This window comes from Haemaphysalis longicornis, unplaced genomic scaffold (assembly GCF_048455015.1).
Source record: "Haemaphysalis longicornis isolate Haplotype H1 unplaced genomic scaffold, Haemaphysalis longicornis Haplotype H1 scaffold_6, whole genome shotgun sequence".
Classification (NCBI taxonomy): domain Eukaryota; kingdom Metazoa; phylum Arthropoda; class Arachnida; order Ixodida; family Ixodidae; genus Haemaphysalis; species Haemaphysalis longicornis.
This window is the reverse complement of record NW_027526407.1, coordinates 119,797,817-120,086,174: the sequence shown is the minus strand read 5'-3', so window position 1 is coordinate 120,086,174 and position 288,358 is coordinate 119,797,817. Positions and strand designations below refer to the sequence as shown.

The 288,358-nt window shown below is 46.1% G+C and overlaps 2 protein-coding genes across 2 annotated transcripts; both read right to left on the bottom strand.

The window, feature by feature from the left end:
- Nucleotides 1-46,088: 46,088 nt before the first annotated feature.
- LOC144142202 (uncharacterized) lies at nucleotides 46,089-47,096 on the bottom strand. Its single transcript, XM_077673567.1, has 2 exons — nucleotides 46,829-47,096; nucleotides 46,089-46,624 (listed from the first exon to the last, which is right to left on the bottom strand). Exons 1-2 carry the CDS (start codon nucleotides 47,094-47,096, stop codon nucleotides 46,089-46,091), a joined length of 804 nt encoding a protein of 267 aa, XP_077529693.1.
- Nucleotides 47,097-115,298: 68,202 nt separating this feature from the next.
- Nucleotides 115,299-269,100, bottom strand: LOC144141916 (uncharacterized). The gene is made up of 7 exons (XM_077673379.1): nucleotides 268,978-269,100; nucleotides 225,762-225,919; nucleotides 225,609-225,682; nucleotides 203,230-203,325; nucleotides 168,233-168,310; nucleotides 158,652-158,729; nucleotides 115,299-115,632 (listed from the first exon to the last, which is right to left on the bottom strand). Exons 1-7 carry the CDS (start codon nucleotides 269,092-269,094, stop codon nucleotides 115,460-115,462), a joined length of 774 nt encoding a protein of 257 aa, XP_077529505.1. The 5' UTR covers nucleotides 269,095-269,100; the 3' UTR covers nucleotides 115,299-115,459.
- Between the last annotated feature and the right edge of the window lie 19,258 nt (nucleotides 269,101-288,358).

Here is a 288,358-nt window from a genome sequence, read left to right as displayed (position 1 = left end):
GTTTTTGGGCATATATAGACATGATAGTGTTCAAAACCATATGGACAATTCTGTTTTTGCATGGCTTGTATGATGCCAATGCGCGCACAATGCTCAAGGAATCTGTATATATGATGGACTTCGAGATTTTGTGTTGAAGAATGTGTTGTGCAATTAGTAAGATGCCATATGCTTCAGCTGAGTAAATTGTGGTGTATGTGCTCATGGTTCTGCATGCATCAAAGTTTGGTCCATGAGCACCGCAAGACACCATGGTTGCAGTTTTTGATGCGTCACTATAAAACTCTGCACATTGATACTTGTACTCCAGGGAGAAGAAGTGCTGCAAAATTGCAGTTTGTGGTACCCTGGTTTTATCAATATTCATGAAAGACAAGTCACAACACACGGGTTGAAACTGCCAGGGTGGTAAAACATCAGTAAAGGCAGATAATAATAATAATAATAATAATAATCTTTATTACAGGAAAAGTACACATTATACATTCCAGCCCACATAAGCAGTGATGCTTGTGAGCGGGCTGGGCAGCCCAACTTCGTGCACGGGGCACATGCATATGCCCTTTACAAAATATACAAAGGTAAATAAGAGGAGGGAATTTCCTCTGGCCGGACAACAATTACTGTTCGATAACACAGACAAAACAAAAGAAATTTCAACTAACACAATGTAACGGAAGAACATATACAATGCAAACTTAAATACACAACATATTATGAAACCTATACAATACGAGCATGAGCATGCCAAGTGTGCGGGTGTATAGCTAAGAAATCAAGAAGTTTCGGTTAGCCATAAGCGCAGGAACAATTTGATTTTTTTAAAACTATGAAGGGCAGCATCTACTTCGAGTTTATTAAAAAGAGAAGGTACATAGTAGGGTCGTGTTCTTTTCCCGTAATTGGTATAAACGCGAGGAATTACATATGTTTCAATACGGCGCAAAGGTCTTTGTTTTTTGTTGTCTACTTTAAAGGTATTTGAAAAATAATGTTTGCAAAGTGCATCAAAGGCAAACTGTTTTTCAACAGACAGCATTTCTAGTTGATGAATTGTTAAATCTCTTTCCTCTCCTTGAAAAAATGTTCCATATGAAATGCTGCGAGATATTCGTTTTATTATACGGTTTAATATGTTTAGCCGGTATTGTGAGGCATGACCATAGATAGTTAGCCCGTAACGTACTATTGACTCTCCCAATAATTTGTACACCATTTTTCTGATTAAAATATCTGATGTAAATTGTAGGGAATAAAGGTAACTGCACACTACCCGCAAGCGCTTCGCCACTTCTTGAATGTGCGTGTCCCAAGCTAATGTCTCGTCGAATGTTAAACCTGAATGTGTAAATGTCTGAAAAGGAGATGTTGAAATCTGAAGCTTCCTGTCTCACTCTAAGTGAGAATGGCAAAGGAATGGACGGGCGATTTACAAACACTAGTGATGTGGATGCATCATTAAAAACAGATTTAAAAGGATGGTTATTCATCGATAAAATTTTGAAAGTGTAGAGTAAGTTCATGTACGTTCGTTTGTCCTCAAGGCACCATTTGTTACATTCAACGTATAGACTCTTTGCCGGGCTAGTGCGGAACGCACCCGACGCAAGGCGAAGGCCCAAGTGGAGTACTGGGTCAAGCATTTTTAGTGCGGTTTTTGATGCCGACCCATACACGACGCTGCCGTAGTCTAACCGGAACCCGACTAAGGCGGTAAAGACCCAGAGACGTAGTTCCTTGTCTGCACCGTAGGATTGGTGGGAGAGCACCTTGAGAATGTTTAGTGTTTTTAGGCATTTATGTTTAAGTGCTTTGACGTGAGGTATGAACGTGAGCTTGTTATCAAATATGACACCTAAAAACTTGTGCTCCCTTTTAACAGGAATAGATGAACGGCCAAGAGCAATCTCAGGGTCCGCACTAAGCCCGCGCTTGCGGGAGAACAGAACACAAGTACTTTTGCCCGGGTTCAGTTTAAAACCGTTAAGCTCCGCCCATCCAGCAAGCTTCTTAACACCGAGCTGTACTTGAGGTTCGCAAATTGACACGTTACAGGATTTAAAAGATATTTGAACATCGTCTACATAGATGGAACAGGAAATGGTTGGTGGCAATGCCTTTCGGAGGGAGTTCATCTTAACTATAAACAATGTGCAGCTTAAAACTCCACCTTGCGGCACACCATTTTCCTGCACATTTATCCCGGACAGGGATGACCCAACCTTAACACGAAATGTCCTCGTGGACATGTAGCTAGAAATGGTATTTAACATGTTACCTGACACACCAAAGGACTTCAGGTCGCTAAGGATGCCGTATCTCCAGGCTGTGTCGTAAGCCTTCTCAAGATCAAAGTATACCGTAAGGCAGAACTGCTTATGAGCAAATGCATCTTTTATGAAGGATTCCAATTCAACAAGTTCATCGTTGGTGGATCGCCCCGCCCTAAAGCCTGTCTGGCAGCTCTCGAGAAGACCGTTGTACTCAAGGAAGTACACGAGCCTGCGATTTATCATCTTCTCGAGCAGCTTGCACAGGCATCTTGTCAGGGCGATGGGACGATAACTGGCGGGAGAGGAAGGGTTCTTCCCTTCCTTTAGGAACGCCACTACTATTGCCTCCCTCCAAGAGTGTGGAATCTGCCCCGAAAGCCATATTTTATTGTATAGGTGTAGGAGTGTTTCAAGAGTGTCTGGGTGTAGGTGTTGTATCATGGTGTATGTAATCTTATCTGCCCCTGGAGCTGAAGGTTTACATGTGCTCAGGGCAACCCTGAACTCATAGAGTGTAAATTCAGAATTGTAACCAGATTTTGACCTGTTAGTGTCATGTAGGAACTTTTTTTCACACGCTGTTTTATGTTTCAGGAAAGTGTTGGTGTAGTGTGCAGAGCTGGAAACGTGTTGCAAGTGTTGTGCAAGTGTGTCAGCCTGGTCTTCTAGTGTGTCCCCTGTTGTACTGACCAGGGGCAGGCTGTGTGTCTGTTGTCCTTTAAGGTTACGTATTCGTGTCCAGACTTTGTGAGTGTCGGTGTATGAGTTGATGGAAGTGAGGAAGGTGCGCCAACTCTCCCTTTTCGCCTCACGACGCACACGCTTCCCATGAGCCTTTGACCGTTTAAAGGAAATGAGATTATCTGGCGTGGGGTACCGGCGAAGGACACCCCACGCCTTGTTCTGGGCCTCTCGCGCCCGCATACAGTCCTTGTTCTACCAGGGCCTCCTTGGGTTGCGGGACGCACTGGAGGCCTGGGGCATGGACTTTTCGGCGGCGTCGAGTATGTGTGCCGTGAAGAGTTGGGCTGCTTCCTCCACGTGTAGGTGTTTTATGGTTGTGTGGTGTAGTTTAGATGTTTCTGTGAATGTACTCCAGTTTGCTTTTGATTCATTAAACCTGTTCTGGGAAGATGGACTGCATGGGACTTTTACCTATTTACGTTAGGGAAGCGGGGAAGTGGTCCCTACAATATGGGTCCGTGCCCACGCCCCACTCAAGACATGGAAAGAGAATTGCAGAGCCAATAGCCAAGTCAAGATGCGAGTGTGTATTGTGTCCTAAGTTATGGTATGTAGGCTGTTTTTTGTGTAAAAGGCATGCTCCTGAAGATGTAAGGAATTTCTCTATCAGGCAACCTCGGGCATCCGTTTGGAGGAGCCCCAAAGAGAGTTGTGCGCATTGAGGTCGCCTGTTAGGATGTATGGTTCGGGCTGTTGGTCGACCAGCGCCTCGAAGTCAGAGCTCGAAAGTGCATGATCAGGAGGAATGTAAATGAAGCATACCGTTATCAACCTATTAAATATTATCGTACGCATTGCTACAGCCTCGAGGACAGTGTTCAGAGTGACAGGGTGGCAGGCTAAGGATTTCTGGGCGACAATTGCCACACCTATTGAAGAGTGTGTGCAGCCAACCCTGTCCTTTCTAAGTACCATGTACCTATTTAGGAAATTTGTTTGTTTAGGATTGAGGTGGGTTTCCTGGAGACACATAATACTTGGCTGATTGGCATGCAGCATCTCATACACATCGTCAAGATTTTTAAGGAGGCCTCTGCAGTTCCATTGGATGATGTTTTCAGTTCCCATTATTTAAATGTAAGAATACCTGGAGTGTGTGTGTGTTTTTTTGTTTCATGTGTCATCTTTCGGGGCTGTTATTCTAGGATTTCTAGGCCTTTCTGGCGGCTTGGACATCGGAGGCCGCTCCTTGCGCTGCGTTGCAGGCAGGAACGGCGCGACATCCATCTCCTCGTCGGATGTCCGAGGGGTGCCCGACGGACCGGGACCCCCGGACTTGGCCCCCCCTCGGGAGCCCTTCGTTTGAGCCGCCACCGCCGAGGGCGTCCGGGGCACCAGAGGTGGCACGGGCGGTGCGGTGGCGGTGGGAGCCGGTGCGGGGCCCGTGGTGTCCATCACCTCGGCACCCTCCAACGCACTGGAGGACGGGGAGACAGAGGCGGGAGCGGCACCGGTCCCTACAGAAGACGTCACCACAACCGCTGGGAGAGCATTCCTATCTAACGTGAACAGCCCGGAATTATCTTCTTGGACCAACAATGTTCTAGATGTAAATCGACGGTTCGAGAACCACGCGCGCCAAAAGATGAAAAGCCTGCAGAGCAGACGCCGGGGTATTCGACTCGCTGTAGCTCGCAAGCGTACGTCACTTTGTTGAATGCTGCTTCGCCACCTCTGTATTTCTTGAGTTGTTACGGGAGCACAAGCTCGCTCCAATAAACGTGTTTTCCTTCAAGCCAACTGCGTTGTCGGTGGCTTCGTGAGGAAGCATATTGCGGCATAGGGGACGTAATTTGAGGCAGGAGTGGGTTTCAATAGGTATGGGGAGTTTTGGATCTTTAATAATAGGCGGATTGAGCTGTAGGCGTTGAAGGAGGTGTCTTCCGTTGTTAGTTTTGGCTAGGCGGCTTAGTTGGCTCATCCGGCGCGCCTCTATCAGCTCTTGGCCGTGTTGTACTTCTCTGTTACTTCTAGTCTGGCAGTGGAGGGGCTGGGTGGGGGTTGCAGAGCAGCTTTGAATATTTTGCGGATAAGGCAATTGATTTTGGGCAGTTCTGAAATAAAGGGGTGGAGGTACGGGAGGTGATTCGGCTAACAACGAATGCTTGAACGAGGCGAAGCCTATCTGCTTTCTTGAGTCCATGTTTTTTGGAAGCCATGCGACGGAGGAGTTCGATGGTTTGGAAAACACGTGAAGAAAGGCGCTTGATGTACTCTGTGTTTGAACGTTTACGTTTTGTGACTAGGCCGATAATTTTGATTTGTGGGACAACTGGCACAGGCTTTGAATCTTTGTAGATTTTGATGTTCGGAGTTGTGCGGTTTGCGCGCTTCAGATTGGGGAGTAGTAGTTCTGATTGATATGGGAGCATTGGAGGCCGGCTATAGTGGCTCCCTCAACCACGGCTGACGCTGTTGCTTGGAGAGTCTCTTTTACTTGTGTGTAAATAGAGTTTGAAGTGTACTCGGGCACAACATCACTTAATTTAGGCTGGAAAAGCACCTTTCATATTTTTATAGGCATGTTCATACAAGGATACCGGATTCGAGTATGAGGTGAGACACGATTATTAAACGACGCGAAACACAGCAGAAACCGAACAGACGCTTTCACGGCGCAGTGCATGAGCTGACAGGAAATTGTCGCTCGACATGCACAGCGCATGCGTGATGCTTGGCGCAGCTCACGGGAGGCTGCTCTGATAACACCGGTCAACGCCGCCTGTATAAACATTGCCTAACGCGTGAGCGAAAAATGGCCAAACAGCCACTCTCCTGTAGCTCTCTCCTACCCTTCCCCACGGCCTCCGCGATCGGCTTCTGGCGGCGCGCAGCGCCGCCGGCAGCCGATCACGGAGGCCATGCCTTCCCCATAGAGTTTCTTACAGTATACACTAGAAAGGAATCTGGCCCTAGCGTCTATGCGGCTCACATCAAGGTCGTCTGTGTCGTCATGGACCGCCATTATACATCGCGCTCGCCTTAGTTTCATCATTGGCTTGGATTGAAACGTTTTAGTGACCGCAAATTTAAACATAGTGCCACAAAAACGCGAAGAATAGTGTTCAATTATGTAAGTGGAAAATAAAAACAGGCTGTTTTAAAACTAAGGAAAAAAGAAGTAAAGCATATTTTTGCCGGAACGGTTGTGCCTCCTATTCCGCAGGCCAAGGTTGTAGTTACGAACAATGTTATTATTTAGGGGTAACTCGTTAGAGAATGTGATTTTATTAATTTTAACAATATTTCAAAAAATAGGTTGTTTGAAGAGTTTCGAAATTCTTTTGAGCATGCCTATGAAAACGTTGCCTTCGTGGTGAACCGGTGCACCACGACCGCCAGCTAGTTTAACAAGAAAAATGAAAACGTGGCTTTAAACCGTCTTGGACGATGACAAGATACACTCTAAACTTTTTTTCCACCCATATACTCCCTAGAGGTTCTTTTTCGCCTGTCCTCTAGTGATCCTCCTTGTAGGAGTTTTTTTACTACATGGAACAGGGAGGTTTTGTTTACCTCCTCAAAACAGGGTGTTTTTAGGTGATAGAAAGGAGGTAGTTAGGGAGTGTTAAGAAATGTTAGGGAGAATTTAAGGAGATCAAAATGGAGTATTCTTTACTTCCTCAAGGCGTTTTTAAGTGATGTTTATGGACTTTTTAGGCGGTTGAATAGGAGCCTATTATGGCTCCCTTGGGAAGTACTTATGTTATTTTAGGGGCGTTTTGAGGAGGTTCAAGGGAAGCATTTACTTCTTTTGCATGGAGTTTTACGTTTTGTAGGTTTCGCGAGGGAGTTTTTAGGAGGTTCAAGGGAAGCATATATTTCTTTTTAATGGAGTTTTGCAAAGTTGGGGCGGTTTTGTTGGCCTTCCGAAAGGAGTTTTTTCAAGGCCACAAGGGAGAGTTTCTAGTTCCCTGCGGGAGTACTGATTTCACACGGTTTTTCTCGGTTTCAGGTTTATTTCAAACGAACTTTCGCATACAAGTTTACATGGTACATGGTGTACACAAGGAGGCTCCGAAATAAAAACTTTGGGCGACCTCCTATAAGAGCAAAAATGGTAAATTGCTAAAAACACGCCAGTTAGGAATGGAAGACAGCAATAGAATGCTAGTTGAACAAACCGTAGAATTAATATTACTACAAGAACTGGAAATACGCGAAAAACAAAGATAAGCGCAAACACAACCACATGGTAAGTGAAATCATTATATAATAATAGCGGGTCGGGAACGCGTCAGTACTTATCAGAACGCATCAGAACGCATCAGCACTCAGTACAGAAAGTGAAAAAAATGGTTGCAGTGGTTTACAACAACAAAAAAATTTCAGTTGGTGGTGAAATGAGCGATCTGTGTGCTAGTTGAACAAACTGTAGAAACAATATTACTACAAGCACTGGAAATACGCGAAAAACATATAGGCACAAACACAACGGCATGGTAAGTGACATCATTATATAATACTAGAGGATTGAGAACGCGTGAGTACTTATCAGTGCGCATCAGTACTCAGTACACAAAGTGAAAAAAATGGTTGCAGTGGTTTACAACAACAAAAAATTTTTTTCAATTGGTGGTGAAATGAGCGAGAGCTGTGTAACGATTTGATATTGAAAGGTAACGAGCATTTTGTAGATGGTAAAGGCACAAGAGATAAATGATGTAGGAGACAGACAGCAATGAGATGGTTATGGATAAATGAGTAATATAAAGAACGAGAAATATGCTGCGGAAAATACCAGTGCGTTTTGATAAAGACACAAATGCGCCAAGAAAAGTGACCCAGTCTGAGGGGTTAATTGTAAGGGTATAGAACAGAATGCGTGGTTTTGCGACAGCTTCTTCAGAGTGAGAAGAAAAAGCCATGTAATTCGTGTTTTTCCGATAATTTTAAGTTGATTAATTTGGCACCAGTTGCCAACATTATTTAGATAATTGTTTCAAGTTATATTAGTTGGTTATATTATTGCTCACTAAAAGATAGCTGTATTATCAGCATGCTGAAGGGCCCATCAAATATCCCCTGTTGAGTAAAAAAAAAAGAAAACGTCAGAAACATAATACGAAATTCTATCCAATGATTACAGGATTGAAAACAAATAAAATATTGGTGAGGGATATTGATGCGATAAAAGTTAATTAGTTCTAAATCCTTCACACGTGGTTTGGTGCTGGCAAGGTCCAAAAAGGCATGTTCCACAAACGTTAGAGCTCTGTGTGCCTTCTTGGGATATTGAATGTTGAAAACCCAGAACGATGCAAACAGACTACACAGTCCTCCCAGTAAAGATGATGCAGTCAAGAAACTCTGGTCATCAATGCGGAGGCTAATTTCCCCGTTCGCGGAATGCAGGCAGGGAGTCAAAGGAACATCTACCTGAAAAAGCAAAAAATAAAAAAAAATGACCCACATGTAAAATTCAAAACAGACACTATGGTTAAATAAACTTAATAATTCGGTACAGTAATAAAATTGTTATGCCAGGTTCCCTGCGAAGATTCAGTACTTAAATTAGGAATGCAAAGGCTTCATAAAACCAAGTGCCAGTACATTAACCATCGTGGCTTTTGCAGCAATAAAAAAGATGTTACTTCCGCACAATATACTCGAGCACAACTTTAAATGACAGTGAAGTTAAAATGCAAGTCTCTCTAGGTTGATAGATTAGCTCACGGAGAACACTATGATACCCCTCTTACACCTGGCATTTTTTTTAAAATAAGGTTGAAACTAGCAAAAACACGTTTTCACCGGAAGGGCTTAAGTGGCCTGACGCGCACAACTTCTTTCTTGGCTGCCGCTGGATGGTGCTACTCGTCCATACTTGGGGTGGCCGTACCGCTTTCCAAGGGAGCATGCGAGCTACGCATGAGAAAATCGTTCGACGCCAAAACTTGCGGGGCCTCAAAAGGCCAATGTTTTTCTTCAGTGAAGCGTAAATACTGATCACAGGTCCAATGGAGAAACATTTTGCTTAGTGGTCTCGAACGGCAAATGACAGGGGAGTTTGGGGAGGCATGAGCGATTTGACCGGAACTGACCAAACTGCTTGGTACGTCGTAATGTTGTATTCAGTTGCTTGTATACTGCTATTAATCGCCGCTGCTTCACTTGCTTCCGGTTTATCCTGATGCAAACAGCGACTGCAGTCGTGTTTGCGTCACGTTTGATGAGCAGTTGAACAGCGATTTCTCAGCACTTAAGGCATCTTGGCACTAAATCAATGCTGAAATGGCTATGCGGAGGTCCGGCTTCCGTTTGAAATCAACTTGCTGGTTGTCTTCAATGACCCTTTAACAACAAGTTACCCTTATGCCTCATCACTGCAACCGATTGTTCCTCCGTGTGGTGCAAAGTGTGCTACTGTGAGTATTTTCAACGTGAAACGAACCGTTTCTGTGATTTGTAGGACTGATTCTGCTATTAATTACTGCAGTGACAACAAGCTATGAAAGAAAATCCCGCCATCTCCACGAAGTGAATGATGATGAGAGGGGGCGAATCTAAAATGCTTATCAGCAGACAATGTGACGCATTAAGTGCAAGCTGCTTTCATAGTGTGTGCATTGACATTAGGATATGGCCCCCTGGCAGAATGATGCGCTGCGCGCGATTTTGCCGTACCTAAAAGGACAGGCAACTCATTTTTACGGAGTATAGGATCTGTAAAAGGGTTGCGAGTTGGGCGAGTTCGTAATTATGCATTGCGAAAAATAAACTGCGCGCAAATTAACGAGGACAAGAACACATGAAGACGGCACAAGCGCACACTCGCAACTAGTTTATTATTGCACAATTCAAAGCTTTATATGCCCAAGCGCCCAATTGCCGCGTCCCCAATGCGTCACAGTTCTCGGCGCACTGAGCCGAAAATACTAAAAAACCGTAACAACAAAACCACAAAACGAACTTTGAGGCGCAGGAAAGGCGAAAAATCAGCAAAGATAACCGCATCATACATGGATTAAGACCCCCCTCCCACCCCCAACACGCATTCCCAGAAGAAGCACCGAAATAGCGCTCAATGTGCGTCTAAATATGCGACTTCTCGATTAAGCAGGGCGATAGAGGGATGACTGATACATTCGGAACCAGCTTTTCTGATGTGGCTGGCTTCTACAATTTCTCGCGTTCGCTGGTTCTTATGTCGCAAAAGGATGGCTGTGCGCTCAAACACAGGGACACAATCAGGTCTGCATGCGCGGCAATGAGACGATAAGTGGCTCAGGTCACGTTGAAAAATGAAAAAAAAAACGGTACTTTTATACGTCGTACGCTCGAGTTTGTGACAACGTACCCGTGTGCGGCTCTGTCCTGAAGTTCGGAGAAATGCAGGCGGGTTGTGTTATATTTCTCGTCTTGCATTACGCTTTCTTTTATATATTAGCGCCCTCTTTCCCGATCTCTCTACCTTCCTTCCCGCTTCCGTCTGACTGCGCTGATTTTCGCCAGCATGAAGTAACCATCACGTTGCTTTAAAACGACGCCGCGCACGACAAACGATTTTATTTCGAATGCCCTGTTACAAACCGGCCTACAAAAGAATGCGAACGCATACCCCAAAACCCACAAACAAGTAAAATAATACGAGTGTGCGCTTTTTTCTTTGCCCGTGCGTGTACGAGCTGTGAGCGGCACGGGTACCCGGGTACTTCGCTGTTAACCCTATCCAAACGTTTGACAAACGCATCGACTGATGAAAGACCACTTACCAGCGAGCTGTCCACACCTGTCGCCGTATCCAAATGCTGTTTGCGGCCGTTCCTCGTGTGACAGGGGCACATGAAAATCTTTCCACCAAATGGCACTACTAGTCCTTCACAAATAACAAAAAACGACGGCCCCAGGCGAGGCTTGAAGCCCCGGCCGCGCCGAGTCACCGGCCGCGCTGCGTTGATAGTTGTTTACATCCGGGCAGCCAGTCGTGCCGCCAGGGCAAGTTGAGTCGCTGCAGTCGGGTGCGTTGGCGCGCTGGCACGAGAATTTAAATCGTCTATGTATGCGCAAGCAAGCGAAGCAGATGAACATTGCAATTGTTTGCAACGGCGAGAACTGCATCTTCGTTAGCAGCAGAGTTTGACAACACCTATCGCAAAATAAACAGATTGAGACAACACGGCCGCGCTCTCTGCCTGTGATCGCGCTGGTTGAAGCATCTATACGGGTATACGTACGGTATTGGTTTTGTAGCTGCGTGCAACCGTCGCGTCCTGCTTACTCGTTCTAATTAGCATTAGGCCACGGTTGAAGTGCTGGTGCACGGAGACAACAGAAGACTAACATGGAAACCGCCCGCTTGAGATGATTACCTCAGATAGGGCGTTTATTGTGGACGTGGTAGTATACAAGGAACGGAACGCCATCTCACAAATGGTGTTAAGTCGTTCTAAATCCTCCCTTTTGCTACCCGGATGGCCAACGGTACTACCATGGAGGTTCGTCCACTTCTTTAGATCATGCCTAGGGAGTACATTTTTTGCTATAGGTACTTTTTAGGGCACATTACTTGATTAAAACTCCATTTCCGGCTAGTTTGTGTTTACAGTGTAGGACGCATACACGCGCCCCTATCTGCCGTATCTTGTCTTAGTCGAAGTACGTTTTGTTTCTTCTTTTCGTCGGCTACAAATTTCGCGGCGGCATACTACCCGCTCAGTCATACGTCCTTCGACTGCGGCATGAGCAATGTCAGGTGCGATCACGCATTGCCTGTTGTTTCACTGAACACGTTACCACAGAAACAGGAAAATTTCGGCTTCCTTGTAGCTCATAAACGTGTGAATGCGTAGTGAAGAGTGCAAATCCCAAAAACCGCTTAAGAATCCAGTTGTCACGCCAAGCCCAAGACAAAAAGGATGTTTTCCCATGAACCGCCACGATGACATGGCTTACGAGGCATACTTACTAAGAAACTCTATGTCCTTCCCCGCTCCGTAGCCTTCCAGCGTGCTTTCTTGTCCGCCAGCCAGCGCCGCTTCTCGGAAACTATGCAAAATAGTGGAAAGTTTGTTTAGGGTTCCCGAGGCGGCGCTCCTACGCCTTCTTGTTTTACACCATGCCTGTCTGTCTTGGTCTGTCCCTGATAAAACTTCCTTTGTCACGAAGCAAAATCTCCTGCGCTGCCGCAGGCTGATGGCGGTTTTACGCGCTTATATACTCGGATCACAGGGCCTGAAGTTTTCTGAGTGGGCATCCCACCTCTATCCCCTCTGCATTTAGGTATTGTTTTGACCACGCTGTTCGCACTCCACATCGGTACGCACTTCTAAAATTGAGGACTGTACTTTAGAAGCACCCGGACAGCGTGGAGGGATCCTAGCTGCTTATCCTTTTGTTTCCTATAATTTTCTGAACCTTACAAGCACGTGATATCATTGGAAAGTAATCGTAGAAGTGAGCGCCTGAACAATAAACGTGCACGCAATTTTTTCTTCTCTAAATACTCCAGAAAAAAATATCAGTAAAATATTGGCTGCCCCAGCAGAAAATATCGTTTTTTTGTTAGCTATGTGTCTAGCCAACAATCAGTATGTTTGTACACTATTTCAGTCCCCTTCCGCCTTTATCTTCAAAAATGCAGCAAGTGTGAAGCGAGCGACACGTTGACCGAGATACCCAGTCTGACACAGAACTAGCGCCCCGTCGCGGCTAAGATGTAAGTGAAACGGCCCTTGAAGCCCAACAGGCAAGCTGACAGACACACGTCGTAGAAGTGGCTGCAGCATTCGCGATTCGCGAGCAGTGACGTAAGGCGAGATGTCCGCCGGCACGCGCCACATGGCGGATCAGTGCCTGAACTAAGCGTCCCTACCCTTCCCATTGAAAAACGCGCGACGCGTCAGGCAATTTAAATACAGGCGGCGTTGCACCGGTGACCAAATGGTCCCGTTTTACTCTAAGCGAGCTCACTACTCTACAGAGCAGCCATAATTGGCTGCGCCGTTATCCGGTCACTGCTAACACCCATCCCACTTTTCGCCTTTCTTTCTAAGTCATTTTTTTGTGAAGTGAATGGAGCTTTCTTTTATGAAATTCAAATTTCTGTCCTTCGCAGTGCTTGCGCGCCTCATGCCTGAACAGGGCGAGCGGGAGTTCATTTAAAGCAAAGCTTTGCTATTTTCTACCACGGTTTCTAAGTGGATGCGTACGTTCACCTTTTTACTGGAGACATACCTCCCGGCGACACACACATCGCTGCGTATGACGTGATTCGCCGGCCCCACAGTAAGCGCTGCGCAAAGGACCCGCTTTAAGTTTGTTTTGCGACTTAGTGGTGGCTGCTGCTATGAGAGCGACCGCTCAGCTGGTCGGCAGCAGACCAAAACCTTCGCCTTCCACGCATGCGATCCTGGGTCGTCTTGGGATATATGATTCATATTGCGCCACCTTCGCCGTGAAACACGAACGCTGCGTTCGCCGAGAATGAAAGCGAGGCCGTGCCTTCTTCTGCGAGCGTTGCACGGAAACGAACTACCTTTGGCCGTTGTCGCAAATGAAGCTAGATCAAAAAATAACCAACCGGAATCAAATGAAGCTAGATCAAAAAATAACCAACCGGAATCAAGACTCAATCAGACTAAGCCAAGCTTTTGCTTTGTATATCTAAGGTTAGCTGAGCTAAGCCGCAATAATTTTTTTGCTTGCTTAAACGCGTGGTTTTTGGTGGCGCCTTTTTTTGCTTACTATCGTCAAAATAAACCCAAAGGTCGTTGTTAGTAAATGGACGTTGAAGCTGCCATTTATATACACCAGTTTTGCGTCAAATGTACGTGCAGTTTTCTTCGCGCTTAACAAAGAAGCAATGCATTATAAGTGCCAGCGATTCAGATCTGAACGGTTATGGCTACATAAACCGCTTATTTTCCGAAGCCTCCGTCACAGGCTCTACTTGGCTCCGTTATTTGTCTGCGCTGCCTGATTCCGCCATTAGCTTGCCCTTGTGACAGCGAACCAGCTACGACAACATTCCTAGCCCCTAAAATATTCTGGGCTTAAAATGTCGGTTTGCGTAAATTAACTGGGAAAATAACTTGACATGTGTTAACAGTACCTCCATTCTTCAGTACTGAATCCAAGGAGTCTGAAGAGTGCAACTAAATTTGAAATCATCATGCTTTACGTCCATAAAGAGGGTGGCCAGAAACTGTAGTTAGTACAAGCGTGCTATTGCATGCCGCGTTGCGCTTGATGGAACTCAGGAATTGGTGTTTACATTGGGTTTTAAGGGTGGTATGAAGTTTGGATGGTATTTGTGAAACGTCAGCGCAGGAACAGCGACAAAAACGTAAATCTACGTTGCCATTCGTAGTGCAGGAATTTCTTACCACGAAAATCCTATATACACCCTTTTAAACTTCAACACAACCAAATGACTGAAGAGTCTGCGCGAATCGAAACAGCGTCTTTGTATTATAATAAATACCGTGTATCCAAATACTTAAAATATTCTTCAGGATTTTGATCAAAAGGTGTTCCGTGTCGGAAAAGTGGACATCCCTGTCGTTATCCCAATATTTGTTAACACTGCATATAACAAACAACAACCGGGAATTTTTTACGCGTATATATCTGGTGCAAATTTCTTAGCACAGTGTATATGATACTGCCCTGCATTTTTTTTCGGAATGGAGGAATTTGTATTGTTCTTAACTTAGGATGCTCCTTTTGGGAGATGCCCTTAAAAATTCACCAATCCAAAGGAGTTCATGAGTAAATTTTTACAGGCATGCTAATGAAAATGGGTGTTGCACGTGTAAATCTGCGATAGTTTTTCGCTAGCCCATATATTTTGTATTTACTCTGTAGAAGAGCAATTATTCACACTTGGTGTAAATGAATGGACGCATACTTCGCAATTCACACTTCAGTATATTCTTTTGTAGCAACTAGAGGTGCCATTGAGGTCCCCCAAGTTTTCGCGTAACTGTGCAGTGCTGCATGATGTCGGGCTAATTGGAGTAGCATGCATTTGCAAGAAACGTGCGCTTAGTATGCTGTTTTTCTCCTGTCTCCGTCTCGGTAAAGATTCCAAGCCGAAATTCCTCTCACGAAATTCTGTCGTTAAACCGCGGTTAATATGTTAAAATATCCACATTTCGGACAATGTGCATTGTGAGGAGTACTAGTTATTTCTTACCATCACAGCACAAAGTTCGACTCAAGCATAAACAAGTCAGAGTACTTCGTGTCTGAAGTAGAGTTTCCCGTAGATATTATTCAAATTCGACAACTTTAATGCATGTAGTCATATATTTTGGTGACTTTTTTGCGTACTTCAATGACAATACATTCCTACGACATACGTGTACTTTTAAAATAGTTCGGGCAAAAGCGGTATGTCTCTACACTTTATTAAACATATAAGGCGTACAAAATTGTTTTCTTGAATACGAAATCACTCAAACGCCTTAGGAAACACAAACAGCAGAGCTGGTAGAACTTTCTTAGAAAAGGAGCAGCAACTTGTGAAGCGTAGGGCCCCTGAGGCATGGGCAATTAGAGCAGCCTTGAAATAAAAAGAAACCTTTAGAGTCTAGCGGAGGGTCACGATGGCCAGCGAGAATAACATTCGTGGGCGCTAACTATTGGACTGGTTGGGTGGTGACGGGACGGCGTCAAACTTTTACCCAAAGTTCTAAGGATCCCTTAAAAATATTGAAGTTCACTTTTCCAAAACACGAACCGATATAATAATGTCAATGGAGGTAATTTATTTGCATTTGGGAAATTGAGCTTTTAGGACAACAACTGAATTTGCTAGGCGCACAGTTCAGTAAAAGCAAAAAAAAATATTTCGTCCCGTGCTTTTCTAAGCATCAGTCGCCTGGAGGCCGAATTCGGCAAGATTGATATACAAGTTGGACCTAATTAAGAGATAAGAAAATCGTAGTATTTCATCACAATAAGAACGAAGAAACATTGCTAGCGCCGACGTTGGATTTCTGGGTCCTACAGCGTTATGATATACGAGAAAAATGAGCAACCCAGGTTCCTTTTGAATTGTTGCGGGCTAAGAACTACAGACGCGTCAGTACAGCACCCTAAATCACGAATGGTCCGCACAAATGGTGGAGTGTCTGTGCTACTTCACAGTTCTCGTCTATAAGCTTTGATAATTCAGTTTCAGATAATATTTATAAGTTCAAATACTTCTGTAAATAACATTCATTATATTGAAGCGTGCTCTTGAAACGACAAGAATAAAATAGGTCGTTATTTTGGATAACCGAAATACGTTACGTAAAAATCTAAGAACATCATGCCCATTTTTTGTGCACGAGTATTTGCATTCCACTCCAGCAGCGGCCAAACTTATTACAGTGCCATACTAGTCTGTGTCGAATCGCGCCCGTCTCCCCGCAGGGTAGTCCTGGCATCGAAGCACCCAACAACACAAAGCTCAAGCACCCCATCTGCCGAGATACTCTTCTACCGTGTATTTCAGCAGCGCACATTTTTGCTTCAGCCTATGAGTGGACACGCTGTAGGTCAATAAAAACACGAATGGGGTTTCTTTGGCTGCAAAAGAGCGCGTCTTTAGTAAGATGGCCCTAATGAGCATACGAGTTTTCTTTTGCTATAGGTGTGCGCATGAACGCTTTGGGGCAACGTACGGGATAGCAGAGGACCGCGGCTAGCTTCGCTAGAGAACGCGACGTGCCGTACACTAGCTCTGCGGAATGCGAAGACTCACGCACGGGTTCGGGTACTCACATGCGGTAGACAGGCTCCGGAATTCAAAGTGAGGCTTTATGGCCTGGCAGATACAGCGCGTATACCAGACAACACGACTATCGCTTGCGGGGAGACAGTGGCTTCTGTCGCTCCCTAAAGCCCCTGGACTCAGACCTCGATATCCGTCGTCATGACCGCAGGAGCAGGGGAGGCATCCCGTGCGACCGATCAGAGCAGAATCTCTCAGCAGTGTACATGGAGCCAACTGGGTTCACCGTCATCGGGGCATTCGGAGTAGGCACTGCCGAGCCAACCGATTCCAAACAAATCGCCCAGTCGACTCTCGGAGGAGCGCTCGTTCGTCCCGCAGGTCAGCTCGGAGGGGAGAAGAGGTCTTCCCTAGGTCGAGGAGAAAATGACGCAAAGGAAGGTGACAAACTGGTTCTCCTTCCCGCGCGCCCTTGCGCACACGCTCGCGGCTAGCCGGTTCGGCGCGACGCGCGGGGTCATGAAGAGGACACGACCTACGTGACGTTCCGGCTGCCCGAAATGACGGCTACCAGCTCACAAAAACATGTGCAGGCGACGTGTGGGGAAACAAGGGTCCCCACAACGCTCACCAGTGCGTTTTTTACTTCTCATCGTCGTTGGCCTTCCCAGAAAATCTAGTAGTAGAGTCAAAACAAAAAATGCTCAGGAATTGTTTGAATAAATCATGGCGCGAGCTTTAAAGTTCGATAAGATGTTGATATATACTTGATAAGTCTGTCAGTCGTCTACAAGTTACCTACAACGTACAAGGTACTATTATGAGCAATATGAAAGGGAACGCAGGAATGAGTGGCAAAGAGCCTCGAAACAAACTACGAGCGATACGAGGATGCAGCAGTGAAAATCAATAGGGGAAGGAGGGTGCTCTTCCACTAACTGTTGGCACTCCCGCCACGCTGTGATTTCTACAAAGCAGAAGCTTACGTAATTGCGCCGATAATATGGTATCGTCCGACAGCCGATAAGACGCACGGTGGCAATGGGAACAGTTGTTAGAACGGCGTCCCCCTTGCCACGTTGTTTCTGACGGTTGCCGCTGCGTATCACGCATAACTGGGTCTAAGGCAGTCTTCTATGCGTGCCTGTGTTTCCTTTCATGTTGCCTATAATAGAACCCAGATAACGCTAACAGATTTTCTGCCATCTTAGATTTCAATCAACCTAATGAACAAGCAGGATTTCGTAAAGGATATACAACAATGGACCCTTTTTATACGATCAATCAGGTGATAGAGATGTGCGCAGAGTATACTGTACCCCTATTATAGACTTCATAGCTCACGAGAAAGCATTTGGCTGGGTTGAAACATCAGCAGTCATTGAGGCATTACGAAACCAGTTTTTAGATGAACATAGTGTTACAATACTAGAGGATATTAACAATCGTTCCACAGGTGATAAATTCCTCCATAGGGAGAGCAGGAAAATACCTGTAAGGAAGGGCGTCAAACAAGGACGCATAATCAGTCAAATGTTATTCACAGCTTGTTTGCATGAAGTATTCTGAACATTACATGGGGAACAGGTGTTAGTAAGGGTTAATCAAAAATGCCTCAGAACCTCAGATTTGATGATGACATTGCCTTGCTAAGAAACTCGGGTGGCGCATTTCAAAGCATGCTTACCGCACTGGACAAACAGATTAGAAACGTGGGCCTGAAAATTAATATGCAGAAATACAAAGTAATGATCAGTAACCTAGAGACAGCTCAGAGGTTTCAGGCAGGTTTCAAGGCAGTGGAAGTGGTAAGGGAATATATCTACTAAGATGAAGTTGTGGAGCTGAGGGGTTCTTTTGCACGTCACCAGTGTGATAACGTGAACGTTTGCCGAAACAACTCCGCGGAACTTTGGGTGTACAAGTTTGTCCGCCATCTCAACGACATAAACTCTGAAGTCGCAACTGATTGTAGGACGCACTGGGCCCGACGCAGGTCACCTTCTAAGGTCACTCACATGGCCCGAATGAAGCCTTGCTACGAGAGATAGCGGCCGTTCTGTTCCCCACCAAGCGAATTCAGAATGGGCTTATGGAGAGAACATTGAGGTCTCGCCTAAATACTGTAAAAATGGAACTCGACAGCTAAGCATTTCGTTATTTATTTCAGCTTTTGTACTCCCTTCATTGGTGGAGCATCCAACTGAGAACACCGATACGATTTTCCTTCTGGAGAGGGGAGCGAGGCCCCAGTGCAGTCAAGTGACGTGATCGCGGCCGCCGACCTTGAACGCGCACCTGAAGATGCCTTGAAGCTTCTACATCCCTTCCACATGAATCTGATGATACCACAATAAAAAACGGAAGAAATTACTGGTTCTGCTGCGTCGAGACAGCGAGTGTTTTTCTTCGAACTCACAATTACGTCAGACACTTTACGTGAACCACCAAATTACAACCGAAGATGCGGCCCGGCCTACCCGACAGTCACTCTACCGCGTGTCTTTACACGAGCCCAAAGCTAGCCGCACACACCTCCACGGCGTGCTCAGCGACTACACTACACCGCCATCAAAAACAAAAGCCCATGGGCTGCGCCAGTCGTACTCTTGAAGAAGTATGATGGCGAGTTGGTTATTGCATTGACTATACCGGCGACTGAACAAAGTTACCAAAAAGGATTCCTACCCCCTGCCACAACTGGACAACGCCCTCGACCACCTCTGTCATTGAAAGTATTTCTCGTCGTTGGAAAAGACAGGCTTTATGTAAATAAACTGGATGAGAGAGACACAGAGAAGACTGCACTCATAACCCCGGACGGCCTATACGAGTTGAATGGTATGCAATTTTGGCTGTGCACTACACTAGCAACGGTTTACAGTCATACAGACTGCGCTTCTGGCCTGAAGTGGCACACATGCCTCGTAAACCTCCACAACGTTGTGGTATTCGCCCGTACTTTCGACGAACAGCTTTCAAGTTTGGAGTCTACTCGAGGCCATTCGTACGACGGGGTTACTGCTAAACAATGAAAAGCTCCGTTCGCCTACGAGGAGCTCAAGTTTTGCGGCCTCGTCGTCAACGCCCGGGGAGTCCTGCCTCATCCGGCAAAATCTTCAACCATCGCGAAATACCCAAGTCCGAAAGACAAGAAGGGCGCGCTAAGATTTCGCAGATGAAGAGCTGGTACCTTCTTCGAAATCTTTGCACACACTGCAGAACCCCTCATGCGGCTGACGAAAAATAGCCCCCTTTTAAGCTTGCGTATGATATTTGAAACAAAAATAACAAAAGGCTTAACTGAATCATATAGCAATCCTTGTAAAATTTGTGAGTCACGCATTGAAGAACCATTTAAATTACTGTGAGCCGTACCCTTTGAGGCAGAGTAGCCATTTTGTGCTCCTGTTGTGTTAGCATTTGTTTTTAACTTTTCTGCTCTCGCTCGCAAGGGTAACTTATCGGTTTCCTTGTTCGACAAGAGGTTCTCAGCAAACACATAGCTGAGACCCACAGCCTTAACAGAAAGGAGGCATTTGTAAAAACACATACCATACTACTGCGCTCTAACATTTTCAGAATATCACTCGCGCTTTGTCTCCAAAACAGCAACTCTCCCTGTAAAGAAAGAACTGTAGCTGTTCGCTATTAGCGGTCGAGTCAATATCATGCTTTTGCGTTTCCACTACTTTACCAGCTCCACTTAGCGGGCTCCCATTGCAATGAAGTTTCTTAAAAGCTATACCCTAAGTATTCTTGCGAACACGAATTCCTGGAGATTTTTGAGCCCTTAACGCAAGGTGTTGTCAATAAATACATCAAATATTCCTATTTAACAGCAAGTTGAGCTGAAGAGAAGTGAGGGAGTTCCCACTGATAGCTCTTTTCAACACGTGTTGACGTTGCTCATACATAAAAAACTTTGAATTTAAATTGGAGACATATTACCTAACCATAAAAGCTATAAATTCTGCAAACGTATAGTCGTTCACTGAGTAACACAAAACTGGTTGAGAACAGCATTCATGTTTCCAAAGCCTTCGAGAAATGCTGCGCCCCAATATTACCATTTTTAACCTTTTCATTTTAGGCAGCACTTTAACAAAGGTAATGCATCAGAGCCAGTGGTGCGAGAAGTTTTCGCGCCGTAGTGCGCAAACCCCGCACGGGGCACGTTGAGTAACCTTGGTGATGGTACTGGCGATACCGCGGACCCCGAGCCCCCCAACATAAGCTGTGACCAACCCTGGTGATGTGTTTTTAAGGTGAAGGGTAGAAACCTCTAACGGTGGCCATCGGAGCCTTGGTCAAGCTCCGTCCGATGGGCTCCGTGCCTGTCTACCAGGCAGGGGGCTCCGGGACCTTTTTGACTACCAAGGTACGGTCAAAGAAGAAAGTACCCCAGTCTCCCGGCTTTTATACTATGCCGTATGGTATTATCTAAACCCCTCCCCCCAACCGTGATCGGCCCCCTAAAGGGGCCGCACCGAAGTATTGTTTCCTCCACTGCCATCTTTGACATTTTCTGAACCAAATCATTACTCTCGATTACCCACCCTCTAGCATCTCAGTCAGTATTCTTGATCGCCAAGTATCTTGAAGCAATAATAAGAAAATCGTATAAGTGCAAAAAACAAAGGTCTCGTGAACTCCTAATCGAAATAAATGACAAGCAGCAGTCTGCAAAGCTTCTACCTGAGACTAGACTGGCTGATCTCGACATAAGGGTCACACCCCATCGGAGTCTCAACAGCTCGCAGGGTGTGATATCCGAAACAGATTTCCTTAACGAAACGGATGCGGATCTCCTTGCCGGCTTGAAGGATCAGGGCGTCACTGCCGTGAGACGCATCACTACCCGCAGAGACGACAGGGAGATTCCCACCAAGCACATTATCTTGACTTTTGACCACGCAGTTCTTCCACAACACATACATGCAGGTTTTATCCGTTGCTCCATCCGTCCGTACATCCCGAATCCGCGGCGCTGTTTTAAGTGCCAGCGGTTCGGGCATGGTACAAACTCTTGCCGCGGCCGAACGACGTGGGCAAAATGCGCGGCGCACGATCATCCGACTGACAACTGTCCATCCAACACCCTGTGTTGTGTTAACTGCGGCGGGCCGCATGCAGCGCACTCCCGCAAGTGTGAAAAATTCCAACTGGAAAAAAAGATAATCAACATAAAGGTAACTGAGAACATCACCTTCCCAGAGGCGCAAAAGAGGTTCGCCTCTTTCCCCCTGGCGAGGTACGCCGACGCGGCTCGCCGGGGGGCGGAGCGGCGTCTGGTGTCCACAGGGACCCAGTTCAGCGAGTCCTCATACTCGACGCCGCCGAAAAGTCCATGCCCCAGGCCTCAAGTGCGTCCCGCAACCCAAGGAGGCCCTGGTGGAACGAGGACTGTAGGCGGCCGCGAGAGGCCCAGAACAAGGCGTGGGGTGTCCTTCGCCGGTACCCCACGTCAGATCACGTAATTTCTTTAACGGGCAAAGGCTTTTGGGAAGCGAGTGCGTCGTGAGGCAAAAATTTCCCCGCATTTCCCCGAGGGGAAGAATGTGAAAGTGCGAATGCAGGAGTTGAGTTTGCGCTGTTCGGTAATGTTCTCGAAAGAGAGATCACACACACACACACACCTACAAAGAAAGAAACATGCATTTATTCACAGACACCTATTTGTGTTGTCGTTGTACTTGATTGGTAGAGCGGATCTCAGCTTTGAAACTTCGTGTCAGTACTCCTTTAAGCGGGTGCATTAGCCCTTCTCACGGCCGATTCCTGGCCAATCCTCCACGTGGGTATGTGCCATGCACAGACACCTATTTGTGTTGTCGTTGTACTTGATTGCTAGAGCGGATCTCACCTTTGAAATTTCGTGTCAGTACTCCTTTAACCGGGTGCATTAGCCCTTCTCACGCCCGATTCCTGGCCAATCCACCACGTGGGTATGTGCCATGTCAGCGGCCAGGCAGCGTGCGCTCATCTTCCGCCGTTGCCAAGGAAGACGAGGAGATTCCTGGCCAATCCCCCACGTGGGTATGTGCCATGTCGCTCATCTCCCCCCGTTGCCAAGGAAGACGAGGAGCGCGCGCACCCGCAGCTGTTGCTATGTGGACCGACGGCGGTCAACGGAATTCAGGGTCGGTTATAAACTGCATTCGCACTTAAAAGGCAGAGTTGGGGCACCTTCCTCACTTCCATCAACTCATACACTGACACACTCAAAGTCTGGACACGAATACAAAAAGTAAAAGGACAACAGACGCACAGCCTACCCCTGGTTAGTACAAAAGGGGACACACTGGAAGAGCAGGCAAACACGCTTGCACAGCACTTCAAACACGTGTCCAGTTCAGCACACTACACAAACACTTTCATGAAACACAAAACATCTGCGGAAAAGAAGTCACTGCGTGATAGCAACAAGTCGCACACTTCTTACAATTCTCCTTTTTTTAATTTATGAGCTGAAGGCTGCTTTGACCACATATAAACCTTCAGCTCCAGGGGCCGATAAGATTACTTACACAATGATACAATTCTTACACTCAGACACACTTGAAACACGCCTACACCTATACAACAAAATATGGCTTTCGGGGCACATTCCACGCTCTTGGAAGGAGGCCAATGTAGTGGCTTTCCTAGAGGAAGGGAAAGACCCTTCCTTTCCCGCCAGTTATCGTCCCATTGCCCTGACAAGCTGCCTGTGTAGGCTCTTTGAGAAGATGATAAACAGGAGACTCGTGTACTTATTAGAGTACCATGGTCTTTTTGAGAGCTGCCAGGCAGGCTTCAGGGCTGGGCGATCTACTAACGATCAACTCGTTGCGTTAGAGTCATATATTAAAGATGCTTTCCTCCCCAAGCAGTACTGTATAACAGAATTCTTTGATCTTGAAAAGACGTACGACACTCCTTGGCGGTACGGCATCCTCAGCGATTTGAAGTCTTTTAGTATGTCGGGTAACGTGGAACACGCTTGCCAGTTACCTCTCTGAAAGAACGTTTCGCGTGCGAGTTGGAACTGCACTCTCTAGAGTTCATGTGCAGGAAAACGGTGTGCCTCAAGGTGGAGTTTTGAGTTGCACTTTATTTATTGTAAAAATGAACTCTCTTTGAAAGGCGCTGCCATCAACCATTTCCTGCTCAATGTATGTAGACGACGTGCAATTATCCTTTAAGTCTTGTAACCTGTCTATCTGCGAGCGCCAAGTCCAGCTTGGTGTTAACAAGCTAGCTGGCTGGGCAGATAGCAACGGTTTTAAATTTAATCCAGTTAAGTGTACTTGTGTTTTGTTTTCGAAAAGGCGTGGCATTCGGCCGGATCCAGACATCAAACTCAATGGTGTCTCAATTCCAGTTAGAAATGAACACACGTTTTTAGGTGTAGTCCTTGACGAAAAGCTCTCGTTCATTCCACATATAAAACAACTTAAACCTAAATGCTTAAAGGCTATGAATATACTGAAGGTTCTCTCCCACTCTTCATATGGTGCGAACAAACAACTTTTACGTGTTTTTACTAGCCTGATAGGTTCACGATTGGACTATTGAAGTGTTGTTTATGGGTCAGCAAGTAAGACATCCCTCAAAATGCTGGACCCAGTGCTTCATCTGGGGCTCGGGCAGGCATGTGGCGCTTTCCGGACTATCCCGGTCGAAAGCCTCTATGTGGAGTGTAATAAGTGGAACCTACAACGTCAGCAAGCATACACAGATCTCCTTTTTGCTTTGAAAATTTCATCTATGCCACACCATCCTTTTAAATCAGCTTTTTATGATACGTCTATGACTGCACTACTCCTAAACCGACCATCGTTCTCTGCGCCCTTCTCTTCCAAAATTAGACAGGAAGCGTCAGAGCTTTCTGTCTCCTTTTAAGACACCATACAAAGTTCTCAAACATATTTTATAGCACCATGGCATCTCCGCCCTGTCTTATGCGACACATCTTTCACACATGTAGATAAAAACCGAGCTCCCACATGTGCAGTTCTGCAGCACTTCTTGTATTTGCAGCAGAAGTATCAATGTTTTGAATTTTATACGGACGCCTCTAAAACTGCCACCTCTGTGTCCTGCGCGGCGCATGGGCCCGGCCTTAATGTCACTAGAACTCTTAATAGTAATACCAGTATCTTTACGGCAGAGGCTTATGGTGTACTTCTTGTTGTTAATCATATCCTTCAAAGTCACATCCCACAATGCATTATATATACAGACTCCCTCAGTGTCGTGTGGGCATTGTCGTCAACAATTCTTCAAAAAATCACGTTGTAAATCTAATAGTCAAGGGTATTATGTCTATGTATGTCCACAAATTTGAACTAGTCCTTTGCTGGGTCCCTGGCCACTGTAGTATAGCCGGGAACGAAGCAGCGGATAGAATGGCTGCTGCTACACTCTTGAATACAGTAGACATAACCACATTACCCTACACCGACGTGAAACCACACATCAGACAACCACTTCGCAAAACATGGCAAACAGACTGGAGCGAACAAACAGACAACAAGTTACACGTAATAAAACCACACTTGGGACCATACACCACCGACACACGCAATAGATGCACTGAAGTCTCCTTGGCTAGATTACGGATAGGGCACACTCATGCAACACACTCGCACCTTCTCACTGGATCTCCAAGACCTCTGTGCAGCAGGTGCGGAGAGGCCCTATCCGTGATGCACATCCTCATACAAGGTAAGGCACTCGACACTACACGACGCAAACACTTCCCTCAACTACACACACGACATATTCCACCACACCCATCATACTTCTTAGGAGATGATGTCAGGTTTTCTGTTCAGCGCACCTTTAAGCTCCTATCAGAAGTTCACTTTTTACAACTCATCTCATACCACCCATAGCTTTACCCCTGGTCCCATACCCCAGCCACCTTAGTTATCTTTTAACCACTCTTGTCTTTCACCCTGGCCATTTACGCCAGCCGTGCTCATAGTTTTTAACTGATTTTATTTCGTGTTCTCTCCTCATCAAATCATTTTGTGTTTGGCGCTCTTTGCCCATGTCGGCCTTGCGCCAATAAAATCAAACCATCATCATCATCATCGTAGTGCGCAAAACCGGCAGGTTTGGATGCGCTGGGAATCCGTAGCAATTTGTTACCGGTAATTTTATACTGAGAACACCGTATGTTTAACTGCATTTTAAGAACAAAATGTTATCCCGTTGATTGAGACTATTCAAAAAGCAGCTGGAGGATTTAGGCGTTGTCGAAAAGAAACGAAGCACAACTTCCGTTGAGACTGCACAACCTTCGTTACTCAACTAAGCTATCCACGTTTCATGACTGATCTAAGCTTAGGGACTAAGCGGAAAACAGCTGAAATCGCGACGTAAACCACTGCTCGGGGAGTATGATCGGCCGCAACAAGACTGGCATGAGGACTTGAGCTCAATCTCCTTTGCTCTGCGCACACAAATGAATCGATGCACTGGCTTCATACCACCGTTCCTGATCTTCGGCAAGGAGCTTACCAGGCCGATGGACACTATTTTGTCCCAGCACCCGTACGTAGTCCCGACGAAAGAAGCAGATGCGGCTTTAGCGTCTGGCCTGCAGGACCTTTTGGTGGAAGCCATCAAGCACACCATCCGCAAACGCGGTAAGGCCAGAACCGACGATAAGGCGGACTAAGGCCCATGTCATAAATACGTGGCGTACCAGGTGAGCGGCATGGCATTGCCAAGTTACCACGCGCTTAGCGGTGCCAACGCGGAGTTCGCGGCCAGTGTCGCACCCAGGTGGGTGGGAACCTTCGTAGTCTCCAGGAGGACGTCGCAGCTAAACTTCAAGCTGCGACACTCGAGCTCGGGTGGGGTCACTGGCCCTGATAATGTGGGCGATTGGAGGAACATTTTCAAGGGGAATAAATTACCGACGCTCCCACTTCGGACTTCGGAAATCGCGAGCTCGAGGGAAGTGCGGAATCAAGGTTCCAACGCACCGCTACAACACCCACAATAGGTGCGATCGCTGACTTGGTGAGCCACTGACCCCGGAGGGTTGCAAGTTTCACACACAGGGTCCAGAGGGTTCAACGTTTCACACACAGGGTCCGAGCGACTGTCGAACCATGACGCCACAATGTCGCGCCTGTTGTGAGCAAGTCAGGCAAACCGACACTCTTGGAGAACTAGAGATTAACTGTGTACGCCAAAACAGCTCCCCGTCGACCGTACGGCGATTGAGCTGTGCGCCGGGTCTGCACCTGCGGTCAGCTGATGGCGCCCCACCCCCACATTGGAGGAGGTGCGCACCAGATGCGCGCTGAGCGAAAGGCATAGTCTACTCATCCATGGCTAACTAGGTTCTTCCGAATCAGCAATACGAATGTGGCCTACAGTCCGAGTTCGGTCGTCAGAGGTCGTCACTTTTGGCCTCTGTATGCGGAGCTGTTCACTCTGAGAGCAGGGGAGGCCACCGGTGGCGCGGCAAGCAAACGCTCCGTCGGCGCGCAAGAACTGCGGTGAGACGTCGCTGCCTGGGCCAGGGCCCTAACCGCCTGAAAAGTGACCGCCTGCTGTCTGGGCCCTGTCCTTACCTCAAATGACCCAACCTACTTCACAATTGAGGCATGCGGTTTATGAACCGGCCAACAGTGCAGGCGGCCTGCCATGGGTGCAGACTGACGAACAGTGTCAACCGGCAGATTGGAGCGAATTATGTAGCGGCATTACTCAGCAATGTGGACTTCGGCGCAGCATCGAGTGTTCTGGTTTATATTCTCTAAACATGTTCGAGGAGTGTGTTAGGCAGGACTGGCCGGAGTATCTTGAGACCGAGAGGCTTCTGTCTAAGAAAGAGGAATTGTGGAAAATATAGAGGTCCACAATCTTCCATATCTCTCTCGGCTCACCGTGGAGCCGAGAGAGGGTGGTCCCTCTCTCCCTATCCCTGTGTCTGTGCGTTTACCCGCCGTGCTATGATGACTGCGGGGGCGTGCCCGACTACCTCACGTCACTACCCCTGACCAGCTCCGGGTGGGCTGGTCTGGAGTGAGCGACAGGGGAAGGCAGTGTTGGATACCAGTCAGCATCGGGAGCGGACTTAGGTACGTGTTGTTTCTCTTGGTCTTCCTTTGTCCGCACTCTCGTCTGTTTATACCATCCCGACCATGTGGTCTTGGCGGCAGCGTAGCGACGCTCCTGACATTCCTGATATTTCGCGCGCAATAAGCGTCGATTTGTCCGATTGATGTGGTTTTTGTGTTTCTTGCTTTTCACTGTGGCTATACCAGTTGGTGTTCCATGGCGGAGTTCATCGGAGCTAGCCTTGTGGCGAAATCTCGAGTTTGAACTAGGTCACGCTAAGAACCCTGGTACCCGCACGTTATATCGATCCTTAAAGTGTAGCAGCTGATTGCAAATGCATATTTCCCTGCTAAGCAAGGAGGTTGATTCCATCAATAGTGTCATCTATTTAAAAAGTGAAGATAGTGGGGCTCGTACCCACGTCCTAAAGAATGTAAGCCTAAGAAACTCAGTCTTTTTCGTAAGAGAAAGATACGCAAAACGCGAAGTGTAGCTGTTCAAACCCGATTCAAAATACAAGACCGCTTGTCAAAGTTCTTCAAGCGTTTTTGGTTGGCGATAGCGAATAGCCATACCCTCATAAAGTGACAGAGAGATTTTGATTGTGGCAACAGGAATGTTGTTCCTGACACGCTTGATGTGTTTGGGGAACGCCGCTGTGTAGGCCTACTTTTCTACTGCTCAATTGTGGAGTGACAATCTTAATTTAACATTGTACGTCGAAGACATTGGTGATCGAGCAATAAAATGTCCGCGTTCCTATGGTCTTTTGCTTTTTGTATTCATTGTGACGCGAGTAAATATAAATAAATGCATTTTATAGGCAGATCTATACAAGGAGTAACAGGGTAAGCCATAGAGCATAGGTACTGCAAAACCAGGACCGATCGCAAATCTGGCTCCACAAGCTTTTCTTTTTTGGTCGCAGGTACCATGGCACATGCCCAACTGGCGAGATGTCAATAAGATGACCGCACACTATGATTAAACGACCGAATCACTGTGTCCTTACGCTCCCTTCGAAAGCATTGACAGCTACGAAGTTTATGGGAGAGACAGCCTCAAACGTCGGAAAAAGTAGGGAGGAAGTATACCAAAATAACGTTTTATCAGTGTCAAAGTCGTTCACACTGTAGTTAAACGGGCGTAACACGGCTTGATACGGGCAACATGCGCAACCCCAGCCTGTGTCGTCGCTTTTGGGTAGCGCAGTATTACTTACTTCAGCAAAAAGTTCATAGCTCACATTACTGATTCGGCAGAAAACATTGTATGAACCAAAATAGCGTCGCAATAATTTCTCGGAGTGACTCCGCCTACCAACCGGTATTCACACGAAAATGTGTTTACCCGGCCAGTACGTGCCTCCTACGTGTCAGACATTATGCCACGTCGCATCGACGGCTTGCTGGTATTGAGTGCGCTATCGTGCTAGTTTGCGTATGGCTCCGGCACCATGAACGATTTTTTTGCGTCACTTATAACATTGATGCTCTCCTCAAAGAGTTGAATTGAATCGAGAATAGTGTTGCAATCTCTACCGTGAACTAAACGGAAAGGCGAAGAATGCCTAGTGTCCTACTTCGCGGTGTTATATGCGAATGTCACATACGCAGGTCTGTCATCCAATTTATGGTGGTTAAAGTCGCCGTAAATCGAAAGCATATCAGCTATCAGCATGTTTTTTCGTCCACTCACACCGTTTGCCTGGGATGGTAAGCTCTTGTTTACGGTGCTGGTGCAACTGAGTTTCAGGACTTCATTATTCACTTGTGGCGTGTACGCCGTTCCGAGGTCCGTGATGAGTACCTTCGGGTAACCAGGGTGAAGTACAATGTTTTCACTAAAAAATTTCGCAACCTCAACTGCCGTGCCCGTGGAAGAACCTCGTCTCCTATTAGCGAGTGAGATAGTTTGTACCAACAAAGATGCATCTGTTGCGAGACGAGGACATATAAAAAGGACCGAAATGGTCCATGCCTACTTGTTGAAACGGCCCCTTAAGTGGATCTATTGGCTGCAGAAGACCAGCTGGCTTTCCAAAGCCCGTCTTCCGCCTCTGACAGTCTCGGCAGGTTATGACGTACCGAGTCACACTCGGTACGTCATAAGATTTGGCTAGTAATACTTGTGGCGCGATGGCGTAGAGGTAGAACACCCGTCTCGCGTGCAGAAGGACCGTGGTTCGAATCCCGGTGCCGGACAATTCCCACCGGATTAAAAAAAAAATCCGCGTATTGATGGAATTGCACAAAGGGGCTTGGGGTGCGGCCTGACCCCGGCGACCATTGCCGGTAATGCACTCCCTCACCAGAGCAGGATTGGCCACCCTGGTGTAGTAACGGCCACAACCTCCCATGAATACGCCAACTAACCCTCGGCCCTCAGTCCCCAGCGGCTGCGAAGCAACTGACCACGGCGGCGGTCAGGCCTGTGACGCAGCAGAGGGTGCTAAGAATCCCTGGATCCGGACAGGCCGCCAATGGAATCTGAACCTGGCAACGCTTAACGCGCGAACCCTATCTAGCGAAGCAAGTCTCGAGGTGTTGTTCGAGGAATTAGAGGGCATTAAATGGGATGTAATAGGGCTTAGCGAGGTTAGAAGGGCAGGCGAAACCTTTACGGTGCTGAAAAATGGACACGTCCTATGTTACCGTGGTCTAGAGGACAGAAGAGAACTGGGAGTGGGATTTCTAGTCAACAAACGCATAGCTGGAAACATAGACGAATACTATAGCATCAACGAAAGGGCAGCAGGTCTTGTAATTAAGCTCAATAAGAGGTATAAGCTCAAGGTGGTGCAGGGCTAGGCGCCCACCTCCAGCTACGATGACCAAGTAGTGGAACGCTTCTATGAAGATGTGGAATCGGCAATGGCTAAAGTAAAAACACAGTATACCGTTGTTATGGGGGACTTCAATGCTAAAGTAGGCAAGAATCAGGCTGGAGACAAGGCAGTTGGGAACTATGGTCTAGGCTGTAGAAATAGCAGGGGGGACCTATTAGTTGAGTATGCAGAACGGATAACCTCCGCATAATGAATACCTTCTTCTGTAAACGGGAGAGTCGGAAGTTGACCTGGAGGAGCCCGAATGGGAAGCACAGAAATGAAATAGACTTCATATTATGCGATAACCCTGGCGTCGTGCAGGATGTGGAAGTGCTCGGAAGGGTAAGCTGTAGTGACCACCGTATGGTAAGATCTCGAATTAGGCTAGATTTGAGGAGGGACCGCAACAAGCTAGTACGAAAGAATCCGATAAACGAGCTAACAGTAAGACGTAAAAGTAGAAGAATTCTGGATCGCGCTGCAGAACCGATATTCCCCCCTTAACGAGGAAGCCGAGCCTACGACGCAGGAAGCCAGCGACAACCTTACACACATCATCACGGAGTGTGCAGTAGAAGTCGGGGGCACTATGGCTAGACAGGATACTGGTAAACTTTCAGAGGAGACGAAAGATCTAATCAGGAAACGGCAAACCATTAGAATCTCTACCGCAGCTGACAGAATAGAACTAGCCGAGCTCTCGAAGTTAATCAATAAGCGTAAGACAGCTGACATACGGAACTATAATATGGAGAGGATCGAATACGCTGTAAAGAACGGAAGTAGCCTGAAAGCACTGAAGAGACGTCTTGGCGTGGGGAAAAATCAGATGTATGCACCTAAGGATAAGCAAGGCAATGTCATCGCAAATAGGGATAAAATAGTCACAGTGGGCGAGGAGTTCTATAGGGATCTGTACAGTAGCCGGGGCATACAGGATAATGCCGAACGAGACAGTAGTTCAGACGAGATAGACATCCCACCAGTAACGACCGAAGAAGTAAGAAAGGCCTTGAAAGAAGTGAAAGGGGGCAAAGCACCTGGTGAGGATCAGATAATAGCAGACCTCTTGAAGGATGGCGGAGAAATTGTACCTGAAAAACTGGCAAACCTGTATACGCAATGCCTAATGACCGCAATGGTACCGGAATCTTGGAAGAACGCGAACATTATCCTAATCCATAAGAAAGGCGACATGAAGGACTTGAAAAATTACAGGCCGATCAGTTTGCTGTCAGTCGTCTACAAGGTATTTACCTTTGTAATCGCTAACCGAATCTCTGCAACCTTAGATTTCAGTCAACCTAAAGAACAAGCAGGGTTCCGTAAAGGTTATTCAACAATGGATCATATTCACACGATAAATCAGGTGATAGAAAAGTGCGCTGAGTATACTGAACCCCTATATATTGCCTTCATAGATTATGAGAAAGCATTTGACTCGGTCGAAACACTAGCAGTCATTCAGGCATTACGGAACCAGGGCGTAGATGAGCATTATGTAAGAATACTAGAGGATATCTACAATGGGTCTACAGCTACCATCATCCCCCATAGGGAGAGCAGTAAAATACCTATAAGGAAGGGTGTCAGACAAGGAGACACAATCTCTCCAATGTTATTCACAGCCTGCTTACAAGAAGTATTCAGAACGTTGGATTGGGAACAGGTGGGAGTACGGGTTAATGGAGAATACCTCAGTAACCTCAGATTTGCTGATGACGTTGCCTTGCTAAGTAACTCGGGGGACGAATTGCAAAGCATGCTTTCCGCACTGGACGAACAGAGTAGAACCGTGGGCCTGAAAATTAATATGCAGAAAACTAAAGTAACCTCGGGACAGCACAGCAGTTTGAGATAGGTGGCGAGGCAGTGGAAGTGGTAAGCGAATATATCTACTTAGGCCAAGTTGTGACCCCAGATCCCAACCATGAGGCAGAGATAATTAGAAGGATCAGAATGGGGTGGGGTGCATATGGCAGACATTCTCAGATAATGAATAGCAGCCTACCATTGTCGCTAAAGAAGAAAGTGTATGACAGCTGCATCTTACCGGTACTCACCTACGGGGCAAAAACTTGGAGGCTCACTCAGAGGGTTCAACTTAAATTGAGAACGACTCAGCGGGCAATGGAGCGGAAAATGATAGGTGTAACATTAAGGGACAAGAAGAGAGCGGAGTGGTTCAGGGAGCAAACTGGTGTTAAAGACATATTAGTAGAAATTAGGAAGAAGAAATGGACGTCGGCAGGGCATGTAATGCGAAGGCAAGATAACCGTTGGTCATTAAGGGTAACAGAGTGGATCCCTAGAGAAGGCAAGCGCTGCAGGGGGCAGCAGAAAGTTAGATGGGCAAATGAGAACAAGAAGTTTGCGGGGATAAATTGGTCACAGTTGGCACAGGACCGAGATAATTGGAGAATAAGTGGAGAGGCCTTTGCCCTGCAGTGGGCGTAGATAGGCTGGTGATGATGATGATGATGATGACTTGTGGCGTATGCGGGCCATACTGCGAGAGGAGCCGACCTGCCTATAGGGCGGCTTATCGTGAGAAGAGTGCAGGCATTATTCCCTGGGGGCCTTGGGCGCAACAAGTAGGTAAGTTGTTTCTGGGTGACTAAAGTTCTGATGCAATATTTTGATGCAATTGAGGGGTTCGAGCCTATATGTAATCGATGAAGGGACGTATCTTAATGTCTTCTCGCTGTTTGTGAGTTAGAGCCGATGGTGTTAGGCACCCAGAAATCCCCCGTCATCATCCGTGTCGTTGAAGGTGTGAGTAGTCAGGGCGCGTGAACGGCAGTCAGCATTGCTATGTTTGTGACCCTGCTTGTAGAATATAACGACATAAAACTCATGTCCTCTGAGGCTCCTCCCGGGGAGGTGCCCAGAAGGACTATATATATTTTCGAGCCACCAAAGCTAGTGTTTGGTGCGTCGCCTTTTTAAAACGTAGCCCATACATATTTGGCCGAAACTGTGCTTGCCCAAACTACCGCTAAGCATTCTTTCTCCATCGTGGAGTAGTTATCTTCAGCGCAGATAACTGTACGGCTTGCATGAGCTATTACCCGTTTGACAGCATCTCGCGTCTTTAAAAGGAAAGCTCCCAGACCACTATTGCTTTCGTCTAAATAAAATTCCGTGTCAGCGTCCTCATTGAAGGGGCCATGAACAGGTGAGTTTGGTAGCTAAATTTTGAGCTCCTTAAATGCAGTATGCCCTTCGGGGGCCCAAAAAACTGGACGTAATTTGTCGTCAAATGGCTTATGGGCTGTGTTACTTTTGAAAAGGGCAGCACAAAGCATCTACACTACGCGTACCGGCCCAAAAAGCGGTGAACAGCTCCTTTGCCAGTTAAGATTGCAAAAGCAGCTACAGCTGCAGCCTTCTCAAAGTCCGGAGCACTCACAACGTGCTCCGCACTCCGCACTCACAACCTTCAGCACTCTCAACGTGGGCGAATATTTTCAGTTCCTGGATGGCGAAGTGGCATTTATCTCGTTTGAGAGAAAGTAGTGCCGAGCAAAGATTTTCATGAACAGCGCGAAGGTGCTCCAAGTGGTCTTCAGATGTTTCCGAAAATACTACAACCGCATCTATATAGACAACGCATGACTGACGTTTTAGTTAAAGAAAAGTGTCCATCATTCTTCGGAAGGTAGCGGCAGCTGAGCACAAAGCGAATGGGAGCACTTTGAATTCATGAAGCCCATCCCGAGTAATTTAGGTCGTTTTTTCTTCATCCCGTTGATCAACTTCAATTGACCATTATCCATTGCAAAAGTCAATCGAGGAGCAAGAGGTAACAAGGCTGTGTTGATGATTCCTTTCACCGAGGAGGGCACGTGATCGGCAGCTTCACCATGTCGCAAGACCGCTTAAGTGCAAGCTTCATGGTTCACGCCGATGCTGATGGGTTGAGCACCATCCCAAAAGGCGGGTGCAATACGGTTGGAGGTGCCTGTGCGCCGTTCAGGTTTGTAACCGGCGCCTCTCAATGGGGCAGCTCCAGACGGCTACTAGTCCACAAGCTGCTGTTCCCCTGTTTCCATTTCATCGAGGCAAAGCTTTTCCCTTCGTGCCGTACAGGTCAGAAATAGCCAGCAGCGAGCCCAATCGCGCTGATACGCATCCGCTAAGCTGGACGCAGACCGCTAGGTAGAGGATGAGACGGGATGAGTATAAACAGGCAAATCCTTGCCGCTACGTATTGCGACGAGGGTGTTCGGGAAGACTTGTCCCATGACATTGGCGCCCACAATTCCACGACAAACTGATGAAGGCACTGGGAATCGCGAAGCACGAAACGGCTGGGGATACCGGTTGGTCCTCAGGTGCCGGCTGAGGCGGGCTGCGGACATGAAGCGGCTGAACTTTTTCTAGAGGCGGTCACGGAAAAGCTAGGCGTTGGAGGAGTGGGCAGCCCACCCTCAATGGTTGCGTCCCTGTTGTAGCCGGGGCTAGGACAAGATGACGACGTCGCTACTTGCACAAAAAAGGTTACCCGGCAGGAGGACACAAACATTGAATTATTTTGAGCGATCTATTTATACTATTTAAAAATGTCCATGGCAGAATCCGCTAGGTCTGCAAGCCCGTATTTTGCTCGTCGTCCTCCAGCTGGGCTGTGACACCATGTCCAACTGCCTCCATGTCCATCATGTCCACCATTCCACCTGTCTCGTGATTTTACCCCCCGAACGAAGACGACCATTCTGGTCCACGGAACAAGGACCCGGCATGGTCGGCAGGTTTCGGCTGGGCATGATAAGCTGGTCTCGCATGGACAGTATCTTCGCCACGGGCTGGGGACACGAGCCCATGAGCAGCCCATTAGGACCAGCCGTTCTATGCCGAGACCAGGCCAAATGAGACGCCGCATCTTCCGCACTCTCGTCCAACGTGGTTCGAGTTCCTTCGAGTTCCAAAGCGGTAGGATTGCCTTCGAGATATCGCTGCTCTGGGGCCACTTTGCATCAGAGACATCTTCTCCATGTATGTGGAAGACACAACTTTAATTTTAGAGTTGCATCGAATTCCTCATTCGCATGGTAATTCTCACGGTATGTTTGCCTTGGTCGTCTACAAACCTGGGGGTGATGTTACGAAGCTCGCTTGGGCAATGCCTCCTCACCCTTTGATGGAAGAATGATTAAGAAGAAGACGAAATCCCTCGCGCGCGGTTTGCACGTGTTCTGTCATGGCTGCTATGTACAGAATAAAAAATATATTGCTTGACTTCATCGGATTATTCGTCTCATCCTTGTCCTGCTACCACGTAACATTTTGGGGGCATGTGTGCGGGGAATGTGGAATTCTGGATGCTGTGCGCTGAGGCTGCCCAGACACGGCGCACGGTCCCTCGAAGATTTCGCCCAAGACAAGACGATTGAATGCGGAGGACAGAATGGGGGTGCAATCGCACCCTTCGCCAAAATGCCACGAGTGAATGAAAATAAATGCATAATTAAGGCAGATCCGCACCAGCAGGACTACAGCAGGTAAGAGATCACAGTTACTCAAAAGCCAGGACCAAACGCCAATCTCGCTCCTCGAGCTGCTCTTCTGCTTTGACCGTAGGTACCAGACGCGTACCCAATTGCCGAAAGTCGCTGTAAATATCACATCCACATTCTAGTCATATTCAGATAATGTTCACTTTCCCGCGGTGTACTGTGGAGCAACAATCAAACTAGTAATGTTTGAATATGTATGGCTGAAATGCTTGAATAAGGAAAGAAAAAACAAAGTCCCTTCGTAGGTATATCTCTTCGGCGTAAATTACAACGAGTTTGTTGACACGTAGAATAAAGTTCCGCAAAATAACGGCACATAACGGTGGTAGCAGGAGGAAAAAAGTGCATTGGTGTAGCCTTTGATGCTGAGTATACATATCTGGCTAAGTCCAAAATAGCAAAGTTTGGGTGCCAACTATATTATTTTCATAAACATTGACCCAGCTTCCAAGCCACGATAACATCAATATTCCAACAACGGATTTCTAAAAGAATAATTACGGTTTTAATGATGGGATATTGGCACCACTGAACGCATTTGTGTGATTGTATGGCGTCTATGCATTGTATAGACTCTGCATTGCATAGTGTGCCGTAACTGTGGAGCGTGGTTACTACAAAGTGCACCTTCGAAGCCGATACAAAGACAGACTAAATGCCATACTTAGAGCCAAAAGACAGGTAATCACGGAAACTAAACTTATAAAACCCATCACGATGTGCCGATTGCACAGAAATTTCTTGTTTTGCAAAAGGGAGTCTGCAACAATAAATTACGTAACAGCTGCCATTCAGCGCACAGATATACAGGATGGCAGAGCTTAAAATATTTATGTTTCTGCAAATCGTACAGGATAATTGCTAGAGGTTTAGCTGCATTTTCTTAGTTAGGTGCTCCAGAGATCCCTTGAAAGGTAAACATTCGGTGCTTCTCGAAAGTGTAACTCTTGCAGGGTTTGTGGAACCACCATGACAAATATTAAGATGACAAATATGGACTGGCAGGAGCGAATTCAGAACGCCCTATAATTTTTCGCTCCTAGAATCTCTATCTCTTTCAATTGCCTTGAAATCACCACATGAGACCTTGTATGTCTCACTCGTAGACGTTTCACACAAAAAAGAAATCACCGCAATTTTGCAAGAATTCAAAAAAGTAGTCATCTGATGCTTCCCGAACGTCCGGCTTTTCTAGGTATGTCGACACAGCAAGGAATGCTAAAGGTGACAAAATGTGACTGATAGGAGCCAATCCGAAGGACAGTATACTTTTTGCAGCTCTGGGAATCTAAATCTTTGACTTTCCACCAAAACGCCTTGTTCTGCCGTGCATGTTTCACGGGTAGATGTTTTTCACAAAAATACAATGACGGAAATAAAAATTATTCCAAGAAATGGTCACTTTTCTTTAACGCCGTAAAGCATTTACCACATACGAGAGCAAGGTGGCAAGCAATAAACAATGCTGAGGTATCTTTTTGTGCACGTGTCTCTAGTGTACTCCGCAAATGAGTTTTTTTCACTTCCTAGTACATTTAAACGATGTTGCAAGACATCGTTGTGACCCAACCACATGTCTGAACATTCATGGGCCAGGTGAATGAACATATGATCGCCATACAAGGAGCAAAACACAAGGTTTAGAGCGCGATTGCAAACAAAAGACTTTGAACGCGCGGCAATAAGGCGTTTAGCGGGTGTAGGGGCTGACGATACGAGCAATACATGTCTGCTACACCCATTTGTGCCGTTAAATTTCTGCGCTATGTATGTTTCTTTACTTGCCGAAAGCTTACCTAAGTCAGATGCTTAAAATTACGCCAATATAAACGCAGGTTCAAAACGTCTGAAGCATTTTGTTCCAGTTGATACCTACAAATAAATGTTTTTAAATACAGACGGAAGTCTGCAGATTTGTTTGTAATGGCTTACAGCAAACCTTTAGGGCTTCTTTGTTCGACCAATTTGCACGTCTGATATTCACTATGTGTTTAAGGGGGGTTACAGTCGAAGGATTTTAAATAATAACCCATTTGTTCCCAAGGCAATGAAACTTTCCAAAATAATTTCGTATCTTTCAAAACCAAAACCAGCCACTTCGGTGCATTACGTCTTGTAGGAACAGTTTTCCTACTTCTCACAAGCGTTGTAAGACCTCAATGAACCGGAATATAAATAGTTAAACGAATCCAGACTTATAACTGTTACTCAGACTTCTCTTTTGCCTGTTTGATATCCCCGCGCACTAAGCGTTGTGAGTTTTTGCAGCACTTCCGTTGATAGCGCATGCCCTCTAGGTATTTTCTGCTCTGCGTTCAGCAGAAAAGAATCGATCGAGATCAGGTATTAGGGTTTACACATATAGAGGGCCGCCGCTGCAGCTAGAAGGCAGGAAGACGTCAGGGGTATGCCTAAGTCCTCATGGTCGCGCAGCGTCTGCTCCAGAGCTGGGGGAAGGGAAGGGTCGTCAGGCTGAGGGCAAATCGTGAATCATGGTCTTCGGCGAGTCGTTGCGTCGTTGGGGGGGTTTCATTTTTCCGCCGTTGTGTAACTTCACCTCCAGAAGTTGATGCGTTTAGTTCCCCGGCGTGGGCTGGGGGACCTTCCACGTGCGAACTGAGCATTGCTACAGTGGTTCGCCAACTGGTATCGGTAGGGTGATGGTGAACGGTTGAACCGGGCTGGTCCACGGCTGGTGTTAGAGAGGTATCCTTCGATATCAGATGGGTGCCGCCCGGGTCGGAGGCACGGTGCGTCGACGGAAAACCCTGGCAAACTGAGGCTCTTGTAGGGGCAGAGACAGTAGATCTGGTCGGACCCTCCGCAGTGGTAACATAGGGGACGATTGTCGGGCGGTCGCCGGACGTCGTTCTTCTTTCGGGCGGGGGGTTTCCCCGCAGGTGGCCGGGCCGGCCAGAGGGGACGACGGCACGGAGCCTCGTGGCGACAGGGCGCAGATGGCGAGGGCGACTGACAGCAGCCTCGTTGGCCATCGCTTGCGGCTCGCGGGGTGTTTCTGGCGTCGCTGAAGTTCACAGCGCTTCCTGCATTTCTTCTCTAACGACGTCGCTAAGAGAAGCGACTTGTGGTTGCGGCGGCGTTGGGAGAAGTTTCCGAAGCTCCTCCATCACTATTGCGCGGATAGTCTCGCGTAGGCTATCTGCCGGAATCCGCATGCTGCCGACGTAGTTTGCATTGGCCATGCCGACAAAGTTTCGGTTGTACAATTTAGCACGCATTTCGAGGGCCTTTTCAATTGTGCTTGCTTCGATCACAAATTAGGCGACGGTTTGGGCGGATTCCGGACAAGTCCAGAAAAAAGTTCTTCCTGCACACCGCGCATTAAAAACCGTACCTTTTCTTCTTCCGCAATGCAAGGGTCAGCACGCCTGAAAAGTCTCTTCATCTCATCGACGAACACAACAATGCCTTCGTTAGGGCGTGGTGTCCACGTCTGCCGCAACACTTGGGCGCGCTATTTTCGCACAACCATGGTGAGCGTAGAGCAAAATTGCATTCTGAATTCGTTCAATGATTCTAGGGCGCTCTGATTGTAATCGAAACAGATCCGTGCTGAATATTCAAGGTACAAATACACTTGCCTCAATGTCTCCGCGTCGTCCCATCGGTTAAACTGCCTGACCCGGTCGACTTGCTCCAACAAGTCCATGGAATCATGGGGGCTCCCTGGATTGCTGAAGAACGAGGGCAGAATTGGTAGCGCTAGTCATGGTGCCTGCCTTGATCATGGTGGTGGTCACGACGTCTTCTTTTTTCACTTTATCCTGAATACGTCCAGACTACGGCTGAAGACCTTCCTGTCGGCGGCTGACACGAGTGCGGCTTGCTTGTCGGCTTCCCTAGGGCTTACGGTGCATGTCCGCCGCAACTCACCAGATGTCACGAAGTCAAAGACGACAGAGTTGTCTTCAAGGAAAACAAATTAACAAATTTATTCGAGTGAACTTGTGCTCCTCTAGTAACTCAAAGAACACACAGGCGGCGAATTAGCAGTCAACAAAGTTACGTGTACAGGCTAGCTCCGGCCATTCGAATGCCATGGCGTCTGCTCTGCCGGCTTTTATCTTTCGGCACGAGTGTTTCTTGAACGGTCTATTTACATCCAGAACATTGTAGATCAAACAAGAATATTCTGGGCTAGTGACGTCAGCGCGACACAGTCTGCTTATCTGAATGAGATAGGCCGTGCGGATTAAAAATAAAGAATAGAAGACGCGCTTCGCTTGAGACAGAGATAACCGAGCCGAGCGTGGCCGGGCAATAAGCAAAGAATATAAACACTAACCCATACATGGTTCGCGGCATTACCCTCTTTAAGACTGCATCCACCCAATGGTAAAATAAAAGCAGTCCGAACAAACGACACAAAAATTCCGTCATCTTGCATGGTAAGATTTCAAAACAACTACGTAGACAACTACGGGCCGCGTGCGTCGTCTTGATGTTACGAATCACCATCGGCGATCACCTCGTAGGTAAGTTGACCGACACGCCGTAGAATCTGGTAGGCTCCCGAATACCGTCGCAGATTCCGCGTCGTCGGATGGGAGTCCAAACCAAAACATGATCCCCTGAGTGGTACTCGGCGTCTCGGCGTCGGAGGTTGTAGCGCCCGGCATCCACCAGCTGCTGGCCGTTAAATAAACTCGAGCGAGCTGGCGGGCTTCCTCCGAATGCTGAAGATATACTTGGACGTCCCGGTTCAGGTCGTCGTCTTCTACATACGGAGGCATGACGTCAAGCATCGTAGTCGGCCGCATTTCATAGACAAGCTGAAAAGCCGTCATCTGAATAGCTTTCTGGATAGCCGTGTTGTACGCAAATGTGAAATATCGAAGCGCTTCGTCCCAAGTGTTATGTTCAGCTTCGACGTACATTGACAGCATATCCGCGATCGTTTGCTTCAGACATTTCGTTAGTCCGTTTGTTTGTGGGTCGTACGCCGTAGTTTTTCGCTGATCCCTGTTGCTGTAGCCTAATATTCCTTGCATCAGCTCCGCAGTAAAGGCCGTTCCGCGGTTCACGATTAGAACTTCCAGGACTCTATGTCGCAACACAACTTGGCTTATGAAGAACTTTGCAACTCCTTGTGCAGTCTCTCTCGGAACAGCGGCGGTCTCTGAGAAACGCGTAATATAGTCTGTAGCTACGACAATCCACTTTTTGTCGGACCGGGATGTAGGAAACGGGCCCAGAAGATCCGTTCCAATCTGTTGGAAGGGCCTCGATGAGACGGCGATCGGCTGCAGAAGTCCGGCGGGTCTTGTTGGGGGCGTTTTTCGTCGCTAGCAGTCACGGCAGCTCCGGACGTAGTGGTGTCGTCGGATGTAAGGCGGGGCCAGTAGTACTTCGCCTTGATTTTTCCAAATGTACGGGCTGCGCCGAGATGTCCGGAAGATAGGTCGTCGTGGCATGTTTCCAAAATTTCGTCACAAAGGTCTGCGGGGATGACAAAAAGATAATTCGTTCTCGTTCCCGGGCTGAACTTCTTCACCGGAACGGAGTTTTTCAGGCTGAATGCTGGTAGGTTGCGTTTGAAAGTCCTAGGCACGGCGACGTTCTATCCTTCGAGGTAGTCGATTATGACGCGTAAGTCGGGGTCGGCACGCTGCTGGGCGGCAAGGTCGCTCTCTGTCACGACTCCGAAGAACGCGCTGTCTTCATCACAGTCTTGTGGTGGTGGGTCGACGGTAGCGCGGGACAGGCAGTGGGCGTCGGAGTGTTTTCTGTCCGATTTATAGATGATTGTAACATCAAACTCTTGCAGGTGCAAGCTGCACCGCCCAATACAGCCAGAGGGTTCCTTCAAATTTGCTAGCCAACACTGCGCATGGTGGTCTGTAACAACCTTGAATGTTCTACCATGCACCTATTGGCGAAATTTTGAAATCGTCTATATAATAGCGACCCAGTCTTTTAAAGACGTTAAGTAGCTTTTCTCTCCCTTCGACTGACCACGGCTGGCAAAGGTGATTACTTTTCGCATCCGCTTTTTTTTAACAAGGATGGCACGCAAGCCTATGTCACTGGCGTCCGTGTGCATTTTCGTTTTGTCGTCTTCGCCGAAATGAGTGAGCACGGGTGGGCTTTGCAGGCGTCTTTGCAGCTCGCTGAGTGCTTCTTCTTGCTCGTTTTTTCAGCTAAAATTGGTGGTAACTTTCGCAAGCGTGTGAGCGAGGCTCTGCTATGCGTGCGAAGTTTGCAACGGAGCGCCGGTAGTATTCGCACAGTCCGAGAAATTTTCGCACTGCCTTTTTGCCTTTCGGCCTTGGGAAGTTCGCATTGGCTGAAGCTTTTGCCGGGTCAGGTACGGCTCCCACAGCGTTGACGACGTGGCTTGAAAACGTTAGCTCCTGGTACGTGAAACGGCACTTTTCAGGCTTCAGTGTTAATTCCCCTGTACGAGTGGCCTCGTGTACAAACTCCAACCTTGCAAGGTGTTCGTTGTAAGTCCGGGCGAATACCACAATGTGAAAATAAGTAAGATTCTTACAGAAAATCACCTATTTACAGCAAACATGAGCGCTCCCTAAATTAAAAGAAAATACAAGCTGCCAGGGAGCTATCGGCAATGTGACGGACTTGAAACACTTTCGGTGGTTCGTATGCTGTGGCGTTTTCTCTACACGGATTTATCGGCCGAGCTCTCGTTACTCATACATCGGTTCGCGGCAAGGACATTGTAAAACTCAGCGAAACACTATTGGAACGCCAACGCAACAGCACTGTTGCCTATCAAAAAACATCACATCGCTTTATTACCTTGAAGACCCCCAGAAGAGTATTACATAAGGGGTGGAAAACAGATACAAGTAATGCAATGCATATGCAGGATTGGCATAAGTACGAACAGAGGTAACCACTACAGAAAGGAAAAGAATACATATGCAGGATTGGTATATCTATTAACGAGTGTAACGCCTTGCAGAAAGAATAATAGGAAAAAAAGACGGAGCGACAACCAGTGGTCCAAAAAGTAACACTATCGAGTTTTCAAATTGAACAGGAGCTAGTGATAGTTTGTGTAAATATTGAGTGGCATATTATGGTTGCAAGAAGAGCGGAAAGGCCATTCCAGTCAGAGGCTTCGCTAAAAAAAAGAAGGAAGCGGAAAATATCGTAGTATGGACTTTTGGCCGGGTGAAATGAAAAGAATGAGTGCTGCTGTGAGATATGCCAGCAATGACAAGATATTAGGCGGGTGACCGAGTGGACTGTAATAGAATGTCTAAGAAAATGAGGCAGGCAACTGGGTGACGAATGTTAAGGCTTAAAAGACCAGATCCTTGTTGAAGAAATAAAACACTCACTTCGCAAGAATATGAGGAGTGAATGAATCTAGCTGCTCGATTCTGTACTGATTCTAGTGGGTCGGTTAAGTATGCTTGATGAGGGCTCTCGATAGGCGACCCGTATTCAAGTTGGGTGCAAATTAAAGATTTATAGGCTAGCCGTTTTACGTGAAAGCGTGCAAGACGTAGGTGTCCTTTCAACAAACCAAGCCATGTGTGAGCTGACGATATGATGTTGGTAATATGTGCGCACTAAGTTAAATCGTTGCTCAAAGTGACTCCCAAGTAGTAATAAGTGATGACATTTTCGCATGTAACGTTACCGATTCGATAATAATAGGTGATGGGGCGGTGGCGACGACGAAAAGACTGGGACTTGCATTTATAAGAGTTTAGTGTCATAAGTCAAGGATTGCACCAGTAAAGCACATGGTTAATTGAATCTTGCGATGCAACTTGGGCTGAAGTGTGAGTAACTGTACGGTATATTACACAATTGTCTGCAAACATACGAATACTGCTGGATACATAAAACGTAGATCGTTTGATGTATATTAGGAATAATAATGTTCCGAGAACAGATCCTTGCGGAATGCCTGATGTTACTGCCAGAGGGTAAGAGGGATATTCATTAACAGTAACAAGTCAGGAACGATTATTCATAAATTCTCGAATCCACATTATTATTTCAGGGTTTAAGTTTGGTTTCGAATGTTTTAATGTCAGTCGGTTGAGGATACTTGTAAAATGACTTTCCAAAGTCAAGAAATGGGGTCAGTGAGTATATTTTTGTCCAGGTTAGTGTGCAGGTTATGAACGTAAAGAGAAAGTTGGGTTTCACACGAAAATTTGTTTTTTAAATCAGCGCTGTGCGGGATGAAAAATGTGATTAGACTTTAAAAAGTGCATGATTTCGGTGTGAATTACGTGTACCATTAGCTTGCAAGGCACGCTTGTCAAGTAAATAGGGCAATAATTGAGAGGATAGGATCTATCACCTGATTGAAAGACTGGAATGACCTTTCCTATTTTCTATTTGATTGGTAGGTTACCTGTGGATAATGGCTGACAGAACAATGACCTATATATGGCAGATATGTGTTTGGTATTTTTCAGACATTTGAGTTAATATCGTCTGATCCCGATGAAGAAGAGAGTTTTAGTTTGTCGATTAACGATATTATTTCGGCAGTGATGAAATTACTGGGCATTAGCGAGTCGATGATACACGCGAAAATCTGAAGGGGACTGTTAGTTTTGTTTTTGAACACGGAAGCGAATGCCGAGTTCAATAATTCTGCACATCCTGAATCGCTAACTTCCCCACCGGATGTTATATTCAAAATATTACTTGTATTGGGGGGGTTAATCACCTTCCAAAACTTCCTAGAGTTGTTCACTAAAATGTTTGGAAAATCAGCATAAAAAAGGTTTTTTTTGCAGTTCGAATGGCCTTATATAAAAGATTTCGGCTTTTTTATACTTAGCTTATGAGCTGGCGGTTGCTGCAGGTTTAGCTGCGCAAAAAAGTTTTTTTTATTATTTTCAAGCCGCATTAAAAGTTTGGAAAACCACATTTTTTTTGTGACTAGAACGAAAGGAAGCACTGGGAATAAGCTTGTTTGTTAGCTGCCTGATTTCTTCTTCGAAATTAACCAGTTATTGTTCACTGATCGTTCACTTAAGGTTGCTTTGAAATGGTGCAGCAATGCTTTGAGTACAGTGTCTATTGCATTTCAATCCCCGTTGTGATATAGACATATTGTTTTACTGCACGAGTTGCGGAGTTCTATGACAAATTCAAAAACAGCAAAAAAAAATGTGGTCGCTAATCTCATGAATGTGTGCGTTATGTGATAAGCTTTTTGGTTTAGTTGTCAGTAGCAGGTCCAGAATATTAGAAGTTTCACCAGAAACGCGTGTAGGTTCTGTTATTAGCTTTGTGACGTTAAACTTTGGGGAAACGTTAATAGAATATTTTGTTCTGGAGTGGTTAGGTAATAATTGGTAGCCGTAATTCTAAATGATGTCAGAAAAACTGCAGTCTCCACAAAGCTGTATATGCGCGGTAGAATAGTTAGCAGTTAGCTCGTTGAGTATATCGTTTCGATCTTGTGCAAAATCTGGGTTATTGTCCTGTGGCCGATAGCACCCACCTAGCAGAACTGTCTCCGGTACAGCACGGCCTATCAACCACGGACTTTCGAGCCCGCAGTGGATATTTATTATTGAATAAGATAACTGCAAATCGACAGCAAGTAGTACGCCCCCGCCCCGTGTTTGTTTCCTGTTTTTCCGGAAAACTACAAAATCTGGCAATTCTGCTAGAACCTCACTATCTGTGACATCATGCGTCAACCACGTTTTTGCCAGAACCAGTATGTTGCTGTCCTATGTCGACACAAGAACTCATTCTGCACCGCATTTTGGAAGGAAGCTACGTATATTAGTGAAGAATAAAGGAAAGGAAGGCTAGTTTGGGGCGTTGTAACAATACACGTTTTGTTTTTATTGAACGGCGGGGGATTGCTATGCAATTTTGTTTAGAGTTTGGGATGTTTTCTAGGAAACGTAACTTTTTCTTATCAAGAAACAAAGTTTTCTACAGTAAAGAGCGACCCTGCGATACATATGTGGTGCAGGCTGGGAACCTCTTTACCTCTCACAGTCACCTCATCGTAGAGAGAAGGGTTCCGATTTGGTACAGACCAATGCGACAAAGTGTTTTCGGGTTTTGCGGACGGATTCGGGAAAGTCTTCCCCAATACTGTAGTTTGTATCTTTCAGCTTGAGTTTATTGGAGAAAATCTCCTCTTTGGTTTTAAGGAAAGTTAACTTCACTATTATAGGGCGCTGATGATCATGACGCTGCTGGCCAACGCTGTGAGCGCGTTCGATTAGTTCAGAATCAAGAATCAAATTTATATGGTCATGACAGCGGTGAATAATTATTTCCGGGGAATCTGCAAATTTTTCGGACGGGTTTGGGTCAGGGAGGCCGTAAAAGTTAAGGTTGTTTTTTCTGGAAAGATTTCCAGCCTCGTCAACCGGCGGCTCCACGTCAAAGATTTGACGGGATATTTCTGCGGTGTTACCCTTAATTGTTTCGATACCCTTCCTAACAGTCAAGAGACATTGGTAATGGACTTCAACTTCCGTAATTCGTTTAGTGAGATCAGCCATGGCTTCGTTTGTTGTAAGTAGTAGTAGTAGTAGTAGTAACTTTATTTGAGCTCTAGGCGTGTTCATACGCCAGACGGAGCGGTTCCCAGGTCGCGGGAACCGTATTGGGCCAGCAGCTCCTGGCCCCTGGCCGTCAGCGCGAGCTGGGTCGGCAGGGCGGGGCTGGACCGCAAGGTCTCCCATCGCTCGTGGAGTGGGGTAGGGGGGGTGGAGGGAGGGTGGGGGGGTATCTTTAGGTCCTAGCAGTTCCGCGAGGAGTGTAGGTAACTTTTGTAGTTCGGAAAGAACAAGGTTAGCGGGAAGAGGGTCTTTAGGCGGGGAGTCGTCAGGAAAAGAGTTAGGGCCGAGGTTGGAATCCACGTCTACCAACAGAAGCAAGAGAGCACGACCAACATTCACACTTCGAAGGGCAAGGGCAAAACAGCAATGTGAGCTTGGTAGCTGTACCGAAAAATAATCGCTATTTTTTAGTGAAGAGGTCAATTGGTACACTAACATCCATTGCGAAGACGAACGCTTTAGTAGACCGTGCGATGGCACAGCCACAAAGCCCCAAAAGCTTGACGGGTGGTTGCTGACATTTTATAGATGTCGCTGAACTGTTGATGACGGCAGTGATGCGATGATGATGTCGGTAATCCCGTGATCTGCCGGCGGCTCCGCCGTACAGCCCGAAGCGTTTGTAGCACGCATGAAAAGGATGGCGTCATTCCTGGTGCTGAGTCGCTCGGGCTATTCTGGAATATCCGATGAGGCAGACAGCAGAGCACGAACCAGCAATTGAACGATGATAGGGGCGAGCACCTGCATTGCAAAAGAGAACGGGTTTGTGGGCTGTACAATGGCACAGCCACAGAGCCCCCAAGAAACAAAAACACAAATGCAAGTGCGGTGGCAACACCGAAGTACACATACACTTTTGTTATGCCACAAGACATGTGGAGGTGCAAGGTGATAGTAACAAAAATAAATCGACCTTCTTTACTTTCAAACGTAGAATGTTTTTTTGTTTATTCTCGAATTTCCAAACGCACTTAAACGAACACGTGAAACGTTCGTAATTTTTATTCACATGACCAAACTGGCAAGGTTATTGTCCTTCATTTGGGTTCTGAACATGCTGCTACGATAAACAACATTCGCGGACAAGCTAGGTAACCGCGTTTTACATCGAATCTCTATGAACCATGTAGTAGTCACTGATTGGTAGTCAGTATTTTCTGAAACTCGAGCCCAGCCTGCCCCTATTTGTTGCGCAGTGCTCCCTAAATGGGATACGTAAGGCGCCTGGGCGGCAGCGAAATAAAACAAGCGTTCCCAAGGAGAATAGCAGCACTTTAAAAAAACTATCCAAAGTCAGCGTACCAGTTTCCACATATACGCAATAAATCTATTTGAAAGCACGAGACATAATAAAAAATTATTATCAAAAAGAAAGTTTGGGTCCCATACGTTTCATACTCCGTAATTACTGGAAACAACTACTGATTAAAATGAAATAATAAGTGTGGAAGTATTGGTGGACTACAGCAGCTCAGCGTTGTACGCGTTTATTTTGTAACTGCTGTGCATAGTACAATGTCGTGGCTGCGCTAAATTCCGCCACGAAGCAGTAAATCTTAGTGGACTAGTTCGCATTGTCACGTGCATGGGCACGTCTCAGGGAAAAGAATTTAGGTGAGGAGTTTCGGTGCTTCTCTGCGAAAGATTATCGTAGAAAATCTTTCATACATTTGCCAGCGTGTGCTACCCTTCTGGTGGAAAAAGAGAATTTTCAAAAAGTAAGTACATAGAAGCGAAGTATAGTCCCTAGTTGATATACGAGCGCAACCTCGCCATTACTGTCGATGGGTTAGTAACAAACACTGTGGGTCAAGTGATTTCATTAAGTTGTGCGTAAAGGTCACCGTGAAGGAGGTAGAACGACGTAGTTATTGAGTTCAGACGTCACGTTGGTGGAGGACGGACGCGTCTGTGCTTCCCTACGCTTCACCGAGAGTTCAGATTCGCTCCGTGCCGTCGCCCTAGGTATTCATGTGGCTCGCTATTGGTGTGTGCCATCCAGAGCAAGCTTCGTTCCTCCGCGCTCACCTGTCAGCCTCAGTCAAGGCCAGAGAACTCCGGAGTGGAGGAAATTGCCACAGACTTGAATTTTTTTTACACAAAACTCGCCTCTACCAGTCACCGCTCCCAAAGAAGTCCATCCTCTTTTGGAGACAGGATCAGGCCAACCAGAAGTGTTACAAGTGTGTTGTGGGTGCATAGATTGACTGCAGTAAAACCACTGTCCTCTTCTTTATCCCCACATTCCAAGCCATTACCTTTGTTTACCAAATCCTATTATCGCCAAATACACCCCCTTTCGCAAACTGGGTTGAATGAAGTAACCTTCCCGGCGTATTGAAGGATCCCCCCGTTTGCGTTCTTTCTCGCCCTTTATCTGCAACCAGTTGTAGTTATCTTAATGGCATTTGAGGCGGGCGATAGCACTCCTTTATGTCGCCGATATTCATGCAACCACTGTTTTAAAGGCTGTTTATAATTTTGGAGCGATTTTTCGAAGAACTGCAAGTTTATCGGTTTGCTACTTTACTGAATGTCTGCACATTATGACAATTGCTTGGCGAAACCTACATTTCATTCGCAAACGCCGAAATGTAGAAAACGTCATCATGAACACGTACAGCACAGTGTTGTGAAAAGGCGGGCAGACAAATCTAGTGGAGAAGAAAGGTCGAAGCCTTCTGCATGCATACAGGTACTGAATAATACCGGTCGCATTAACATTTGACCCCCTATTCACACTCGAAAATTGTTCACCGCTTAAGATGGGGCATAGGGTATTTCTCCTGTATCAGTGTGGGGCGCACATGTCACATATAAGAACGGCCCATTCAGGTAACTTACAGCATGCTGGAGGAGTGAAGTGTCACGAGCCTGAAAAGAGTGTTGAAATATTGCTAGGGAATTTTTATTGTACATTGAAGCCCATGCAGGGGCATTCTTGCGCTAATATCGCCACTGTTTCCCTAGCAAGATGGTTGTGAGCACAGTTGGTAATGTCTAGCTGTACGAGAAACATCAACATTACCCTCCTTGTACTCCGCTGCTGTGTTCAATATCTGCATCTTCAGCTGGCCTATCATACAAGTATACTGGCGTATTGTCACTGTATTCCTTATATGGGGTTTGGGATCAAATAACACGCCCTCTGTATTCTTGTGGCCTTTTTAGTAGAAATTTGCTTCAATAAAAGGATTAGCACCGCCAGTTGGTACGTATGTTACAAGAGGCTTAGAACAAATATTAGGTGGACAGTGGCTGATGAGACGCGCTGTTTTGTTTGCCACCGTTCTCGTTTTATCTGGGCTAAGCTTACCTTTTTGTAAAAATTTCTTCACAGGAGCCGATACCAAAGTTGTAATCGACTGCTCTTTCCGACGTTTTGGTGTTCTGATATTTATTCTACAAAATTTTCTTTTGTCCCTCTCCGCCCTTATTTGGGGTAATGACTACATTGAATAAAATTCTGTACATTTCTTTGACGGCCAGCCATTGGCATTCTATGTGTGACCTGCAATGTCGTACGCAAATATCTGCAATCCTATTTCATCTTTGAACGGTAGATTCGTCAAAATTTTGAAAGAACCAAGTACAGCATCCTTCTACTGCCCATTGCATTCGGTCCTTTTAAAGCTATACAATGTCCTGCCAATTCACCAGTCTTCGCCAATTTCGCAGTGTAGTGTCTGGTTTTGGGGGTGAGGGGTCACTGTCACGTATTTACCACTAAACAATGGTGCGCACAACAGATCCCTGTACTTCCATGGTAATTGCTTGGCGTGTTCGAATCGGGCGGCAGATTCGGTGTATGCTACTGCTTCATCGACATGTGTCATCTCATGATGACGCAACGAGTATTTAGTCTCTTGGGGCGAAACCTGTCTCTCAGAACCTGAAGGTGGCCCGTTTTCAGTTTATTGGCTACAACCCGCTCTGGTAGAGTATACCCCTTTTAAATGCATTGCTATTGACGGTATAGGAGTAGCACCTGTGGATTCGCCGCCCACATGGGCGGCAATTCTCGTCATGACGTTTCTTTGTCGGCTCAAACATTTTTTTGTACTTAGTGGAGCACAGACGGAGCTCCCTCTGCACAGCCAACCCCCGCAGACTCTAAGGCAGCATCTGTTTTACGCCGCTTGCTATTATCATCAGTCTATCTTATCAGTTAATTAAAACATGTGAGTTACGTATCAAGCCTCTTTTTGGAGTTTGAGTGAATTAAACAGTTTTTGTATTGATCACAACTCACTGATACCCATTGTTTCAACCTCAGGGATATACCTTACGACGTTCTTGAACAATAAAAAGCCATATAAGACACTGGAAGGTACGTCTTTTTCGGACTTCATCACCACCAATTGGGAGCGTAATTTCAAAATCTCAAGCTCTCGCCAGCTCTAGTTTAGTTTGCTTGATTGCAAGCAGGATCTTTTTTTTTGTTAATCCTGCCATCACGTCTACGTATCCCGTCACTGCATCTGCTTCTCACGGGCTCGAGCTCTAAGTGAGTGCAGTGCACTTGTGTTGAGTGTTGTATACTCGCCCAAAATCAGCGTCTTCTACCTGCTGAGGATGCAATGTAATGCGTAAAGCAAAGTTCCTTTTTCTACCTGTTTGTTGCCGAAAACTGTGTAGCAGTGAAGAATGAGGAGAAATTTGTAATTTAAACTTCCAAAAACACTTGCCTCCAAGATGTTCTAACGTCGGCAACACAAAGCAGTACATGGTTTAGTTAGAACCAAACTTTTTTCTATTCTGCACGCGATTACTCTAATCATCTACGTCCCCAACGTACCCCACACTGCCGTGCACAATCTCAAGCTGGTTGTTTGTTTTTTGCAGGCGAACGCCAATAAACATCTTCCGCGCTAACTTTTCAAAGATACATTCGGCATCAGCGATCCTCTCGTCTCAAATCTCCGCTTGCCGCTTTTTTCAAAAATGCGCCTGGTACTTTTTTCCTAAATTCATCTTTTCGTCTTCTGTTGATTTCTTCGCGCCACCGTTTCCGTTCTGTTTTCCTGTGAGGAGTCCGCTCGAAGCGTGCCGAGCTTTACTTCTTAATCACCTTTCTTCTCGTTCACGACTGCGGTAAGTCCAGCGCAACCCTTCCCGTTCTGGCGCTGCCTGCAGCACCGTTCTTTCTCGGCGTCCTGAAGTGGCAGCTTGTCGCAGGTTCCCTCCGTCGAACTCCGATGGAGGCTTTGCCAGTCACAATTTTTGTCGGTTTTCGAAACAACACGCGAGGAAATCTTGGACTCATTTTACAATGCGCGCATTTGCAGTGGGTGTCTGTGAGAGATAGAAATGTGTTCATTCTAAAACACCTACCGTTTACGTACAGTTCGAGGCGGAAGATGCGCAATTCACCCTAATTACTTACTGTAACCTGGCGGCTCTAGACCCCAAAACACCACCACACCGTTAGGGTCCACATCTTCCTCTCGAAACTCTCCGCTGTAATCTGAAAATCCTATAGCTCCTTATTTCTCCTTTTGTCACAAAACAACATTTTTTCTTAAACGCGCATGAACACAATGGGTATGCCTTGCAAGGCGGTACGGACTTACTATATGTTAGAATAAAAACAAAAGGAAACATTCCTCTCACCGCTCGTGTAAATCTTCAAGACTATGGTGGATACGGCTGTTATGCCCCAGATACACAGCGTATTTCTTCCAGATTGCATGCAGGCTGAGTGGTCAGGTGCGCTGACTACTGCCCAGTACGGCGCTGTTCATCTTGCGCGCGATCTGAATCCATGTGGCCCATTTTAGGGAGCGCTGCAAAAATTATAGGTCATTTTCACCTTTCAAAGAATGCGAAGTTGGGACCAAACGCCACCCACCGCTTTTCAAAAGATTAACTCCTCCTTTATACACAGTCGTTTAAGGAGAAAGAAAACGTTTTGCAAAGAAACACTTCTCTGAGCACGGGAAGCGGTGGCGCGGCAATTTGGCCCGAGTGTCGTCCGCACAGTAGAGAGTGAAAGAGTACAATAACTGAACCGTGTTTGCAGAAAATCACTAGCCCGCTTGAAATAAACCGGTGATAAACTATGCCTGAATATCAAACAGTAATGTTGATAATAGTGTAGGCCTTTGAATACATAGGGCATATATATGCTATCTCCGTGTTAAGGGGTTGGCCACGTTAGGTTTCTTGGTGTATTGGAGACAGAGACTAAAGAATGAGTCCACACATGCGAATATATTGTAAGACGAAAAGGACGACGGACATAACGTAAGATAAACCACAAAGAGGAACAAACGATAGCGCTCTGCTGCATTGTCGCCGCAACACTAATGGTAAATCCACGCTGTAAAACGAGATCTTCTTCATGAGACTTGCGATGCGGCCGGGGACTATTGTCGCGAGGCGGCGTCGACTCGAAGTTCTCAGGGCACTCTCTCGTCATGGCACTCACCGGCGGGAGTGATTCGGGCCCGTCCCTGGCTGCTGCGCCGCAGATGAAGACCACAGGGCGGCGGGCGAACTCGAATGGAGAATCCCGCTGACACCGGATGCCAAGCGGGATTGCGCGCCTGTCGTGCTGTCTCGAAACCGGTCTTCTCGCCCGGCACTGGCGTCTTCGCTAATAGAACTGCTGACACACCCGTTCCAGAAGACCTTCTGCCAGGCGCACACGCTTTCTCTCGCTGGCGTACTCCGGCACGTACACCGTTGGGGATTGCCCAAGGGTATTCCGTCTAGGAGGTTGCACACTTCGCTTTTGGGGCACATCACTACAGCCTGCGAAGCCACGCAAGTTATTATATCCCAGTAGTAAGGGGCACATGGACAATTGTGTATCAATGTGCGTGTTTGAATCTAGCGCGGGGTATTTTCTCGATTGACCGACACCCAGTCTCGTTTTAACTAGCTTTTCATGATCCGATAGGTTCTTCAAAGACGGATCAGCGGAGCTGCGAGGCTGAGAAAGGAACATCTACGAGGTATTTTACCAGCGGTGCGGGTGGCACTTGGCAATGCTTACTACTTTGCTCGGTCTTTTTAAATGCTTTAAACTACACTTGCCCGTGAAAGTAATGATAGGAACGCTATCCAGCCCATTTTTGAAGACGAATACAGCGCATAATGGCGATTGTGTAATTATTGCTAATGCGGGGACACATAAAAATTTTGCCCCCATGGACGTGTTGCACGGAACCGAATCCGAAACTTGTATACAACTTCAAAAAATATACAAAAGAGCTACATTTTGCATGTAAAGTAATAATAAAGAGTGATAGCATTACTACTACAGATGAAAATTACATTTGCAAGAACTCAAATGCGTATGCATGCACTTTTAAACATATAGTTATAATGCACGAATAGTAGACTTGTAATGTACTTATAAATTATAAACATCGTCGTACCGAATCACAACGCGAATTCTCGTCATTTGCTTTTCTGCTGTACTTCCTGCGGCCAGTGAAAACATCAAACGGTTTTTTTGTCAGTATTTAAAAATAATGACGCACAATACAAAAAACTTCGGCAGTCGGTACTAAAAAATTCTTGCAGCGTTCGTCTTAACAACTGGAGAAGCTATGCTACTCCCGCAGAGCACAGCCGGCCATTCAAGTCGAACCACTTCAACTCGAGCCGTTCCATCCTTTCGGCTCCCGCCATCCTTTCGCTCCTTTGCGCCTACTCGCAGCCGTGACACTTTTTCTTTTCAGACCAGGCCTCATTGAAAACCTCAGCTGTTACGTTCTTCTTACGAATGATATTACTAATAAATGCTTCATTTTCGCCCAGCCTCAAGTAAAGTTTAACTCCTCGCAAAGGTGGATAAGGCTCTTCCCTCTAGAAACTTCGTCACCTACACCACCATCTTGCTGCTTTCTCGCGTAGGAATTCCTTTTCCCTATTTATACTGTTGAGCCACTAGTAAGCCACGCGCAAAGTCCAAAACACTGTCCTTGGCCTCATCTATTCAAAAGTTTCCACAGTGTTTCGCGCAGCTTTTCTATAAACTACGATAACCTGGCTTCAGAAGTGTAGTTAACTGAGGGAATACTTCGATACTCACAGTCCAGGATAACTGACGCCGGTCGGTCTGGCAGCTGCCATCAGCTGTTGTGAAAGTGCCTTGCCCTGCCTGCCACCAGGGCTACTGGGACCTGAGCGACGAAGCTGTAGAGTCAGCCGTGAGTTGAAACAGTATTTATATACAACATGTACAAGGCCGTTAGATGGTTAGAAAGAAGGCGAGAGCACTTCTCAACTCCGTTGAACCGTAAAATTCCATCCGCCGAACGTGGGTTTCGGAATATTTATATCACCAGAAATCGCTTTCCCCGCTTGCAGCTTTATTACCACCAGTCAGAGATCTCTATTGCTGCTGTTTGAATTCAACAAATGCACGCGAAGGGTCGCGTCAGTCGATCCGCTGGGGCATTCATAGGATATGTAGAAAATGGCATTTGGTCACTTAACACAAGTAAATCCCACAATACTTTCCACTTAACACTATCGGCTGTCTATATTTCTTATTATTGTAGTGAAATATAAATTGCTGTGATTAAGCGTGTGTAGTCCCATATGCGACATAGTAAACTCAGCTTCAACAACTGTAAAATCTGACCTTAAAATAACAACACATATTCTTCAGGTACCTCTAGTAAAAATAAAAACATCCTACGATGTGCCAGTGCTTGCTTTCACAACTCTTCACGACCAACAAATTGCCTACTTAGTGAGAAGCATAGTACCGTTTCAGCTCTTCCCATCCCTCAACATTAAAATATTTACTGGCTCGACAAATAGGACCGCCAACACTCTAAAATTACAGGATTTAAGTTTCAAAAATTGTTTAAAGACTGAATAATTTCTTTTGTGCAACCACACGGGGTGTAAAACATACAAATGGAAATTTGGAAGATATTTCCGAAACACATAAAAAATCCTACTTGTGTAATCAGCATGCCTGTGGTGATGTGTTCTGTGGTTATGTTCTAGCGTTGTGGTTTTGTTGTAGTTATGTTAGTTATGTTTCAGCGTTGTACCCTCTGGTTATGTTGTAGCGTGGTACCCTCTCTGAACTTCAAGCCACCCCCGCCCGCAGTAATTTGCATCATTAAGTTTAAACGTCGCGGAGGATGTCGCAAGCACCGACGACGAATTCGATTTTCTGCGCTTGGAGACCAGCGACATTTTCAAGTTAGCCGCCTGCTCCAACTCTGCCAAAGCCCTACGCCAAGGGGTTGGATCCTTCGTGGTTTTCGCGTTTATCTGGATCTAATGCCCATAGTCATCCTGGGCATCACCTACCTATCCCACATCAAGCATTTGCATCGATGCGTCGGCCGAATCTATTCCCTATGATTCAACATTGATGGCTCAGGCGTTCTGTTATGACTGAACGTCACCGCGAAAAAGACATGCTTGAAAAATAGTTGTTTCGCCAAAGTTCAACCACTCGCCCAAGTCACACTCCTCTTGAACTATAGTTCTACTACTATAGTAGCACACTCAAGATGTGAAACACTGCCCTTGAAACGCCTGCACTTAGAAAACATCAACTCATCTGCAGTCGTTGATGTGGATACGCGTCTCAGCCTGAATTGGGACCGCAGATTGCTGCTCAAACTCGGCCGCTACTCCATCCCAGCGGAGTGCACTGGGGGCTATCGTGCGCTACGGAAGCTTCATGGCGACTACTTGGCCTTTCACCGGGCGCTCTTATTTGATTGACAAGTACAACTTTACTACGTTCGGTTATCTTTGACTCAAACTGCTCAAAATATTTTACTGCGCACGCATCATGTACAGATACTGATGTAGCTTTCATTAAATCTGTGTTATCCTGTACATAGCTTTTCTTGGTAGTTGCTGATGTTCGTTTTCATGTTGACGCGCTCCGCGCTAATAGTGGGAGCTCTGTTGTGGTGACGTCCTCGTCAACTAAGAAACCCACCATTATCATCAAGATGGCCCCTGTTAAGGCAAGAGAAGACGGGCAGCAGGGTTCGGTGTCATGGCTGACCGAAAACGGGGTTCTGACCTTCAATGACAGGATTATGTACACGATGATGATAGGGATGCTGACAGCACATACCCCACGGAGAGGATTCAACATCCTCCCGCCGCCGCAGTTCACACGTCTGCCGCTGGAGAGTTGAGGCACCAACCACACGATGCCACTGAACCTGCCGCTAGTTCGCACTTTTCTCAGGTGCCCCGCGGCTCGATCAAACACCTTGCAAGCAACGAATGGGACTGGTGTCGGTAAACCAGCACGCGTGGCTCTGCTGATACTCTGCGTTGTAGAGGAGAGGTAGCTAAATTCTTCCTCAGGTCGAAACGGCTCACAACGGCTTCTTTTTCTCCCTCCCGCGAGATCACCAATAGACAAGTAATGAATCCTTAGTCCTAGCTTGTGGTTTTCAGTCCGTATAGTAGATCCTTTCATGCCGTTGTCAAGTCGGGGCACCTCTTCCGCTTCCAGCGGTGCTGAAGCCGGCGTCTCAATCTCGGAAGCGCCGACCGTCGCCAACGTGATGTGCCGCAGAACCAAACCGCGTGTCCAGTGTCTGTCGTGAACGAATTCCAGATACGGCCTCGGACCACTTTCAATGGGTTGGCGGTTTTGGAATAATTCTTGTGGCCTGAGTTGGATGACGCTCGCCCATCGGTCTCACGCATGCCAATAGCTGCCCCTGTTTTCTTGTCGGTTGTCTCCGATTCGGACGACGTTATTTCCACGATCAACGTCAACGGAAAAAGCGATGCTGCCTTTTCTCGATCAGGCGTCGCTATTGCCTCATGTTGATCAGCAGCGATGAGCTGTGGTTGCTCAGGCTTTTCAACTCTAATTTGATGCAAAGACTCATGCTGACGCACATGTGCGACCTCCCACACTTCGTCGATTGCATCTAGCGAGGTTTCGGGAAGTTGCGGGAAGGATTCGCCCTTCATGAAGTCTGGAACACAGATGTACTAAAAGTCCAGAGAAGGCTGCTCAATGCGTGTTTCTCAAGAAGCTTGTGCTACGTTTGGTTCGATAGGAGGCGTTTCTGTTTCCCCAAGCTCCATGCTTGATGGCAAGTTGTCGCCATCCCCGTTGTGGCGACTGGGCACGTTTTCGACGAACGAGTATAAAAACTCTCTCGGGGTGTTGAGGAAGACGGTCATTTCGGAAAACGATGTAGATTTGATGTCTAAAGGCTGCTTGTTGTTTAGGCACTGTAACCAATGTTGGAGGTAAGCATTTGCTCTGAAGAAGCAGAGAATGTATCTATCCACCTCCTCTACCTCCTGCTCAATTTCCTCTTCAACTAGGTTAAATATATCAGAATCCGATTCAATTAGATCACTTCTGAATTGTTGCAGGTTCTCCAAGTTAGCCTTCAGCTTCGTCACGTCGCAAGATTCTGAAATCAAGAGCCGGTCGCTACTGGTCAAAATTCCCTTAAAGTCAGTATGGATATGGTTCCGCAACGAACGCAGAGCATCCAGCTCACCAGCTTGCTCTTCGGTAGCGGTGCTCTTGGTGCCAAGCATGGTGAACCAAACGGGACGGGGCGTGTCTGCGTCGGTAGGAGAGTTGCGGTCGGTTTTTGTCGGTGCACCGGGAATGGCCGCGCCCGGTGTCGGTCGACTCTGGTTGGTCACAGGTCCCTCGAGGCCGGCGGTAGGAACGCCAGTGTTGGCGTCGGTGCCTTCGAGGGAGTCGGTGGTCAAATGCGGTCGCTGTCAGCCATGGTTACAGTTAGCTGAGGGTGAGTCGACGGTAAACAGTTCTGTGTCTCACATGCCTGCAGCCACTGGCATCCCTGCTGCTCTCCACTTCGGTCCCTGGTCTTCTTCCCGGGTTTGTCGGCACCAAAATGTTAAGGCAAGAGAAGACGGGCAGCAGGTTTCGGTGTCCTGGCTGACCGAAAACGGGGTTCTGACCTTTAATGACAGGATTATGTACACGATGATGATGATAGGGATGCTGACAGCACATACCCCACGGAGGGGATTCAACAGCCCCTACATAGCAGTGTGTGGACTCCGCACGGAGGACGGGCGACGCGCCAGAAAACACCTTTCGGCCGTATGCCATGAGCGTTTCCCGGATTGCGGGTTCTTGCGGTAAGAAAATATTATCTGCAAATAAATGTACAGCCCTCCCGCACAACGATATCGGCCCCTAACGCGGAATTTCTCTATTTTGATTTTCGGCCTTTTGCCTTGTGTGGGATGATATAGCGCAATATGTATTGTACAGGTCACTAGTGTCTGACTGTCGGTTGAACTTAAAAATGCATTGACAAAGATACCTTATGGCAGAAAGTTCGCTAAGGTACTTCTCATGTAGCTTTTATTTTCCTGCAGTAAATGTTTTCTTTCGTAAAAGTTTCGGCAACGTCATTAGTCTCCTCTAAAGACATAATCTAATGGTACCACATGAAAAGAGGCAACAGTGATCAGCTTGTTGAAGTCTTGCTACAGGAGACAGCCCCTTTTGAAGTGTTGAGTTGTATTGATTTTAAAATTAGGACTTGCGCCGCAATCAAAAACACATCCCCGCGATAGGGCAGCAGTGTTCTTCGTGATGTTTAGTTAAATTTGTTTTCTTCTGGCCTAGTAGGCGGTGTTCACATGTGGCAAAAATCGTATGATTATGGTGAACATGCGGACTAGACTTCTACCGTCACTGTACATAAAGGGAAATGCCATTTCCGCTTAGGGGTTCTTCAGTGACAGCTAATTTTCATTTTATGTTTGTGCTTTTCGTGCCGAAGGGCAATTCTTTTGAAGGGTTCACATTGGATTCTTTCTATAGCCCTTGAAAGGCAGCGGTGCAAGAGTCTACGATGTCTTCGAGTGCCGTTACCGGCATTTGAAAAGGATGGACAGGAGAAAACAACCTCCATAGATTCTCCAGCAGGAGCACAAGGGGCAGAGAGTAGCATAGACTCTGCCGTAAAGCTTGCATTCGGCCGACGCTTGGGGGGAGCCTGATGAGGGGGAACGCAAGCAAAGCCCATCTGCGCTCCTGCACTGCCTGTGACAGACTGTCCCCTTGCGTGCCACTCCAGCAAAAGTGCCTTTCCACAACAATAAGATGTACTGCACCGCGTCTTGGTTCGAAAGGCCGTTTATCTTAATTTGCAGTATTTGCCTTGATCATGCAATTTGAGACACTTGCTTTTTTAGTGTAGTGCAGTCCTCCGAAATTTAGTGTAGTGCAGTCCTCCAACTTGCTGCACTGAACAGTACTTCGCGGACTTATCACAACCAACGCACTACGAGAACAACTTTACCACGACAGCTATGAAGAATGTGCTGAAACATTATGGGGCTAAATAAGAGCATTGGGTTGGGGATACAGGCACGCACTTAAGTGACAACAATGCCAAGTCTCAAAGTCTCGGGAAGCGTAGTAGATTTGGATGTGAGCAGCACGAGGTTGGTTGGCATGTGATATCGCAACGGACCGTGATGATACGCATAACCGCAGTCACATTTTCTTTTAGGCTGTCTATGCATTGCATTTAGCCTTCAATTAACCGGTAGTTTAACGTGGAGGCTTGTTAATCATTGCATTAAGAGTGGTGCATCAACCGGGTGTTTCCGCATTCAGCCGGAATATCTCCAGACTAGAACCTCGTTGCTTGAAATTTACTTAGGAAAGCTTCCTTCTTTGCAGGTACCGCAAATGGGGATGTCTTTGGGAAAGAGCACTTCTTATCATAAACACAATAAAAGTTTTATCAAGTATTGTTTTTTTAAAGTAGAGTATGCCCTATGTGCAGGACTTTTCACTGCGGTGCGGATGAGTTTCCGACCCCGATGAACAAGACATCTCGAGTTGTAGGGCAAAATGAGATCATTGTCAGTTATGCCGGAAGTTCTCCTTAAAGTGCATCACGGAAACGTAAACCTGCGTCGGCCCTTTGCCTCTATAACAATTAGAAAAAACGCCACGGGTGATCATGCCTAAAGGGTTAGCCCCACCACTTCAAAAAGCACCGTAACTACCCAAAATGAGACACCGGAATGATGGACAAATAAAGAAGTAAAGTCGAAGGCTCGAGAGGTGAAAACCGAGGGTGACTGGCAGATATCTCTCAGATGTGTCAGAACCGGAGTGCTGTCTACAAAACGGAAGAACAAAGTTGTGTGTAGCCTTCACTGAGGGGCCTTCACGTTTGCATGCAAACCTCGGTCTCAGCTCTGCCAACAGGATCGTCTCTTTCCTGGGCACGGCTACGCCACGCACAGTCGGGACTTGGGTCATCCAACCCGCATGTGAGCGAGTCCGCTGTGTTGAAAGCACTAAATGCCTACAGGTGTAAGCAATGGGGCGAACCTGGCGCTCCTAGTTGCGGATATTGCGAAACATTATTATTACGCGCGCTGAAACCTGCCAGAGAGATCTTCCTCTGTTGGAAATTTGTTTCAGACCACTTGGAAAAGTCTGTCATATGGCTGGACGGAATACTTTTTAAGTGCGAATGTACTTCTTAAGCGAGCCTGAAGCGTCCGCCGCCGTCCGCATAGCAACAGCTGCGGGTCTCCTCGTCTTCCTTGGCAACGGGGGGAGATGGGCGCGCGCTGCCTGGCCGCTGACATGGCACATACCCACGTGGGGGATTGGCCAGGAATCTCCTCGTCTTCCTTGGCAACGGGGGGAGATGGGCGCGCGCTGCCTGGCCGCTGACATGGCACATACCCACGTGGGGGATTGCCCAAGAATCGGGCGTGAGAAGGGCTAATGCACCCGCTTAAAGGAGTACTGACACGAAATTTCACAGCTGAGATCCGCTCTAGCAATCAAGTACAACGACAACACAAATAGGTGTCTGTGAATAAATGCATCTTTCTTTCTTTGTAGTTGTGTGTGTGTGTGTGATCTCTCTTTCGCGAACATTACCGAACCGCGCAAATTCAACTCGTGCATTCGCACTTTCACATTCTTCCTTTCGGGGAAATGTGGGGAATTTTTTTATGCACTCGTTTTTCCCTCCAGTGGTGTAGGTCCTGAAGGTGTATTTGAAATAACTCCATAACCTGGAAAGTTAGCTTGCCAACATAATGGTTCCCAGATGAAAGATGTAAGAACAATACTTGGGTTTTTATTGCCTTTTACGTGTTGATATAAAGTTACAAGAGGAAAATAAATTCGCTTCAAAAATTTGGGTTCTACGCAAAAGGGTGTGGCGCACGCAAGCAATGGGGATGTTGTATTTCAAAATACCGCCTCTTTTTATTGCTGGCCGATGTTTAAGTTTTTTCCACTTGGAAGTGTTGTTTGTTACGGAGGCCTAAAAAATGCAGCGGAAGAATAGCCAAGTGGTGTAGGTTTTGTGATATCCATACATATTTGATAGGATTTACGAATATCTGTTTTGTAACTTATATAATAACTCTAACCATGGTCGAAAAGCAGGCATTTGCAAAGAAAAAGGGAAGTGCATTACACGCATCTGGTACACAAAAGTCATGTAAGAATGCGCTTTGTGTTGGAAACGCAAAGCAATTACACGAGAGCGGCGGTGTCTGCACCCCACTTGGTGTGCAACAACTGCAAAAACGTCTGAGTATTCAGCAAAAAATTAGAAGGAGTGTTTATTTCTGTTGTTCAAAACAAAGCCTTTTGGTGCAATAATAATTGAGAGAGTATTTCACAATAGTCTTGAAGGTCTACACGGATATGGGTGTATCAAAGATATACCACGTTCCCAAAAATAAAAGCAGAAGCGACCATAAATGTAGTAACGGGATGACGACGAAGTGGGCCAAGGCTGTAACGCTTTATAAATACTTCCGACAAGAACAAAGATAACTGGATCTCTTACCCTAAATCCAGAATCCACCATAGCCAATAGAATGTATATACAGTATTCAATCCAATCATTGTTTCGGTCGTTTGTCCAGCCGCCACGTTAAAATATGCATGTAATGTACAAGCAGGGCGCCAAAGCGATGAACACAGCACGAACAATCTGACAATATTTGACGTGAGTGTGTTACTACAATAGTTATCGGTGGCTCAATGATTAAAACTTACTCGTGGATCATGGCGAACAGCACGATCCACGATAATATTTTGTATTTATTGAGGCAATATTGATAGCGGAGAGGAATCAAAGGTCAGCAAAAGGCCGCGTCGGCCGGGTGTTCGTCTCTCTCCACCTAAAGCAAACACCACGGGTTTTCGTACAAGACGCCACCCCCAAATGAGCCGTCGAAGCATACACTACGAAGAGCTTAAACATTGAGCCCCATTAGGCCACTCATTCCCACTTCAACAACCAGTCGCAACTGTGTTTCCGTACAAAGAGTCATGTGACACAATGCCGTCCCTCATGCCGGAGGTCGAATATGCTTCCTCAAGTACAATTCCGCCTCCAGCAACAACCAATCAAAGCAATGCAAACAACTAGAAAACAGTGCTCTGATTATAAACAATTGGTGCACGGGATTTTAGTATTATTTTGCAATGCACGCATACCATTCAATTCCGCATCGGCAAAGATTCATTTTTTCTCAGGAAGTGGTTCAAAAATCACGGAAATCACGTAACGAAGTCATCATAAAAGAACTCTCATTCTTTAGTCAACATATTCATTCTAGTGTGACGACAGTCGCATACACGAGAACTGGTCTTGAGATTCTCTTCTGAAATTTGTTCATTTGTGCGTCAAAGGTCGTTCGTCCGGGCAATCGACCATTCATGTGACCTATTAAAATCTATTCCTCTAATAAAGGCAACTGAATACCCTGCCGTTGAAAGTAAAAATATGCGAAATAAATACCTGTACCGAAATAAAATAACGGGGCAACTCAGGCATTGCAGGAGAAAGCACAGTTGATATTCCAACAATCCCAATATCGTTGTTAGTCAGATGAACATTTCTGCGAGAAAATATTGCTTTTAATCTTAGTGCGGCCAAAACATCATGGAATTTATGTGCCATAGGCATCTTTAACCAGCCCTTACAACCTCGTAAACATATTCTTTCCAGTGTGAAAACAGTCAATGACACTTGACCAGTTGGTATTCATCCGCCATTATACTCAAGCACAGCCAGGGGGATACTTGTGTGGAATCTAGTTTGACACTTAGAAGTACTCAGTCAGGGTAATCGACCCAATACGTCTAGTCATATCCACACTTCTTGATTAAAGTTCCTCAAGCATTTTTGCAGGTTTCGTGCATTATCTCTCATAAAATACTAAGTCACCTGCAAACCTGAAATGACTGAAGCATTCTTGGCTTGTTTTTATTCCCGGGTTTGTCCTGCCAAGCTCTCTGAATCCCCCATCAAGACATGCTCTGAACAATTTTGGCGAAATAGGGCCTGCCTGTGTTATTTCTTTTAGATGGGGGAGTTTTCATTTTGTTTGAAAAGTGTTGTCATCTTCGGACATCCCTTATTGTTGTCGTCTAGATGTCCTATGTAGGTATTTCTATTCCCTGGTTCTTTATTGCTTCTAGAAAGGCTGCGATTTGTACTGAGTCAAACGCTTCCTCATTGTGTATAAATTTTATGCAGGTGGGTGGTAATATATTTGGCGGATGTTTCGATACTTGATTGACAAGATAGACGTGATCCATGGTTAAGTACACCGTCCTAAGCCCAGCGGGCTCGCTGGGCGGCTGGGTATTTTTTTGTAGGGGTTCAGGTGCTTAACACTATAAGCCGTAATTTTTTTTCAACGAAATCAATTTTTTTCATTGCATTTTAATAGGTTTAAAGCTGCATCAGCTCAGACAGAAAAAAACAAAGCGTGTATTGCAAGTAATTGGCTGAATTATTATTATGGCAAGTATTTAAGACTTCTGGCAATAAAAAACGTTACATCTACCAGAAAAATCTTTTTTTTTTGCAGATTTCCCTAAACGTTATGACCCCCAGAACCCAGAGCCAAAACATGAACTCACGCAGTGCACGTATTTAGAGGTTTACAAGCTTGAAAATAAAAACAGGACCTCCATTGGGGTGCAGGTAGGTGAAGACGCAACAACTGTGATGTCTCTCGCAATCAGTATCACTCAAGAACCATCCCCCCAATATAGCAGTTTTTGTTTCAATTTATAAGCACATCTCCCACCTCCATAAAATGATCCATGATAATGCCACCGTGACCTGCAGCCTTTCCTCTTTCATGTCATTGAGAACCTTCTCGACGTTATGTTTTGTAACTAGTGGGACATCGCAAGTTCACCTTGTACTCTTAGCAGTTTCCTCCGATCTAACGTCACCAGCATAGAGTTCGCTGTTGAACCGTTCTGGTACCTTTCTTATCTCGTCCTCTGTCTGCGTAATGTTAGGCTGCTTGTGTTTGAATGCGTACATTTGGTCTTTGCCAATGGCGAGGTTCCTCTGAGTTGCTTTTCGAACTTCCCTCTAATTCCAGCTTTTCCTCGATCACTGACCTGCTACATGCACGAATGCCGTTTGTTTTGCTTCTGTTAATGAATTTGGACTGCCTTGATACCTCAATTTGATCCACCACACTTGACACCTTCTTGTTTTTACGTTTTTTAATTTGTTTCTTTGTTTCCTTAGAAAGTTGTCCGGTTTCTTTCCTAGACGCTGCTTCTTCCACAGCGGATGCAGATTCTGTGATAGCCGTTGTGAGATTGTCATTTAGGCTGTCTACACTATACGCGTTCTCCTTCTTTAGAAGCGCAAATTTTTATTGGAGAGTTATTTTTAACTCCTGAGATCTGGCTCTGACTTATAACACGCTTGGTTTCTTTCTTTCCCTTTTGAAATTTCCCATTATCTTGCATCTTCGCAATATCTCATGGCTGCTTCGATTGTTACATGGTTATCTTTATGTGCTGGACAGTACCTGGGTTGTCACTTTACATGACATCAATTTTGTATTTCTGTATACCATGACGACTTCTTCATGTCTGTTTATTTTCCTTTCATTTTTCAAACATGTGTTTATCAACCGCAGACTAATTACCTTCCGAAATCGCACCATTGCATCTCTTCGACTGTTGCGATTCTATGTTCGAAAACTTCCCACTGAACTTTCTCCAATATGCTTTTTAGCAAGTATCGCTTTAAAGTCATCCATCGCCCTGGTGAACTCTGTTGTTTCTTTTTTTATTGCTGATTCCACGTCCTCGTAGAAATTCCTAGGTATTCATCAACATATCTAGGTCTTTCAGCAAGGGCCTATCGTAACTTTAACCGGTAACGGTTCTTTTGCTTGATCACAGCAGCGGCAACTTTAGTTTACGCTAAAGAATTCTACCACGTTGCTTGCAAATTTTACAAATTAAACATCCCAATACGTGTTCGCTTTTGTAGTGGAGTCCTCTGTAGCGCAAAGTATAGAATCTAGTAGCCTCCATGAAGTGCTCTCGGCTCTTCTAACTCAGTGTAACCTATGGTATTGCCACGAAGCTAAACACGATGCATTTCTATTGAAGGGAAAATACAAATGTATTTGAGCAAACTTGTGTTCCAGCGGCAACACAAAAAATACACAGGCGGCAGAGCAACCGTCAAAATATTGACGTGCGCGGGAGAGCGTAAGTGAAATTTCATACAGCGGCATCTCCTCTCGGGCCGTTTATTTTTCGGCACGGGTGCTTTTCAAACTGTTGAATTACATCGATAACACTGTAGATAACAGAGTACCATTCTTGGCTAGTGGCTTCAGGGCAAAACGTTCCCCCCTTAAAATCTTAAAATCACAGAAAACCTGCGGCGTAAGAAAGAAAAATAATTGAGCAGGCGATTTACTCCGAACACAGAAAACACAGCAGAGCACAAACATCAACTATTGGAATGCATGGTTTGCGACATTAACCCACTATAGGAGTGCATCGACCCTATCCGAACCAACAAAAAATAAATTGTGTCACCTTGCGTGGTAAGGTTTTCGCCGAACCCCGTGGATGACTTCGGCCCGAGTGCATAGTCGTGATGTTTGGGAATCAACATCGCAGATCACCTCTTTGGTAATTTTGCCAACAGGTAGTAGAAACCGGGAGAATCCGAAATACCGTCGTAGAAGTTTCTCACTGCGTTCACGACGTCGGATGGGCGTCCAAACCCACACACGATCCCCTGGGCCATGCTCGGTTTTTTGGCGTCTCGGCATCGGAGGTTGTAGCGTGCGGCATCCACCAACTGCTGGTTCGTTGTACGAACTCAATTGCGCTGGCTGGCATCCTCCGGATGATGCAGGTGCCGTTGGACGATGGCGTTGAGCTCATCGTCTTCTACGTAATGACAAATGGCGTCAAGCATAGTATTCGGCCGTCTTCCGACACAAGCTCCAACGGTGTCATCTGCCTTGTTTTTTGAATAACCGTGTTGTACGCAAACGTGATATAAAAGACTTCGTCCCAAGTCTATGGTCAACGTGGACATACATTGACAGCATACTCGCTATTGTCTTGTTCAGACGTTACGTTAGTCGGTTCGTTTGGGAGTGGTACGCCCTCATTCCTTGGTGATCCGTGTTGCTGTAACTGAAACTTTCTTGCATAGGGTTCCAGTGAAGGCCGTTCCGTGGTGCGTGATTAGGACATCAGGGCCTCCATGTAGTAGTACAACCTATTTTACGAAGAACTACGGGACTGTGAATAGCGGCGACCTCTGCGTAGCGTGTCATGTAGTCTGTCGCTACGATTCTGCACTTGTTCTGTAATCCTGACGTAAGGAACTGCCCCGAAGGAACTGCATTCCAATCTATTGGAAGGGCATCGCTGGGAGGGCAATCGGCTGCGCAAGAATCGAATTCTATACCTTGGCGTTCCGAATGTTTTTACTGTGGTAATCTTATGTGCCCTGAAGTTCCTGTTATCCAAGATTTCTGAATATCGGATAACCGTCGCGTTATTATATTTGTTTTGAATTTCTGTGTATTCCTTGTTGTTGATATCCGCCATATTACTCTTTCAAGTTGGTACCCCTTACTCAAATGCTCTCATTAAGCTTGTAAGTTATCATAAATAAATAAATGAAATATGGGCGGGTCTCCCGACAGCGTGTTTCGTCGCTGGCAGTCAAGGCAGCTCCAGGTATAAGGTGTGAGGGGGGGGGGGGGTTGGCAGTAGTTTTTCATTTTGAATTTTCTAATCGTGCAGAGATGTGCCGAAATTTCTGAAACACGGGGCACCGTTTTATGCTTCCAAACTTTGGTCACGAAGGTCGGCGGGGATGACGATAATTCGTTCTCCTTCCGGGGCTGAAATCCTTCTACACGACGACAGAGTTTTTCAGGAAGAATCCTTCTAAGTGGCGTTTGAAGGCCGTAGACACGGCGATGTTCGTCGTTTGAAGTGGTCGGTAATGATGCGTAAGTCTGGGTCGCCACGATGCTGGGTGGCTAGGTCGCTCTCTATAACGACATCGAAGAGCGCGCTGTCTTCATGAGAGTCCTGTGTTGGTGGGTCGACCGACGGCGGCGCGGGAAAGCAGTCAGCGTCGGAGTGTTTCCTGGCTGACTTTAAACGATTGTAACGTCGACCTCTTTCAGACGCAGCCTTCACAGAAAAAGGCGGCCAGAGGGGTCCTTCAAACTGGCCAGCCACCATAGCGCATAGTGGTGGGTCACAAACTTCAATGGCCTACCATTCACGTACGGGGAAGTTTTGAAATCACCCGTTTTAGATCTTGGTACTTTTTCTCCTAGGCGGAATAGTTTTTCTCCTTCTTCGGCAGTCTACGGCTGGCAAAGGCGATTACTTTTTCACAACCGGGTGTTGCGTGTGGGTGGTATTACGTGGTCTCAAGTGCTGGTGGCGACATCCACCGACCCTAAGTTGCTAAGAGGCGACAAGAGGCGGTGCTGCTGTACCAGAAAAACTTCAGTGTCCGGTGCCTATAGTGTACTCACTTGAGAGAGGAACGGGGTGACTAAGAGAGATAGTAAAGATAGCACATCAACGGAGGCACACAACAGGAGGCAGCACCAGTCCGTCGAAACAAAAGGTGTTCCTCCTTATGCGAGTTCAGCCGCAAGATGCGTTCTCGTAAAGCGGGCAGTCGAGACCCGGGACATTTTTTTTGCTGTAGCCAAGAATAACGACGAAGTGGTTACTGATCTAGTCGTCGACGCCCTGCAACTATGTCAGGTATTCAATGTCGAGCAGCAGTCAACAGACCTTGTAGCGATTCCGGTGTCGCGTGAGGCCCAGTTGTCATGTGACTGTGAGACCGGGTAGCCCGGATATAGTGTAGCCTTCTCAGCCGGAAAAGAGAACGAAACCAACCTTCATTGTTGGCTTACTCAGGGTGTTGCGAAAAAGACAATGAACTAGCAGTAAAGCTTAACTTCCGGGCATGCGTGGGGAAAGAGGTCGGGTGGGCGCATGCAAAATGGCAGCACCAAGCGCCCCCTTTGCGCTGAGTTTGAACAGAATCTAAGCGCCTAAGAACCAAAGCACGCGCTATGCGCGAGCGGTAAAAATTAGGGCAGTTTGCTCAACGCGCTCAAGATGCGTTTCGGAGAATGACCTATGTATTTTCATGTGGTCACAGCAGCCTCCAGGGAAAGGGCAAATTTAAGGTACTGTTCCAAAAAATAAAATATCAGGGCAATGCTAGGAGGTCTAATCGCATCTCTAAGCCCGAGCAGTGGCCTGTAGACGTGTGTCTTTTATGGCGGCTTTTTTTTTCGGAAGCGTGATTTGCCTTTATGATTGCGGTTCTTCTTGTGTGAGAAATTTTTATTTTCGCGAAATTTTCATGCTGAAGCGGTGTAGTGTTCTTTCGGTTATACCGTTGCTTGCATGACCAAGCTAGAGGATCAGCTATTCGTACTTTGACCGGAAAGGAGAAGCTTCAGCACAGTATCGCTGAGCTGTCCCGAGGTTATTGATCATTACTTTGGTTTTCTGCATAATAATTTCAGGCCCACGGTTCTACTCTGTATATCGAGTGGGGAAAGCATGCTTTGCCTTCGTCCACCGTGTTACATAGCAAGGCAACGTCATCCGCAAATCTGAGGTTACTCAGGTATTCCAGAATTAACCCTTACTCCCACCGGTTCCCAATCTAATTTTCTTAATACTTCTAAACATGCTGTGAATAACATTGCCGAGATTGCGTTCCTTGTCTTACGCCAATTCTTATAGCTAGTTTACTACTCTCCTTACGGAACATCATGCTTACTGGGGGTCGTAAATATCCTCTAGTATTCCCACATAAAGTCCATCTATACCCTTGTTCCGTAATGCCTGAATGCGTGCTGAGGTTTCGACGGAGTCAAATGCTTTCTCGTACCCTATGAAGGCTAAATATAGGGGTTCAGTATGCTTAGCGCACTTCTCTATCACCTTATTGATCGTGTGAATATGGTCCATCTTTCAATAGCCTCAACAGAACCCTGCTTGTTCTTTAGGGCGACTAAAATCTCAGGTTGCGGAAATTCTGCTAGCGATAACCTTGTTAAGTTCCTCGTAGACGCCTGACAGTAAGCTGATCGCCCTGCAATTTTTCAGAACCTTCATGTAACCTTTCTTATGAATTGCGGTCATTAGGCATTGTGTATACAGGTCTGCCAGTTTTTCAAGTACAATTTCTTCGCCATCCTTCAAGAGGTCTGCTGTCATCTGATCCTCACCAGGTGCTTTGCCCCCTTTCATTTTTTCAAAGCCTTCCTTACTTTTAGTGTCGTTACTGGTGGGATATCTATCTCCTCTGCACTACTTTCTTGTGCTGTTCGAAAGTGTTGGGTTGGAGGTGTTGTTCGAGGACTTAAAGTGCAATAAATGGGATGTCATAGGGCTGAGGGAAGTTAAAAGGATAGGTGAAGCTTTACGGCTCTAAATATGGACACGTCGTATGTTACCGTGGTCTAATGGACAGAACAGAACTGGAAGTGGGATTTCTTGTAAATAAATGCCTAGCTGGAACACAAAGGAATACTGTAGCATTAACAAAAAATGGGCATGTCTCCCTAAACAGACCACGTCCCCCTGTGGTCAGCTGTAAGTGACAGCTGGAGCAAGACCAGCCCCGACACAAACCTTCATAGTGCCCCTCCTCGAGGAAGGTGAGCCCAATTGAAGGCTTGATCAAAACGGTGGAATAGGTGCTCGTGTGTAGGCCGAAGGTCTTCTTTGTCCAATGCCAAATTTGAAATTGCCTCAACCGGAAATAAGGTGATTGGATGTGTCGTAGGTGGTAAAGGCTTCGCCGCATCTGCCCAATGCTGTCCAGATGAAGATGTCGTCTTGACTCCAAGACTGCTGCAGGCGGGTCGTTGCCTAGGATACTACGCCGACTACGACTCTGGGCAGCTACAGCATTGCCTTCAGGCCGCTGATGTAGTAAATGGTCGCATAATTATTCCTCCCACTTTCCCCTTCCCTACCAGTTCCCCTAACAACCCTACGCGTATCCATAGCAGCGCCCAAGAGAAACAAAATGGACTAAATGAACGAACGTGTTTTCAATCAATCAGCCTTCGTCTGGATAGTTACGGATATCGCTACTTGAAGTACTTTAGGGAGGTCTCTGACGGCTTCTATTGGGTTAGTAAATATTATGACCGGTTGTCAGTGTCCTTACCTAAGCATCTCTGTTTTCGTGAAGGCGCCGGAAATCACTTTGAGCTCGGAAAGCGCTCAAAAGGCCTGTTAGGGGCGCAGTATTGACAGGTTTGCCAAAACTGCATGGCTGGGTTTACGACGTCTGTAGTATTGACGCGTCATGAAACGCTTGGTTCAACGTTAAGCGTACCTTGGCCATCATTTGGAGTGAGTTGCGGCGCAACACGGCTTGACCGCCCAGAGGCTTGCAAACTGTAAGTGATTATCGCTTCGAAGGTTGCCGCTTTAGAGAGGGGCATGATGCCGTGTTATTTGTTCTGCCTTCTTAGTTTGGCAACGCAACATTCATTTGCAACGTGCCCCGGTGACAAAGACGAATCGGCCACGTGCTCCGCATTTAGGCTCTGCACACCAGAAGGTATTCTAAACGTGACTTTTCCTCCCAAAACTTTCACTTTCATCCTTTCTATTGGCTTCGCATTAGTAAAATAAATTTGGCCAAACATTCTGCGCGAGCGGCTTTAGTTGAGCCAAGTCAGAGAAGCCAAGTCAGAGAACCAGTAAAGCTATGTCAGAGGCAAGTCAGAGAAACAGCTTATAAACAAAAGGTTTGCTTCCAACCCGTCCACTCTTGCAAATATTGGGTTTCTTTATTATGTCTAACCAATCGTGCGATCCTCAAAAGGAACACATTGCACTAACGCTGGCATAAAGCTAGGATATATACATTGAAATTTCCATATCATGGCGTTTTTTACACTTTCTACTGTATTTATCATTATTGATCCGTAAAATAAAATATTCTTCATCGCCACGGGACCCAAGTAATTAAATAATTATTGAGAATGCTGAAATCGTTCAGATTAACTTTGAAGGCTTCATACTTTTAGGCTTCAAACCTACAGCAAGTGTATCTGCAATAATGTGCAGTGCTGACCTGCTAATATTATAAATTCGCAAGATTTCTTGCCTCATCTTTTTCTAGAAGGTATATATACGCTCATGATGCGCTACGCGAGGAATAAATTTTCTTTATGGGACCTTTTTCCCCGACATTGACCACACTCATAAAATGTGTTTCAATACATGTTATACTGAAACACCAAAATGCTCCTTCCAACATTTACACCATGCTTATGATGAGATAAGATGCAGTATTCTGCATATATTCTCTCAATTACCAACAACCATATTTTAGCCGACGCTACGAATAAAACTTTTTATATGTTAATATATATGTGTATATTAAACTGACTGCGTTATTTTTTTGCTATTGTAGACATTCTAACCAGACCCTTCTTGAACGCCTTGTGCTCCTGAGGGTGAAAAACGAAAAACCTATTACGGATGAAATAGCGTAAATCACTGAATAACCCCGTTACGCTATAATTAGAGTATACAAAAGCCCATTTTACGTATTGGGAAACCGTAGCAGTTGAAAGGCAGTGCGAGCTTCTTTTATGCTGTACACATTACGTAATAGCTTTAGAGGTGGGACCACAAATAAGGCTGCAGGTTTGCTTCCAAGAAACATTCGACTTACCAAGCCACATTGCCTTCTGCTCACCTTCATTGCGCACACTCACTTTTTACGTTTTTTAAAACCATTCATGCTCGTTGCATGTGGGTTTTCTAAACGTTTTCCGTTTGCAGTTTCTTTTCTCTGCATGTGCTCACGTGTGTGAAAAGCTATGTCGCTGAAACTACCTGCTGTACAGCTCTTTATGCAGGGCCCTCTGCCACGACCTCTGCCCATTTTCTTGTAGTCATACGTCCATTTATGCTACCTTGTCCACGGTATTTTGCCGCGGTTAGCACAGTACGTTCGGAAGGGTCCAATACGCACATCTTTGCATCGGCGTTGAAGAAATGTTCGGATCGTTTAGAGAAATGTAATTGCTAAGAGAGGGTTTTACTGTCCTTTACCTATTTTGACAATTTTCGCTAACCTTTTGCAGAATAATACAAGCTACTTCCACGCAGGAACAAATTATTGCCAGGGTGCGTTTCAAACTTGTTCTCCTAATTTGCAAACGTCATTTGAAACAGAAGGATCGCTTTTTGTCCTGCCGATATATTAAGTGGCACACTTACCACAAATCAAGTCTCCAAGTCCGCATAAATACGTTCGGAAGTCTGTGTTAGGCTTTACAATTTGGATTTTAGGCTATGCGTAAACAGTGCATGCTTACGACACACACACTAAGAAAGAAAGCCGTTCGAGAGGCTACGAAGTTCTTCGCAGTTCATACTTCGGTGAAACAAAGTAAGACCAATTTCACTCTGAGAAGGTGCATGGCTGCCAAAAGTTGTAAACGACATACTGATGACAAAGAATTATACTGATCGCAATAAACAAAACTCTCACGCGTTACCTGTATTCATAAAAAGCCACATTTATACACCCAAACGGTTTATATTCACTCTTGGGACAATGAAAATTGTGCCTTCAGTACTCTACTCTACTATAAACGAATATATTTTAGATAATACTACAAACTTTATGGGCAAATTATAATTTGATCTCAAAAAAGCTGCCTAATATAGCTAACCAACAGTATTTGCATAGCGAAGTTCTGGGGCCACAAAGCTTGAGGTCAAAATTTTGTTCTGAACATCCTGTCGCTACGATGGTTACTGCTAGCCAATAGAACACACAAAAACACTTTTGTATTCGAACGAACGACTGTACAGAAAAGCTCGCGCTTTAAGCACAAGTAAAGCAACTGGAGTGTTTGTTTGCACACATAAAACCTAAGGCATTATAGCTTTGCCAAAAAAGACGCCCTCTCGCAGCACTTGACCATTTCATGTAGGGGTTAATCCAAAAATGAAGTAGAAAACCTCCGCCGTTGGAACAAACCTTGAATGGTGGCCAGTGCCCTTGGGCGAACCAGTTGAATTAAACTGAGCCAGCAGACTGTCCCACTCGTTGAGTCTTCACGGTGAGGGCAGCCTTCTACCAGGGGCAGAGGGGAACCGTGGATCTGTTGGACACTTAGCCCCAGTGAATTGTACAATATTTTTGTTCGCATTCAGAATCCATTAAAAACCCTCTTAGGTGTCCTCTGTACATTTTTAATTCTTCTACGGCGTGTACTCCAGGTTCAGGGTACAAAAGGCGTGTGAGTTTACCCGCCTCTAGGTGTTCTTTTTTCTATATAAAACTCTTTTCCGTAAGCAAAAACTCCAAATGAATATTGGAACAAGATTTATTTTTCTTGTTATAAAAATATTTCAAACGTTGAGGAAGGCTAAAGTCACTTTAAATGGAATATTTGTTTGCGACAAGTAGTTCATAATTACCAGCGGGTTTGTTCTGTGAAAGCTCAATAATTTCATTCAGCCGTCTATGACAATGCAGTAAGTACGTTGTCCTCTTTACGTTGAAAAATATAGTGACAGGCGTCAAGTTACTTCTTCAAGGCACAAGTTTATAAACCTTGTATCTTTCTTTCCTGAAGTCGGCTGCTGAGCATTTGTCAGGAATGGTACGAAAGATACGTCACATAGCCCATTATATGCACAAAATTTTCAACATTCTAGTTTATTATTTTTGCACGCTCGTGTACACTATCGGCCCTCCCGTGAAAGTCGAGGGCACGTCACCTGTACATGTATTAGTGTAACAGGTATAGAAAACTAAGCCAAACATCTAACTCCGTTACAGTTACAGTCACTGTAAAAAGGAAACGTCGTTGCTTTGTTGTTACTGGACGCAATAGGTAATAGAAAACTACAAAAACGCGTCACTTTCCCAAACGTGAAACCAGAGAATAAACGAAGCATGCAGTGCGTAAGTGTACTCAGAGGGCATAGGCATGAAACACAACAAAAAATCAATACTGGAAGGCTGCTGATCCTAACATTCGGTGACAACATATAAGCTCGTTCTTGAACGATCTGAACCTCGAACATTAAAGGGGTGACAATATGCCGAAACGGCGAGAAGCGACCCTGAAGGCGTAGCTGAATGAATAGAACAGTGTGGGCGACAGCGACGAGCGAAAAAAAATTAAGGCATTGCCGCCAATGCTGTCCAGTTGTCGTCGCTCATCGCTGCCGCACTCTTGTGGGCTGCTCTGCAAAGAAAAAAAAATGGGCCATCTCCACTAATGCAAAATATGAGGAGGGGCAAAGCATGCAGTGTATAAGTATAGTATAAGTGAGAACGGAGCGAAATACAAGAACGCAAGCAAGCGGGAACGAAAAACCAGTGTCCCAGTGTTTTCTATCAATTGCCCTTTTTGCCCAAGGAGACGGAACATTGTAGCGCGAGGCGCTGGAAAACGAAGTCCCGCTCTTTTAGTACCATGACCACGTGAGAACAAGATGTCGAACGACTACGACGACATAAGAAGCCTACAGACCGAGCCCCTGAGGCACTTAGCCCCAAAAAGTCCTCAAAGATGGCGGCCCGTCGCCTGCCGGTGGCCTGTGTATAATTTTTTTCGCTTGTCTGTTTCGCACACATTACCTGTTAGGTGTACCCCGTAAGTTAAGTTTTCCGCGTCACTCGCCGCCGTAGATGCATGTACTCCCCCCTTAAATTGCGTGGCGTACGTCCCGAAAAACCCCGTTTCTTTCCATCGTTCCCAGAACCGAAACGCAAAAAGACTATTTCTGGACAGCATTTTGATCCAATGCTGCAGTCACGGCAGTGATTAAATTATTGTTGTCTACTCCTATACACACGCCGACGACTCAACCTATTGTAAACAACTTTTTGCAGCCGGGAAAGTGGCAGCAGCCAATGCACGGCAGCCATTTTAATCCTATCTGCCGAGCTAAAAGTGCAGGAAAGTGCTGCCTCTATTCACGCGACCCTGCTTCTTACCTGCGAATACATTTGGCTAACAAAAAGATTTGGCTAGGATACCAACACTTCAGGAAACAAAGGGATTGAAATAGTGAAAGAACTGATGCTGTTGTCTTGCGGGTACAAAAGTCGAACTTCAAATCCACCCAACGGTTTAGATCAGTCATTAAAACGTTAAAGGTAATCGCTTACAAGGACCGAAATAATCGAGAAACTATGCTTATTTAAATACATAAGACAAGATGACGTGGTGAACAGCTCGTGTACTTTTACTTCTCGGCGGGATTACTTCATCAGGTATAAAAATCTGGGGTCGTTACAGCAGTGAAAGATCCGAAGTTTAAGGCGCGAATGGCACGAATGCGCCCCAGCTGCCCATACTAGTTGAACGCGCATCCCTACACAGGGCATGCAGTGCCTGTTTCTGTGTTCGCGCCACAGCGGCTCCCATGTTCGTCCGAAAGAAAAACTAGTTCCATGTGCACATGCACGCATGCTCGCGTAGATTTCACGTACGCAAACGTGAAAAGTATACGTAACCCACGCCCATGTAGTTTGAACGCCTTTCAGTTACACGGACGCGACGCACTGGGCATGCAGTGCCATTGCATGCACGCGCTCTACACCCACAGCCGCAGAGCTATCATTTTTCCTAGTGCCACCTACAAGCAGACACAAATACTGCTTGCGATGCCGGGAGCCTGTTGCTTTGACTACGATGAACGCTACTTCGTCAGGCTTAACAGCTGAAACTTCGATTTTCTATCTGAAAAACAAAAACTCTTGGACGATTTAAACTTTATGCGAGGGTAATAATGGGCAAATTGAAGGCGAAATCAACAGCTTAGAGCAAGATATCGCACCGAGGTATTAGCGCCGGAACTGTTTCCTCTGCAAAGCGGGAGGGCAGGGTGCCGCCATGCTGGTCAACTCTACTTACGGAAGAAACGTGAACGGCGGAAGGTAAAATTTGGAACGTCACATTTGTCGTTGAGACATTCGTTTCGTGTATTACAGGAGTCGATGTTGAGACTCACGTAGGCCGTTTGCGTTCTGAGCCTGTACTCTGGCCACCCATGAAAATTCTCTGTGATTGAAAGAAACTTTCTATCTTCTTGCTCGCGTCTTCATGATCAAGCGCTGACGCTCAGGCACGCAAGGAGTTAGCTAGAACGCGTTGTACTGTGCCCCAACAAGTTTACCAAAATGGTCAGGTCCAACATCCAATGTTGCAAGAATCGGCTATTGCACCCCTCTTCGTGCGTAGCACACTGTTTTCAAAGCGTAGGCCGGTATACCACACTGGCGGGACATTGGTGTCTCGCGCGATTAGTCAAGCGCCCGCCCGGCCTTCGTGCGTACATAGCTTATGTCCGGTTTTTTCCGTAGGCGCGAGAGATTGTCCCTATCGCAGGCCGACATCTTGAAGACGCGAGCAAGTTTGGCCTGCACAGTGCCGCACGCAACGTGACTTTAAATTGCCTTCAACTGCGCTGAATGTGGTGCGCGCCTTTTGTGATGCTTGGACCACCAAGTTTTTAAATGTAGATATTGAACACATGGCACAGAAAAAAAACAGGAAAGGACAATCGAGACATGCATTTTCAGTTTTCCAATCTTGCTCAATTTATGTCAGTGAACGCCGCGCGCAATTGTTGGACGCATTCATATGCTTTCATGTTTAAAAGCTGTTTTTAGAACAGCATTAGGTAATACATGCGTATGCAAATAAAACTTTTCAGTTTAAGTGGTGTTCGTGAATGGCAGGAGTGATTCTGTATACTTACTACCGCACTAAAAAAGAATGAAATTCCACGTTTACTTTCTCTTCTGGAGAGAGGGAAAAGATGCGCAGGTTTACTCTTCCTTGGCGCAGGAGGAGAAGTTGTAGTGGACTCCACCCCGCACGAGAACAATACGCACTTAGTTTCCTTCTTCCTCCTCATTTCGAGCGAACATTGCATCGTAGTTCCTGCAGCTTTCGAAGCGAGTGCACTAGCGCTCAAGGGTACAATGAATGTTGAACTCTTCAACTACTCCCCCAATATTTTAGAGTGTACGCAGTCGATGGTATAAGCCCTCCGCGGGTTATGAAAGCAATATGGAATACTTCTCTCTATATGGTCATTCAGAGTACTTGTAAATAAGTACAGGTATTAGATCAGTCATTATGAAATATCCGCTGCTTTCTAAAGGCCGTTTCAGAGGATACTCGCTGTGATTATTTTCCCGGAGCTCAAGCACAATTCTGCACCTTGAAGAAGTTGCCTCAGCTTTACCTTAATGCAATTCCTAATGTCACACTCATGCTCCCAAAGTTTTACATTAAGATACTGATACAGTTGAGCTGCGTAACCATCCCCATACGCAGGGGCACCATTTAGCTAATCGAAAAACTCATATTAAACTCGTGCAAGGCCTCTTTCGCTTTCTTTCACTACGAGCGTGCCCAAAGGCGACTTCACGCACAACATACCACAGAGTAGCATAGATACTTCAAAATCGAAACCTGTACTTCATGTTGCCAGCCGATCAGGATTTAGCATGTTTAGCTCTAAGGTCCCCGTATTCTCTACCCCTTCGCAATAAAATTATAGTTTTACAGCAATGGCTTCACCCCTAGGGTTACCATAGCAAAGGCTATAGAGTTAAAGGAGAACACTCCATACGGAGCAGTTTTCTGCGAACTGAGCTTCTTGGTGAGGTAAATGTTAAAGCACTGCTTTTTTTATAAACAACCTGGGGAAATTTAGTGGCCATTCGGAGGGCAAAAACTGCACGCTTCCTCCAAAGTTCACAGCAAAATTATGGGCAGCATTTACCTAGGTTTTGTGCTGGATCTATTTGCCGGTGACCAGAGTTTAAAGCCAGAAGATATACATTAAACAATATTCACTTCTCCTGATACCAGATGCACGTTATAGATGCAACAGAACTGCAAATAGATATATTTTGTTTAAACATTGATCAACGCAAGCCTTGACAGGCGCAATAGTGTTTGGCTGCTTCAAAACCGAATGGAGCTGGACAGAGCGTTATTCTCGTCTTGATTTGTTGTTGACACCACCAAACAATTTTTTCAGGTGCACCATAGTGGTCTCCGCGTTCTCACGGAGTGCGTGCTTTGAAAAAATATCATACAGCAACGTTCAGGGCACTTCATTCTACTGCAGCATTGGGAAAATATCGAATACTCCACTTCCCATGCACTGCTGCTACTACTCAACAAAAACAAAACAAACAGGAAAAAAGACGTTTAACTGATCAATCTTCGTAGCCTTGGTTCTAGGAGGTTCACATTTGATACAAATGTGCTCTAAAACCTTGCGAGATACGTTTGCAAAAGGATTAAAACATACATAGCTAATTTCTTGAAGGAAATGTGAAAAATCGCACAGCTTGGTCTGCCGCACGGTGCTGCCGCACAGTGGGAGCGGCAGCACCGCACCGACAATGTCGCTCAGACACGTTTGGATTGCTTTGCAGAAGCTGCCACTAATCGCCAGACCCGTATCAACCGGCAACGACAGTCCACTTCTGCTTGATTCTTCGTGGCTTCGAGTGGGGGACGCTGACTTTCACTGGGTGAACCAATGGGAACTTCCACTCCGGATCACGTCATCGACTGGCACCGAGTATATAAACCAGAGCCCGTACCTGAACGCCTCCAGTGGGAGCGGCAGCACCGCACCGACAATGTCGCTCAGACATGTTTGGATTGCTTTGCAGATGCTGCCACTAATCGCCAGACCCGTATCAACCGGCAACGACAGTCCACTTCTGCTTGATTCTTCGTGGCTTCGAGCGGGGGACGCTGACTTTCACTGGATGAGCCAATGGGAACTTCCACGCCGGATCACGTCATCGACTGGCACCGAGTATATAAACCAGAGCCCGTACCTGAACGCCTCCAGTGGGAGCGGCAGCACCACACCGACAATGTCGCTCAGACACGTTTGGATTGCTTTGCAGGTTCGTTATTATTCTTATGTTTCGCAGTTCCGTTCGAACTGCCTGTGCCTTGTCGTGCTGCCGCTCCCAGTGAAGTGTTGCGATGCTTTGCATGCGCTGTGGTCATACCTAGAACTTCTTTAGGCTGGGGATATCGAAAGTAACCCCGGCTCCTCAATTGAAGAAATGCTTGAGCAAATCTTGCAGAAACAAACGCTACTGGAAACTCGACTGACGCAGATTGAAGGGAAACTCGATATATTTGCCGAGCAAAGTGCACAGTTGGCCAGTCTTGAAGCTTCTGTTAGAGATCTCGAATCTACTGTCCGGCGTCAGCAGCAAAAAATAAGCGATATGGAAGACAGAGCCCGGCGTAACAATCTTATCGTGTTTGGCGTAAAGGAAAGTGTTAAAGAAACCCGAGAAGACTTAGAAAATAAAGTTATCACGAATATATTCCATAAACTGCTTGGTACTAAACCATCGTCAGTCGAAAGAATTCACAGACTTGGTAAAAAACAGGGATGACCGTGAACGACCCATTATTTTATGCCTGTGCGATTATAATGAAAAAATAGCTATCTTCAGAAAGTGCAAGAAACTGAAAGGTACAAAGATAAGTATCGCTGACGATTACTCGTACGACACGCTTCAAAAAAGAAAGTTGCTGTGGCAATCGGCTCAAAGCGATAAAAATGAAGGATCCAAGATCAAGCTTGTTCACGACAAGCTTTTTATCAGCGACATTCCCTACACATAGGACGCGCAGTCTAACTGCAGGGTAAGGATTCACAACAATGTTGTAGCCAGCCCCGGCGGCAGCAGTGTTGCAGCCAGCCCCGGCGGCCAAGACTGACAAGGAAAGGCGCATGAGCTCAGACTGATAAATGTAAATGCACGAAGCATCGTTAACAAGGCGGAAGAACTTGAATGTCTATCGCTACAACATGACTCCTATATAATAGCAATAACTGAATCTTCGCTGCACGCGGATATTACAGATGATGAAGTTTTCCCAGGCGCATACAACGTGCTCCGTACAGATAGGGCATCGAGGGGAGGCGGCGTTGTACTGTTAGTTAAGAAATCACTTAGACACGAAGTATTGCCGTCAATTGATACCCATGAAAGCGTATGGTGCAAGTTATTTTTCCACCACTTCGCGTTGGTAATCGGCTTTATTTATAGACCACCGGGAAGCCTTATTAAGTTTTTTGAGGACATTGACAACCATTTAGCACAAATAACTAAAGACAGAAGTAAAGTTATTTTGGTAGGGGATTTTAATTTACCGGGAGTAAACTGGGACGCACGAATTCCTGGATCGTTGGACAGGCCACATACTGAACTTATGTTAAAAATGATGGTAAAATATGGTTTGGTTCAGGTGGTAGATAAACCTACGTGAATTCAAGGAAATTCCAGCGCCCTTCTAGACCTTCTATTCCTATCTGAGAGTACTTTTGAACATAGTATAGAAGTGAATGACGGAATCTCGGATCACAAGATTGTTGTCGCCACTCTCAAAATTAACAAACCTTTAGCTAAGAACCGGATAGTTCACGTTTATAATTTTAACCGAGCCGACGATACGTCTGTCCTAGACTATTTAGAATTGGCTTTAGACCGTATGCCAAACGATAATGACGTAGACAAACTATTGAATTATTTTACCGATGTAGTACATATGTCACTATCTAGGATTGTGCTAAAAAGAGCCAAGCGTATACATAAAGACAATCCTTGGGTCTCCCGTGAAATAATACATTTAAAGCGCCGGCTACGTCGTACGCGGCAACGGAAGCCTAAAAATTCTCAGCGAAAAGCGGTACTTAGCACTCAAGTTCGACAGTCATTAAGAGCGTCCAAAACACGCTTTTTCACCACAACTCTGACTGAACACCTTAAAACATCCCCTCAAAAATTTTGGCGATACCTTGCCCGATCAAAGCCTTCAATTAATGGAGTAGTTGTAAATAATTCCGTGTGCAACAATCCCTCCGAAATTGCCCAAGAATTTAACAATTTTTTTGCCTCTGTATTCAGCCAAAAAGATGAGACTACTGCAGTAGATTTGGAATTTCAAAACCATAGCGATGTAAGCACTTTTTTCTCAAAAGAAGGTATAGTCGACATGCTGCTAAAACTTGACGTAAAAAATACCAAACGAATATTTAAGGCGATACTGTGAATGGATTGCATGCTTCCTGGTTAAGATTTTTTCCGTATTGCTAATAAGTGGTGCACCCCGCACGGGGCACCTTGAGTATTCATGGTGACGGTGAGCAGCGACACCGCGGACCCCGAGCTCCCAACATAAGCCGTGTCCAACCGTGGAGTGGTGTTTAAAGGTGAAGGGTAGAAGCCGTAAGCGGTGGCCGTGGGAGCCTTCGTCAAGCTCCGGCCGATGGGCTCCTTGTCTGTTCACCAGGCAGGGAGCTCCGGGACCTCTTTGACTACCAGGGTAAGGTCAAAGGAGAAAGTACCCCGGTCTCCCTGCTTTCCAATGTATCATATGGCATTTTCCAAACCCCCCCCCCAAACGTGATCGGCCCCCGAAAAGGGGCCGCACCAAAGTTTCCTTTCCTCCGTTGCCGTCGTTAACCTTTCCTGAACCGAACCATTTTTCTCGATTTCTTGTGATGGAATCCCTCAATTCAACCCACCCTCTTGTATCTCAGTCAGTCTTCTTGATCGCCAAGTATCTTGAAGCCATAGTAGGAAAATCATATAAATGCAAAACACAAAGGTCTGGTGAACTCCTCATTGAAATAAATGACAAGCAGCAGTCTGAAAAGCTTCTAGCTCAGACTAGACTGGCTGATCTTGACATCCGGGTCACACCTCATCGGAGCCTCAACAGCTCGCAGGGTGTGATATCCGAGACAGACCTCCTGAACGAAACCGATGCGGATCTCCTTGCCGGCTTGAAGGATCAGGGCGTCACTGCCGTGAGACGCATCACTATCCGCAGAGACGACAAGGAGATTCTCCCCAAACACATTATCTTGACTTTTGACCGCGCAGTTCTTCCACAATACATAAATGCAGGTTTTATCCGGTGCTCAATACGTCCGTACATCACGAACCCGCGGCGCTGTTTTAAGTGCCAGCGGTTCGGGCACGGTACGAACTCTTGCCGTGGCCGAACGACGTGTGCAAAATGCGCGGCACACGATCATCCTAGTGACAACTGCCAATCCGATACCCTCACTTGTGTAAAGTGCGGGGGACCGCATGCAGCGTACTCCCGCAAGTGCGAAAAGTTCCAACTAAAAAAAAAGATCATCAACATTAAGGTCACTGAGAACATCACCTTTCCGGAGGCGAGAAAGAGGTTCGCCTCTTTCCCTCTGGGGAGGTACGCCGACGCGGCTCGCCATGGGGCGGAGCGGCGTCTGGTGTCCACAGGGACCCAGTTCAGCGAGTCTGACCTCGTCCCGCCCCCGCCCCCCGCTGGGTTGCCTCACGCAGCCCAACCCGGCACCACGCCGCTTGCTGAGGCAGCAGCGGTTGTGGTGCAAACCACTCCTGTCGGGACCGGTGCTGCTCCCGCCTCTGTCTCCCCGTCCTCCAGTGCGTTGGAGGGTACCGAGGTGATGGACACCACGGGCCCCGCACCGGCTCCCACCACCACCGCACCGCCTGTGCCACCTCTGCGCCCCCGACGGTAGCGGCTCAAACGAAGGGCTCCCGAAGGGGGGCCAAGTCCGGGGGGCCCGGTCCGTCGGGCACCCCTCGGACATCCGACGACGAGATGGATGTTGGGCCGTTCCTGCCTGCAACGCAGCGCAAGGAGCGGCCACCGACTTCCAAGCCTGCAGAAAGGCCCAAAAAGCCCAATCCAAGAGTAACAGCCGCGAAAGACGACACATGAACACACACGAACACACACATTCCAGTCAGTCTTAAATTTAAATAATGGGAACAGAAAATATCATCCAATGGAACTGCAGAGGCCTCCTTAAAAATCTTGACGATGTGTATGAGATTCTGCATGCCAGTCAGCCAAGTATTATGTGTCTCCAGGAAACCCACCTCAACTCTAAACAAACAAATTTCCTAAATAGGTACATGGTATTCAGAAAGGACAGGGTTGGCTGCACCCACTCTTCAGGAGGTGTGGCCATTATCGACCGGAAATCATTAGCATGCCACCCTGTCACTTTAAACACTGTCCTCGAGGCTGTAGCGATCCGTACCATAATATTTAATAGGTTGATAACGGTATGCTCCATTTACATCTCTCCTGATTTTGCACTTCTGAGGTCTGATTTCGAGGCACTGGTTGACCAGCTGCCCGAACCATACATACTAACAGGCGACATTAATGCGCACAACTCTCTTTGGGGCTCCACCAGAACGGATGCCCGAGGTCGCCTGATAGAGAAGTTCCTTACATCCTCCGGAGCATGCCTTTTCAACAAAAAACAGCCTACATACCATAACTTAGGACACAATACATACTCGCATCTTGACTTGGCTATTGGTTCCGCAGTTCTCTTTCCGTGTCTTGATTGGGGTGTAGGCACAGACCCATATGGTAGTGACCATTTCCCCGCTTCATTAGCGTATATAGGTACAGGCCCGAGAAGTCCATCTTCCCATGAAAGGTTTAATGAATCACAAGCAAACTGGAGCACTTTCATACAAACATCTCAACTACACCACCCATCCATAAAACACCTACACGTGGAGGAAGCCGCCCAACTCGTCACGGCGCACATCCTCGACGCCGCCGAAAAGTCCATTCCCCAGGCCTCCAGTGGGTCCCGCTGCCCAAGGAGGCCCTGGTGGAACGAGGACTGCAGGCGGGCGCGAGAGGCCCAGAACAAGGCGTGGGGTGTCCTTCGCCGGTACCCCACGTCACATAACCTCATTTCTTTTAAACGGGCAAAGGCTTTTGGGAAGCAAGTGCGTCGTGAGGCGAAAAGGGAGAGTTGGCGCACCTTCCTCACTTCCATCAACTCATACACTGACACACACAAAGTCTGGACACGAATACGAAAACTAAAAGGACAACAGACAGACAGCCTGCCCCTGGTTAGTACAACAGGGGACACGCTGGAAGACCAGGCTAACCGACTTGCGCAACACTTCGAACACGTGTCCAGTTCAGCACACTACACAAACACTTTCATGAAACCCAAAACATCTGTAGAAAAGAAGTCCCTGCGTGATAACAACAAGTCACACACTTCTTACAATTCTCCTTTTTCAATTCATGAGCTGAAGGTTGCTCTGAGCACAGGTGAGCCTTCGGCTCCAGGTGCAGACAAAATCACATACACCATGATACAGCACCTACACCCAGACACTCTTGAAACACTCCTACATCTATACAACAAGATATGGCCTTCGGGGCACATTCCTCGCTCTTGGAGGGAGGCCATAGTAGTGGCTTTCCTGAAGGAAGGAAAGGACCCTTCCTCTCCCGCTAGCTACCGGCCCATCGCCCTAACAAGCTGCCTGTGCAAGCTCCTCGAGAAGATGATAAACAGGAGACTCGTGTACTTCTTAGAGTACAACGGTCTTCTCGAGAGCTGCCAGGCGGGCTTTAGGGCGGGGCGATCTACGAACGATCAACTCGTTGCGTTAGAGTCATATATTAAAGATGCTTTCCTGCATAAGCAGTACTGTATGACAGCATTCTTTGATCTTGAAAAGGCGTATGACACTGGTTGGCGGTACGGCATCCTCAGCTATTTGAAGTCCTTTGGCATGTCGGGTAACATGATGAATACGCTTGTTAGTTACCTGTCTGAAAGAACGTTTCGCGTGCGAGTTGGTGCTGCACTCTCTAGGGTTCATGTGCAGGAAAACGGCGTGCCGCAGGGTGGTGTTTTGAGTTGCACTTTGTTTATTGTAAAAATGAATTCTCTTCAGAAGGCACTGCCACCATCGATCTCCTATTCAATCTATGTAGACGATATTCAACTTTCCTTCAAATCGTGTAACTTGTCTATCTGCGAGCGCCAAGTGCAGCTTGGTGTGAACAAGCTAGCCGTCTGGGCAGATCGCAACGGTTTTAAATTTAATCCAGGAAAGTGCACTTGTGTTCTCTTTTCTAAGAGGCGTGGCATTCGGCCGGATACAGACGTTCGACTCCACGGTGCCTCTATTCCTGTCAAAAAGGAACACAAGTTTTTAGGTATAATCTTTGACAAAAAGCTCACATTCATCCCACACATAAAACAACTAAAACATAAATGCTTAAAAACAATTAATATCCTGAAGTCCTGTCGCAGATCTCTTTTGGTGCTGACAAACAACTTCTCTTAAGTGTTTTTACCAGCTTGATAGGTTCACGATTGGACTATGGTAGCGTTGTTTATGGGTCAGCAAGTAAAACATCCCTCAACATGCTGGACCCAGTGCTCCATCTCGGGCTCCGCCTGGCGTGTGGCGCCTTCCGCACTAGCCCGGTCGAAAGCCTCTATGTGGAGTGCAACAAATGGAACCTACAATGTCAGCGAGCTTACACAGTTCTCCTTTATGCTTTTAAAATTTCATCCATGCCTCACCATCCTTTTAAATCAGTTTTTCATGATACGTCCATGACTGAACTCCTTTTAAATCGACCATCGATCTCTGCGCCCTTCTCTTACAGAGTTAGAGAGGAGGCATCAGAGCTTGCTGTCTCCTTTTTAGATACAATCCTGAGTTCTCTAGCGGATTTTATAGCAAAATGGCATCTCCGCCCTGTATCATGAGACCCATCTTTTACACATCTAGATAAAAAGCGAGCTCCCACATGTGCAATTCTGCAGCATTTTTTGTATTTGCAGCAGAAGTATGAGTGCTCTGAATTTTATACGGACGCTTCTAGATCTGCCACCTCTGTGTCCTGCGTGGCGCATGGGCCCGGCCTTAGTGTCACTCGAACTCTGAATAGTCATACTAGTATCTTTACGGCAGAGGCTTACGGTGTACTTCTTGTTGTCAATCATATACTTAAAAACCACATCCCACAATCCATTATCTATACAGATTCCCTCAGTGTTGTGCGAGCACTGTCGTCAACAGTGGCTTCGAAAAACCACGTTGTCAATCTGATTGTCAAGGGTATTATGTCTGTGTATGTACGCAAATTTGAACTGGTTCTTTGCTGGGTCCCTGGCCACTGTGGTATTGCCGGGAACGAAGCAGCGGACCGAATGGCTGCTGTTGCTACACTCTCGAATGCAGTATAAATGCAGTATACATAACCACATTACCCTACACCGACGTGAAACCACACATCAGATAACAACTTCGCAAAACATGGCAAACACACTGGAGTGAACAAACAGACAACAAGTTACACGCAATAAAACCTCAATTGGGACCATACACCACCGACACACGCAATAGATACTCTGAAGTCGCCTTGGCCAGATTACGGATAGGGCACACTCATGCAACGCACTCGTATCTGCTGACGGGATCTTCTAGACCCCAGTGCAGCTGGTGCGGAGAGGCCCTATCCGTAGTGCACATACTACTCACATGCAAGGCACTTCACACAACACGACACAAACACTTCAGAGAACTCTACAGACAACATATCCCACTACATCCATCGCAGTTTCTAGGTGACGAAGCCATTCTTTCTGTTAAACGTGTGTTTGAGTATTTGTCAGACGTTGAGTTTTTAAACCTCATTTCCTATCACGCATAATCAAATCTGGCCCTATACACCAGCCATCACCATTATCTGTAACTGATTTTACTATGTTCGGTTGACATTTTTTTGTAACCACTTCACTTCACTAAATAAAATTTCCTCGGGCGCTCTTTGCCCTTAGTCGGCCTTGCGCTAAAAAAACCCAACCATCATCATCATCATAATAAGTGGTGCATTACCAGATCAATGGCTATTAGCGAGGATTGTACCTGTTTTTAAGGCAGGAGAAAGGTTGCACATTCTAAACTACCGTCCTATATCAATAACTTGTAGAGCCTGTAAAATTATGGAGCATATTATTTGTAAGCAACTAGTAGAGTACATTGAAAACAATATTTTTTACATCAAGCAACGAGGTTTTCGGAGGCGCCTATCAACGGTCACGCAATTATTTGAAACAATACACAGTTTTGCAGAGTCACCTAAATGTCGTGAACAAGTTGATGTCATCGCTCTTGATTTATCAAAGGCGTTTGACAGGGTCAGCCATACGAAGCTTATTGAAAAACTTTATGGGTACAATATTAACTTACAAATTATAAAATGGATTCAGGCCTATTTGCGCAATAGACAAAAGTTTGTAGAAATAGATGGTGAGTGCTCCTCTTTCCTTCCTGTTTCATCAGGTATACCTCAGGGGTCGGTTTCGGGTCCAATTTTGTTCTTATTGTATATCAATGACATTGCAACTGATGCACATCCTAATGTTGAAGTGCGGTTGTTCGCCGACGATTGTCTTCTGTTTTGTCGCGTTAAAGGTACTTCCGATCAAAATCAACTAAATGATTCTTTATGTCGAATTTATAACTGGTGCGAAAAACGGAATATGCAAATATATTTCGACAAATCTGTTTGTATGACGGTCACGAATAAGAAATCTTCATTGATGTTTTCATACGCTGTTAATATTAATGTAATTAAGCGTTCCACGAAACTGAAATACCTTGGCGTAACGATCTCCAGTAACCTTAATTGGAATGAACATGTCGAAAATATTTGTGGATCTGCCCAGCGCAGGCTTGGTTTGTTACGACGTAAACTAAGGGATGCTTCTCCAGATATTAAACTTAAAGCATACACCACTTTTGTGCGTCCAAATCTAGAGTACTCTAGTATAATTTGGGACCCACATCAGCAATACATAATAGATAGATTAGAACGAATTCAGCGAATGGCGGTCAGGTTTATTTTTTCTGACTACGATAAAACACACTCGGTAACCACAATGATTGGGAGGGCTGGTCTTACCACATTGGCTGTGCGTAGGAAAATTGTACGCCTTCAATTTTTATATCAACTTTATAACAATAGGCTAAACTTGAGCCCCAGTTTGTACCTAAAGCCTTCTGGAAGAGTTTCGCCGCGAACTAGTCATGCTTATGCCATTATGCCTTACGTGCCTAGAGTGGATGTCTTTAAACACTCCTTCATTGTCAAAACAATTGTTGAATGGAACAACTTAAACCCGTGTGTATTTCCTATCAACAATACGGTTGACGCTTTTGTGCAAAATTTGAATGCACTGTTTGTGTGAACCTTGCATTGTATTCCCACTCTGTAACCCTGTATTCCCACCCTGTAACAGCCCGGAAGGGCTCACAGTATGAAAATAAATAAAAATAAATAAACACGCGTCCGCCACATTAGAAACCTTCTCGCGGGGCCGGGCGTATCCCTTGACTAACACGCAACTAAAACAAAGCTAGTTAACTTCCACGACACAGTTACGCCATAAAGGCGACTATGGCGTTATCGCGTTGCTATACTAATGGTTTGTCAAGTTTCCTCAGCTCGATTGGCACATTATCGGTAGAGGCGCAACCAAAATCCACAATATAAACAAGCACTTACCGAATGTTCGAGAAGAATCCAGTCATGGCGAACGCTTTCAGATGGAGCGCCAGAAATTTTAAAATATTCGTGAGTAAATCTGCCATGTAAGGCCACCGCGGTTGGTAATTGCACAATAAAGTTTTTTTTAACTCAGAACAGCATTTCAAAAGCAAGGACTCTAATACAACTTCTCGGGCTTTTGTTGGCCAGCTGAGCATCAAAAAAGCCATTGTTTCGTAGCTATACCATGGAGCATGACAATGGAATTATTTTCCAAAGCCATAAGTCTGCTAATCTCATCAGGCAGCCCGTGTGTCAGATTACTCCTTCAGAACCACCGGTATAAAAAACAAAACCGCCAAACGCTAGCTCCGTATGACTACATAGGGTGCGGTAACATGGTCAGCAGGAAACTGATCTCGCTCTCTGGCTATTTTTTGTCTGACTCTCTGGGCCAAACCTATATAGGCATGGAGTGCTAATTCGTGCTGGAAATAAGCACCACCCTGTATGCTTAAAAGGCTACACAGGAACTGTTCAACCATGCTACAAGTCTTTTAGGGAACAGCGCTCTCTCACCAGAGAAAGATATGGTCACCCCGGTGTAGGAGTTGAGTGCCAGCTCCCATGACTAACCAGCACAACTCTCTGCCCCTAGTCTCCAGAAGCCGTAGAGCACCTGTCAGGGGCGGCGGTCAGAACGGCCCTACGGCAGAGCGTGATAAATATATTTGTGTCCCGCCAGGCCGCCTATGCAGATTGACCCTCCTAACGTTTAATGCATGCACTTTGCCCCCTGAGGGAAGAGAGAATCTCTGGAAGGTTAAGTGGGATATATAGATGTCAGGTAAGTTAGAAGGACAGGAAATTTATTTGTGCAGCTCCGTAGCGGGCATATTCTTGACTAAAGTAGACCCCAAGAGAAAATAGAACACGGGCAAGGGTTCCTAACACACCGAGAAAGAGCAGGACATGTAGATGACTTTTTCAGCATTGGTGACGGAGTCGCGGCTTTTTTATCTCAGCTAAACAAGCGATACAGCTTAAAAATCATACTTGCCTAGGCGCAAAGAACTAGCTATGACGATGAAGCCGTACATAGGTTCTACGAGAACGCCGAATCAGCAGTGAAGGAAGCAATAACACATCTCACAACTGTGATGGGAGACTTGAACGCAAAGGGCGATAGGAAGCTTATGGGGCAAAATTCTGTTGGAAACTTCGAAATTGACAAACGCAACATTCCAGCATATACACTGGGCCATTTCTAGAGAGACAAAGCTTTAGGTATACAATACATTCTTATACAAACAAAAGCATCGAAAATGGACATAAGAAGTCCCCAAGGTACAATAAAAATAAACTTTAACCATTTTATTTCACAACCCGGGCACCGTGCAATATGTAGAGGTGCTAAGTAAAACTCACAGCAGCACTCCTTGGATGGTTAAATGCAAGCTGAGCCTGTATCTCTGAAGAGCAACACAGAATCCTGTGAAAACTCTTAGAATGAATCCAAGCGCGATGGCAGGTGTTTAAAACCCCGCTTCAAAACAATTGTTTTCTTCTGAATGAGCAGAACGAGATCTTTGTAGACAAGAAAAAAGACAACCTAACAATGGCACTCGGTGGATAAGCAGCAGCTGTACTACAGGCGACAAGTAGATAACAAAGTGCGAAACTGAGAAAACGAATGAACTAATTGGCAAAAAGAAGAACGTTAAAGTGTCGAGGATTCCGGATTGGATTGAATTAGCCGAGGTGTCAAAACACTAACCCAAGTAAAACAAACCCATTCATGCATATAATAAGACATTAATCGAGGAAACGTTACAAGTAGCTGGAAGCTTGAAAGCAATTAGAAGAAAACTAGCCATCAGCAAAGACTGTGTTTGAGCACTCAGGGATGAAAAGAGAAACATTACGCAAACATGTATGGTATGATAAACGCAGCAGAAAGATGCTATACCTTGCTGTATACCAACGATGTTAGACCAGGGCGAACAAGTGACGTTACGAGCTGAGCTTGAGATCCCCTGCCAGTAACTAAACAGGAAAAACAAATCTGACAGGCACAAAGTAGGGATATGGTGGCGTTACGGCACCTCTTTTAAAAGAGGAAAAAAATTTTGTACTGAAAAAGCTTGTAGAATTTTTGGAAGATTTGAAGTCTCAAAAAGTGTCCGTTGCCTGGCAAAACACCCACATTCTTCTAATTTATAACAAGAGAGTGACAAGGATCTCAAGAATTTATGACCTATATGCCTAGTCTCTGTTATTTACAAGCTGTTTATGAAGGTTATATTTGACCCCAAATGAGACAGCCTAGATTTCCAACAACCCAGAGTGCAGGCTGTGTTTAATAAAGTGTACCGCAACCATGAATCGCCTCCGTGTTGTAATCAAGATATATTAAAAGGTCCTTGATACACTAAACCTGTTTACATGGTATTTAGCATTACAAAAAAGTGCTTGACGCCGTACTCGCCGCAGCACTTTTCGAACCACTAAAACATACGGGAATAGAGGAAACCTTTTAGGAGACATATATAAAGAATGCACTTGTAGGATAACCCTCCAGCAGAAAAGCGACAATTTCTGATCCAAAAAGGAAAACGTTACGCAGATACCATCGCTTTCAAACAAGTCAAAGCATGTCTTCCGGGGGTATCTAAAAATCTTTTGTGGGAAAACACGCCATTAGGGGATTTGAAACATCTTGAAGGTAGCGCAGTTAGACACGATCACTACGAAAAGGTACGACAAACCACAGCGGATTAAGGGTAAACGGAGAATACTTGAGACATTTTAGTTTTGGAGACAACAACGTATGACTGATTTTGACTGCAGAACACCTTCAAACATTGCTTAAAGATCGGGAATCCGAAAGAACACCATTGGGATGAAAACATACATAATCTTAAAATAAAAAGGAATAAGCATGCCAAAACGTCTTGCTCAAATTAGGAATCCAAACACTAAAAGAAGTGAAAGAATACAACGAACTCCCACAGATGGTTAGTGCGGATCACAACCGCGAGAAGGAAATACGGCACAGCATGAGCATGGGTCAGGGGGCACTCAGCAACCATGCAAAAATAATGCAGAATATTCTGCCTTGTTACTCAAACGAAAAATCTACGGCCAGCGTATAATGCCGGCGATAACATACGGACCTGAAACGTGGCGCCCTACTCAACAACATTACGGAGAACATACATTAGATCTAAGAGCATGGAACGAATATTGTTAGATATATCTCTATGTGGCGAGAAAAATACTACCCGGATCAGAAAAAATCAGAAAGGAGGGCATATATTTAAATCAAAGAAAAAGAAGTTTGCTTGGCCTGGGTATGCAATAACACGAACTGGTGGACAATTCGGCCAACAGAATAGATAGTGTAATGGGTACATAAGGGGACGACCAATAGCACAATGAATGGATGAAATGCGAAATATCAAGGGAAAACTGCGGACTAGAGCCGCACAGGACAGAAGCGGGCGGAGGTCATTAAGAGACGCCTTCGTCCTTCGTGGGACCTGAAAAGTGTGATGGTGATCATTAGGGTGATGATGAAGTGATCGATCAGAATAATTTCTCACAGCACTCCTTAATAGGCACATAATAAAAATACCAACAAAACACGCATACCTCAGGCTTGCAGTATTGGTTGGCTTGCACCTTCAGTAAATTCATCGTCGTATCGTGATTAACAGTGACTCTTCATATAACTGGTGTGAGGTATATGCGTCACCGGCTAAAGGATGGATAAAAAGCCAGCAAAAACGTTTTTTAGTATTCATGTTATAACAATTTGCTGATAAATATTGGGCCCCTCAATGAACTAGATTATTTTTGGTTGCCTACATCTCAAGAATACATTAGATGATGTGAAATATCAGAATCATCTATTATCTAGAGAAAGAAGTCCAGCTCCTCGCAGCGCGAGCGTTCGTTCAATTCCGTGTTCCCACAAAGAAAGATTGGAAACGGTTCTCCGGCCTCTCTCATATTGAGAATTGGAGCTGTAAACTGGATTTCTACGTCCACGCAACGAATGCTAGCACCCTGCTTTGAGCAGTGACGAAGACGGAGGCGTGGCAGCAGCTGATCGAACTCATCCAAAAAACAAGGAGGCCACCAAAGAATCAATGCGATGCAACGGGAGGACTGAATTGCAAAAGAGCTTCAGACAACCCGCTTCCAAGATGAGCAAAGCGATTGTAACGAAGAATAGGAGGGCTTTACGGTCGTAAATAACGTAGCTCATCAACGCAGCCAAGCTGCAAATAGGAGGAGGACCCAGAAGAATGGCGCTTTGATTAACGCAAGTACAATTCAAGACGCTAGAATAGCGACTAAAAGATGCAAACAAGCAAATTTAGTAAGGTGTACCGAACGAAGTTGCAGACACTGAATTTGTAAAAACAAATTTGAATACGACATGAAGATATTGGCTATTCCATTGACGCTTGAGCTAAGCATAGGAGATTCCATCAAAGCAGCGTAAATGCCCAAGCTAACATCCAGACGATAGCACTGAGCACTCAGCAGAACGCTAGGCAGGCGATATAGAACTGGCTAAGTTACCGCACATGGAGCCCTTGAAATTCAATGGAATTGAGCTGGAAAGGAACAGATTTTCGATTCAATACAAATGAACCGTTTACGACAGGCCTAACATAATAAAGCACAGTAGTACAACTACTTAGGGCGTCATTAACTGGCAAAGCAGCTTCTGCAATACAAGGGTTAGTTTGACACTGAGAAAAACTATGACAATGCAATACAATTTTTGAAGGACACGTTCGGAAAGCATGAAATGTCAGTGCATCTGCACATAAGCGACCTGCTAAGCCTTCTAAAGATAAAATTGTCTAGGGATACGGATGAACTGAGAAAGCTATTCCAAGCCATTCAAAAAAAATGCTCGCCCTCGATTCTCTGAATGTAAAACCCGAGTTGTGTGCACCAACGCCCATGCCAGTGTTGAAGAGAGTTAGTCTATGAGAGCTGTCGGTAGAGTTCAAGTTGAATGAGATGACTCAGAATAGGCAGCACAAAGAAAGAGAAAGAGCAGAGAAATGTCACTCAGCACAAAAAAAACAAGTGCAGAAACCCTAACACGACTGCTTGATATTCTTTGACATGAAGTAAACTTGAGACAGCAGGCAAAAAGACACAAAGACGGGGGACTCAGAAACAGACAAGATAAAGTGAGAGACAGGTAACAAACACATCGAGCTTTAACATCTCATCGAAAAGGAGGCGCACCTTTTGCAAATAAAACAACAATGTGAGAGAAGAAGATTGTCGGTGCAGCATGCTGACGGAAGAGAAAAGGGTGGCACTCGCAGCTAGCATGGCATGCTTCAGGTCTACGAGGCCAAACCAAACCGCACATGTTTGTAGAACTGACGTTCGATTCAAAAAAGGCAAAGAAAGACACACGACATCAGTTTGTAGTAAGAAATAAAAGCAAAAGCCCGACCACAAGTCCAGATTGTTCAACCACAAAATTAAAAACGTGTAGTATGCAGGCCATCGAACGGCAGGAAACGCAATGCGTGCTATTTGAAACTGCGGTAGCTTGGATAGAGGCAGACTGCTCCGACAATTACGACCGACTGTTACTTGACAGGGGAGGCCAAAGGACATTCATTGCAGCTGGATTAGTGAATCGACAAGAGCAAAGGTCATAAAAAAAGTTTTCGATTGGCTCGTTTGGTGGGAAAGAAAAGGTCAAGATCGTGGACACGGTAAAACTGAAAGTAAACGATCAAACCAAAAGCAAAATGACCGTCATTAATGCACCGAAAGAAGACGTGATTTCCAGAAAAGATTTGCCAGGACCAACCAAAAAATAGTCGAAAAAAAACGACGAAGCTACATTTGGAGATTGCAGACGAGACACACAAAACAATAACGCCGCATATATAAGGTTGGTAATTGATTCTGATTTTGATATGGAGTTTTTTTTTTTGAAGATTAACTGGGAGTTACCCGGAAAAATAGGATGAATAGCTGGCAAAGTAATGGCTGCAGAGAGAACGCTTGCAAGGATAGTTCGAGGACCACACAAACAAAACAAGCTGAAAGTGACAAAAAGACAGGTAGTCACGTGACTTCACGTCGAAGCTGCTGACAAAGAAATTCCGGACGAATTGCAAAAATTTGTAGTTTTGAGTCAATCGGCCCATGGTCAACCAGGTTCCGAAGTGAAGTTTCTGGAGCGGTTCATGGAGCAAATAACTGAGAAGAATGTGCGGTTCTTGGTAGGTCTGCCATAGAACGAAAACGTACACCTGGACGCGAAGAAAGAAACTGGAACCAAAAGACTTCTGCAGGTAACAAGGCATAGGAAGAGTTATTTTTCAGGAGATACGATGAGGCGATATCGCACTATTTTACCTCTCGTGTAGCCGAAACAGTTAAAAAGGAAACCGGACAAAAGATGAACCTGTCCTACTCTAATTCCTACCACTCAGTAATTTGGGCGACTGAGAAACCACGAAAGATAGTGTTGTTTTTGAGGGGTCGTCAAGCTCGTAAAAAACACATCGCTCAACGACATCTGAGAAGCAGGACCGAACTTCCACGAAAACCCGCTGCCTATGCTTAGAAACTTCCGGAAAGAAAAGATAGCACCAACTGGAGGCGTGGAAAAAAGAACATTTCAGATAAGCATCAAAGAAGCAGACCAAGACTGTTTGCGATTTCTATGGTGAAAACACAGTGACTAGAGAAGGCTAGCGGAAGACAATCAAGCTTGGAGAATGAGGAGATTGTCATTCGTAACAACACCGATTACAGTTCCACTGCCGGCTATGATCAAAGGTGGTCTAAAAAAGAGTTTGAATTTCGAGGAAAAAAATCTACAGAAGGCAATTTTGGTAGACGATATTATACTCAGAGCGGCCATAATCGGTGAATTCACCAAATGGTGCAATGAGACAAGCATGATGTTTGAGAGTTGGGGCGGATTTTATGCACGCCTCATCAGAAGCATTAAGACCTCGAAGAGAAAAATGATCCGCAGGCGACAGTCACAGTAGAAGAACTACGAAACATAGTGACAGAGGTGGAAGAAGTGTAAATAATCTACACTTAACTTACGTTTACAGCAAGCCTGGAGAGCACATTCCAATTACTCATTAGGACATCATTAGAGGACTAAAGCAGCTCAATGATGAACGGCGGGTCATTTTCGGTGATGTCTAGGACACCTGGAGAAGCCGGTGTCAGATTACAAGGAATTGGTGAGTAAGATGGCATCGAGAGTATGTGAAAAAAGTCGGAGCAACATCCCCCGCAAAGGCAATTACCGGCAAAATGTTGGAAGAAGGCAGCATCGTGCTCCTGGGAGGCACCTGACGGCGGACGTTCTGGGAAATGTGCAGAATCGAGAAGTATCTGGGGTGTGATGGTGTGACCATAGTGTGTCTTCTAAGGCGAAGCGACAATGCGCTGATACGGAGTTCAATTAAACAAGATTACCCGCTCGAGGACTGCTTATAACAAGAGCACCACAGACCATACTAGCGCACTTTTGCGGTCGGTAATTTTCTAAATATAACCATCATTTATTCTTTAGAGGAAGAAGACCACTTTCTCGCCACGCGAGTGCGCATTCAGTTCCGTCAGCCATAAAGAAAGAATGCATACGGTATCGCGGACTCTCACGTGCTTACATTTCACAGGGAAAGGCTATCTCCTTTATTTATTTTATATAGCTTCCATACGATGGAAGTGGGATAAAACATATCGAGAATGTAACTACGCTTTAATCGCAGCTTCTTGCAAGGTTGTACTCTAGTTTTTGCAATTACGCAATTTGTAACGTTGGTGCCACATTGACGGAGGTGCTACAACAGTGAGAAATTTGATGTGAACAAGCCGGAGACCAAAGTCGTTTGTGCCAACTAGCATTACTTCGCAGCCTGAACGTTTTGATTATGAGCGCGAAATATCACGCTGTCACACTGAATATGGTCCGTTTTGAGATTATTCGCATAGATTTCTCTTTGATATCAAACGTGGTCCTCGCCGAAACAAGCCTCTCGCAAAAGTCAGTAAACGTTTAAATGTTTCAACGACTAGAGAAATGATCAAAAATATAGTACTATTCCTGCAGGTGGATGTCTTACCTGTGCGATTATTGCCCTCGCGGAAATCTACTTAGCTTGCGCGAGAGGCAACTTCTGTTCGCGGAAGCATAATATAACGGAGTCAAATTGGAAAGATGTAGAGTCTATGCGGGTGCTTAGAAAGCGCGCTCAGCTGGACCAATCAGCGGAAAGTCTGCTCCTTCATAAGAGTGTAGCCGCATATGAGCACACTGCAAACAAACAGCAACCGTGACTAGGCATATCTATTGCTCGAATTTTCTTTCAAAATATCCGTCTTTCAGCAACCACTCTACAAAAATAAACAAAAGTACACCTAACAAGCACATACATAAGATAATTTAACAAAACTTTATATCCACTTGTTACTTCTTGGCGTAAATGTTATTTTATATCGTACATAAACCCAAGTTAACACTATCACTGAAACGTATATCTTGGAAGACATTAGAAGAACAAAACCATTCGCTAATCACGGCGTCTTTTCTTTTGCACTGCGCCAATACCGGGCTCCCCCTATCGAAGGAACAGCGTGACAGACGTGGGCCTAGTTGTGCGTGCTTTTTAATCACGCCCTTAATTTCTACTTGTTTGCGAAATGGATGCGTCAAATTACGCTGACACAAACAGAAGCTGCATCTTGCCCACGCTAGTTGAAGATGTAGAAGGCTGTACGTTGACTTTTACGTAGCTGAGAATCAGGGCCGGGCGGGTCAGTATATTCTAGGTGGTAAGCGGTAACATAAAACAGGACTGGAGGTTTTGGTATTGATTGGGAGGATTGCTCCAATTTATGGCAGGGGTAGCTGGTCGCACTGCGGCAGAAGCAAAGCTTCCGAGGTTGGCGAGTATATTTACGCCACCTGACGGAGCGTGACTTCATTACCAAGATATTTTTGGTATGGTAACTTTCATTATCACCGGCTGCCATATGTAGGTTGGGTCATTCTTTGGTGCTTCTTTATGGCCGGGTAAAAGCTGCCGAGATGGAGCGCGACGTCATCACCAAGCTATTTTTGGTATGCTAGATTCCACAATCACCGGCTGCCATATGTTGCTTGGGTCATTCCTAGTGCTTCTTTATGGGCGGGTGCACCCCAACATGGGATGTCCGAGAGAACACACACTTTTTTCTGTTTCAAGAGTTGACGAAGTCGCTCATCAAGGAAAAGACAAGTGAAAAGGGTACAAGACGGGTGTAGTCCTGTCCCCTCTTTGGTTACTCTTGAAAGGCAGTACCATCTAACCAAAGAGCATGCTGTACTGGTATTTTGGTACCTTGGCCACCTTCATCGCCGGGGAGCCATTCAACGTGTGTGTGTTGAATTTCATCTTACAAGACGTAACACTCGGTACCACGCATGACTGCCTCTATGCCAGTTAAGCCGCTCTCGGTATGCACCGTAGGAGTTTATCAAAATGGTAATAATGCTTTAGTTCCCATGAGATGATGGAGGAGACTGTGAGTAAAAACTGCAGGGAGAAGCAGCTTGACGTTAGCCCACAGCCTCATCTACGTGGCCATCCATCGACCAACGCACGCTTGAAACAAGAAGTTATACAAAAAAGTAAGAAAATCGTTTACGCACAATATTCAGGGCATTTAAAAAAATAAACCTGTAAAATCACAGCACAGTACACGTTTACACCTGCAAAAACACGTATGAATAACACAAATGATGCCGGATACAATTCCTTCGCGTCAAAAAATAACAAAAATGTACAGCTTTTGTTATCTACAAACCAATTCAGTAGAATCACAAAAATCGTGAAAACAATAAAAAAATAAAGATCAACAGTCCATACCCATTTTATTATTTGTTACGGGTGGAAGCTGTAGAACTCCCTAAGCCCTCCAAATCTAAGGGAAAGTAAATTAATACTGAATGGATCATATTATTTGAGCAATGTTGGTATTGAAAACGACAACCTCTTTATTGAAAAATTAGCGCGTGGCGTCACAACTGTCCATTGTTCGCTGTGCCCGGTAATATAGTGGTTTTCAGATTTAGTTAAATCCGACAAAGTTGACATGGTTTCCCTGCTTTCTGCTAATTGTTTCTTTAAGGCCACACTTAATCGATAACGAAATATTTTTGGCACACGTATCATATGTATTTCCAGAAATTATTCAAGTGTATGGGTCAAATATGGTTCGCTAATAACTGCACGAAAAAATTTTTTCTGCAATACAAATAGCTTATTTGGACTAGTATAAGTCGACCTTTTCCAGACTAAGAAGCAGTACCAAATGTGCGCGTAAAAAAGTCAGTTGTAAAAAATATTCTTCACATTGAACAGTAATATGGCGCGGTGCCGGTGAGTGATACCTAGGGTGCGTGACAGCTTATTCCCAACATGATGATTCTGGTCACCTCATAGCATATTTTTTAAGAGGGTAAGATCAAGAATTTTTAAGTTATAAGTACTCCGATATTTTAACCCGCTTTGTATGCTTAATATTGCCGCAATATGTTTTGATGTCGACCTCAGACAAACTGCATTTATTTTGTTTACATTTTTCTGACGCCTATTCAGTATCGACCTCTTGTGGAATTTTTAAAGAAATAAATTACCTAAGGGTACCTGGACGGAGGCAAGCCCACCCCACCGAGTGGCGGCTCAACCACCACCGTTTGCTCTATAAATGTTTCTTCTCTCGATATATATTTTCGGTTTGCAGCAGTGTAACGTGGAGAAAAATATGCCAGCATCGTCAGCATAAAAACATATTTGGCGTCCTCGTAGATGTTTACTAGGTCATTTATATATGCATTAAAATGTAAAGTTCTAAGGAAACTGCCCTGAGCAACGCCTGTTTGCATGTTTTAGATCACAACAATGTGTGTTGATTTGAACATATTGGGACCTATGTCGTAAGTATGACGTAATAGGTTCTAGTGCATGACTTCGAACACCCGTATACGTGCAGATTTTTAAGTACTATGAAATGTTTAATATAATCAAACGCTTTCGTGATTTCATGTTGCAATTTCTAAGCTGCTTCTTATCAACGCTAGATAAATTTTACTCATTCTGCTTAAGCAGGGCAAGTTCAGTGGACTTCTGTTTTGTGAATCCGAATTGACCAGGCGAAATTATATAGTGTTTTAAAGAAAATAGACAGACGGCGGTGTATACTTTTTTCAAACACGTTTGAAGATATTGGCAAAAGGGAAATGCGTTAGATGTTACAGAAATCATTAGTTTCCTCTTTTTGGTGGAGAACCATTTTTTGTGAGTTGCACGTCAAAAAGACACGTCAGAAAGGAGCCAAATGTGGAGCACATATTTAAGTGGACGTATTTCTTTACCCTCAACATCAGAGGTAAAACTATTTCTAATGGAAGTAAAGACTGTTTTAACTTCCCTCTGATCAACCCTTTCAAGAAAAAATAGAATGCTGGTTACTAGCAGGCATCAACTTCGAAGGATCATTGACCACGCCATTAGCAGAATAGTTACTGAAATACTTATTGAATTCATTGGCAAGGGTAATGCCACATATTTGGAACCATTATTAGTCATTTTTTCAATACTTGGCTTACATATAGAGCGATTTTTTTACAGAAGGTTTTTTTTTTCAGAAGATGTCAGTTCAATGAGAACAGTTATCAAGCACGTCGTTAAAATTCTGTGCCCTCTGAACTTGTGTTTCTCTATTTAGCTTGGTGAGCAGGAATAAGGCCGCATTGCCCGTTCCGGTTCAGCTGGGCCAGTGGGAATCAGACATAAAAGCTAAAGCATCGAGAGCTTCTCGTCACCTCTCGCACCCATTTAGTGCGCGCCAATGGGCATCATTAAAAAAATCAACAACTTGGACACGTAATATTACACTTTCGACACAACACAGAATTAAATTTAAAGTCACGTAGGCACGAATAGAACGGTTTTGTGGATGTCCTTCGGACAGTAGGTTGGGCTTTTTTTTCAGTCAACCACAACCTCGTTTATAAGAGCTTCCTAAAATATTTCGCCATTCAGTTAGAGGTTAGTTTCTAGAAGCAGAGCATCTGATTCACTCGCCTTGTCTCTCCGACGCCGTCGTCGTTGTCGGCGTCGTCCGCCCCTCCCCCATTCTCCTCGCCGCGCTAGCTGCGCTCTCCGCCGCTCACCCCCTCTCCTCTCCGATAGCGAACACTCTCTCGCGAGGGGCATTGGATTGGATTCGATTCGATTGGCTTGGATTGGATTGGATTGGATTGGCTTGGCTTGGCTTGGCTTGCTTGGATTGAATTGGATTGGATTTGAATTGGATTGAATTAAAGTCGATTGTGTTGGATTGTGTTGCGTCATATCCGCGGCACGTTGCGTCATAGCCGCGGCAGACGCGCTGGGGCCGGCGCATGTGCAGTACTCTCTCTTCCGCGGTTTCCTATCCTTCGGGCGCGCTGCGCATATAACGGGTGTGTCGTTCTCCGGCGAAGCAACATCCACGCTTGGCTCAAACACCTAGAGTCCACGCCGCTTTACAAGTACGCCAACGTCGTCATCGACTGGGACCGGCTTACGCAGTCCCCTCAACATTGTGCGCGCTATAAAACGCGGTGCCTGCGCCACTCCGCTCCATCGTTCCAGTGCCGTTCCTCCGCTGTCCAACGCTGCAACGTGGACCCCCTATGCGTCGCATCTACACAGGGGTTCTCGCGAGGGGAGGTGGGAGTTTTTCGAAAGTAAAGCCCTTTAAATAGCTGCTATCAGAAATTTTCAATAGGTATCGAATGCACTTGGTGATTGTGTGCCTAATCTACTTGACAAGCTCAGTGTACTTTTCGGTCGCATAAATTCTCGCCCAACAAGGGTGGAAACAGGTTAGTTGGAAAACCTGCTTCAATAGAATACCACCAATTGTTTGCATGACACAGCGATATTCTACACGGCATAGCAGAACGTTGTGTCCGTTATATGTAAGGGGGTGCTCTGGGGCAAGCAATAAATACAAAACCCGACAGGAGAGCAATACCTGCAAGATAAACGTGACAAGCTATTTTTTCACACACCACTAAAATAGGTAGAATAAAACCTGGTAGTTAACTAGGTGGTCCACTCTTAATTGGCGTGTAGTAGAACATGGTTTATTTATACTGAAATGGTTTAGGAGCCATCCACATTGACCCCCCCCCCACAGGGTATTGCTGCTCAGTTTTGGTTAGTGTTCCAGACTTCTTGCTTAAAGCACCTAGCTTTCCAAGTGGTGTCACAATATCTGCAGTTTTTGAAACCTCGGGCGCACAATTTTCTGCCTCATGACGTCATTTTCCTCTCCTTGGTAGCAACTATTTTTATTTAAGTATAGCGAATATTTCTTGACACTGCTTTAACACCATCAAATCTCATCATTAAAAGTAGTGATAGGCCACTTAAGGGTGATGAACGAAATGCTACAGCAAGATGCAAAAATACTAAGGCCGTGCGGTTCCACTACAGTGTTTTGTGAATAAGCAATGTTACCTGCGCGTTCGAAAGATCACACAAATTATTTTATTTCAGAGGCCTGGCGTTCTACCAACCGTTACCGTTGGATTCTTACAGGTTCAATAGCCACGTTTGGTCATATTATCTTCCATGGTGCCTCTGGATCCCGCTATTTCTCCTGGCAGACTATAGATAGGTTATCCTAAAATTTTTATGGAAGCATGGCTCTCGTCTGATTAAGGTTTAAACACACCCAATAGATGGAAGAATGGTGCACTCATTTGTGCCTGGTGTAGAGGCATAAACGTGGGGCATTGGAACCCTCGTCAATCCTTGGACGATGGACGCCGATGGACAAGGCAGGGAGCTCCGGCATCGGGGTAAAGCCATCGTCGTACAACCGGGGAATAAAACCACCCCCTTGTGCGTCTTCCTTTGTCATGTGGTAAACTCAAACCAGTACTTGAGCAGTAGCAGCAGATGAGCATTACGTACGCGGCCACTAACGCACCTCTTAGAGGCAGAGTCATTTATCATTTCAAACAAGTTGTCATGGAGTCAACACTAGCCATAGGACAAAAAAAGGCCGCATTTGGGCACAAGTTATCACAGAATACTAAAAACCGTATTGATCAGCGCCGGAAAGTGTTAATCCACACTCCGCGACACCAAATAGAAACGGCAGAGCTCTCCAAATTGATCAACAAAAGCAAGACTGCCACATCGGTTCTTTCAATGTTGGAAAAATTGAAGCAGCATTGAAACACGGTGGGAGTTTGAAAGTGACTAGAGGAAAACTCACTATTGGCAAAAATACAAGGTACGAATTCCGGGACGCCCGTGGTCACATAACAATCAATATCGATAATATACCTAAAATACCCGAGGAATATTTCTAATAATAGAAATATTAGGAACCTAATAGGAACCTAATAGCTAATAGGAACCTAATAGCTTGTGTCCCTGCCTCAGACACACGTTTTTTCGTAAATGGTAATGAACCCGTGCCACCCGCTACACCCATTAGGTAGCGATGGCGCTCCAAGCACTCAAGAAAGGCACAGCTGCAGGAGATGATGGCATTACGTCCAATATGTAATGTCATGAGGCAACGTCGTCCTAACGAAGCTTGCAGCCCCATTTTCACAATGCCTGAGCTTCCTAAGGATGCCACAGGAGTGGCAAAATGCATATTTACTTCTAATAGATAAGGAAGATGATGCCAATGACCTTAAAAATTGCAGGCCCATCAGCCTCCTCACTGTTACCTACGAATTGTTTAGTAAGGTAATTCTTAACCGCAGCAGTGTGACATTAGACTCTCAGCAGCCCCGAGAACTGGCCATTTTAAGGAAGGGTTTCTCAACCCGAGATAATTTTCACGCTTTCAACCAGGCAGTCAAAAAGTGCTGACAGTTTATTGCACTAATGTATATGGCGTTTCATAGATTATGAAAACCCATGTGACTCAGTGGCCACTTCAGCAGTAACAGACGCGTTACGTGATCATGGCGTCCACGAGGCATAAATTGTGATATTAAATGATATATACGACGGATGTACAGGAACAATACCGCTCCGTTACAGAACTTGGAAATTTTTTATACGAATGGGTCCGGCAAGAAAGACAACAACGTCATGTTTATTTACAACCTGCCTGTAGGGTGTGTTCAAAAATCTTACGTGGAGGAAAGCAGGGATGAGAATAATTGGGGAATATCTCATCCACCTACGGTTTGCTGATGACATAGGCCTGTTATGGGATCCTGACGTAGGAAACGGTACCAGAAGGTCTATTCCAATCTGTTGTAAGGGCCTCGGTATGACGGCGATTGGCTGCAGAATTCTGGTGGGTCTCGTCGGTGGCGTTTTTCGTCGATTGCAGTCATGGCTCCTCCAGACGTAGTTAGACACATCGATTGTAAGGCATGGCCAGTAGTACTCCGACAATGTGATCTAAAACCTTAATATGCCGTATTCTTCTGCTTGGAATACACTATCCTGGACATTCATCGTTTGACACACACAAAGGTCTGTCCGTGCGCAGCACAAGACACAGCGTAGCAGTCTTTGGCGCATAACTATAAATTTTTGCCACTGGTATTTATCCTTCAGAAACAAGTAATGCTGTAGAATTGCAATTTTTGGTGCCCCGTTCTTATCAAGCTGCGTAAGACAGGTAACAGAACAGAGGGCGCAGATAGTTGGTGGTATAAAATCAGTGATGAGTGACTTGGGAATATATAAAATGGGACCTCGTGCTGACACGCTTCCTGCCTTACCCTAAGTGAAAAACGCAGAGGTGGAAGGACGATTTGAAAACAGTTGTTGTGAGAATGTAATAATAATGGTGGAAATAAAAGGGTGGTTAGTCAGGGCCATAATATTCGAGGCATACATGTCCATGGAATGCCTTTGGTGATATAGGGACCATTTCTCCCACTCGGCGTAGAGGCTCTCCAGTGGGCTAATGCGAAAAGCGCCACACGCAAGACGTAGCCCCAGATGCAGCACTGGGTCGAGAATTTTCTGAACCATTTTCTTTGCAGACCCTTATACGCCACTTTCATAGTACAATCGAGATCCCACCAGGCTGGTAAAAATAAGTAACAGGAGTTTCTTGCAAGTTCATTAGGAGTGATGTGAGATACTTTTATGAATGTTCATTGCTTTTTGGCATTGATGTTTCAGTTGTTCAATGTGAGGATGAATGTAAGTTTTTCATCCTACGCTATACCTAAAAACTTGTGTTCTTTTTGGACAGCGATCGAGACGCCATTTGGAGTAATGTCTGGTTTTGAATGAATCCCACGCTTTCTGGAGAAGACACAAGTGCTTTTTTGGGCTAGGTTTCAAACCGTTGTTGTCTGCCCACCTTGCAAGTTTTTTGACTCCGAGCTCAACTTGTTGCAGCATGTAAAAGATTATGTAGCAGCATTTAAAAGATAGCTCGACGTCGCCTAGACCCATTGAATAAGAAATTGTGATTGGCAAGGGAGTTCGTCTTCACTGTGAACAGAGTGCAGCTTAGAACCCCACCTTTTGGAATGCCGTTTTCTTGCACATGAACCCTTGAGAGTGCGCTACCAACTCTCACACAAAATATTCTTTTGGACAAAAAACTAGCAAGAGTGTTCATTATGTTGCCTGAGAGACCAAATGACTTCAGATCACTGAGGATCCCGCCCAGTCAACAAAGGAATGTTCGGCCTAAATCGAGCTGGTGTACGTTGGCCGGTGATTTTCTGTCCTGCCTTTGTCCGGCTGCCATGATCGGCCCGTGTCTAAATGTGGGCATTTTTGCCGTATACGGCAGTACTCGCATGGCTGTACAACCACCACTGTCCATCGGCCAGTCGACCAGCTTTCGTTCATACGGCCAGATTCCAGCCGTAGGGCTCCGGCCATTCCAAACCACCCGTGTATGGCCGAAGTACGGAAACCGGAGGATAGCCGAGATGCGGTCGTCGGACTCCAGCCGGAATAAAGCTGCCGGAAAAAAGGCCGTGCAACGAGCATTGGAGTTCAGCCACAGTACGTTATCTGTACTGACGCCGGTCACTGCATGTCGCGGAAGCAGATGACTCAGCCGCGCTATGCAGCAGCATAAACCCAGCATTTTGGGTTCAATGCAGCCACATCAGTGAGCCCGCCCGCAATCCCCAGACGTCCACCATTCAGCGCAGCCTTGCTTAATTATCAGCGTCATGTGGCACCAAAATATATTCAATAAACAGTACTCAAAAGTCGTCGTTGTTTTATTTGATGTCTTTCTTTTACTGTCGAATACAGAAAAGATTCAGTTCTTTGTAGAGCTGGAATAGATGTATTGTCCATGTCCTGATATCTTCTGTGGGCGGCTTACCTGCAATAAACGGGGAAGAAGGGGTGGGGGAGCGGGAGGCTGTTGAAATTCACAAAGATGACAGTGCCGCTTCTAGCCAATTTCATTTATTACAATCTTCCTGAGCACTTTCATGCTTTGACTAAAGCAACTATTTTTACAACAGTTGCTTGACCAGTTTTGTTGCATATAAAACCGACGCGAATGATTTTACGAAGCGTTTTGGTACTCCACAAAAACTGAGGAGCATTCAATATAATTTCCTTCACACAAAAAGTATGTCCAGTATTTGCCCATTTTTTTGCAAATAAATTTTCTACTCCATCAAATTTTCCGATGATCTTTCCAGGGCTGATCCTGGGAGAGATCCAATAAGTGCTTTCATTTTCAATATATTTTTATGTTGTTTTCATGAGTTACGTGCACACTACTTAATAGCCCAAAAGAACTTAATTTTTCTGTAATGTCGTACTATGATAAAAAAATTCTGGACGCGTTTCGAATGACGCCTTGCTTCAGGTGGCTGCAGTTGTATCCCTCTGTGTTGACGCAAGAAAAGTCGCAAGACTAGAGTGTCATAGTTTGTTTAAAACCAACAACGTAGCAATGGTGGTATTCATACAGCAAACCTTCCATACTGCAGCAAATAAAACGATAAATATTTGATTGGTCAAGTTTCAATACGTAAGGTTCTCAACCCGTCGGAGGCAATCTCGCGGCCTCGCAAGTTTATTTATTTATTTATTTATTTATTTATTTATTTATTTATTTATTTATTTATTTATTTATTTTGTTATTTATTTATTTATTTCATATCTGCTTGCAATTGCATGCAATACAAAAGGGAGATACATAACATTAGGCATCAAATTAGACACCAAATAACAAAATGTTTCCTTAAAGCGCGGTGAAAATCGTCATTATAAATAGTTGGTTCAATCATACGTGGAAGATAATTACACTCTCGTATTGATCTAAGATAAAATGAATCGAGGAAGGCGCCACCTTCAAAGGAAAGTTAATAATTTGCTTTAAGCTAGCGGTCCAACTTTGGGACATGTAGAATGGCGCTTGGATATACTTCTTGTCATGCAATTAATCCCCACGACGAAAAGGACCACCACGATAAGAAAAAAACGTGCAAAGCAGACGACGATGACGAAGACGCGAAGATGCGCTCTGCGGGGTATGTTCTAAATACTCCGAGGCCACCATCATCATCAGCGTATCTCGGGGTCACTCACCCCCTACTCTTGAGTCGGCCAAGCGCAAGGCGCCAGCGAGAAAAACCAAAGAAGAAGCCATCGAGAGAACACCGACGGAGAAGAGAGGCTGTGAAGTGTTGAGGGTGACCGGGATGGGCGGCGCTAGGGCGACCGGACCCGTGCCGTGCCCCAAGAGGTCCTTCCTTCACAGGCGCAGCCTCCAAGAAATGTCATCCGCAAGCAAGTCGGGTCGTCAGACATCGGTAGAGGAACGCGATGCCCCAAGAGAGCTGCGCCGGCTACTCGGCGAAGGGAGCTCCGAGCGCGCCCTACCACGGTGGCCTCCTGCACCTCTGAACACCGAACCATCACGACTGCGCCTCTGGGACGTGAGGTAGGGCGACTCTGTTCCGGCAGCGAGAACATATTGTGGACATTTTATTGTCGTACTTAGTCCCCGCCCTACATTCCCGGACTTTGACAATTCCCCGTTTGCTAGAACTCTACCGTGTTCGGTACTGTTTTTTCACCTTTCCTCAGTCTTTATCAGTTACCCGCGGTTAGTTAGTTTATCTCCGTTTGTTGTGGGTATTTGTTTAGTTTCGGGTTACATAACCAGAAAGTCTCCCTTCCGCAGTTTATTATAATTGTATTTATTATTGTTGTTCATGAAACTGACATTCTCCGCTTCTATTCCAGTTTTCGAATAACATATTACAAAAAAAGTTCAACCAGAGGTCTCGTTTTTGATCTTTCCCGTCTTACCATTCAAGTTAACTTTTACTTTCCCTCATGCTAAGCTGACAGTGCCGATTACCTAATACGAATCGCAATGCCCTATCCTGTATGTTTTCGAGCGTATCAATCAGCTCTTTGGTGCAAGCCCGGATCCCAGAAAACACATGCGTACTCCAACATTGAGCACACATAAGTAAAATACGGTTGTTTTTTTAGGTTAGGTGGAGGTTGGTAAAATTTTATTTTAGAAAGCCAAAAACACGTGCAGCCGGAAGTTTTGTGTTGTGAACGTGCGTAATTAACCTCTAACCTCTCGTTAAATGAACGCCTAATTATTTATATTCCCCGGCCGTTCTTAAAGCAGTGTAATTTACGCTGTACGTATTCATTTGTAATGAAGATTTTCATGTAAAGGTGACGTTTACGCACTTTTTAACATTCAAAGACTTTTCTTAATCAGCACACCAGGATGTTATTAAATTAGAATCATGTTGCAGGAATTCAGAACCACGTTCATTCCCTACAGTCCTGGAAGATAGACAGTCATTTGCGAACATTTTAAACAAAGATTTGAGGCCAATAGTAATAACGGTTATATATAACAGAAACAAAAGAGGGCTCGCAGCTGACCCTTGGGGAAATCCTCAGGTCACGGGAACATATGCGGATGAACAACCATTGAGAGGGACCGACTGCTGTCTTTGAGAGATATACTCGGCTATCCATGCAATAACCTATTCATTCAGTTGATAGCCCGCAATGTACCAACAATAAGCTGATATGGAACACCTCCAAATGCATTTTTTCAGTACAAAAAAATACAGTCAGCTACTTTACGCTTATCTATTGCTAGAGCCGAATCGTGCGGGAACTCAACAAGCTGCGTTGAGCAATAAAAAACAGATGAAATCTGTGTTTGCTAGCACGCTGGTGATTATGTTTCAACAAATGAGTCATTATCGAAGTGTAGTTAAGCTGACCTTAAAACACCGCCACTAAATTAACATCCCGGCTTCGCCATAAGAAGCGTCTGTTGCTATGGCAAATTTAAAATAATACGTGTTTCTAAATAGACTGTCATGAAATCCCAGGAAGCAGGGAACGAAGTTGAGCCTACCAACGCACAAGCTTAGCCTCTTCTACGTTTATCACCAACAATATAGTGCAACAATGTTTTTCGCGGTATTATTGTAAGAAGAATACCCGCAAACTTGCGCTTTTGCGCGCCCTTGCCTTTCTTTGGTGGGGAGGCCTTGACATGGCGCCGGTTGAGCTCCTGCGTGGCAGCCGCTTGCTCGACACCCTTGATGGCCACTTATGTTGGTGAACCACCGCCACCTCGGGTCGAACATCTTTGCTGGGTCGATGTCTCCAATGGTCTCTATTTCTTGAGGGGGCGAATAGCCTCGAGCTGATGCGTTGACGTAGCCAGCGGGTGAGGCGTGGTAGCAGCTATGACTCGCGATGCTTAGCTCACCCGTCTGTGTGAAACAGTCTTCTTGTGGCAATAAATGGCATTCTGATGGCCTAAAAGGTTCACGGGTAATGTCCAGTGATAACGTGCACCTTTCCCGTTTACCTAGAACACTCATTTCTGTTTGACAAACGAAGGTCGTTCATTTAAACCGTAGAAACCCTGAGCGGATAAAAAACGCGTCGGCGTCATTCGGCTCCTAACGGCTCTGTCTTCACCCAGGGAAAAACTGGTACTACACCGGCGGGTCTCCTTCCGAACACGTCTGTGCATGAATTCTCGGCGCCCAGACCCGTGCCGTTCTTCGGCTGTACGCCGCGTACCGAAAGAATGACGTATAACCTGAGACCTTACGTAGCTGGTCTCCTCTTGTACACCGGCTGCCCAAAAATTCGGCGGCCGTTCGCTGCCGTAATTCGGCCGAGGACCACTAACCGAATGAAAAATGTACTTCCTGGGGCCGTGCATCGGCCGGTCTCCTGTATAACACCGGTTGCCCGAGGGAAACTAACATTCTGCCGGCGGACGCGCGGTTCACCGTTGAAAGAGCAAATGCGAGGCAGCCGCGCTCCGGCCGGTCTCTTTTCGAACACCAACTGCCACAAGAATACGGATATTCTGTGGCCGGTCGTTTGCCGTGCTTCCGCTGAACACCGCTTCCCTAAGAAAAAACGAATGCCTAAAGCCGTACTTCGGCCGTTCTCTTTCTCAGCATCGGCAGCCGTAAGTGAACTGAATATCTGGCAGCCATGTAGCGGCCCCTGTGCGTCTGGACACGGGCGAACGTAGAAATACCGAAGCGCTGGGTGCCGAATGTTGGCCGCTCATCGTATGAAGAGTGGCTGCCAGAACCTAGATGCTGGCCCGAAATGCCACAAAGCGGCCATAGACGGGCCGGTCTTGGGACACACTTTCTGTGCCGCCTGGGCGTAGCGCCAGGTGGTGTCACAGGCCTTCTCAAGATCAAAAAACAGCGTTGCACAAAACGTTTTATGAATAAAAGCATCCTTTATGTAAGATTCGAGTGCGAATAGTTGATCGTTAATGGATCGCGCGGCCCTGAATCCTACGTGGGACATCTCGAGAAAATTAATGTACCCAAGAAAGAACACGAGCCTCCTGTTTATCATCTTCTTGAGTAGCTTGCACACGCAGCTTTCAAAGCAATGGGCCTATAGCTGGCATGAGAGGAAGGGTCCTTCTCTTGCTTCAGGAAAGCCGATACTACGGCCTCCCTCCAAGAGCGTGGAATGTACCCCGAAAGCCATATTTTGTGGTATAGATGTAAAGTGCTTCAATGGCTACTGAGTGTAGGTGTTGTGTCATAGTGTATGTAATTTTGTGTTCATCAGGAGCTGAAGCCTTACATGTGACCATAGTGGCCTTCAGCACCTGAATTGAAAAAGGAGAATTGTAGGAAGTGTGCGAATTGTTGCTTCCTCGAAGGGACTTCTTTTCTGCAGTTGTTTTGTGTTGCAAGAACGTTTTGTGTAATGTGCTTAACTGGACACGTGTTGGAAGTGTTGTGCAAGTATGTTAGCCTGCTCTTCGAATGTGTCCCCTGCTGTACAAACCAGGAGCAGGCTGTGTGTCTGTTGTCCTTTGAGCTTACGGATATGTGTCCAGACTTTGTGCGTGTCAGTGTATGATTTATTGTATGTCAATAAGGTGTGCCAACTCTCTCATTGTGCCTCACGGCGCACACGTTTTTCAAGCGCCTTGACCCGTTTAGACAAAAGTAGGTTACCCGACGTGACGTACGACGAAGGATACCCCACGCCTCGTTCTGAGCCTCTCGCGCCCGCCTACACTCCGTATTTCAAAGCGGCCTCCTCTGGTGGCGCGGGGCACATAGGCGTGGGGAATGAACTTTTCGGCGGTCTCGAGGATGTGCGCTGTCAGCAGTTGGGAAGCTTCTTCAATGCGTAGGTGTCTTATGGTTCTGGAGTTTAGTTTGGATGTGTCTGTAAATGTATTCCAGTTACCTCTTGCTTCATTGAACCTGTTTCGTCAGGGTGGACTGCGTGGGCCTTTACCTATATCTGCTAGTGAGGTGGGGAAGTGGTCACTGCCATATGGGTCAGTGCCCACTCCCCACTCAAGACATGGAAAGAGAATTGCCGAACCAATAGCCAAGTCAAGATATGGGTGTGTGTTGTGTCCTATATTAACGTATCTGTGCCTATTTTTGTTGAAGAAGCATGCGCCTGAAGATGTAAGGAATTTTTCGATTAGGCGACCTCGGCATCCGTGCGAGAAGAGCCCAAAGCGAATTGTGTGAATTAAAGTCGCCTGTGAGGATGTATGGTTCGGGCAACTGGTCAGCCAGGGGCTGGAAGTAAGAGCTCGAGGCTGCAAGACCAGAAGGAAAGTACATGGAGCCTACCGTTATCAACCTACTAAATATCATTGTGCTAGTTGCTACAACCTCAAGGACAGTGTTCAAAATGACAGGATTGATTTGATTGATTGAAGGGTTTAACGCGCCGACGCAGCGCAGGCGATGAGGCGCGCCGTAGTGGAGGGCTCCGGATTAATTTTGACCACCTGGGGATCTTTAACGTGCGCCGCAATCTCGTACACACGGGCGTTTTTGCTTTTTGCCTCCATCAGAAAAGCGGCCGCCGCGGCCGGGAATCGAACCCGCGACCTCGTGCTCAGCAGCGCAACGCCTTAGCCACTGAGCCACCGCGGTGGGTTCAAAATGACAGGGTGGAATGCTAAGGATTTCCGGGAGATTATTGCCATACCGTCCGCACGGTGTGTCCAGCCATCCCTGTCCCCACTGTGTGCCATGTAACTATTCAAGAAAATTGTGTGATTGGAACTGAGATGTATTTGGTGAGCACACATTACACTTGGCTCATTAGCATGCAGTATTTCGTATACATTGTCAAGATTTTTAAGAATGCCTTTGCAGTTCTTTTGAATTATGTTTTTTCTTCCTGTTATGAAGTGTTCGGAGCTATGGGAGTTTGCTATTTCTGTTTCGCCTTTCAGGGCTTGGACTTTCGTAGGGGCTCTTTCGCACTTTCTATAGGTTTGGATGTAGGGACCCATTCCTTCCACTGCGACAAAGACAAGAACGGTCCCATTTCCATCTCATCTTCGTATGTCCAAGGTGTGCCGGATAGACCGGGCCCCTAGACTAGGCACCCATTCTGCTGCAGAAGAACGGAAAGTTGGGCTAGTTGGTATGTGTTCATCTTGGTGGAATACAAAGTCGCTCAAAAAACAAGGACGAAGGAAGACGTAGACAGCACGACAGACAGAAGCGCCGTGCTGTCTACATCTTCCTTCGTCCTTGTTTTTTTGAGCGCTTTTGTTTTCCACCAAAATGAACCCATTCAGCTGCCCTTTGTTTTTTGAGCCACTACCGCTGAAGGTATCGGGTGCGCCACACATGGCAGGGGTGGTGCAGCCGGGCTGGCAGCCGATGTTTGACTGCCCGTGTCCATCTCCGCATGCTCCAGTGGAATCAGGGAGGGTGAAGAAGTATGGGCCGGAGTGGCATCGGTCCCAAGGTTGGCTGTTTCTACCACAGCTGCTGCTGGCTCAGCAAGCACTGTGGTGACGGGTTTGGTTGCCTGAGGCAACCCAGGGAGGTAGGCGGGGGCGGGACCAAGTCCCACTCTCGGTACTAGGTCTGAACGCACACGCCGTTCCGCCGCCCAGATAGCTGCGCTGGCGTATTTCCCAAGAGGGCCAAAACAGACGACTGGGCGAGTTGGTACATTGTCTTGCTTGGTAACAGCGCAAATAAAACAGGACACAAAAGGAAGAAGGAACGGACACAGCGCTGACTTACAACTTGTAAGTCAGCTGTAAGTCAGTTGTAAGTCAGCTGTAAGTCAGTTGTAAGTCAGCGCTGTGTCCGTTCCTTCTTCCTTTTGTGTCCTGTTTTATTGGCGCTGTTACCAAGCAAGCTTCCCAAGAGGGAAATAGGCAAACCTGGTTGCGCCTCTGGGAAAGAGGTGTTTTCAGTGAATTTTACATTGAATGATTCCTTGTCTTGCTGAAACTTCTCGAATTTTCTGGAGTGGGCCGCATGTGGGCCCCTGCCGTTTGCAAAAGTGAGGTTGTCAGAATTGCAATTGTTGGTGGGGTGGTACTGTGCGGCGGTCTTCACACAAGTTGTTTTCGCGCGGCAAGAGATTGTAGTGTGCCCGAAGCGCTGGCACTTGAAGCAGCGCCGAGGGTTCGGTATGTACAGGTGAATGGAGCATCGGATGTAGCCTGCATTTATGGATTGTGGATGTGCTGATCGGTCAAAAGGCAGGATAATGTGTTTGGTGGACTTGTCTTATCGTCCTTGCGCATTGTGATGCGACGCACGGCTGTGACGCCATGGCCATTTAACACTTCAAGAAGGTCGTAATCTGTTTCTGTAAGAAGATCTGTCTCTGAAATCACAACCTGGGAGCCGTTCAGGCTCCAGTGGGGCGTGACCCTTATGTCCACATCAAGGATGGGATTTTGCGCAAGAAGTGTGCGGGATGATTGTTCAGTATTGGGTTCGACAAGGATTTTTCCCGTCCTGAGATTTTAGCTTGATACTTTTCTCCTAGGTTGCTTTGCAGAAATTTAGAGAACAGGATTACCGACGGTGAAGCGACAGGTCTTGTTTGGTCAGCTGCCTCGATCACAAGAAAACGAGAATAGTTGTTCACGGTAGTTTAAAAGGCAGTTGTTTAAAGAGGTGGAAACAAAACTTCGGTGCGACCCCTTTTCAGGACCGGTCACGGTGGGGGGGGGGGTATAAAATTCCATATAGTGAATTTTATAAGCAGGGAACGGGGGTACTTTCTTCACTCGGGTTATCCTGATACCGAGAGAGGTCCCGGAGCTCCCTGCCTCGTAGACAGACAGGGAGCTTATCCGCCAGAGCTTGGCCTGGGCTCCGACGGCCACCGTTTGTGGTATCGGCCCTTCACCTTACAACTCCTAGCCACGGTAGATTACAGCATAAGTACGGGGCTCGGTGTCCGCGGTGTCGCCAATACCGTCACCAAGATTACTCAAGGTGCACCGTGCGGGGATGGTTGTTGTTTGAAGAAAAAAAGAAACAGTTCACCGCAATCAAATCCTTTATAGTATCTGAAATAAACTGCTTCCTAAAAGCCGATTTTTGTTTTTTGTTAGTTTTGATAAACGTAAAACTGATGTCTCAAATATGTAGGTCACCTTTATGAAACGCACCAAGAAGCATTTTCGCTGAAATCTTTCTGAAGAGTGGGATTTCACGAAGAACGTCTTTCATTTCGCACGTTGGGACAAGTTTCGTTATATACGGGCCATGGCGTAAATCGTCCGTCTGAACGAATCTTGTTGTATTTTCGGTCACATTCTTCAGTTTCATTCGGGTGTTTGGGGCCCCCTCGATATCTTTTGTGCATCTGAGTATACATTATTGCTGCAGAAAGAAATTGAATTCAGAAAACAGGTCAGAGACGCAATAGCACCAAAAGAGAAAACTGGAATAAGAGGCGGGTGTATTTAAAATGTTTCTCAGTGAAAAAAATATTTATTGTGCAAAATGTACGTAATTTATTAGGTAAACCGTAAAAATCAGTATAAGATTGCAATTGCAAGACATCCTTTCTAATGAGCAAAACTCGCAAAAAATGACTACTCTGCATTTACGGACAAAACAGACAAAAGTGGGCATTTAGATGCGAAGTGGCCGCTTAGGCGTGCACAGTTCACAAACAGGAGAACCAAGTAAACGTTATATTACTTGGGCTCTCATTTGTGTATATACAAAAACTGGTAAATGTTTTGAACAAAATGTCTTATGTGAAACGACCCTGAACCTGCGGGCTTCATTAAAAGGGCATGCAACTTTACCATCTTGCATTTGTTGTGTGTTGGGATTCTGTTCCCTCCGATTGCTTCCGAGCGCGCACTGGGGGGAAACCAAGGTAACCACAGCGTGACGCTTTATTGAAGTGTCCTAAATAGAAGGCCGCACTAAAAACGCAAGAGCAGGTCCTGCAAACGTCATTGCAAACAACAGTGCTGTCTATTCTTGTAAAACTGTACAGTTATCTTAGGTGCTGCATTCCAGTGAATGGTCTGGTGTTGTCTTTATTTATTAAATCCGTTCTTCTTTCTGGGTATAACAAACGTCTCCCAATAAGTCCCGCAAATATCCCCGTCTGAATACAAATTTTACTCGAGAGGATTCTCTGCTAGAGCTGGCCAAATATAGCCTGATAGTCTGAGAAAGCTCCGTAAGGAAATTACGAACATTGATTTCACTACATCTGGCGTCGTATCTTGAGCACAATAGGAAGGAATTATCCTGATCGTATGGCTTGTCTCCACACGGCCGTCTTTTATTGATAATGATATTGGTCTTTTGGAAGTAGCAGAACCCCCTAAAATTGCACACTTGCCTACATACGGCGCTCTGTCTTTATAAAATAGCCACGTACGATAACTGGATACATAGTGGCGTCCCTAAAAGCCCTGAAGAAGCGCGAGTGCGCTTCCGAAGGTACAGATACATTCAACGTTTTCTACCTGGAAGAGCTTTCTTTTGGTGGGCCACCAATCGCGCAGCATTGAAGAAACCCTTTTTTGGGTTGGTGCACCACACAACAAAGTTTTGTTAGTTAGTCACTTTATATCTTATGTGGCCGGCAAAATAAGGCATAAAGAAAGGTCGAGGCCTCCCAATACGCTGATGACATTTACACCTGCGCATCAGGACTTTTACGTCATATGCTTCGGGTACGCCTTTTGCATTCCTGCGTCAACATGACCTCGAACTGGAACAAGATTTGTCTGAGACGGTGGCATATGATCGCTAAACAATGCCGTAATTAGGCATCCATCATAACACCAATCCCCCTCTTGCGTCACCACCGCTTCATATGATTAATATTGTTCGGCAACTATAAGCGACTACACAAAGGTCATCGCTAAAAAAGTGTTGCATTGCAACACTTTTGTGTTGCATTGTGTTGCATTGCAACACTTCATTGCAACAATGAAGCATTGCAAGCTTGTGGCCACATTAACGTGGAGCGTTTAAATTTGCTTTATACTACGGTGTTACAACGTGCTATTTGTCATGGTTCTACGCTACAGCCAGCTCATTTTTTTAACATGTGAAAACCTTACCTATGCTGAATGAAGGCGATACAAGCCCGAGGTCCCCGGAAATCTCTCAGTTTACCTCTTTTCACCTCCAGAGTGGCAACCAATTATAAGGGAGCATCTTATCGCTATCTTATTAGCAGCGGTCGGAGTCCGTGCACATGTAAAACAAGTCCCTGGGCTGTCTCATTACGACCTTACGTCCATGCCATAAACAATACCACCGGCATCCTTTTCTAAAGTTGTCGCCCATCACTGCGAACGCCTCCACTAAAGATACAAAAAGCTGCATGAACGTCTTCACTTTTTGAGTATCTCGTGCAGCAATAAATGCACGCGACCATCCCGCTGATATTTAAGAAAGAGGATACGCCGCCACAACGTCTCCGACAGGTCTGTCGGTAATTTTTACATGATATCCACAAAGACGGGTTCACGTCTACGATGATGGCTCGGCAACGCCTGCGAGTTCTGGGGGAGTCGTAATTGCACCGGCTCCTTCAGTTGACATTCGCTTGAAGCTGCCCATTTTTATCATGTCAACCGCCACTGAACTCGAAGCTTTTCTTCCGGTTCATCGCAAAAAATTCAGTGAAAAATTCTCTGTCCACTGCGAATCTGTGTCAGCTCTGCAGTGCCTGCCATCTGCTTTTTGCCACCACCCAAACGAAGGAATTGCGGGCGATATTGCTCAGAAATTCAAGCCTCTTACAAGGCAAGAGCATGATACCATTTTCAATGGCTAACATGCCAGTAGGATATTTTTAGAATAAAGATTTAGGTAAAGCAACTCTATACGCCCAAGATATTGCCCAATCAGGACCTAATCTCCAAAGTAACAGTCTTGACAACGACGCAGTAGCACCACGAGAGAGCATGTGTTATAGTGTTTGGGCAGTTGGTTTGGAAGCGGGAAAAGAAAAAAAGCACAGAAGTGCCTGCGCAGAGGACCAGTTGAAGAATCCTCCAAATGAGGGGCGTGTCATTCATCACCTTAGGTGCACCACCCCTAAAATGAAAATGGCCATCGATTTCAATTGTGCTGGTGGCAAACATACAATCACGGTATCCTATAAACTTTCAACCAGACTCACTGCAAATTCAAAGATTTCAACTGCATCAAAAACGCCTTTCGCAGTCCCACAACCACTGTCAAAATTAGTTAGCGTGTGTCACCGACAATTATTACTCCCACAAAAAGAGCGCGAAAGGGCTCTTCAATTTCTGCTCTCCTTTTTCGCACTGTACAATCACACTTCCCCAAAAACATAATACAACACCAATTGTCAAGCATGCATTTTATGCCGACCCCTAAGTAGTCTGAAGACTGAAAGTTTCGTGCAGGGAGCAGCAACACGTCCTACAACCACCGTTGTGTTTGAAAAAACCTTGTATCTTCAATCCAGCGCACAATTATTTCAATCTTCAAATTCACCACTTGTCCTCAGGGCAAGAACACGATTGCGGGCAACCTCTCTGACTCTTGCACTACGACCTCAGGTTCTTAGAAAGCTTATTCCCAAAGTGCCACCAATTAAACTGTCTGACGTTCCTTTCATCCATGCTTTATCGGATTCGGCCCTGCTTCCGCTTCTTCGTGAAGCGGTGATGCACCTCACGCTCCTCACTAGTTGAATCCAAGGCCAAGAATGGAGGTTAATCGACAGTAACACATAACGATGTGTGCAAGCCCGTCTACCCAGGCGAATAACATACGCAGCTCTCTTCAGTGAACTAAAACATCAAGAGATCCGCTGGTGGGACGTACTCACACAGAAAACATACTAAACAGCATTCGGCCTCCCCGCTTACACCTTCAAAAAGTACTCTGGTTTGCGATAAAGAATACTGTTCGAGAACAAATTATAGTACAGAGAAACTCAACTCCATCACCTAATGCTCACTCCTAAAGAGTAGGGTGCTTGAAGTCATTAGAGGACCAAGCCCAACAAGCAATGACCTATCTCTAACAATCGCGATGGTCATTCGCAAAGAGCTCTAGGATTCCCCTTCCCCAAGCACACACATCATGACTTTCAATAAAGGTGCCGAGGGTGACAAGTACGTGTCATGAAGAATTCGCAAGAAAAAAAACAAACGCCGGATAAAGAAGACGACGGAAAGAAACTACGAAGCAAATGACACGCACGAGGTGCTCCGCGAAGTTGATTGACACCAGCTACGGGGTCGCGCGCTCGCGACCAGGGCTTGAGATCGCGCCGGACACCTGCCAATCGGAAGCGGCCAGCGACAGCGGCCAGCGGGAAGAGGCGAGCCAAGGAAAAACACCGAGAGAGAACAGAGACTGTGAAGTGTGGAGCGGGACCCGGATACGCGTCGGTCGGGTGACCGGACCCGTGCCGTTCCCCAAAAGGTCATCTACAGGCTCAACCTCCAAGGCATCTCGTCTGCAAAGAAGTCGTCCCGCCGGGCATCGGTGAACGACAGTGGCGCTTCCAGAGAGCTGCATTTCCACGACGGTTACGGAAGCTCGGAGTGCACTGTACAACCGCGCCGGCGACACACTATCTGGGAATTTCAAGGCTACTTCGACCCGTCTCGGTAACCACCACAATCTGCGTACTATCCCTTCGTTCTCCGATTGGGACATTACCGCAGGTTTGACTCATTGCCGTATTTTATACCACGTGTTCGCAGCCCCTATTGTTTAATTTGTCGGTGGTCATTGTGTACATTTTGTTTGGGTTTTGGGTTATATAATCTTAGTCTCGTTTCCATAATTTGTTCTTCGAGTTATTATTGTCACCCGAACCTGACAATAATTGGCGTCCGTGACAGGACGAGACTACTTTGTTCTGCGTACCCCTAAAAACCCGGCATGGACACAGAGGAATTAATTGAACTGAGGAAGCGCTTAGGACCAAGCGGTTACGATCTTGAATAGTGGGTGTTTGAGGACAGATACTGGCGAGAAGACAAAGTGTTAGAGCTAGAATCACTGAAAAAGATTGCCGAAATGAAAAAAGCGCGACCTGCAGCAGAGAAGGAACGTGACGCACATGTGCGAGCGCGTCAAAAAATTGAAAGAGACGCTTTGCAGCTGCGGCCCCGGCTCGCTGAACTTCGCCTACTTCAATCAGAGGGCCATGGAGAAACCCCAAGTGGAACGGAGATGGAGGCATCTCCTTTCATTGTCCGTGGGTTCTTTGAACCTCCTGGTTCGGATGATCGTGCAGTGGCTGTGTGTGACATCCTGCTGGAGAACCGCAGCTCAGTACAAAAAAGTGTCCACATCCGGGACAGTGGGGTCCTACAACCCCATACGTTCACCCAGAGTGCCCAGAAAGGGTCGAATAGTAAGCAGCAGCCGCTTAACCTAAGTTGCCATTTCAATGCTCCATAGGGGCGACATCCAGAGATAAAGAAAAAAAATATGCAGGTCAGCAAGGGGAAATATAAAGCCCAACAGCTTACGAAACGAGGTTATCGCTTGGCAGGGAAGCGTCTGTGAATCTTTCTCCGAGAACTACCATGAGTTCCCTTCCGCGGTGATACCTTGTGCTAGCAGATTTATTCGGAGCCGTGCCAATCACATATATAGAAATGGCAACAGATGGCACCGCAGTCATTGCTTGAAAAGGCACACATTTACTGCTGGATTGCCTTTTCGGATTATTTCTGCTCTGCGAATACCGCTTGTTTATCGTGTTTAAACATAGCGTAATGAAGTTGGTGCTTTGAGTGATTATGTCCTGTGAGAAGGTTTCTGTGGGCTCGTGCTTTGCCATAGGGACGTTTCAAGTGCATTTATAAGTATTGGAATCTGTTACTATTCACCCCAAGGAGCGTGTGCATGGTGTAAATGACCGTGCAAGGACATTTTCAACTAAAAAATGCCTAAATTTGTGGACGTGTCATGCGAAGAATTCGCAAAGACCAAAAAAACACCGGTGAAAGAAGACGACCAAAAGAAACTACGAAGCACACGACATGCGCGAGATACTCCGCCAAGTTGATTGATACCAGCTACGGCGCCGAGCGCTCGCGGTCACGGCACGAGCTCGCGCCGGCCACCAGCAAATCGGAAGCGGCCAGCGTCAGTGGCCGGCGGGAAGAGGCGAGCCAGAGAACACCGAGAGAGAACAGACTGTGATGTGTGGAGCGTGACCGGGACGCGCGGCGGTCGGGCGACCGGAGCAGTGCCGTGCCCCAAGAGGTCCACCACTGGAGCAACCTCCAAGGCATCTCCTCTGCAAAGATGTCGCCTCCCAGGCATCGTAAACGACAGTGGTGCTTCCAGAATGCTGTATTTTCATGATGGTGACGGGATCACGGAGCACGCTATACTACCGCGTTTACGACACTCTACCTGATCATTTCAAAGCTACTTCGACCGGTGTCGGTAACCACCACAATCTGCATCGTATTCCTTCTTTCCCCGATAGGGACATTTCCGAGTGTTTGAACTGGTTGCCGTTTTTTCATCCCGCATTTTCGCAGCCCCTATTGTTTAGATTGTCTCTGGTCATTGTGTACATTTTCTTTGGGGTTCGGGTTAAATAAACTTAGTCTTGTTTCCAAAATTATTCTTCGAGTCATTATTGTCCCCCGAACCTAACATACGCAAGCCGAAAAGAAAGAATCTAGACTAATATGATACCCGACACACGGACATAACTCCGAATCCATTGGCACCCGGCCCCACCCCGGTCACGTGCGACTCCAAAGGAGAAAATACATCTGCAGCAATGTATTTCAACGTTTCAACATGCTCAGCAGAAGCCCGAGGTATAGCCCATGTAACAACCACTCACCACAATCCCCACTATTTAACCATCATTTCCGGCAGTTACGAAGCCTGCCGGTTGTACATAGCTAGCGTAGTGCTACCCCAGTTTATGCAAATCCTACAGCAATTCCTAGATGACAGAGGAGTTGCCACTATTGATAGTCGTGGCCACTCAGGTCTTGTTGGGAACTAAGCAGCTCACGCCGCCACCCGAGAACTCCCCTTCCTGGAATTCCTCTAAGAGGCGCGGACCATGCACCTACCCACATGGAACCCATCGAGAACAGCAACAGCTCACGTTTTCGCTAATTGCACCAACACGAGAAGAAAAGATCCTTCCAGACACTGCAGGTTGTTCCGTTACAATGCATATATCAACCTCAGACTACCCAGCAAAACCCTTTCCAACCACATTATCACACATATTCTCTTCCATATACCCCTACCACGTCCTGCACTGCGACATTGCTCCCACATCTTATCAGCTCATCAATTTCGGCGCAAACAACCCTCACCTCATTTCAAATTCTTCCCCCAAGCATTGGACTCTCCTCTGACCAGCTCGGCACTGGACCGACACAAAGCCCTCGTGCAACTAGCCCTGGTTTCAGCTGTCTCGCAACATCCTGGATGTAAGCTGCCGACGACACCTCACTGACATTCTTTAAAAAAATCCTCGTGTATTCTCATTCTTCTGCTCTTAAGAACCCCTCCAAGTTGTTGTCAAGATCATTAAATATTGAGCCTCAATGGTAAGAAAACCCACAGTTCAAATACTGCTAACCACAAGTAATACGCCAAGAGAAGTAACCCAGCAAAAGTTGTTCTTAATATTATTGGTGCTCCCGCCCTCAATGGCTCGGAATATGAGTATTTTTTCTTTCACGGAAAGATTGGTCAAATTTCTAAGTAAACCGAAAACGCGAGTTACCAAATACTGCCCACAGTGCAGCTAACTAGGTCGTGCCAGGAACATACCACTTTTGTGAAGGTTGCGAGTTGCTGTGCTTATCTTTAGTACTTTCACTATTTGCGGCCGTAAAAATCCATGACGTGCAATTCCTTCGAAAACAACTAGACAGTGGACGTGCAGATATTTCCTGCTCCATTAAAAAGTCAAATGAAATTTGAGAGAAGGACCTTTTTGCTTTCGTTCTTTTTGGCCAGCGCTTGGTCTACGTAAACAGGAACGTTTATGTGAAGAGCTAAACTATTCCGAAGCCTGGCGGTAAGGCTTCTTTGCCTTCGCAACAACTTATGGCTATTCTCTGCGGATCTTATCGGGCGCATTTAAAGAATCCAATGTTTTTGTTTTACATGATCCGGCCTCATAAAGTGGAGTGAACGCAAGCCCTAGAGAGGTTTGCGTCCGCGGGAGAGTCCCTTGTGAATTCGGGCTCTTCTTTGGTTTCGACAAGGCAAAACGTCTTCTTTCTGCCGGATTTTCTGCTGACGAAATTTTATGTGTTTAGGCCGAGTCAGAAGCATCGGTTTTTGGGCATCACTTCAACGTACTGATTTTTCTACCACTTAGGAACGAGACTAGTCTAGCTGGTCGCTGGCTACACCCTCAGCTCCAGAACTTTCCACTGCAACATGCCGCAGCACCCTGTGATGGTTAACTAGTAGCTCCCAGATAACATGATGCACAAGATGCAAAAACCTATCATAGATTGTCAGCCGGAAAATCCCCCCTCTGTTTCGGTACAGGGGCGCCGGTGAGTCTTCGGTGCATTCTGCGACATTGAAAATTGATTACATCCAAGCATTGGTTCTGTGTGGAGATGCCTCGCGAGCTCCTAACTGCTGCAACAATTCATCTCCCACGGCAGTAAGTTCAATCAGCTGCCTTTCTTGTTCTTCCTTCTGTACAATCCTTTTACCTGGTTACTGTTCATCAAGTTTGAGCGCTTGCTTTCCACCCATGCGCACACATTGTGCATCTATAAAGGTTACTTTCCGACCAGCAGCCATAAGCTAGTGAGGCACCGTGATACCGTCCATCTCAGCCGATCTTGTGTGCTGGCACCATTCCTTCTAGAAGTCTTGTGGAGGGGTCTTGCCATACACTTCAGTTGAATTGATATCAGATTACAGTTGCTGAACCATGGGACTTGCGTACGGTATAGGCAAAGAGAGCTTGGTAACGGAAGGTTAAAAAAACTACGGATCAACATTTATGAACAGGTGCAAAGGCAATTTTAGACGCGGTCGACAGGAAAAAACAGACAACCGTAACCACTACAGATAGAAAAAACTCACGAATAAGATCCTATACGTTACATTTCTACCATCAACGACAGTTACAAAGCTAGACAAGAAAAGGATCGAACCAACACTTCATGTGGCATTGTAGAGCTTGACGTCAGGCATGCGCGACGTATCGGATATTGAAGCGAAGCGATCCGGTTGCCGCGGTATTATTGACAGGTGGCTGAAGGACAGTGTTCCGGGTCTTGATTCGTGGGTGTGATGGCATTGTAGCACCACTGCCTTGACTGGGAAGTCTCAGCCTACACTGAAGGTGTACGATACACACCAGGGCTGTCATGATTAATCGGATGAGTGTGTGACCCGCCCGACGACGTAGCCAGCCCCCCAGGAAGGACGTCAGGGCTACCTGGCGCCGCAAAGATCGGGCGCCCAGAGAAAGGGCAGGAACTGGTTCCGACTGTTGGCTTGGCCGCCACTGTGTCGGCAGACCTGCATGGTCGCAGACCTGCGTGTCGGCTGCATGGTCGCTGTTCTCAGGTGAATTGTACCATTCCTAGAGCGCACCACAAACTCCCGCTGGCGTTTTCATTCCCATCCGTACGTTCTGACATCTCCTTGCTCCACTTCCACACACACCTTGCATACTCTTTTCTTGGGGCTCATAGCCGTGTGCGAACGATTGTCCTTGTTCTGTCTGTTATTTTTGTCTGGCACTTTGCCTGCCATCTTTTCTGGGTACCATTACAAAATAGCAAACACCACTCGCCTGTGTCGCGTGTATCATGAATGAAACGACTGAATGCCTTTTGCGCCGTCATAAGCCGTATTAAACGCAGAGGCACACTTGCCATTTGCGGAGCAGAAGCTAGACAGCGAGTCTTTTATTTCTCACAGTATTTTATCTCACATTTGATGCTCAACACCGACCTAAAAAGCCACAAAAGCTTTCTTTACTTCTGTGTTAAATGTCACAAGCTTGTTGAACGATTGCAGGGACGCCTTTTACCACTTTTAATTTGCTCTTTTGTACTGTTTACCTGTTATGATTTGGACATTCTTGTTGTAAGGCACATGTTTTAAGTTGTATTGCTGTTTCGATGCTCCTGAAGTTTCACTCCCTATCTTTGTATTTCCTTTTATTTAACTTCGTATTTTGTTACCCACTTGCCATGCATAAGGTAACTGCAAGTCTTTTCTATGGTTAACATCCTTGCCATTCTGTAGCAATTATCTCTATTCCTATCCTCCAGAAACGGGGTTTTCACATCCTAACATGTCTCACCTTATCAAAAGTCTAGTGTGTTGACAGCCAGGATGGCTTCGGAGGGTCTTTGACGCATTTGTCCTTTGCCGTGTTTCTCTAAAACGTCCGGTACACAAGTTGATGGTAATATAAATGCAATTTTCATTGAATATTTGCTCACATGCGGCCTTTTAAGATATTGAGACGACGTGTGCCTTAGACAAGCCTGCTGTGAAAAATAACGTACTGCGGCCATTATGAAACCACAGGACCAAGCCTAGCGGCTGGGCGCTGGTTAAAAAAATATCATCCAGCCTAGAGTTATAAGTGTTTGATCTCGCAAGAAGCCCCTTGATTCTCGTAATTGTCATTTACACCTTGTCGTAAATTTGTCTCAGTTGGCGCAAGTACAACGAAGAAGAACTGACTGTGATTCCAGGAGGCCTTGCAGGTGTCTTGCACCTTGATGTGGTAACCTCTGCAGTCTTCTTTATGAGTCACAATGGCATCCTGATAACACTCCTCCGTATCGTGCAGTCCCGATGCTCTCAGCCGTTCTTTGGTCGTTTTTGTTGTGAACACGGCCGATTATTCCGCCGAGAATCGCTGCCACGATCCTTAAAACCGACCACACTTTAAAAAGTACAGTTCTGGACGTTGTCACTTTCGTCTAGGTAATTCATGAGCGGTTCACGAGGACCGTGTTTGAGGCCACCGTAATTGCAGGTGGTAACGTAGTCACTAACATTCCGAAAACTTTGGCCTGGTATTGTGAAGCATATAATTTCTGTATGTGGCCTAAAAATAGGTCAATAAACTCGCAATGACGTCATGAATGGTATTGCGCCTTTACTCATTAGGTACCACGTGACCATATCCCCACGACGCGTTACAATTTATGCAGGTTTAAAAAATGGCGCCAACACTACGGCGCAATGCTTTTTTTATAGGTTAAAGTACCCCTTACAGCCACCAGGGGGCGGAAGTTGTCCATAATTAGTTGGTAGCTGCTAAAAAGAGGCGCGAAACAGTGCTTCTGCGTTTTAGTGTGTCGACATGCAACGCTCCTGAGGATAAGCAGATTTTTTTGTAATATTCTTTCTTGCAATAGCGTGATGTACATGTTCATGTAGAGCACTTGCTAAATGCAATCTCCGGTGACAATTCGAGAGAGATTGATAGACGGGTTGTTAGTGAAAAAGCGTGTTATATTACGTGTTGCCATATGGTCACGCTGGTATTTTAGGCTCCGTATTTTGCCTAATTTTCTTACTTGAACTTACGCTCCTTGTAGGGTAATTCCGCTCCACTCGTACGTCAATCTCTTCTCTGCCTAGGTTGACTTTAGAAGAAATAGCCAGAAGTGACATTTCGGGCATAAAAGCAAAGAAGCATACGGGAAAAACCTGACAACATTAAACCGAATAGTGCTTGGAAAGTGTAATGATGTGATATAGTATGATTTCGTGCATATTTTCACTGATAGACGAAAAAACTGCGCGAGCTCTTATTCCATTGCACTTCACTCAAGGCCGCTTTCATCTCCTCCCCAAAATTCACAAAATGAACAATTCGGGCAGGGCCATATTCTCTGGCATGGGAACCGTGACCGTTAGCATTTCTAGCTCTGCCGACAACATTATATGCGAAATACCGCCCACATTCAATTCGTACATAAAGGATACTACTCATTTTCTAAATGAAATAAAAGAACTCACGATACCGGATAGCTCTTTCCTTGTAAGTAGCCTCTTTGTATACAAACATACCTTACGCCGGTGGAATCAAATCTGTCATAAGCGCCTACGAGAATTCAGAAGGGGAGAAACCTGTTGACAGCAACACTTTGACCAATCTATTACTCTAATACTTGAAATAAACAATTTTCAATTGAATACCCAGCCCTACGTCCAAGTAAATGGTATATCTATGAGACAAAAAAAGGCCCAAAATATGCCAACATATTCATGGGATCCCTTGAGACACAGTTCCTAAAGAACGTCTGTTTTAAACCACTTTTTTACCAGCGGTACATCGACGACATATTCCTTGTTTGGGCTAACGGGGAGAAAACCCTGAATAAATTCATAGCTGACTTTACCAATGGACATAGTGATATCTTATTCTCACATGGGTATTCAACATCTGCAATAAATTTTCTTGACGTGCAGACAAAAGCTAATGGACACAGACAGGCTACGTCGGTGTACAGAAAACTCTCCCACCGGCACTAATACTTCAACTTTTACAGCAGCCATGGGAGACACTGCAAAACGGTAATTCCATAAACCCAAGCCCTACGCTTCCGCCGAATTCGCTCTCACCAAAATGACTTAGCTTCAAATTGTGATCAGCTTATCAATGACCTCGCACAACAAAAATACCCACTACCACTCATTGAAGATTGAACCAGGAAGGCATCAGAACAGCAGCGTTCTAGACTTATAAATGCAATAACACCTCCACTTCGATGCCTCAAACCAATCTGATTTTGATATATTCTACATCTGGCCCAAACGTCAATAAAATTATAAGAAGGCACCATAACATCTTGCTCCAAATTGAAAGAAAGAAGCACGTCATCCCAGCACCACCACGCGTGGTGTACAGCCGAGTAAGAAACATCAGAGACATTTTAACATGATCTCGATCAAAAGAAACTAGTTTCACAGGTTCCACACCATGTGGGAAACCCCGGGGCAAATTGTGTCTGATGATGACACCAACAACAAGCGCTGAGAGCATGGAATCTGACTTTTTCATGCAGAACAGTGGCAACTTTATTTGTGAGACTGCAAATATAGTTGTCCTCCTCGATTGTGGTGCTTCTGGTGCACAATATACTGGGCAGACGGAAAATTCTTCTAAAACTCGCATCAATAATGACAAATCGACGCAAAAACAGAACCTTATCTGCCCCTTTCAAAACACATCAACTCTTTAAAACACCTGTTCGACCAATTTACGGCCACGGTGCTCCAAACAGAATTTAAAACCCATTTCGACAGGCAAGCCTGCGAATGATATCTGATCCACAAATACAACACTCTCACAAGGGGTATCAATAAGCCTCCGGGAAGGCTGTCGTGCCTTCAAGCCTGGACCTTGTAGCGGCAACTTATCGCATCTCACCAATTCTCAAGCGCTGGATGGTTCATCGTTATCAACTGGTCACTTTTCAGTATGCTTTAAAATAAGCACGAAATCTTACTGTATCACATCATCACACTTTCCAAGTACTATTTGGTTTAGTTTTGTCAATAACTTATTTTGTGGTATGCTTCATTGCTTTTATGCCCGAAATATCACTTTGTAAGCTTTTTTTGTTCATGGATATGCTTCCCCATGTCCTGAGATTTTTACGCGCGTATTCTATGTTTGTTCTTTCTTTCGTCAGTTTGTTTAAAGAATGCGTGTGCGAATTCATACTACCATTCATGACTAGCTACGAAGTGTCAATTGTTTCCTAGATCACTGGAAATTTGTTCCTGTACGTGCGCCACATTTTTGTTTTTCTTTTTCCATAATGTGCAAACCCTTGATACTTGCACGAATATGAAATGTAAGCTACAAATTTCTTATATCTATCCATTTCATGTCATGATCCAGGGCTCGTTCAACTGTTTTTTTCGGAGTGCTGTTTCTTTGTTTATTTCCTGCGTTGTATGTCATTTCTCAAGGCACTCGTACAACCTGTGCACTTCCCTTCTTGAGTGGCTGCCGCACCCCTCCCTCGGCATCGGCGCCCATCGAGGGGTCGTCACTGTCCACTTTGTGCCTGGAACGCGGGGTGTGGACAAGCCTATTGTGGCTATCATCTGATCTCTTCGAAAAGCGGCGGCATTTTGCTTTGAGGACGCTGCCCCTCGCTAATCTGCACTCCTGGGATCTTAAACTTTAACGACGCCTTCTGCCTGAGACATAGCTGGCGTTTCGCATTCTCCATTGTCTGTAGGACTAATTGTCGATTCTACGCTTCCGTCTTTTGTGGGAGGTTGTTTTCGCTCCTTTGGATTGAGATTCCCAGCACCCCTTCCTTATTTGTTTTCTTTTCTTAACATTGCTGTGCGTGGGTGGGCGGTGGCTGAAGGAAATACACTTCCTGATTGCCTCGCTTTTGCTTTTCGCCGCGTTGTTTATTGACACGGATTACCGGCGCCCCCAATCCTCTACTACGTTTGTTCACTTTCCAGTTGTTTGTTGCTGTACTTTCTCTTTGTACCTTTTTGAAATCATGTGTCCACGTGTTATATAGCCTGCATTTGACTGTTGTACTTCGGCTGGACCGCAGCAGAAACGTTGTAATAAATGTTATGTTTTCCTGGTGATTTTTTATATATATATATATATATATATATATATATATATATATATATATATATATATATACATATATATATATAGTATAAGTAAACAGTCGGATACACAACAAGAACAATAACAAACAAGGTTTACTTACGTAGCGGCAACGGGACTTGCCTTCATCAGGTTACAGCTACATGATTGTACTTATGTGTATATATATATATATATATATATATATATATATATATATATATATATATAAACGTATACCGGCAGCGGCCACAACGCCCCGAGGGAACGCTCGCGGCGATAGTACCAAGCTCCCCGTCCAGCGTCGCACCGACAGCTAGCCACGCCCAACCTCCGCATCTTCAGCGACCGCCGATGCCACGGAAACCGACAGCAGCGTGTCCGCCGGACCTTCCGGGGTCCAAAATCCAGCCGCCCGTGCCTCATGCCTATACAACCTTCGAAAGAATTAGCATAGCAACATCTCACTACACAGAAAAAAAACAGATAACGCGGCCTCCTTCCCCGTTTCAAGACAGTTTTTATAGTTAAGAATAATCACTGAAAGAACATACGTCCGGAATTGCGAGTTTCCGTTCTTGCACAGTATTTGACCACCGCGGTGGCTTCCATGTGTCTAAGGATCGGAATAAAACCTGCTACTACCGAACTTTCCCGGTCCAACATAAAAACAATTAACTGGAATAATTCTCAATCACAACGAAACTACAGCTCATTCCCCCCGAAAGAAAGAGGAACTACTCAGTCAGGAAGTAAGCAAAAGAGAGTTGAACCTTTTAACCAACTACGAATCCAACAAGGCATCCGCCATATCACGAACAAAAGCCCGTAAATTTTACCAAGATGACATTTCTAACACTGGTCACACGCGTAAGAATCTAACAAGCTCCAGCACTAGTAACGTCTCCCACTCTGACAATACAACCGATAATGTCCCTACGACTGTAATTAATGCTTCGACTACTGCACCCCAACAACTTCAGTTAAACACCAGTATTAATATTTTCTCTCGTGTGCCGTCACAAAAGAAAGTCTCAACGGGAATGTAATGAACCATTGAAGTATAACCATCTCCCCAGTACAAATGAACGTAGTGTCAAAAGGCCTAATCTTTGGCCTGGCCACTGCTGGTTTTGATGAATTTCAACTTTTTGAGGACTTAGATAACTTCGGCAGAAACATGAGGCTGCGAGAATACTTCTACAATCACACTGTGACCGAAGAAGCACGCAGCCCCCTACCTAGCTATAATCACTGAACGCCTCTCACACAGCGTGATAGTTGCCTCGACATGTACATCAAAGCTGTCCAACGCAATGTGCGAAAAGCATACCAAACACAAATTTCTTCCCGCCATAACATGACTAACAACGAAAAAAAAGCCCTAGAGGAACTCGCAAGGTGTCCCGACATAATTATTAAACCTGCCGATAGGGGAGGCGCCATCGTAATCCTTGACAAAGCCGACTATGTTAACGAGGCCAATAAGCAACTATCGGTATAAACGTTCTACACAGCAGTACCCAATGACCCCACTCAAGACTAAACAAATCGTCAAAGATAAACTAGTTGAGCTTGTTAAAAATAAAACAATAAATGAACCCACGGCTCGTTCCTTGATCCCTTTGAGCCCAGTAGCCGCTAAATTCTATCTTCAGCCTAAAATTCACAAGGTGAACAATCCAGAGCGGCCCATTGTTTGTGGAATTGGCACTGTTACCGAAGACCTCTCGCGCTATGTCGGTAACCTCATTTGCGACATTCCGCCCAGTTTTGTCTCCTTCATTACGGATACCAATTTTTTTCTCTCAGACATCTCAAAAATTGAAATTCCTGATAACTCCCTGCTAGTCACCCTCGATATTGCATCCCTGTATACTAACTTCCCCCAAGAAGATGGCATCACCGCTGTATCGCTTGCTTATGAGTAGTCATCATGTGACAAACCTATGGATTCTTCCACCCGCCAAACCTTTCTTAGTCCTATTTTCGAACTTAACAATTTTGAGTTTGACAGAGTTCATTACGTGCAAGTCAGCGGAACGTCAATGGGAACTCGAATCGAACCCTAATACGCCAATATCTTTATGGCTCACCTCAAATAAAACTTATTTGGCACTCAAAACATAGAGCCGCTCTACTATAAAAGGTATATTGACGACATGTTCATGATCAGGCAGCGCGGTGACGCGGAGCTCCTCACCTTGATTGAGGCATTTACCCTTGCCCATCCTACTATTTGGCATGCTCAATCCTATTCGGAACACAGTGTAAACTTTCTGGACGTCACCTTTACTACTTGTCAAGTTCGGCTTTAAACTAAACTGTATAGAAAACGTACCGACACGCGGCAGTATTTGCACTTCCAAAGTAGCCATATCAGACACTGTAAGACAGCAATACCGTACAGCCAAGCCCACCGTTTTCGGAGAATTTGCATGAACCAAGCTGACTTTGACTGAAACTGTCGAGAACACAAGACCGGCCTCTTGAATAAAAAATACCCGGAACAAGTTATCGACGACGCTATTATGCGAGCCAACCAATTAGACCGTAACGAAATCTGTAAGAAAAAAAGTCCCGAACGTTAGCCTGCTAACAAACTTTGTTCTAACCCAGTCATCTCCGCTCCAAGAGTGTCGACCGTACTAAGAAAACATCACAACATTCTAATTCAAACTGAACGCTTAAAAAGCATATTCCCCGAACCACCAAGCGTTGTCTACCGGCGTAATAGGAATTTCGGCGACTTTCTTACTAACACTCGTATCATCCAACCGGAAACTACTGGTTGCATGCCCTGTAATAAACCTCGATGCAAATTATGCCCACATATGACCACCACATAGCGTGCCACCAGCACGGCTTCAGACTAATACGTAAATATAAATGGTAACTTGAACTGTGACTCTGCTAAGGAGGAGGAGGAACAACTTTATTGAGCATGTAGCGCTTAAGCGCTAGATGGGGTGGTTTCCTCTTCTCGGGTACCATATGTTTGCAATGCCTCCTGGCCCCTGGTGATCAGTGTTTGCTGGTCTTCCAAGGCTGGGCTGGACGGCAAGATCTCCCATCGCTCGAAAAGGGCATTATTGGGTAGAGGGAGGAGCGGGGGGAACGTTTTCGAGAAATTGCACTCTCCTATGATATGTCGGAGTGTGCCAGGTTGTTTGCACAGTTGCATTCCTTTTTATGTCTCTCTGGATACATTTTGTTCTGGAGGTATGAATGCGGGAAGCATCCGGCTTGGATCTGTCTATAAATGGCTTGCTGGGTTCTACTGGAGGAGCGGTGTGGTTCGGGGAAGCGTTTTCTGCCGTCCCTGTAATGATTGATTGATTGTATGGTTTAACGCACCGATGCAACGCAGGCGATGAGGCGCGCCGTAGTAGAGGGCTCCGGATTAATTTTGACCACCTGGGGATCTTTAACGTGCGCCGAAATCTCGTACACACGGGCGTTTTTGCTTTTCGCCTCCACCAGAAAAGCGGCCGCCGCGGCCGGGAATCGATCCCGCGACCTCGTGCTCAGCAGCGCAACGCCTTAACCACTGAGCCACCGCGGCGGGTTCCCTGTAATGAGTTAGGATATCTTTGCAGTTCGTGATGGGTTGTTGCTCTGGCCCCTCAGCCCGAAGATTTATTTCTCAGGCCTGTTGGTGGGCAAATTCATTGCCCTCCACCGCTGACTGTGCCGGTACCCATACTAGCTCTGTCTTATGGTTTGGAGGCGTTTTCTTTTTGAGGATTCTCAGCGCCGCTAGGGACACCCATCCTTTCCTCAAGTTTATGTAAGCCTTCTGGGAGTCCGTGATTATTTTCTTTGTGCCAAGTTGCGTTAGGGCAATGGCTATCGCTGTTTCTTCGGCCTCCTCGGGGGAGGGTGATTTAGAGTGCACTGCTTGAAGGCAGAAATATATAGGCCTAACTGAAACGCCCTTCCGAATACGGTTCAATTCTCCCCGCTCTCATGCGAAAAGGTGCCCTTATTTGCCCCTGTCAAGACATGTGAACGGTTCCGGTCATGCATTTGAACATTTTAAAGCAAATTTTCAGAATTCGCTTTCAAAACCCACCAAGACCGCGAGGTACGGGAATCTTATCTGATTTATAAGTTCGGGATAGCGACGCTTGGTGATAATGAAAGTTACGGAAAAAAAAGTGCTTATCCCTCGAATAAAATTAGCGACTTCATATTTTTTATCACATTCTTCATTTACCCTACCCTTGAGTTTCCCATCAGAATTCGCAGAAACTCCCCAAATACAGCAGCTTTATTAGCCTAATGCGACTTAACAATGCGATTTGTCGTTAGGAAGGAGGCCGCATTCCCCCCACCACTTAGAAATGTTTAACCCTTTGTTATCTATGGACCCTACCTATTTCCTGTTCAGTTTCTAGCTCTTATGCAATGCTCTTTTGTGTACTGTGTCTATTCTGTCCATCCGCAGGGGGCACACCCAAACCACATTCTTCGTTCATGCCTGTATGGATCCCTCCGAACCAGTGTCCCCAACCACTGAATACCTTATTTTATACTTTTCCCTTTATTTTGAAACCGCGATTGTCTAGTCTTCCGCACTTGCAGCCCATCCCAGGTACGTTGCCCCGTCCGGGAGCAAAGTTGACCGCGGCCTTGTGAATAACACCCCTACCACTGTCTCTCCCTCTCTCCTTCCTCCCGTTTTGTTGTTGTTGTTGTAACACAGGCTTAGCCCGACTGCACGCATCCTCTCCGTTTTCGAAACATCTTCTGACCCTTCTCACAGTTTTCTGCAAATCTATATGAGAAATGTGTTCCAAATGGCTGTGACAGCAAAATCAAGTAACTGTACTCTGATTAAGGCGAGTCCTCTTGCCGCTACGTAAGTAAACATTCCTTGTTATTGTTCTTGCTGTGTATCCGACATTTTACTTATGCTATTTCTGCGCGATTTGTGAGTTTTACCTTTCTCTAGATTGCTATATATATATATATATATATATATATATATATATATATATATAGCAAAATCTAGCGAATCGGTGAGGCATTCGAGATCTAATCGAAAGGCGTGGGTTCGGTCCCCACTCTGGGCGCGTGTTTTTCTTTCTTTCTCACGTAATTAATAATAATAAATAATAAAGTAACGTCACTAACGGTAAAAAATATTCTAACCATTCCCCTATGCCTTCTTTCGCGTTGTAGACTGCCGGCATTTCTTCCTGTATATATATATATATATATATATATATATATATAGATATATATATATATATATATATATATATATATATATATATATATATATATATATATATATATATATATATATATATATATATATATATATATATATATATATATATATATATATATATATATACCATTCCCTTATATAAACCATTCCACTATGCCTTCTTTGGCGTTGTAGACTGCCGGCATTTCTTTCTGTATTTTCCTAACGAGCCCCTCATTTCCAAGCCCTATTATCTTGCGAAAGCTTAGCGAGGGCCTCGGTTCTGGCAGCCTTGATACCAAGGTAGCATAAGAGGGTTTCCCGCCAGTTAGCCGCTTATGACAGGCTGTAGACCTTCGCGTCACGCCCCGGGGGTTAAAAAGAAGGTCCCCTTCTCCCCGTGTAGTCTGAGTGGCGCTGGCTACCACCCTCAAGCGTCAGATACAGTTGTAGTAAATATAAATACCCCAGAAAGCGAAGGAGAACACAGTCGCCCAGATAGCCGAATTGGTAAGGCATTCGCGATATAATCGAAAGGCGTGGTTTCGGTCCCCACTCTGGGCGCGTGTTTTTCTTTCTTTCTTACGTTACTAATAATAAAATAAAAATAATGTAACGTCATTAACGGTAACAAATCGCCTAACCATTCCCCTATGCCTTCTTTGGCGTTGTGAACTGCCGGCATTTCTTTCTGTATTTTCCTAACGAGCCCCTCATTTCCAAGCCTATTATCTTGCGAAAGCTTAGCGAGGGCCTCGGTTCTGGCAGCCTTGATGCCAAGGTAGCATAAGAGGGTTTCCGGCCAGTTAGCCGCTTATGACAGGCTGTAGACCTCCGCCTCACGCCCCGGGGGTTAAAAAGAAGGTCCCCTTCTCCCCGTGTAGTCTGAGTGGCGCTGGATACCACCCTGAAGCGTCAGATACAGTTGTAGTAAATATAAATACCCCAGAAAGCGAAGGAGAACACAGTCGCCCAGATAGCCGAATTGGTAAGGCATTCGAGATCTAATCGAAAGGCGTGGGTTCGGTCCCCACTCTGGGCGCGTGTTTTTCTTTCTTTCTTACGTAACTAATAATAAAATAAAAATAATGTAACGTCATTAACGGTAACAAATCGCCTAACCATTCCCCTATGCCTTCTTTGGCGTTGTACACGGCCGGCATTTCTTTCTGTATATATATATATATATATATATATATATATATTGATTGATTGATTGTAGGGTTTAACGCGCCGACGCAACGCAGGCGATGAGGCGCGCCGTAGTGGAGGGCTCCGGATTAATTTTGACCACCTGGGGATCTTTATCGTGCGCCGAAATCTCGTACACACGGGCGTTTTTGCTTTTCGCCTCCATCAGAAAAGCGGCCGCCGCGGCCGGGAATCGAACCCGCGACCTCGTGCTCAGCAGCGCAACGCCTTAGCCACTGAGCCACCGCGGCGGGTCTATATATATATATATATATATATATATATATATATATATATATATATATATATATATATATATATATATATATATATATATTCGTTTATATACAGTAGAATCTCAATAAACAGAAATCGCTTAAACGGAACAGTAGCCTGTAAGTTGGTTGGTTTTGTATTCCGATAACGTAAAAAAACTATCGGTACTCGGAACTAAAATTTCCGCACCACCGTGAACGGAACAAGAAATGGAACTTCTTGTCAAACCCATCGGGATGAGAATCAGCTTTTAAAGTTCCGGCTGTTTCCTTTTTGTTTTTTCTTCTTACTACATCTTTTTTTGACCTCATTGGCCTTATAAGCCTCGTCTCATTAGTGGTCTGCCGTGTTAGCGCAACGAATGCAACATCGCAGTTCTCGTTAAAGTCGTTTAGTCTCAATTCAAGGCGCTGAGGTTATAGGGCTCAGCTTCTTATGCCTTGTTTGTGCTATCGTGGTGCTATTCACCCTTCATTACCACGTTGCCGTATTCTACATTCGGTGGCTCGTAATACTCGCGAAGTTGACGCCTGTAACCTCCGTGAAGACGCAGTTTCAAGGACTCAAACAAAGATAATTGATGCATTTTGTAGTGCACAGCGCATAATTGTTGCCAAATCAACTTTGTGAGTGCTGTGCCTAAACCTTTTTTTAATTTTCTTGCTTTCTAAAAACCTATCAGCTACATTCACCTCCTAGTGCTTAAAGTTCCATGAAATGGTATGAAAAGTGCGTACGCACACAAATCTGCACTTTTACACATCTGTCTCATAAACGGAACTCCTGTTAAACGGAAATAATTTTTCCGGTCCCTCAAAATTCCGGTTATCGAGAGTCTTCTGTATATATATATATATATATATATATATATATATATATAGCGAATCAGAAAATGGGAAATGAGGGGCTCCGTGAAATAAGACAGAAAATAAGGGTTGGCAGTCAAGAAAACCTCGGAAAGCAAAGGGGAGGTTGTGGTGGGTCATAGAAAGGGATGAAGAATTTTTTGAGTCGAAAAGAAAGTGGTGAAAAAATGCCCGCCAGGTGGGATCCGAACCCACGACCTCCAGAATACCGATCTGGTGCGATAACCACTACGCTACCGGCGGGGCTCTTTCCGCAGCACTTTCTCGGGTATTTATGTTAAGCAATTTTTGTTTCCTGCACTTGGGTGTGGTAGCCAGCGCCACTCGGACTTCTCGGGGTGAAGGGGACCTTCTTTTCAACCCACGGGCCGTGACTCGAGTGTCTACGACATGTCGAGAGTGGTCGACCAGCGTTGAACCCTCTTAAGCTCCCTTTGGCACCAAGACTGCCAGAACAGAGGCCCTCGCTATGCATGTAGCGAATCAGAAAATGGGAAATGAGGGGCTCCGTGAAATAAGACAGAAAATAAGGGTTGGCAGTCAAGAAAACCTCGGAAAGCAAAGGGGAGGTTGTGGTGGGTCATAGAAAGGGATGAAGAATTTTTTGAGTCGAAAAGAAAGTGGTGAAAAAATGGTGATGATATATATATATATATATATATATATATATATATATATATATATATATATATATATATATATATGTATATATATATATATATATATATATATATATATGTATATATATATATATATATATATATATATATATATATATATCATCATCACCAGCCTGTCTGTGCCCACTGCAGGGCAAAGGCCTCTCCCATTATTCTCCAATTACCTCGGTCCTGTGCCAACTGTGACCAATTTATCCCCGCAAACTTCTTGATCTCATCTGCCCATCTAACTTTCTGCCGCCCCCTGCAGCGCTTGCCTTCTCTAGGGATCAACTCTGTTACCCTTAATGACCAGCGGTTATCTTGCCTTCGCATTACATGCCCTGCCCAAGTCCATTTCTTCTTCTTAATTTCTACTAATATGTCTTTAACACCAGTTTGCTCCCTGACCCACTTCGCTCTCTTCTTGTCCCTTAAAGGAGTACTGACACGAAATTTCTCGCTTTCAGTTTTTATGCTGTAAAGAATACCTATGGTCCCAGTAATTACGAAAATCGAACCGAAAGGCGTCAGCCACCAACATATAATTAATTATAGCACGTTTATTGCAACCACTTTCAAATTCGGTCGCCGCGCGGGAAAATGGCCGTTCGAAGGAGAGCCTGCAAGCGGACTGCCTGACGTCACGGTCTCCGTGACGTCGGACCGTGACGTCATGGTCTCCGTGACGTCAGGGACGTTCGCTGCATCGTCTGCTACGGATTGCACGCGGTTCACACTAAAGCGCTGGACACATGTACGATTTGTACACTCGATTCGCATGCGACTGATCGTTACGACTGTCACCACGACTAGTCGTACGCGTGAATTTGAGACACATGACCCGATGCGTGCATGCGATGCGTCGTCGGCGTCGCTCCGCCCACCGTTTTTGCTCCATGGTCAACTACGACTATCGCTGAGCTGAATTTGTAGATCCCGCGCGTTTAATCGCAAAAAATGGATAAAGCAGGCAATCGTGAAGCGTTTCCTGCCTTCGGAAACAGTTCGCGCACACGCCGGCCGCGCCTGCCAGCTCGGACACTCAGCGGCTCGATCCGGCGCAGACCACGGTAGCAAGACGGTAGCAACCGCTTGTCGCTGCTCTTCTGAATCAATCTGATCGTTAAAATGAAGTTCCACATGCGAGAAAGTAGGTGTTAGTGTGGTGAAAAATTGTGCTTGGGATTGTTATCAGGGCTTATTTTAAAAGCGGCGATCAGATATCTGCCGCGATGCAAGCGTATAGGCTGACCGGCCCCCCGCGGCGCGCGGCGGGCGGTGCGCCGACCGGTCGAGAGATGGCAATACCTGCGCGGAAACGTGAAGTGCGCACTTCGCAAGCCTTGCTCACAGCGGTACCGCAGCCAAGCCAAACCTCCTATCGAAGCGAGACCGCCCACAACAACAGCGCAGGCTATCGCTTCCGGTTCCGGAAACAACTGTATGACGTCATGCTGAATCGGCCGCAAAATCGCGGATAGCCTGACGTCACACCCTAAGCGATTTCGCTAGTGCTGCCGATTTGTAATAGTTCGCGGCCAGGGCAATTAAAATCGATTTTTGATGCGTTTCCAGCCTCGGATCGCTCCAAAAATTTCTGTGGGTAATCTGTACAAACTACTGAAGCCAATTATATCGTTATTTAGGCCTCTAAATTTGGTGTCAGTACTCCTTTAATGTTACACCTATCATTTTCCGCTCCATTGCCCGCTGAGTCGTTCTCAATTTAAGTTGAACCCTCTTAGTGAGCCTCCAAGTTTCTGCCCCGTAGGTGAGTACCGGTAAGATGCAGCTGTCATACACTTTCTTCTTCAACGACAATGGCAGGCTGCTATTCATTATCTGATAATGTCTGCCATATGCACCCCACCCCATTCTGATCCTTCTAATTATCTCTGCCTCATGGTTGGGATCTGGGGTCACAACTTGGCCTAAGTAGATATATTCGCTTACCACTTCCACTGCCTCGCCACCTATCTCAAACTGCTGTGCTGTCCCGAGGTTATTGATCATTACTTTAGTTTTCTGCATATTAATTTTCAGGCCTACGGTTCTACTCTGTTCGCCCAGTGCGGAAAGCATGCTTTGCAATTCGTCCCCCGAGTTACTTAGCAAGGCAACGTCATCAGCAAATCTGAGGTTACTGAGGTATTCTCCATTAACCCTTACTCCCACCTGTTCCCAATCCAACGTTCTGAATACTTCTTGTAAGCATGCTGTGAATAACATTGGAGAGATTGTGTCTCCTTGTCTGACACCCTTCCTTATAGGTATTTTACTGCTCTCCTTATGGAGGATGATGGTAGCTGTAGACCCATTATAGATATCCTCTAGTATTCTAACATAATGCTCATCTACCCTCTGGTTCCGTAATGCCTGAATGACTGCTAGGGTTTCGACCGAGTCAAATGCTTTCTCATATTCTATGAAGGCTATATATAGGGGTTGAGTATACTCAGCGCACTTCTCTATCACCTGATTGATCGTGTGAATATGGTCCATTGTTGAATAACCTTTACGGAACCCTGCTTGTTCTTTAGGTTGACTGAAATATAAGGTTGCAGAGATTCGGTTAGCGATTACCTTGGTAAATACCTTGTAAACGACTGACAGTAAGCTTATCATATATATATATATATATATATATATATATATATATATATAAGTAAGACGCGTATTGTGGACGTGGTGGGGTCGGATCTCACCCGGCGGGCATTTTTTTCTCCACTATCTTTCCTTCTCCCAAAAAATCTGCATGTGTTAATAACCTACCACATGCTCCCCTCCGCTTTCCTTGGCATTCTTGGCTCTGAATCCTTATTTCTGTAATATTTCTACGAGCCCCTCATTTCCCATTCTGATTCGCTACATGCATAGCGAGAGTCTCTTTTCTGCCAGTCTTGGCGCAATGGGTAGCTTAAGATGGTTCAACGCTGGTCGACCACTCTTGACATGTGGTAGACGCTGGAGTCACGGCCCGGGTGTAAAAAGAAGGTCCCCTTCAACTGGAGTGCCCGTGCGGCGCTGGATACCACCCTAAAGCGCAGACAACAAATTCGTTAACATAAGTACCCTAAAATTGGAGGGAAAACGTAGCCCCGCGGGTAGCGTAGTGGTCATCGCACCAGGCGCGTATTCTAGAGGTCGCGGGTTCAGATGCCACCCGGCGGGCATTTTTTCTACACTTTCTTTCTTTCTTCCAAAAATGTATTGTCCGTTTCAATAACCCAACGCATGCTCCCCTTTGCTTTCCTTGGCACACATGGCTGCCAATTCTTATTACCGTATTATTTTAACGAGCCCCTCATTTCCCATTCTGATTTGCTACATGCATAGCGAGGGTCTCTGTTCTGGCAGTCTTGGTGCCATAGCTAGTTTAAGAGGGTTCAACGCTGGTCGACTACGCTTGACATGTCTTGGACGCTCGAGTCTTGGGCCCGGGGGTAAAAAAGAAGGTCCCCTTCAACCGGAGTAGTTCGATTGGCGCTGGGTACAACCCCAAAGCGCAGACAAGAAATTCCTTTACATAAATTCCCTAAAAAGTCTAGGGGAAATATTAGGAGACGTCTTCAGCTAAACCGGTATACAACCTTACCCAGAGAACCTTTCAGCCGTTTTAAACTTTCCCGTCCACAAGAGCAAATAAACCTCCGCAGCTTTGTTTGATTCAGACAATACTTCCGCAGATTTATACAAACTTTGACAACAGTTGCTTCGCCTGAACATATCATTCTCCATCCTGGCATTCCTTTCATTTGGAAAGAATATTGCGACCGCGCTTTTCAGGCGCTCAAAAATGCCCTCACATCGCAACCTGTGCTTTGCCACTTTATTGACAGCGCCCCAACTATCTTGCACATCGATGCCAGTGGGAAATGCATCGGTGCCATCTTGCTGCAACTGGATGCTCAAAAGAAGGAGCGGGTGGTCGCTTATTCCAGTCGTTCACTTACGGCGGCCAAACAAAGCTACACTGCAACGGAGCAGGAATGCCCCCCGCCCCCCCCCCCCCTTGTTTGGGCCATTCAAAAGTTCCTCCCTTAATTATACGGTAGGCATTTCACTGTCGTTGCCGACCACCACGCGTTATGGTGGCTTTGGGCCCTAAAAAACTTTTTCGGACGCCTTTGTAGTTGAATTCATTGTCCACAGCATTACAGTTTCACCGTTATTTACAAATCCGGGCAGAAGCATTTGGATGCGGACGCGCTTTCACGCCGTTCGTGTTCCAAATCACCAGCCCATGCCTCCGCATCGACTCAGCCTGCTCTGCCAGTCGTACCCATTTTTCACGCCATGGTTTCAGACACAACTAAACTGGCGTCCTTGCAACGTGACGATAGTTACTTTCGTCGATTAATAAAAATATTTGAAGGCTCCACACGACCTCAAAAACAGCCGCCTAGGCCGACAACAGAAGAACTTTAAACTTGTGAGTACAGCACTCTGCTGCTACAGCCATCATCCTGAATGCAGTCGATGGGTCACTGTTTTACCTCGGAAGCTCAGGGCACTCATCTTAGAAGCGTTCCACGATTACAGGTCAAACGTAAGACCAAATCCGCAGTCGTTTTTATTAGCCTGGGATGTCGAGCAGCGTGGACAAATACATTTCATCTTGTGCCACATGCCAGCACAGGAAACGCACAAAGTCTCCTCCATCTCGTCCACTACAACCAGCTCCCTGTACACCTTCCCCGTTTTTAATACAGTGGGCATTCAACTGGTCCGGCCGATTCCGCGAACACCTGACGGCTATCGTTTGATTGTGATGGTTGTCAACGATTTGAACCGGTACGCAGAAACATGACCTCTGCGATCGGGATGCGCTTAGGAAATGGCAGGTTTCGTACTCCAAAATATCATCTTGCGCGGTGATGCACTTTGTATCATTTTGAACGTCCGCGGCAGGGCCTTATTTTCTAAAATTGTGACTGAAGTGCTTCGAGCAGGATATACTGTGCATCAAACTACCAGTGGTTACTGTGGAAAACGTCCAGGTAGGCAAGGGAGGAGGCCATCGTCGATAGAAAGCAGATATATTAACACTATGTACAGAGAACCGGGTGCTATGCAGTCATCTTGACGCCTCGCCTGGTCGTCTTCGTCTTCATCGCCCATGGGTCTGTTGCGCGCTCTGCTTGCGTCCTCCTCATCGTCGTCGAAAGTTCCAACATCTTCCCGGCCCACAAGGGTTCGTACGAGCGGTGGCCTTAGTCAGTTTGCCATTCAGCTCCAGCCGTTGTCTGACTTTCTTTTTTCCTTATCTTTGGTCTTCTCTTTCTCCGGGACTTCGCCTTTCTTCTGACTTTTGATCTGTGTTTCTTCACGATAACTACGTCAGGTGATGAGTCAAAAGCATAACATTTCTTGTAGTTCAGAGAGCGCACTGTCTTCAGGTGTAGTTTCATTGACGTCTTGTCTTTGCACCCAATGCACCAGTCCAAACCGTGAACGTTTACATCTTTTCCTGTGTGAACCTCCGCAGTATCACATTCTTCTGGCTTCTTTGATTTGCGAACACATCTAGTAGCCTTCTTAGTCATAGTTGTCATTATGCCGGCGGCAGCATTTTTATCTGGGCTCTTTCCTGGAGAAGCGGATGTGCGGTCTTTCGCGGCGTCTCTCGAGCCGAAGTGAAGGGGACCGGTCGTCCAATGGTCCGCGATTTTACGAAGACCGCGTTCACTCCTGTCGCCGCCACAACTCTCCGAAACATGGGCAAGCTTGTCTCGTAATGAGCAATCGTAATTGTCCGATGAAGGTTTCCTTACTTTACCGTGGTGTTCAACGTTTTCTCTCTTGTAAACGTATTTCTGCATACCGTCTGCAGATCTCGTCGCCACATACCTACATGCAGAAGAGGTTTCAAGCGCTTCAGTCGTGGGTAGTTCGGCAGTGACACCTCCTGAAGCCAGTTCCTCCTCCAGGGTGCTTTCTTCTGATGGGGGTGGAGCCAAGATACAATGCGGTGATTCTTGCTGGGTTTCAATGAGCTGCTGGTGTGGTGTTCCCAGCAACACGGCGTCTTTCGTACCGATCGAGGGAGGCACATTCGACTGGCGTATTCCAAGCGCCGTCTCAGCCGAGTGGTTATTCATAGAGGCGTATGTCGTCGTTGGACCAGGGGATGTAGCCAAGCTTGAAGATGCTTGGGTTTGATGACCTATTACTGGAACCTCCATCGATGTCGTTGAAGTCGTGTGCTTCACGCAAGTTCCGTTCTCCTCCCCAGGCTCTTTACTCCCGCTTGTATTACTCGACTCATATTTTCGTAGCGGTTGCCCTCTTTCTTCTTTTACGAGCTGTGGGTTCTGAGGGGCATGTCCTTTTCGTCCATGAAGTCTCTTTTCGAGGTAGCGAATAATTATATACGCTTCTTTAACGGACTCTAAGGCATCGTCCTGTTGGCCGTCGATTCGTGTTCCGCATGCAAAGGCTTCCAGCTTGTTGCTGATTGCAGCAAGTCTGCCGGCACTGTGCTGGAGCCTGGCAATCGAAACAGCGGCCCCGACGTCTTTGGTTTCGTCTAATGTGGGCGTAACTGCGGCGATAATGTTCGCATTAAATTCAAGAAGACTTTTCTGGGCAAGTAGAAGCCGGTTCACCTGCTTCGACGCCTCCTCCTTCTTTCGGGGTGAGCAATGCGGTCGAAAAATTGAATCCCGCTCCATGGCTCACCTCGTCGTGTCGCTTGACGTCCCGGGTTTCGGCACCATGTGGAAAACGTCCAGGGAGGCAAGGCAGGAGGCCGTCGTCGATAGAAAGCAGATATATTTACACTATGTACAGAGAACCGGTCTATAAAGCGTCCATCTTGTAGCCGCGCCTGGTCGTCTTCGTCTTCATCGCCCATGGGTCTGTTGCGCGCTCTGCTTGCGTCCTCCTCATCGTCGTCGAAAGTTCCAACAGTTACCATCCTCAAACCAACGGCATCACCGAACGCTTTTACCAAACTCTGTCAGACATGCTGTCCTCGATTATTTGGCCAGGCGACAGCAACTCGGATGAAGTTTTTCTTTTTTAACGTTCGCCTAGAATACGGCTATCCCGCGCATGTCAGGCCACCCATATTTCTTCTGGTTTTTGGGTTCTCCCCTTCCTTCATTATTATTACCAATTTTTTCACCGCACCAGTCTCACCTGCAGCCCCATTTTCGGAAGTGTTTGTCTCTTGCCTCAACCACTGTCGCCATCTGCATCGTCTTCACACTGAAGCCACACAGCAAGAACCAAATCTCAGTACGATTCACCTCACCAATTCGATCACTTCCGTCTTGGGGAAGATATCTTACTTTGAACGCCCGCACGCTCCCTCGGCCTATACGAAAGCTTTTCAATCGGTATCGACGCCGGGTTGACAGGCGCACACTGCCGGCACCCCATTGTACACTTACATAGAAAGAACAGAGTATATTAAGAAGAATTCAAGCGGAGTCGCTGGCCCACCCAAAATTACTACACACCATGTTCCCACAACAATATGAAGGCACCTGCCCCTTCTGTCGCCAAGAAAAAGGCACCTTGTGACACGTCATCGCAGAGTGTACGTCACTGAAAGCCCCCATCCCACAAATCCCATTCCCAACCACCACCCCCCTACCCCCTTCCCCCAAAGAGCGATGGGAGATCCTACGGTCCAGTCCCACCGCAACGACCCACGCGGCCCTTGTGGCCCGGGGCCTGGAGGTGCTGGCCGTTTATGGGCCCTGTGAATAAGGGACCACCCCATCGAGGCCGCCTCAACGGTGACCTCAAGGGCTGAAATAAAGTTCTATCTATCTATCTATCAATCGGTATCTTGGTCCGTACATTGTGCTTGACCAGACATCCGTGAATTATCGGGTGTCTCTGAAAACTGCCCCCACAGACCGCCGAAGGCGAGGAAGTGAAATCGTTCACGTCTCCCGCTTAAAACAATTTAGCTAGCGTACAGCGTGACTCACTGCGACCACTAGAGGCCGCGTCCAGTCGAGGGGGAGATAGTGCGATTTTGTGTGGGCGTATTCAACATTATGGGCACTTGATTTGGTGTAGGACGGCTATATATACTCGGGCCAATCGCCATCAGTTGGTAGGCCCAGTCTCTAATCTTGCATCAGAAGCATCATCTGTACATAACCATCATCACGAGTTGCTTGTCCTGTCGAGTCCAACGAAGGGCTGAATAAAACGAAGACTGCTGGCACTGCTGCCGAATTTGGTGGGGTGCTCCCGCGTCTTACAATATATATATATATATATATATATATATATATATATATATATATATATATATATATATATATATATATATATATATACACAAAGTAGAAGTACGCTCTTCGGAGACTTTATTTCCAACGTTTCGACCTGAGACAGGTCTTCCTCAGGAATGAAGGGAAAATCGTACGGACTCAGAGTGGGGGCGGCGCCCCGAAACACAAGCCACATGGGAAACAAACACACAAACGACCACACACAGCATACAGAGCTTATTCTGCCAAAGGCAGGCGAAAAAGAGCCTTCAGAAAAAAAAAAAAAGGCGAAAGGAAGAGGGAGGAACAAGGTGGCAAGGAGGAGGCAAGAAAGAGGCAAGGAGGAATACACTGCATGAACGCGGGTTGTGGGGATAACAGAAAATGCGACGAGTTCACGGATGGCGAAAGGCCCAAAAACATCCGGTGTCTCCGGGAGGGAAAAACTACAAAGCACACGCCGCCACGAGCAGCGAGTTTACATGCGCGTCACCGGTAACAAGGATTAACTACTGACCGTCTTCAGTGGCATGGTCAAGAATGCAAGCGGGGCCAATTACTGCATCTGAAGCGCAGGCAGCCTCCACGACTTTGGGGGGTCCCACAAAAGCCAATGGGGGAGCCCATTTGAGGCGTCCCCTTCTCCGCCTAAGCCTCCATTTGTACACGGCGTCGCTTCGTGTCGCGCCAGGTCAATGTACGGCCTGTTAACTGTTAGTACTCGGCTGTCGCCGGCACGCGTGGAGCCCTGGGCCCAATTCACGAAAATATGTCGGAGCGCGGCAATTTAAAAAAAATGAAAACAAGAAGAGAGAGGCGACCGTCGGTATGTGCCGTGCCTCTGGGGCAACCAAAAAAGAAAAAAAAAGAAAAAGAGGGAAACAATGAAAAAGAGAAACAAAGCAAAACATGAGTGGAAAGACAGGAAGGACGCGTGCACTCCGTGAACACCAGCATTGGGGATCACAATGTGATTACAAAACACCCGAGGCATAAGCCACAACAGGCACCAAAATAAAATACTTCTTACACGCTCGGTTGGAACTAAAAGCTTCAACATTCCGTTTCACATTTCTCAAGGATAAAATGGGTATGACATATGGTGACATAAACAGGCAATGGGTACCATCTGGTTATTAATGAGGCATGTTATGCTTGCTGAGCGTTGAGACAAGGAAATGAGAGAAAAAAATATAAAAATAAAAATAGCGGGGACGGGAAGGGAAGTGTTGGTAGGGGGTCGGGAGCGGACGAGATAATTGTAGTGACTGCGGAACATAATGGTAGGTTGTTGGTGTTACAATGTACAACCTCACACCTGGAGCAACAGGCTGCCCGTAAACATCAGACCGTGCAATGCCCTGCGCGGGAAGGGCCGATAGCAAAAGGACAACAAAACTACAAGGTCTCGTATGTCCCGGGGTCACTATGCTTCAATGGTCATGCAGCGTACGAATTACAGTCATAGTCCCAGGACTCTCATTAAGACCCCCCTTCAGGGTATTAAATTTGTAGATTAAATTTGTAGATCCCCAATGCTGGTGTTCACGGAGTGCACGCGTCCTTCCTGTCTTTCCACTCATGTTTTGCTTTGTTTCTCTTTTTCATTGTTTCCCTCTTTTTCTTTTTTTTTCTTTTTGGTTGCCCCAGAGGCACGGCACATACCGACGGTCGCCTCTCTCTTCTTGTTTTCATTTTTTTTTAAATTGCCGCGCTCCGACATATTTTCGTGAATTGGGCCCAGGGCTCCACGCGTGCCGGTGACAGCCTAGTACTAACAGTTAACAGGCCGTACATTGACCTGGCGCGACACGACGCGACGCCGTGTACAAATGGAGGCTTAGGCGGAGAAGGGGACGCCTCAAATGGGCTCCCCCATTGGCTTTTGTGGGACCCCCCAAAGTCGTGGAGGCTGCCTGCGCTTCAGATGCAGTAATTGGCCCCGCTTGCATTCTTGACCATGCCACTGAAGACGGTCAGTAGTTAATCCTTGTTACCGGTGACGCGCATGTAAACTCGCTGCTCGTGGCGGCGTGTGATTTGTAGTTTTTCCCTCCCGGAGACACCGGATGTTTTTGGGCCTTTCGCCATCCGTGAACTCGTCGCATTTTCTGTTATCCCCACAACCAGCGTTCATGCAGTGTATTCCTCCTTGCCTCTTTCTTGCCTCCTCCTTGCCACCTTGTTCCTCCCTCTTCCTTTCGCCTTTTTTTTTTTTTTTTTTCTGAAGGCTCTTTTTTGCCTGCCTTTGGCAGAATAAGCTCTGTATGCTGTGTGTGGTCGTTTGTGTGTTTGTTTCCCATGTGGCTTGTGTTTCGGGGCGCCGCCCCCACTCTGAGTCCGTACGATTTTCCCTTCATTCCTGAGGAAGACCTGTCTCAGGTCGAAACGTTGGAAATAAAGTCTCCGAAGAGCGTACTTCTACTTTGTGCGTATTCCTGCAGCAACTAAGGACTCCACTTCACGACTATATATATATATATATATACAGTGAAAATAAAAGGCTTGTCAGAAAATACAGAAAGAAATGCCAGCATGCTACATCGCCCAAGTGGCCATAGACAAATGCAAGGAATATTTTGTTACCGTTAGTGAACTTAGATTTTTTCATTGATTTTGTGAAAAAGAAAGAAAGAAAAACACGCGCCCACAGTGGGGACGGAGCCCACACCTTTCGATTTGATCTCGAATGCCTTACAAATTCGACTATGTGGGCGACTGTTATTATTCTGCGAAAGCTTAGCGAGAGCCTCGGTTTTGGCAGCCTTGATGCCAAGGTAGCCTAAGAGGGCTTTTCGGAGGTTGATCGCTCATGACACGCTGTAGACGTTTGAGGCACGGCCCGGGGGTTGAAAAGAAGGTCCCCTTCTCCACATGTAGTCTTAGTGGCGCTGGCTACCACATTCAAGCATCAGATACAGTTGTAGTAAAATATAAATACCTTAGAAATTGAACGAGAACACCGTCGCCCAGATCCCGAATTGGCAATGCATTCGAGATCTAATCAAAAGGCTTGGGTTCAGTCCCCATCTGGGCACGTGCTTTTCTTTCTTTTTTTTTTCTCACATAAATAATAAAAAATGTAACTTCAATAACGGTAAAAAATAGTCAACCATTTCCCTATGCCTCCCATGGCGTGTTAGACAGACGGCACTTCTTCCTGTTTTTTTAGGGGCCCCTCATTTCCAAACCATATTTTTGTGCGAAAGCTTAGGGAGGGCCTCGGTTCTGGCAGCCTTGATGCCAACGCAGAATAAGTGGGTTTCTGGCACATTTATCGCTCACGAAAGGCTGTAGAAGTTCGAGTCACGCCTCGGGGGTTGAAAAGAAGGTCCTCTTTCCCCGTGTAGTCTGAGCGCCGCTGGCTACCACCCTCAAGCACCAGATACAGTTGTAATAAAAATAAATACCCCAGAAAGTGAAGGAGAACACAGTCGCCAGATAGCCGAATTGGTAAGACATTCCAGATCAAATTGAAAGGCATGGGTTCGGCCTCCACTCTGGGGGCGTGTTTTTCGTTCTTTTTTTCCCATAAATAATAAAAAGTTAACTTGACTAACGCTAAAAAATTCTCTAATCATTCCCCTACGCCTCCTTTGGCGTTGTAGACTGCCGTCATTTCTTTTTGTATATATATGTATATATATATATATATATATATATATATATATGTATTTATATACATTTATATATAAATATATATATATATATATATATATATATATATATGTATTTATATACATTTATATATATATATATATATATATATATATATTTATATATATATATATATATATATATCTATAGATATATTGAGGGAGACGTCAAGGGCAGCTGTCACCCAGGAGACAGGTCGCAGAGGCAGTGGAAACAGCGCGTATATTCTGAGCGGTAACCCAAAACTTCAGCCCCAGGAATGATGATGAGGATGGGTATGAAGAATAGATGTGGTACGGCATGATGATGATAATTGTCCTGGGAAGCAGACGACGTATACGATGAATTGGCCACGACAGTACAAGGGCACTTATCCATGTCTCCTGGAAGTTGGCACTCGTGCATCGGACAGATTGATTCTCACACTTTGCCCCTCTTTGCGGAAGCGACCGCCTTGGAGCAGTTTATGGAGTGCGAGGCGTGAACGCTTGAAGCCGGTACACATGCACGATCTCTGTGCCCCTGTAGGGGCCGACCGAAGGGGGAGAACAAGGCGCGACGCGTTAATTGACGGGGGAGGTTTCTTGCAGGATGGTGTTGGGACCAAGAAATCGATGAAAGAATTTGGCACATAATCCTGCTTGCGAATTGGCATCCAAAGGAGTACCTTGTCACCAAGGCGGAACAGGACAGCACGATGCGTGGCGTCATATCGAAGTTTACGGTCGTTTTGGCAGGCTTCCGTGTGCAGGCGAGCAAGGTGACGGCAATGGGCAAGGCTTGAGACAAACTGCTCGGATAAGGGGCTTGATGTAGACACGGGAGTAGTAAAGAAGGTTGTATCCAGAATAAAAGACCGGTGGCGGCCAAAAGGAGGAAAAATGGCGAATAACCAGTGGTCTTTTGAAGAGCGCTGATGTATGCGAATGTAGTATATGGGAGTATTGTGTCCCAATTTCAATGGTCGGGTTGGATGTACATGGAAATCATGTCAGACAAGTAACGGTTGAAGTGCTCAGTTAGCCCATTTGTCTGCGGGTGGTATGCGGACGTGGTTTTGTTGACTGTATGAGAAGCTCGGAGAACTTTGTCGAGAAAGTTGGACAAAAAAGTCCTGCCGCGATTGCTCGAGCACTCGAGGGGCCTTATGACGCAAGAGGATCGCGCGTAAAAAGAAATCGGCGACCTCTGCAGCACAACCAGAACGAACTGGAGCTGTCTCCGGGTACCTTGTGAGGTGGTGTACGGCTGTTACGACCCAGCGATATCCGGCAGGCGTTGGAGGTAGTGGACCGTAGAGATCGATTCCCACAGTGTCGAATGGTACCAACGGGCAAGGAAGGGGCTGTAGGAGTCCTCAAGGCGCGCAAGTCGAGCATTCGCGCCGCTGCAATGAGCCGCACGACGCAATGTAGCGGGCAACACAGGTGGCAAGGTCAGGCCAAAAAAAAAACGGCTCCGGACGCGATCATACGTCTTATGAAAGCCTACATGACCAGCTGTGGCAACCTCATGCAGGGCTCGCAGTATCGTAGGGCGGAGGGAGCGCGCCGGAACGGGAACCCATCTATAGCTTGAGGGGTGGTGGTTGGAATGGTAAAGAACTCCATCTAAAAGCCGAAATTGCTGAAGTTGGCGACGGCACCGGCTGTTCACAGGGTGTTCGGTTCCGGTAAGGTGGCCAATTATTGCACGGCAGTAGGTATCTGATTGTTGAAGTGCTGCCAAGTCAGACACGTTGTCATACGCTATGTGGCTGGCAGGGGCGATGGTAAGTGTCGCGCCACGCGACGTGGTCGCATCTGGAGCTTCGGATGACTCCAGCGGACATCGTGAGAGGGTATCTGTCTCAAGGTGCTTCCTTCCGGACTTGTCAATGACTGTAAAGTCATATTCTTGCAGTAGAATAATCAAGCGTCCGAGGCGTCCAGATAGGTTTTTCTGCGACTGCAACCAGCACAGTGCATGGTGGTCTGTCACCACTGTAAAGGAACGGCCATATAGGTGTGGGTGGAATTTCTGAACCGCCCAAACAACAGCGAGACACGCCTGCTCGGTAATTGTGTAATTCTTCTCAGTGGGACTGACAGTGCAGCTGGCGTAGGAAACAACCCTTTCCATGTGTTGGTCATCAGCCTGCAAAAGCACAGCACCAATGCCATGTCCACTGGCGTCAGTATGCAAAATTACCGGTCGAGACTAGTCCAAATGACACAGTACTGGACCGGAAGTAAGTGCTTGTTTGAACTCTTGGAAGGCCTGTTCACATGCATCAGACAACTCAAAGGGTGTTCCGGAGTGCATTAGCTTGTTGAGGGGAGAAGCAATAGCAGCAAAATTCCGGACGAAGCGACCGAAGTACGAGGCCAGACGTAAGAAGCTGGGCAGATTTTTTGTTTTGACAGGCGCGGAAAGTTGATTACAGCAGCAATTTTCTGAGGATCAGGCCGAATACCACCCTTGCTTACTACGTGCCCGAAAACTTTAATGCTTCGACTAGCGAAGCGGCACTTCTTAGTGTTGCGCTGAAGCCGTGCATTGGAAAGACAGGTGAGAACTTCATCCAGTCGCTTTAGGTGCTCAGCGGAACTTGAAGAAAAGATGTCGTCGAGACAACAAAAGCATGTTTTCCACTTGAGACCATGGAGAATGGTGTCAATCATTTGTTTAAATGTTGCAGGGGCATTGCAAAGCCCAAATGGCAGGACGTTAATTTCATAGAGCCCTTCGGGGTGGCGAACGTGGTCTTCTCTTTATTGTCCTCATGCATGGGGATCTGCCAGTACCCCGAGCGCTGATCAAGACTTGAGAAATATTCGGCTCCTTGTAAATAATCTAGGGCGTCATCAATACATGGCATGGGGTAAAAGTCCTTTCGGGTAATTTTGTCCAATGAGCGATAATCGACGCCAAATCGCACCGATCCGTCTTTTTTCTGCTCTAGCACTACCCGAGAAGAGCACGAACTAGTTCAAGGCCGAATAATGTTCCGCTGCAGCATTTAGGTAACATTGTCACTCATAACTTTTCTTTCTGATGAGACACACGATAAGGACTACGGTGAATATGGCGAGACCCGTCGGTTTTGATACGATGCGCTGCCACCGACGTCTTACCCAGTACAGCACAATTAGAGTCGAATATAGATTTATGTTTGTTCATAAGCTGCTGTAACTTAGTATCAGCCGGGGAAAGGTCACAGATCATTGTGGCGGTTAGAGAGGAATCAGGAGAGTCGGAATTGAGATGAGTAGAAGATGAGACCGCACAGAGAAGGAGAATACAGGCGGGAGTAGAGGCATAGAGGCAGTAACAGTAGCAATTGTGGTGCGCCGAGGTAGGATCATTGGCTCACGATTGGTGTAACTACGATAGGAGCAGCAGTTCCTTTTGAAAAGCGCACAAGATTCAGAGCGATCACCAGCCCTTTTGGAAGGAAGCGAGGAAAGGGAGTGATGAGAACGTCACCATCGCATATCTGATTGTAACTAACCGAGATGACTTCCTCACTGCCAGGATCAAGAACGTAATGCGCGATGGCTAATAGGCGTTGCTCCTGCACGTAATCAATAGTTGAATCATTCGTTTCCGTCAGTTCCATGTCTTGGCGGTCACAGGATATAATACGAGTGCCGACGAGAGGAAGTCCCACCCCAAAATGTGCTGATTGGCGCAATTTTGGAGTATCGCGTGCTGTATGTGGTTCCGAATTCCATCGATGAAAACACGCACTTTACAATATCCAGTAGGTTCGATGACACCTTGGTTCGCGTAACATATAGAGGTCCCAGTGTACGGAGTTTTCACTTTTCGCTGTTCCAAACATAACTTTTCATCAACCACTAAAATACTGGCTCCTGTGTCCACTAGTGCATAAACAACAACACCTTCTACATCGGCTCTTACCGTGTTCGAGGGTTTGTCTGAAGGAGTTGTTTCCCACTAGGGCAGTTTTCCCTCCAAAAACTGAAGGAGCTAGTTTTCCTGGTGGGTGTTAGTAGCTTGGGTGGCAGGACGGCTGGGGGACAAAGAACGACGGTACGGTGAAGGCGAGCGTCGGCATGCAGAAAGATGACTGGAAGGCTCGTGTGGCCCTGGAGGTGACGAAGGGTGGTGCAGAGGGGAAACGTGTTGATACGCCGATAGCCGTAGGCAAACCGGAAGTAGTCACGTTCGAACGGGGCGTAGCCTCTTCGCTCCTCTTGCTGACGCCCACGGCAGAAACAAGAAATGCGGACCCTGATCCCACAATGGTAGCACACTGGGCCATCTCCAGGAAAGCGTTGACGGCCCGGTCGCATGGTGGTGTAATGATGCGGGGAAGCAGGGGCTGTGGCAATCGCTGTCACATGGGCCTGTGGTGACGGTGGCTGAACCTGCAAGGGTGGTTTGGCCGCAATTCTAGAGTAGGACGGCGCGTAGACAGAGGCCAAGTGAGGGGTCGTGGGCGAGTAGGACTGAGTGCAGACGGTGGCAAGAGCAGATCGTGCCGGTGAATATCCCGTCATGGATGTTAGCTCCTCCCTGACAATATCTCGCAGCTCTGGGGCCTTAGTGTGACAATGGTAACGCGACGACCAAGGCGACTCATTCCCCTGACCGATACGCTGCGACCTGATTCCCCTCATTGAGACCTTTAATATCATACCTGAGATGCCATTGTGGCATCAATTGGACTCTTAACGTAATCTATGACTCACGTGACTATCTCATGACTATAACCAGGAGCAATTTTTAATTTGTTCCACGTGAGTCCCCTCATCAAGACCTTTAATTTGATACCTCGCAAGCCCTAGTGGCGTCAATTTGACTTTTAATCCAATTTGAGAATCAAGTGACAATCTCATTTCTTATTTCAGGAAGCGATTTTTAAATTGTCCCACGTGAGTTCCCTCATAGAGACCTTTATATTGATACCTCACAAGCCCTATTGACGTCACATTGACTTTTCGCCCTATTTGTGAATCACGTCACTATCTCATACTATACCCAGGAAACATTTTATTTTTAATTATTACTCCGTGATTACCCTCACCGAGATGTTTAATTTTAATTCCTCACAAGCACTAGTGGCATCAATTTGACTTTTAACCCAATCTATGACTCACGTGACTATGTCTCTAACTAGGTAAGAGCGATTTTTAATTTGTCCCGCATGATTCCCCTCATACATACCTTTAATTTGATACCTTATAAGCAGTAGTGGGGTCACAATGGCGTTCAACAAATTTGTGAACCACGTGACTACCTTAGGAAGAAAACGGGGAAGCAATTTTTTTTTATTTTCGCACGAGATTCCGCTCATCGAGACCTTTATTTTGAAACCTCACAGGCCCTAGTGCGGTCAGTTTGACTTTTAACCCAATTTGTGAATCACGTGACTATCTCGTGACTATAACTAGGAAGCAATTTTTAATTTTTGTACTACGTTATTCCCCTTATCGAGACCTTTAATTTGATTCCTCACAATACCTAGTGGCGTCAATTTGACTTTTAACCCAATCTGTGAATCACGTGACTATTATCATGACTATAACCAGGAAGCGATTATTAAATTGTCCCGCGTGATTTCCCTCATCGATACATTTAATTTGGTACCTCACAAACCCTAGTGACGTCACACTGACTTTTCACCCAATTTGTGAATCACGTCACTATCTCATGACTATACCCAGGAAGCAATTTTTAGTTTTTACTACATGATTCCCCTCACCGAGACATTTAATTTGATTCCTGACAAGCACTAGTGGCATCAATTTGACTTTTAACCCAATCTATGTCTCACGTGGCTGTCTTTAACTATAACTAGGAAGCGATTTTTGATTTGTTCCACGTGATTCCCCTCATAGAGACCTTTAATTTCATACCTTATAAGCACTAGTGGCTTCACATTGACGTTCAACCCATTTTGTGAATCACGTGCCTATCTTATGACTGTAATCAGGATGAAATTTTTAATTTTCACACGAGGTTCCCCTCATCGAGACCTTTAGTTTGATACCTCACAAGCCCTTGTGCCATCAGTTTGACTTTTAAACCAATCTAGGGCTCACGTGACTATCTTATGACGACAGCCGGGAAGCTAATTTTTATTTGTCCAACTACCAATTGTGCTTAAGCCGTGTGGCGGTGTCACCCCTCCAACACGAAAGTCGCAAGATGTCCTACGAGATTTTAGCCGACTCCATTCTGTGTGCCGGTACCTTTAACCAGCCAGGATTTCTACATCATTGCATGATAAAGAAGGTGTTGCTTTAACAACCTAAGTAAGGTGGGCTGGATAGGAGAGCAGAGTAGCGCGTACAGCGATCGAGAAAGGGCGAACGAGGACTTGCAGAAGAAAGGCGGCCGGAATAGGGAACGGTTCTGAGGCCGTCGCCAATGGGACTCAAGGCCATTTCGGAAAACCGTCGCTACCTGTCTCCAGGGGCCGAGAGCACCCTTTGGCGCCCGTTTCATGGAGCTATTGCTGCCAGTCTCCCTTCGTCCAGAGGCTCCGCCCCTGCTGCCGAGTGATGTTGTTCCTGGCCCAGTGTAAGCGGGCTCAATGTGTACCCCAATTTCAGGCATCACACCGGTTACTGTACTTGCCCGAGGGACTTTAGCTGGTGTACAACAATGGTGTACATCCCCACTGCGCATGCTCGGCTTGCTGAACACCCGGTGGTGTCTAACCTTCTAATGGTTCCTGGAGCGACAGTGTTGCCGGTGTCTTCCTGGACCGCCACGAGAGGAGCACGCTTCCCTCTCCTGGTAACAGATGTATAAACCAGGTGTGCACACGCGCTGCGCGCTACTCCACAGCGCATGCGCGCCTCTGCTCAATTCTGGTGTGCAGACGCACTACGCGCTACTCCAATGAGCATGCGCATCTCTCCTCGATTCTCCTCGTGCCAGCCATATAAACCAGGTGTGCACACGCTCTGCGCGCCGTTCAGTCTGCTTCCAACCCTCGTCTTCGCCGGTTCTGCTACGCTGCTGCTAGGATGAGTGCCGATGCCAACGCCACTGCCAACATCCTCTTCAACGTAAGTGCTGACGCAAGTGCAACCAAGGCAGAACGACAACCACAACTACACGTTACCTACATTGCCTAATTAAAGGAATTCATACCACCATACCCACGCGTCTCCTTACTCTAACAACACACACACTCTCTACTCACACTACTTACTTAAACTTTGCTTACACACCAACCAACCCCCACTGCTGGTTCCTATTCTCGTCAGGGTTCCCTCCACGGGATCATGGCGCAATTTTTTAACTCTTCCTTCCGCGTTGGTCAGCCTCATGGTGTACATAAAGTCCCATCCTTGATTGTGTTTTCGTAATGTGCATACCACCTACCGTCCTGTCAAATGTACTCCGTCCGTGCGCCCATGCAGCATCCTTGTTTCTTTGTGTGAGAGCCTAGTTCCGTTAATTTATACTGCGACACCGAGCACTTCTGGTTTTGAACCTTCCACTTGAAAACATGTCGCAACGGTTGGTGGCATCTTGGGTTCAGTGCAACACGTGCGCAGTGTCCCGGCACACCATCAACATGTCTAGTGAATGTACCCTTTGCGGGGTACTTGCTGGGGAATAGCGGCCTCGTAAGCGTGTGAGGAGAACAGTCATTTTGTTGGCTGTTCGTTACAGCCGCAAGAACCAGTTCCAGTTATTCTAGGGCGCCGACCTTTGGAGCCCCGTGTCTTGGTTTAGCGCGGCTTAGGCGTCTATCTGCATCGGCGTATCTGATTGGGCGCACGAGGGAGTCAAGGTAGAACAAAAAAGGAGAGGAGCGTTTGCGAAAGGCTGTAGCGGGAGGGTGGCATGCGCGGCGTTGGTGCTATCTGTCTCATTGTAACCTTTTACAGTTACTCCATGTATTGCCGTCACAGTGCAATACCACCTACAAGGAGCGCCCTCCTCAGCACTTTCCCCTGACGCTGTTCCACACGCCATTCATCCCAAACCCGTCTGCATTTGTGCGTGAGATTGAAATTCGATTAGCAACAATATGCTTGCCGGTGTGTACGGCGCACTCCGAGACAACACGTATGGCACGCCGTATGGCACGCCGGCGTGCGTTCGTTCACCATGCAATAACTTACTGAAAGTACCATATAAATGACATTACTGAGAAAAATCCGTCCGCGCTGCGCACAAATTTTGCATTAGGGTGCATAGTAATCATTATTGCATTTCTAATTTTGTCGATATTATTCTTCCTAGAAAAGTGGCCAGGGGTCTGATGGTACCACGCAATTTACTTCGTACAAGCTAAAGATTTTCTCTAAAATGGGTTGCCTTGTGAAGCGTGGTCCCCAATCACAGCAGTTGCAATGTTGCTTTCTTATACATAATGCTTGAATATAATAAATGGCGTTAGAGAGTGTATTTGGGAATGTTCAACCACGGTAACAGAAATAAGTCCGAACATTTAGATGAACCAACGAAAGGCGAATATAGCTTCGATAAAAACGTTTAGGCAAGGAAGACGCTTCAATATTTTCGGCCGCATATTTCACTTACTGTTATGTTCTGCCTTTTATAAATAACAAATTTTTAGTCATAAAAGTAATAAGATGATCTAGTTACATAAAAACACCGAACAAGTGATTCAAACTTTCCCGATAATCTGAAGCGGGTTTAAGGCATCGAAGTATTATTCTACTAATTTAAGTAATATCTCACCTTCATCAGAATACTTAACAACAAGACCTTCATCAGTTCGAATAGGATCTTTGGTAGTGGTGTCAATATTCCGCCAAACTGCAAAAAATTTGTGTAAAAAGTTTTTATTCTTTTTTTAAAAAAAGCCTTGCAGGCCCCAGAACAGGGCATTGTGTAAGGGGCTAAAATCGGAAAGGTACAGACAGATAACGTACAATTTACAGGCAGGGTCGCTGCAACAACAAAAAATATAAATTAAATCACATATTTTGCGATACAGGGTGAGGTACATTTGAAGGTATACACCACATTTTGACTCTAACATGGCAAAAGAAGGGTACGTTTCCAACAAATAAAAGGAAAGGGAAATATAAATCGCCGTGATACGTAATACACTCACAATTCAGGAACATGGCCATATGTGAAGAGAGTGAGTAGCTGATGCGAAATGTTTAGGGATTAGGTATGGAGGCTATGCAAGCAGGGAGGTAATTCCTAAGACGAACGGCCCGAGGCAGTGGTGATGAATTGAATGCATTAGTTGTACCATGCGCATGAAGCTGAACTAGATTTGCAATCTCTGCGAAAAATAGTGAGGCCTTTGAAGCTGATTCCGCGTTCACATATTATACCGCCAAGAATAAACAGAATTACATTGAAATTTTGCTGCCTACAACCAACAGTGCTACAAGAATTTACCAGACCATAGTACCACACATATAAATAAATGGCAGTCTTGTAGTGAGTTAGCATAATATCAGCTTCACGGTTCTATATTCGACAGCCAGAAACTTACTAATACCCTGAATAGTTCCTCTTATTCATAGTGTCAAAAAGTGGGTTCAGCTCTAAATGTTCCATAATTATAGGAGCACATCTTGAAGAACCGGCGAAACGATTGAGGCTCCCTTTACATGGCATGTTTAAATATTGTCATTTTAGAAATCTTTCTTGTTTTTGTTAAACAATAACTTTCCCGGTTTGATATTTTTTGTATTGCGTTTTGCCTCTTCCAACACACCGTGACTTTTTAGGCGTCTCGTCTCAACGTCGTGTGTGATCTGCAATGTTGGTATAAATAGGTGACAGGCCAACAGGTGACAAGGGAGATGTCCCTACATAAAAAAAAAACAGCTGGAAAGAGGCGTTGCCATTTCTGCGCAGAGTGACGACACATAACTGTGCGTTCTGTCGTGCTATGGGGTGGCAACGCGGGGGTACGTTTTGTCACTCGCACAGTTTACTCACTACAGAACTACTGCTTCTTTTCTTCCTCTTGGCGCTCACGATTACCAATGTTTTTGTTCAGTTTTCGCTCCCTTTTGCTTCTAACTGCGGCCCACGGTGTCCCGGAGTTCAGAGGCGTTGTATGTAGGAAGAGAAAGAAAAATACCCATTGCAGCTTTGCACTTTTTCTCATACAGTATACGCAAAACCGTTTGTGTCCCATTGCAGAACTCACCTCTGCATTGTTGCTTTTTTCAGTTTACCTCTCGGTCTTTGCTTGTTTTAGCTAATTTGTCTAGGCACTAACGCGCATTCGCAGCAACAAGCAAAGGTCGTATTTAACCAAAACGCACTGCGCGGTAAAATATCTAACGGGCTATTCAGGATGCTCGTGTTAGACTACGCTCAGTTGGACGCTGCACCTAGTTCGTTTCATCTAAAAGACTTGTCCAGGCCGTTTAATGTTACTGAGCGCGCGTCCACTCTTGTGTTACTGACCCCGCTAACGTAAACGACAACCACCGAGGATGTGCTCGAGAAAAACGTCGCTCAAGAAGCATTTTGAAAAAAGCCGCACCCAGCATTTCAGCTGTGAAAGACAGTGGCCTGAGCGTCGCTGTACCGACCCTCTAATAAAAAGGCAGCACGAAGCCTTTGGCCAGTCGGTTATACTTTCTGTATTTTTGGTCACTCATATTCGGCGTGCCAGACATTCCGAGTTTTGTATCAACTTGGGAAACTTGTGGAGACTTTTTAACATGAACTGGTGCAGATACGTGCTTTTTCGGTCTCACCTGCGCATAGTGCTACGGCAGCTGTAACTTAGTAAAAATGAAGAACGACTTTTCGCAGATTACACTACAACTTCTTAACTGCGCCTACAAACGGGAAGTCCAAATCTGGCACATCTCTTGTGACCAAACGAATAAAACGTACCCTCAAGAACACTTGGTACTTGCTAAACTTCATACCGGGAAACACTTCTACTAACCCTGTTACTTCAAAAATTATTATCAGGCGATTTCACAATCTGCCTGAAAACCTACTCTCAAATCCTTCTCAATTGATTCGAACCCGCGCCATCTCAGGCAACAACCGAGCACCTACACTACACCGGCAAGCCAAATACTCTGCTCAATGGCTGTTTCATAAATGGCAAGTCAGCCGAAGCACTCGCCATCCTAGCCCATGCACCCGGCCACAGCATAGCATATAAACTATTTTGCACCCTAATAAAGACCACCAGAAATTATTCCTTGCCTGGAGCATCCACCACTGGGCCCATGAACCGCTAACGCCCCAATTGCTTACAGAGATATCCCCCTACTTCGCGATGACCACATGAAAATTACTTTTTATAACTTATGACCAATATCCCGCATATCTTGTGTAGGGAATTGTTTTTGAACATCTGGTCACACGCCGTCTGACGAAAACTCTTGAACAAACTGAGCCATCGCCTGATGACACTGAAGACCTCAAACCATCTTTGTGCTTTATACAAATATCGGTGCAAGAAGACCTCCTCCAATTCAAAGAACTAGTACTGGACCACCTCACGAAAACACCCAACTGCTGCGTCCTTGCTCTCGAAATAGGGGATGTATTTGATGACGTTACCTGAACAGGCTTTGCCCACCAGCATGAACTCGCGAGGTGCGGATCTGCTACATATCGCTTTGTAAGAGCCTTTTTGACAAATCGTACAGCCACTCTCCACCGTGGGTCTTAGCAGACATACATTTCACCTTCTACCAGAGGCCACTCTCCAAGTGTCGGAGGTGTCACCTATCTGTTTTATTGTATCAAACATGGGCATGCAAGAATTACTTGAACAAATCCCTCGCGCATCGTACGTGTTGTTTAGAGGCGGCGTCACCATCTGTTCAAAATCCGGCTGGACATGACTGCAGCAACAAAGGCTGAAATAGGGAGTCCACAGTGCCATGAAATATTCCCGAACAATTGGTATATCCTGCTCCTCATCAAACTCGACCTTAGCCGTCCTCTAGGTACAAACAAAGGACCGCCCACAAAACACTAGCCTGACCCATGGCTGACTCAGACTGGGCAGGCAATTTACCCCATCAAAAATTTCTGAATCTTGCGAGTCTACAACCACAACACTCGCTTAGCGGCAGCATAACTTTCCAAACTTCAACAGGCAGTCTCCCGAATCAGTCACTCTATTTAATGAACATAATCTCGTCGACCAGGGCTCCAAGAAGCAGAACCTGCTGCATTTTACAAGCAACACTCTCAAGCAGCGGCATTTGCGACAAGCTTGCAGCTTGCCGCAATCACGCGCGAAACGTCTTTGCTCATTGTTAAGGTAAAATAAACCTATGGAAGAGGTTACCATGCGTGAGGCAGCGTTAGGCGCCTTGATGGGATAACTTGCCCCTACTGGCATACTTGATACATATACGCGCATCAAGCCTTCCACTCTCCACTTACATGCTTCAAACGCTTGTCAGTTCAAAGACGTGTCAGTTGCGCCGTACTCCTGATATGTTCGCACGACAACTAACAGCATCTAGCGGCTTATCTCGGCGGCAGCATGCTGCTGGCTAAGTCCAATACTGTGGAAGAATGTTATGCTTCATCAGCTTGGTGTTGTGAGATGGGGAGCGCAGAGACATAAGACACTCTTACACGGATTTTCTTTTAGGAGCCTGCCTTCTGTGATGTAAAATTTGACAATACGTTACTGGTTACTGCAGCGTGGTAAAAAAGGCATTCCCCTAACAGCTTACTTATGGAGGCACGTTCGGATGAATCACCAGGCCTGCAGCGTAAGGAAGCACGCCAGATAAGTAATTGGGGCGGCACGCAGACGGATCCAGAAAGGGCAAACAGACGTGAAGAAGCAAGACGGCGGGACTGGGTCACGGTGCTTGTGCAGCAGCCAAGTTCGACACGTGGTGTTTCGGATAAACCTTCGCTATCCGTTGCCAAGGGCTGAGACCGCTGTTCAGCATCAGTGTCTTGGCAGTTGCTCTCCGAATCTTATTTTGTTCAGAATGTCTGCTCCCGCTGCCGGGTGCTCGAGTTCCTGGCCCCGCTTGAGCATGCTCGAGATGTATTTGAATCGCAGGCATCGCTCTTGTTTCCGTACTCGCCTGAGGTACTTTAGATGGTGTGCAACATTTTGACGGCCTAGTGAACGAGCCGCTATTGCGGAACGACACGCGCGACGCTTCGTTAGTTTGAGTTAGACGCGAGCAATTCTCGTCCCAATTAGAAAGCCGTACCTTCCATTGAACTCTATTGTACTATGCCTTCCCCGTTGTAAGCCATATAGTGTATATAACGTCCATTCCTTCATTATATTGTCCTGTTGCGCATGCCATCTTCCGTCCTGTAAAGTATAGTTTGTCAGTGTCCCTTCCAGCATGTGCCTTTCTGTGAGCTGCTGGCCTCGTCATTCACCTTCGACGACCACCCCTTGCGGATTGGCACATTCGACTCCAAAACATGTCTCAACGGGTAATCGCATCATTTGATCTGAACTCGAAGGTGGGGTGTAACACTCATTGCCACGATGACTACAGAAGACGCACTGTGCAGGGGGTATTACTGGGGCGAAAAAGCGGGCTTTGCAAGCGTGTCTGTTCAGCAGGCGTTGTTAATGATGGATGTTTATGGCGCAAGGCCAACTGGAGCAAAGAGCGCCAAAACAAGTCATATATGAGGGGTGAAACCTTAAACACTAACTAAAGTCAGTAAAAACAAAAGTGAAATCACAAAACGACAATGAGCATGGCTGGTGTATAGGGCCAGATTTCATGATGCGTGATAGGAAATGAGGTTTAAAAACTTGACGTCTGACAAATACTCAAACACACGTTTCACAGAAACAATGGCATCGACACCTAGAAAAAACGATCGATGTAGGGGAATATGCTGTCTGTAGAGTTCTCTGAAGTGTTTGTGTCGTGTTGTGTGAAGTTCCTTGCATGTGATTAGTATGTGCAATACGGATAGTGCCTCTCCGCAGCTGCTGCACTGGGGTCTAGAAGATCCCGTCAGCAGATACGAGTTCGTCGCATCGGTGTGCCCTATCCGCAGCCTACCCAAGGCGACTTCCGTGTGTCTGTTGTGTTAGTCAGCTGTGTACCGTCCCAAGTGTGGCTTTATTACATGTAGTTTGTTGTCTGTCTGTTCTTGCCAGTGTGTTTCCCATGTTCTGCGCAGGTGTTGCCTTATGTGTGGCTTGAGGCCTGTGTAGGGTATCGGTGTAATGTCTACAGTGTTCCTGAGTGCAGCAGCAGCGGCCCTATCGTCTGCCAACTCGTTCCCAGCGATCCCTGCGTGTCCTGGGACCCAGCAGAGGAGCAGCTCATGCTTTTGTGTATACACGGACATGATAGTGTTGAATACAACATTAACTATGTGATTTTTGGGGGGCTTGTGCGAGGACAGTGCGCGAACAACACTTAAAGAATCTGTATAGATGACGGAATTGGGAATTTGATTTTCAAGGATGTGTCGTACAATCAGTAAAATTCCATACGCTTCTGCTGAAAAAATTGTTGTGTGCACGCTCATGGTTCTGGCTGCATTAAAATTTGGACCATGAGCAGCGCACGACACCATACTGGAGGTTTTAGCAGCGTCACTATAAAATTCTGCACATGTGTATTTAAACTGCAAAGACAGAAAGTGCTGCAGTATTGCAGCTCGTGGTACACGATTTTTGTCAAGTCTCATAAAAGAAAGGTCGCACGACACAGGGCGAACTTGCCAGGGCGGTAAACTGTTAGAAAAGGATGACCTGTACACGTCTAAAAACGAAGCCCTGAGATCCGAGGCTCGCTCTTTCACTCTAAGTGAAAAGGGCAGAGGAACGGAAGGGCGATTTACAAAAAGCACAGATGTGGATGAGTCATTAAAGACAGGATAAAAAGGATGGGTATTTAGCGATGAAATTTTAAAAGCATAAAGTAAGTCCATGTACGTCCGTTGGTTCTCAAACCTCTACTTATTACATTCGACATACAGACTCTCGACAGGGGTAGTGCGAAAAGCTCCCGACGCAAGCCGTAGCCTCAAGTGTAGCACTGGGTCAAGCATTCGCAACGCTGTTTTAGTCGCCGACCCATATACCACACTGCCATAGTCTAAGCGAGACCCAACCAAAGCAGTATAGAGCCGTAGTAGGAGTTCTTTGTCGGAACCATACGATTGGTGGGAGAGAACCTTAAGTATATTCATTGTTTTGAGAAATTTATTTTTAAGTTCCTTGATGTTGGGAATGAATGTGAGTTTGTGGACAAACACAACACCTAAGAACTTGTGCTCCTTGTTCACAGGAAGCGACACTCCATTAAGAGTAATGTCTGGATCCGGATGGACCCCGCGCTTCCTGGAGAACACAACGCAGGAGCTTTTTACAGGATTCAATTTAAAACCATTCTTGTCCGCCCAGCCGGCAAGTTTCTTTACACCAAGCTGGACTTGACGTTCGCAGATAGACATATTGCATGATTTATAGGATATCTGGACGTCATCTACATACATGGAATAAGAGATTGTAGGTGGCAGTGCCTTACCAAGAGAGGTCATTTTTACTATGAAGAGAGTGCAGCTCAACACACCACCTTGTGGCACGCCATTTTCTTGCACGTGAACATTTGAGAGTGCACCACCGACTCTTACTCGAAACGTCCTGTCTGACAAGTAACTAACAAGAGCGTTCAACATGTAACCAGAAACAGCGAATGACTTGAGGTCACTAAGAATCCCATAACGCCATGCGGTGTCGTATGCCTTTTCAAGGTCGAAAAAAGTTAAAGAATACTTCTTATGCGCGAAGGCATCCTTGATGTACGAGTCAAGAGCTACCAGTTGATCGTTCGTCGATCGCCCCACCCTGAAGCCTGCCTGGCTGCTCTCGAGAAGACCGTTGTACTCAAAAATTACACGAGCCTGCGATTTACCATCTTCTCGAAGAGCTTGCACAGGCAGCTCGTCAGGGCAACAGGACGGTAACTTGATGGGGACGACGGGTCCTTTCCCTCCTTCAGGAAAGCTACAACTATAGCCTCCTTCCAAGAGTTTGGAATGTGCCCCGAAAGCCATATCTGGTTATATAGGTGTAAGAGTGTTAGAAGAGTGTCTGCGTGCAGGTGTTGTATCATTGTGTATGTGATGTTGTCTGGGCCTGGAGCTAAAGGTTTACACGTGCTCAAAGCAGCCCTCAGCTCATGCAGTGAAAACTCTGAGTTATAAGAAGATGTTGACTTATTGTTATCTAGTATAGGCTTCTTTTCGACCGCTTGTTTGTGTTTCATGAAAGTGTTTGTGTAGTGTGCTGAACTGGACACGTGTTGGAAGTGTTGTGCGAGGGTGTCAGCCTAGTCTTCAAGTGTGTCCCCTGTTGTGCTGACCAGAGGCAGGCTGTGTGTTTGTTGTCCCTTGAGTTTGCGTATTCTTGTCCATACTTTCCGCGTGTCTGTGTAGGAGTTTATTGATGTAATGAATGTACGTCAACTCTCTCGTTTTGCCTCACGACGCACACGTTTTCCTAATGCCTTGGCCCGTTTGAACAAGAGGAGGTTTCCCGACGTGTGGTACCGACGAAGGATACCCCACGCCTTGTTCTGGGCCTCTCGCGCCCGCCTACAGTCCTCATTCCACCACGGCCTCCGCTGGTTGCGCGGGGCACCAGAAGCGTGGCGAATGGACTTTTCGGCGGCGTCGAGGATGTGCGCCGTGAGGAGTTGTGCGGCTTCTTCTACGTGTAGGTGTTTTATGGTTGTGTGGTGTAGTTTAGATGTTTCTGTGAATGTGCTCCAGTTTGCTTTTGATTCATTAAACCTGTTATGGGAAGATGAACTGCTTGGGCCTTTACCTATATATGCAAGTGAGGTGGGGAAGTGGTCACTGCCATATGGGTCAGTTCCCACACCCCACTCGAGAAGAGGAAAGAGAACTGCGGAGCCAATAGCCAAGTGAAGACATGAGTATGTGTTGTGTCCTATGTTATGATATGTAGGCTGTTTATTGTTGAAAAGGCATGCTCCGGAGGATGGAAGAAACCTCTCTATCAGACGACCCCGGGCATCCGTACGAGAAGAGCCCCAAAAAGAATTGTGAGCATTAAGGTCGCCTGTTAGAATGTATGGTTCGGGCAGCTGGTCAACCAGCGCCTCGAAGTCAGAGCTCGAAAGTGCAAGATCAGGAGAAATATATATGAAGCATACCGTTATGAACCTATTAAAAATTATTGTGCGTGTTGCTACAGCATCAAGGACAGTGTTCAGAGTGACAGGGTGGCAGGCTAAGGATTTCCTGGCAAATATGGCCACACCGCCAGAAGAGTGTGTGCAGCCATCCCTGTCCTTTCTGAAGACCATGAAACTATTCAAGAAATTTGTGTGCTTGGAATTCAAATGTGTTTCCTGAACACACATTACACTTGGCTGATTAGCATGCAGTATTTCGTATACATCATCAAGATTTTTAAGAAGGCCTCTACAGTTCCATTGAAATATGTTTTTTCTTCCCATTATTTAGTGTGAGAGCTACTGGAGTGTGTGTGTTTATGTGTCGTCTTTCGCGGCTGTGAATCTTGCCTTTTTTGGCTTGTCGGGAGGCTTTGGCGTCGTGACGCGTTCCTTGCGGTGCACCGCCGGCAAGAACGCCCCGACATCCGTCTCGTCGTCGGATGTCCGAGGGGTGCCCGACGGACCGGGCCCCCCGTACTTGGCCCCCCCTCGGGAGCCCTTCGTTTGAGCCGCCAACGCCGAGGGCGTCCGGGGCGCCAGAGGTGGCACGTCAGCAGGCGTTGTTCATGGCTCTGTTTTACAATCTGAAATCTGTACATTGTGTACTTGGAAAAATTTTGCGAATAGTGTTCTGCTTGATAAACTTGAGACATCCAGTTCGGTAGACACACTTTAGGTGGCGCACGCTACATTTCATTTTCAGTAATTATAGCAGAACGCGTGAAATGTGTTCGCATATCGCAGCAGTTGTAAAGTTTCTCTCTTATGAATACTGCTTATTTAGAAAAAATTCTCTGTAAAAGCATTGTTAAGCAGGGGCAATCATGATAGTACTAATAAGCCGCCAAAACTAGAGCAAGCATACGAAATGCGAAAATACCTGCGCTTAAAACGTTTTGCTCGAAATACGCGAAATAAATCAGCCAATGAAGAGAATAAACGTGTGGTCTAGGATTAAGTATTACTGTTGTTGCTATATGTTCTGTTTTATAAATATATTTTCATAGGTGAAGCAAACGTAGAACTTGGACGTTTTCTTTACAACAAACTGCCAAGCGGCAGATGCGAAATAGTAGAAAAACACAAAGCAGTGATTAGGGCCTCGAAAGTACTGTTTACTTATTTACGTGAGTAAAATCTTACCTTCATCAAAAATTCTAGTAATATTCCGTATACTGTCTAAATCAGGAAATTTGCCAGTTTTGTTTATTTTCTCCAACACTGAAAAAGAGAATGGTGTTAAAATGTTTTATAAATTACATAGACAATCACAAAACAAAAATGTCTTTAAAATTTTGTCAGCATCAAATGATCCGGTCGATATTTTGCTCGAACCTCTAGAATTTTAATAAATAATGACTTTTTCACTAGTTAGTATAAAGCCAACTTCACCGTTGTGACACTTATAAGCTAGACACGCCCTAATAGCCTGAATAGTGTCTTTAACTATCCTATGCTGTCAACGAAAAGGGTTCAGCTTTTAGATCCTTCAAAATTTTACTACCACCAGTCGAAGGCACGGCGTCAAGATTTAGTTATACATCGCGTACCTTATTTGCGTTAGGGTCAGCATTGGAATCAATCTTGTTTTTACGTGGTGGCCCGAAATAGTTGTGGTCCTTTCTTGTTCCAGGGAAGGCCCTCCGGCCATAATGGGTGGGGATAAACAATGGAATAGAGCAGACGCCCAGTCGAAGAATAGATACATCATGAAGACCACACAGGAGTTCGTTTGAGACAAACAATGCAAGGCTAAGGTCAATATCACCTACCATTAGGAAATTCCCAAACTGAGTACACCCCATTTTTCAGGAACCTTGAAAAAGTAATCTGTGCAGCAAAGTACGAAACCTTTTGATTCTTGGGCTTTGATTCTTGGGCTTGGGATTTTTGGTCGGATGGCGTACCCCTAGTGAGGATAGCCCGGTACGAAGAACATATGAGCAACGCCAGATTGCAAGGTCAAGGGCGACTATTATGGTAATCGGGCGGAGGTTACCCGAACCAGATGAGGACATTATTTGGAAAATTCATTTTCTGTTGCCGCAGGCTGGGAGAGCTGCGTTCGCCCTAACTTTCTTGACAAATATTTTCACAGATCAAAACCTCATTGCAGCTAGAGTCCGTTAAACAGGCAGGTAATGCAAGAACGACGGCACTTCCTTATCTGGCGGCCGCGATCAATTTGATGGCGAGGTCACGGAATGGGGGAGTCGCGTGCTCGTCCAGGGACTGGATACAATCAACTTGCTCTAGTCTTTCCGGCATTCTAAACGCTGTCTCTTCATGGTGCCCCACGTCCACTTCCATTTGGTAGTACCCCGTTTTCAGATACACCGAGGAGAATTCCAACGACTTGGCAGCAGCGAAAGCAGCCTGAACAGCGCTAACACGCCTGTCTTCACTGATTGCAGTTGCCTGGTGGATGACCTTTCCGCCGTTGCTGTCACATCTCGTGCAAAACACCTTCCCGGGGCCGCGCTGTTATCGCCTACCGGCGACGACAGACCGGCTTTGACGAAACAGGACGAAGGAGGAAGTGACTACTCGCCGCCACCAGGGGAAAGCCACTGCTATAAAGCGGGATGTTCGGGTGATCGTCGACCACTTGGCAGCAGCGAAAGCAGCCTGAACAGCGCTAATAGGCCGAGAGGACAGAAGGATGATCACTCTGCGAACATGTTCTGAAGGAGCCGACTTTTTAAAAAAAGTGTGATGACTAGCGTGAACCTGTGGCTGCCATGAGTTAACACAAAGCACTCACAGGTCGAGCATGGTTTTGTTTGATACTTGAACGTAACTTTGATTACGTAAACGTGACAACGCGCGCCTCTGCCCATCCTAGCGACGTCGCCAGAGCACCGATTCAGATTGTTTTCAGTCACTAGATGCAAGGTGTGCGAAAGTATTTGACACACACGACTTGGTTGCAATGTGTGTGAAGCGCGTGCATTTTTACTGGTATTTGTAGTTGTCGGCTCGATTTAAAGACCTAACTCCGGTATAAGCTGTGACGCGTAAAGCTAACGTTGTGATTATGTTGAGCACATGGATCCATGTGTTCTCTGAGACTGCTGGAAAGTGTTATTAAGAAAAATTATTTCTTTGTGACAAGTCCTTGGAATGCATGTATATCTGTAACTTGGATTAATAAACTTCTCTTTAAGGCTGTCTTCACTGATTGCAGGTTTGCACGCTTGTAGCTACTGTTGCTGCCCCCACCCTTTTTTTCCCTGCTCCTGCCACCAAATATCAGTGTAGTGATTATCCTTTGTGCCCAACCTGTCTGATTTTGATAAATGTCGCGAGGAAATGCGCAAAGATGTACGCGAATTCAAGGCAAAAATCGAACGTGACTTTCGGAAGGAGCTGAGGGAGCTGAAAGCTAGCTTCGAATTGTGCAATACTGAGTTTGAACAATTGAAAAGTAACAACGCCTACCTTGTGATTGAGAACGAAGAGCTAAAAGCTAGCTTTGATTTTTTTTATGCTGAGTTTGAAGAAATGAAACGTAAGAAAACCGACCTTGTGACTGAGAACGAGGCTGTGAAGAAGTCTAATGCAGGTTTAATGACAGACTGCGAAAGCTTGAAGAGCCAAGCTTTGGAACATGAGCAAAGGATTACAGCATCCGAGCAGTATTCCAGGCTGGCTAACCTGAAGGTGAAGGGTATTCCTGTAGTAGAGGGAGAGAGCCTCCCTGACACTCTTCACAGGATCGGTGAACTTCTTAAAGAGCCTATTGTTGACGATGACATTGAAGTGTGCCATCGGGTTCCGACAACGAAACCAGACAACCTCCCAAACATTGTCATAAAAGTCAAAAGCTGCCCTAAGCGGGACCCAGTGCTCAATAAAGCAAGGAAGGCTAGAATTTCCGCTCGCGATCTTGGCCATTCCTTCAACATGCCCGTCTACATAAACGAAAATCTGTGTCCTGCCTTGAAGCGACTACTTGGAATGGCCGTAGCAAAAAAGAAGGCGGTGAACTGGAAGTTGGTTTGGGCGAAATCTGGAAAGATTCTTGCTAGGAAAGAATAATCCGCCCCGATTGTCCACATTCGTAACGCGCACGACATTGACAAGATCGCGTAAGAACACCAACCGCTGCACCATTGCTGACCGTTTGTTACAATGGCGTCAACATCCAACGACGTTAATAACCTCGTAAGTAGTTTTCCCAACGATAGGCTATGCTGTTTTCATTTAAACATTCGCTCAGCTCGCCATAAAGAAGACGATTTGTCGATTTTTTTAGACGAATTTTCTTTTTCCTTCGACATTATTATGTTGACAGAAACTTGGTACACGCCTCAATGTGACGTGTACAAACGCCCTGGCTATCAAACCTTTTTCCTAAATCGAAACACCAAAAAAAAGGAGGCGGTCTTGTTCTTTTAACAAAGAGCCACTTACATTGCTGCGTGGTCCCTCCGTTCTCTTTTATTTCCACTGACATAGAATGTTTGACCGTGAAAGCCAATGATTGTGTTTATTCGGTTATGTACCGACCTCCGGACTCCTCCGCAAACAATTTTTCCCACATCTTGACAGGCTACTGAATTACATGAATGACAATAACCTAAAATTATTTCTTGTTGGTGACTTTAATATCGACCTTCGAAAGCAATCGCCAGTTCAAGTTTCGCTTGTTTCGACCATTGAATGAAACGGCCATGCTATTGTAACAGAATCAGCCACACGCGTGACACCGAACTCGGGAACGCTAATGGATATGTTTGTTACAAATATAAACCTAGACAGATTATCAGCTGGTGTATTCGGCAATGACATCAGCGACCACTTACCAATTTATGTTCTTGTTGATTTTGCTGTCAAAAGACTGAGTGACCCAGCAAGTGTAACACGGCAGAATGTCACGCCCCTAACACTGAGTGCTTACTATTCCAGCATCTCGAACTGGAGTGACGTATACACTTCTCAGATGGCTGACGAAGCCTACGACACATTTACGGCTATACTCAAATGCGTGTATTTCGACCATTTCATGGAAATCATTGTTAAAAAAGACCGCAATGCACGCAAGCCTTGGATAACCCAAGATTGCATAAAAATGATAAAAAAGATAATAACGATGTTTAAAAAGTTTCTAACGACTAAAAATCCTTCAGATTTCGCTGCTTTCAAGCGGTATCGTAATAAATTAAACTATTTCCTTAAATCTGAAAAACAAAGATATCTGCACAATCAATTTCGCCGTCATTGCTGCCCGGGAAGCGCTCAGGTTTGGAAAAAGCTTAACTTTTTACTAAATAGAGGGTATAGTGAACATGACACTAAAGAAATGAACATCGAAGGGCGCGTGATTAAAGGCTTAGAACTTGCCGGGAAATTTAACCAATTCTTTAAAGAAACTGTGCAGACTTCACTCAACCTAAATTATACGGGACAATCGTTACCCACAAACCCTCATAATATATTCCTACAGCCTACGGATAACCATGAAGTTTGTTTAATTTTTTCAGCTCCTAAAAACAGTACTGTACGTGATGTGGAAAAAATTCAAATTGTACCTATCAAAAATGTTATTGGCATCATAGCTCCTGTGCTGGCATACATATATAAATTAGCCTTATCAACCGGATGCTTTCCAAAAATGATGCAAAAGTCTATAGTGAAAGTATTGTACAAAAAAGGGAATAGGAACGATATGAACAATTACAGGCCCATTTCAATACTGCGCGCGTTTTCCAAATGCTTAGAAAAAATAATCCATAAGCGAATCGTGAATTTGTGTTCCAAATAAAATTTAATCTCCTCATCGCAGTATGGTTTCCTTCAAGGTAGATTCACGGAGACCGCACTGCTCGCCCAAAAAGAAATATTTCTCAAGTGCTTTGAAAAAAAAGACTTGTGTATTGGTGTCTCCGTGGATTTCTCAAAAGCGTTTCATCGCCTCAGCCACAACACGCTTTTTAAGAAACTTGATATATATGGAATTCATGGCACCCCACTTCTTCTTATGCAATCATATTTCCGGTATTGTGAACAGTGCGTAAAAATAGATACCTTTATTTCTTCATTTCAGTCAATCACCACTGGGGTCCCACAAGGTAGTATTTTAGGGCCATTGTTATTTATCTTGTACATAAACATCACAATGAATATTGATAAACCCATTTACATAATGTATGCTGATGACACAAGCATATTTTTTGCTGGTAGTAATCTGCAGAGCTTAACTCCACTTGTGAACAATACATTTCAGGGCCTTCAAGCGTGGAGTGAAATGAACTCCCTTCTTATTAATACTAATAAGACAAATGCGATTGTGTTCCATACGCGACAACTTCTTATTTCTCTTGACTGTCTGCTATACTTGGGTAACACTGCTATGTTTTGCGAACATCCCTGCGGCCGGCCAGGGGCTTTCAAGGGGTTGTATGATGTCTTCGACAAGCGCGTATTGAATTTGCGTCAGGATCGCTTCGCACTCGTGTCATATATCTGGTACGTTGACCGTCGCGTAGGTGGGTCTCCATCCCAGGTGAAAATTTGGTGCTTTGCGTGAGCACGGTCGCAGACTCGAGGTTGACAAAAACAGTCATTGTAGCGGAATAAGCCCTTAACTTCTCCTGTTTACACGCGGTACCGCCAGATTCACGAAAAAGAAAAGGGGATTTTCAGAGGCGTTGTTGCGCTGGCGTACAAAGTGGCGACGTCGATCACACTACTTCCTGGGTGCATTTCACCGAAGTACACAATTGCACCACTTTTGTTTAAATGCTGATACTTCTCTGTTAAACTGGCGACCTGAACATATGATGTTGTTTGCTGCAAGCACACAAATTTTTTATATGGAGGCACCACGCCCAAGAAGCAAGCTCTGTCCACTTTCCCCAATTGCATTGGTGCTAGGATTACCATCTTAGGAGTACAAGCGTGATCATCAGGCTTTCGCGAGGAAACAGGGGGAGGTGTTCATCAGAATGCTCAAATGTTAACATCTTTGGAGTAATGTTGGGCAGGTCAGTATAGTGCATGCATGGGTCATTATAGAGAAAGGAGAGAAAAAAAGAGAACGAACAGAAACGGTAGTATTGAGACCAAGGGTAACCGAAGGAATGAAGAGATTGGAGTTGGTAAATGATTTAGGGAAAATGGGCGAGGACAGAATTTGTATTGGGTGTAACAAAAAATGGGGAACATGGGCTCTATGACTACAGATGCTTTCCTAAGGGCGCATATCTAACGCCACTGTATATAAAAGAGAGGCTAGCTACCAACACATATTTGGCAAAAAAACTAATGACCATTGGCCAAAAGTGCCACTCCAGGTTACCTTTGAAACGAAAATCACAGGCATTAGTCACTGCTGAATAAATGCATGCTAAACCAACGCAATCTACTTTCAAGACCTCGCGCTGTCGAAGTTACTATCCTGACACGGATTGCTAGGAAGATGCGCCAATCTACCATCGTCTACTAAAATACGTTCACTCACGTGCGTCCAACGTCCATTCGTTCAAGTCATAAGGATGGTGGCAATGTAAATACTCAACAATGCATCAGGAAAGCGTAATGGTAACCACTAAAATCTACGTGCAGCCCTAAGCCCCGGCAGAAGCGATCACTACCGATGGAGGATGTGCTGAATTATTTTATTCACCAGTTTTCATATATCGTAACGTCAATATTTATTTCATGTCTGCGATTGATGCAGACGTCTCGTATAAGGGCTCAATCAGGACGCTTCGTCACCTATGCGACTGATCACCTAATTTGTGGAAGAGATAAGCAAACAGCGGCATATGTCAACGCTCAGCAGAACCAACATGGGGCTATAAGAATGATTGTAAGCAACCTGCCAAGCGAATTCGCGAGTGCTGCATGAGGCTCCAGCACGCGTGAAGAGCCCGGTAGATTCTAGTTAGTCTATACACTTCCGCGACACCACCAGCAAAGATTTATCACATTGCAGGCATTTCTGAGTATCCCATAAACTTTAACTACGCGTGTGTTTATGCGACTTTATTTATTAGAAAAATCCATTCGAACAATCTTTCCTTTTCCCAGCATAATTCTTGCCTGTTTCCTATGACGTTTCCTACAACGTTTCAGGTGACGCTTACCATTGCAGTATGGGCTTCAAGGCGCCTACTGTGCAGCTGCGGAACCTGTGATAGAGTCAGTCAGCCGACCTCCGGTGGGTTGTCCCACATCGTTAAACGTCCACAAATTACGCCAAGACAATATTAGTAAGGGAAGAGTGTTGCTTTACTTTCGTATTTTTCAGACTGCTTAAAGCTAAGTAAGGTCGACGAAGTCAGAGCAGCTCCACACAAATGAATATGTGACACTTCACTGACTGCTTCACCAGAGGTGCAAGCTGCTTATTCCTGTGTTACTCGTAGTACTATGGAAATGCTAAGGCCACTTAGAGGTGACAGAGAAGTAAGCGAAGTTACAGAAAACGTTACGCAAAAAATCAACCGAATCGTGTCTTGCAACGCGTGAAACCAGGGTAAGAAAAGCACTTCTTGCGCAGGGTGAACTAGCCCACTTGTAAGGAGTACGACCACATTCTTGCTATCACTTTGAATGGCTTAGGAACGCAGTGACTACCCATAAGGTAATTCTAGGGATACGAGGGACGCTTTTTATGAGGCGTTGTTAGCGATATAATCTTCTAAGCTGGTTTGAGTCATAAAACTAAACAAAATAAAGAGGCCATACGATATTTGCCTTATAATTTTTCCTGCCTACAGTGCGCGCTACGCCCGACGGGCCTGACGCACTCTTAGTAGTGCGTCGCTTTCAGCGGGTTGAAATACAAGACTATCGTTGGTTTTTAGTTCATTTTTTAGCAAGGTAATGTTTGCTATACTGCCTTCAATGCCACAGCGTCGATTTTAAAAGTAGAAAACGGCGGACGGAACACAAGGCGGACAGAAGGTGTCTAACAAGTGCTTACTCGCACCTGCGGACTCATTGAAACACGCATTTTGTATCTTAATATAGAACACCAGAGAAACAAATTGCCAATTAGCACCCGCTCTTTATCCTGTAAAGGGGTTTTAGTTTTTTTTTGCCACACTTCATCTTGGTACACTGATATAAAAGGCCTCTACTCCGTTTCTGACAGCTTGTTGTGATGCTGGCATGAACCCTCGCTTTTGTTGCAATGCGCTTTGGCAATGCGGAGGATAGTTGGCGATCATGTGATTTGTTTTTGTGGAAACATGCTCTCAAAGGTAGATGTTTTGACTCCATCCAGTTAGGCCAACGTATATATTCTTGCATAACAAAGCAACTCCATATACGACACCGGTCGCAGACTCAACCGAACGCTTTCAAAACTTCACAAAGCCCTTGTTACTGCCTTTCCTTCGACTGGCTTTATTATTTACGATGCAAATTAGGTTGCCCATTTTTCAGATGACGGAAAACACCTTCACACCATACCGGGAAACCACATTGTATAACCCGTGCACCATGCTAATAACGCGCGGGATAACAGCTTCTTTTTTGTCCCGCCCCTTCTCTTCCTGTGTTTTCTTACCCTTAATCGGACGTACCAGGGTTGCACTACTGGCGAAAATAAAAGCAGAGGGTTCCAGGCTGTTTTAAGTATCGCGACCCGCTCTAAAATACTGTCTCCTGGCAAATTCAAGCACTTCACTGCCGACCTCAGGCATGACATAGCGACTCCTCATTCTACAGTGTTGGAATGGCCAGCCGAGTAGTTAAGAAGAGAATGCGGAAGATAAGTCTAACAAAGCTGACACTTTTAGAGGTGAAGGCTTAAATTTATTAAATGTAGGCAGCCCCCAACTGGGGCTCGAATGTTAAATGCATATTTGTAGAAAACATTCGAATATCATGCAAGTTTATCTTCGGCCAGTCCCGTGCATGATTCGCCTTTTCAACATTGCGAAGAATTATTTGTTACCGTCATACTTCTGCCTTTCTTGCGTACAGAAAAAACTTCTGCGAATTATTTGTATGTTTAGGGTATGTAAATATTAAAAGCAGGTTCATTAACGCTCTGCAGGTCACGCAAATCCTCCGGAACTCTATGGGCGAATTTTATATTTTGCCGTTGGCTGCCCCGCATTGACACTACTGTTTGTTCTAGGATAATTCTCGGAAGGGGAAGCAGTGACTTAAAGGGGTCGTGAAGAGAAAATGCATTCGTCTTTGCTTAATTTTGTCTGCTTGAACGACCTTTTAGGAACATAAATCCCAAATAGTTTCACAATTCATTGCTTCTGGAATTTAGGAGGCACCGTTGAAATTCTCGTTTTGAGATGCATCGCAAGCGACCATGCGCCCACCATCGGTCGGCAGTGCAACTAGAATGACGTCACGTCAAGTACATTCGAGAGTTACCCGCCGCGGTGGCTCAGTGGCTAAGGCGTTGCGCTGCTGAGCACGAGGTCGCGGGTTCGATTCCCGGCCGCGGCGGCCGCTTTTCTGATGGAGGCGAAAAGCAAAAACGCCCGTGTGTACGATATTTCGGCGCACGATAAAGATCCCCAGGTGGTCAAAATTAATCCGGAGCCCTCCACTACGGCGCGCCTCATCGCCTGCGTTGCGTCGGCGCGTTAAACCCCACAATCAATCAATCAACATTCGAGAGTTCAACGTGGTTCAATGTTCTATGTTCTATGTGTATAATGTTCTGCAAAGCTGCAAACCCGATATTTTAAAAATAATGCATCCTTTATTCGTTGCCAAAAAAAAAGTTTTCTATCCGCGTGAGTGGTGCCGTGACAGCTTCAGTTGTCTGGCAACCATTGCAGCAGAACGCAGACCTACTGGGTGTTTGTACAGTTTGTAGCCAGTTTCCCTGCCGAATTTCACGTTCTTTTGCCGACTTCTCTTCGGAATCTTATCTTTTTTTTGTATGAAGTGGCCCAAGACTGCTCAAGCAAAAAAAAAAGTGCCACGTGCGCGATTTGAACTTGCGGCCTCCGGACGAGCGTAACGTTACAGCCAGCCTAGTCGGACACTTTATCCACTACACTATCCACGTGAGAAGCGCGCGCGGCGAAAAACTGCTCCATAAAAGCCTCTTCGCATAACCCAGAAGTCTGTCGTGTTTTCATAAATTCTGATCAACCCAGAGCTTTAACCGCCAACTTACTGTTGAGCGCTTCTGCAGTAAGCCAAAGGGGAGCGTATGCAATCAACAAAACAGCGTTAACAGCACTGTTTATTGGAGGAAACTGGAAAGCAATCGTCGAACTGCGTGATGTTGGGACACGCCGACTCGGCGCTGTATCGCTGCTTCTTGCTAGTTATTTTTACTCTTGAGGAATGAATGATGGATTGGTTTTAAGTTCCGACTATTCGAAGTTTCTTCGATAAACGTGTTTATGTAATAAACTCTCATGTTAAGCGTTCGGTCATGCATCTCGTCAGGTCACAAGTTTCACGTTCGCGCAACTCACATTACAGGCTACGTGAGACAGACGTCGGCAAACTTGTGCAAGAATATCGGCTAGCAAAACGACATTTTAGACTCGTGGAAAACAGCGTAAACAGTTTACGAATGCCCAGTTCAGATTAAACGTGGTTACCTCTGCCTGCGCCACTCGCCGGTGTTGTTGACTGAAAGTTCGACCATGTTGATCAGTCGTATCAGAGATCAGACGTCTCCCGTTCAGTTTCAGGGCGAGTTTCATCATGGCGCCGATGTTGTAGCTTTCTCTGTTTCTTTACCTATTTGCCGATATCTGATGACAAAACGGGTATGTATTGTTTGTTTATCAAGGTTCCATGCTTATCAGAGCACACACAACCCAGTTTTTTTGAAAATCTCTAAGTTTTTTTGAAAGTAGCGAATCAGAATTGAAAAATGAGGGCCCCGTAGAAATAATACAGAAATAAGAGTTGGTAGTCAAGAAAGCCTCGGAAAGCAAAGGGGAGGATGTGGTAGGTCATTGAAACAGATAAAAAATTTGGAAAGAAAGAAAGTGGAGAAAACATGCCCGCCAGATGGGAACCGAACCCACTACCTCCACCTAGCGGGCATGTTTTCTCCACTTTCTCGAGCAATTCGGCGCCAAGCGTCCCACTTCGCTATTCATGATGGCTTGCTCTACAGGCGGAACTACCACCCTAATCGGCGCAAATGGCTGCTCGTCATTCCCCGCCATCTGCGCTCTGAAGTGTGTGACCAGTGTCGCAGTAAGCCTCAGTGTGCTCACGCCGGCGTGCTAAAGACCTACGAACGCCTTCGACTGCGATATGACTGGTGTGGTATGTATGGCTTCATTCGTCGTTATGTTCGCTCTTGCACGGACTGTCAACAGCGCAAGCCACCAACCCCTCGTGCGTCTGGCCCGATGCAGCCTTTGGCGTGCCCGATTCGACCTTTTGACCGGGTAGGAATCGATCTCTACGGACCCCTCCCCTGAACTGCGGCTGGCAATAGGTGGGTCATCGTAGCCGTCGACCACCTGACACGGTACGCCGAAACCGCTGCGCTGCGTGCTTGTACTGCTGACGCCGTTGGAACATTTCTGCTCAACCGCATCATCCTACGTCACGGCGCTCCTCGGGAACTTCTCAGTGACAGGGGGCGTGTCTTTCTTTCTGACGTCATTGAAGCGCTCCTAAAGGCCTGCCGCATTGTCCACCGCACGACTACTGCATATCACCCGCAGACGAACGGCTTAACCGAACGTTTTTACCGCACCCTGGGGTACATGCTGGCAATGTATGTGTCATCCGACCATTCCACCCAGGATATAATTCTTCCATTCGTAACCTACGCCTACAACACTGCCAAGCAAGCCACCACGGGTTTCTCTCCCTTCTTCCTTGTGTATGGATGCGAGCCATCGTGCCTGCTTGACACGATCCTCCCCTACAGTCGAGACGTGTCTGAAGCCTTGTCAATCTCTGACGTCACCCGACGTGTGGAGGAGTGTCCCCAACTGGCTCTCTCGTTCACGTCAGACGAGCAAGGACGCCAAAAGTTCCGCCATGATGCGTCGACGCCTACCCCAGAATTTTGTCCGGATGATCTCGTTTGGCTCTTGATTCCGGCCACGACTCTTGGGCTGTCGAGCAAGCTCATTTCAAAGTATCACGGACCGTATCGTGTACTCGAACGCACGTCGCCTGTCAATTATGTGGTAGAGCCTCTGAATCCTTCCTCTGACAATCGCTGCCCTGGCCGAGAGACCGTTCACGTAGCACGCCTGAAGCGACACTTCGAACCCGCCATGGTCTCGTGCCCCTAAGTCTCAAGGATGGCTCCTATTTGTCCCGGGGAAATTGTAAAGGAGATGAATGGTACAGGCGTTAGGAACGAAACGCGATAGTGCGCCAGACTCCGCAGCCGCGAAAGCAGCATCGACAGTGACAACAAAACGAAAACCACCGACGACGAAGACGACAGGCGTGCGTCTGTGAACCCGCTCCATCTTGGATAACGGCCATTAAAGGCCTTTCGTCTGCTACCTTGCGTTGAGCAATACATCCCCTTAGAATATATATATATATATATATATATATATATATATATATATATATATATATATATATAAATATCTATATATATATATATATATATATATATGTATATATATATATATATATATATATATATATATACTTATATATATATATATACATAAATATTTAAATATATATATTCATATATATATGTTTATATATATATCTTTGTCAATACAGAACAATATAACTGAAGTTGTTTAGGGGGGAAAATATCTCTTACTCAAAAAAAAAGGTCGCAAAGTTAGCTCAAGTCAGCGATGTGTTGAGAAGATCGTGAAAAATGTGTGAGTTTTGCGACCGTACAACAAAAGCTACAGGAGCTATCGTCCTGGCTCTTTTTATGTAAGGACATTGCGTACTATCAAACGATTTACTGTTTTCGTTTATTGTAGTGCAGGGCAAATTTTAAATTAGACTTTCAAAATAAAAAAAAACGTGCCAAAATTGCCCAATTGTGGAGACGATTTCCTCTGCAACTAAGCACTTAAAGTTTTGGGGTTATTGTTCATTTGATTTTCGATCTCCGTGCTAAGTTAAGTTTATCTGGTCAAGACGGTTATATTTCACAAATGTACTCTACTGCAGCTAAGCAACGCGTTTTGGTTTAATCTGGAACTTACTTAAAAAAGGCCATCTCTGATTTCTTTCAAACTTTCAACAATGAAAGCCAAGCTTGCTCTCTATCTCCTACGTCAAAAACATGTTGCAATATTTTTGTGTGCCTACATGTTTGCAATGGAGAGAGCGAAATACCTGTTACATCAAGACAATTGTTGAATAAACACTCTGGTAACCATGCCTCGTCGAAATTAAGCTTGCAAAGTACTGAGCATTATACCGAGTTGTATAAAACCGCCCCAGGCGAATCGTTCAAGCTAGCGCGCTTGCTTCACATGCACTGCTCACAGTTTTAGGTTAGTACACTTTATAGGCTCGCCTGTCGTCACGGCGTCCCACACAATCTTTGAAAATCAAGCCGTTTATAAATAATACCTGCTTGAAACCCGTGAACCGCTGGCGCTTGTCACACATCTCCAAGTTCTTTACAGCAAAAATTGAGGTGGAATGGGCGCAACATATTGTAACTAACCGGCAGCTGCCATGTTAATTTACTTATAACCTTCGTTGGGTTGGTTTTTCACGATAGCAAGCGGGAAAACGTGGCAGTGCAAGGAACAAATGGCGCGTTACAAACTGCAGATTAAGGCGCCGCCACTTGCGGAATGAAAAGCAAGTACGAAAAAAAACTCCTGGTCGTGCTGTATCAGACAGCGATGCGCTCAAGCAATGCGAAGGCGGTATATTTGAAATGGCTTTGACAATCCTGTGTTCATAACATGAGGCGAAGTGTGAGACAGGGTGGCGAAGAGTGTGAGGTGTGGTATCAGTGAGTGGCCAATGGCCCCACAACCCGTTAGGGTGAATCACGGCTCGACACTTGCAACAGCTTTCACGTTGACCGGAACTGTTTAATTTTTGTGTTCCAGTTGCGCTGGCCCACTCAAATGTATAGATGTGGTGAGATGAGATCCGGACCACTCCGGAGCGAATGGGGTGCGTAGGCTATCCCGGAGCGTAGGCTATTTTCAGCGTCCGTGGAAGCGTTCTGGAGGAAATAAATAAAGAGTGAAGCCCGATGGCTGGACTTCCTGCCTACTTTTAGGAAGTTACGACTTAGTAAGTTACGATAGTAACTTACGATATGATACTTTAGTAAGTTACGAGAGCCGTTGCGTAAATGATCTATATATATATGAACAAAATATACAAATGAGCCGATTAACTAGCATGTGGACCCTGGCCTGTATTTAGGGTCACTAGTTGGCTGCCACCCTGGCGCTGGTAGGAGCATCTAAAATTCTTTGGTTGCGCTAACCGGCCTTTGGCGACTTGTATCAGCCTCACTGCCCTCCTGTTTCTTGATCAAACGAAATACGTATTGCGTGTGGCCTCGTCAGTGCCACATGCGTTGAAGTAGCATATCGCGCCCCAGAAATCTTGCGGAACCACTTCACATCAACTTTCCCCGTTCAGGGCTATTTCAATAAACAGAAAATTTCGTACAATGGTAATATATCCTACGCTTGAAGAGATCAGCAAATGATAAGCATATAGTTTGTGCAAAACAACTATTTGCAGTCTGTCTTCATTAGACTTATCTCTATCAACCCATGTCTCCGTTCTGTTTTATCCAAATTATGACGGCAATAATTTAAAACTAAGCAGCCCTAAACAGACTAGGTCTAAAATTTTGCGCTTCCGAAGCGAGCTATCGATGATTAATTATATACATGACCAACATTGGCCCACAGGACGGAGATCCAACATGATAATTAGGTTCAATGTATACAATACGTGTCCACTTTTCACAGGAATTGCTCAGCGCAATGTTTATTTAAAGATTTTTTTTAAAACAGCCATTTCTCTAATTACATTGTGGTCATGAGCTTCTTGCAAACCACGTGACTATGTAACCGTACAACTGCTACCATTGCCATACCTAGGTGTTCGTAGCTGCGGTACAACAAAAATTCTGCAAGAAGTTCTTCATTTAGGGCATAGAGAGAAATGTTCGCTTTGATTTTAGAAAGTGTAAAAGAAATCGAAGGTAGTCTTGTTTTTAAATGGCTATCAAAATAACAAAATGCCTTAGCTAGCTGCAGTAGTGTGCTTTTTGACATGTAATCGTCTTCACCACATAACTTCAATTGTCGTCAAGATTGACAAAGAAAACAATACTAACACTAAAAAATCTCAACCACCTAGCGTGTATAATTTTAGAGGAGAACGGCGCCACACTTGAGTAATTTTATTCATTTTTTTTAATATGGCAATTTTTAATAAAACACTCGCTCTGCACGCCATAGGCAATTCGGGTGAAACAATTTGGAGTATGCAAAGTTCTTACATAAAAATAACTAGCGCGAGAGCTGCCGTACATTTGTTTACAGGAGTGGAAATTTGGAATCTTCTTCAAGCCACTATACGTGCCAGACACCCAGCCGACTTCGGGATATTTTACCGCAAAATATTCTTACTGATGTTTACCCTGTGGAAGTTCCCGAGGTATAGCGGTGCATCATATGTCGCCAAAATCAAAGATGTTGACCAGACACGCCTGTCTGATCTCTTATGAAAACACCCTGGAAGCGACCATTTTGTACTGTTTGTTGGGAAAGCAGGGGCAACGACGTTCTTCCGCCATGTATTTTTATGGGACCTCATTAGTGCGTAGCACAGAAAAATGACTAACAGTAATTGTGTCCCGGAATTGCGGTTGTAGAGGTGATCGCAGAAGCTGAGAACACCACCAGTTATTAAATGACGTCAGCAGATCGGCTCAGGATCACCTAAAAGAAAATTTGACATTTTTTTGTAAACATATTTGCTTGTGCTGTGTCCACATGGGAATTTCTCAACATGTTTTGCTCGATGGGAAAACCTTTCTGTATAACAGCAATTTCCACATCAACTTGCTCGTGTTGAAGTGTTGAGGGCTCAATCGGTCGGAGTATACTTCAGAATGGTGGACTAGTTTTGTCTAAATAATTTCAGGACATCTCCTCCGATGTCCGAAAGGACCAAAAGATGTGTACAGGCAAGTGTTCTCCCGACCGCTATAGTGCTCCGGCTGGTTTCGGCTGTAGTATGTAGAAACGCCGTCTGATGCTGTCCAAGTTCTCATTCGGAGCCTCCTGCATGTTTGTTTTACGCGAGAAAAACTATTCAACGGTATGTGAGGTTGAGAGAAACATTCCAAGCAGGAAAGGGGCAGTATATCCACCCGACAGGGAAGTTGTGGCGTTCACGCTGGTGTGTCTAAACGACAGCACCAGGGAAAACAACACACCACAGCAGGCGGCTGGAGTAGCCGAAGCCATGCCGCGGCGGCCGAGCTGTGCCTAGTGCTGGAATGTGTGAAAGAGCATTTTGAAAGGCGCAATTGAGCGACGCAAGCATTCTCGGCTCAATATGTACACGCTCCGAAAGGTGCATATGGCTAAATGTGCCCCGAGTGACCAAAATGACACCATGCTGCCCCAACTTTGCTGACCCTTAAATCAAACATATCGCGCCGCCATGGCCAACAAGGAAGCCCTCGCGCCTTTTTGTCAACAAGGGCAACAACTCCAAAAACCACTCGAAGGCAAGAAACAGGTGATGCACACGAAGAGCAGCAACTTCAGGAGCACCAGGGCCCTAGGGCATCCGAAGCAAGCTGCACTCGAACGAAGATGTATCACGGCCCAGCGTCTGTGTTACCTGGGGAACTGGTTCACCGGCGTCTTTCGGAAACCTGGACATTCGTTGCAGCCGCGTCAAGCTGTCACGCTTTGGGAAAACTCACCTGTGGTTTGGCTGACCCAAGTCAAGGCGCAGTTTTTTTTTCGTTTGTTGCCGTGGGCAAGATATGGTGCGAATACGTCGTCGCCAATATGAAACCAAGCTAACATAAACGCCGGCTAAGGACAGAGACCTGCTGTTTAGGACGGACTTATGCCAGGGGTTTATGTGCCCAACATCACAAAGTTCGTTAAGTACTTCAATATGAGCGTTCGGGAACTGGAAACCAACAAAGTTTCTCATGTCCTGTCAATTGCGTGTGTTTTGTCTTGCGCTGTTTTACTGAGACATCCTTATCCGCTCGCCTATCTTCGCGTTCTCCGCCTAATGTGAAGCTGCCCTATACAGCGCCACCAAGCTTTATAATCTAAAGATGCTCTCTTGATTATGTTCACTGGCGTTTCTAGCGCCGCCGTTGGGGCCTCCATCATGCTGCGCGAGGACAAGTAGTCTCCGATGGCGCTACCTTCCAAGACATTTTACCGTCTTCTACCTTTTGCAACTCCGCCGATACAACTTCGACTCTTTGGAGACGACCTGTGTTGAATATATACAGAGAAGCTCGTACCGTCTACAAAGAAGTTGAGCACCTTTACAAACATCCGTAAGGCAAAGCACTGCACCTTATGTACCCACGACCCATCTATCACCTACACCATCTCTCAACGACGCAATAAGCTCGCTGCGGTACAGCAGAACGAACTGTTCTCTGGTTCGTAGTTTACCACAAACATCGAGCACATCAGCGGAAAAGGTAATGTGGTCACTGACATGCTCTCCCGCGTATCCGCGGTCCAGTTGCTCCCCGCGACGATTCAAAATCTCGCTAACGCAGAGAGCCTATGCCGATCTCCAGAAGCTATGTAAATTCAGCTATGCTGTGAATTGGTTGGCTGCACGTAGGCAGGCTTATGTAAATCAGCTGACTTATGTTCCCTGAAGAGCTAATTTTATTTCACGGCAGTGGCAGGGGAATTACCATTTGACATTTTTATATTACCTAGTGTTGTGCCTACATCTTCCCGAACATACACCAGTTGCCCTTTATTTGACATGGTTGGTAAAAATTCCCGATTAAAGCACAAGCTACGGACGTGCGAAACGCGGCAGCCGGAATCAGAACGTACAGGAGCAGTGGGCTTTGGCGGCCGTTCATTTAAACCGCCTTTGATGATTACCTAGACACAGTAGGAGGAAAAAATTTGTTGGCGTCACAAAAGCAGAGGAGCTGAGGTCAAGCTGCTGCTGATAGGCTCACTGCCTTTTCCTGTTTACCAGGCAGGAAGCTCCGGCACCTCTCTCGGCATAAGGGTAAACCAAGCGAAGGAAGTAGGTCCGTCCACTCCTTTCGTGCACGCTGTATGTTTTTCTCAACATTTTCTGACCCCAATGGTAGTCCCCTCAAAAGAAGCCGCACGGAAGCGAACATTCCACCGTTACCTGCCCTATAATTCGAAATACCTGACATCTTCCCCCGATTTTTCATCATTGCCTCAGTAGACAATGCAAAGCCAGTGCCATCTACATGCGTTTTTCTAATAGGTATTTGCATTCAAAGTGTTTTAAGGGAATACTACAAAGCAAAGAAACTGACTTCTAGAGAAATATTTGGAGAAGTAACAACCCATAAAAATCAAAAAAGCTCCTTGGACAAACCTGTCTTGCCGAACTGAAAATCAAAGTCACTCCCCACCGAACCCGAAATGCATCGCAAGGTGACAAATCCGAATGTGATCTCTGCATTGAAACTGACACTGGCATCATCTAGGGCGTGAGCGACCTGGGCGTCATTGCCGTAAAGACGATCACTATGCATGGAGAAAATCAGGAAATCAAAATAAACATATAATGCTGAAGAGTTGCAAGCTGGGCGAGTTGGAAATGCATCTTGAATGAAACCAGGCGCAAACGTAACAGGACGCAGAAACCAGGACGGAGAACGCAGGACCCAGCGCTTGTCCTCTGTACTCCTTTCTGCGTCCTGTTACGTTTGCGCCTGGTTTCATTCAAGATATAATGCTGAGTTTTGACCGCAGTACCTTACCTGAATTTGTGACTTTAGCCTTCCTTCGGTGTACCATCCCACCATATGTCCCCAACCAACGTCGTTGCTTTAACTGTCAACGTTATTGGCATTGCACTAACAACTGCCGTGGGTGGATAACTTGTGCGCAGTGCTCAGAGTACGACCACCCGACAGAGAATTGCAAGACTACATTCATTAAATCCCCGATCTGCAGCGGCCCGCACACAGCATACACAAGGACGTGTGAAACATTCTAACTCGAGAGGAAAATAATCAACCACAAAGTGAATGAGAACATGTGTTATCCAGAAGCGCGTAAAAGGCTCAGCGCCTTCGTTCCTGAGAAGTATGCCGACGCAGCTCGTCGGGGGGCGGGGCGGCGTCTTGTCACAGAGGTTACCCTCAACGGGGAAACCGACTTAGTTCTGCCCCAAGCTCCCAATATGCTGCCGAAGACAGCCCTAACTACGTGAAGCACTGTGACACCTGCAAGGGTTGCGTAGCCAACAAACGCCAGGTGTTACGGTTCTGCCGTTGGTCCTGCTTCGGCTGGCAGACCTTACGCGGCCATGGATGTAGATGTAGCATCTCTTTCGAGCACTTCTGCGTCCAACACACAACAAACAGTGTTGGGAGGGATTTCTTCCTACACTTCAAACATTTTCAGTGGTGGAGGCTCCAAGGACTCCATCTAGTCCCTCTCACAGCCCTGAGACGATGTGATAGACATAACACCGTCCAGCACTGCGGCAATAACATAGACATAACACCGTCTCGACCAGCGCCAAAGTTGGCGAAAGTACCGCGTTCCATCGTGGGGAGGAGCAAAACGTAAGCCGCTGCCCCTGTCACTGGTCCAAATCATACCTGAGGGTGGTGGGTGATTGTGATGAGGGGAATCTCGCTCGCAGGTTCTTTTTAGGTATTCTCTGCAGACTTGGACCACCAAAGTGGCAATAATTAAGCCAGGGCGTTGGACGACGGCACAAAAGCAGAAATTCTTAACCGAAATCACGCACACTGCCGGCAATTACAACCCAAAGATTAACCACATGTGCATAACTCTAAGAAATATCCAATATCCAAAAAGCACACAAAAGTTCTTATAAGCTGTTCAGGGGGTAGGTGTTGTCGGTAGTGGGCCGAGGATGCTGGGGACGATGCGGGTTGTGGCACTTCAGGGCTATGATGACGGCGTCGCACAAGCCGGAACGTCGACGAGGAAGACGCACCGTTTCCCTCGTATGCAACGGCCTGCTCAGCAGCCGCTCACAATATGACGCCATGTAGCAGCGGGCAGAATGCAAACGTGCACAGCCCGTCGCCTACAGGCAGAAGGCGGCGGCTTGTGCAAGGGTAGAGCACGCCAACCTTGCGGTCGCCACGAGTCAGGCCCGCCTCAGCCCCAGGATGCGAAGGAGACAGGGAGGCCCGTACGAGCTGGGGTCCCCAAAAACCCGACGAGCTACGAGTCTTCAACCTGGACGTTGCTCTCCTGGTTCGTGCTCTGACGACCCCTGCCGGCGTTCTGCTATGTTCTTCCCTGGCCTTCGTAGCTCCTCAGTTGTGGCCACTTCCCCTTGGCCCACGTCAACCCATTGTCTGGCTTGCTTTTTCTTCTGCGCGCAACCACACTGAGTCTCCTCCCCGCACGCGTACTGCATGGGTATATTTGCACCATGGTGTCGTCATTGTCGTAATCATCCGAACGAGCGTTACACCTCAGTGATAAATCCAGCCCTAGTATTCGACTACACCCGCCAAAATCGTTTCAAAATATTTATGGTAGCACAGATAGTTACGCAGTGGAACCGCAGGTAGTAATTAAAAACTTAGATGATATATACAAAACCCCACACTAAAACTCAAACAACCCCCATCTGGTTGAAGAGACCCACCTTAACTCTAAGCACACTCTGATGATGTCAGGGTTCGGGTGCTATGAACAACAAGATGACGCACATGTGAAAAGCAAAAAACGAGAGGCAACACAGGTCTCGAGCGAAACCAGACACATTTATTAATGGGCTCAAAACCTCAACACGCAGAGAACGCAGCTAAGGGAGCGAAAATAAACACACAATCTACAGAAAGGAAAGCTAAAGGAGTGGTCCTGGAACAAAAAACAATAGTTCTACGACCTCTTAAATGTCACTAATGAAATGAATAACTAGCTGACAGTTCTTCAGGTACCTCGTAAGGCGTATCCATTGTAGAAAAGTAAACCTGCCCTATGGCTTCACGTTCAGGATTGCCTGGTGGCCGTAGCGTAGCGGTCGTGTCTTTGGCGCCGCTGCCTTGACTGGCAGGAATGGTAGATCCACTATTGACTGTGGTGACCCCGATGACTTGGCGCGATCCGATGCTCCCCGGCGCAAGGCAAGGGTGCTTCGATTTGTGGGAAGAGCAGGTGGTCCGCCCGATGCCGTGGTGGCCCCCGCAGGAGAAACAAGGGCCAGGTTACCCGGCGCAAAGCTCGGGTGCCTGGAGATGGACGGGTGTCCGACCCTACGATGCGGGCCCCGCTGTGCTGGCAGAGATGGCTACGTCCCTGCGCTGCTGTATGGGCGTAGCCATCGGGTGGATGTCGCTTTCTTTAGGGCCCCCGAACTCCAGCCGGCCTTCCGTTCCGTCATCGGACGCCTTCCTCTCTTTGCACCACCTTCTGGCACACTCTTCCCTACTCGCACATACCCGCTTTCGGCTGATTGCCCTCGTTTTTCTCTAATCCTCTCCTCCTTTGTCTCCTTTTTCTTCTTTCCTCTTGACCGGTACCTGCCGTCTCACTACACACACCAACTTCATGAACCAATACTCAGTATTCAGGAGAAACACCGAAAGCTGCACGTACTGTTCTGGTGGTATGGGTAGTGTTATACAAAAAGCGGTCCCTTTTTAATCCATTCATTTTTGCACCGGCCTAGATTAGGTCGCAGTTCGGGCGATTATTTTCAACAGGTTGCAAAACATTTTCGGACTATACATTTTCCGCGAATATTGTATGTCCAGCTCCGAATAAAAGTCCGCTATAGATGAGCTTCCTTAAACGCTCTTACTAGTTTGTGACCCGAATACGCACGGCCCCGTATGGTAATCGGAACGCACAGAAGACCGGTGCCGCTTAATAGAAAAACTTCTCTGGTCATCCAGAGCTTCTCTCTTTAACAAAAACAGCCAACATACTACAATAAAACAGACCGCACATATTCCCACATTGATGTGCCTATAAGATCCCTCCTTCTCTTTTCCGTCCATAAAGCAGTAAGTGGATAGGAATCCCAACGGAAGCAACCACTTCCCAAGCAGCCTCAGATGCTTAGAAAGGTGCCCCTGCAGTTCCGCTTCACATGAGAACTTTAAACAAGCAGGTGCCGACTGTGCAACGTTTAAAAAGAAGTGCACACATATTTACACATCAATAACGTACTTCGGTATTGATGAAGCGTGCACTTTCATCACACCACATTTGGTAGATGCTGCTAGCGTGTCTATTCTCCAGACTTTAGGTCCTGGAGTAATGAGGAATGCAAGAAGGCCAGAAATACTCAGAATAATGCCGGGGGAGGGGGTCCTCCGCAGGTTTGCTACTACAGAAAACCGCATTTCCTTCAAGCGCGCAAAAGCCATGGGAGAGTGAATCCAGCGTCCGGCAAAAAGAGACAGTGGGATGTCTTTCTTATCATCAATAAATTCTTATACAGATACGCGCAAACTTTGGAACAAGATACGAAAACTGCAGGGGAAAAAACTTATGTGACACCTCTTGTCAGCACTACAGGCGAAACAGTTCAAGACCAAGCAAACACCCTGCAAATATATTTCCAGCTCCTCTATCTACACAAGACATTCTTGCAATACAAAGAGTCTGTTGAAACAAGCCTATCCGTGACAACAAGAAATCTAATGACAGATTTCACTCACTTTTTTCTCTGCAGGAACGTATGGTAGCCGTGACCGCATGCCTACTTCAGGGCCCGGTTCCGATAAAAAACATACATATGGATTCAGCAACTACACGTAGACACCCTCAATTGCCTTCTCTTGTTCTGCAATTGGATACAGGGTGCTGGGTACTTTCCTCGTGCTTGGAAAGTATCAATTGTGTTAGGAATACTGAAAGAGGGAAAAGATGCCTCTGGTGCGACAAGTTTTCGCCACATCGCTTTGGCAAGCTCCTTGAGCAAGCTCTTTGAAAAGATCATGAGAGGGCTCATATATTTTTTAGAATATCATGGTGTCCTCGATTGCAGGCAGGCCGTCTTTCGGTTGGGCATACCAACAACTGACATTGCTATAGCTGTTGACTGCTATGTTGAAGAAGCTTTTGTCCATATACAACAATTTATGTCTGTATTGCTTGACTAACCGCGTGGCGCTATGGCATCATGGATAACCTGATATCTTTCGGCATTTGTGGAAATATGTTAAACACACTGGAAAGCTACTTGTCAGATAGAAAATTTTGGGTATAAGGTGGTGCAGTGTTATCCCGGATCTATATACAAGGAAATGGCGTGCAACTGGGTGGTGCGCGTAGCTGCGCACTATTCATTCCAAAAATGAATAAATGAGGGGGAGCACTGCCACCCACCTTTTTTTATTCAATATGCGTAGACAATGTTTTCATCACTTTCTGGTCATGTAACTCATCTATTGTGATCCGCAGATCCAAGTTGCTGTCAACAGACTAGCCAAGGGGGCAGACAAAAAAGTTTTAAAATAAATCCGCATAAAAGCGATTGTGTTCTCTCTTTCAGGAAGCGTGTGGTCCATCTGTAATCGACCAAACAACCTAAGGGAGTTGACATACCCGCAAAAAGAGAACACATATTTGTTGGAATAGTTTTACATGACCAGCTTACATTCATTCCACATGATAAACAACAATAAACAAATGTATAAAGAATATGAACAGCTTAGATGTGCCATCCCGCCAGTCATATTGTCACGAAGCCATGGACAACGCAGTTGTCTTGAAGGAGAAACAAGTTTATTGGTAAGAACTTGTGCTCCCCTAACAACTCAAAAGAATACAGAGGCGGCGAAGCAGCGGTCAATAAAGTGACTAGCACAGGGGAGTGTCGTCGAATGAATGCCGCGGCGTCTGCTCTGCAGGCTTTTATCTTTCGGCGCAAGTGTTTCTGGAACCATCGATTCACATCCAGAACATTCTTGGAACTATCGATTCACATTCGATTCACATCAAGAACAAAGACGATTATTCTAGGCTAGTGACGTTAGGGTGAAACAGTCTGCTTATCTGAATGTGATAACCCGTGCGGCATAAAAGTAAAGAATGTAAGACGCGCCTCGTTTGGAACGCATATAACGCAGCCAGGCGTGGCCGGCAGTAATAAACAAACAATAAATAAAACCCATACATGGTTCGCGGCATTACCCTCTAAGAGTCCATCGACCCGATGCTAAAATAAAAGACAGTCCGAACGAACAACAAAACAAGTCCGTCATCTTGCATAGTAAGGTTTTCATGCGAACCACGTGGACGACTTCGGGCCGCGTGCGTCGTCGCGATGTTCCGGAATCACCATCGGCGATCACCTCGTTGGCAAGTTGGCCGACACGTCGTAGAATCTGGTAGGGTCCGCAATAACGTCGCATAAGCTTCTCACTTAGTCCACGTCGACGGATGGGAGTCCAAACACACACAGGATCCCCAGGGTGGTACTCGGCGCCTCGGCGTCGGAGGTTGTAGCGCCCGGCATCCACCAGCTGCTGGTCCGTTGTACCAACTCGAGCCAGCTGGCGGGCCTCCTCCGCACGCTGAAGGTATCCTAGGACGTCAGCGTTGATGTCGTCGTCTTCTACGTGCGGAAGCATGGCGTCGAGCATCGTAGTCGGCCGTCTTCCGTAGACAAGCTCGAACGGCATCATCTGCGGAGTTTCCTGGATAGCCGTGTTGTACGCAAAGTTGACATACGGTAGCACTTCGTCCCAAATCTTATGTTCAGCTTAGACGTACATGGACAGCATATCCGCGTTTGTCTTGTTCAGGCGTTCCGTTAGTCCGTTCGTTTGGGGGTGGTACGGCACCGTTCTTCGGTGATCCGTGTTGCTGTAGCGTAATATCTCTTGCATCAGCTCCGCAGTAAATGCCGTTCCGCGGTCCGTGATTAGGACTTCCGGGGCTCCATGTCGCAGCACAACTTGGCTTATAGAGAACTTTGCGACTTCTTGTGCAGTCCCCCTCGGAAGAGCAGCGGTCTCTGCGTAGCCCTTCATGTAGTCTGTCGCTACAACAATTTACTTGTTCACGGATCGGGATGTAGGGAACGGGCCCAGAAGGTTCATTCCAATCTATTGGAATGGTCTAGATGGGTTGCCGATCGGCTGCAGAAGTCCGGCGAACCTCGTCGGCGGCGTTTTCCGTCGTTGCTGGCAGTCATTGCAGCTCCGCACGTAGTGGGTGACGTCGGATGCAAAGCAGGGGCCAGTAGTACTTCGACTTGATTTTCCCAATTGTGCGAGCTGTGCCGAGATTTCCGGAAGACGGGTCGTCGTGGCACGCTTCCAAAATTTCGTCACGAAGATCTGCCGGGATGACAAGAAGATAATTCGCAATTGTTCCGGGGCTGAAATTCTTCTTCACGAGGACGGAGTTTTTCAGGCTGAATGCAGGAAAGTTGCGTTTGAAGGCCCTGGGAACGGCGACGTTGCATCCTTGGAAGTAGTCATCAATCATGACGCGTAGATCGGGGTCGGCACGCTGCTGAGCGGCCACGTCGCTCTCAGTCACGACTCCGAAGAACGCGCTGTCTTCATCGTGGTTTTGTGGTGGTGGGTCGACGGGGGCACGGGACAGGCAGTCGGCATCGGAGTGTTTTCTCCTTGATTTATCAACTACTGTAACGTCGAATTCTTGCAGGCGCAAGCTCCACCTACCAAGACGTCTAGAGGGTCCTACAAATTGGCGAGCCAACACAGCACATGGTGGTCTGTGACAGCCTTGAATGGTCTTCCATACACGTAAGGGCGAAATTTTGAAATGGCCCATATAATCGCGAGGCACTCTTTCTCAGAGGCTGAATAGTTTCTTTCTACCTTGGACAGACCAAGGCTGGCATAGGCGATTACTTTCTCACAACCGCCTTGCTTTTGGACGGGTACAGCTCCCAAGCCTATATCACTGGCGTCCGTGTGCATTTCCGTTTCGGCGTTTTTCTCGGCGTTTTTGCAGCTGGCAGAATGCTTTTTCTTGGTCGTTTTCGCAGGTGAAACAGGTGCTATCTTTAGTCAAGCGCGTGAATGGCTCTGAATTGCATGCGAAGTTTGCGACGAAGCGCCGGTAGTATGTTCACAGTCCGAGAAATCTTCGCACGCCCTTCTTGTCTTTCGGCCTTGGGAAGTTCGGAATGGCGGAAGTTTTCGCCGGATCAGGCCGGACTGCCGTGGCGTTGACGACATGGCCCAAAAACGTGAGGTCCTCGTACGCGGAGCGGCACTTTTCAAGCTTCAGCATTAAACCCAACGTACGGATGGCCTCGAGTACAGATTGCAACCTTTGCAAGGTGTTCGTTGAAAGTCCGGGAGAATACCACAACATCATCGAGGAATACGAGGCAGGTGTGCCACTTCAGGCCAGTTAGCACCATGTCCATGACTTGTTGGAATGTTGCTGGCGCCGTGCACAACCCGAACGGCATCACCTTGAACTCGTATAGGCCGTCCGGGGTTATAAATGCAGTCTTCTCTCGGTCTGTCTCGTCCACTTCAATTGGCCAGTAGCCAGTCTTCAGATCCATCGATGAGAAATACTTTACGTGGCAGAGGTGGTCGAGGGCATCGTCGATTCGCGGGAAAGAGTACACGTCGTTTTTGGTGATTTGTTCAGTCGCTGGTAGTCAACGCAAAACCTAATGTGCCGTCTTTTTTCTTCACAGGTACCACCAGCGCAGCCCAGGTGCTTTTCAATGGCTGTATAATGTCGTCGCTGAGCATGTCGTCGGCTTGAGTCCGGATGGCTCCCCGCTGGTGCGAAGAGAAGCCGTATGGTGACTGTCGGGTTGGTCCGGCTCCATCTTCGGTTATGATGTGGTGCTTCGCCTAAGATGTCTGCGTACTTTTGAGTTCAACAAAAAACACTCTGTTGCGATGCAGCAAATGCAATAATTTCTTCCGTTCTTCTTGCGGTAACGCCGGATTCACGTCGAAGGGATTCGGAAGCTTGAAGGTCTCTTCGGGTGCGCGTTCAAAGTCGGCAACCGCGATCACGTCACTTGCTTCTTGCGTTTCTTCGATGATCGCAATTGCAGCGCCCCTGTTTAAATGCTGGTATTCCTCGCTGAACTTAGTGACCAAAACTCGGAATTGGCGTTGCGTAAAGTGCGCAATGCCTCTTGCAACGGAGACACCGCGGTCAAGGAGCGACGTTTGGTCACTCTCTACGATAGCGTCGACGTAAGGAACAGCATCTTCACAGTAGACGGCGATCATCAAGCTTGCGCGGGGTGGCAGTGTGACATGATCATCGGCGATCCTTAAAGCAGCACGGTGTTCGGGGTTCAGTTCCGGCGTCATGAATTGATCGGAGGAAAAAATTTTGCAGTTGGTCTGTAGATCAATTATTGCACCGTTGTCCGTCAAAAAGTCCATTCCAAGAATTACGTCGCAGGAGCAGTGCGGCAAAATGACGAACGGCGCAGGGTACGTTGTGCCGTCTATGGTGACGCGCGATGTGCACGTTCCACATGGCGTCACGAGGTGGCCTCCTGCTGTGCGAATGTGCGGACCGTCCCATCTGGTCATACCTTTCCTCAGCTTACACACAAAAGGTCCGCTCATGACTGAGTACTCGGCTCCCATGTCTATGAGGGCGACAACTTCAAACCTTATGATGGACAGCTGAACGTCAGACGCTGCCTTCTTCGAGTTCCAGGTGCGTCGTGGCGTCGTATCTCGGCTTATGCGTGTTGACGGTCGGGCACTGTGCGTCATGGTCTTCGTTGTATTATCATCGGCAGGTTCGGCCATGTCGGGTACACGTCACGCCGTTTTGCTGTCGTCGTCGTCGGGAGTCACGTCAGGGTTAGATTGGGTCGTTGGGTTTGGGGCATGTCGTGAACAATGGTCTGCAGCGAGTCGCTGCTTCGTTGGAGGGTTTTCATGCCACGAACCATGTATGGGTTTTATTTATTCTTTGTTTTTAGTGCCGGCCATGCCCGGCTGTGTTATCTGCGTTCCAAACGAAGCGCGTCTTATATTCATCACTTTTATTCCGCACGGGCTATCACATTCAGATAAGCAGACTGTTTCGCCCAAACGTCACTAGCCCAGAATAATCTTCTGCGATCTACAATGTTCTGGATGTGCATCGATGGTTATAGAAACACGTGCGCCGAAGGATAAAAGCCTGCAGAGCAGACGCCGCGGCATTCATTCGATGACACACGCCTGTGCTAGTTACTTTATTGACCACTGCTTTGCCGCCTCTGTATTCTTTTGAGGTGTTAAGGAAACACAAGTTCGCTCCAATAAACGTGTTTCTCCTTCAAGACCACTACGTCGTCCTTGGCTTCGTGATATCCTGGTGGAAGTGCTAGGTACCAAGCCTTTATGCTATACGACATCTGGAAGCCGCCAAGCCAGTCAAACCAGAGAAAGCCGCTGACTGCAAGGATTGCTACTCGAGTTCGGTGTTCTGCCAGAAGGGCCCAAGAGAAGGAACGTGTTAACCAACACCATGGTGCAAAAAACAACGGCGCCAATCGTCTTGCAGCAGCCCCGAGAACCGCCATCGCTCCGGGGAGCCCCCGCTGAAGATATCGAAGAATGGTTGGAGAAGCTGGAGCGCTCTCCGCTACTTCAACAGATGGGACGACGAAGAAACTTTCCGGCATGTCTTCTTTTACTTAGAAGATGCTGCTTGAACTTTGTTCGAGAACCATGAGAGCTCTTTGACCGACTTGACTCAATTCAAAAGGGAGTTCCTTAAGACCCTCCCTCCCGTGGTGAGAAAAGAGCGAGCTTGAACGCAACACCCCAACGAAGGGGTCGTGATCTTCGTTGAGGAGATGAAGCGACTTTTTCGCCGTGCGGACCATGAAATGACCGAAGAAAACAAGCTTAGGTTTCTGATGCGAGAAGTGAAGCAAGAGCTTTTTGCTTGTCTAGTCTGTAACCCGCAGAAGACGGTGGCGGAATTCGCGTCTGAGGCGGCCGCCATGGAAAAGACGCTCGAAATTCGAACGAGGTAGTACGACCGCCCTGTCAACGCACTGTTCTCGGAGATCATCGGTGCCGCAACTGTAAGCTCCGATACATTGCGAGAGACCATCCGAGCAGTGGTCAAGCAGGAGCTTCAGAAGCTTTTTCCAATGACGCCGCAACCTCAAGTGGCTTGCTTCCCTCCGTGACGTCATCCGAGAAGAGTTTCAACAGGCGCTGGGGACTTCTAAGCCTTCAGAAGCACCCCGTCAGCCCCAAGCGATGGCCTACTCCGCAGTTTGTCGTCCCCCGCCCTGCTCCAACCCGCCGTCAAAAGGCCGAGCCATATCGCGGTCCAATGCCACCCGCCCGATGCCCTGTAGACCAATACCAGAAGCCAAGCAAGACCGACGTGTGGCGAACGCCCGATAATCGCCCGCTCTGCTATCACTGCGGAGAGGCCGACCACATCTACCGTCGCTGTCCCTACAAGAGGCTCGGTTTGCGAGGGTTCTCCGTCGATGCCCCACGCCCCCGATACGGCCAGCGCCCTGCTGAGATAGTAGAATACCTCTCCAATACCAACCGAGGACCAGCCCGCTGCGACTGTTCCCCGTCGCCCTGCCCGTATCAGTCACCGAACCGCCGCAGCACTGCTGACTTCTCACGTGGAAGGTCCCCCAGCCCACGCGGGGGAAACTAAAAGCAGCAACTTCGGGAGGTAAAGTTGCACAAGGGGGGAAAAATGAAAACCCATACATGGTTTGTGGCAATATGGTGCAGATACAACATGCCTTTTACGTGTTTTGAACAGTCTTGTGAGGTGCCGTATGTACTACAAAAGTGGAGTTTCTAAAAATTCTTTAAAAAAGCTTCTTAAAAACGTTTTTAAAAATGCTGGACGCAGTGCTGCACCTGGGCCTGCGTTTGGCGTCCGGGTCTTTCAGGACGAGTCCTATTGAAAGACTCTATGTTGTAACTGATCAGTGGTGCTTAGAGCGCCAGCGTACATACATGGGACTTTCGTACTGTGTAAAGGGGACATCCATTTAAAGTCATTCATTCATAGCTATTTTTTAAAAATAAACATCCTCCAAAAGGGTGATTTTGTGCCGTCTATCGCTTCTTTTGCCTTTCTCCATCCGAGTGAGAGTGAAGGCGGATGAACTCGAATAATATTACCTGAATTCTCCAGACCTGACTTCCGTGAGCTCTTGCCGCCTTAGCGTCTACCCCTGCCACCTGCGACATGTCAATAAAGGAAATTTACAGAAGACATTCGCTCAACGAACTCTATCAGCAACCCTTTCCGTTCTTGCAACACAAATTCTCATACGCTGCTTTTTAGCTTTTTACACGGATGCCTCCAAGCCTGGCACTGCTGTAGCGTGTGCTGCAGATGGTCCCAACTTTGCCAGCACAAGGACATTAAATAGAAACGCAAGTATACGTAAAGCTGAGGCACATGCTTCCCTGTCAAACGCATCCTGTTTGATTATTGTCAAAATCGCAGAGAGGGTCGTTGTAGTTTTTTTATTTCACCGTTTCAACAGCTGATTGCCTTTCTCGTTCCTGCCCGCACGAAACTTTCTGTGACGAGAAACTTAGGTCGACAGCCCTAAAAGTTCGGTTTCCTGTCTGTAGGGCGAATCACGGAGAAGCTACCTGAAAATATTGTCCTGTTTTGGGTCCAGCAGTTTCCGCAATCATGCCAATTTAAAAAAAAGCAAGCACCGCAGATGTGAAGCTAGGCACAACCAATCTCTGCACCCAAATCGCTTGACCATACAGTCCCGTAGGTTCGCGTAAATTGCAATGAACGTAGTTTCATGACATCTCGAATATTTCGGTGTGGTGGTAGCCCTTAGGCAGCCTGTCTAGGGCTGTTCCCGGATGGGTATTATGCATACCCCAAGTTAGCGTTTCTGTTGTTTCCGATCCTAATCTTGATATGTGTAAGCGCATGATACAATACCCCTGTTTGTGGACCAGGCCACGCTGTCTCCACGAAATGGCGAGGAGTGGTCAACAAGCATGGAGTAGCCCTTCTAGATTTAGGAAGCCGGAAGTTTACGTATGTGCCCTTCATAAACTCGGAAACAAAGATGTACTCCAAAGCATACGTTGGAGGCTCTACAATAATTTTAGAACCTTGAATTCACGTTTTCCTCTAGAATTCCCGCCGCTAAAACGTCCTTGATTGAAACAGGCGCAGCCTCAGGTTTATCACGATTGGCGTTCGCCAGGACACTTGACGATACATTGTTGCTCGCGCCCACCTGCATGTCTTTGTGCTTAGATTCCTTTTCAGCATTTTAGAATTCTGAAGCCTTCACAACGACGTTGCCTTGTTTTCATACGGAGACGTGTGAGGCCTTACCGTACATATTAGCCCTATTATATTCACTGATTTTGTTTTGGGCAAGAAGCTATTCTCTGTGTCGCAGGTGCCCTTGAACAAAACGTCATCTTCTCTCACCTCCGGCTTGAAACAGTTGTTCTATTGCCGAGCTTCTGGCCTCACCTTATCACGACGCGATATCGATTTTGTCCTGATGCATGAAAAAGAGTGCAGTGCATTCTCGCTTCGTTTTCTCTGCGTGATGGAAAGAAACGACAAAGCCTAGTGCCGCTGTATGTCGGACAACTCCCTGAAGTTGCAGGTGGTCACAAAGGAATGGTTCCCAAGCCTCTGCAATTCATGTGGATCACCGTTTAACGTGAGAATCTGCAGCGTTGGTGCAACAATTTTCAAAGTTCGTGTACCTAAGTGGACGCGAGTGGCGAGGCTTGGTTGGGCTGCCCGGGAATGCCGTTGGACACAACCGTCAGTGGCCGAGGGCCGGTTGGCTTGCCTGAAGTGACGTTGGTTTTGACTGTTCCTTGGTAGATCTAAGCTTTCAAGTAATCCCGCTCGACATTATCACTGCCTAGAAGCTCAATGATTGTCATGTCTGTCTCTTACAATGCGGCCCTATTGTTTTCCGGCTCGTCAATGGGGTATTGAAGGTGTTGCGTATGCAGTGAAGCGGCTTCTAGAAATGTGGCCGCTGCCTCAAGGAGTCTGCTAACTTCATCACGAAGGATACGTTGCTGCCGGCGCAGCTTATCACTTTAATCGTTACGGTCATTCATTACTAGGTCGTGAAGGCCTGTCATCCCGACAAATAACAGCGGGCTTGGCATAGCCTACGGTCAGAAACACGCAAAAACCGATATCATCAAGGTATTCTAACATTTTTCAGAAATTGAACACAGGACAATCTGATAAAAACATAGCAACGTGCCGTGGCATATTCTTACTTTACATTTCCCGATTATAGTGTTATCTTTCCGGTTTGATGGCTGAGCACTCAACGAAAACATGGAGAACTAAAAGACCCTCGCCACATCTGGTGCAGTTTGGTGGATGGTCACCAGTCAGGAGATAAGAATGCGTGCTATGTGTGTGTCCTATTCGTAGTTGGTATCGCCAGCCCTAAAAGACCCTGTTTTTGTCCCTAGCACCTTATCGGCCAATTATAAGTTGTACCAAGTGAAACTTGTTGTTTGCTTCTGCGTCCTATTTTTTCTTTCAGAGCAGAAGGATTAGTGTTTTACTGCTGGTTTTATAACCACGTAAGGGGCTTGCGTGATGTCAATACTGTTTTTTTTCAGCTGCTCTGGCGGCAGCCTGGTCGGGTACCTCGTTGTCAGCTATGCCACAATGGCCAGAAACCGAACACACTATAATTTCTGAGTTTAGCTGGTGCGCTTTGTACAGAGCTTTAAGAAGGGCAGTAAATGTGAGATTATTGGTGCGCTTTCCTGTTGACAGGGCCGTGAAAACGCTGGGTGAGTCTGTGAAGATAACAAACGTACGTGTTTTGGTTGTGATGATCTGGTCCAAAGCCAGATAAACTCCGTATGCTTCTGCTGTGTATGTGATGGTTTTTTTTATGCATTGAATTGTCTATTGAAAGATGCTGTCCAACAGCTGCACAGGCCACAGGCGATTTAGTTTTCGATGCATCAGTGAAAAACTGAGCAGCCTGGTACACTCTTGGAGGTATACAATGTGCTCTGTTTGACTTCCAATAGTGAGTTCTTCCTGTCTACTTGTTGAAATGAGGTGTCGCATGATATGATGCTCGTATCCCAGGAGCCAGGCGTTCATTTGGGGTCATTTTGAGGGTGTCATCAAACGAGATCGATAGTTTTGTATAGATAATCAGTGAAAATTATTGAGCTACGGAAAGTCTGTTTGAAAAGAGCAGCATTTTTGAGTTATCTCTTATCAGGAGACACACGAGTGCTCGGGCTGTGACGTAACCTTCAGGGCATTGGCAATACCAATAACTGTTCGCTGGTACTACATAGACCAACAGTCTGATTCAGTATAGAGGCTCAGTACTGGACTAGTGCGGAAGGTCCCTGTGGCAAACATGATGCCCAGATTGTGGATAGGATCAAGCATTTCCAGCTCCCTGTTAAATGCTGGCCCGTAACCATACGTCCATATTCTAAGCTGGACAAAGCAAGACTTTTGTACAGGTGTAGTAAACACTTTGTCAGTGCCCCATTTCATGTACGTTAGTATCTTAATCACATCCATTGCTTTCAACCACTTCAGTTGAAAATGCTTCGGGTGGAGAGTCAACGAGAGTCTCGAGTCAAAGATCAATCCGAAAAACTTATGTTCTTTTTTAAGAGGAAGCAGTTGTCCATTTAAGTAGATTTCTGGTGATGGGGCAGCGCCCCTTTTTTAGTTGCGACACATCTCATGCTCGGGACTGTGTCCCTCCCTCCCTTGTTGTTGTCCGCCGTCTGAACTCTACTGCGCATGCGCATCTTTTCAGCCCCATCAGTGTTTGGCCTGACGTCAGTGCAGTACACTATAAAAGAAATAGTTAGGCGGCGCCCGGTTTCCATCCCCCGACTCTCTAGCCGCAACGGATGGTACCTGGCGCTCTACCCACTGCGCTACAAACTGAGACGGGAGAATGTGCTACGAACGCGCCTTATGCCCTTCACTCATTCAAACTACGTCAACAAGCTACTGATACAATGAAAGCACGCGAAGTTCAACGTCCACGGAAACGACGAACTGAAAACTTTAGAGGAGGACGTTCAATTTCCCTGGGACAAGCACCACGCACATTGCTGCTCAACCAGAGAAGTGGACGAAGAGGGCGGGCAGCGGGGTAGAATTGTGAGCATGCAATAAAGAAAGACGAGAACCAGGACGTGTTTGCTGAGGTAACGCGGGTGTCGGTCTCTTCGCTGTCTCTACATTTTTTTACATTTCTCTGTCTCTACATGGGGGTTCACACTACGTTCGCATTCGTGCTACGATAAATGAAACAACACAACGGCGAAAAAATGGAACCTGCACGGAACCCCCATGATGATTCGCATCCTCCTCATGGTTACCCATGGGAAGATGGTTTAATTCTTTCTTATACTTGGTACACGCAAACTTTTTTCGAGAACACTAAACAGGCACTTTTGGAAGGGTTAAACTGGAAGCCATTCTCATCTGGCCATTTGTAGAGCTCATTCACTGGTAGCTCAATTTGGCATTCACTAAAAGAGAGATTGCAAGACTTAAGCCAATCTGCACATCGTCAACATACACAGGGTAAAACATGTTTGGCGGAAGTATATTGCGTAAGGAATTCATTTTTACTATAAAAAGTGTGCAGCTCAGCACACCTACCAGCTGCATCGCGGTCTCTTGTGTAAATGTCTTAGACAGAATACTGCCTATCCTCACACGAAATGTCTGATCAGAGAGGTAGCTTTCAATTGTTTCTGCTGTTTTAATTCGAAGCACTACTTACAAGAAAATTACAGCTTTTTGAAAGAGTAGGTCTCGTGCAGTATTTATGATGTCTCCTGTCTCTTTGCTGAACTACACTAAAAATTAAATTTGTACACGGTCAAAAAAATACAGTATTTACAGAAATCGTTGAACAGCCGTATATAATAATATTACTGTACTATCAATAGCAATTACGGCCATAACTCCGAAATATGTAGTTTTTGCCTTCAACAAACCATAAGAAATGTACATCTTAGGTTTGCCAACAAATTGAAAGAAAGGTTTTAGTAATGTTCTAGTGAACTTACTTACACATACTGGACTTGAACTTAACTACGTAAAATACACCGCAATCGTTGTTGCGGGATGTATAAATGAGCAATTCCACTTGAAACTCTTTGGGGTTTCCTGCATGCAAGAAAAGGATAGAATTTCATTTATTTCGACTAAAAATGAGGTAAAACTGTTTCAGCATAGCTTATTATATTTTTATTTCAAATTTACCCTTTTATGGTCCTGGAGCATGGTTCAAAATGGCTGCCATGTTTCTCAACACGGAGAAAACAACCGCTTTTCACAAAACAAAAAAACTTTTGATGCACATCGGCATGCAAAGAGGGGCCAGGAATTAAAACGTTTGTTTTACAATTTTTTTGGAAGCTGAATGCTTTAGTATATATCACATTATTTGCTATCTGTTCTCATATTCGCAATATACGTGATGCTCCCAACTTTTTATGGCCTCGAGAAACCTAACGGCATTGTTCTTTTTTCTAGGTTTTTCAGAGGACAAAAGTAAGCATTTAGCAATTCATATGAATTTGTAACTACAGAAGTGTTTATTTTCTTTTTGTGCCCTTAGAGCCGCGCTGGAAGGTTCCAAATTACTGCGTAGGTTTTCATTTTTGCTCAATTTTAAGTACGCAGTAAATGATTATTGCTGTTTGTATTTGGCCCGTTCTACCTTCCCTGCAGAAACGGATGACTGTTGTAAACAAAGATACAAAATTTTTGAAAAGTATAGGGTAGATTTTCAAATCTGATCATAGGCCATAGTAGCAGACATGCAGTATTAAAATTGCGTGGAAATCATGTATAAACTGACGCTCCTTGTATTGCCTCGGAGAAAGGGCAGTTGTTCATATACATGCATGAGAGCACTTGCTTACAATGTTTTTGTTCTGTTTTTATTCCGTTCCTTTTTATTATTACCTAATTGATGTATCTGCTTTGCTTATGCTTCTTTCTCGCTTTCATTGTCGACCTAGATTTCTTTGTTCAGAATGCATACTTCCGTTATTGTATGATAATACAAGTATGAGTGTACCCTTGCTGTACTGCAATCTTCGTAAGTGATTATGTCTTAATCTTTAACCAGATTTTTCAGTTCCTTAACTAAAAATTTGGGACAGTGGTGCTCACCCCCTTTAATAAATCACAGCCTGATTAACAGTGTTCTTTAAATCAACAAAATTGAACTGCGGCGATCGACTTATCTCAAAATTTGCCAACCAAGGAATGGATTGTGCGCTCAACCCAGGGCACAGTGTTATGAACTGTTAACAATTGTGCATAAAAGGCCTGCGTGCTTGCCCGGATGACTATTTCCGGTAACACCTCATGAGGAATGCGTGGCACATCATTGCTTCGGACAGGGCGTTTGGCAAGAGCGTACGTTTGTTTATATCAGTTCTTTGTCGGTGATCAAACACCACACTGCTTGAGTTAAGGGAGACAAACAGGCATATTCACGAGAATACAGGTAACTCCTGATAAGAAGTGGTTGCGCAGTGCCTGAACGAGCTGCCACCATTAATTATAGAAGTGCCTGAAATATTTTAGGACTGCCTCTGGTCGCCGATCTACAAGGGTTCCACTGAAACTGTTGTCCGCAGTGAACAAACCGCTATTTTATTAAGCCACCACTTCAGGAAGCCAACTAGTTAAACCGGAACTTAAAATTTGCAGTGTGCGGTTCTGTGATAGTGTGCCCTAGCGTGTCCGATGTGCTCTCCTGCCTGCAAAAGATGTCTCCCGCAAAGGCGGAACATAAAATGTTCAAATTTTCCTGCATACTCTTTCCTCTTTTATCTTATTCTCTCCCTATATTACCCCCACGGCAGTGCGTTGTATGCTGCTGCACCTTGTGCCTTGGTATATTATTATCCGCTCTTTGTTCTTTTTTTATAATATAATTTCGGACATTACCCAAGAGCCACTGTTCGGCCCCGCCGCTAACTTCAGCCCCCCAAAATTGCTTTTGTGTTCGCGGCACCACCTTCACGCGCGGATGGGGCCCCTCTATTTACAGGCATTTTTAACCTTTTATAGAAACAATTCTCAGCGCAGTTTTTATAGCCTCTACTGAAGCCAATAGTGCCATTTTAGGTGGCCCCTTTTTTGCTGGCATTTGGTGCATACGCTTAATATTTTTTGCCTTTGCCATCCCACTGTGGTCTGATACACCTGCCTACCATTGGATATAGGGTGGGCCCCGAAGGGAGGTAGGGCAGTGGTGGGCATGCCTTCGGAGCAGTTGCTTCAAATCAGTTTTGCACACACCTCCGGAGAACGTAAGCAAACCACGTGACTTGTTTTATTCTTCTCCTAATCCACCATTGGTAAGCGGGGCATCTAAGCCTTCTTTCCTTTATGTACTTCGCATCTCGGTACCGAATATCTGGGCAATTTTGTGTATCATATTGTCACGAAGCCAAAGATGAGGCAGTCGACTTGAAGGAAGGCACGTTTATTGTGCTTGTGCTCCCCTAACAATTCGAAAAGTACACAGGCGGCGAAGCAGCAGTCAACAAAGTGGCGAGTGTCGGCGAGCGTCACAGAGTCGAATGAATACCGCGGCGTCTGCTCTGCAAGCTTTTGTCTTTCGGCGCGAGCATGTCTCGAAGCGCCGATTTACATCCGGAACATTGTAGATCAAAGAAGATTATTCCAGGCCGATTGACGCTAGGGCAAAATGCTCTCCTTATGCGAATGAGATAAACCTGTGCGGCCTAAAAATAAAGAATTGAACATGCGCTTCGCTTGGGACGCAGAACACAGCTGCGCGCAGCCGCGCAGTAAAAACAAACCATAAATAAACAAGCCCAATGCATCTTTCTCGGCATTACCCCCCCCCTAAGAGTGCATCCACACGATGCTAAAATGAAACGAGCGTCTTAACAAAGAACAACAAAAACAGAAAAGAGTTTATCATCTTGCGCAGTAAGGTTTGAGGCGAACCACGTGAACGATTTGGGGCCGCGTGCGTCGTTGAGATGTGCCGGAATCACCATCGGGGACCACCTCGTAGGTAAGTTGGCCAAGATGTCATAAAATCTAGTAGGGTCCGAAATACCATCGCAGAAGCTTCTCATCTGCGAAGCTTCGCACCCCGTCGTCAGATGAGAGTCCAAACCCACACACGATTCATAGGGTGGTACTCGGCGTTTCGGTGTCGGAGGCACGAGTTCGCGGGTTTGATTCCCGGCCGCGGCGGCCGCTTTTCTGATGGAGGCGAAAAGCAAAAACGCCCGCATAACGAGGTTTCGATGCACAATAAAGATCCCCAGGTGGTCAAAATTAATTCGGACCCTTCTACTACGGCGTGCCTCATCGCCTGCGTTGCGTCGGCGCGTTAAAACCTACAATCATCATGATCATTCGGCGTCCGAGATTGTAGCGTCCGGCATCCATCAGCTGCTGGTCCGTTATACGAACTTGAGTGAGCTGGTGGGCCTCCTCCGCACGTTGAAGGTATCCTTGCCTTGCGCGTCGGCGTTGAGGCCGTCGTCTTCTACGTGCGGAAGCATGGCGTAGAGCATCGTAGTCGGCCGTCTTCAGTAGAAAAACTCAAACGGTCTCATCTGCGTAGTTTTTTGTGTCGCTGTATTTTACGAAAACGTGACATACGGAAGAACTTCGTCCTAAGTCTTATGTTCAACGTCGGCGTACATAGACAGTGTATCCACGATCGTCTTGTTCAGACGTTGCGTTAGTGTGTTCGTTTGGGGGTGGCACGCCGTCATTCGTGGGTGATCCGTGTGTCTGCAGAGTAAGATTCTTTGCATGAGCTCCGCAGTGAAGACCGTTCCGCGGTCCGTAATTAGGACTTTAGGGGCTCCATGCCACAGCACAAGTCGATTTATGAAGATACTAGCAACTTCTTGTGCAGTCTCCCTCGAAAGAGCAGCGGTCTATGCGTAGCGCGTCATGTAGTCTGTCGCTTGTGCTGCGACAATCGACTTGTTCTCGGATCGGGACGTCCGGTACGGGCCCAGAAGGTTCATTCCAATCTGTTGGAAGAGGCGTGATGGGATGGCGATTGGCTGCACAAGTGTGGTGGGTCCCATCGGTGGCTTTTTTTGTCGCTGGCAGTCACGGCAGCTCCAGATCTAGTGGGTGATGTCTGATGTAAGGCTGGGTCAGTGGTACTTTGCCTTAATTTTTCCAATTGTGCGAGCTGTGACGAGATGTCCGGAAGACGGGTCGTCGTGGCACGCTTCCAAAATTTCATCACAAAGGTCTGCGGAGGGGGGGGATGGCAGTTCTCGTTCCGGGTCTCAAAGTCTTCACGAGGGCGGAGTTTTTCAGGCGGAATTCTGGTAGGTTGCGTTTCAAGTTCCTAGGCCCGACAACGTTGCATCCTTCGAGGTAGTCGATTATGACGCTTAAGTCGGCATCGGCACGCTGCTTGACGGCAAGTTCGCTCTCCGTCACGATTCCCAAGAATGCGCTGTCTTCATTACAGTCTTGTAGTGGTGGGTCTATGGGGGCGCGGGAGAGGCAGTACACGTCGGAGTGGTTCCTGCCGGATTTATAGACGACTGTAACGTTGAATTCTTGCAGGCGCAAGATCCACCGCCCAAGACGACCACATCGGTCCTTCAAATTGGCGAGCCAACACAGCACATGGTGGTCTGTCACAAACTTGAATGGTCGGTGTACCATACACGTATGGGCTAAATTTCGAAATGGCCGTATGATAGCCAGGAACTCTTTCTCGGAGGCAGAGTAGTTTTTCTTCTCCTCCGACAGACCACGGCTAGCATAGGCGAATAACGTTTCGCAGCCGCTTTGCTTTTGCACGAGGACGGCTCTCAAGCCCATATCACTGGCGTCCGTGTGCATTTCCGTGACGGCGTTTTCTACAAAATAAGCGAGCACGGGTGGGCTTTGCAGGCGTTTTTGCAGCTCGCAGAATGCTTGTTATTGGTCGTTTTCTCAGCTAAAAGGGGTGCTATCTTTCGTCAAGCGAGTGAGTGGCTCTGCAATTCGTGTGAAGTTTGCGACGAAGCGCCGGTAGTATGCGCACAGTCCGAGAAATCTTCACACGCTCTTCTTGTCTTTCGGCCTTGGGAAGTTCGCAATCACTGAATTTTTTGCCTGGTCGGGTAGGACTCCCGTGGCGCTGACGACGTGGCTCACGAACTTCAGTTCCCCATACGCGAAACGGCCCTTTTCAGGCTTCAGCGTGAACTCCGACGTACGAATGGCCTCGAGTACAGACTCCCACCCTGCAAGATGTTCTCCCGTAGGCTGTCAGCCGGAATCCGCATGTTGTCCGCGTAGTTTTCATTGGACATGCCAACAAAGTAGCCGTCGTACTGCTTACACGTATTTCTAGGGCCTTCTCAATTCTACTGGCTTCGATCATAAATTCGGCGACGGTTATTGGCGGGTTGCGGACAGTACAGCAAACAGTTCCTCCTTCACACCGGGCATTGAGCAGCGTAACTTCATTTCTTTGGTCATTTCGGGGTCCCCGCGACGAAATATTTGCTTCATCTCCACAAAAATTACGACCCATTCGTTGGGACGTTGCGGTTGCGTTTCTAACAAAAGGGCGGCTCTTTCTTTCCCCATGACAGTAGCGAATGTTTTGAGGAACTCGCTCTTAAAGAGGGTCCAGTCGGTTTGGGAGCTTTCATGGTTCTTAAACTAAGTTCGGGCCGTATCTGCTAAATAGAAGAAAACAGTGCGGACATTTTTTGCGCCATCCGACCTGTTAAAGATAAGGACGCGCTCCACTTTCTTCAACCAGTCCTCAGGGTCTTCTCCGAGGGATCCGCGGAACGACGGTGGTTCCTGGGGCTGTTGCAATACGCGGGCAGTGTTAGGATCGCTGGTCATGGTGCCGGCGTTGATAATGGTGGTTTTCCCGTAGTCTTCTTTCTTCACGTTATCCGGAAGCAGTCCACACTCTTGCTGAATACCTTGCTGAAGGTGACTGACACGAGTTTGGCTTGCTTGTTGGCTTGACGAGGACTTAAAGAACATGTACCCAGCACCTCTACCAGATGTTACGAAGAAAAGACGAGGCAGTCGATTTTAAGGAAAAACACGTTTATTGGAGCAAACTTGCGCTCCCCTAACCACTCAAAAAGCACACAGGCGACGAAGCAGCAGTCAACAAAGCGACGTGCATTGGCGAGCGTCCGAGAGTCGAATGAACGCCGCGGCGTCTGCTCTGCAGGCTTCTAACTTTCGGCGCGAGTTTTTCTAGAAGCGTCGATTTACATCCCCAACATAGTAGATCAAAGAAGATTATTCCAGGCCAGTTGAGGCTAGGGCAAAATGCTCTCTTTATCCGAATGAGGTAATGCGTGCGGCATAAAAATAAAGAACGGAACATGCGCTTCGATTGGGACACACATAACATAGCCGGGCGCAGCCGGACCGTAAAAACAAACCATAAATAAACAAGCACAATGCATAGTTCACAGCAGTATACGTCTAGGGCTCTTTCTGCGATCCTTAACGTTTGTGGGAGTCTGTAGGCTGCTTGCAGCGCATGCAGAGGGTAGTGGGTTATGCAGTTCATAAGTATTGTTTTACAAATGACGTTGCTTTGTTTCGCAACTTGTTTTTATAATACTTTATCACGTCATTGATTGCCATAAAACATCGTACCTGCGGAATTTCACGGTTGATTGTTCTATTTTGGGATATGGCTTATTAACGGGATGACTATTTACATTACTGTTCAATTCATAGGCGTTATTTCCTTTGGTTGAAAGGTTACGTTTTCTGCGACGCACGACTTTTTTTATTAGCCCTAGGTACGTGATAAATGAAAAGGTCCCATTTATATCGGTCCGTTATCGCGGTGTTGTTCAATACGGTATAACATCAGCAAGATGGCTGCCTGAATATTTTCAGTTGGTCACATCAAAATATAAAAACAGCACTAAACCTAAACTTTATATATTCAAAAAAGTATTGTTAAGGATTTATTCCGGCAAACAGAATATAAATGTTAATATTATTATTTTGGGTTAGTAAATTCGATGCAATCTACGCTTCAGATAAATGTGAAAGGTGCGAAATGACATATTGAATTTTACTAGGCTAAAGACGGCTGAAAGTTTACCCAACAAGCTGAATTAAATTATATTGTATAATCCCCCTCGTCATAAAAATTAGTTCTGCGGACGCGATGATTTTTTCCTGATCAACGCTAACTTCTTTACAAACATGTGTGGCATTTCAGTACTTTTACCGCATGCTGCAGCTGTGTCACCGACCCAGTTATGACTCTACTATTGCCACTTTACTGGTGAACATTGCCACTCTGAACAAAACTCCGCAAGAGGTGGCTGGCTTGATGATCCGCATCTGTACACGCGTGAAAACTTGTATACATTGTACTTCGTTGCTTGCAGTGAGGGAAGCGCGTTCGTCAATAAAAATTGAATGTGCGACACGTTTTTTGTTTGTTGATGTGCAAACCTTTGATCCGGAGCCTCTTTATTCCTTTGTTTGCGGTGTAACCGCCACCGAGGCTTAAAGATGGACTTCTGTGTTAAAAGCAAAAGAACTGCCTCTTCGCATATTCGGCGAAAAAAAATGGCACTCATCTGCTGCTTTTCTTTGAACTTTCGACAAAAGACGATAGTCGACCTGTGCCCTTCCCAAGTACTTGCCTCCCTTCTCTTTTCCGCTCGCTCTCATACTGTTCTTCTCCCGTCCGGTTCCTCCCAAAATATCATGGTAGAGGTTTGCTCAAGTCAATTAAAAGTTACGGGATTTTACTGCATCAAGTTTGAGTGCCTCGATGTCACTGCTGTCGTACGGCGGAGATGAGCGGGAATAGGTGCAACCTACTACAGAGTTTATAGAATCACGTTGCCCTACTCCACGAGCGTTCCCAGCGGAACGTACAACCCATCTAGTGGAACATTGCGCTACGGTTGCCGTTTGATTTCTTAAATGCCGTCAGGAGCTATAGTGGCACTCACAACACCAGGCGACGCTTTTCTGCAGTCGACTTAGTATTTCAACAAAGCATCCAAAATCGTTTTAAATAGAAGAACAGTGCAAATGTTGTTTATGTATTCCTTTTCAGACATATATTTGCCAAACGTTTTGTTTATTTTTCGCCAATGCTGACAAGTGTAAACACTGACATCGGGCTTAGACGTTTATGTTTCGCTTTCGGTATATCAGACTATTGCGCTGCTTCTGTTTCACTTTTGTCACCTGCCTGAATCGAGTCACTTACAGACAGACCAAAAATTCGGCGTTTAAGTAGACCAAAAAGTCTATCGCATCTAAAACATACCTTAGCTTACACGATCGTTCAATAAAACGGAGAACCGCCAACAAGGTGCCGGAGTGGTTGAATACGGTGACAGCAAGACTCCCATGGCCCAATTTCTATCTTTTATATATTTGGCAGTTTTTTGTTGTTAACGGTCTAGTAAGCGCCGCCAAATCACCCCACACCTGCGGCAGCCAACGTCACTGCCCACATCCCAATTCACGCGCCGAGCAGTGTCTCAAGTTTTATGAAACGGCCAAACCGCGTTCCCTCACTGATTCGCAGGAGCCACTGAAATGATTATAAACCATTTCTTTCTTTTCTTCTTCGGTGTTTCACCTACACGTATTACCTTCGTTGTCCACAGGCAGGCATCGCTTGAGCTACGACTTTTAATTCCAAGTTATTCATAGTGTTAATCTTCAGCGGCGACTGTTCGTGAGCGGAAGCAGTTTGGCCACTGATCAAGAAGTCAAGAAAGGCTCCTGCCCCCTGAGTTTTACGGCTGCTGTTCCGTGGGTTATATATATAATATATAACCCATATATATTATATAACCAAGATTATATCGACAAAACAATGAATATAGGCATATACGTTAGGATAAGGCTGATTCATGAGGAAGTTATGCTCCTAATGTGTACTTGGTCTTTACCCCGGGTGCCAGACAAAGGTTTTACAAAGCGGTGAATAATAATGAGCGGTGTAGGCCATAGTGAGCGCGACTGTATATCCTGCTCCAAGCAATAAAAAGTTAACCAATGAGAACTTAACTGAATTGTAAGAATTTATTTGGCGTTCTTTATACGGCATCATTTCTGTGAGGACTGACATCCCCGTGCCTCGACACAGCGCTTGCAGATGATGCCGACGCACTGGCAGTGGTGATGATGAGAAAGAAGCAAGGAACGCACCACCCCGAACGCGCGATACGAGGAGTGCAAAAACTCTGCGTTTATCAGAGTTCACTGAAATATTTCAAGCCGAATACCAAGCGATAGTACTTGCCTTAAAATTAAATCCGCAACATTTTATTACCGATGTAATAACTCACTCGCCACCGGTCTGTCCCACGTTGTCGTCATGGAATATTCACCTCTAGTTGGTACGTTCAACTTTCGTGTACATTCTTACTTGCGGGACATCTACCTTAGTCGTGTTTCCGGACGCAATGGTTCATTCAATAATGAAGGGGTTGACTACTTTGAATGGTCCTTCGGTTTACCTTTGCCCTGTACAGTTTAATAATGCAGGGGAAAGGTTTGGTAGCTCCCCATGCCTAACAAGAACGCAGGAAGGGGTCATTACTAATTTTGAAGATCGTACCCATTAAAGACATAATTGGTATCCTAATTTTTGTGAATGTCGTAAACGCGAGGTCAGCATAGCAAGATCCTGATGTAGGGTACCCCATATTGAACAAGCCTGATATCGCCCCCGCCGGCCTATGCGCTGTTTGTGGTAAACATGAGACACTAGATAACTTGCTATCGCATTGCCGCGGTTTTTCCACGATGATACGTGACCTTGCAAGGCAATTACAATGAATTGAACTTGCTATTTCCATTCCTGTACTACTTTCGTGTTGGGGCTACATGAGTGGAATACTGCTACCCAGGGTGTGCTGCTGCACTTTATACATGTGTCCGAAACCAGGCGTCTCCCGGATTAGCCTTGATACTTACCTGAATGTTTTGTGGCTAAAGGAGCTTGAATTTTCTGATCAAACCTCATCTTCTGAATTTAACCAAATCTATCTTGCAAGCAAACGCTGTTTCTGGGTATAAATATTAAGGTTTTTATTTACTGGCGTTGTAAGCGGACGCGCCCGCCCTCTTTACGTCCGATTTCGGGACATTCCCATCAGTGGGTATGCGCCTTGAGACAACGAACATGAACAACAACCGCCACAACAAGGGTCAGCTGACGAGAGGGGAAGGAGTTGGTTCGTGACCAGAAGGCTGCGTGGTTGAGGGACTTGCGTTGACCTGGCCGCCGGCTGCCGTTAGAGCTTCGCCCGGTTCGACGTTCGCTACGCTAGGTGCCGTAGCAGAAGACCCGTCACTGCCGTCCGAGTAGCTGTTGTCGGAGGGGCCTCTGCGCGGAGCAAGAAGTAGGCCGGTAAACCAGCAGCGTGGGACTCGACAATACGGAGATGGTGCAAGCCGAGCTATTCAACGGCTTGCGTGCTGGTGTGCTCCGGTGCCCCCGCACGGGGAACCTTGAGTAATCTTGGTGACGGTACTGGCGATACCGCGGACCCCGAGCCCCCCAACATAAGCTGTATCCTACCGTGGTGATGTGTTTTTAAGGTGAAGGGTAGAAACCTCTAACGGTGGCCGTCGGAGCCTTGGTCAAGCTCCGGCCGATGGGCTCTCTGCCTGTCTACCAGGCAGGGAGCTCCGGGACCTCTTTGACTACCAGGGTAAGGTCAAAGAAGAAAGTACCCTGGTCTCCCTGCTTTCCAATGTATCATATGTCATTTTCAAACCCCCCCTCCAAACGTGATCGGTCCCTGAAAAGGGGCCGCACCGAAGTATCTTTTCCTCCTTTGTCTTCGATCTCCATTCCAAAGCCCGATATTTTTTCTCGCGCTTCCTGGTAATGGAATCCCTAGATAAATCAAAATCCATCACTTCCCAGTCTGTCTTTCTCATTTCCAAGTTTCTTGAAAGCCTTGTAGGCAAATCGTACCAGGCTAAAAAGCTCACAACCGGAGAAGTCCTAATTGAAGTTCAAAACAAACAGCAATCCTCTAACCTCTTGAAGCAAACGCACATGGTCGATGTTGACATCAAGATTACGCCCCATCGCAGTCTGAATAGCTGCCAGGGCGTCATTTCTGATAGAGATCTAATAAATGAGACTGAAGCAAATCTGCTCGACGGCCTTCGCGATCAGGGCGTGACAGCAGTGCGGCGAATCACGATACGCCGAAACGACCAAATATACCTACTAAACACATAATCTTGACATTTGACCGCTCAACACTTCCTGAGTCGGTCAACGCAGGCTTCATGAGATGTCCGGTCCGGCCCTACGTGCCAAACCCACGCCGCTGCTTCAAGTGTCAGCGGTTTGGGCACGGCACAACCTCTTGCCGTGGTAAACCGACGTGCGCAAAATGTGCAGCACACGATCACCTAACCGACAAATGCGAATCCGAGAGCTTCACCTGTGCGAACTGCCAGGGACCGCACGCTGCCTATTCAAGGAGCTGCGAAAAATTCAAACAAGAAAAACAGATCATTGCCTTGGAAGTAAACGAGAACATCCCCTTCCCAGAGGCGCGAAAGAGGTTCGCCTTTTTCCCCCTGGGCAGGTACGCCGACGCGGCTCGCCGGGGCGCGGAATGGCGTCTGGTCTCGGCGGGGACCCAGTACCGCGAGTCGGACATGGTCCCGCCCCCAGCCCCCCCGCTGGGGTGCCTCGGGCAGCCCAGCCCGGCCCCACTCCGCTCGCTGTGCCAGCAGCGGTTGTGGTGGCAACCTCTTCCGTCGGGACCGGTGCCGCTCCGGTCTCTGCCTCCCCATCCTCCAGTGCGTTGGAGGGTGCCATGGACACCACGGGCCCCACACCAGCTCCCACCGCCACCGCACCGCCCGTGCCACTTCTGGTGCCCCCGACACCAGAGGCGGTGGCGGCTCAAACGAAGGGCCCCCGAAGGGGGGCCCAGTCTGGGGGGGCCGGTTCCACTGGCACACCCAGGACATCGGATGACGAGATGGACGTCGTGCCGTTCTTGCCTGCAACGCAGCGCAAGGAGCGGCCTCCGACGTCCAAGCCTACAGATAGGCCGCCCACAAAGCCCAATCCAAGAGTCACAGCCCTGAAGGGAGGACACATAAACAAACATACACACTTCAGTAGCTCTCACATTAAATAATGGGAAGAGAAAATATTGTTCAATGGAACTGCAGAGGCCTTCTGAATAATCTTGACGACGTGTATGAGATTCTGCATACCAATCAGCCAAGTGTAATGAGTGTTCAGGAAACACATTTGAGTTCTAAACACACAAATTTCTTGAATAGTTACCTGGTATACAGGAAAGACAGGGATGGCTGCACACACTCTTCTGGCGGTGTGGCCATAATTGTCCGGAAATCCTTAGCATCCCAACCTGTCACTTTAAACACTATCCTTGAGGCAGTAGCAATATGCTTAATAATATTTAATAGGTTGATAACGGTATGCTCCATATACATTCCTCCTGATGTTACACTTTCGAGCTTTGACTTCGAGGCGCTGGTTGACCAGCTGCCCGAACCATACATTCTAACAGGCGACCTTAATGCTCAAAATTCTCTTTGGGGCTCTTCTCGTACGGATGCCCGGGGTCGCCTGATAGAGAGGTTTCTTACATCTTTTGGAGCATGCCTTTTCAACAATAAACAGCCTACATATCATAACATAGGACACAACACATACTCATGTCTTGACTTGGCTATTGGCTCCGCAGTTCTCTTTCCTCTTCTCGAGTGGGGTGTGGGAACTGACCCATATGGCAGTGACCACTTCCCCACCTCACTTACATACATAGGTAAAGGCCGAAGCAGTTCATCTTCCAATAATAGGTTCAATGAAGCACGAGCTAACTGGAACACATTTACAGAGACATCGAAACTACACTACACAATTATAAGACACCTACACGTAGATGAAGCCGCACAACTCCTCACGGCGCACATCCTCGAAGCCGCCGAAAGGTCCATTCCCCACACCTCTGGTGCCCTGCGCAACCAGTGGAGCCCGTGGTGGAATGAGGACTGTAGGCAGGCGCTAGTGGCCCAGAACAAGGCGTGGGGTATCCTGCGCCGTTACCCCACGTCGGGAAACCTTTTATTGTTCAAAAGGGCTAAGGCGATGGGAAAACGTGTGCGCCGTGAGGCAAAACGAGAGAGTTGGCGCTCATTCGTAACATCCATAAACTCTTACACTGACTCTCGCAAAGTCTGGACACGAATACGCAAACTAAAAGGACAATAGACACACAGCCTGCCCCTGGTCAGAAAAACAGGGGACAAACTGGAAGACCAGGCTAACACACTCGCACAACACTTCCAACACGTGTCCAGTTCAGCACACTACACTAGCACTTTCATGAAACACAAACAATTGGCTGAAAAGAAGTGTTTACGTGATAATGATACGTCAAACTCCTCTTATAACTCGGAGTTTTCACTTCATGAGCTGAGGACCGCCCTGAGCACTTGTAAACCCTCAGCTCCAGGCCCAGACAACATCACATATACAATGATACAGCACCTACACTCAGACACTCTTCTAACACTCCTCCACCTATATAACAAGATTTGGCTTTCGGGGCACATTCCTCGCTCTTGGAGGGAGGCCATAGTAGTGGCTTTCCTAAAAGAAGGGAAGGGCTCTTCCTCTACTTCCAGTTACGGGCCCATTGCTTTGACAAGCTGCCTGTGCAAGCTCCTCGAGAAGATGATAAACCGTAGGCTCGTGTACTTTCTTGAGTACAATGGTCTTCTCGAGAGCTGCCAGGCAGGCTTCCGGGCAGGGCGATCCACAAACGATCAATTAGTTGCCCTGGAATCTTATATTAAGGATGCCTTCATACACAGACAGTACTGCATGACCGTATTATTTGATATTAAGAAAGCTTATGATACGGCATGGCGTTATGGCATTCTTGCAGACCCAAAATCCTATGGTGTGACAGGTAACATGCTGAATACTCTTTCAAGTTACCTGTCTGAACGAACATTTCGTGTCAGGGTCGGTTCGGCACTTTCAAACGTTCACGTGCAGGAGAATGGCTTGCCTCAAGGTGGCGTATTGAGCTGCAGCTTGTTTAGAGTTAATATGAACTCTCTCCGAAAGGCACTGCCGCCAACCTTTCGCTGCTTGATGTATGTAGATGTCGTTCAAATATCTTTCAAATCATGTAACATATCCATTTGTGAACGTCAGGTCCAGCTTGGGGTAAATAAACTTTCTCGGTGGGCAGATGAAAATGGATTTAAACTTAATCCTTCTAAAAGTACGTGCGTCGTATTCTCAAAAAGGCGGGGCATCCTGCCCGATCCTGACGTGAAACCCTTTGGTGACTCGATTCTAGTAAAAAGAGAACACAAGTTTTTGGGTGTGGTGTTTGACGAGAAACTCACATTCATATCCCACATAAAACTACTCAAACAAAAATGCCTAAAAACAATGAATATTCTAAAAGTCCTGTCTCACCAATCGTACGGTGCAGACAAACAACTCTTGCTTCGACTTTATGCCGCGTTGGTGGGGTCACGGTTGGACTACGGAAGCGTTGTGTATGGGTCAGCCACAAAAACAGCACTTAAAATGCTCAACCCAGTGCTTCACTTGGGGCTTCGCCTGTCTTGTGGGGCATTGCGTACCAGTCCTGTCCACAGTCTTTATGCAGAGTGCGACAAATGGTGCTTAACGTACCAGCGAACTTATGTTGACCTCCTATATGCCTCCAAAATCTCATCAATGAATAACCATCCCTTTAAACCAGTTTTTAATGATACGTCCACAACTAAACTCTTTTTAAACCGCCCATCAATTCCCGTTCCCTTCTCGCACAGAGTGAGGGACGAGGTGACTATTCATGAGGTCTCCTTCTTAGACACATTCAAATCATCTCACACTGATCTTGTAGCACCATGGCATCTTCGTCCTGTAGCATGTGACTTGTCTTTCGTACAATACAATAAGAACAGGACACCAAGAAGTGGGATTTTGCAGCATTTCATGCATCTGCAGAATAAATACAGGGCTGCAGAGTTCTTCAGTAATGCATCTAAAACGTTCACTGCAGTGTCGTGTGCTGCGCATGGTCCCAATTTCGCAGCATGTAGAACAATGAATGTTAATACAAGTATTTTTACGGCAGAAGCATATGGTATATTTCTGGTTGTAAGTCACATAGTTGAACATCATATTCCTACATCCGTCATTTATACAGATTCGTTGAGCGTCGTTCGTGCATTGTCATCCGGAAAGTCATCAAAAACCATCTCATTAATCTGGTCTTCAAAACAATTATGGTAGCTTATTCCTCAAACCTTGGGGTGACTGTGTGTTGGGGGCCAGGCCACTCTGGCATTGGCGGTAATGAAGTGGCAGACGAAATGGCTGCCAATGCTGCACTCCGAAACACAGTAGATATGGCAACACTACCTTACACAGACCTCAAGCCACACATTAGACAACAACTCCGTAAAACTTGGCAAGCAGACTGGAGCGAACAGACAGACAACAAACTACACGTGATAAAAGCACACTTGGGACAATACACTACTGACTCACACAACAAGAACATTGAAGTTGCCTTAGCTAGGTTACGGATAGGCCATACGCATGTAACGCACTCGCACCTGCTCACGGTATCTCCAAGACCCCTGTGTACCAGGTGTGGGGAAGGCCTAGCCGTAGTCCACATACTCATACAATGCAAGGCACTTGACACAACACGACACAAACACTTCAGAGAACTCTACAGACAACATATTCCCCTACACCCAGCGTTGTTTCTGGGTGACGACGCCATGGTTTCTGTGAACCGCGTGTTTAAGTATTTGTCAGATGTTAAGTTTTTAAACCTCATCTCCTATCATGCATAATCAAATCTGGCCCTATACACCAGCCATCACCATTATCTTTATTGATCTTACTATGTCCAGTTTACACGTTTTGTACCTATCTTTTGTGGGAACCACTTCGTTTCATTAAATAACTTCTCTGGCGCTCTTTGCCCTCGTCGGCCTTGCGCCAATAAACACCAACCATCATGACCGTGTTCCGGTGCGTCCTCAGGACGACCGGGCTTCCTCGTCACCAAGTACCGCTGGGTACTACCGCAACTCGTCACGCGAAGTTTAGGCCATACCGTATATCTGGGCAAAACAAAGAACTTCTCCGTGTGACAACGTGCCAAGAAGCTCCCTCAAATCTTTGCAATTTCGAATGGCCGTTCAGACCTTGAAGTGACTAAGTGTTTTTGTTTGATCACAAATGGTTGGTCAGAGCAGTGTCATGTTTGTATGTGAATTTAGAAGCACATATAAACATCTGCTCTAAAAAAAAGGACAGTTGCGCCAAGAAACGAACAAAGTACCGGAAAGCTTAGAAAATTGCATCTCTGCCACACGTAGGAGCACTTCAGGGAACCATGGGGTGCCAATGTGAGGGGGTGTTCCCGGAGCCCCTGCCATTCTATTTTGTAGGCTTACTCACCGCTCTGCACGCAATAAAGTTTATTACTGTATACACTAGCGAGAAATCTGGTGCTGGCGTCTATGCGGCTCATATCGAGGCCGTCTGTGTCGTCGTGGACCGCCATTACACCGTGAAATCGCCTTAGTGTCGTCATTGGACTGGATTGAAACCTTATAGTGGCTCTATACTTCTACATAGTGGCACACAAAATCTAGGAATTGTGGGATATTATTCAAGGGAAAAATAAAACAGGCTGTATAAAAGACAGGAAAACAGGAAGTTAACCATATTTTTGCCGAAGCTGTCGTGCCTATTATTCTGAGGAACAGGCCGGTAGTTAACAACAATGTCAATCAATTTAAGAAGCTCATTGGCGACTCTTATTTTAATGGTTTCACTATTAATTTGAATACTGCGCATGGAAATGTCCTAATGTGCCTATAAAACCATCGATTTCTTGGGAAACCGGTGCACTTATCGTCAGCTATTTTTCAAGAAAGCGTGTTACTGAGCGAGTCCGTTCATTATAAAAGAAAAAAACAACCGTGGCGTTTAACCGTCGTGGACGAAGACAAGATAGGACTGATAAAGGCGTCCGTATCTTTCATTTCTTATCTGTGTCCAAGGACGTTTGTTTTCTGTTCTTCAGAGCCTACAACTTTCGCGGCTGCATATCAGCCACTCAGTCAGGTTTCTCCGACTCCGGATTAACCATAACAACGGAATTCAGTCCCCGATTCTGAATGCGCAGAGCTGCTAAATCAGGCTTTTTCAAGTGTTTTTACAAGAGAGGACGTTTCATCCGCTCCCATTTTAAATAGTTCATACGCTGCAACACTGCCGGAGATTACTATCAGTGAAGCCGGTATTTTGTGCCTTCTAAAGAAACTGCAAATCTCTACAACAGCCGACAATATTGTCTATAATAATAAAATCCTTAAAGCCATATCATTGAGCATCAGTCCCTTCTTAAGTGCTCTGCTTTCAGTATCGTTATCTACCGAAACTGTACCTCAAGAACGGCTAACAGGTAAGGTTGTCCCTTTCTTCAAATCCGGTGACCGCTCTTCCCCGCAGAATTACAGGCCCATTTCCCTAACTAATACCTAATGTAAACTCATGAAGCATGTCATACTCAGTCAACTCATAAACTCTTTGTAAAAACATAGCATTATTTCTTATTGTCAGCACGGTTTTCGTAAGGGTTATTCCTGCGACACCCAACTTGCCGGTTTTGTTCACGATCTTCACAAATCCATGGATGCCGGATGCCAGTTCAACGCTGTTTTTTTGTATTTCGCTAAAGCTTTCGATCGCGTTCCTCACCACAGAATAATACTAAAACTAGCACAACTTGACCTTTACCTTGACATTCTTAGATGGATGGAAGTTTTCCTATCCTCCAGGTCCCAATTCACCTTTGCTATGAATGTATATTCTTCCTTTGTTCCCGTAAATTCTGTCGTCCACCAGGGTTGCGTCCTTGGTCCTCTCCTACTCCTTGTTTATGTTAATAATTTTCCCAACTCTGTATCTTCTCAAGTTAGACCGTTTGCAGATGACTGCGTAATATATCGTACCATTTCCTCTGATTCCGATAGTTCAACCTCGCAATCTGATCTGGACAAAATTAACTTCTGGTGTTCAACCTGGCTTATGTCACTAAACGTTTCTAAAACTAAGTATATGTCCTTTACTAACGCTGCTAACCATACTCCCACTTATTACTTCTTGAATAATGCGCCACTTGAGATCACATCTTCTTACAAGTACATTGGCCTTCACTTTCAGCAGGATCTAACATGGCAGCATCACGTCAAACTTACTCTTGCAAGCCTTAACCGTTCGCTTGGGTTGTTAAACGTAATTTAAAACAGGCTCCATCACAGTTAAAAAAATTGCTTTCACCTCTTTATGTCGCCCTAAATTAGAGTATGCCAGCGCTATTTGGGACCCTCATCAAGCCTACATCGTATCAAATATTGAATCCGTGCAAAACCGTGCTGTTCGGTTTATTTTCTTTGATTATTCTTCCATTTCCAGCGTCACTAACTTGAAAAACCCTGCTGAACTAGTTGATTGGTTCCTCCGCCGGAAATATGCGCGCTTATCACTTTTTCACAAGCTTTATAACCACCCGTCACTGCGTGATAGTTTTTTTCAAAGCCCCTCTGCTCTCCCTCCACGACGCGATCACCCCAATAAAGTTCAACGCCCACAATGTCATTCACTTCCTTTCGAACAATCATTCATACCGCGCACCATTGTTGAGTGGAATGGCTTGCCAGCACTTGTTGCCACCGATAAAGATTCCAATAAATTCTTGCAGCTCTAGCACACCACGGTCATTAACTAGAATTTTTTTTCTGTAGTTTTTACCTCTTGCATAAATTGTAGCAACAGCTTGCAAACGGTGCTCTTGCTCTTGCTCCAGGCTATTTCTGCATGCGCTGCCACTTGTTATGTTCTCTGTTCTTTGTTTTTGCGTCATGTTGTCTTTTTCAGCCAATATTATGGGCACAAAAGTGTCAAGCAAATTCTTGAGCTCTTGCGAGCTATGTTCCCAATTTATTTGATTGTTTTAATGATTGTACAACGCGGTATGGCTCTAGGTTGTATTTATTGTTTCTTCCCTTCGTTGCAACTAATCACTGGTTATAATGCGTTTTGTATTTTTGTCAGTATTTTTGAATAATGTTGTATTGCTCCCATCCCCCCTCAGTAATACCCTCGCCTAGAGGGCCTTTAGGGGTATTCTGAATGAATGAATGAACGAATATATTGCAGCACATCATAAATGGTGGCAGCACATCATAAAGTTCGTGGTGCTGGTTCCGGTAATCTTGGGTGTGAAGATTTGACGAACGTATGGGCAACACAACGGTGCTCTTTCTTGAGAAATATATCGTGTAGACATGATAGTTCGATGGAAGCAAACGATTTATTTATTGATTTCAATGTTCAAAGCGCGGACGCTGCTCAAGCGAGAATGCGCGCAGTAGCGTCCAGCTCCAGATGAATTGGGGTACCTGGGAAGCTGCGTCGAAATCTCGAACACACGGGCGTTTTAGCTTTTTGGCTGCATCATAAAAGCGCCCGCCACGCCAATGCGAAAAAAAGATAACCCGAGTAACAGCAATTCAGCAGCGCAATAGTGTCCAAAGATGCCCTACCGCTCCATCTTCTATAGGGTTGGTAACAAACGACCAATTCGAAGTTATTGGCGAGGCTGTTGATGCGGCTAATTTGCAACACCGATGAACGACAAAATGGCCACCGTTGCTGACTCCCTCGCCTCAGTTACAGTTTTCTAGCACCTAATCTACTGACACTACGCTCAGATTCTCTGGTTACAAATGCTGGGTCCTGCCTGGCCTGATGCATGCTGGGCAAGACGTGCTCTGTTTAATGAATCTAGCTTTCTTTCTATTTCAAAGATGATCTGTAAACATAATCTTTGCCAGGAACACAATAATGGAGGCTCCATTGTTCACAGGTGCCTTATCACCCATATTGCAGACGAAATGATCGCTTTGTAGTTTCCTTAAAGAATTTTTGAGCTAGGTGCTGTATGCCTAATTATCCTGACGCGTGTTTGCGGCGTCTACATAATGTTGCCTACACAAATTCACCTTGGCAGCAGCAAGCGGCGAGCCCTAACAAGCCGCTTTATTCTAGTTAAGCAACAACGGGAATATTTAAGTACCAAGACTAGTCACTAGGAACGACAAAAACATCATGATATATAAAGATGAAACATTAGTAGGCTCGCTTTGTGCCTCCTAATTCTCCCCGCCGTCACTAGCTGCACTACTGGGAGCATCGCAGGAGCCATGCTATCCGGCGTGGTTCCAAACCCTTCCCTTAGGGGATGTCTTCATCATCTGTCAGAAACGAATAAGTCCGTAAAACGCAGCGAAGACCAGCATGAAGACAGAATCATATGCAGCAATAAAGGGAGTGTAAACCGTAAGAGGAGCCACTAAGCTCGATAGCAACGTCGTATGGTCGGTAAAGCGTAATTAGGTTCATCCAATGTTTTTGCTGGCGTCTGGAATTCGATAACGGCCTTCCTCCGTGTAGGACTATCAGCTCTAGAAATGAGACTCTCTTGAAACAATTCCAACAGCTTCTACGACGAACAAAAGAACCGGCGGCGAGGAGCAAGGGTTAACATGCCGCTTGCAGAGCGTGCACCCATAACGATGGTGTTAAAATCAAACGACAGGCTAGTACGCTCTTCAACAACGTCGTCTATTTCTAAAATGGCAGATTGGTGTGTTTGTAAATTGAAAACTTAGCAGCCTCAAAACAAAAAAACACCAATAATGAAGACAAAAACAAAGAAACAAAGAAAAAACGAATAGTGGGGCATACCGGTTTATGGTCTGTTTCTTCTGCTCAGTTGTCGTGCGGTTTATTCTAAACGGCCAAAACAACCTAGTGGTGTAAACCACGTGAGATTATCCTGATGCTACACTTCGTGTTTTTTCGATTGGGCTGAGCATCCGCAGCTACCGTAGTTTTAAGCGGCAATCAGAGCGGCGGTTAAGGTGTCACACAAAAATGAAGTAATCAAGCCTACACAAAACTATGCAACCAGAGCTAAGGAGCAAGTGCTACCATGGAGCTAGAACTGGTCGTATTGAAATTCAAGCAATAAAATGACTACGCGTGCCGATTGCCTCACTAATGTGGATAGTGCGTCGCGAAAGAGAGGATACGTTTTGGGTCTCCGCATTGGGCATTCTTTCACCAAGGATGGCTTTTGCGTGACGACCCATTTGTCCGCAACGGCGTATAAATATTCAAAATGTGCATAATTATTTTCACGCAAGAGTTCTTCCGTGATGACGAGAGACACTTTAGCGTGTCCTATCTCGTGTTTCAAACATGGAGGTTCTGGGTAGTTTTGTTCGTGTGTTTAACAGTTTCGAATCTAACAAAAAATAAAAAGGAAGTATTCCTTATATCTCAGCACTCTGTAGTGAAGTATTTGAAGTCACGGTAAAATTACGAACATTATGAATGGCTTCACTGCAATGATTGTGTGGATCAAGTTGGGCCATCGGGTCACAGCCTTCGCCTTTCCCGCGGCTTTTTATTGGCATCATACTTCACCATTTTGCAGCCATTCAAAAAAATTTCTGAACCTCCTTTTTAAGCATTTTTTATGTACCCTCGTTAAAACTGTTACGAACGCAAAACCAAATCCGCATATAAGTTGTAAAGCTAAACACCCTAATGAATTACAAGAAATTAACAAAATTATTCTGCAGTGAGGTGCGAAAAAATATAAATATATCTTTCCAAAGTAAAAAAAATATTTGAGGCACATGGTGTCGTCTGGGTCACAGGTATAGGCCAAACTATTCAATAAACAAGTGAACAAGGTACATTTTTATTTGTTATATTTGATGCGGACGAAAATACCACAGTTATTAGTGTACGTTCCACCAAAATTTTCAAATATAACATATTTATGTGTGAGGGAAATATAAATTGATATGTTGCTGCAGTGAAATGTCTGCATAGATGAAAAGAATGTTTTCCTATTGAAACTCTGTAGAATAATGTGGCAGTTCTCCTTCTTTTAGAGGCAAAGTGGTTGCTTATTTACGGCATGTCTGTGCTGCGAGAGGTAGCGAGGCAGAATGCGCATCTTTTGATTATTCACTTGAAATCAATGAAGGCGAACATTGCAAATAATAGTAAGCTACAAAAATTTGTATGTGAAGAAGGTGAACTATTTGTGTGATGGAGTTCGTTGGATGCAATAAATACGGGTTTATGACCAACTACTTATTAGGCAATATCTGAAAACTTTGCAAGTAGAGCGTAACGTATTTGTTGCTAACGCTCCAGCTGGTATGGTTATACCATTCGAGCATAAACAAGCACCAGTCTTACAAACAATACAAGAAAATATAACTGGGCACAGTACCTTCATTCACTAGCAGCACCGAGCTCGGTTTAGTTTTTGAGTCAAAAAATGCTCCATGATATCGCTCTGAATACCTGAAAAAGCGCGGAAAGTAACAATATAGTCAAACGTTTAGAGCGCACACGCACTGTATGCATATTTCTCTGTGCTTACCTAGTGTTCTCGAATGTGTAGTTGGACAGGAAAATGACATCCCTGCTGCTGACACATTCTTTTTGATCTACCCGGCAAATATCCTGCGGTTCCATTTCATAACCGGCCCGATCTTTTGTACCGACCTCAACCGTCCAAATAAATGATGTATTCAAGAACTAAAAGAGGTAAGACGACAATTTGTTACGAAAGCATAAACTGCTCTAAACATGCTAAAGAAATAAAATATGAGTTTAAATAGACTGACACTTTTCCCGCGATATGCTACAATTTCATGCAACAAAAATATTCATCACAACTCAAGAAGAATGATAAGTATCATGGTACCCCTATACAGGTGAACTTTAATTTTTATTGTGGGGTACACAAAATTTATGAACATTTTTTGTCAAAAAACTTGATGTGTTTAGGCTGAGTTAACAATATTCTGGCTTCCCCCCCCCCTGCTATAGAGTTATTGGTATTCTTAGATTTCCCTCATGGCAGGTAACGCATCTACCAATGTCCTGCATATATACCTTCTCAGAAACCCAACGTTTAACCACATAAAAAGAGGTAGAAGGACGGCACCCGGATTGGTTGTTGGAACCACGATGACATTTTGGCATTTTTGATATCAGAAGATGAATTTACGATTTGCTGACATCATTCTCTGTGTTTTCGTTTAGCTCCATCTTTTTCTCCATAGTTACATAAATGGGCCATTACTCGAATGACATTTTTGGAATTCATCCATGTGGCGACAATTTGTTGTCTCATTATTTTACACAAAACCACCAGCCGCAATTTTATGGAAATAAAGGTAATTTGTAAACCAAATATTTCACAAGTATTTTATTACCGGTGGTAAGGCTGCCATGAATTTTCAAGAAACTTTTAAGCATCCTGTCGATTCTGTGAGGATCTGAAGACAAAAGCGTAGTTCGAACATGTGTATATCGTTTGTTCAACGTTATCTTAACATTTTTTTGCACGCCAATCACACATTCACTAGCCCGCTTCCGAGCTCGTTTCGACGATGGCCATCGCTGTTTCCATCAAGCATTTCCTCGTCTTTTTAAGCCCTTCTGGGCACCTTCTCCGGCTGCGGTTTCTATCTGGCACAATGAAGATACCAAAACGATGATGGTGATGATTGTCATGATGTGATAGCGTTGGGGTTGGCGCTGGTAGTGGAGGTGATGATGATGATTGTTGGTGTTAATGGCGCAAGGCCAACAAGGGCAAAAAGTGCCACAGAGAGAAGTTTAATATATGATGAGACTAAGTACTAAATCCTGGTAGTAGAAGTAAAAGTAACACAATGAAAAATAGAATGAAGACGGCCTGTGTATAGGGCCACGATGATTACACGTGATATGACAATAGCTGCAGAAATTTTGTCAGCCAAACACTTAAGACCACAATGGCTAGAAAACATTGGTTCGTCAGCTAAAAAGTATGATTGGTGCAGTGGATTGTGTCGTCTGTACAATCAGAGAAATGCTTCTGTCGTGCTGTGTCCAGTGCCTTGCATGTGAATATTGTATGTACTACGGATAGGATTCTTCCACAGCTGGCATACATGGGTCGGAAAGATCCAGTGAGCAGGTGGGGGTGCGTTACATGTGTATGGCCTATCCGCAGCCTAGCAAGGGCGACTTCAGTGTATTTGTTGTGTGAGGCCGTTGTGTAGCGTCCAAATTGTGGTATTATCACATGCAATGTGTAGTCTGTTTTTTTACTCCAGTGCAATTGCTGTGTATTACGAAGCTGTCGTCTGATGTGTGTCTTTAGGTCGGTGTAAGGTACTCTTGTTATGTCAACTATAGTCATGAAAGCAGCAGCACAAGCAATTTGATCAGCGGTATCATGGCCAGGGAACCCACAGTGACCTGGTACCCAGCATATAGTTATTTCAAGGTTTGAACCATATGGCGTCATTAAAACCATTAAAAGAACATTGAGCACATATTTTTAAACGACCTTCCTGATTACAATCCCAGCACAGCGCTTATGGAATCTGGGCGCACGATGTACTTGAATTTTTTTTTGATGTTTTGATTTCAAACGAGTAAGATGTCGTATGCTCCTGCCATGTAAACACTGCTATGAAAATCCAGTGTTTTACAAACAATGAAAATTCCGTCCGTGAGCTGCACAAGAGAGAGTAGAAGCAGTTTTCCATGCGTCGCTGAAGAATTCTGCGCACCTGCACTTGTCTTGCAGAAACAGGAAGTGCTAAGTAATCGCTCTCCTGTGTACCCTATTTTTTTCTACATGCGTGAATGACAATTCGCCTGTGCGTGTGCATGTCTGAAAGGGGGACCTTGAGAGCAGAAACCTTTATTCTTAGGCTGAGAGAAAGGTAAGAAAATAGATGGCCTGTTTACAAAGAGTTGTAAGTTTGATGTATCATTCATGACAGGATTGTAAGGATGGTTAGTGAGAGAAATGATCCTAAATGCATTCAGCAAGTCAACATACTGCCGCTGACCCTCGGCACCATTTGTCGTACGCGACATACACACTCTCGACAGGGCTAGTGTGGAAAGCACTGCATGGCAGGCGAAGGCCAAGGTGCAGCACTGGGTCAGGCATTTTCAGTGCTGTTTTTGTCGCCGACCCATACACGACACATTCATACTGAAGGCAAGACCCTACCAAGGCAGTGTAAAGGCGCAGCAGGAGTTATTTGTCGGCCCCATAAGATTGCTGTGTGGAGACCTTATGAGTATTTATTGTTTTTGGGCTTTTGCAGTAATCTGTTTTTTGTGTAGAATAAATGTAAGGTTTTTGTCAAATAAAATAGCTGAAAACTTGTGCTCCTTGTTCACAGGAATCGAAACGCCATTAAGAGTGATGTCTGGGTTTGGGTGGACCAGACGCTTCCTGGAGAACACAGCACAAGCGCTCTTTCTAGGAATAATTATGAAACCATTCTAGTCAGCCCAGCCGGCAAGTTTGTTGATGCCAAGCTGGACTTGACGTTCGCAATACATGATTTAAAGGATATCTGGACGTCATTTACATACAATGAGTAAAATATTGTAGGTGGGAATGCCTTTCCAGATGAGCTTGTCTTAACTTTGAAATGTATGCACCTTACCACTCCACCTTATGGCACGCCATTTTCTAGCACATGAATATATGACAGTGCAGAACAACCTCTGACCCGAAATGTTCTCTCTGACAAGTAACTAGCAAGGTTGTTAAACATTTTATCCAAAACTGTGAATGCCTTGAGGTTATTGAGGATCCATTACGCCAAGCGGTCTCATAAACATTTTCGAGGTCGAAAAACACAGTAAACAGAAGTGTCTGTGAACGAAGGCATCCTTGATGCATGACTGTAGTGCACAAGTTGATCGTTTGTGGATCTCCGCTCCTTAAAACCTACGTGGCAGCCCTCGAGAAGACCGTTCTACCCCAAAACGTACACCAACCTCCGGTTTATCATCTTCTCGAGGAGACTGCACAGGCAGCTCGTCAGAGCTATGGAACGGTCACTTGTGAGTGCCGACGTGTTCTTTCCCTCCTTCAAGAAAGCCACTACTATGGCCTCCCTCCAAGACCGTGGATTATGCCCCGAAAGCCATATTTTATTGCATAGATGTAGGAGTGCTTCAAGTGCGTCTATGTGTACGTGTTGTATCAATGTATATGTGATGTCTGGGCCTAGAGCTGAGGCTTTACACGTTTCACAAGACAAGGAAACAGAATTACACAACCAATACCCGAGTGAAGATGTCACTATGTATTGTGTCCTAAGGAATGGTATGTAGGTTGTTTCTTGTTGAAAAGGCATGCTGCCGAGGATGTTAAAACGTCTCTATCAGGTGACCTCGGGCATCCGCGCGAGAAAAGCCCCAAAAGAGAATTGTGTGCATTAAGGTTGTCTGTCAGGATGTATGGTTCGGGCAGCTGGTTAACCAGCGCCTGGAAGTCGGAGCTCAAAAGTTCAAAACAGGGAGTAATGGTTATAGAGCATACCGTTATCAACTCATTCTATATTATTGGGTGGATTGCTACAGTCTCAAAGAAAGTGTTCAAAGTGACAGGGTGGCATGCTAAGGATTTCCTGGTTGTATATTTCCACATCGCCCGAAGAGGGTGTGCAGCCATCTCTGTCCTTTTGGAATACCATTTAACTATGCAAGACATTTGTGTGATCAAAATTCAAATGTGTTTCGTCAACACGCACTACACTTGGCTGATTAGCATGCAGTATTTCGTATACATTATCAATACTTTTCAGAAGGCTTCTGCACTTGCATTGGATGATGTTTTCTCTTCTAATTATGAAGTGTTTGTAGCTACTGGAGCGTGTTGTTTATGTATCGTCTTTCGGGGCTTGGACTCGGTGGGGGGAGATTTTCGGCCCCTGTAGAGTTTAGGAAGCAGAGACCCGTTCGTTCCGCTGTGACGGCGACAGGAACAGTCTTACGTTCATCTCATCCTCGGATGTCCTAGGGGTGCCCGATGGACCAGGCCCCCAGGGCTTCGCACCCATTCGGTGGCCTTTGTTTTTGAGCCGCAACCACAAAATGTGTCGGGAGCACCAAAGGTGGCAGGGGTGGTGAGGCAGGCGTAAGAGCTAATGCGGGGCCCCCGGTGTTCATCGCCTGCATAGCCTCCAGTGGAATCAGGGAAGGTGAGGAAGGAAGGGCCGGAGGGGCATTGGTCCGGATGGTGACTTGCCACCACAGCCGCTGCTGGCTCAGTAAGGGCTGTGGTGACGGGTTGGCCTGCCTGAGGCAACCCTTCTGTGGGCAAGGGTGGGACCAGGCCAGGCTCGCTGAACTGGGTCCCTGTGGACACTGCACGCCACTCTGCCACGCAGCGACCTGAGTCGGCGTACTTCCCCAAGCGGAAAAAGGCGAACCTCTTTCGCGCCTCTGGGAAGCTGATGTTTTCTGTGTCCTTTATGTTTAGTATTTTCTCAGGTTGAAACTTCTCGCATTTTTAGGAGTATGCCGCGTGTAGACCCTGACAGTTAATGTAGAAGATTTGTTGTGAGCTACAATTATCTGATAGTGGTCATGTTGGGCACACTTGGCACAGGTTAGATTGACCGGACACGAGTTAGTACCATGCCCAAAACACTGGCACTTGAAAGAGCGCCGCGCGTTGGGATGTACGCTAAGAAGGAGCACCTGATGAAACCAGCATAGATGTGGTGGGTAGGACGGAACGGTCAAATGCCAGGATGATATATCTAGTGGGTACTACCTTATTGTCTCTACTTAGGGATGGCAGCCGTCACACCTTCACTTTGTAGGCCTTCAAGCAGATTGGCCTCTATCCCGTTTGCTATATCTGGCTACGAGATCACACCCTGCGAGCTGTTCAGGCTGTGGTTGGGCGTGACCTTGATGTCAAGATCGGCAATTCGGGTCTGCTTCAGGCGTTTTGTGGCCTGCTGTTGACTGTGTACCTCGACCAAGATCTCGCCTGTTCTTTGCTTCTTAGCTTTAAAGTATTCATCTATACTACGTTTTAAAACTTTGAAATGAAGGGCACCGACTCTGAAGCAATAGGCCTGAATTGTTCATGAGAATCAATAACCAAGAAGTGGGGGTATTCTTAAGGTTTTAAATTGTCACTTCCGGAAGGAGTGGAAAGGATACTTTAGAGTAGCCCCTTTTAGGGGGCCAATAATTGGGTTTTGGGAATTTAGAGAAACCATACAGCATGTATAAAAGCAGGGGAGGGGGTACTTTTTGCGCTCGGGTTACCCTGATACCAAGAGAGGTACCGGAGCTACCTGCCTGTTAAACAGACCAGGATCCCATCCGCCGGAGCTTGACCTGGGCTCCGACCTCTACCGTTTGTGGTTTCTGCCCTTCACCCTACAACTCCTAGCCACAGTAGATTACAGCGTGAGTATGGAGGCTCGGGGTCCGTAGTGTCGCCAATATCGTCACCAAGATTACTCTTGCTGCCACGTCCCCAGGATAGTAGTGGAGGTGATGACGATGGCAAAATAAATTTTGTACAAAACTAAGAAAGGAAAAGCAGGTATCTTCAAACCCAGCAGATGCCTCTCCTCGTCAGACGCACTTTCTAGCCGGTCACCATAGGTGACGACCTAGAAAACTTGGATGACAGCTTTGAAGGTCAGGTTGGAGTTAAAGCAGTCACATCTCCCACTCCTGTAGTGGAGGTATTCGTGCAGGTAATTTATTCGTGAACGGTTTGCATCAACAGTTTCATTTATTACGAAAAGGAATGGTCTATCAAGTCGCCTATAATCACCGATTGTAATGAAAATACCTTGATCACGCTACACGGCGCGCCCCCATTCGCGTACGCAATTCTCTGATTACGTCCCGGCTTGCCCTACATCAACATGCTTAGTCGTTTTATTTATTTAAATCCAGGGTTGTGTCGTTTTTACATTGTAATTCAAGGCTTTCGCAAAATATCATCAGGCGATCCGCTTGTTTTTATGAAAACCTGAAAAAGAGGGTGTTGAAAGAGAATAGCCTTGCACTGATGTCTCCATGCAACTCTTCCAATGTCTTCCCCTGCCACCCTAGAGCTTGTTTCTTCCCAGTAGGTTCACTACACTAGCAGAATAAGGTTTTCCGCAGACCAGCAATTGTTTGTTCGTATCTCTCGCGCCAGCCGTCCCTGTATTTGCGATGCCAGTGGTGGTGAAAGTACGCTCGTCAAAGCATAGAAAGTATCCCAGACACCTAAGGACTGGGGAGATATTAGCGCTCCAGCGAAGCCTACAAGCAAAATATTAAAGGATCCTCACCATAACGCCTAAGACTTTAACGTGGCGAAGCTGTACGCAACCTTCACGACCATCACGATGCCTTAGCTTCACGACTGCAGCCGATTCGATTCTCCTTCGCTGCCGCAACGACCTCTACTCCATTGTTGTTTCTATAAGTTATGGCTTTCCTTACTTTATTTAAGTGATAACCATAGGACAGCAACATGAAGGGGCGTACGCTATGACGTGTCTCTCCTACCGAGCAAGTGTTGCCAAGTTTACTGCGAATGCTGGAGTCTTTCTTGTTTCGACCAAATCTGACCATGTTTGCAGCGAACGTTAGTTTTTTGTCAATCTTGTACTATCTTCATAAGGGGGCCTGCTTGGGCTGACACCATGGGCCGGGAGCGCTGGGCTGCCGCAGTGTGTAACGCACACAGGTGCGCTAGGCATTTTCTTGTTTTTTTTTCTCCCGTGTAGCCATTGCGAGGTACGCGCTCACGTCGGCGCACTCATGAGCCCATGTACATTCTTGGTATTTTTATGTGCGGCCATGAATGTGGCCGAAAATGCGGCCATGTGAGGGCATGTGCGGCATTTTATGTGCGCCATGAAGACGTCTTCAACCACCGCTGACCCTCCCGTCTTGCAGCGTTGCAGACTGATTAAGATGGGCTGGCTCTCTGTTTGCTGAAACACGCTTTCTTTCTCACCGTCTAGAATAAATACGTTTTAGGGGCGTCTTTCAATGAGGCACCCGCTTCTTCGAACACTATCCTCTTATTTTAAACGTTTTCTAGCAAACAACTGTGTCGATTGTAAGTTTACAACTATGTGTGGCTATAATATTTGTTATGGATTGCCAACGGTGGGTGGATGCAGCGGTAAGTCAGATTGATATGATTGCTCATCGACATTGCTGCCAATCATCCCTCAGCAAACCAGAACACATCTAGTGTCCTCCTCATTTTTGTGTGAAACTCTAAAAGCCAGGGCATAAAAAACTAAAACGTCTATAGATCATCGCTGTAGCTGCTGCGAAGATGAAGTTATAATGACGGTACGCCTCAGAGGACGTCGTTTCCTATTTGGATTAGTTTGTTTCATGCCACGCTTAGTTCCACTTTTTATGTGACAATGTCAAGGTACTATCCATGGAACCCCGAGTAACGAAGTTTTTGCGCAAGCGTCTTGGTTCTTTTCCCAAAAAAGATGTCAAGTGTTGGAACCTGCCGTCGTATTGAAATGCCCCTGCTATTTGCAAAGAGCTGGACCTACCGATTGTCTTAAGACGCTCTTTGGAAGGAAGCTTTTAGGGAAAAATGTGGGAAGAAAGGTTTACTTAGGAAGATTTTTTTTACCGTTGTCGCTTGTCTGGATGGCCAAGGGGGAGGGGACTGTTTTTTCTGACCTAATACATTTCCGAATATTTAAGTGAGGTGAAGTCTGTTTCAGTTCTTCCGGCCCGTAAAATTGAAATCGCGTTTTGTATATGCCGAATCCAGTATCTGTTGTCAATATTTGGCTATCACAATTATAGGACAAATGCACTTTCCATTCACGCCCCACCACTACACTTGTCTGAATTCACGTCTTCAAGTACTGGTTTGTTCTCTGAAGACCTCGCATAATATCCTTTGCCCCTTTACGAACATGGTTTCGAAAACCATTGTGAATGGCCATCTATTTTACCTTTTGTTCCACTTGTAAACAATACCGACAAAACGGGATCTTATGGTCAAAAACGGATTGTGCGATGTCCATAGATCATTAATTTTTGTCGCCATTGCAGCAAGGTGGGGGCACAAAGTTGAGGCTTTTCTCTGGGCCGAATCATCGCTTCGGCACTGAGCTCTTGGGAAGTTACAAAAGAGAGTATAAGTACTAGCTGTCTCGCAGATACGTGCCTAATTCCACAAAAGTATAAGGTTATAACAATGCTTTTTTCTAACAAAATATATGTATCAGCTGTCGTGGTTGCTTTTCTGGTGCCAGGGTAATCAGTGGTATGTTTGCTGTCCGGGATGCACTAAAATCAACTTAACAGGTGGCACACGGAGAAGCCTGTGTAGGCTTGTGGCGGACTTTAGCTTAAAAAGGTGCACAGCGCTGCTTTTATTTGCCGCTGTGGAAGCTCCTGAGGGACAAATTCAGAATATAACTTGTACGCATCCATGCAAGCAGCTAAGCACCTGTAGTCCGGCTTATCAGCGATGAAAACTGCCTCACAACAATAGTCGCTTGGAGCTGCGACCAGTGGCGCTTCCAACCAACCGTCTGCAGTGATGATGCGCTTCTTGTTACTTAAGGCTTGCTCCTTACATCCTCTGAATGCGTAAAGTTCAGGAACGTGCTCTGTACTTATATTACTGAACGTAAAAAAATTCAGCGTTCGCGCTATTGGAAGGTGAGGAGCAGACATGGTGAAGTAAATTTCACCGCCCCTTCACAGTGCAAGGGGAAAGCTAGCTTCTTCGTGTACTCTGAATGTCAGAAACCGCTGGCTCGAGGCAATCTCCTTTCTTAAAGCAATATATATATGCATGGAACACTGCTTCCACTAGGCAAAACGACAAAGCTTACACTGGATAATGCTAGACTCGGCATCTTTGCAGGCCAGACCTCCCGCTAAGAGTCAAAACTCGGTTGTCTCTACCGAGTTTTCTATTCTCACCAGCATTCCCTAATAAATACTCTGGGCGGTTCATAACTCTGGTTTACAACTGGTTCGGCATCATCTCGTCTCGGGGTAGTCCGAAGTTAAAAACTGTCTTCTCCCCTTCTTGGTAGTGCTGAAAGTACCGTATAGGCCTCCCAGTAGTAATTGTTGTAGTAGTTCTTCAGAACCTTATCTCCTAATGAGCTTGCTGTGTTTTTTACTGTGGAAGTCCAAGTTATAATTACGTCATCTTTCGTCCGTGGACAGGAAGAATTATCGCACAGTCTCCTTATCTCGAAGCCTGCTTGACCCAAATTTCTATCGGCACACTTTAGTGTACGGGATCTGTAAGTGTAAAGCTTTCTTTACTTTGGCTACTCGTGTTTGAGTCCACCGGGCGAATTTTCGACCAGGCAGAAGAATTCTGTGTTAAAGCAGAGGCCGGTTGAGGACGGCCACAAATCGTCCGGCTATCTTTTATGATGTCAATTTCGTGAAAATCTTCAAGTATGCGTTGAGCTTTTTAGAGGCAACAAAAAATGGTACATTTAGCGTTGGAACTTTACCGAGCACTCATTGCTTTCGCGAATTCTACTTGACGCCTTCAGAGCACTGACATCATCGGTGGCTTCTCTTCTGTGCAGCCTATTATTCTGTGAGTTGGAAACCTTGGGCGCAAAGTCTGCAAAACAGAGTTGTTGCGTTTGTCAGGTCACCAACCGAGCCCCGGATATAACTAGTAAACAGGCGCAAAAGACGTGTGATATATTAGGATTTCTACCCTAGTTTGTGCAGTTTCGGGCCGATGTGAGACCGCTGAGTTATCCCCGCATGTTCACTGCGGTAAACCAAAATAAGTTTGTTTCTTACGCCCGGCCGATCGGCACCAAGTTCAGCTACATCGGAGTATCTAGACGCCTCCGCTGAAGAATGGGCCCTGTAGCACATCGTGCCTAGTCCGTCCATGCCCGTGGCAGTAGGATGAGAACGGATCGCGTGAATAACCCGAATAACAATTACAGCGGCTGCCGCCGCATAACAAATAAAACATTGCCATGGGTTTTGATGAAAAATTGCAGAACAGTAGCCCAGCCGTCAGCGTTCCACGCCGTAAACCACCGGAATCTTATGCGCCCTAACCATGCGGACATTTGGTGAACCCACTAAACCTGCCAAAGCATTTCCTATCCCTGATGCCCCAAAAAAGGCCGCCAAAATTATTTTCTAATGCGTGATGTGGTACTCCTATCGCATGAAGCAACCGCCAAAGCAGCAGCTATCTAATCCACCAGCCAAATTCCCGAGGTTCTATTCAACCAACAAAAGCTGATTCAGGTCCCGGAAGCTCAAAATATAATTTTGAAAGCTCCCGCTACACATGTTGTGGGTAATCTCAGTGAAGTGACTTTAATTTAGCTAGGAGCTGTGACCGATACTTTCTTACCCTACATAAAACACTTTCAGGATACCATAAAAGGCGTCATTCATTAATTAGACTCTGCCACCACAACCGAGCAACATACCTATAACACTGCGTCGTCAGCATGCATAGGGCAAGGCCGGCTGCTTTGGTAATGAACGTCTGTCGTACTAAAATTGAGGATTCCCGCACATGCCTTACTACTTCCACAAACTGCGCACTCGATGGCACCCGAATCGTCGACGATGGAATCAGTGCTGCACTTTGTGTGGAGGTAAGAGTCCTGGCACAACGTTTTTCCTCCCTGACGTGGATGTTTCTGTCCACTGTAATAAACGTGACCCTCCCCAAAACCACGTCGGCCAACCGAAAGGGAAAGAGTGCAGACTTGCCCACCCAAAGGCAGCGAAAAATGCAGAATGGGTTCGCGCTCTCCGGCCATTTGTTCTCGCACGAGAATGCCTTTCCTGTGCGGTAATGCGTTCTTCTCGCCATCATGTCAATAACCTCAAACATGACCTCTTCGAACATCGCAAAATAATGCCTCGAAGAGCAGCCAATGCAGCATGACAGCTGCTCTTCCATAGTTGCCTCAAGTTGCCACGTAGCCCAGTTTGCCAGTCCAACTGACCCCACGCGGGCAGCCACTGGTGGTCCTCGCTTCCAACAACTGGAACGGAAAAACGCCAACCAGCAGAATCAGATTGACCTACAGACTACTGCCACTAAAAGCCCTTGCATGCAACAACTGGAATGGGAAAACGCCAACCTGAAAAAGTGACTCCAAATGCAAGTGGTTCGCAACAAAAATATAGAACGTCGCCTCTGCGAAATGCTTACTCATTCAATAGCACAGCAGGAGGTACCGATACCGTGAATCCATGACACAGCGATGCCTCCACCCAAGTGCACACTGGTTTCAACAACTAAACCTCTCCCTAATAAGAGCGCGTTGAACAGTTCATAAATAGGTTTGCAAAATATCTGGAACGCCACATTGCGGCACTTCAACAACGGCGCACGGCTGTAGAAGCCGTAAAAAATTGTCAGGTATCTGAGCTCAGGCTGTTGGACCCGCATGCCACGCCACACCCAGCCAGGCAACCCGCCACCTCAATCTATCAAAGCCAAGGTATCAGATGACGACCGGTAGCCTAGCAACGATTGCAACCCCTAGGTGTCCAACAAACCCACAATCAGTCATTAGGCAATGACATTCTCGTTCCTTTTGCCACAAACACGCATCGTTATGATTCTCCCCGTGCCAACATTCGCCATTCGCCATTGCATTAAAAAACAGAGACGTACAAATTGCGACTTTTAGGCTCCACAACATACACCACGAGTTAACAAAATATGACATCTATACCCCCCAGACAAGTAAAAAGCCGCAGATGCACCCTATGTCCACAACCATTAGGAACATCTTCGTCGAGCTTGTCTCGCCGTAGAAAAATCAGAGTAGTCCATTCGTCCTAATATCTGTTCCTGGATAGCCTGCTCCTCTTAGTTTGTATCTGCTTCTCAGTGTTTCTCTTAGTAGCCTATTCCTCTTATCATCTCAAAAGAATGGTTGTATTTTACTTACTGAAATTCAGATTTTCTTTTAACCACCCAACGTCCACAGTATCAAATTTTATACGCGCTGTTTGAGAAACCAGAAAGTGACTATAAATCGCATTACGCTAAAGCCGACGCCGAGAACATCCTTCTCAATATGCTGACGGAGTTTTGTCACGTGTGTAGTAAAGGAAGACGCCACCGAGTTTTTGTTGGAAGCTTAAGAAATATTCCCGAACCATGAGCTCCTCTAACGGCATCCCACCGGCATCGTTTACTCAAACATTGGGTACTCATCATTTTTGTCCTACATTTGACTAGTTTCTAGTTCAGAAGACGTTGGGTGATGAAAAGTCATTTTATTATGTTTAACACCGAGTAAATGCTCATCGTAACTTCACATTTATCGGTATCATATTTGGTACAGTTGGCCTTCATTGATAGCAGAGTATTTGTATCGCGTTTACTACGCTTTTGAATACAAGTTTAAACAGCAAGCATGTAACCTGTATTTTCTATTCAGCTTCTCTTTTTTGATCTTGGAGTTAAGAGCAAACACGCCTGCATCGTAACCGGCGAAGCCATCTGTGGTAGTTGTGGCTTGTCGGAAAATGATGATGAAGATTACATTACCCTAGCTGTGGCGAACCCCTCCGAATTATGCGATGACCATGCAGACAACAATCGCTTTCGCTGCCCTTTTAAGGAAGTGAGCACACCCAACAGGTGAAATGTTACGACCGTAAAGCCAAAACCCACGTTGACGTCCCCCTGCGCTGCAATTGCTGGAGTATACGAGTTTTATGAGAGATATACCAGCATAACTATCAAGTCTCGCTAGCCAAGTGCATGATCGCTTTAGGCACTGGTACGTGTATGTTTTATACCAAGTTATCTTCATCTGCGTCGTGAATGCGTGAAATGTCCACACTCGCGAGAGTCATCAGTCGAAGTACTGGGAACTGAAGCTGAGGACCTTCGTTGCGAGCCTATCAGAAAGCCTGATTTCCACAGGAAAAGTGCCAAGAGCAGTCTGCCTTGGCCTTCTGGGACGAAGGCGAAGTTAAAGCTTAGTTGTCCGCACAATGACGTTCGCTGCGGCGGGATGGGGCATGTTCCACTAAAGATGACCAAGCGACTTCGATGTAGCAGCTGTTACTAAGCGTAAACGTATGTAGCACAGTTTAGTGCCAGAATACAAAGTAACAATCCCCTCACTAAGCAAAGCAATTCCTTCTTCAAATGCCAATCGCCAAATGAATGCAACTGAAAATGAGACAACACAAAAACCCACGGCATCACACCATCATCATCATCATCATCACCAGCTTATCTATTCCCACTGCAGGGCAAAGGCCTCTCCCATTAATCTGCAATTACCGCGGTCCTCTGCTAACTGCGACCAATTTATCCCCGCCAACTCCTTCATCACATCTGCCCATCCATCGTTCTGCCTATATAACACATATATTACGTGTAATTTTTTTCACTGGCTTAACATTTGCAATTGTTTTTTATGCGAAGGCAAGCACATTAGTCCTTAACAACGGTACACACGTGTCTGTATTTTTATTTGCCTGCAATTGTGTTTAGGCTTTCTCGTATTAATTCGCACCAATGACACCATTCAATTACCCGAAGGTTGCACCATAAAGCATAATTGAAGTCGTTCAATAACAAATTAAAGAATTTCCTTTGACGTAAGATAACCCTGCTGTAAATGCGTATGCCCTTACCTGCTAGTGGTCGCAAAAGGTTTACTAAACGAAGAAAAACCCGCAAAACGAACAAAAATTACGTCGCCATTTAGCAGAACTGTGCAGGGGGCCACTGAGTATGCAGAAACTTCAAGTCACCGAAGATAGTTGTGCACGCAATTGAAGGGTGACCTCGGCACCCACATCACAAGGTACCTTCTTCTATCCCTCATGGGAAATAGGGAGTCAATAGCACCCACAACGCAGCAATCAAGGACAGTTACTCGTAATTGGCCGAGAACACAGATAGAACTTCTCAATGATCTTCAAAACCAAGGCAAGAAATAGTGCCAGAACAGTGCTGCTCAAGCTAGCGTATAAGGACGCTACAAACCCCGAACGTGATCCACTCTTCACTATTACAGTTCTTACAGCCGCAGCCGGAACCATCATCTGGAACACTGCACCGCGAATGGGAAAAAATGCAATTGAGCTTGTCGAAAATTTCAAACCTGAATAAAAAAAGCACTATAATATAACAAGAGTAATAAGTATATTAGGAGAGAAATGCCCTGTCAGTGGAAGCAGGCCGATATAACGGTATTTCTGGAATTTGAAAATCCGTTTGCACCCCCAAACCTACGATCCATTTCACTAAAGTCATATGTAGTATATACGTTGCACTAAATGTGTAGTAAATATGCTGCTAATATGCAGTAAACGCGATGTTTTTCAAATGCCATGTATAGCTTCCAGCCACACCTAATCACACAGTACGTACTCATCCAAAATAAATAGGATAGAGCTGAGCGGCTTCCCGAGCCTCATAAGCGCTGTATCCTCGCTTTTAACAAAAAGGGTGCTTTTGATCATTTCAGTCACCACGCTATTATGCAGGGCTTCGCATCCTTTGGTTGTGGGCCAAGAATGTAGTTATGTGGAATCTTTCCTAAATAATCGTTCTGCAACAATAGGAACAGGCCATCGTCGTGCATTCCCGTTCAAGACAATTTGTCTTGGCAGTTTCCAGAGCTCGCACGTTTTTATTCTAACCATTTAAAACCTTCTGTATTTCTTAGAAGAAATATTTTAATAAAAGCAATCTACGCGGATGATATTGAAACGTTGCGGCAGGCGAAATGACACCATCCTTTTTTCCTATGAACATAATGAGAATTCTTTACATGCTGCCATTACGGAACTCTGGCTGGCTGCTTCCCGCACACAGCATTTTTATGGTAATTGTCGCGGCACCACAATTACGATCCGTCACGTCCGGTGCCATCACCCCACCCCCCTGTCGACGACGACCATCTGAGGCCTTAGTAGGCTGATGATTGGATGCGGATGAGTGATGCGATTAAACATTAACTAAAAAATTGCTTGCCGCCACGGATGGTGATGATGACTTTCATGGCGCCTGGCCCTTTAACAACACAATATCTAGCCGCGATAAAGCGTCAAAGGTCCTACATCTATGTCGGACAGAAGACCGGTGAAACACGTTTTTGGCTTGGCATGGTAGGGCTTGTTTTGGCTGGTTTTCGTTCGGTTCTCTCGGGCTGGGGAGATGGGACGGTGGAAATCACCGTGTTCAGGTCTCGGCGGCGCGGGGATGCCGGGCGCGGTTTTGTTATCGCTTACCGCTGTGTCCAACCCATAAGGTGCTATATTGGGAACTCAAAACGGAGATTAACCCGCCCCTTTGCAAAATATTACGCGGCGGAAGAACCGATGAGGTGGTCTCGGGCCGATAGGTAATCGGTCTATTTACAAGAGACAAAATTGACATATATGCCGTACGAACATGGCGAGCATGACAAAGCCCACGCGAATAGTGCACTCAGACTGCGTCTGCCCGGCGCTGTGTCTGCCGCTCGCAGTCTGCGTGTCAGATATGTCAGATGCAAGCTGTTCTTTCGCGGCGATTTGTCGACATCTCGACTTACCAAACAATTGCCTGGGCCTAAGTTTTAACATATCCCTGCTCGTTTTGCTCTTTTCGCTTGTCTTGAACCAGCCAAGTGCGTTATCCTCTAAGTGGTATAAAACAGTGGGGAACATGATCGTCTGGTCCCACATGTTGAGGAGGCTGACGCGTTTATATGTGTTTAGCCAGTCATCAACATCGATGGTATCAATTCCGCAAAGCATACTGTGTTCACAGGAACTGGAGGTGATTATTAGAGTAAGAGCCACTGGTGCGGCTGTATCAACACCTTGCGGAATTGTCGACGCACGAAATGCCCACCCGTCGCGTAATTGCGCGATGGCTGCTTGGGCTTGCCTGCGGTAATGGACGCTTGCGTCCAGGTAGAAAAGATGCGGAGCTTGGGCGCTGGATAGAGAATAATTCTGCACTCCCCACCAATACTTTAGTAAAATTGACAGATGAGCTAGTTAGTGGTAATACATGGTTAAGTAGCGCATAAAACGGAACGACAGCAGAAAAGAGACACACGACGGCGGTAACTCGCAACTGATTTTATGAGGCAAAACCACAAATATATACTCAGAATGAACCAGGGAGCTGGTCAACCTCTCGAAAGTGCGGTTTGATAAACAGAAATGTTGCAGGATTACGATTCAATAAACACAAGATTACAATGTACTCAATCATCCAACAACCCGCAAAACACCTGCGTTAACGTATTTGATAAGAACAGAAATTACCTTTTATATGGTGCTATCGACGCGTGGCTGACACACTTCTCATCGCTCTTTTTTATATAGAAAACATCAATTACTCACGTGTCATTTAATGATTGCGCCCCCACAACATGCTGGTGTTTTCAATAAGTGGACAACATGTCGCTTGGTCCTCATCTGTGTGGGTCGCAAAATGCCGTGTAATATGTGTCTGAGGGTTGTTCTTGAGTTACCTCCGCTGTTCCATCAGTCGAACATTGATGCACCTGCCTGACTGCCCAATATAAACGTAATCATATAAAAATGGTAATAAGTACGCAATTCCCGTGTTGCGTTGGACAAATGGCGACCCATGCTTGACATTGTAACAGCGATCAGAATTCTGCCCTGATAACTTCCTTTCCACTTTTCTAAACAGCTTGCCAAGTGTATTCGAAGCTTAAAGTACTCTACCTTCGTAACGTCCAGCAACATTCTTCAAGCCAAGTTATAAACGGTGCATATGCGGGACACAACGGTTTTCATTCTTTCTGCAACACGACCATTTTTCCTAGATTGGCTGTCGCACCCACAACGGTCACTAACTTCCGGGCAGCCTTGTGTATTATATTCTACAGGAAACCGGAGGCGATGATCATGGTGACATGTGCCTGGAAACGGTTTCCAATTCAATCAATGCAAACAGGACCTAATAGCCGTAAACCTCAACACAGAAAAGGCTATTTCACTTTTTACCAGTTTAGAGGGTCTTGAACTGAAATTTAGGAGTGGTTTCTCAGATATAGGGCAATATTGCTAGCACACATGCCCTGGTTTCAAATTCCAGCGCAAATCAAGGAACTTGTTTCTGGGGAATGTGTTTTCGAGCGGAGATCTTGGCAGTTGATAGTGTAGGGGTGTTTGAAAAACACCCAGACCACCCAGTCCAGGATTCGTTTGAAAAACACCCAGTCCAGGATTCGTTTTTGATCCTGAATAAGGACAGCCTTGTAGAATTTTTGAGTACAAACCCCACCATATGCCAGATGTGCAGTATCGATGTTGAGTATCTATATTACTCTATTCCTCTCGATTAACTCATGAACAGTGTGAAGAGGTGCATTACCGAACAAAAAAGATGAAATAAATTTTGCTAACAGTTGCGGCATTCCGATAAGTGTTTTTCTCGAAATTCTGTCTTTTTACCTACAGACTCCTTGTAGAATTGAATGGGGGTTATATTTGCAGAAAATTGAGATAGGTATTGATTTCACGGTGGGTCCCGTCCCTAGCAATATTTTTCTCAGTGCAAATGACAGATATATAAAGCAAAACCTTTGTGGATTGGCTATAAAAATTGTGAGATACGTCGGTGATATTCTTGTCTTTGTAGAGAACTGCAATGTATCACGCCAAGTCGACCCGATTTCACGTGTGAGCTTCCCACAAAGGGATGCCTACAATTTCTTGATTTGGGTTTGTATTGTATTTGGAACAAAGGAACACTACTCTGGATGTGTGAAACCACTTCTACATTTCTTTCCATGGCACTGTAAACTAGTTAAACGTGGCCTAGCCTTTCTGTGTTAAGGTCAGTGACTTTTTAGTGCTTTTAGCATAGAATTGCAAACAGTTTCCAGGCGCAGATCACCAGGCACATTTCCTCCGGTTACTCCGGAGAACACAATGCACAAGACTGCCCAGAAGTAAATAAAAGTGGTGGGTGCTACAGCGCAATCTAGGAAAGATAGCTTGGCGGCAGGAAGAATGAAAACCGCTATGATACCGTATGTGCACCGTTTATCACATGACCTCAAGAATGGTGCCGGACGTTACGGGATTACAGTACTTTTTTTAGCCCCAAATAAACTTGACAAGCTACAAGAAATGTGGAAAGGAAGTTAAAAGGACCGAGGTCTGATAGCTGTTGCAATGTCAAGCATGTTTAGCCATTTGTCCTGTCCAACACGGGAATTGTGCACTCATTGCTATTATCATAGTGGTAACGAATATATCGTCCAGTCATGAGATGCATCAATGTTCGACTCATGGAATACCGGAGGTCACTCAAGAACAACACTCAAGCACATGGTATTTGGTATTGCGCGATCCACACAGATACGGACCCAGCTTCATGTTGTCTTTTTTTAAAAAACGCCAGCGTGTTGTGGCGGCAAATTCACCAATTGACACGTGAGATCATTGAACCTTTCTATATAAGTAACAACTATGGAAAGTGTGCCTGCCACGCGTCGGTGCCACTACATCAAAACGAATTTCTGTTCTTATCAAATGAATTAACTTAGGTCTTTTGCGATTTGTTTGTAAATGTGCCCATTGCAATCTTGTGTTTAGTGCATCGTAATTCTGTAAGCTGTGTGTTAATCAAACCGCATTATCGAGGAGATTACCTGGGCCCGTTGTAATTCTCAGTATATATTTGTGTTTATGTGTAATAAAATCAATTGCGAGTTAGCGCCTTCGTGTGTGTCTTCTCTGCTGTCGTCCCGTTTCAAGCACTACTTAACCGTGAGCACTCCGCCAAATATGACACGAGGATAAATGAAGTGCGCACATGGTGTATCTACAGAACAAACAAACAATTAGACAAAGTGAAACCGGGAATGATGCTCTTCTTCCTTCAAGCGGTCGAAAACGTCCGTTGTCATTGTGTCGTCGCCCTTCAACAACACCGACGGAAAAAAGATCACTCTATAGAAGCCTGCCGGATCCATCGGGGAACACCAAGATGGACTTGAAGTAGGTGTAACCAAAGCACAAAACTATGTTTGAGCACGAGGCCTCGACTGCGCTCCCGAAACATTACCGCTTTTAACAGTTTGTGCTGGTACAACCAAACAACAAAAGCCCAGCCTCTCAGACGCGGTGCATCTTATAGTAACCAATCTGTTACAAGTCTGTCGGATTTGCAAATTTATGCGCTTGTTCCCAAAAATGGCTCCGAAATCAACACAATAGCCTCTTTCAAAGCACTGTAAACAGGCTGATGCACATCTTTCCCCGAATCGCGCAGAGCCGCGGCGGCCTCAAATATACAGACGCTCTTAAATTCAAGCCATAGTGAAGAGTATAATTTGATAGGAACCTCCGTAAGTGGCAGTTATAATGAACGAGAAGGCATATTTGAATGTAAAGATCTGTCAGGCCTAAAACCTCGCCCTTTGATTGCCCTCCATGACGTCGACGTCAAACGTACTGCAATTCGGCATGCATTACACTTCGGAAGATTTACCCCAAGCACACCATGTTTCCCAAATTGAGCGCATTCGTACATTTACGGGGACGTGACTGTTGAACATTTGGATTGAAGAGTCGGGCATTGATATACCACTTGTAAAAGATAAAGTATACCCTTGAAGTTACGCCAGTGCATACCCGTGGATCCAATAAACGGATTATGCACCGACATTTAATTACTGCAATTCGACGTGCATAACACTTGTGAAGAACTACCCCAAACACACCACACTTCCCCAATTGAGCACATTCAAACACCTACGGGGGCGCGACTCATGAACTTTTAGGTTATAATATACCACTTGTAAAATATAAAGTATACCCTTAAAGATACGACCGCGCATACGTGTGGCTTCATTGAACAAAATAGGCACCCGATTTACAACGAGTCAGAAGAATAGCCCTAGCACATGCCATGTCAACAAAGTATAAAATAGACCGCACCACGTTCTAACTGCACGCATCTTATCCGCACCATCCCACGTATAACTTGTGTAGTGAAAGGACAGGGGCAGAAACTGATGTCGAGTGCAATCACGACCTTTTCAATCCATACTGTTGAAAAAGCCGCAATAGCACTCGGACTAATAGCTGGTCACGACGCACTCGTCATAATTATGAACTCTCACACTGCTTGCAGGAATCTCACACCACTTGCAGAAACGGCACTTTAAATTCTCTAAAACTCTTCAACACTCCCAAGCTATACGTAGTCTGGGTTCCTGGTCACACATTTCTCGAGGGAAAGAGGCTGCTCACGACACTGCTCGCGCTAACATCGAGGAGGGCGCTCCAAATCCAAGAGAATATCCAACCTTAGTATCTATAGTTAACGACCTCTCCTGTGCTACACAGATATTTTGCCTCGCTACAGACACCAACTTCGACGTTTCCCTCATCCACACCCGCAACTCACAAGAGATGAGGTCACCACCTTGAGAAGACCCTCCATCATGTCTTATATCTTACCGAATATCAAGCTACCTACAAGTAGTAACCACTCTTGGCACCTTATGCCATCAGGTGTGAGAATGCCAGAAAAAGCCGGGTTTAAAAACCCCCTCCAATCCCTCCATTCAACGGTGAAATGCGCAGTTAATCAGCCAAGACCGTCGATCCAGCTTGACATTATGAAAAATGTCGCCGCAGCCTGCACAGCCACGGCATCCCGGACCTGGTTATCTTAATCTGAGTGGGTGCAATACCCGCAGCTCCTCTTGTTAAACGGTAATTTTATTCATTTATGCTTTGGGGTAGGTTTTCTTTTTAAATTAACCGAAATTAGGACACTTAAAGCTAATGTGGACATTACAAAAACTTCCCACACTAAGAAATATAAATATTAATTTTAAAAAGATTTATGCCGCATGGCACCTGAACGTCATCTCAAGAGAATGGAAGAAAAGAAGTTGGAGGTATACGTGCCAAAAAGAAGAGTGGTGCGAAAAAGAGAAAGGGGAAAGGCAATAAAATGGGGAAAGGAACAAACAAGGAAGAAAATTACGAAAGGAAAACAATAAAAACAGGGGGCGCGAGGGCACAGCAGGCAGCAAGCATTTCGTACGTCACTTTTGCCCATTGCCGAGTTTATGTGCGTTAAGGGTGCATTGGTTGGCGCCGTCTTTGTCATACGTGGAAATCACTGGGATACAGCTGCTTCTGGCGAAAACGCATGCAAATCAGACATCTAGAGAACGCGGTTCCTTTCAACGTCTGCCTTCGTTATGACATACGGCCTTCTATGCCGCGCCTTTGCAAATTTTATTCTCAGTACCGGAAGTCAGTTTAAATAGTTGCGGGCGTAGCTATACCTTCAGAGGATGGGAGGGGCAGCGCAGGACCAATGACACACCCCGTCGCTCCTGCTGTCGAGCGTGAAATGTCGTCATTGCGCGCTAAAACAAGCCGGGATCCTTGTCTTGCACCTACCTGTATTGTCTGAAATTTCGCCACATATTTTAGATGACGTTCTTGGTACAGCAATCTGGCAATGTCAAGAGTAACTGGATTCCTTGTATCTATTCACAGGCTTTACTGCACCCAAAATGTCACCCGATGAAACTTTTGAGCCATTTATTGGTAAAGTACATCTTCTGAAAGATGTTGACAAGCAATGTGCAATAGTCAAAGAGTCAGGCTGAGTCGGTGGCGGATGCGAAATTCTTCAAGCGCGATTTGGAAAGCATAGAAAAAAATTGGAATTGTGCAGAATATATTAGATGCTGCAGAAGGAAAAACCAAATCCCGTGCTCATAACAGCACCGAAGTGGTGGCCATTAGGTACACAGTCGGCATTATCATTACCCATCTGTTGTGGATCGGACACCTCGTTGTGGGTACGCCGCCAGGAAACGAAGCCGTGGGACCGCTGATCGAACGACCCTTTTAATGGCGATGACTTAGTTACAATGATAATGATAGTAGTGACGCTCTGCTCGAGCGCACGGTTTCTTCTTCGTCGCCCGCTAGTCTCCAACATCCTCCGGGGCCTCAAGTGTGGCGGGATCCAGTTCTAGACGACGTAGCTTCTGTACTGGCCTCTTGATGAGCTTGCCTCCTGGCAACCGCCCTGAACAGGCTTGAACCAATCCGTCAGTGCCTGGGTACACGTCGTGAACCCGGGCTAGTTGCCAGAATAACTTGGACGTCCTAGGAACGTCTACCAGCACAATGTCGCCGACCTTTAAATTTGTTGAGCGATGCGTGGGCGAGCGATGCGCTGATGGTAGCCGCAACAAGTATTCATGTTTCCATCGCTTCCAAAAATCTTCCATCATTTTCTGTCGATGTTGAAGGCGCCGGCGATAGTCATTTCCATCGTGTAGTAGTAGTAGTAGAGCCACTTTATTTTACACTGGGTTCAGGGTAGGGGGGTGGCGGAGGCCCAAAGGGCCCCCGCGACGTCCAGGGATCTGTCCGTGACGGCTTCTTGCGTTGCGAGGTCAGAGCTCCCCAGAGCCTGCTCCCAGTGAGAAGTTGAGGGAAAAGAGGGGAAGGCGTCGCGCGGACACTCACAGAGCGAGTGGAAGATATTGTCCAGCGCGCCACATGAGGGGCAGTGAGGGGAGGTGAATTGGTGTGGGTGAGTGTGCATAAGGAGAGTGCGGTGTGGGAAAGTGTGGGTTTGTAAGAGCCGCAACATGTGCGCTGCCGGCGGAGTAAGTGAAGGGTGCGGGGGAGGTAGATTCCTGCGTAGGAGGCGGTAATGTTGAGTTATGTCCCTGTACGTAAGTAGGTACGCATGGGACATTTCGGGGATGCCGTGTGTAGGCGTAAAAGAAACGGGAGCCCGGGATATCAAAGCTCGGGCGTGTTGGTGTGCCGTCTCGTTACAACCTACGCCGGTGTGGGCCGGAGTCCACAGCAGCATCACGGGGTGCGCAGGGGGATTCTGAAGAAGAATTTTGAGGGCAGCTGTGGAAATGACGCCCTTTTTGCAATTTCGTATGGCAGTTTGGGAGTCAGATAAAATGATCTGGGGGGTAGGTAATTGAGTTAGGGCAAAGGCAATGGCTGCCTCTTCCGCAGTTACCGAGGTGGTGGTGGCGCTGTAGCTGAAGCCTGAGGGATTGTTGGAGAAGCGAGTGCGAAGGCAGGATGGGTGGGGTAGGCCGCTGCGTCTACATAGAGAGTATGCTTAGAGAGAGGGTAGCGGGAGACGTGTGCTTGGGCTCGGGCTAGACGGCGTCCGCGGTGGTAAGCTGGATGCATATTTCGCGGGATCGGCTTAATGTGGAGACGCCCGCGGAGAAGCCGGGGGATGTGAGCTGGAGGATCTAGTATAAGCGGGGATTTGGCATGAATTCGATCGAGGATCTGCCGACCAGCCGGGGTCTGGGAAAGGCGCGTAAGCTGGGCCATGCGATGGGCTTCGATTAGTTCGTCTATGGTATTATGTATACCAAGCGCGAGGAGTCGTTGGGTGGGTGCGTGGGGGGGCAGTAGCAGCACGGAGCGATAGGCTCTCCGAAGTAAGCATCGACGGAGGTACGTTGAGAGGGGGTGAGCTGTGCGTACGGGAGGTGATAGCAAAAACGGCTCACCAGGAAGCACTGCACAATTCGCAGCCGTTCTAATTCCGTTAGCCCATGTTTCCTAGACGTGATACGTTTAATGAGACCAATAGTCTGGATGGTGTGAGTGCGCAAGAGATGTATGGTGTCTGTGCTGCGCCTGTTGGCTTAGAGATGCATGCCTAGAAGGCGAAGCTGGGAGACCCGGGGGATTGGTTGTCCGTCCAGCATTACGTGAATGGTGGTCAGGGGAGTGGGTCTAATTCTAGGTGGAGGAAGGAGTAGGAGTGCTGATTTAGACGCCGAGCAAGTCAAGCCTGCTTGTGCAGCAAGCCGGGAGACTGTGGCAGCACCTGCTGAGAGGGTGACCTCTATGTGGGCGTCGCTGCCTTGCGTGACCCAAAGTGTAATGTCGTCCGCGTATATTGTCGATTGGAGGGAGGGTAAATTTTCTAGAGCATTCGCAAGAGGGAGCATGGAGAGATTGAATAGTAGAGGCGAAAAAACGGCCCCTTGGGGGGTGCCTCTGTTGGGCATGTCGAAAATGTTTGATTTGACGGTGCCCAGTCGGAGAGTGGCGGTGCGATCAGTGAGGAAATTGCGAATGTAGGTGTATGTTCGCTCGCCTAGGTGCAGTGTGTTGATGGAGCTAAGAATGGCGGAGTGCCCTACCTGATCAAACGCCTTATGGAGATCTAAGGCGAGGATTGCCGCATAGTCTCTGGTGGGGGGTGTTGTAGAATATCATGGTGGATTTGCAGAAGGGCGTCCTGTGTGGACAGTCCGGGGCGGAAGCCTATGAGGTTGGGGGGAAAGAGGGAATGTTCTTCAAGGTGCGAGGATAGCCGATTATGAATGACGTGTTCGAAACGTTTTCCGAGACAGGAGGTGAGCGAGATTGGTCGTAGATTGGGCAGTGCGAGAGGTTTGGCTGGCTTGGGAATCAAAGTGATATCGGAGTGTTTCCAACTACGAGGTAGTGTACCAGCGTTCCAGTGTGTATTGAAGAATTGGGTGAGGTGGTCTTAGATATGTCATCCAGATAGCGAAGAATTTTATTCGAGATTTTGTCCGGGCCGGGAGCCGTTTGCCGTCGAAGGGCGCGTAATGCTGCCTCTACCTCCTCTCGCGTAATTTCAGCATCTAGCTCCGAATTAGGGGTGCCGGTGCAGAAAATGGAAGTGGAGTCAGAAGGAAATGGCTTCGGGATGTATGTAGCGTGGATCTGTCGAAGGATGGGCTCTTGGGACAGGTTTAAACCATGGAGAAGCTGGGTTATACGCGTGTGTTGATGCGTTCGGGATTTTGGGGGATCGCGGAGATGACGGAGTAATGCCCATGTGCGACGCATGGAAAGCTTGCCCCTCATATCGTCGCATAGTTGGATCCAGCTGGTGCTGGCCAGATAGGTTGCATGTTTCGTGATTTCCTGCCGAAGTAAATTTAACTTTCGGCGGAGGCGATGGCGGTGTTTGTGACGCTTCCACCGTCGCTCGAGACTGGAATATGCTTCCCAAAGTTGAAGCATTTTGGAGTCTACATACTCCGCAGGAATGTCCGGGTCGATTGGGCGATCGTGCTCTTGTTTTGTACGCAGAATGTGCGTACTCATCTCGTTCGACTTCGTCATTGCTTCAGGTAACGTAGTCAGTGGCTGACCAACTAAGAAGTGTGCTGGCGTGATGGCTACAGGATCGCTTGCGTCATTCTCACTGTATGTGAGTGGCCGTGAATTACGAACCGCTTTAATCTCAATCAGAATGGTTGAAAGTTCTTCCGAGCAGAGGCAGCTTCGCCCTAAAACTTTGGGGAGTGCTGTTTTCGCGGTTCCGACGAACCTTTCCCACCAGCCTGCCCACCATGGGGCCACTTCAACTATGAACTTCTAATTAATTCTCTGATTCGCAATTAAATCCTGGAAGTCGTCTTGTTTTATCACTTTACACAGTCTTTGTAGCTCCCGAGACGTTCTCTTGAAGGTTAGGGCATTATCGGAATAAATTGTGCTTGGGAGCCCCCTTCTCGCAATGAAGCGCCGGAAAGCCAACAGGAATGCAGGTGAGGACATATCCGAGACCAGCTCGAAGTGCAATGCTCTTGTTACGGTACACGTGAAAAGTACGATGTACAGCTTTCTGTCGGAGCCCTCTGACGACCTCGCATACAATGGTCTGGCGAAATGAAGTCCTGTAGTGTCGAATGGTTTCGCCTTCTTTACAGTGCAGTTGGGAAGTGGTAGATACGCCGACACGATGGGTTTAATGCGAAACCGGGCGCATAGCACCGATCGATTGATTACTTTCTTCGCCGCTTGTCGTGCTCTTGGGACCCAAAATCGCTCTCGTACGCTGTTTATCATTGCCGTCACTCCTCCGTGCATGACTCGATGATGGGCATCCGCAAACACAAGTTCGGTAAAGCAATGTCTACTTGGAAGTAGCATCGGATGCTTCACATCCCGGCTGTCGGTGAGGTTTTGTAGCCTTCCCCTTGCACGTCAAACACCTTACCTTTCGTCGGCACTCTTTTGATCGATGGCCCGTCCTCGTACAGCGATAGCACCGCATAGATTTTGCCAGCCGCTTCCTCTTTTCTGAAATGCTCAGAGAAGCGTAGCATGCTTCAATAGTGTGCTTCGCCGATTTGCAAAAGAAGCACTCGTTCCTTTCGGTCATTGATGCTTGAGAGGCGTGCGGAGCCGACGTTGACTGGCCGTTACTTTGTAGAGGGTCGCTTGAGTCTACGGAAGTTTCCACTGGAGCACTTCGCTCTCTCGCCTAGAGCTCAATTTGTAAGTACCACAAAACGTGCTCCAGTTGGTGACATGTCGTCACGTTTGCTTCACCAGAAGACGATGCCGTGGCCGTTGATTTCTCTTGGAGGCGGATGTGTCGGTGAAACGCTACGATGATGTCTTCTGGTAAGACCTCGAGCAAAAGGTCGTACAGCATCGCCGAGAAGCTGCTCGCTGAGACGTGTAGAACGTTGGGGCAGCGAACATTCAGCTGGACGCATTCGTAAATTCTGCGCAGCTCCCTCTCCTCCGAGAGAGACGTCACGTGCCGTAGCTCGCGGAGGTTTCGAAAATGCCGCTGTATGATACGGCCCTTGTCGCCGAACCTGTTCTTCAGCAGCTGGACGGCACTTTCATAGCACGCCTCCGTTGTTGGCAGTCCGGCAATGGCAGCTGCTGCGTCACCTTCCAGGTAGTTTCGGAGGTAGTGAAAGCTGTCGGTGATGGTTAGAGCCTGGTTGGTGTGGACTGAGCCGTTGAATTGCTCCCAAAACGATATCCAGCTACACACGTCTCCATGAAAGGGCTTGATGGTGAGCATGGGCAGACAGGGTCCAGAGATCTGGCATGGAACCGTCGCTGGGGCCTGTGGAGTGTTAATCGCAGCCGAGGGGGCAGGTTGCGCCGTGCTGCTGACGGTTAGATCCTCGGGTACGTAAGGTGAGTCAGAGACTCGAGCGTCTGGTCGTTGTAATGCGCTGCCGACTCGTACTCCCTTTCTAGCTCCTCAACAGGAATCGTGTCCTCGACCTGGGCATCGATCTTGCTAAGCTCCTCGCGGCTAGCCATGAGCTTGTCCAGCACCTTTCGGAGCGCGAACCGGTCAGAGCAGCCGTTCCCAATGAGCGCTGTCGCTTCGGTCGAAATTTTTGTCGCTTGGGCTCGCCTCGCAGCGCGTGTCGCCTTCAGCCGGTCCATTGCTAAGCAACAAAGTCCGGCTTACTCGCTTGGTAGGTATCTCGGTCCGCGCGTTGTCCCCCTGGGTGCGGTTCCGAGAAGGACGACGTGGCATGGGCGACCGTTTCTAGAAGAAACTCGTCGTCGCCGTCGCTCGTTGCCCACGTCGGTGGGAGCCTCTCGTTTTCCCTTGGGATTCGGCACCAAATGTAGTGAAAAGGACCGAGCCGGGACACGAACGGGAGCCGCCGCTTTAATGTGGCAGGATGGAACCCTATGTACAATGATGATGATTCGAGAGGTTTGTTGAAGGGACCACTTCTACCTCCTTGCCGTGATTTCCAACAACATCTTCACTGTCTGGAATCACGTATTTCTGAACATTTCGCGCGGATGCTTGGTAATAATCTGATTTTCCGTTGTATTTCATGATTGTATTTCACGAATTTTCTGCCTGCACAAGAAACGTTCTGGCAGGTGTAGTTTACAGGTTATCTGCAAACGGTATCGATCACCTTCAATGATTAGAAGCCCTTTGACTTGGTGAAAATGACCCGGATATCGTACGAGTTTAACATTAAAACGTTAAAACAAACACCAAAATTCCATTAAGAAAACTTGAGCCGAAAACGTCTATGTAAACAGAATTTTTTCCCCGGGAATCCATTGTGCTCAAAGTGTACTTCCGGCATTCGCGAAGAATTAGTCAAATGTTCAACTCCGGCCCAACTAGCTTACAATAACAAAAGCAGCTAACAATTACTGTACTCCCTAATGCGAAATTATTGCTAAGCGTTAAATCAAACCTGCTGGATGAAAAAGCACAGCTGCTCAATTAGAGGTACTGATCGTGTGTACAGCGACCGCACGACGGTGCGCGCTGCTCTGCCGTTGTCCCGCATTGCCGCGCCTCCGCCTTGTATGTAATTGCAAATTGTGGTTCAACGCCTCGCGCAAATGTCACGTGGTTCGGTTCTTATGAACCATGAACAAAGGACGAGCGTGTCCCGGAAGGGGCAGACGGAGAGGGCACCTTGGCGGCTACGCTTTGCAAACGTCTGAGGGGTATTCAGACAGACACCCGAGCCGAGGCGATGCGCTGGGAGATGACGCCATAGCAACAAGTGCCGCCCTCCTTTTAACACTTTCGCCAGTAGCTCCTCAAGCGTTTTGGTGGTGCTAATGTGGTGTGCACTAAAAATATTACTTGTTGGAACGTGCAACTGACAGCATAACACGCCACGTCCAGACGCAACTGCCTGATAACCGCCAAAGAACACCGTGCCGACCGATGAAAGCTAGGAAAACACGATGGGCACTGGAAGATAAATCACGTGCGATTGTTTACACATATTACAGAGCAATCCTGGAAAGCGCAATACTCTTTGTTGCACGGTTACCACGGCTAATGCCAATATCATAGCTCTAACAGATATGTGGCAGCGTCCTGAAATTTCTCCCCACAAAATATATTTACTGTTCTTTTTCATTTTACAATGTGATCAAAACGGCCTGAAAAGGGGCGGCGCAATACTGGCTGTTTCAAAGACCTTACGATTGTAGTATATTCAAGTTTCATAAGAATAGGATATAGTCAGGCAATTATTCAACCTTCCCCGCATGGGGCACCTTGAGCAATCTTGGTGATGGTATTGGCGACACCGCGGACCCTGAGCCCCCATACTCACGCTGTAACCGACCGTGGTAATGAGTTTTAAAGTGAATGGTAGAAACCTCAAATTGTGGCCGTCGGAGCCCAGGTCAAGCTCCGGCAAGTGGGCTCCCTGTCTGTTTATCAGGCAGGGAGCTCCTGGACCTCTTCAGGTATCAGCGTAAGGATGACGAAGAAAGTACACCCGTCTCCCTGGTTTTATACTATGCTATATGATATTTTCTAACCCCCCCTCCCCCACCAAACATGATCGGTCCCTGAAAAGCGGCCGCACCGAAGTTTCATTGCCACCTCTCTCAATAACTGTCTTGTCAACAAACCAACCGTGAACTATTCTCGTTTCCTCGTTATCAAATCTATTGCCACAGCCCGGCCTCTTGCTTCACAATCAGTATTTTTTATTACAAAATACCCTAAAGAATAATTGGGAAAACCTACAAGGTCATAAAACAACGCACAGGTGAAGTCCTTCTTGATGTAAAAAACCAGCAGCAGGCAACCACACTTCTTGGTCAGACGAAAATGGTGGATCTTGACATCAAGGTCACACCCCACCGCAGCCTGAAAAGCTCGCAGGGTTTGATCTCTGAGCCAGATCTCCATAACAAGCCAGATGCTGGCCTTCTTTAAGGTTTAAAGGATCAGCGCGCCACAGCCGTGCACCGCATCACGATACGCAGGGATGATAACAAATCCCCACGAAACATATTACCCTGACGTTCAACCGCTCATCGCTTCCCGAACATATCAACGCAGGCTTCATTTCAGGCTCCATTTGTCCTTCAATTCCGAACGCGCGCCGCTGCTTTAAGTGCCAGCGGTTCAGGCACAGAACCAACTCCTTTAGTGGCCGTCTGACCTGCGCAAAGTGCGCCCTGCCTGATCACCAGTCTGATAATTGTCCATCATCAACCCACACCTGCTCCAACTGCCAGGGACCCCGTGCCACCTACTCTCGAAAATCTGAGAAGTTTAAGCAGGAGAAGGAGATCATATTTGTTAAGGTAATTGAAAACATCACCTTCCCAGAGGCGCGAAAAAGGTTCGCCTCTTTCCCCTGGGGAGGTTCGCCGACGCAGCTCGCCGGGGGGCGGAGCGGCGTCTGTTGTGCACAGGGACCCAGTTCAGCGAGTCTGACCTTGACCCCCCCGCCCCCATCGGGTTGCCTCACGCAGCCCAACCCGGCCCCACGCCGCTTGCTGACGCAGCAGCGGTTGTGATGCAAACCACATCTGTCGGGACCGGTGCAGCTCCCGCCTCTCTCCCCGCCCTCCAGTGCGTTGAAGGGGGCCGAGGGGATGGACACCGCGGGCCCCACACCGACTCCGAGAGCTACCGCACCGCCCGTGCCACCTCTGGCCCTCCGAACGCCCTCGGCGGTGGCGGCTCAAATGAAGGGCTCCCGAAAGGGGGCCAAGTCCGGGGGGCGCGGTCCGACGGGCACCCCTCGGACATCTGATGACGAAATGAATGTCCACCCGTTCCTGCCTGCAACGCAGCGCAAGGAGCGGCCACCGACTTCCAAGCATACAGAAAGGCCTAAAAAGCCCAATCAAAAAGAGCTCCGAAAGACGACACATGAACACATACACATTCTAGTCATTCTTAATTGTAAATAATGGGAACAGACAACATCATTCAATGGAACTGTAGGGGCCTTATCCGCAATCTAGATGAAGTGTACCAGATACTTCATTCACATCGGCCAAGTCTCATGTGTCTCCAGGAAACACACCTAAATAGTAAACATACCAACCTCTTGAATAGCTATTTGGTATTTCGAAAAGACAGCACACTTGCACTTATTCATCAGGTGGTATGGCCATACTAGCCCGAAAATCCCTAGCGTCTCATACCGTCCACCTAAACACCATGTAGGAAGCTGTTGCGATTCAAACAAATATTTTTGATAGGTTAATATGGGTATGCTCCCTCTACATCCCTCCGGATTATAAACTGTCCAAAACTGATTTTGAGGCACTGATAGACCAGGTACCTGAACCGTACTTAGTCTTAGGCGATCTCAATGCGCGTAGTTCAATCTGGGGATCTTCCCGAACAGATGCCCGGGGTCGCCTAATTGAAAAACTTCTAACATCATCGGGAGCACGCCTTTTTAACAAAAACCAAGTTACATATTATAACATAGGACAAAACAGTTATTAACATCTTGACTTGGCTCTTGGCTCTGCAGTTTTTTTCCAATTTCATGAGTGACATGTGGACACAAACTTACTTAGTATTGATCACTTCCCCACCAAATTGACTTACATAGGAAAAGGTACAAACACTTCCCCCTCTCATAAAACTTTCTGTGAGGGAAGAGCAAACTGGAGTACATTAACAGAAACATCTAAACTACACTACACATCCATAAAGCACCTACACGTAGAAGAGGCGACCCAACTACTCACGGCGCACTTTCTCAACGCCGCCAACATGTCTATTCCCCAGGCCTCCGGTGCCCCACGCAACCCAATGAGGCCCTGGTAGAATGAGGACAGCAGGTGGCCCAGAACAAGGCGTTGGATGTCCTTCGCCGGTACCCCGGGTTCTGATAACCTTTTATCCTTCAAACGGACAAAAGGACTCGGAAAGCGCGTGCGCCGTGATGCAAAAAGGGAGAGTTGGCAAGCCTTCCTGACATCTATAAACTCATACACAGGCACACGCAAAGTATGGACACGTATACACAAACTCAAGGGACAACCGACACACAGCCTGCCCCTGGTGAGCACAACAGGGGACACAGTCAAAGATCAGGCCAACACACTTGTACAACACTTCCAACACGTGTCCAGCTCGGCACACTAGACAAACACTTTCATGAAATACAAAACATCTAGTGAAAAGATGTCCTTGTGGGATAATAATAATTCAAACACCTCCTATAACTCCCGCTTTACACTTCATGAGCTGAAGCTGGCTCTCAGTACTTGTAAGCCTTCCGCTCTAGGTGGAGACAACATTACGTACACAATCATACAACACTTACACGCCGACACACTCGAAACACTGTTGCACCTCTACAACAAAATATGGTTTCGGGGAACCTTCCAGGGTTTTGGAAGGAGGCCATCTTAGTGGCTTTTCTGAAAGAGGGCTTTTCTCCCCTGCTAGTTATTGTACCATCGCTCTAACAAGCTGCGTGTGCAAGCTGCTCGAGAAGATAATCAATAGGAGCCTCGTGTACTTTCTAGAGTACAACGGTCTTCTCGAGAGTTGCCAGGCAGGCTTCCGGGCGGGGCGATGCACAAATGATCAACTGGTTTCTCTAAAGGCCTAAAATAAGGATACATTCATTCATAAGAAATACTGCATGACAGTATTTTTCAACATTGAAAAGGTTTATGATACGGCATGGAACACGGCATTCTAAGAGACCTGAAATCTTTTGGTATCTCCGGTAACATGCTCAACACTCTAGTTACATGTCTTCACGAACATTTCATGTCAGAGTTGGGTCAGCACTATCAAAGATTCACGTGCAGGAAAATGGTGTGCCTCAAAGTGGTGTTTTGAGCTGCACCTTGTTTATAGTAAAGATGAAATCTCTCCGAAAGGCACTGTCGCCAACCATCTCCTGCTTGATGTATGTAGATGACGTTCCAATATCTTTCAAATCATGTAACATATGCATTTGTGAACGTCAGGTCCAGCGGTGGGTAAAGAAGATTTCTCGCTGGGCAGATGAAAATGGATTTAAACCTAATCCTTCTAAAAGCACCTGCGTTGTATTCTCAAAAGGGCGGGGCATCCTGCCCGATCCCTACATGGAACTCAATTGTAATTCCATTCCAGTAAAAGCAGACAACATGTTTTTGGGTGTGGTGTTTGACCAGAAACTCACGTTCATACCCCACATAAAACGACTCAAACAAAAATGCCTAAAAATGAAAATTCCAAAAGTCCCGTCCCACCAATCATACAGTGCAGACAAACATCTTCTGCTTCGCTTTTATGCCGCGTTGGTAGGGTCACGGTTGGACTACGGAAGTGTTGTGAATTGGTCAGCCACAAAAACAGCACTGAAAATGCTAGACGCAGTGCTTGATATGGGGCTTCGCTTGTCTTGTGGGACATTCCGTACCAGTCCTGTCTACAGTCTTTAGGCATAGTGCGACAAATGGTACTAAGCGTACCAGCGAACATATGTTGACCTTCTATATGCCTCCAAAATTTCATCAATAAAAAACCATCCCTTTAAACTGGTTTTTATTGACACATCCACAAATAAACTCTTTTTAAACCGTCCATCAATTTCTGTTCCTTTCTCGCATAGAGTGAGGGACGAGGTGATTCATGAGGTCTCCTTCTTAGATACATCCAAATCATCTCACACTGGTCTTGTAACACCATGGCATCTCCATCCTGTGTCGTGCCACTTGTCTTTTGTTCAGTACAATAGGAAGAGGACACCAAGGACTAGAATTTTGCATTATTTCCTGTATCTTCAGGACAAATACAGGGCTGCAGAATTTTTCAGTGATGCATCTAAAACGTTCACTGCACTGTCTTGTGCCGTGCATGACCCCAATGTTGAAGCATGTAGAACCATGAATGTAAAGACAAGTATATTTACGGCAGAGGCATACGGCATTTTTCTGGTTATAAGTTACATTAATGAACATCATATTCCAAAATCCATCATCTACACAGATTCGCTCAGCGTCATCCGTGCATTATCATCCGGAAAGTCATCGAAAAACTGTCTCGTTATTTTTGTCCTCAAATTATGTATGCTAGCGTATTCGTCAAACCTTGGGGTGACTGTGTTTTGGGTGCCAGGCCACTCTGGCATTGCTGGAAATGAACTTGCGGATGAAATGGCCGCCAGTGCTGCACTCCGAAACATAGTAGGCATAACAACAGTACCTTACACAGACCACAAGCCACACATTATACTACACCTCCGTAAACTTGGCAAGCAGATTGAACCGAACAGAGAGACAACAAACTACACGTAAGAAAACCACACTTGGGACAATACACTACTGACTCACAACAGGTACTTTGAAGTTACCTTAGCTAGGTCACGGATAGGCCATACACATGTACCGCACTCGCACCTGCTCACGGGATCTCCAAGACCCTTGTGTAGCAGGTGTGGGGAGGGCCTATCTGTTATACACATCCTCATTGAATGCAAGGCACTCGACATTACACGACCCAAACACTTCAGAGAACTCTACAGACAACATATTCTATTACATTCCTTATGCTTTTTAGGAGACGATGCCACGTTTTCTGTCCAGCGCACCTTCAAGTTTCTTTGAGAAGTTCAATTCGTACAGCTCATCTCATACCACCCATAGTTTTACCCCTGGTCCTATACACCAGCCACCTTATTTATCTTTTACCCACACTTGGTCTTCATCCTGGCCCTTTACACCAGCCGTTCTCATATACTTTATTTGATTTTATTTGAGGTCCCCTAACCAGTTTTAGTTGTCATCTCTTCACCAAACCACTTTGTTGTGGCTCTTTGCCCTAGCTGGCCTTACGCCATTATCCTTCAAACAGCATCATCATTATCAGTTATTACACTCTCCTATCGAAATGTTCCTGCCGGTGTATTATAGTCCCCTTCAGCATCATCCCCGCTCATTACAGCAGCCGGCACGGTGCTCCTAAGTTTGTTAGATCTCCCGATTTCGGTTCCTCTTCTTCTAGTAAGAGATTTATAACAGCGGAGCTCAAGTGCAAACCATAATTTCGCCGTTGCAGGAAAAAATACCAGAAAAGCGCGTAGGCTCGTAATCACGGGCCTCGTGGCGGCTGCCTAGCGTCCAAAGAATGCGCAGTGGCTTCCAAAAAAACAAGTGTAGCGAGAAAAAAACCAAGAGGACTAGAAATTGGCGAGCCATCGTGAGCATATGCCTCGCGGCTACCACCAGGAATGCCGGCTCGCGCAGTGCGTCTATCAAAAAACTACAATGCTAGCGGCACGCGCTACCACAGATGTAAATAAAAACCTTCGGTGCGAATGCCATAGTTGAAAAAACAACCTGTTTGGGAGAGGTCACCGCAGCAGCCGCATTCTCTAGAACCCATAATGGATAATTGCAGGCATGCCTACAACTGTGCTAATACTTCCCAAGACGTTTTACAAAAGCTGGCATCGCGGCCTCCAGTGGAAGATGAAGAGCTGGTATAAGTCTACAATGCTGAGGGTGATTTGGCCTTCACCGCTCGCTACGAAGTAGACGACAACCGACAGGATGCGTATAATAACGATGACTATCACTGAAACTGTGCAAATAAAAATTATACGGAAACTATGTGTCCGCAATGCTCACCTCCAACGACTTTGCAATTCAGGTTTTTTGCGTGAGCGGAAGACCTACCATAATTTTCAGATTCCCAAGATTATCCGGTGAAATGAACCACCTGTTAGTAGCCCCTTTTCCTCCAAGAGAAATCATTTTTAATATGGTGTTGTACTTTTTCTTGAGACAAATATTTACAGACCTTCCAGAAACATTTTGGCTGGCACCCGCACGGGGCACCTTGAGTAATCTTGGTGATAGTATTGGCAACACCGAGGACATCCAGCCCCCAAGCATAAGCTCCAGCCGGGAATGGTGATGGCTTTATACCCGGAGGGTTAGAATCTACGCAACATGGCCATCGGAGCCCATGTGAAGCTCCGGCAGTGGGGATTCCTGTCTGTTTTCCAGGCAGAGAGTTTCAGGACCTCTCTCGGTGTCAGGGTAACCCGATCGAACTAAGAACCTCCTTCCCCTGCTTTTTGTATGTGGAATGGATAACTCAAAACTCCACCTTAAAACGCGACCGGTCCCTGAAAAGGGGGCACACGGAAGTTTTTTCCCATTCCTGCCAACCATCAACATCCTGAAAGCTGACAACTATCCCCGTTTTTTGGTCATTGAATGAGTAGATAAATCAAACGCCGTGTCCGCCCAATATGTATTCATCGCCTCGAAGTTTTTTCAGGAATCATTGAGAAATCTTCCGAAGCAAAAAAAATTACGAATACGCAGACTGTGGCTTGAAGTCAAGATGCAGCAGCCAGTCACAAATATCCTGACCCAGACCCGCATGGCAGATCTGGACATCTGTGTCACACCACATCGCAGCCTCTACAGCTCGCAGGGTGTGATATCTGAGACAGATCTGCTATTCGAAACAGAGGCCGACCTTCTGGAAGGAGGGAAGCATCAAGGCATTACAGCTGTAAGGGCAACAACCAACTGTCGTGACAATGTAGAAATACCATCAAAGCACATATTCTTGAAAATCAATAAATAAAAACTTCTTCAAATCACCAATGCTGTTTTTATTAGGTGTGGAGTACATCCCTACATACCTTACCAGTTCCGCTGCGTTAATTGCCAGCGGTTTGGGCACGGTACAACTTCTGGGCGAAATGCTGTGCCAAATTTGCGAAAACCTGTGCGAAATGCTTCGAACGGGAACACCCCACAGAAAACTGTGATTCCACCACCTACACCTGTGCAAACTGTCAATGTACGCACGCGGCATTTTCCCGAAATTTTCAAAAGTTCCATCAATAAAGGATGATCATAAATGTCAAACTCAGTAAAAAAATCTTTCCAGAGGCGTGAAAGAGGTTCGCCTCTTTCCCACTGGGAAAACGGTGATGCAGGTCGCCGGTGGGTCGAGCGGCGTCTGGTTTAGGCGAGAACCGTGTACTCCGAAGCTGACCTGGTAAGCTCCCGACCCCCTCGGTTTGGCTCTGGCGGCCCGTCCCGCCCCCAAACCGCCCGCTAAGCTACCCTAGGCTGTGGTGGCACCCACGTCTGTTGAGGATCCATTGTTTCCTTTCAACCTGCCCAAATCACATGCGAGGGCCCGGAGGAGCTAAGGACGGGGGCCCCCGGGGCAGTTCCCAGCCCCGCCGCACCACCTGTGCCACGCGGCGCGCTCCTGACACCCTCGGCGGTCGCGGATCAAACGAAGAGCACCTTAATGGCTGCAAAGTCCAGGTGGTAAGGTCCACCAGGCGCTCCCCGGTATCCGATGATGATATAAATGCCATACCCTTCCTATCTGCTTCGCAGCCTAAGGAAAGGGTCCCTTCATCAAAACCTGTACTCATCATCATCAACATCATCGTTGTCATTATTACCAGCCTATCTACGCCCACTGCACGGCAAAGAGGTCTCCTATTAAACGCCGATTATCGCGGTTCAGTGCTAACTGCGACCAATTTATCGCCGAAAACTTCTGGGTCTCATCTGCCCATCTCACGTTTTGCCACCGCCTGCCAAGCTTGCCTTTCTTGGGATCCACTTTGTTGCCTTAACGACCAGCGCTTATCTTGCCATCGAATTGCATGTCCTGCCCACCTCCATTTCATCTTAATTTCTACTACTATGTCTTTACACGCGTTAGTTCCCTGACCCACTCCGCTGTCTCCTTGTACCTTAAAGGGGCCCTAAACAGGGCCCCAAAGGTTGCGATTTTACGTGCGCAATCGTTAGAGTACTATCCAAAGAACTTCCTGCCGCAAAAATGGTTTAAAAGCGTTCAGTATTAGCCGAGTTATTCAAGGGCCCGCAAGAAGGCCTGGGGCATTTCCTCTTTCACCGCCCTTCCAAAGCACTGTGGAAGCGGAAACGTCACCAACCAGGCGAACACCAGCGCGCCGCCATTGGCTCCGCTCGGCGGTACGCCACGCTTATTTTTTAGCAGACGACGGCCAAGCTACACCTACTACATCCGCTAACGCTCCGCGGGATCTGTCGGTGGCCGGCCAGCATCGAACGGCTCCTCACACCAGCCGTGGCCGCGTTGGCGGAAACTAGCACAAACGAGCGTTTGAAGGCAAGATAGGGGGCGTACAAACGCAACATTCTCGCTAACGACAATAATTTAAGATTGCCAACGACCACTATAGCGGCTCGCAAGCGTTTCGGCATGCGGCGCTGTCGCGGTGAACTCGTCGCAGCGAGGTCTGCGAAAGGGTCTCCGAGCCTTTTCGAGGCCGCGACGACGACGATTCCCCGCGCAATGTTTGACTGCACTATCACCCACTTTCATCTATTTTCAAACAGATTTTCAGCAATAGTGCCGCTCTGGCGGGCGGTTACAAGTCGGTGTATGCCGTATCGTGCATACACCGCACAGTGGGCTGCTTGTCGACCGTGCAGGCAGATGCTTGCCGCGGTCGCGCGCGTAGCGGGCATTTGTGCCCGCAGAGACGCTCTATGTTTTTCAACCTTAATCATACCTTGTAAACGACGTGCTATATCTACAAACTCAGCTAAGCTCGCGTAAAGGATGGCGACGATCGACATTTGTCCGTGCCGCGGGTGCATACGCCGTGCCGCCGGTGCAGGAGCGCTGAGTGGAACCGCGTTTCCCCACGAGCCGGGAACGCTGTTTGGCTACAGCATTCATTTACCAGGGCCCAACAATAGCGCAGCCGTACTGTTGAGAGCTTCGTGCATCCCACTGGTGCGTCACAAGCGGTCTGTCGCACGTAAGAGCGCGGAATTGAAGCCTCAAGGAAGCGGTAGGCGACCAAGGAAGAAAGAAAGCATCTTTGTTGCGTGTTTGTGCGGCCCCAGCTTTACGCAGAGGTGTACTATTTGGTATACGTTGTCGTGAAGAAGTACTCTTGCGATTGCGATTTTGAAATCTTCACATTCAGAAGCCTATTTAGGGCTCCTTTGTTGTTAACGCCTATCATCTTCCGTTTCACTGCTCACTGGGTTGTCCTGAATTTAAGTTGAACCCTCTTAGTGAACCTCCATGTTGGTGCCCTGTAGGTGAGCACCGGTAAGATGCAGCTGTCATACACTTTCTTCAGGGAAAATAGTAGGCTGCCATTTATTATTGGAGAATGCCTGCCCAATACACTCCACCCCATTCTTATAACCCGAATTGTCTCTACCTCATGGTTGAGATCTCGGGTCCCAAGTTAGCCAAGTCGATATATTCGCTTACCACTTCCACTGCCTGGCTACCTATCTGAAACCGCTGGGCTGTCCCGAGGTCATTAATCAAAATTTGTTTTCTGTATTATAAAATCAGGCCCATGGTTCTACTCAGTTTGTTTAGAGCGGAAAGCATGCTTGGCAATTCGTCCCCTGAGTTACTTAGCAAGGCAACATGACGAGCAAATCTGAGATTACTGAGGTATTCTCCATTAATCCTTGCTCTGACCTGTTCCCAATAAAATGTTCTGAATACCTCTTGTAAACACTCTGTGAATAACATTAAAAATTTGTGTCTCCTTGTCTGACGCCCTTCCTTATAGATATCTTACTGCTCTGCTTATGAAGGGTAATTGTAGCTGTGGACCGATTGAAATACCTTCTAGTGTTTTATAATGCTCGTCTACACCCTGCTTCTATATTGCCTGAATGACTGCTGAGGTTTCGAACGTATCAAATGCTTTCTCATAATCTATGCTTTCTCATGCAGCGGCACGGCGTGCGGGGGTGCAGAGGTGCCATAGAGGTAGAGCAGTCAGCTCGGGTGCAGAACGAGAGTGCTTCGAATCCTGGTTTTGGAAATTGCCGAAGGCATTAAAAAAAATAGCGTGTTTAAAAATTGCAGAATGAGGCTTGGGGTCGCCTTACCCAGGTGACCACTACCGGTAACGCACTTCCTCACCAGAGCAACACTGGCAACCCCGGTTTACTAATGGCCACAACCTTCCGGGAATACGCCAATTCATAAAAAACCTTTAGAGAGGCCGAAAAACCCCTCCGAGAGTTCAAGCTCCGAAAGACGATACAGAAACAACATAGTCCACTGGCTCCAAACGCTTCATAATGGGCAGAGAAAACGTAATCCAACGGAACTGCAGAGGCCTCCTTAAAAATTGTGACGATGTATGCGAGACACTGTATGCTAATCAGCCAAGTGTCATGGTTCTGCAGAACACTCCTCTAACAATAAACAGCCGACGTCATTTGGGGTCTCTGGTTAGTTAGTGGGGTCTTTGTAGTTATTTGTCCGAAAGAACATTTCGTGTTAGAGTTGGTAGCGCACTCTCAAGGGTTTATGCGGAAGGAAACGCCGTTCCGCAAGGCGGAGTACTAAGCTGCACTCTGTTCATAGTCAAGATCAACTCTCTTGGGAAGGCATTTCCACCTATAATTTTTTATTTAATGTAAGTGGGCGACATCCAGGTGTCTTTTAAATCATGCAATATGTCCATCTGTGAGCGTGAAGTACAACTTTGTGTGAAAAAACTAGCCAGCTGGTCAAAAGTAAATGGTTTGAAACTTAACCCAGAAAAACATTCCTGTAAATTGTTTTCGAAGAAGCGTCGAATCCTTCCAGGCACAGACGTTACCGTAATGGCGGTTCGATTCCTTTGAGGAAGGAACACGAGTTTTATGTGTGGTGTTGGAAGAAAAACATACGTTCATCTCTCACATTAAACAACGGAAAGATAAATATTTAAAGGCTATTGGCATTCTTAAAATCTCTTGTCACCAGTCTATGGAAAGGACAAGCAACTCCTCTTATGTATTTTTACCAGCCTAGAGGGGTTTCGTTTCGACTATAGAGTGTTCTTCATAGGCCTGCAACCAAAACGGCACTAAAAATGCTCAAGCCAGTGCTGCATCTAGGGCTTCGCCATGCATGTGGTGCTTTTTGCCGTAGCCCCGTCCTGAGCCTCTGTGTCAAGATCAAAAAGTGGTTCCGGCACCACCAGAGGAGACGCGCGGACTTGCTGTATGCCTTAAAAGTCATGGCTGTGACTAACCATCCTTTTATTTGTACTCTTTTGATACATCCACACAATAGCTCATTCATTTCTTGTTTTTTCTCACTTAGGGTGAAAGATGAAGCTTCTGAGCTCAAGGTTTTCGTTATAGACATACACAAGACACCCATCTTTCATTTTATGCCCCCTTGGAGTCTTGACTCTCTGTCATGTGATGTGTCGTTTTCTCAACTCGGTAAAAGCAGGGCACCAAGCATTGCAATTCTGCAACATGTCTTGTTTCTACAGGACAAGCACCGATGCGTAGAATTTTACACCTTCGCATCAAAGACAGCCACTGTTGCGTCTTGTGCGGCGCACGGAGAGAACTGTCGGGTCTGCAATACGATGAATGTCCCTAACAGTATTATTACAGCAGAAGTGTATAGAATATTATTGATTTTTCATCAGATTATCAAACACCAAATATCAAAGTCTGTTGTGTACACGGACTCCCTTAGTGTTGTACGGGCTTAGGCCTCTGGGATACAATTTAAAAAGTATATAATTATTCTTGCTTTTATGCCATTAGATCTGCATGCACCTCAAACCTTGAAATTACTATATGCTGGATTACACGTCAATAATAAGGAATCACTGGAAATGAGGTTGTGGATAAAATGGCTGCCCGTGCTGCACTTCAAGACACGGTTGACATAACAACAGTACCCTCTCCTGACATCAACCCACACATCAGACAACACCTTCGCTAAACATGGCAAACACACTGGAGTGAACAGACAGACAACCAACTACACTTAATAAAACCTCAATTGGGATCGTACACTACCAACACACGCAACAGATACACAAAAGTTGCCTTTGCTCGGCTACGGATAGGGCACACACATGCAACGTACTCTTATCTGCTAACGGGATCTTCAAGACCCCTGTGTAGCAGGTGCAGAGAGGCCCTATCCGTAGCTCACACACTCATTTATTGCTAGGAACTCGACACAACACGACGCAAACAATTTCCCCAACTCTTGAGACAAGACATTCTCCACAAATTCTTGTTTTTTGTGGCGAAGCTATAGTTTCCCCTAATCGTGTTTTTAAGTATTTGTTAGATGTGAAGTTTTTTAACCTCATTTCCTAACATGCATAATCAACAGTAGCCCTGTACACAGTCCACTACGATTGTCCTCCACAGATCTTTCGTTCCTTTTGAGTGAGTTCCGTGTTTTATACTTCACTCCTCATACCTAACCACTGATGTGGCGCTCTTTGTCCCAGTTGGCCTTGTGCCATAAAAATCAAGCCGTCATCATAAGTTGACACGTTATCTGCAAGTTATATCGATCACCTTCGTTGATAAGAAGCACTTGGGCTTGGTGAAAATGACACGGGTGTCGTACGAGTTTAACATAAAGCGTTAAAACAAACACCAAAATTCCTTCCGCAAAAAAACTGAAACAAAAAACGTTTATGTAAACAGAACTTTTTTCCCGGCAACCCAATGTGCTCAAAGTCAACTTCCGTCATTCACGAAGAATTAGTCAAATTTTGAACTCCGGCACAACTACCTTAATATGAACAACAAAGGCAGATAATAATAATTATTACACTCCCTAATGCGAATTTTGTGCCCAGCATTCAATTTAACCTGCTCAATGAAGGAGCATAACTGCTGCATCTGAGGAACTGCTCGTGTGCTCAGCGACTGCACGGTGGTGCGCGCTACTCTGCTTTTAGAAATATTTGTGTCATTTCGGAAAAAAACAACTCGTATTTTAAAGACCACTAGCAAAAAATGAAAGAATCTTTCCCCACAGAAACACGAGTACAGGTGAAGCCTGTCTTCAGTAAAAATAAGCCCTACAAAACAGAAACAAAATGAGTGCAACACCAAAGCTGAAACACTTGTGCCAAAATCTTAAGATATTGCCCAATATGGAAAGGCGAAAACATCGATCGACCAAGCAAAACTGTTTCAAGTCGCTGAGCTTCACAGAACGCAAATTATTTGATTACATTACTATACAGCATTCTTTCTTTATTTTCAGCAATTTTTGCGTTTTTGCATGGCTCGCTATTCTACCGACAGGCAGAGAGACAGACAGACAGACAGACAGACAAACAGAGAGACAGAGAGACAGACAGACATGCCAAACCTTTGGCGTTTTACGGACCTCCGTAAAAAAATTTACGGAGGTCCTATGCATTAGGCTAACTTAAAAAAGTAAAAGTATCACATACTTGCTCAAGGTCAACCTCTTGTCTTAACTTGGTAAATGGTTGGACAAAATCCCAAAATTTTCCTGGAGCGGCTGATGCAGGGCAGTGGCACATTGTGAGTAACAGCACCGTCCACATCGTGGATAGCTTAGCTGTCCCCACGAAGTAAAGCTCTTTATATAAGCCGTGGAAAGGTAGTTGTTTGTCCTGCTGGGTTTGTTAATGCAACACCCATTTTTGACGTGCCACGGAACTAAAGATGGATTGGCCAGGTGCTGCGCTTGAGCTCTGCACATGAGAAAGCATTTTAAAGTTTTTTTTGGCCTTCTGACTCTTTTAAGTGCTCTTTTCGCATCGCTGAAATAAAATTTCAATTTACTAGAAAATGCGGGCCAGCGTCTCCAATAATACTTGAAGGAAATGAGTGTAGCACTACCCAGGCTTATAAACCATCGACGATAACGAATATTACGTCCAACCTATCATGGTATCCTCACGTGAAATAGATAGCTGATAAAGGTTGGGCGCTTCCATTAAAACTTACATAGGGTAATTTTTAGAAACTACGGCAAAATTCAAAAACAGTGCGCTGTAAACGAGAATATGCTCATAGATAAGGTGTGTAAATAAAGAGAAAATATTTCATGATTAAAATATTACAGATTACTCTAATCACGTTTCTCTTTCGAACTGGAATTCTACAGCAATGAAGACTAGTGTCGACCTGTCAATATTACGCACTCCTAAAATTTTCGGTCAGCTTATTCCACAATCTGTAATTTTATGTCGCACAACGCAATGAATACATTTTTTTGCCGTATCTTTACCATTGCCTTGTTCATAAAATAGGTTTTGATACATGTTATGTGAAGCAAAAAAAAACGTTCACTGATTCATCTATACCACATACCTCACAAGAATGAATACAGCGTTTTTAATACATATAAACACCTATGAAGGAATGCTCTTAAGCAAATTGTGATTTTTGTGTCTGCAGTTTAAAATACAAGGAAGTGCCGGGCGCATGCACGTTAGTTCACGCACGTGATTGCGGGCCTCGCGGCGTCGGCCCAGCATTTACAAAAACAACAAAATGCCTAGCGTTCATGTGTGCATGCCTCCCGACGAAGTCACGAGTTTTAGCGCACGTTTGTCAAGCCGAGCATACCCACATTGCGAAATTGGGCAAGATTGTTACGCCCGCCCGGCTGGTAAAAGAACCACTACAATGTCGAGTGGTCCTGTGGGTGTGACTGGCAGGAACCGCCCAGCGTCCAGGAAAATTGTTTGCAAAACAAAGCATAACCACTTAGGAAAAATAGCCAACATTGTCGACAAAGGCTCCAGCATTCGGCGTAATCGCGGTAACGGTTTCTTAGAACGAGAAAGACACGTCATAGCGTACACCCCTCGAAGGGTAATGTCCAATGATTATTATTACAAAAATAATGAAATCTTACACTTATATCAACAATATAGACTAAAGGTCACTGCGGCAGTGAAGAAGCAGATCGGCTGCACTAGTGGACTGCAGTCATCGGCTGAAATCGCCGGCCGCCATTGTGATGGTCCTTATTGTTGCATACAGCTTTGCGTCCCTCAAGTCATACGCTTCCGGGTGAACTTGTTTCATTTTTGCTGCGGATTTCGAAAAATTCTATAATACTATACTATAAAATTGTTTCGTTTTTTTGTAGCATGCGTATTATAACCACTGCCATCTTTAATTCCTTGTAAACCTGAGCCTAAATGAGCAAATAATTGCTAGGTGCGTCCTATCAGGACAAAAAAAGCGTACACGTTAATATACAACCATTTTAAACAACCTATCGGCTCACTGACTTGAAGAGGCAGTAAAGGCGTCACATATGTTTTGCAAATTAGGCATGTGCTTTAGTTGTGAGCCTTTAACAAAAGCTGTGACTTTGTTTCCTGAATATACACTTAGTGACCAACATTCCTTGCTGCTTGAGTGGCCAGAAAACATTAATTTTCCCCGTCCTTCTGTATTTTGCTGCTGGTTGCGTGTGACGTTTTTCATTTCGTTGCCAATTACAGAACATTTTATGTCCATCTTCTGAAATGTATATATACTTTTCGCGCAAAAACGTTAGCGCGAAGAACTATTTTTGGCCGCTATAATGCCAACAAACTCCCCCTATTTCCAGGTGACAAATGCATTCATTCGGGCCAGTTTGTCACAGTATTTTCCGCAATTAACGTATTATACTAGGCAATATGAAATCCGTCCAGAGAAAAATTTGGATTGCAAAAAAGATGTTGCGTTCGCTTTTGCAGGAATGGAGTCACCATTGGTTGAAACTTCGGGGTCCCAATGCAATGCACATACCTTTCGCAGGAATAATTTTGAAAGTGTTTATACCGCCACCAAAGTTAATCATATTTAAGCGTCATTCACGTCACTGAACACAAGCACAGTGTTGGGAATGCTACACAAAGCGAGTTTGTCCTTACTATAAACCACTTCCAGTGCAAAATACCACAGTGTGTCAGGGCATTTTTCTGTACGTGACCGTTTTATGGTGAAGACCCAACTCTAAAAATTGTTCTTATATTCATGTAACTAGAAAGAGTGTTCGTCTGGTTTTTTTATATGCCATATAGTTTGTCTCCAAATTTTCTAGCACCTTGCAATATAACACGACTTTTCAATAGAGAATATGCGCAAGGCAGTTCTCATTATGTGTGCCCGCATCCTAATTTCTTAATGTATTACTTCAGAACAAAATATTGTATTTGGTGGAGAAACGCGGTCTCTGCGCGAAAAAGACAGAGTTACACAAGATAGAAGAGACTAGCACACAGTATCAGATAGTTTTATTAAACTGATATCGCTAATGAGTGCAAATATTTCCAGGTCACTCATTTGCACTTATTAAAAACATAGCATAGTCATTGAAGGCAGCGCAATAGCATTTATAAACACACGAGTCAAAGTACACCAGTGCTTGTTTGTGATGGAACACCGAAGTGTCACTGACGGAATATCCCCCTTCTGATTTTATAGGCCTCTAAGAATGTGAATGCTTTGTTTGGCTGAATAATTATAGGTTTCAAGGGGCCGACGTAACGCATACGATGAGGCGTGTCGTAGTGAATGGCTTTGATTAATATTTACCACCTCGGGATCTGTACACGCGGCAATTTTGCTTCCACACGGGCGTTTTTGCTTTTCGCCTCCATCAGGAAAGCGGCCGCCGCGGCCGGGAATCGAACCCGCGTTCAAGGATGTAGTTTTTCTGCGACTGCGCAGCACCCTAACCTCTTTGTAAAGAAAAAAAGACAGTGAAAAAAAGAGGGTTTCATGCTGGTCGACCACTCTTGACATGTCGTAGACACTCGATTCACGGCCTGGGGGTTACAACAAAGGTCCCCTTCCCCCCGAGAAGTCCCAGTGGTGCTGGCTACCACCCCCAAGCACATAAAACAAAAATACCTAACACAAATACCCCAGAAAGTGGAGGGGAAAATAGCTCTGCCGGTAGTGGTCATCGCACAAGACCGGTGTTCTAGAGGTCATGGGTTCGGATCCTACCCAGCCGGCATTTTTTCTCCACTTTCTTTCCAAATCCTCTATCGGTTTATATGTCCTACAACATCCTCCCGTTTGATTTCCTAGGTTTCCTTGACTGCCAACACTTATTTCTGTCTTATTTCAACGAACCCCTCATTTCCTATTCCGATTCGCAACATGCATAGCGAGGACCTCTGTTCTAGCTGTCTAGGTTCCATAGGGAGCTTGAGAAACTTCAACGGTGGTCGACCACTCTCGACATGTCGTAGACACTCGAGTCACGGAACGGGCATTAAAAAGAAGGTCCCCTTCAACCAGAGTAGTCCGAGTGGCACTGGCTAGAACCCCCAAGTACAGGAAACCAAAATACCTAACTTAAATACCCCGAAAAAGAAGGGGAAAATAGCCCCGCCGTTAACGTAGTGGTCATAGTGCCATACCGGTATTCTGGAGGACGTGGGTTCGGATCCCAACCGGCGGGCATTTTTTGTCCACTTTATTTCTGTCTATCCAAATTCTTTATCTGCTTATACATGACCTACCACATCCTCCCAGTTGCTTCCCGAGGTTTTCATTACTGCCAACCCTAATTTATATATATATATATATATATATATATATATATATATATATATATAGAGAGAGATACGGGACGAGGGACTCGGTAAAGATACATATCAAGGTTGCAGTCGTCATTGCCAGTGCTATTCGGCTTTTTTTCGAAATATATAATAGGGCCGAATGACGTGTGCTTGTCACGTTTCTTTGATTCATTGATAAATAAGCGAAAATATAAGTCGAGAAAAAATCCGCCGTTTTCCGGGAGCGGGACTCGAACCCACATCTCCGCATAACCGGTGCACCGCACCGGTTAACGCGCCGCACCGGTTATGCGGAGATGTGGGTTCGAGTCCCGCTCCCGGAAAACGGCGGATTTTTTCTCGACTTATATTTTCGCTTATTTATCAATGAATCAAAGAAACGTGACAAGCACACGTCATTCGGCCCTATTATATATTTCGAAAAAAAGCCGAATAGCACTGGCAATGACGACTGCAACCTTGATATATATATATATATATATATAATAAACTATATTTGACTAAAACCTGACTATATATCTATATATATATAGTCAGGTTTTAGTCAATGCGAATAAAGAAAAGCACCAGGGATAACTGCGTTTATATACCGGTCAACCCACGAAACACCCACGGAATGAAGGCACGTATAACTGAAAAAGAGTACAGCTTAAAATCTGTTAAAGACTACAGCAAAAGTTCAAACAGCGCAATGCTTACAGTTTTGATGAGTCCCATCGCAGCTTCACTGCGGTTAACGCGTGGCGGCGTCGGTACGGGCCATTCGCGGCATGGTGGTCCCCTGTGGTGCACCGTGTCCCAGGCTCTCGCGGTTGAAGCGAACGTGGCCCTTGTGGACGCATGGTCGACGCCTCCTGATGCTTGAGTTGCTGACAGGTGGGTGGTAGGTGCGGATACCCGACTCTGACCGGCGCTACATGCTCGGGTCCGAACGCCCGACAGCTATGTATGCCCGCAGCGTAGTTGTATTTGTCGTTGCTGTTGCGATGATGATGATGATGATGATTGCTATTGGTTTCCCCTTTGAAGCGGGGTGATGACATGTCATCTTACCAAAAAGGACTAATATACCCATATTTTACACACTTGGTTTAATACTAGCGCTGCTTAGGGCAGGCACTAAAGCTTATTAGGCACGAAATACTTTTTTTTGCCTGTGACAGGTGGTAACTGTCCTAGGCAATATTCCCCTCTCTGCTTTTCGTCCACCAGTATTCTAATCTTCTTTTCGTCCCCTCGACAGCATTGAAGTTAACTTCCTCTGTGATACCCTTAAATCCTAGGGCTTCTGGAAGCCCAATATTCCCTTCATTGAGATTTGGATGGATACCCTCACATTCTAACACTATGTGCCGCATACTTTCTGTTTCTTTTCCGCAGACCACGCATATCCCATCATTTTGTGAATACTTCCCCACAAAACTTATAATTCGCAAGCAATCTGCTCTAGCCTCAAAAAGCAAAGCACTGGCCTGGGAATTATCGCAGAAATTTTCCTTTCTGATGTTCAATTTCTCATCCCTGTACATCTCTAACGACGTTTTAGCTTTCATTTTTTTCCTCCATTTATTCGTTTCAATCTGCCTTGCCTTTTTTTTGGTTACCTTGGCTGTTTTGGATTCTCCACTGTTCTTTCCGTATTTCATCGTTAGCCTTCTAGTCTTTCATAACCACTGCGTGTCCGCGCTTTTCAAGTATAGGTACCTAAAAACCTTAGCTGGCCAGCTTCGTTGATCCATTGCCCTCAACCTCAACTCAAAGCATATTTTACTCTGAGCTTCTCTAACTTCAAACGACACCCAGCCCATATCTACCTTAACGGCTTCGTTAGTTGTTTTTCCATGCGTGCCTAGGGCCAAACGTCCTACCGTTCTCTGGTTTACTTCAAGGCCTGATAGAACGTCTGATTTTACGCAGAGTACAGAATTCGCAAACGTGAAACCCGGAACCATTACTCCTTTCCACATTCCTCTTACTACTTCATATTTGTTAATACCCCACAGAGCTCTATGCTTCATTATAGCTGCGTTTTGCTTTCCCTTAACCTTAAGTTGCTCCTCGTGAGTTCTTAAGTAGTTATCCCCTTCGTTTATCCCCACTCCCAAATATTTATATTCCTTCAATCTAGGTAATTCGCCTGGCTGGATAGACACTACGTCAGTGGTAGCGTCATTGAAAACCATTATTCCTGATTTTTCTGCACTGAAATTTAACCCGAGGTCGGTGGCTTCCTGGCCGCTAACATTTATTAGCCCCTGCATATCGGTTTGGTTATCAGCTAAAAGAACAATGTCGTCTGCGTATAACATTCCCGGAATATGCTGTTGTACCACTTCGCCTTGCAGCATATGGGTTAGGCTAAACGCTACTTGACTTTCTGCGAGTTTATTTTCTAACCCTGCCATGTGAAGCATGAACAGTATTGGGCACAAAGGGCATCCCTGTTTCAGTCCCCGATGGACGTTGACCTGCTGGGCGCATTTCTGTCCTTCCCAAATAAGGTGCACTCTATTGTCTTTATAAATTGCTATAAGGAACTGTACTAACTCGTCATCTAATCCCTGGAGTGTCAGCATTCTCCACAGCCGTTCTCGGTTTACGTTTTCATATGCCCCTTTAAAGTCCGAAAACGTAACCCATAGTGGTCTATTCTGTGCTTCCGCAATTTCAGTGCATTGCGTTATCACGACAAATTGTCATCCAGTCGCCTGTCTTGTCTAAATCCATTCTGCAGTTCCCCAAGTATTTCATTTTCTTCCATCCATGCTTTCATTTCTGATTTTATCGCCTGCATTACGAATCTATACACCACTGACGTTACGGCGAGTGGTCTGTATGAATCAATATTGGCTTTGTCTTCTCTGCCTTTATATATTAAATTCCTCCTACTTTCTAACCAGTCCTCTGGTATTTGTTTGGTTTCTGTCACCTTATCTATTGGCCTCATAAACGATTCCTTACATTTAGGTCCAAGCAGGTCTATCAGTTGCATTGGTATTCCGTCCGGGCCCACTGCTGTCTGGGGGGAACCTTTTGCTCTAATTTTTTCCAATCAAGGTTGCTCAAACCTATTTCCTTTTCCGCAGTCATCTGTGGCGCTGATGTTATCGGTGCAGGTTTCCCTATCACTATTGTCCTAAACTTCTCACTAATCACTCGATGAATATACGCCAACGCGTGCTCTCCTTCTAAATGTTCCCCCTCCTCATCAATCAGGAATTTTTGATGGTTATCGTTTTTTGAGCTTAGTTATTTTACATGGTTCCAAAACTTCTTGAATGCGCTTTTGTCCTTCTTCTGTATTTCTGCCATCCATTGTTCGCTTTTCTGCTTGATCTTTGTTTGCACCATTTTGTGCACTTCTAATTTTTTTCGCACGGTAGATATCCCATTTCTCCTTCACTACCTCCGGTTCTATATCAGTTCTTTTTGCTTCTCTATGTTCTCTCGACGCCTTTCTTCGCTGGTCAATAGCCTCTTTTATTTCCTTATTCCACCAGCTTCTCGGCTTTCTCTTCCCTTTCCATAGGTTTCGTTGCTTTGCTACATTGATTTTACCCTTTATGAACGCAATCATTTCGTCGCAATCCCAATTTTTGCCTGGGTATTTATTGATTTCGTCTTCCAATCTATCAGCGATTATCTTTAACTGCTCATGATTCAAATAAGTTCCTCCTATTGTACCTATTTCTACATTTGTCCGGGTTGCGCCTCCAAAGTGCAAGTTAAACCGCTTGTGGTCGCTTCCTAAGCAGTCTGTTCCATTTTCATCTATCCTCATTTCCCGCCGCCTTCCGTATATTGTGTCGGATACTAAACTGTAGTCTATGCTGGACTGTCTGTTACCACTTTCCCACGTTACTTGTCCGTCACACTTGCTTTCCGTGTTTACTATTACAAGCCGTTTTTCCTGACATAGATCTACCACTCACACTAAACTTTTTTACACCTTTTTGGCCAAAAAGGGTGTAAGATAATTGAAAAAAGGGTGTTGAGAGGCCCTTACGCCCTTTTCTGGAATCTCAACACACTTTTTTGTAGCTTTCCACCCTTTTTGCGTGAAAAAAAGGGTGTTGACCAACCTCAACACCTTTTTTCTGGCACGGGTGTTGAAAGGGTGTAGAAAAGGTGTTCAGCTCATCATTGATTAAGGTCATGCATGCAATATAATTTCAAAAACACATCCCATTGTACCATCCACCCAACATCGTCAAAAATGTTCAAAAGCAAAAAAAAAAGCTGCCAAATTCAATAAAAAGCAGCGGCAGCACCGACGTTGAAACAGGAAAAAATATCAGCCCTTGCTTATTACGACATCGACAGAATAACACTCCCCCTCCCACTTTTTGTTTTCTACAGCCTTGCACGGAGCACAGCACAACCTTGAACTGTGACATCTGTATCATCATTCCGTCGTTCCCTGTTCCTCGCCTGCCCCAACAGCACAATCATAGCCCCCTCTGACAACAGTCATTCTCGTCACTCAGTGGAGTTATAAAGTACTAGAAATCACAATTTTATTTCATTCTTATTGTTAGCGACCGTAAATATTGAGTACAAATGCAATAAACAGACCACCTAGTTTCTCCTGCAGAAACAACGTTGGAGAACAAGGTAGATATCAAAAGAAAATAAAAGTTGGGGAGGGAGGGGGCATGAAATCGGTCGCTAAATAAACAGGCGCCAAATACTAATACGATTACTTACACTAGAACACTGCCAAATTTTATTGCGGAGTGTCATCTTACTATCTGCTGCTTTTTTTAACGTTCAAATTGAGCGCCAAAAAACTCAGTTCGCGTTTTGTGTTTGTAAACCTAAAAAATATAAGCTTCTTTATTATATTACACACAAAAAATAATAAGTTACTGTTATATTCAGTAAAATAGGCAATTATTTATTATTGTCGTTTTAATTTGTTTACGCAACCTGCTGCCAATGGCCGACACCCTGAGTACGGCGTGCGGCGGCGCGGCCAGTTACCTCCTCGAATCGTCCCATGACCCGTCTGGCGTCGATTGTGATCTGTGGTGTACCGTCGTGCCGGTAAACAAGCGCAGTTATCAGGGTTAATTGGGTCCCTCGTCGTTTTCGGTTGTGGCTGTCGTGTTCGACTTCGCGAAGAAATATTTGAGAACAGCTTTGCACCTGAAGACGGCTAATTTCGTTTGGCGCTTGGCCCTGAACGTCGCTCGCTCTTCTGCGTCGTTAAACGTCCTGGCAGGTAAGCTGTCTCGTCACATTTGCCGCCTTTCTTGTCACTGGATGTCGTTTGTAGCTGTGATCGCCGCTTTAAGGATTCGTTAACAGGAGCCCGCGTGTGTGAATTGTTTAACTGAACTGGCTAGGTTGAACCTACAGGGCTGGTCTCTAGAAAGGCGATGTGCGAAAGAACATTGTGGTGCTTGCATTGAGCGCTGAACGCACTGGCGCTCAGTAACGCAGCGGCGCTCAGTAACTCAGTAACGTTTCCCATTCCGGAGGACTATATTGAACAGCTTCAGAGTTCACCACTGCAAACCACGTCTTACGCGTAGTTTATCAGAACACGGGCGGCTACTCCTCTAAACTGTGCTGCGCAGCGTTTACGGCTTTGTTAATCACCGCTGTCGTTTGTGCCGTGTTGGGAATGGCGAGGGAGAATCGTTTGCGAGTGAATGTGCGCGCCTCGCAAGCTTCGTTGCGTTTGCGGCGAGCCACCTCACCATGTGTATGGTGCCGCTGTACGCGGGCATTGATTTTGGCTGAATGTTGTGTTGCCCGAGTGGTAACATTCGTGCACCCAATAATTTCTATTCTTGCCTGTGTGGTAATCATGTGTCATCGTGTTTTAGACCTCTGGATGGTCTGAGCACATCACGTCCCTCCATTCAACCGGACAAGAGCCTCAAGCATTGCCAACAGCGTTTGGCCGCCAGAACGAAAGTTTTCAAACACAGTTTTGGTAGCACAGTGGGCTACCATACTTGAATAATGTTCGGTCACTTGAATGTACAAGTTCTCGCCCCCGTAACAACAATTATTGGTGTTTCATGCATAACCTAACATGTAGCCACTAAATTGCAACCTTTGTTGTTAATTTCGGAAAACTCAAAGTTTCACCCAAAATCATAATGTGGGCGTAGCAGTTAATCACCATGTATACGAATTTCCTGGTGTTAGTCATGTTTACAGTGAAGCCATATTTCTTAGGTACACAAAAATGTTATTACCTTCGTAGTTTAGTCTTCGATAAAGCCTTACCAGTTCTGTTTTCAGCTATTTTTTATGTTTATCACGTGAATTGACAGTCCTTGCAGTCCAATTTTTCAAATAGTTATGTAACTGCCCGTACCATTTAAAGAGGCCTGATTGGGGTTCTGAAGGCTGCGATTTACGCACGCTAGTGCTGTACCGCCAATAAAGAAACATCCTTCCACAAAAAAAAAAGATTTGAAAGTGTAAAGTATCAGCTGCATTATTCTTAACTGAAACATGCTAATTGAAAGGCCTGGGGCTTTTCCTGAAAGCACTGTGGATGTTATGAGAGAGGAAAACCACTCAAACACATCTGTCAAGGCCGTTGCTGCTCCAGGATGCGTGCAAGCATTGAGTCTTCTGAGCAATACATTACACCCTTTTTTTTAAACAACTGACGTGCATGCTGAACGTACTCCTGATTGGGCGTGTGCCAGGCGCGTAGCCAGGAATTTTTTTCGGGGAGGGGGGGGTGGCTGTGGTCGACCAAAAGATGGGACGGGGAAATATGTAGGCAAGGCAACTTGCGCGTTGTTTTGCAAACGAAGCTTGAAATAACTGACTTTAACATGCGATTTGTGTATGCTCAACACTAACCGTAAAGCCCACCTTAAGGAGCTTAGATGGTGATGATAATGATGATCACCTAAATTTCCGTTAGCTGGTCTATGGGCAGACCACGGGCGATTCATTCGTCCGCAGAGCAGGTGGTTAGGTGGACCCGCGCTCGTGAGCGTGATCATGAGTGCGCTCGTGAGTGGGGTATGCTCGTACAAGACGGCCCTAAGATTTTTGTCTGCTACGTAGACGACTGTTTTTGTGTGATCCACCGCCGAAACGTAATGCCTTTAATTGAGCATCTAAACTCTTGTATTCCTAGCATCCAGTTCACCATGGAACAGGAAAATAATGGACAGATCGCCTTCCTCGACATACTTGTGAGATGGTCGGCCAAAGGATTTACAACCAGTGTGTATCGAAAGCCGACCCACACGGGTAGATGCCTGTGGTTCGACTCTGCGCATCCTATAGGCCAAAAACGCTCTGTCGCCGCTGCACTCTTCTCACGCGCATCACGAATCTGCTCTGAGCCTGGTCTGTGCAAGCAAGAGCTAGCCGTGGTAAGGAAAGACCTTCACAGCAACGGCTACCTTTCAAAGCTTGTGAGGAGGCAACAATTGCGGGCTTCAGTTGCCTCCCACGAAAGGGTTCCTGAAGAATACAGGCAAAACCACGCTGCCGTCCCCTACACGCAAGGCATCAGTGAAGCTCTCGCAAGGGTGTTTGGCACATATGGCGTTAAAATTGCACACGTGCTAACGAACAGGCTTAATCAGAAGCTGGTACGCATGAAGGATCCCCTTTAGAAAAATCAACATTCCCGGAGTTGCCTACAAAATTCCATGCAAGGATTGCGACGCATCCTACATAGGTGAAATTGAGAGCATGACGGAATCCCGTCTGGCCAGGAGGGTGCATTAGGAACGAAAAAGAGACGCCGACCAGTCCAAACAAAATGTACTGACGTTTCGGCTTCCAGCACGGAAGCCTTGTTCACAATAAATGCATCACCAGAAGTGGGTCGTTTAAGTGGGCTTGAATAATGGCAGCAAAGAGCGTGCGTAGATCGGGTTTATATTTCAGTCGTTACAATTGACCGTGTTAGATGTGGTCTGAATGATTAGTGATTCCAGATGTAGCCGTGATGCGGTCACTTTTTTCTGTAGCGACGATTCTTGCATTGTCCCAATCAATCTTGTGGTCATTCACGACGGCGTGTTCGGCTAAAGCATTGTTGCAGATGCTTTTATTCTTTACGTGACGTGCATGCTGCTGGAGACGATTCTTATAATTTCCTGATTCCCCGATATACACGCCGCTGCAGTCTGCACAAGGTATCTCGTATACCACACCGGGGAAGCGCTCCTTGGGCAAGCGGTCCTTGACTCTCACGAGCTCATGGCGCATCTTTTTGGCTGGAACGTGGACCACCTGTCGAAGTTCCTGCACCAAGTTATGGCTCCCCTCGTCGGTAAAGGGAACACTCACGTTCGTAATTCTTTCGATTTTGTCGAGAAGACTCGCAACACCGTGATCGAGAAAGACGGCTTGATGGTTTCCTTCGACGTGAAGTCCCTTTTCACGAGCATTCCGATTGACCTGGCTGTCAACGTATGCACCGCTGCTCTCGAGGCAGATGAGACGTTGCCCGAGAGATCACCGATGGATGTGCCAGAACTACGGAGGCTTCTAGATTTTTGCCTGAACAATACGTATTTCGTCTTTATGGGCAATTTATACAAGCAAAGGCAGGGGACTCCAATGGGTGCCGCTATTTTGGTCACGGCGGCGAACCTGACCATGGAAGTGCTGGAAGCACGCGCGCTAGCCTCCTTTGCCCCTCAACCAAAAGTGTTTTTGCGTTATGTCGACGATTGTTTCTGCGTCGTTCAGAAAGACGCGGCGAACAGCTTGCTGGCCCACCTCAACAGTATGAAACGTGCCATTCAGTTCACGTCAGAAGAGGAGGCCGATGGCAAACTTCCCTTCCTGGACGTCCTCGTGTCCGGCAGGGCCAGAGGCTACGTTTCAGCGTATACCGCTAGGAAACGCACACAGGCCGCTACCTGAACTTCAACTCCGTGCACCCCGCTTCCCACAAGAGGGCTGTTGTTAGCACGCTACTGCAGCGTGCGAAAAAATTGTGCTCGAAGCCCGAGGATGCGGCGATGGACACGGCAAAGGGGTGGGACGACCTGGCTAGCTGCGGTTACCCGAGGCACTTTATAAATGCAACGGAAAGCCAACTGACCCGACGGGGACAACTGGACGTTCCTCCTGCCCCGATGAAGCGAGCTCCTGTGCCCTACCTTCCAGGAACAAGTGAATGTTTGGCACGTGTCCTACGGGAATATGACGTGCAGGTGGCCCACGTTCCAGCCAAAAAAATGCGCGATGAGCTCGTGAGAGTCAAGGACCACTTCCCCAAGGAGCGCTTCCCCGGTGTGGTATACGAGATACCTTGTGCAGACTGCAGCGGCGTGTATATCGGGGAATCAGGAAATTCTAAGAATCGTCTGCAGCAGCATGCACGTCACGTAAAGAATAAAAGCATCCGCAACAACGCTTTAGCCGAACACGCCATCGTGAGTGACCACAAGATTGATTGGGACAATGCAAGAATAGTCGCTACAGAAAAAGTGACCGCATCACGGCTACATCTGGAATCACTAATCATTCAGACCACATCTAACACGGTCAATTGTAACGACTGAAATCCAAATCCGATCTACGCACGCTCTTTGCAGCCATTATTCAAGCCCACTTAAACGACCCACTTCTGCTCATGCATTTATTGTGAACAAGGCTTCCGTGCTGGAAGCCGAAACGTCAGTACGTTTTGTTTGGACTGGTCGGCGTCTCTTTTTCGTTCCTAATCCTACATAAGTGAAACTGGAATATTTTTAAAAGAATTCAATAGCACCAGAACGATGTCAAAAAAAGGCAATGCAAGCTGAAATGCCTTGGCAGATCATCACCTGGCTACTGACCACGTAATCGATTGGGATTCCGCAACTATATTCGCATCAGAGAAGCGCCTGTCGACACGACTACTTTTAGAATCAGTGCATATTCAACCAACTAAAAGCATGATTAACCGGTCGCGGGGTAATCTCCCCGAGATATACATGCACACTCTGCGCCACCGAACCTATAAATAATCGCGACATTTCACCCCGTTTCATATGTGATGAAGGGACGAGTAGGGGCCCCAGAACGTCTTTATTTGTTTATTTGTTTTTGACCAGGCGAGTGCCTGCTTGTATTTTATCAATAAATCACCCTCCCCTGACGAGTTTTCGTCGAACCTTGGACTCTGTTAGGTGTCAGTGGGTTTACACAGCCAACTTGTGGAGACGCACATAAGCTCTTAACAAATGAGCTGCGTGGTGGCTATGCACTAGCCATGGTTTTTATTAGTTGCCTTTATGAATATGATCTTCTGTCGCAGTGTTTTAGGTGTAGCCAACTCGCACATTATTCCTTTGTTTTTAGGACATTGTGGAGTGTCCAATGATTTTTCGTTCTATTTCTGATTTTTATTGCAACTGTAAATGTATCAGGAGTCCTGTAATGAGTTTCTGGCAGTAATAGAGCACTAATGTGTGCATGAAGGCAGCCTAAATAAAAAAATTGGCTGCCTTGCCTTTGCTTAGAGGGGCCATGCAGACAACAGACAAGTTTCGTTCATTTGACAGATTGCCTCGTTAGAATCATACTGACACCATTTTTAAGGCGCACTTCACTCGAATAAGCTATATAATTAGGAAAAAGGGAATGGCCATGCGACCCACTAGCTCATTTCCCACAGCAGTACCTATGATGTCATATGTCCCCAGCTGTGCGATTGGCTGAGGCCGGCAAAAGCAAACGCAAATGGGGCAGGCCTTATAAACATGCCGAACGAGCTATTTGCGCTTAAATGTAATGCATATTCATTTTACAGCAGTAAAAATGGTGCAGTAAACAATGAAAATTACGAAAATACGCGTAAACATACAAGTACTCCAGAAGGGTATGCTGACGGGCCAGTGATATCTCCTAGGTCATTATCGGTCCTTCTGTTGTTTTCCTTTGTCTACATATATGTTTTCTGCTGCAATAAAGCGCTCAGTTGTTCGTCAGCGCTTGTGTTTAATCTTACCTTTCTTCGTCCCGTCGTTTGCGCTGTTTTTTTTAGTATACAAGTACTGTGCACTGCTGTTGGTACGGCGTGCACTATGCTTGTTTTAGCTGGACAGCACTCCGCCGTTTTGGAGTTGGCTTGCACGGCACTGGCCGATTGGCATAGGCGATGTTGTCTTACGTGACCCTGTTTGTCGAGGATACCCCATGTTTCACAAAACCATTACCTTCTACAGTAACGAAAACAAGCCAGGTAACGAAAACAAGCCCTACAGTGGGTACTTTGACCGATATTGCATGCACAGTACCTACACTTTGTTCTTTCTACACGCCTGCAGCACCTCTGCACAGCGTTCGCGCGAGGGCAAAGAATCGCGTAAACACCGTTACCAAAACTTAGCACCGACACTTCGAAAAGGCCTAGCGCATGTGGTCAAGCGTGTAAAGACGAAAGATGAGCTGAGCAAATAACGGAAGAATATAACTAGGCGCAATTATAAACCAGCTATAAAACATCAGTCGTGCCCGTCAGCATTAGCTAGGCTCTTTTAAATCCCCTCACGACGAGGCAGGTTTTCCCGAAACCGTTCGTCAAACAAATCGGATCGCTGCCCGACGTTCCTTCAAGGCAGATACCACATTTTTAGCGATTTTATTCTGGTCATTGAAACAGATGTAATGAAATAATCTGATGACGGTCACCTGTAAATTCGAAACTTAGACCAGTTGGACTGCGCACGGTTACCGGCAAATTGCACACAATAGATGGGGAACAACCCCTACTTGAGGCATTTCTTACCTTTTTCACAGAACGGAACGGGAACGATGCATCCGTGGGAATAATAAAAGCCGAACTTCACTTAACCCGAGTTTTTTATTACATAAAAAAACTGACAAGGGCAGACTCGCCTCCGAGTGCACCACTTCGAGTATTCGATTGCCCTGTTTTCAATCTCACCGGAGTCGCGTTTATCGGCAGCGGCCTTGTTCTTGACGGTACAGCGGACACTGTGCTTAGACAGGCCTGTACTTCTGGCGATGTCAGCCTGTTTTTCCTCGTGTTCAACAGCGTTAATTACGCTTAATTTATCCGACAGTGAAATCAGCTACCCTGCCGCTCATGCCGCTGGTCGCACAAAAAAAAAGCCACTGGCTTGGCTTGGCTGCGCCAACGACCCGGCTGCCAGCACTGTTGCCAGACATAATAGTTTTCTTACTAAAATAAACGAAAAAGCACACCGGGCGCCGGCCCCGCGGAAGTCCGCTATAAACGTTCAGTCGAAACAATTTTCGCCTAAAATTTAGTCTGTTGTAGCCGATAGTCTGCTCTAGCCGGGTCCGTTGTGAGCGGAGTGGACTCCATTTAAAATGCGTGGGTACCAGACAAACCAACAAAAATGGTCTGTTGTAACCGAAAGTCTGTTGTTGCCGGATCCGCTGTAACGAGCGTAGACTGTAGTTCTACATATAAACATTTTTTTTGTTTGCCGCAGTGGATTAGAGGCTAGGGCACAAATAGGGGGTAGGACAGCTAGATATCTGTTCATCTTTCGCCGTCTTGCTTGGGTGTGACAACTGTATCTAGCTGTCAATTCCAATTTGTTGTGGTCAGTTTTTCTCAACTAAATTGTAACTTTTTTAAAGATTATGGTACGTTTTTGTGGGCCTAAAGGGTTGCCTTATTGCATGTTTGGCCTATGTAACGTTGAAAGCGGATATTTTGCTCCAAAGTGGAATGTCGGCCTAGCATTGTAGTCCTTTGGTTGCTGCTCACTTTCATTCATGCCATTATTTTTTTATATTATCACTTAAAATTAAAAGTTAACCAATCTGCTGTCATTTTAATTTTGTCACCTGCTTTATACTTTCTTTTTTTCCAACTGTCTGTAACGAGTGACAATTCGTCTTTTTATGATACCAAGGCATCGGAATGTGCTAGTTGGTACATGTTTGAATGGATGAAAAACCAGCGGAAAACACAGGGTACGGAAGAGAACGACGGGATAAGCTTGTCCCGTTGTCCTCTTTTAACTGTGTCCTGTGTTTACCGCTGGTTTTTCATCCATTCAATTTTCATGAATTTGTTGAACAGTGATTAGTTTAAGTGCTCAAGCAATTTTTGGCTTGAAGGTTCTCTGTAGCATTTATATAAGTGCTCTCTGCTCTTTTTTTACCCAAGACCCCATTACCAGCCCTAATGAGATTGTCTTTTGTAGACATGAAGTTGAAATAAATATTTGTTTGCATTGCTTTGCATATTTTGAAAGAATTGCTTGCTCACTTTCTTTCAACCCTGTTTCTTAATCCTGCTTAAAGCAATTTTCCATGTTTATTTTTTTTCAGAACCAGGAAGGGTGCTCATCCTCGGTTCTTGCTGAAGCACCAGTATCTGTACTTCACACGTGAGTTTGAACAGGCAGTAATTATGGTATGAAACATTTTACCAGTATTAGCTCTCTTTGTAGATGTCAAAGCTCTCGACAGTGTAGTACATTGTCTGGTGTAGTGCACAATCTCTCTATAACAGCACCCGCTGGGTGCTGTTTTAAAGAATAATTTTGTGGCTATATTACTTGAGAAGATTTTAAAATGTACATCAAATACTAGTAAGAATAGCTCTCTAAATTGGTGGCCATTTTCCTGGTGGAGGCAGAAAGTGAAAATGCCCATGTGTGGAGATTTAAGTCCACAATAAATATCCCAAAGTTGCCAAAGCTAATCCAGAGCCCTCCTCGCGGTGCACTTAATATCCCATGTGCAGCTTTGTGTAAAAACAGCCAGAAATGTATGATCAATTTAAATTGATTGTAATGTTTCTAAATGCAAGTATTCTAAGTTTAAGCTGCCTTATTTAGTAAAATATTTTCTAACAATTGCATAGCTACCAAAGGTTTACAGAAAAGCTTTCACTGGTTATGCACCTTCTCAGCGAAACAAAAATGTCATTAAGAAAAGCAGAAAAAGCCTAAATATGGAAAGTAGCAACACTAAAGCTGCTAATAAAAAAGATGCTAAATGTTTTATCGATAATATTGCTGATTTTACTTCTAGTCAACTTTAAAAAGGGCAATAGACGGGTTTGATGGTTCCCATGACGCACCTCGTAATACTAGACGAAACTAATGGGCACTGGCTGTTGGCTTTTCATTTGCAACATCGAAAAATGACCCCACATCCACCAGCAGGGACATAATGCAAGGCACCATGCACAAGCTAGACTGATGATAAAATACTGCTATAACAACAATGTCATCTCATTTCAACTAGGGAACTCATATGCATTGTTCTTTGATGTTTACAGTTATTGGTATTGCTATGTGGAGTCATTTTTCATGAAGCAAAAAGAATAATGTAAAATAAAATAAGTGGCAGTGGGGACCCAACTTTTATGGGTAGAATAAAGCCACAGTACGTAGGGAAGTATACATATTGTATTTGGTCTGCCTTAATATTGAGCTTTTCTGCTCAGCTCAAGAATAAGGCACTAAACATTGCGAGTAGCTACCGTGATTGGAAGTTTGATGCAATGCTGAGAAGCCAAGGGTTTTAAGGTTTGAAGAACTTTTGTGCAGTTGATCTGTTGCATGCCTACTTGCTTTCACTGCATAACACGTTTATGCTGTGCAGTGAAGCTCGAAGGTTGTGCGCTGCAGTTTAGCAAAATGAACATAAAATTGAATTTTTAACACCGTTTCGAATAATCAACATCTTCTAATGATACAACTTCTGTACTGCGATTTGGCTGTAATATTAGACTTTATAAATGGATGTTTAAAAAATTGGTGGGTCAAAAAGTTCAAGTAAAATATCAGCTGACATTGAGCTTTAATGGAATGTCTCATAGAACGGAGCTTGGAAAGCACGAATGTTTAATACCGTAATTGTGTGTCATACTGTGCCATATGTGGCTGCAAACCTGCAGCGCCATTTGTGAACCCAGGATGATGCACCCTTTTTGTATCCCTTAGGTGGGTGCTTTTGCAGGAAAAGCTCCTACCTATGATATTTTGGGCAGAAAATGGTGCTCCTGCGGCGAAAGAATCCAAGCACCCTAAAGGGTGTGCTTGGATTCTGGCGGTACTTGTCCATGCTAAGCGCATGATATGGTTTGGACATTCCAAGCTCTAGCCCGCCGAACGCAAAGTAATGCCTTGACTCCAACGCGAGTGCTTTTAATACAACTTTGATGACACCACTGTTGAGAATCGGTTGAAACGGAGCAGGCGACGCACGTCGGTGTTATATTTTTCTTCGGCGTGCGGCCGCAGTGGCACGAGCCGCGCGATCAGCCATGTTCGTGGCTATTTCAGTGTTGCCAAACGAAGAAATTGACAGCTAAACT

Bases quoted from the DNA above. Each gene is read 5' to 3' on its own strand.
- LOC144142202 (XM_077673567.1), bottom strand. From the start codon at position 47,096: ATGTTAGTGTACCAATTGACCTCTTCACTAAAAAATAGCGATTATTTT. The intron at 46,625-46,828 runs ATACCCCCCCAC...TACTACTACTAC, and splicing joins GGAACTGCTAGGACCTAAAG to TACTACTACTTACAACAAAC.
- LOC144141916 (XM_077673379.1), bottom strand. From the start codon at position 269,094: ATGTGGACGGTGCTGTTACTCACAATGTGCCACTGCCCTGCATCAGCC. The intron at 225,683-225,761 runs GTAAGCACAGAG...GCGCTTTTTCAG, and splicing joins TACACATTCGAGAACACTAG to GTATTCAGAGCGATATCATG. The intron at 158,730-168,232 runs GTAAGATTTTAC...AATTTTTTGCAG, and splicing joins TACTAGAATTTTTGATGAAG to TTTGGCGGAATATTGACACC.